Source organism: Vicugna pacos, chromosome X (assembly GCF_048564905.1).
Source record: "Vicugna pacos chromosome X, VicPac4, whole genome shotgun sequence".
In the NCBI taxonomy this organism is placed as follows: domain Eukaryota; kingdom Metazoa; phylum Chordata; class Mammalia; order Artiodactyla; family Camelidae; genus Vicugna; species Vicugna pacos.
Window position 1 is genome coordinate 1298624 of NC_133023.1, and position 280304 is coordinate 1578927.

Genomic DNA, 280304 nt, shown 5'->3' on the forward strand with positions numbered 1-280304 from the left:
AAACCTAACTACTTCCACCTCAAACAAATTAAAAAAATAAAAAAAGCTAAAGCAAAAATACAAAATAAAATACTAAATAAAAAAGGATAGATTTATATGTATGTCTGTGTAACTGAGTCCCTTTGCTGTACACCGGGTGGGCGCCTAGGACAGAAAAAGGACATCAGGGAAGAAGTAGTGAAATCAGAATAAAATTGGGGGTCCAGCTTTAAAAAAAAAAGGGAGAAGGAGGGTCTGGACTCATGTGCCTACGTCACTACCGTGTTCCACTCATGGCTCGTTTTTCTTCGGCGTACGTACATGTGGCTGGACCAAGTGGAGCACAAGAGCCGGCCATCCGGGGTGTCTGAGGGCTGAGGAGGTGCTCGGTGCAGCGCAGCAGGGGCGTTCCGGGTCCCCAAGGCTGTCAGGTCACCCACAAGGCAACGCTTCGTCAGAGAAGGGGACCCTTCTGCTGTGTGGAGTGGGGTGGCTGTGTCCCCCATCAGGGATCGCTCTGGCCGAATAATCCTACATGTGCACAACTGGATGGTGGGCAACGCGGATGGGAGAAAGGAGAGGAAGAAGAGGGGCATTCCTCTGGGGCCAGGGGACGGGGACCCCACTAGGAACAGGGTGGGCGAGCAGAAGACACTGGAACGTCCACCACTGGGGCCACCAGCCACCAGCAGCTACCAAGCTGTTGCAAAGGACTTGTCTGAACTAACAGGGGCTGCAGGTGTGCAACACACGAGGGTCCGGGACACTCAGCTCGTTTTTTACACTGAGGTACAGTCAGTGACAATGTGTCAGTTTCTGGTGCACAGCATTGTGTTTCAGTCATACAGATACATCCACAGATTTCTTTTCAAATGCTTTTTCATGATAGGTGACTGCAAGATACTGAATATAGCTCCCTGTGCTGTAAGGAAGAAACCTGCTGTTTATCCATCTTTAGATACAGTAGTTAATAATATTTGCCAATCTCGACCTCCCGATGTACCCCTTCCCACCCCGTTTCCATCCTGGTAACCATAAGTTTGTTTACCAAGCCTGAGATACTGTTTCCATTTTGCAGAAAATGCTACTTTCTTTGGATGCAGTGATTAAATTAAACATACTCCTTAAATGGACTATCTTTTTCATGGGGCTGCCACCAAAAAATTGGTTTTTTTCCCCCAGCTTCATTGAGATACAGTTCACATTACAGCATTCTGTCAATTTGAGGTAGCCAGCTTGAGGATCAGATCCACATCCATCATGAAATGATGACCGTGGTAAGTTCAGGGACCATCTGTCATCTCATTTAGATACCAAATTAAAGCATTTTAAAAATTAGATCAAACATTTTTTGTGATAAGAACTCAGGATTTAGTCTCTTCGCAACCTTCCTATAAATACACTGCAGAATTAACAGCATCGTGTGGTACATTACATCCCTCGTATTTGTTATAACAGGAAGTTTGTAAACTTGGTGGCCACCAGAAAATTTTTAATTAGTTATGTGGTTTGTAGTGTCTTGAATGGTGCTGTTCTAGACCCTGGGAGTGTGGGGTTTCCAAGGAAAGTGCAGACAGGGGGCCCCAGGCGCCCCAGTGCCGTGCTAGGCAGGGCTGCGTCCACGTGACCACGCCCCGCAGAGGACCCCGGGAGCCCGTGCCCGCTGAGGACGGTGCACCAGCCAACCCGCTGCCCCCACGAGCACCCACTCTGCCTTTGACACAGTGCCAGAGTCTTTCCCAGGTAGGATGGTCTGGAACTATTTAATTTAGCTTTTCCAAGGAGTCTAACCCATCAGCCCAAACCAGACGGTCCACATTTACATCCCTGCGGTCCCTAAGTCTGATCCTTCGGGACGGGTGGGTCTCCGCCCATGACTGTGTGTTCCAGGGAGACGGCTGCTCCCAACGGGGCTCAGTCAGGCGGGGAGCCCATGGGGGGGTCACTGGAGGATCACATACGGTGTTCTCCCCGACCAGCCTTGGAGCCCGGATTTCCACCCCTGCACGGTCATCGCAGGCTTTCCGACACAGTGACTCTAGGAGGTTCCAGGAAAACATGTCAGTGCCCCCCGGGGGCACGGGGTAACCAGGTGGAGCCACTCTGTGTCTCTGCCCCCAGCACAGCTGCCTGCAGGGGCGGGGAGAAGGGCCCCCCTGGGAACAGGAGCCAGGACCACAGGGCGGCCGGCTTCCCATCCAGGGTAAGCACATGCCCAGCATGGTTTTCCGAGTCTGCATCGACACCCTCTTTTCCTTTTTCTTTGATAAATAAATCCTCAAGGCAGACGCCAGACAGGGGAGACCGTGAGGCACCTGTATCGGCTTCAGACCTTGGTGGAGGGGGGCGGATTTCAGCATCGCTGAGACGGGTACCCCCCGGGCGTGGATGAGAGGTGGGGTCCCTAGAAGACGACTGTGAGGCTGGGATTCAGGGCCACAGCGTTGAGGGAGAGAGGGAGGAAGGGGAGGGAGGAGCTGAGCAATGACGGGTCTCAGGCCACACGGGGACCCGATGCACGGGGTGGGGGCTCCTGAGTACAAACCACACTGCAGCGTCCGGCACCGGGGCACAGAATTGTGCGCGTCTGTGTGCTCTGTCCACCCGGAGGGCACTTTCTCCCCAGTTTCCTCCGGAGAACCCTCCTTTGTCCTTCAGAGCTCCGTCAAGGGTTACAGCCCCCGGGAAGCCTCCCAACCCCCTGACGCCAGTCCCACGTGCGTCCCCACCCCCGCGTGTCCGTGGCACAGAGGGGACGCAGCGCGGCCACCAGGTGTTCCCTGGCACCCGGCCCAGACGTCTGCTCCGGCATGGAGCACAGTGTACCGTTATGATCCAATAACCTTGCCGCGTCCCCAGCCGGGAATTCACACGCTGAGCAAGGACGCGCCACATCTGGTAAATGCCGCAGCTCCTGGGGCACGGCAGGCGCTCGGGAAGGGTCTGCGAGTCGAGTGTTCCAGGCTGGTTTGTATCCCCCCCAGCATCACATGCTGAAGCTCTCATCCCAGGACCTCAGGACGTGGCTGTTTGCAGACAGGGTCTTTAAAGAGGGGAGGGACGTAAATAAAATGAGGTCAGGTCCCACAGGACTGGGGTCCTTGTAAGAAGAGGAGATGAGGACCCAGACACACACAGAGGGACGGCCACGTGAGGATGCAGGGAGGAGACGGCCGTCCACACACCAAGGGGAGAGGGCTCAGGAGACACCAGCCCTGCTCACACCTGGACCTCAGATCCCAGCCTCCCGGCCTGGGAGACATAAATGTGTGCTGTGCAAGCCGCCCCTCCCCAGCCTGGGGTTACTTTGTTACAGCAGCACGAACAGACTCATACAATGAATGAACCAAACAGCATATAAATCAGATGCACAGCAAGGACCTAACTGTACAGCACAGGGAACTATATTCAATACCTTGTCATAACCTACAGTGAAAAAGAATCTGAAAAGCCACATATATATATATATGCACATAACCGAATCACTGTGCTGTACACCTGAAACTAACACAACACTGTAAATCAACTAGACTTCAATCAAAAAAAGAAACCAAACAGCGCATAAATACAAATCTTGGCTGCGCTGTCCGCGAGGGTAGCCACGAGCCAGGTGGCTGTTTGTTTAAATGAGTTACAATTCAATTACTGTTAAAAAAAAACCCAGGCCCTCCGTGAAGCCACGTGTGTCTAAGTGTCTGGTGGCCACACGTGGCTGGTGGCACCCATGGGGGACAGGCCATGTGTGGAGGGGTCTGTCTGTCCATCTGTCTTGCTCTTGGTGAGACTGCTCTCTCTGACCCTGGAGGAAGGGAGCCCTGTTTGTCTTGTCTGCACACGTGCTCCCCTCCCTGACCAGCTGTCCCCAGACGGAGGCCCTTGGGTGGTGCAGCCATCATGAAATGTTTGTCTTGTCCCCACTGGGACCGTGGACAGCCCCTTTTGCTGTGCCAGGGGGAGCGAGTGTTTCAGGCCCAGGGTCAGGCTGGGCTGGGCTGGGCTGGAATCCCACCTGGGCTCATCTTAGCTGTGTGGCTACGAGCCCGTTGCTAAACATCTCTGGGCGTCTGACATTCCGGGGGTAAATGAGACTTTGGGGATCCGACAATAGCCCCAAAGTCATGGTCCTAATTCCTGGCGCCTGTGGATGGTCCCTCTTGGGGCAAAAAAGATTCTGACAATGTGATTAAGGGTCTGGAGTCAGGGAGGTGAGCCTGCATGATTGGGTTGGCCTGATGTCATTGCAAAGGTCCTGATAAGAAGGAGGCGGGGTGAGGGGGGACGGGTCAGCGATGTGACTGTGGAAACCGAGGTCAGAGAGCTAAGTGGCCACCAGCCCAGGGATGTGGCCGCCTCTAAAAGCAGAAAGAAGCCAGGAAGTCGCCTTCCTTAGAACTTCTGTCAACACCTCGACTTTATTCCCAGAAGGTTCACTTCTGGAACAGTCCGGCGTCCAGAATGGTAAGAGGATAAATGTGTGACGTTTCAAGCATCTGTTTTCATCACGGCACCCACAGGAGCAGAGGGTGTTCCAGCAGAGGATGCAACAGCAGGACCCCACCTGGAGACCAGCACCCGGGACCCTCTGGAACACGGCATCACGGTGAGCAATGGCAGTGACTAAATTTGGGTTCATGCGTCTTTTCTCATAGTTCACTTGTGGCTTTGTAACAGCACAGCGTCTGTGACCACGTTGTCTCCACTGTCCTGGGTGAGAACTGGACCAGCCTTTCAAACTATGGGGCAAAGAGCTTCCTCTGGAGAAGCTGAAGGTGGGAAGGAGGGGGGTCCCTCAGGGCTGTGGGGATCCAGCCTTGAACCCCGAGACCCCAGGGGTGAGATGAGATGACATCCCACTGACCCAAACACCAGAGCACCCAGCCCTCTCCCCTAAGTACCAGGAATTCCCTCCAAAATGTGTATGTGTTTTTCTTTTTGATAAAATAACCCCACACGTTTTTGCATGGAGTCATTGCTTGAACAACTCTCCAACAACACCGGAGGCAAATATCCAACATCATCCCTTTTCCTAACACCGGGGTGTTCATGTTGCTTTGTTTTCCCTTGGAAATGAGTATCTCCCTAAAGCTGCAAGCCCAGAGGTCCTCTGGGTAAAAGGCATGTGTGTTCCTTCAGATAACTGCACCTTCACGGAGGATGGGGCGGGTTCGCACCCTTGAGTGCACTACATCACGAGTCAAAAAATACACCCTCATACATACAATAGCCAAGACATGGAAACAGCCTAAATGTCCATCGACAGATGACTGGGTAAAGAAGCTGTGGCATATTTATACAATGGAATACTACTCAGCCATGAAAAATGATTAAAAATGCCATTTGCAGCAACACGGATGGACCTGGAGAATGTCATTCTAAGTGGAGTAAGCAAGAAAGAGAAAGAAAAATATGGTATGATATAACTTATATGTGGAATGTAAAAAAGAAAAGAAAAAAGAGGACACTAATGAACTCACCTACAGAAGAAACAGACTCACAGACATACTAAACAATCTTACGGTTACCAGGGAGAAGGGGATGGGAAGGGATAAATTTGGGAGTTTGAGATTTGAAAATGTTATCCACCATATATAAAGATAGACAAAAACTAAATTTCTTCTGTAGAGCACAGAGAACTATATTCAATACCTTGGTATAACCTTTAATGAAAAAGAATATGAAAATGAATACATGCATGTATGTGCATGACGGGACAGTGTGCTGTGCACCAGAAATTGGCACGTTGTAACTGACTGTACTTCAATAAAAAAAATTTAAAAAATTTTTTTATATATATACACCCTCGGAACCATTCAGTGGGACCAGAAGTAGTCATTCTGTGGCTTCCACTAGTGACAAAAATTGATATCCCAGGTGACTTCGAGGCTGCCGCGGGACCTCCCGTGGTTGCGCCGTGTTCGCACCCAGGGATGTGGCGCGCTGCAAAAGCGTGGGGCGAAGTTCCCTCCCCTGGGGATGCCGCAGAGAACCAGGGAAATGTAGGCCCCGAGAAACAGGTCACCCGGCTCCAGCAGGAAGTGTCCTCTCTCTATAGCTCCGTGGACTAAATAAAACCATCAGCGCCGACGAACAGGCCGAGGGGACTGCTCTATTCCTTGAGAAGAATAATTATTTCCTAAATATAATGCTTGCGGTTAAAAAACAAAAACAGCTCTGCAGCCTAGAAACACTTGAAGGGGAAAAAAAAAGAAAAAGAAACAGATGTCAAAGAAAAACGTGAACCCCAGACAGATCCTCAAGACCCTCATTCATTTATTTCACAGTGAGATTTTCGTTTCCCGAGGCCCTCGCCAACCTGCCTGAAGGGAACGCGGGACGCTTACAAGTCAGTCCGTAAAAGCAAGGACAGGGCTTAAGTGCGGTCAGTTCTGCAACACGGCCGCACACATGGTTCGCAAATATCCGGGGCAGTGCAGACCCACAACAGACATCCAAGGGTTTAAGGGACAAACAAAATGAGATTAGGGTCCTAACACTTGAGAACGTGGCCACTGACGCATCAAAGACAACAAACAAAGAGGGACGGGAACCTAGAAAAATGCTAGCGCAGGTTCACACGTGTTAATGGATAAGGCAAACAGAAGGACTACGATGAATATGTGCTATTTATTGTTTACGTGTTATGTTGTTGCCTGTGGAGTTACACACTGCAAAGGTCTCAGTGTGTGGGTGATTGTGAGCGGGGAAGTCACTCCGACAGTTCTTTTTTTTTTAAATTGAAGTATAGTCAGTTTACAATGTTGTGACTCTGAAAGTCCTAGTGACAGTTGTGGGTGTGTGTGACTCAGATCCACACCCATGGCCGGCGGGGCTGGCGGGGCGGGTGTCTCTGGCGTGTGCATGTGTGCGCGCGCGCGCGCGCGTGTGTGTGTAGTGGGTTTAGTTTTCTGGGTTCACGTAGTATTTCTCGCAGATGAAACCACACACAAGCAAACACATACACCGAAGGATGTGCAAACGGTTCTCCCCCTCAGTCGAGTTGGAAGAAAGTCATGTTTTCAAAGCAAGTGACAGAGGAATGCTGCTTGTGGAAGGGCCCCCAGTTCAACGTACTGACCCTCTCATTGCTTTTGTGGTTGTTCATCACAAGGTTATGTGTTTATTGTTTAACCTTTTCCTCCCAGAAGAGTTTAGGCTACACATGCTGTTTTAAGTACCTGCTTTAGGAACCATTCTATTTGTAACCCTCTCTTTCGACTCCTCTCTACTATCTCATTCAGGTGTTTTGGTTTTGTTTTTGTGGGTTTTTTTTTTTTGTCTTTCGTTGTCTTGGAATTTTTTGCTGACAGTCAACAATGTCCAATGTCCATGCTGAGTTCATCCCCATGAGACTTGCTCCACTGCTATCAAAACAGTACAAGATGAGATACTGGGGAAAAATAATTTAGTTTCTGTCATAATTATATTCATATTTCACAAACATGGTGCTAACATAGTAATGGAGAGTCTTGTACCAAAGAAGAAACTAGTAATGAGAGACAGAGAGACACAGTCCTGATGACATCAGTTGAGGTCCTGGATCAAGCCATACCTGAAGCCTGTACAGGACATTTCATCTACATAAATTTAAGGAAAAGGGTAATGTGATGCTGCACGGTGGTCGGAGTGTTGTGAATTGGGACACTCAAGCATGCGTTTGACCTTTTATGAGTGGGGCCAACCCATTCCCCCATCTCCATCCTCCCATGGTCATCCCGGGTGACTGGTCAACCTATGGCTTCAAGTGCTGGACTCATGCCCACACCAGCTCTGCCTGGGTGTGCTTAGACGTCTAAGGAACCACAGGGAGGTGAATGTGGTTGGAACAGAAGGTTTTGTCTGGTCCAAGACAGAGGGAGAGGAACGTGACCTACATCCAGCCACATCTGGAGGCCCTGGCAGCCTGGCCTCCTGATCCCAGCTGGCCACGTAGCTGGATCTACAATGCAGGGAAAAACCCAGCAGCACCTCCCAGGGTTTTGCAAGCATCACATGAAACCATCTAAAACCTACAGGAGGTGCTTAGTAAATGCATGGTCCTTGCTCCCAGGCCCTAAAAACAGTCTAACCTAAAAGGTTCACAAAGCCAGTGGAGCCCGGGCTGATCCACGCACACGTGTGTCTGCCCCTTCGGCCCGGAAGGCCGCCTGCTGTCGCGAAGGATCCTGTCCGCTCCGAGCGCCTGCTGGAGCCCTCGTGGCATCGCCTCCCGGCCCCCGTGTCCCTCTCACCTTACGCTCACACTACTTCGAGCTGAAAGACGCATTTGCGAAATTGGCTTCCACAGCCGCTCCCCCGACTTGGCTCCGGCAGGAAGCTGAGGCTTTTCCAAAAGCCCTGGCCCGAGCCGGGAAGGCGCCTGGCGTGGGGACTCACGGGCAGGCGGCCGGTGCTCGGAAGGCGGTGCGCGTCCACGTCGGCCACGCGTGCGCCGGCCGGTCCCGGGGGCGCGGGGGGCAGACGCCCCTCTCTGGAAGTCCCCTCTGGGAGAGACTGGGAGCTGGGCATTGACCGCAAGTGGCCCGAAGGCCACGGCTCGCATTTCATTTTTAGTGACATGTTTGCACGGGGCCAGACCCAATCTGTGTTGAGTGGGGTCGGGGTGCGGGATGCAGGCTTCTGGAAACATGGCTTTTCAGTGATGGAGTGACTCAGAAGTCATGGGAAGTATTGAGCGCGTTCCTCCGGACTGCTTTCCTCCTTGCAAGAGCTGTTTCATTCCCGTTTGACCAGCCCAGCGTCCCAGCGTGGCGTCCCCCGGCCATCCACATGCCCGGCAGCCTCCTGCTCCGACCCGCCCTCGTCCAGGTTCACATCCACTTCTGTCTCCCATCTCACTCTGCAAACGTGGTCGAGCTGGACACTCGAGAGAGAACAGGGCGTCCTGAGACGCAGAGGTGGGGCTCTCGCTCCTCCTGCCCGGCCGGCACCTCCGGTCCCGGGGACCCGCCTGCGTGCCCACGTGCTTCAGAAGCAGCTGCAGTGCAGACCAGTGTTCGTCGGAACATCTGTGCAGCGGGGCTTGGAGAAACAGTAGGAACAAAAGGCATTGTACGAGGCGGCGGCGTGCTGGCTTGACAAACATTCTCTGCCTCCTTTTCCTCTTTTCTTTTCTTCTTTTTTAGGCTGAAAATAGCTTTAGAAGCAAGAACAACATTCCATACCCTATGCTTTTCTTCCAAAGTCACTTATCTTGAATTGTAACGTGTTTACTTCTTCTGCCAAGGAATCGATCTCGTGTTTCAGGGGTACGGGGTTGGGGGGATCAGCTCACAGAGGGTGAAACCCGGGGACCATACTGTCTGCTCCAACCCAGCCCCTGGCTTACACATCTCACCTGCGCAAAAGCTAATGGCCCAGCAAGCTACTGTCCTTGGCCACCTCTGGGGAAGCCTGTTCCCTTCCTGCTTAAGCGTAAGTTTTAGAAAGTTCTTATCTGATTGACAGTCGGTCTCCTGATAAGTGTCGACGACTTTCTCTCATTCTAGGTCCCCGACGCTCTGCCTCCGGTCCTCGGATGCTTCTCCACAGACTCAAGGTGCTCCCTTCCACCAGGTAAGTGTTCTTTGAAAGAAGCCGAGGTTTCCAACACCGCCCCCCTCTTTGCTCCTTTGGAGAACCCTCCAGTTTGGGAAGGATGTGGGAGCCGCAGAGGGGAGCTCTGTGGGATGATGGTTTACACAACGCAGGATGCGAAGTGCAATCCACTCACAACACAAAAATGTCCTCAAAGACACAGCACGTTAGGACACTTGGACAAAATAAAGGTTCTCCTTGCTTCAGGAACTGAGAACTCCCAAAATATAGACACCCTCTGGAATTTACTCCCCCCGTTTATGGCTGAATATCAATACTTACAGAGAAATAACTCAAGTTTTTTTTTTTAAGTTGAAATCTCTATGGTCAGTGCCTAGAAATATATATTAAGCCGTTAATTTGTAATTTATCCCCACCCCCAAAACTTAAAAGAGCAATATTATTCCTAACTCCTAAGGGAGAGGTGAAGACAGACATATAATTTCAAACTTTTGGGGAATGGAAATGCCACTAATGTAGACTTTAGTTCCAGACACGTATGATGGTGTGTGCAGGTCCGGGGGTAAGAGCTCGGAGATTCTAAATGATTGATTTTTTCCTTGTGATCTTAGGAAAGTTACATAACCTTTCTCTTTTAGCCTCTTTTTTTCCCCCCCTCCTGTTCCGTGTAATTGGAATAACAAGTATATTATGTTGCTGTCAGGAAGACAAAATGAGATGTAAAGAAGAGTGTTTTAACGCTCTGTCTGGTCCTCAGTAACACAGCCTGCAAATAAATATTCGATGTGAGGGTTATTTATAGGAAACCACGGTTCTGTTTTTGTTGTGTTTCTTGGCAGCAGTCCGACGCACTCTGGATTTGTGGCTCGCCCGTGGCAAACGAGGAAGGTGACAGGAGAGATATTTCTACCTCGTCATACTCGTCCCAGCTCTTTGGGATCAGCTTTCTACCTGGATCTGACATCCATCTCCCCGTGGACCCTGGAGAACGGTTCTCAGTGGATGGTGCTGTTCCGAGACACATGAAACATCCCTTGGTCTCTGTGTGGGGGGGCGCCACGATCCGGTGGTTCCCTGGGAGAGCTGGTGGACGGACGTAAAGAGGGGGAAGGAATTCATTTCACAGAAAGGAACGGTGTCACGAGAGGCCCGTCTCCAGCCAGAAGCTCCCCAAGTATCCGTGTGTCCTTCACCACTGACCAGTCGGTGCTTCCCAGCTCGGTGACCTTGGGCAAAAAAGCCACCTTGGTTTCTGTACCTGACATGGGGATGCTGGCCCCAGTCCAGAACACCATTTGGGAAAGCCTTTTGTAGATCTCAGAGGTGACTGCGCACGGGAGGGGCTGTGGTTTCATTTTGTCTAAAGGTCTGTGGTTCTACCCTGGCCTTTTTTTTTTTTTTAATTTGGAGGGAGGGGTGGTGGGGTCGACCTACTGAAAGGGTTACTGATTCACAGCAAGGACATGAATTCGTGTATTAAGAGGCGTTGACTTCATACATGCCTGGCAAGGTGAATTCCGGGACCCTGTGTCTCGGTTCTGAGTCTGCGCTGACCCTCTCTGCAGCCTCGGCCGTGACTAGGAAGGCCAGACATTTCACTGGGTCAGTCGCAGGACGAATAATATGCAGAGAGAGAGCTTCCTTCTAATTGATGGGAAGGCTTGCTCTGAGAAACGCCATCCACGCGGATCTGTTGCCACTGAAATGGCGTGTGAGGGAAATAACCCAAAGGGAAGCCGGGGAGGCAGCAGCCCTGAGACACCACCAGATGTGAGTGGGGCCTCCCATCCTGAGTGTGTGGCCACCACAACCAGCGGTGGGGACCGACCCTCCGGCCACATGAAAAAAAAAATCCCCTAGATGGTGTCAGTTATGTAATTTTGTAATTTCGGACTCTTTGCCTTGTAACTGCGTTTTCCTGTCCCTCCTGGACAGGCCTCCCTGGTGACCAGTCCTCGGTCACAGCATCCTCCCCACCGCGGGCTCACCGGAGATCCAGGCACCTCCTGTCCCTGTACCTAACCGGCTCTCCCTGCGGGGTATGTGTTGGTTACAGTTTCGGACCCTCATTCACCTGCCACGTGTGGGATGCGTGCGAGGCAGACAAGCAAATTCCTTTCTCGGACTGGGAGGCGAGAGGGATAACTCTGGGGGTGTGACTGTGAAGCCCTTTATCCTGTTTGTGCTTAGCCAGTGTCCCCGACACCTGGAGCACGGGGCTTCTGAAATGTATCAGAAGTGGGTGCCCAGTCTGCTTAGAACAGAATCGACCAAATCCTAGGCTTCGGTTCTTGAGCCGGAGGTGGGGGGACAGGGGCTGGGGGGCTGGGCTGGGGAGATGGGAGGCTGGGGCGATGCGGGGCCGGGGCAGGCCCTCTGGGGCACCCGTGACATCTCCAGGAGCCTTTACCGAGCCAGCTCCACAGAATGCCTTGAGAATGCATTTCCAACGGGGTGGCTGTGTGTGTGTGTGTGGGGGGGTGCATCCTGGATTCTGTCTTTATTTCCTCAAATTAGTATTTGTTCTCTTAAAAGTGGGTCTCCCTCCTCTTCCTCCTCGTGGTCACATGCTGCAGCCCGGAGGCCGCAGGACCACTCACTGCCTCAGCAGCGGTTTTCCCCACAGGGGAAAACCCACACAGGCACGCCAACCCAAATCGCCCCAAATCAGACAGCCTCCTGGGTCCCCTTGGCTTTTCCGAAGATTCCTGGGGACTCGAGAAGTCCTCCTTTTCTGTTGCCTTAACCCTCGAGTGGCTGGAAACGATTGCTGGGAGAGGAGCAAGCGCACACGGTTGGCACCCAGCAGGGCCGGCGAGAGCTGAGGTCAGCTCGCACGCGAGGGCCGGGGCCGGGCCTCCCCGGGCTGCCCTGGTTGCCCCAGGAAGCCGGCCCGGCGCTCTGCAGACGCATAAATCGGCAGCCTATTTAAGCTCGGTGTTTTTCCTCACGGGTTCCTTCTGCACAGGAGCGTTCAGAGGGAGGCAGTTTTCTCGCTAATAAAACATTTATTTAAGTCACAAACTTGCTGGGCACACCGGGGGGAGGGCACGGATTTCCCAGTTTCCCTGTTCTCCGAGGTAGGGGCTAGGGGACCAGGCAGCAACGCCCCTCCCCCAGCGTCTGCACCCCTTGGGGTGGGGGTGCCTGGAACGCGAGGAGGGCGCACCGCTGTTTTCCGCTGTTGCTCAGAGGTGTCGCTCTGCGGTGGATGGCGCTCGGCACCCCCCCCAAAACCCGCGCCGCGCTCTCCCCTGCACAGGGCGGTGCAGGTCCGCCCGGGGACCTCGGCGTAGGGTCCCCGCGCCCGCGGGCAAAGGGCCGGAGACCCGGCAGCGCGCGGCACGCACCGGGTCCCCGGGAGCTCGGTCCCACTCGGCCCCCGGGGCCGCTGCGCAGGTGACGGCCGAAGGCGGGAGCGCCTCGCGTCCTCGGACCCGAGGCTCCGGGCGGGACCGGCCAGGAGGGGCCCGCAGGCCGGCGCCCGGCCCCCCTGCACGCCCACCCGCCGCCGCCCGCAGCCGCCCGCGCGCGGGGTGGCGAGTCCAGGGCGCAGCGCCCACCCGGGGACGGTCCCGCGCCCGGATCCCGCGCCCTCCGCGAAGTTGTGGCTCCCCTGCCCGCCCCGCAGGGCGGCAGCCGGAGTGCACTTACCCGCTCGCCCCGCTCCGTCCCTGAAGGTCAAGGCCGGGTGGCGGCGGCGGGCGCGCTGCGGGGCCCGGGGCGGGGGGCGCCGCCGGGCCGCCCGGCCCCCATGCCCGGCGCCCGCGCGCCCTCAGCGCGGCGGGCCGCGGGGGCCGCGGTCCTCAGATGCCGTGGTCGCAGTCCACATCGCGGCAGATGTACCAGAGGATCACGTAGAGGATGAGGAGGATGGCGAAGATGAAGAGGGCCACCAGGATCGCCTTGGTCACCGGCGAGATGAGCGACTGCATGGCCCCGGCGGGGCGCGCGGGCGGGCGGGGGGCGCGCGGGGGCGCGGGGCGCGGCGCTCACGACCCCCGAGCGCGCCCGGAGCCCCGCGCCGGCCCCGCGCCGCATCCGCAGTGCTCCGTGCCGGGGACGGGCGCCCGCCGCTCGGCCGCGGCTGCTCCGGGCGGCTGCGCGCGGGGTCCGACCGCCCGGCGCCGCTCCGGGGGCCCCCCGCTCCTGGCGCTCACCGGGCCCGGCGGCCGCGGGGCTGGGCGGGCGGCGCGGGGGGCGCGGGCGGCGGGCGGGCGGGGGCGGCGGCCATGGGCGAGGACGCGGACGCGGACGGAGGCGAGGAGGCGGCGCGCCCGGCAAGTCCCCGCAAACTTGGGCGGCGGCGAGACGGCGGGCGCGCGGTGACAGGTGGAAGCCCGGCCCCGCGGGGCGCCGCGCGCAGCCGTCCGCGGGCGGCGAGGGGCGCGGGAGGGAGGCGCGGGGGCGCGCGCGGGGAGGGCCGGCGGCGCGGGTGGGCGGGTGTGGGGGGGGCGGTAGCCGCAGACCCAGGCAGGGGGAGCCGCCGCGTCGCCCCCCGCGGCCCCGCGCGCGCCCCTCCGCCTCTGCGCCCCCGGTGCTCCCGCTCGGCCTCAGCCTTGGGGGTCTCCTCCCTCTCCTCCTGCCCTCCTGCCCTCCCTCTTTCCGGAGCCCCCACCCCCCCCCACTCCCCCGCTGGTGCGCCGAGCTGCGACTACAGGGGAATGAGAGACCGGGGCGCTCGCAGGGGGCAGCTGATGGAGAGAGGCCGCCCGTTCCTCCTCTTCCCCGCAGTGTGATTGAACTGGGGAGGGGGCTTCGGGTTGCATGCAACTGACAGCCAACCCGGGCAGGAAGGGGTGCGAGGGGGATGGGGCAGAGGCAGGGGGAAGGTCCAGACCAGAGCGCCCGAGACAGCGCTTACATAAGGGGAGGGGGTGCGGTTCTGGGATAAAGTGATGAGGCTCGCAGTGGTGGTGGGCCCTGCAGAACAGGGATCCAGGTTTCTGCCCTACAAGGCAGGAAGCGCCCCCTCCCCAGATACGTGTGTCCTCCTGGGCTGGGCCCCGTGGCTGAGGGACCAGATCCTGTCACACACTGCACACACCGCACACACACCCCGCTTTCCTGCGGGCCAGGCTGTGCAGGGCCAGGAAAGGAGGTCGTGTTCCCCCCCCCCCCCCCCCGCAGCTGAGCATTCTGAAGATGCGCTGTCAGGGATGGAGTGAGGTGGGGGTGCAGGACAGGGGTACCCAGGCCTAGACCGGAACTGCACCGCAGGCCAGAAGCAGAGCAGCACCCCTCCCAGAGGACAGGGCGTTCAGGCCCCGCATGCTCTGATTCCTGTCTCCACCACGTGTGGCCCCCAACACACCAGTGACCGGAGCGGTCCAGCGTCCTGATAGAAGTCCTGTTGTGTGCACACAAGGGACTGCTGGACAGAGGAAGGCGCCTGTGCATGCAGGGACCCTGACCTTGATTTCCCAGTGCTCCAGAAGGCACAAGTTGGGGTGGGGGACGGTGGACAGTCTTTGTCTGAGCTCATTGCAGGCACAGCATCCCTGACACAGGACACACGACCTGACCCCTCTGGAAGCAGCATCTCCTCCGAGGGCAGCTGAGTTAAGGATGCGAGCAGGACAGGTGCTGTGATCGTAGCGGGTTGCTCTGGCCTGGCGTGGACTGGAGGGGCGCTCATTCCCGAGGGGTGGGATGGAGGGCACCCACTTCCCCTGGGGCCAGAGAAGGAGCCCACATCACTGGTGCCCAGCAACCGGGAAGGAGGCTGCCCTGGCCTTTGTTTGGGTCTGCGGTCTGAGAAAGGTGGAGGGGTGGAAGGGAGGTCCTTGCAGGTGAGATGACTCTGCAGTCTGGGGGCTTCCCCAGGCCACCTGGGGGAGGATGCCAAGTACCTGTACTCACCAGAGCCATCTGAGAGGCAGCAATACTGTGCAATTTTCCCCCAGGGCTGCAGCCCTCATTCTGGAATTCTGGAATGAAGCTACGTAGTCAGCCTTTAGGTCTTCACTAGCCAAAAAATAAAAAAGAAGGGTAACTGAATGCATAAGCCTGCTTGTCCACCATCATACACACACAGAGTTCCTATTTCTTGGGGGGGGGTCCCCAAAGAGAGGAGCAGATTTCTGACATTCTCCATTAAACTTAATTTTGTCCGCAAAATCTATCCGAGTCCCCCTCCCCCCCCGAACGAGGACCATGCAGGTGTGAGGCGCTAGGAGGTGTGAGACGAAAGGTACCCAATTCCTGGCTCCCCAGACGGGCTCTGGTTTTGATGGTGAGAAGGTGAAGCCAGTTCAGGGAGCATCTTGGAGATCATCGTGGTGAGGTTTTGGCCACCATCTGTTAACGTCTTGTGTGTGCGTGTTTTAATTGAGTTGAATTCCCAGAGGAGGCCTGGGACAGAAGGTAGTACAGTGGACAGTTCTTAGGTTGGACGGTATCCCTGCCCCGCAAAAGTCATACCGGGTCCTGGCTGTGCGCACCGTCAGGTCCAGGCTGCTCCTGGCTCTGTGCTGGGCTAGTTACGTTCTGTGCTCAGTCCCTGTTCCCCACAGCCCTGCCCGCACGGGGAGGCTCTTACCAGCTATCTTTCTCCTTGTAGAATTTTTTTTTTTTTGCTTTTTTGGTTGGGTTTTTTTTTTTTAAATTTCTATTCACTCCTTTTCTTCCTCCTTGTCCCGAAATTACATCTAAAACCAAGTCCTGGAGGAAGGCGGCTCTCAGTGCATGTGGTCTCCCTGGAGTGACCTGTTTTGGGAGCAGATAACAGGGTGGGTTCCAAAGTGAAAAGTCAGGAGCTGCTAAAACGTCTCGTCTTTCTGGATATGGCTCCATGTTCCGACCCTTAATCGCAGCCTTGGGACGTTGACGGGGTATCTGTTGGTCCCATTAGGGTTTCACCTTTTCCCCATCTGTGTAACGTTTGTGTAAAAACAAACAAAAAAATCTTTCCTTGCTCCTGAGTGTGTGAAGCAAACTGAACACCCAGCCCAGACCCTGCAGGGAAACTTGAACTTCAGAAAAAGTCGGCGGAGATAAACGGACGTGCCTTCATCCCAGTGTCAATGACAGTGTTTTTCCAACTGCAGGTCGTGACCAGCTAGAGGGTCCGGAAGCGGCTGAAGCGGATGTGATGAGAATTTAAAAAAAAAAAATCCAGTGGATTGTAACATACCGGAAGGCACTGTGTTTTGGTTCCTTCTTCTGATTTGTGCATATGTTTTTAAAATAATTTTTAAATTTTATTGAAGTGTAGTTGATTTGCAGTGTTAGTTTCAGGTGTACAGCAAAGTGATTCCATTTTATATACATACATATATATATATATATATATATATATATATATATATATATATATTCTTTTTCAGATTCTTTTCCATGATATGCTATTACCAGATATGGAATATAGTTCCCTGTGCTGTACAGTAGGTGCCTGTTGATTTATTTTCGATTTGTATATATATATTTTAAGGGCCTGACGTTTAATTTTCAGCTTTGTCGTTTTCATCTTTCACGTGTGCATCAGTGCCCACGATGCTCACACATTGGGTATCTGACTCCAAGGAATCTCTGTTCTACACACTGTTGGCCTAAGGCTGTGAGTAGCTGACCTTTTTTTTTTTTCCTTCAAGCCCTTGGCACTTTTAAGCTTTTTGTATTTTGCCTCGAACTGGTGTTGCCTCTTTCACGGTTTGGTGTCTTGGTTGGCTCCGAGGGTGAATCTGTGCAGTCCTCTACTGAAGTCCTGGGGGCACCCCTTTATACATTTTTAAAAAATTCATCGTTTGTGGCTGTGTTCTACACACATTCCTATTAGGTGGGAAATTAGACTTGCTTCTTTAATAATTTTCCTTAAAAAAGGAAGCAAGGAGAAAACAGGGTCCTGTGCAGACGAGCTGGTTGCATGTGCGATGTGGGCTGTTACCGTCCAAGGTGTTGGAGGATCCATGCCCCATGAGAGGGAGACTTTGAAAGGTGCAGAATGTACGGGCCGGGGACAGTGGATGGAGAGGAAAGAAGAAATGTTCTTGATAAAAAAAAAAAAAGTCATCAGAGGGATGTCTTGAAGCGACAGGTGAGCCCACTGGGTTGGTTTTCATTTTAAGTGGCAGTAGCATTTGGGAACGAACTCCTGAGCGAGGGGACCCGTCCATGGGCTTGGGGCAGGTGGACAGGACCAGGGAAGGCCCCCCAGCGACCCAGGGCTCCCTCTGATGAAGAGGAGCAGGGAAGGAATCCGCTGCTTTCTGACCGTCTAACGCCCTGTCTTGTCTGAGCAAGAGCTGGCGGCAGTCCAGCCGGAGACGGGTGTGGGCCCCGGGGCGAGCATCTCTCTCTAGGTCCACTTGTCAAAGGGTGGCGTGTGTGTTTTCCTGAACGGACTGTCAGTCTTCGGGGGTAATCCTAGAGCAAGCTGGGCGTGGTCCAGCGTTTTATATAGAAGATGAAACATCTTTCCGGAGAGCTTTTGGACGGTGTCTTCCTCTGGCTTGACTCTATCGCCTGGATTGATCCAATAATAATTACTCCCTCCTTGGCGTCACTTTGAACGTGCAAACACATGTCTTCATCCTAAGAAGCTACCCAGACGGTCCCCCCTGCGTCCGCCTCCTGTGAGGGCCACTGACCTCGCGGCTCCATCTCCCGGGACCGCAGCTCGTGTCGGCCAGCGCCCAGCATCGCTGGAACGTGGTCGGGTGTCCCGTCCTGCGATTCCAAACTCCGCATTCATCAGACTTGGTTTATCAACCGGTCAGTTTGCTCTCTGACTCTGTGGCCAGTTCCGTGGGTGTTCAAGTGCGTCTTGGGATGAGGGTGGCCGTGTTGAAATTATACAGGTTTTTGTGATTTTTTTTTTTAAGTTAGGTGGCATCTACGTGTTGACGTAGGTGAAAACTGACTTGCTGGTTTAGGCCAAACATAAAATAAAGCGAACACTAAAACCTGAGGAAAGCCAATGAATGAGCTAACGCAGGGAGCAGAAACTCGCCTTCAAGGCTCCGAGGCCATTTCTCCTTCTCCGTCCCGGTTTCCTGTTTTACTTTACTGTCTAAGCTTTTTATCGTCAGCCTATGACTCTTAGTAACTTGTGCAAATCCTTTCAAGGTTCCTGTTGGGGGCAGCCCAGTGTAAAACGGCTAAGGTGTCAGATAGACGCTCTTGGTGCAGTTAAACTCACATTTTTGGTGCATCCCATCTTCATCTGTGAACAGAAGCGCCCATACGAGTAAGACTTTCCTGGAAAGGAAGTCTTTGAGAATGGGGATCGCTGCACATGGAAACATTGCCAACCCGCCTGGCATAGCTGCTTTGTTCCAGAAAAATACGCGTTAAGCTCAGTGCACTGCAAAGGTACGACTGCAGTCATAAGGTAACAAATGCTAGTTCGGACTTGGGCGCTTTTTAAAAAACGTTCCTTGCAGCAACTGCAGGTCGGGGACACGACCACAGGGACTGCAGGAGAAGGGACATTGGGCGTTTGGATGGTTGGGTTGATGGTCTTCCTTTCAAAGATGTTACCCAGGTGCACGTCCGAGGCATCCGTGTTGCATTCACCAGGAGACCGCGGACAGAACGGAGAATCTGTTTCCACCATTTGCAAGCGGATCCGGTGCCGTCTCAGTTACCTTCTGAAACCCTCCTTGCCTATGAGGTGTCGAGAACACACTTCAGTCTGTATTTTATAGGGTTGCCTTTTAGGTAGCGGGAGGGGTCCTTGCTTCCCACAGAGTGGGCGCTTGATAGAAATTGGTGGTCTGTGTCTGAGTCACGGCGGGAAGGGGAGGGGATCCCGATGTCTGGAGCGAGGGGACCCATTCCTTTCTAAACGGATACATGGGGTGGACTTCCAGCAGACTGGAAATCCAGGGGAAAGCCTGCCAAAGGGGAGAGCATTGAGGACTTTTAGGAAAATGCCCCCTTTTGTGACGAGCTCACCATGCCTCCGTTTCCAAAGAGACAAGGAAACCCAGGTGCGCAAAGGGGACCTTCGGGTTTCGTCAACTGGATGTTTAACAAGCTATTTTGTATTCTTTTTAAATTAATTTCTTAAAAATGTTTATTGAAGTGCAGTCAGTTACCACGTGTCCATCTCTGGTGCGCGGCACGACGTCCCAGTCATGCACATACATACATACATTCGTTTTCAGATTCTTTTTTCATTAAAGGTTATTACAAGGTGTTGAATATAGTTCCCTGTGCTAGACAGAAGAAATCTGGGTTTTTAAAATCCATTTTTATAAATAGTGGTTAACATTGGCAAATCGCAAAACTCCCAAATGTATCCCTTCCCCCTTCCTGCCATTTCGTATTCTTTGTTAAAAAATCTCCCACGTGCTCCAGGTCCTTAACCCTCAGACCGACTGTGGGGTAAGGTGGGAGCTGTCCCAGAGGAGACGTGGAACTGGGGGGCCTGCAGGGCACAGACAGACAGTGCGGCTTAGTCAGTTAACGCTTTCATGGTGTCTCCTGGGTGTGGAACATGTTACATAAAGTCCATCCTTTTGAAGGACAAATTATTCTGCCCCTTTCTCAAAGGAGGTAGTGGCAGCGAGACAGACTCCCCATGGGGGCTGAGCCCCGCCTTCCTCGGGGTCCTTCAGTGTCAATAGAAAATGTTGCTCTCTTTCTAAAAATGTGTAAGATGGGAGGTCAAACAGAAGTGCGATTTTTGAAATCTCCTGTGTCTTCAACACAAATCCTGCCTTTCCAAGGATGAAGGCAGATCTGGGTGCCCGTTGGGGGCATCAGAAGACTCCTGATCCCGCAGCGTCTCCAGCTGTCCGTTATCTAACCCGTCAGCTTCACCCTCTGACCTTTGCACGATGCCTGCGCGCTGCTAGGGTCTCCATGTGGTGCGTTGGTGACAGCATGGCTAGGTTTCCTTCGGGGGTGGGGGACATCCCGGGAGGACGTTGGTGAGGCCTTGTCACGGGCGTGTGTGTGTGTGTGTGTGTGTGTGGACCCGGGACAGCCGGCGGGTTGGGGCTCTCCCCCAGATGACAGCCGTGATGGGGAGCGGGTCGCAGGCACCGGCTGAGCCTGCATTCGCTTTGGGCTTATCCGATCGCGCCACCTACCGGCCCTGCCGGGGCGAGTGCTGCCTGCCGGGTCGGCTGCCCCAGGCCCCCACGGCAGCGGCCGGCCCACCCGTGCACCTGCCTGTGGGATGCTCTGCTCTGTGTCACCTGCTGTCCTTCTGGTCTGAGGAGAGTGCAGAACAGGATGAGCCCATCCTTTTAGGGGTTTAGAGGTTGCTCACCCTGGGAGGGTTTCTCGTTGAAGATTCTGTAATAAACTTTTTTTATATCTCTTTTCTTAATGGAAGTCTAGTCAGTTTACAATGTTGCATCAATTTCTGGTGCACAGAATCATGTTTCAGTCATCCATATAGGTACACATATTCATTTTCCATCTCCTTTTTCGTGGTAGATGAATCTTTCCATATCTTTTACTACAAGATATGGATTATAGCTCCCTGTGCTATGCAGTAGAAACTTGTTCCTTTTTCTTTTCTTTTTTTTTTTGTGTGGTGGGGGGGTGATAATTAAGTTTGTTATTTATTTTTAGAGGAGGGACTGGGGATTGAACCCAGGACCCTACCCCTGGTCAAGTCTCTCCCCTCTGAGTATGTGGACACTGGCCTCCATCCTTCACTTTTTCTTTTTTTCATTTCATTAAAACTCTTTTTTTTCAGGAAGGTATATCTTTCCATGATAATGACTTTAAATATTTAATTAGTCCACGTGCCGTGCAGATGGGAGAATCAGAAGCAGTGTGGAAAGGAAAGGAGATTCTACATCTGGTTATGTTTCTCATAAAAATGTTCCCAGGGGCAGAAGCCTATCTCTTTTATATTAAACATATAAAGAACCCTCTTGACTTCTCATTAGCCCCTTAAAAAATATCACGGTGATTTCCACGATATTAAAAAGGCAGAATTTCAAGGGACATCGAGTGTCGAGGGGCAGACAGAGAATGGTGCCTTCACTTGCCTCTGGCCACGATGGCTGGCTGTTGATCGAATTTTGTTTTTAAATTATTCAAATCAGACATTTATGGTAAAATTCATATTCAGCACTGACTTGAGGGCACTTGAGTGTTTCAGCCGGTTTTGTCTACCGGTGAAGAATGCAATTAAACAGGGTACCTCACTCCCCGAGGGGGGTGGCTGGAAAACAGAAGGTCACCTCCCAGAACTTCCTCATTTCATTAGTCTGGAATTTAATTTTGACGCTGACCTGCCAAGGATTAAAAGGTATGAAGAACCTTGGGTGAAAGGCCACACACCCATTGAAATGATTGAAAGATCTCCTCCCCTCTTGACCCTCTTAACTTTCTTCTTCCCTTCTGTCCTTATTCTCTGAGACTCTGCCCTTCAAGGCAGGTCCTGTGGTGTTTCACCAAAGGAGAGAAGTGCTTCCTCATCTGGGTTTTAGATCTTCTTTTTTTTTTTTTCTGATAGCTACCTGCTGGGAACAATTTCAGATCTGCTCCCAGAATATTAGTGAATTCATCTCATCTGTGTTGCTTGTGGTGGGTAAATTAATAAATATGGATGGATAGAGACAGTCACATAGATGGGTGGATAGAGTGATAAATAGATAGGTAGCTGGATGTACACAGTATATAGATAATAAATAAGTAGATAGATAGATGGATAGGTGGAAGGATGGAAGGAAGGAGTGAGACAAGTTATGGAGAGCTATACAACAGATGGATGGGTGGGTGGATGGATGGATGGAAGGATGGAAGGATGGGTGGGTGGATGGTAGGAAGGAAGGATGGATGGATGGAAGGAAGGATGGGTGGAAGGATGGATGGATGAATGGATGAATGGATGGATGGAAGGATGGATGGTTGGGATGGTTGGATGGATGGATGGATGGGTGGGTGGATGGATGGATGGATGGATGATGGGTGGTTGGATGGATGGATGGATGGATGGGTGGGTGGATTGATGGATGGATGGTTGGATGGATGGATGGATGGATGGGTGGGTGGATTGATGGATGGATGGTTGGATGGATGGATGGATGGGTGGATGGATAGATGGTGGATGGATGGATGGGTGGATGGATGGATGGATGGATGGATAAATAGATGATAGATGCATGGATGGGTGGAAGGATGGAAGGAGGGAGGGAGGGAAGTTATGGAGAGCTAGACAACAGATGGATGGATAGATAGATAAATAGACAATCAATAGATGGATAGATAGAAAGACACATGGGTGGAGGCAGGGAAAGAAAGAAGAGAGGAAAGGACAGATGGACACAGGGCAGACGGAGTGGTCACCCATGAAGACGCCTCACCCAAGAGTCAACTGCCCAAGAGCCAAGACCAAACCAGCCCCTTGGTTGGTGAAGGCTCCCTGAACCCCCTACAACTTATGGGGCTGATGCATTTGCACTTAGAGAAGAGGAATGATACATGACATTCATAATGAACCAACTGAGGACCAGGCTTTTTACATAGATTTTTACTGAATCCTCCCCAGACCCAGCGAGATGGCCACAGACACGTTCATGGTCAGAGGCATGAGAAGTTCCAGACGTTAAGCAGAGTTGTTCAAAATCATCGGATCGGTGTCCAGGGCCCACGGGGAGGGGTTGTAGCTGGTCCAATCATCCACGTTTCTGAAGACGCTGAGCTGATGAATCTGAGCACCGCCAGAGACCGGGGAGGGGAGAGGACGCACTTACTCGTGGGTTCCGTCCAGCTGGGGCTCTCCACCATCTGGTCTGTGTTCCTTATAAAATCCTTACTGGTCAAGATGTCATTGGATTGTTTGCAAAAGACATGACGGGCTACTAAAAATGGCATGCAATAAACTAAATTTACAGCGGTTTCGATGGTAAGAAAATTGACCCCCGATAACATTAAAACCTTCACTGTATATTAGAAATGCATGGAATAGCTTATAAATGATTAAGCTTTTTTTTTAAACTTGGGTCAATGCCTAAAATATGAGTCAGATAAATCCCTGGGTAAATTTGAACTTTAAATGCCTGCAGAGTTGGTTTTTTTTTTTTTTCTGGGTGGATACAACTTTCCGAAACATCCATAAAATTTTTCCGTCATAGCATCTTCCTTCGCATCATGACCCCATGAAAACAGAGCAAAGACTTTTCAAAATTGTGTTTTCCTTCCACCATCCTGGGCCAATAGAAGGCACAAGTATGTTAGGCCATGTTGATTTAGAAAGTTCTACTGCAGGATGTTTTAAATCCCTGCAGTAGGGTCTAATACATACACACACACACACACACACACACACACACACACACACACAAAACTCGAGAGGAATGGAAATTTGATAAACCAGGTTGGATTTGACCGTACAACCCACGACGTGCCCACTTTTAGAGACAAACTTTTTTTTTGGCTTGATCATCTATTTAAGCTTTTTTTTTTTGTACTTACAAAAAAAAAAACAAAAAACAACTCCACACTTCTCTTTGAAATAAGGAAGGCCATCAGAACTCTGATGTGGATTCCACCCTTGTGACTCAAAACCACACGGGGAGCCCCGTTTTATAGGAACCACGCTTCCTCCCAGTTGCTTCTGCAGAGGTTGGTGGCTCCACAGGGCGGAGGTTAGGCTCCCCGGAAGCGACAGCTGGTTGGGAAGGAAACAAAGCACCGCGCCCTGGGCGCCCCGCTCCACGTGCCCCGCCCCGGGGGGTGGGAGGGGGGGACATCTGCTTCTGCACACGACACACACGCAGCTGGGGAGCATCTGACGGGGCGATTACAAGGCGGGCTGGGCTCTGACACCTCGGTGAGCCTTGCAAACCTGAGAGCGACTTTGCAGACTTGCGTCGCCTCGGCCACGGTCGCTCCCAGCCCTGCCTGGGTGATGGAATCAGCTGGGGGGGCTTTAGAAACACTGACGCCGGCCCCAGCGCCCCACCGCTCTGCTCTGAGACTATGCTCTGCTGGGGGGTCCTGGGGGCAGCCTCTTCACCAAACGCCCGGGACTGCGGTGGGTTTAAACTCGGGAGTGAGACCCCTGACTCTGCTCAGTGTCCTGAACCAACTGGCATCTGGGCTGAACAGCCCTGCAGGACAGTAAAGACGAAATATTGCCTAAGAACAGGGTACAGGCAACCCTTCTGTCATGACTCAGCCCCCACCTCCAGGTGCCTGGGTGCAGAGGGCTCGTGGCTGCAGACAAACACCTCTGGGAGAGGAGGGGCCTCAAGCACGAGTCGGGGAGAGGCAGAGGGGGACGGGGGAAGTGGGGCGCCTTCACTTCGTGCCTCTGCTGAAACAAGGACCCACACCCAAAACGACGCACACCTGTTGTGTGACATTCCTGGAGCTCAGATGTCTGAGATGGGCGTCGCTGGGTTAAAAGTGAGGGGTTGCCCGGCTCACGACCTGTGCAGAATTGCCTCGGGTGAATCCATTCCTTCCTTTGTCCACTTTCCAGAGGCCGTCTGCATCCTTGGCTGGTGGCCCTTTCCTCCATCTGGGCGTCTTTGGGGACCAGTGTTCCGCCGCCCACATGAGATCTGAATCATTCATGGCATCCGGGAGCCTGGAAATAGGGTCTTCCCTGTGTGGGCCAAGGTGCAGGTCCAGGAAGGTGATGACTGCTGAGGGCACCGGCTTAGCAGAATTGAGGGGGTCCGTGCACGAGGCTGATGGGGAGATATGGGGAGAGGCACTGGGAAATGCCAGCAGAGAGAAGTCACCGTCTTCATATGAAGGGGACGCTTTATATGCGGATCCCTCTGTGACAACAGGATTACATCACGCCAGAGCAACTTACAGGAATGGAGAGTTTCAGCCTCAGGATGGTGGCTGTGAGAAATACCACTGGTTTCCTTCAAGGGCAAACTGGAGTGTGTCTTCTCCTTCTGCTGTGTTTTCTGTTTGGTTGGTTGGTTTTCGGGTTTCCTTGGTTGTCAGTAACGAGCAGCCCGCTTTCCTGATGGGAAAGCGAACATTGCACACCGATGCTCGGGGAAGATGTTCGCAAAGGGCCCACAGTAGAACAAAAAGGACCCTGAGAGCCGCAGCCAAGAGCAGACAGATGGGCAGCTGTGGGGCAGGAGGGGGCTCTTGGGGAACAGGTTTGGGGCTGGGGGCACCAGGAGAGTGGAAAGCAAGGATGGTACCTGGGGACAGTCAAGGGGGCATTTCCAGGACTGGGGACTGCCTGTGGCCTCTGTCTGCTTGCTTCCCCCCACCCCACCACACACTTCCTCTTTTCGTCCCCATGTGGCCCCGCCAGCCACTTGTGAGCCGCCGCTCCAAACTCCCTTTCTCTTTGATCCACAAGTGCCGGCTGCTTCTTCAACTGTCAGCTCAACTTCCGTCTGGTCCCCATCTGGGCTCCGGCAAGACCCCCAGGTCTCCACTAAGGTAGTATCCAGAGCGTCCGCCCCCCCCCCATATCACTGCTGGTAACACAGAGACACTTTCATAGTTTGTTCAAAGATTTGGTTCCCAGATGTCTCCCCCATTGGATTCAGTGGGTGTCTGGCTGAGTTTCGCTGATGTGTGAGAAGGCGGGATGGAGAGAGGAAGGGATGGGATGACGGAGGAAAGGAGCCAAGTGTGGAGGGAGAAGGGAGTGAGGAGAAGAGAAAGACGAGGGGAGAGTTGGATGGATGAATTTGAGCAGATGGATGGGTGGATGGGTGAATGGATGGGTGGATGGGTGGGTGGATGGATGGGTGGATGGTTGTTTGGATGGGTGGATGGATGGATGGATGGGTGGATGGATGGGTGGATGGATGGATGGATGGATGGATTGTGGATGGATGGGTGCCATGATGGGTGGATGGTTGGATGGTTGGATGATGGATGGATGATGGATGTTTGGATGGATGGATGGGTGGATGGATGACTGAGTGGGTCGCTGGATGGATGGAGGGATGGATGAGTCTAAGTGGATGATTGGGTGGATGGATGGATGGATATTTGAGTGAATGGATGGATGGATCGATGGGCAGATAAGCAGACAGAGAGACAAGGCAGGTTTATTAAAATGCCACCTAAGACTTCCCTCTTTGGCTCAGAAAGGTAGAATTGCATCCCCAATCCTGTGTCATTTCATCGGGATGGGTCTCCCTTCCCTCCTTTGTCAACTGGCAGCTTCCAGGCTCCTCCTTCTCTGTGACGTGTGGCTCCTCAGTGTCCCGTGGGGCAGCCTGAGCCTCTCTGGAGGACCCCTTCCAGCCCACCAGCCCCTGCCTCCTTGGGCCACACTTGAAACTCCAGAATGGGTCATGTTCCTCTGTTGGGAGCCCCCACCCCGCAGATTCTTTCCCTCGCCCTTTACATCCCATCCCGTCCCGTCCTTCCCGCCAGGGAGCTGCCCCTGCGGGCGGGCGGCAGCCACCTTCTGACACAGGGAGCTTTGTTCAGGGCTTTGCTGACGAGGCCCCGGCTCCTGAGTGGGAACCCCGCCGGGCACAGCCCACTGCAGGACATTTTTTTTCCAAAGTCATTCAAATTCCTGGTCTTTGGTATCCTGTCTGCAAACAGGATCATACACTTCCTCCTCCTCACTGGGGCACGCGGCTTCTTGCCCTGTCCCTGCCAAACTGAGTTGGGGGGGTGAGACTGCCTACGTGGCCCACGGGGTGGCGGGAGACATGCCCCTACTCCAAAGAGGGGTCCATTCCCCAAAGCTTTTTAACGAGTTCTCTCTGCAGATTGACCTGGTCGAGGTGCACAGCCTGAGAGGGAAGACAATCTTGGAATAATAAGGTTTGGTGAGAGAGTCTGGGCCGCCCCCCACCCCCGAAGGAAGAGTCGGCGGCACCTCAGTCATCCGGTGCAGACCTGGGGCGTCTGCACACAGGCCAGCTGAGGGGGTCCGGGGCCGGCGCCGCCCTAGACAGCCTCGCCAGAGTCACCTGCCAGCTGGTCCACGGCTGACACTACCCGTGTGGCCGTGGCTTGCAAAGCTGGCTCCTAGCAAATCCGGGAGAATTTGTGCATGGCGAGCACAAGGCAAACGAAACACGAAGGCCCTTTCTTCTTTCCATATAAACGGCTCCTCACATGCTGGGCAGAGGGGTAAAGACGGGGTGGTGGAGAAAGACAGACTCGCCCCCAGCACGGGGGCCACCTGTGGCGAGACGCACACACACCATGTGTCTTGGCCCCAGTCACTCTCCTCTTTGCGTCTGTGCTGTGATTTTTAACATACCCATTGCCACGGCAAGTAGCTTTGCAAATACCGATTTGCTGCCTGACGGAAAACGTTTCAGTTCCAACGCTACTCTTGAAAAATAAAAAACCTACAACAGAGCAGCCGATTGCCCTAATCTTCAGCACCTCCTTCTCTGCGGTTAAAGAAGCCAGATGTAGAGGCCGTCTCCATGGGGAGGGGAAAACAAACCGGCCGAAGTGAGATGAGTCAGCGGGAAGCCCAGCGGAGCCCGGCAGGGCTGGGGCAGGGGTGGGGGGGTGGCGGGGACAGGCCGGGCGTGGCCCCCTGCTGCTTCGGTAAAGTCACTGCCCCACGACGCCGTTTGTTTTCCAGCTGGTAGTGGAGCAAACAGACGAGGCCCTTTGTCCCGACCCGAGCAGAAGGCTGCTCTTTCTGTACCAATAAATATGTCCCTTCCACACCACGGTCAGAGGGGGAAAGGAAAGAAGGAACTAGGGTGCTCCCTGAGAAGCATTTGCTTAATTTATTATTAAAAATTCTTTTTATTGAGGTGGACTTGATGTACAATATTATTTAAGTTTCAGGTGTGCAACATAGTGATTCACAATTTTCAAAAGCTATGCGCCATTTATGGTTATAAAATATGGGCGGTGTTCCCCGTGTGGTACAATGTGTCCTTGTAGCTTATGTATTTTATACATAGTAGTTTGTACCGCTGACTCCCCTCCCCCATCTTACCCCTCCCCCTTCCCTCTCCCCACTGCTCTGTTCTCTGTGAGTCTGCTTCTGTTTTGTTATACTCACTAGTTTGTAGCACTTTTTTAGAGTCCACATCTAAGTGATATCATACAGTGTTTGTCTTTCTCTGTCTGACTTATTTCACTTAGCACAATTTCCTCCAAGGCCTTTCATGGTGCTGCAAATGGCATGATTTCATTCTTTTTCATGGCTGAGTAGTATTCCGTTGTGTAAATACACCACATCTTCTTTATCCAGTCACCTGTTGATGGACATTTCGGCTTTTTCCATGTCTTGGCTGTTGTAAATAGTGCTGCTATGAACACTGGGGTGCAGCTGTCTTTTTGAATTAGAGTTTTTCTGGGTATATGCCCAGGAGTGGGACTGCTGGATCATATGGTGAGTTCACTTTTAGTTATTTAAGAAATCTCCGTACTGTTCCCCTTAGTGGCTGCACCAATTTACATTCCCACCAACAGCACGGGAGGGGTTCTTTTTTCTCCACATCTTCCCCAACATTTGTTATTTGTGATCTTTTTCGTGACAGCCAGAATGTCGTACTATTTTCATATATTGTCATGACATATTGCTCTTTGGATTGTCTTTTCAACCCTGTAAGCATGTGCAAACCGCTCTGTCCGGCTCACGGGCTCCACCCGATTAAGTGGTGGGCTGGGCTTTGACTTGCTGGCCCCAGTTTGCTGACCCTCAGTGTAGTTAAGAAGTTCATGGCAAATGAACTTTAATACAAAACAGAAACAGATACACAGACATAGAATACAGACTTGTGGTTGCTGGGAGGAGGCGGATTGGAAGGGACAGACTGGGAGTTTGAGATTTGCAGATACTGACACGTATATATAGAATAGCTGAACACGTTTATAGTGTACAGCACAGGGAAATATATACAAGATCTTGTGGTAAGTCGTGGGGAAAAAGAATGTGAAAATGAATACCTGTATGTTCATGTGTGACCGAAGCACTGTGCTGTGCACCAGAAATTGACACAGCATTGTATCCGACTATATCTCAATTAAAAAAAAAAAAAGAAGAAGTTCATGGTTAACTGCAAAACTCTAGGGCTCACCGATGCATTCGTTCATTCCTTCAGAGGTATGGCTTTTGGAGCCTGCTTGGTGGCTGTCACTGATCAGAGCCCTTGAGATACGGGAAGAGGGTGACAAGCGTTGAGGACGAACAGTGTATCCAAGCTATTACAAGAAAGGAAGTTATTTTCTCCTACGCATCCTGGTTTCTCCAGCGAGGGTCCTCATAAGTGGGAACGGCCAGGACAGAGTGAAGACGTTAAAAACAAGACAGGTTCAAGGTGGAGTCACTTCTGATAAGACCCATGTCAGCAAACAGAGACTTGACTTAATGACAGTTTTGGCTTCTCACGGAGGTGGAATCTTAAACCAGGTCCTCAGGAGTCAGCCGGTGGGCAACAGAGAGGGAATGTGGCTCTAAGCACCTGCCATCCCCTGAGGGTAGAGAACTTGTCACCACCAACCTGCTTTCTGCTGGTGCAACCATCCTGGTCCCCGCTCCCTTCTGCCTACAGAAATCTTTCATTTTTGTCCAGCTCCTCAGAACTCCTTTCTGTCTGCTCAGTGGCATGCTGCCGGATTTTTGAATCGTCAAATAAATTCAACAAGACCTTTACCATTGGCCTGGCTGAATTTTGTTTTTATTGTTGTGTATATTTATTTATTTATTTATTAAAGTCTAGTCAGTGTACAGTGTTGCGTCCATTTCTGGTGCACAGCATCATGTTTCAGTCATACAGAGACATATAGATACTCCTTTTCGTATTCTTTTTAACCACAGGTGACTACAAGATATGGAACATAGTTCCCTGTGCTGTACAGTAGGACCTTGTTGTTTAACTATTTTATATATAGTAGTTGGTATCTGCAAATCTTGAACTCCCAATTTATCCCTCCCTACCCTCTTTCTCTCTGGTAACCATAAGTTTGTTTTCTGTCTGTTTCTGTTCTGTAAATAAGTTTGTCTGTTTTTAGATGCCAAATATAAGTGATCTGATATGGCATTTTTCTTTCTCTGTCTGACTGACTTCACTTAGAATGAAGATCTCCAGGCCCATCCATGTTGCTGCAAATGGCATTATTTAATTTTTTATGGGTGAGTAGTATTCCATTGTATAAATATACCGATTTTATTTTTTAACATGAGAGGGACACACGCAGATGTAGTAGTAACATCAAAGGTCACTGATCACCTCAGCAACCCAAATATACTTATGATAAAAAAAAAGTCTGAAATATTGCGAGAATCACCAGCCTGTGACACAGAGACATTAAGTGAGCGAATGCTGCTGGGAAAACTGTGCAAGTTTGCCACAAACTTTCCATTTGTTAAAAAACAAAACAAAACTGTATCTTAGAAGTCCTTTAAAAAAGCTGTAAAAAAAAGCTTAAAAAAAGCTATATCTTATAGAATAAAATGAAGTCTGTCTACAGGTGTAAATGGAAAGAAGAAAGTTCATTGTGTTTTGTTTCCTTTGTCCTCATCATAAATAAACAAAATCTAGAATTCTCCCACCTCCTCGGCTCTGCAAGGGCTTTCTCTCTGGGTGTGGTAACAGACCAGTATCATCCTTATGGGATCCCACCGGTTACATAACTGGTGACACCAAATGCCTTCCAGATGCTGAATGACTCCGTGTTTTTTGAAATCTGATTCATCGTCAGAAAATGAAGCTTACAGTACGTGGGTGTGGTTTTTCTGTCCGCTGAGTACAAGTCGCCTCTGCTTAACTCGAATGTTTAAACTCATCAGTTGGTGGAAACTTGGTGAAACTTCACAGGTGTGTTCTCAGCCGGGGGAGTGTTGAGGTGAGAAGTGGAATTTTGATACAAATAAGACCGGCAGCTTGAGCGTTCACTGTGTGTATGATTATTAATGCATGTTTCCTGACGGGCTGTCTGTTGAAAACATTAAAAGAGCAGATTCCCCCGTCCTGGAGGTGAGGAACCTCCTATTTTATCGATCAATTGATCTGTCTGTCTATCTATCTATCTATCTATCTATCTATCTATCTATCTATCTATCTATCTATCTATCCATCCATTCATCCACCCATCCATCCATCCATCCATCCTTCCAGCCCTGCATCCAGCCATCCATCCATCCATCCTTCTGTTCACCCTCCCACCCACCCACGCATCATCCTGTGCAGGTGCAGCTAAGCTCTGGGCTTCTTTCTGGGACCATTGTTCAGAAAATGGGGGCATTATCCTGTCCTGGGGGTGGAGTCTGTGGCCTTCGGACGTCAAAAAATCACCACTTGGACACTCACAAATGCCCAGTTGGAGGGTCTGTGGTCATAACCAGTCTTAACCATCTTGAGCTCAGACTGGACACAACTGACCCCAAGTCCCTGAAAAACAACTCGGACAAACATCTTACTGTTCGGGCGCCATGATGTTAGGGAGATGTGCAAGTTTTGTTTTGTTTTGTTTTGTTTGTAGCAAAAATGAAAGCGATCAGTGAAGGCAGGTTACAAGTTCACTGTTCGTTAGGCAAGGCACAGTGTAATGCACGTCTGTGCCCAGTGCCCTCGGTTTCACGTGCAGAGCCAGAGGCCCGTTCCCTGGTGTGATGCGTCGCACTCCGGGTCTGACTTACGACCCACGTGCGTGTTCCGTGGCATCCAGATACAACTCAGGATGCTTTTTCAATTAATTTAATTTTCATCCTGGAAGTTACAGCTTCTTGAAGCCAAAGCATCTGTGTGATGTTGTGGAGATTTTTACTTTGGAGCCAAGGACGGTAATACTTTAAAAAAAAAAAAAGTCATCTTAATGAATTAGAGAAATCTTTCAAAGGCCTTTATGTGTGGACATAAATACAAAACCTCCAGGCCTGGCTTTCAGAGGGTGACGGTGCTTATTTATTATGGCTGATGATGGGGACCCAGATCCTTTGTGATACCATGCACTCCAGAAGCTTCTGGAATATTAAAGGCAGTGAAAAGATGTCACAGTGCAGTCCAATTGGCAGAGGCTGGAGATTGGCCCGGTAGGGTCTTTCTTTTAAAAGTCATTGGGGTGAACTGGAAATTTCCTCAGGAAGTGTTGTTCGATGTTAATGCTGACACGAATCACATGTTTCTTTCATCTGTGCTTTATTTCTTTGGCTTACCTCAAGGTGCCAAAATGGCTGCAGCAGCTCCGGCATCCCCTTGCTCCACAAGAAGAGTCCTGGAGCTCCTCCTGTTTAGGACGGCCCAGGGCCCATACTCTCCATCAGCACCCCCCGCCCCACAAGACTGTGGCCAGGGGAGAGAGCAGGTAGTCATTGGCAGAGTCAAGGGTGAAAGGGGAGGGGTAGGGAAAAATGAAGAGGGGAGGTTGCTGGGAGGCGGGGCCCTCTCTGGCTGGGCATTCAACCCGGGTTAACTATAAGAAAGAACACCTCATAGGCAGGTTTTGTTTGTTTGTTTTCCTCTGAAAATCATCACATTATCTTCATGCTTGTAAACCACAATCATGTCTTGGGGATTCTGCTGGCCCAGGAAAAGAACCACCTTCTCCCTGCCTCCAGCTGTGTCTGCTCACACTGCCGGCCTTGTAAGGCAAGCTGTCTGAGGGCCCCTGGGGTGCGAGTCCAGGCACCTGGGGCCAGGCATGTCCCTGTGTGTGGCAGCAGCAGGACACGTGCAGGGAGGGCCTGGGGGAGGAGCCCTGAGTCACCCTGGGGAAGTGGGACTTGCTGGGGAAGGAGCTGACCCCAAGAAGCATAGGGTTTGGAGGGTGGAGTGCCAGAATGTGACTCAGGGATATTTCTCAGTCTGACACGGTGTTCCAGTACCCTGGAGGGACAGTCAGAATTTTAAGCTACTGTCTTAATTAAAAAGAAAAAATCAGAAACCTGGGGCAGGAAAGTGCACCCATATTGTAGCTGCGGCTTGGGGCTGTCACCTCCCCTGCCCCCCGCCCCCAACCACGGCGCCAGCCTCATCGGATGGGGGTAGGCAAGACATGTCCCGTCCCTCCCCACTCCTGGCTTTGCCGGGAGACACTTCGGGAACGCGGAGACTCCTCCAAGAGAGGTCCTTGGTCACGCTGGGAAGTCAGGGCTGGTGCATTGCACCCCAAAACCCCACTGGTAGCTTGGGGCCTTGTTGGGGACCCCAGGCTGCTGCATCCAGGCAGGGGGTCCGCACCTAACAGGGAAGGGAGGAGGGGCTTCACCCTGCTCTCAGGAGAGGCGGGCCTGGGGATCCCGTTAAAGAGGCGTGGACGGAGGTGGGGGGCGCCCACAGTTTCCCAGCAGGGGCGGAGTTTCGTTTTCCGTCTCCTCCGGGTAGGGATCACCCCTGGGGGCGCAGGCCCCTCTCCCGCTCCGTGCGCCCGCCCAGCAGCTCCCGAGCTCCCGCCCCCTAGTGCTCCCTGGGACCGCGGGCGGGGCCAGCTCGGGCCGGGGCGGGGCGACCGCGCCGCGGCCTCACCCCTCCCCGCCGCCGGCCCCTTCCCGGGCTGGGGGAGTTCCTCCCGCCGCCAGCCGCCCGCGCGCGCCGCTCCCGGGACGGTCCCTGCGCGGCGCGGGGCGCACCATGGCTCGCCGGGCTGTCTGCGCGCTGCTGCTGGTCGGCCTGCTCGGCACCCTGCTGCCCGCTCGCGGTGAGTGCGCGCCGGGGGCGCGGCGCGGGCTGGGGGACCCGCTTGGAGCCCGCGCCGGGACTCCAGGGAAGGGCCAGACCGGGGGAAGGGAGGGGGCGAAACTTGTGGGGCCCTCCTTGTTGAGGGGGACATACTTTGGGGCACACTGCCTGGGGGACGCACTTCGGGGGTCGCACTGGGGGTTTACCTTAGGGAGCACACTGTGTGGGGAACGCAGCTTGGGGGGGCGCACTACTTTGGGGGCGCACAGTGTGTGGCTGGGAGGCGCGTGGAGGGAGGCGCGCCGGGGTCCCGGGGCGCCCCTCCCCGCCGGCCGGACGCGCCGCGCCCGCGGGCGGCCACCGCCCCGCTGCCGTCCCCAGCTCCCTCGCTGCGCGCCTTTGGACTCACTCCAGAGGCCGAAAGTCAGCGTTTGTCTTCAGATCCACAAACTCTTAAGAGTTAGAGGCTCCTGGGCGAGCGGCGGCACCCGACGCCCCCCCCCCTTCCCGCGGGATCCCCTTTCGCTCCCGGGGCGCGCCCCCGCGCCCCTGCAGCTGCCCCGTCCCCCGACCCCGGCCAGCGCCGGCCCGGCCCTGCGACCCCCCCATGCGGAGCCGCCTCCCGGAGCCACGCCCTGCGGCCTGGGCCTAAATTTGGACTCGTCCCGGGAGCCCGAAGCCGGGCAGGGGAAGGGGGGGCGGGGGGAGTCAAAATACTCGGCGCCGTGGGCACGGTCCTCACCGCTCTGCGTGTCCTGGCCGCGCGGCTCGGCGCAGAGCGACTCCGGCCAGAGACACGCGCTCTCCCCGGTCGCCGCGCGTGCCCCGTGTGTCCGAGCGCAGGACCCAGACAGTCACAGAGCGAAGTGTCAGGGGGCGGGCAGGACGCCAGGGCCCCCACGCTCGCCGCCGAAGCTGGCTTCCTCCCCGCCGTCGCCCGCATCTTTCTCCTTCTCCTTTTAAAATGGAAGTCGAGGTCTTAACTTCCCTGCAGTCTCTCTCTGAAGTGCTGGGGTCCTGCTGGGCGTGGCTTAAAAAAATCCTCGCTCTCTGCAGTTAAGGGTCGGTTTTTCCTTGTTGACATGGTTGCTTCTCAGTGGACAGGCACACAGGCCGGCGTCGTTTTAGGATTCAGGAGAGGGGGGTGGGGGTGGGCACACTTTAGGACCCAGACACAGGGCAGAGAGGGCCTGGTCTGCACCTGGAAATTTCCAGCTCAGCGCTAGAGGCTGGATTTTGAATTCTGCCCCACCCGACCCTGACTCCCCCGTTTTTGCTCTCCAGAGGATTTGCACATTGATGTGTGCACTTTTTTCGATGTGTCCCATGCATTCTAGAAGTTGTGCGTTCTGGTGGAGAATCATAAAAAAAAAAAAAATCCAGCCTGACCCCCGGGGACCTCTTGGAAGAGTTTAGAGTTGGCTGGGTGGGGAGGGCCAGGAACGGGTCCCTGCTTTCCTTCGCCAAATCCCACCTGACTGCCCCACCACGAACGTTCCACGGGGTCTTGTTTCTGCTGTGTGTTTGAGTGACATCTACCCACAAGAATTTTCCATGCATCCTTCAGGCTATGCCTTCATTCCAGTTTCATGAGTTAAGTCCTCACGGAGCCTTCACAGTGCGCTGGGTTCCAGGCAAATGGGTCAGAAGGGCTTCTGGTCGCCCAGAAAAGTACCATCCGCCCGTGGTGGGGGGGGGGGAGAGAAACATCTCATGGGACAGATAGGATGTCGGACGACAAAGACGGTGACAGCCACACAATTCAAGGACTCAGCGGCCAAGAACACCACCTTGGCCAGTGTGAGCACTTGGCTGGGTTTGAAGCGCTCTGGGGTGAGACCATTTTTGACAGTTTTAATGTACGGCCTATATTTTGGGGGCACCCCGGCAAGCCATATGATAATTTTCAGAAAAACCCACAGTAGCCATAACCCGAAATTGCCTGATTTCTAGGCAGGTTGTTCCTGGCCACTCCAAGATGGGGAAGTTTGACGTTTTAGTGGCAGTGGGGTGGCAGAGGCACAGAGCAGTGGAGGAGGGAGGGGAGGGGAGGGGATCCCGACTCGCCCCCAAAAAGCAGAGAACGCACAGAGCTTTCCTACAAGTTGGCCTCCTGCCCCACCCCCTCTCCCCTGCCGGATCCTTCTGGGGTCCGGGGCAGGGACGGGCTATTCCCGAGAGATACAAATGGGGTTTTTATCAGGGGAGAAGCTGAGGACACACTTCCCTCTAGAAATAGAGGTTTGGTTTCCGTTCTGGCTACAAAAGTCCATTGAGTCAAGGACAGCTCTTCACTTCAGGGCTGAGAGCCCCGGCGTTCTTTCAGAGTCCTGGAGAACACTGGGACCAGGTTTCTCCGGACGTTTCCGTGGGTTGTGGAGAAGGAAAGAAGCTGCTTCAACTTTAAATAGAGCACGGTTCCCCAGGGGACACTTGGCAAAGTCTGGAGACATTTTTTTTGGTTGTCACAACTCAGGGAGGGGGGCATCTCCTGGCATGTGGTGAGTGGAGACCAGGGACGCAGCTGCACAGCCCACAGTGCACAGGACGCCCCCCCATCAGAGAGTCATCCGGCCCCAGGTGTTAAGTTGCGAAACCCTGGTGTTTATAAGTATTAAGAATTCTAGGTTGTTGGCTGCTGGGTGTTCTGATTCTGTTTTCTTCCTCCAGTTAGAAAAACCCCATTCCAGACCCTAAAACGGCTGGTACCAGGGGGACCTTGGGGAGAAATGGCTGGGACATGGGTCCCCAGCCTCACAGCTCTCCCGGAGGCGGTCTGCACGCACTGTTTGAAAACCGGAAACGCCAGCGCAAACAGACTTGGGTGGGTTGGGGGTTCCCTGGCACCCCCACACCCAAGCAAGTGTCGGCTTGATTTCTCCAGCTTCCCACCCCTCTGCCCTGTGGGCGCCGGTCTCTGCCCACTGGGCAGAGGAAGTGAGTTTCATTATCCGGCCTGCATGTTGGCTCAGATAAAGGATAATTGCCTGTTATTTCCCTTAGTGCTTTGCTGGTTTCTGAATTCTCAGTTGACGATGTTTCCACACTTTTTTTTTTTTTTTTGTGCATGGGGATATTAAAATACTTGATTTTGGCAGGGGAGGGAGAAGCACTTTTCTTCCTCTGGATAATGTGCTAGTTGGCAGCCTCTTGTTCAAAAAAAAAAAAAAATAAAGAATGCAGTTAAAAAAAAAAGAAAAAGACAAGTGAACATAAATACAAAACAGAAACAGACTCACAGACATAGAATAGACTTGTGGTTGCGAGGGGGTAGCAGGGTGGGAAGGGACAGACTGGGAGTTTCAGATTTGCAAATACGGACAGGTACCTATCGGATAGATAAACAAGATTATACTGTGTAGCACAGGGAAATGTATACAAGATCTTGTGGTAGCTCATGGTGGAAAAAAAAATGTGACGGTGAATATATGTATGTTCATGTATAATTGAACAACCATGCTCTACACTGGACATTGACCCAACATTGTAAACTGACCGTAACTCAATAAAATAAATAAAATAAACATGTTTTTTCTAAAACTAAAAAAAAACAAAAAAAACAAAAAAAACAATGCAGTTAGCAGAGGAGTTCAGCCCATGCAGAGTGTGAGCTTCGGGGTGGGATATCACAGAGGGTTCCTGGCACTTTTTTTAGTGCTCATGTTTTCCCCCAGAGGAGACTGACCACCGCCCACGTGGAGCGTGTGTGGTGTTTGTTCCTGCTGAGATTTTCCAATGACAGTGGCTGCTTTTAGGAGGAAGAAAAAGCACATGCCTTGTGTGACTTACAGACAGGGTTAGAGGTGAGGCTGCTGCTGTCTTTGGTCGGGGAGGACTCCGAGCCGCTCAGCACCCTGGAACCCTTTGGACGCCCAGATGTCCGAGGGGCACCGTACAAGGAGACGTGGGAGAGACTCACCTCCCCGAGTTCCCGTGTGGCTTCTTGTCACACCTGGGTGTCCGTCTCACGTGAAGCAACAGAGAGCGCTCTTTGATCTCCTTTGCCAATTCTTGTGATTGATAAGAGAGTGTGTGCTTACAGGTCTCCAGAAGTCCTCCTGGGAGGGTACGATATACTGGGAAATAGTTTTTACGGACAAGAGGGGCTTTTTTTTCTAACCCTCGGAAGATGACACGTACTTGAAAAATGAACGGCCCGCGAGCGTTGTAATCATTCACGTGGATTTAATGATGCACGTCACGGCAGCCCCTTTGTGGCCATGCGGCTGGCCCGAGAGTCTTCAGTGGGACGGGGAACGTTACAGTTCAACACAAAGTCAGCCCAGAAAAGCCTCTGCACCAGGGGACAGAAGTAATGTCCAGTCACACTCACAACCTTACAGTACAAAGACCCCCCCACACACACACGCACGCACACAGAGACACATCGCGGTCAACATCCCTGAATATTTCGTTATATTTGCATCCTCCTGGGAGAATCGCCAGGCTGTGTGGGATGCACAGATTGCTGGTCTTGCGGAATGCCGCCATATTGTGCCTCATTTTGGCTTTGTCCTCACATGGAGAGCTGGTTGACCACCCAACACTTGCTTTTTTTTTTTTTTTTTAAGTTTGTGCTAATCTGTTGGGTGAAAGAAGTTAACTAACAAAAATTCGTTGTTTGTATTTACCTAATTCATCCTCAAAGCACAGCTCGGACGGATGCTTTGGCTCCAGACCACCGCAATAAAGCGAGTCACGTGAATGGTTTTGGTTTCCTGGTGCACATGAAAGTTATGCAGCCTCTTAGGTGTGCAGCAGCATTATCTCTTTAAAAAAAAAAAAGCATGAAAAAAAAACCAAAGTACAGATCTTAATTTAAAAAATATGCTTTATTGCTCAAAAAATGCAAACCATGCTCTGAGCCGTCAGCGAGTTGTCATGGTAACATCACAGATTACTCATCGCTAGTCATCCAAACAAGTGTAATCCTAGTGAAAAAGTTTGCCGTAGCGGGAGAGTTACCCACATGTGACGCAGGAGCGCAAAGTGCGCCGGTGCTGCTGGGAAAATGGCACCGACACTGCTGGATGCAGGGTTGCCCCAAACCTGCAGTCTGTCAAAACCGTGGTAAAATGGAGTGCAGTTCGACAGGGTCTGCCTGCGCCTTTCGCATCTGTGTCTGCAGCTGGCCACACAGGGCCACAGCAGCTCCTGGCTTTGAACTCCCTGTTCTGCCTATACCGTTCTGACACCAGTTTCGGGAGCGAGCCCGTGGGTGTGGCTCAGCTTTGTGTTAAAAAGGACTCGGTGAGCAACCTCATTGCTCATACTATTTAAAAAAAAAAAAAATCCCCGGAACAGGAAACCAGAAACTTCCGTTTTTCTTTCTGCAGAGTTAGATGCATGCAAGTATTTTTTTTTTTCTAGTAGACACCCGTTGGTGGGCTGTGAATTTAGTGAGTGTCCAGCAGTGTCGAAAAGAAGGACATAAAACAGATGAGAGAAGAAAAACACCCAGCCATTCTGCGCAGGCTTTGGTGACGTCGCCTCTGTCTGGGTGGCCTGGGCCGCGATGGAAAAATGTCTTTGTTCCCGCGGACGGCAGGCAGGACGGATCAAACTCCGTGGCCGGTCTGGACCCCTTTCACGTTGCTCTGCTTTCTCTAGATAGCATCCCACCATTTTTTTTGAGAAGGGCCATCAGGTTGCTGAGGATCAGCCACTTTTAAAAGTGCAAAAAGTCATGGCTTCCAAGGGTGCTTTTGACGGGGAAAAAAAAAAAGTGCCCGCGTTCGGTCCTCAGTGGAAATGATGGTATTTGGCAACACTATGTGCCTCACCCCCCGTGGAAGAGACACAGGGCGACGCTTACATATTGGACACAGAGTAACACTGTGTAGCAGGAAGGGCACTGGGTGTGCACGAATGTGTGAGCGAGCAGGAGGTGGGTGCTCAGCTGGGTGTGTGCGAGGTCCTGCACAGGGCGCTGCTGGACGGGGGAGGCAGGGCCCCTCCGTGCTGAGGAATTGACTTAAGGACTCGTGAACTGGCTGCAGGGAGGTAGCCCTTGACGGATGTGATGGATGGTTGATGGGTGGGTGGATGACAGACAGGTAAATGGACAGGTGGATGCTCATAGATTGATTGACGGGTAACAGTGATGGATGCGGATCGGTAAATAGATTACCTACGCACACAGCTAGATAGAGGACGGAGAGACAGAGAGCTGCGCGAGCCCATCGCAAGCTGTTTCCAGTTGGAGGGGGCACCCTTTCTCGTTGTTTTGAAACTGCCAGCACCCTCACCTCGTCACAAGCACATCCCGAGGCATTGGGTTATCATCCCCGCGTCGTGACAGGCTCAGGAGCTGCCTTGGTGTTGGGGAAGGAAGCAGGGAGGGGAAGATGGGACTCTGCTGGGGTGTAGATCACAGCCTGTGTCCTGCTGCAGCAGAGAAAGCGTCCCGGTCCCCCTCTGGAAGGATGCCGCTGGGTTCCCACCCCCAGCTCTCTCTCCGGGTGGGGCTTACCCAGGTTACTGCTCAGACACCGGGTCCATCTGGTTGGACCCCTGGCCATATTCTCAGCTCCTCATGATTTTCCTCCCTGGTGTTCATCTCCTCCTTCACCCTTACCTTTTGTGATATGACCATGGGCCCAGCCCCCTCCTCCAACAGAAGTTGCCCTTCACTCCTGCCAGCTCCCTCTCCCACCTCTGATGTTAGCAAGTCCTGCTGATTTCACTTCTAAATCTTTCTCCACCCCTGCCCCATTCTCCATTTCTGCTCTTTTTGAGAACCTTCCCCCTCCCCCAGCCCCACTCCTCATATCTTTCCAGGATGAATACAATAAGCCCTTAACTAGTTTGTTCCCTGGACCCTCAGGGACTTTGAGGAGGCCTGGGGACCCCCTCACGGAATAATGTATTCTTTAATGCATAAGATAGGATTGCCAAGGAAACTGATGACATGAAACCAACCATCCAGTGTGCAGGTGAAGAAGGCTCTGGCCTCAGCCAAGGCTGTTGGCAGACCCTGGACCAAAACACCAGAAATGAGAGAGAAGGAAGAAACCATGTTAAGGAGAATTAAGGAAGTGAAAATCCATAGCTGGGTTCTGCAAAGCAGGCCACACACTGGCATCACATGGGTGGGCTTCAACACCCTGGTAGATCCCAGCCCCCAAAGTTTCTGATATAACTGGCCTGGGGTACAGCTGGGGCATTGGGAGTGAAAATAAAATCTCCCTGGGTGTGTAGCCAAGAGTTGAGAACCAACATCTAGAGGCCATGCTTCTCAAACTGTGATGTGCATAGGCATTGCCCACGGAAATGCTTTAGTCTTGCTGGGAGGGATGCCAAGGGCTTCCTGGAGGAGGCAGCATCTCATCAGGGCTTTGAGGCATGAATAGGAGTTTTCCTGGTACAGAAAGAAGAGATTGGCATTTACTGCCAAGTAGAGGATTTAAGTGAAGGCCTGAGGATGGCCAAGGTGTTTACACTGTGTGACCCCTTCTCCCCCAAGTCATTCACAACATGTTGGGGGTGATTGTAAATTTTCAAGGAATGCACAGAGACATCTGTGACACACCACAGGCACTACTATGAGTAAGTCGTTTGTCCTTAAGTACCATCCATCCTTAGTATTCTCAGACTCTCCATTTTGCATATCTGCCTACCTGCTGCCATTTATTTTTAATTCTCAAATCACTACTCTCTCAGTTCAGGGATTTGTGCAGGGCAGAGAAAAAAAAAACTGAGTCACATTTCTGGTCTCAGACTGTGAACAAGTGTCTGTGTAGTGCCACGTTTTTGCGTTTTTGTACTTTCTGCTTGTGATTTTGCTGTGTAACCCACCCACCTGCTCACCCCCTCCATGTAGTGCTGAAGTGCTGTCTGTTGCCTCTAAACACAAAAAGGCTGCCAGGAGCCTTAGGGAGTAAATAATGCATGTGAGACGAACTTCGTTTAGGCAGGAGTGATACTGCTGTGGGCATGGACAATACAGATTATGTAACATTATGTGATGCAGAAACACGCATAACACCAGGTAATGTGTTATTCATTAGCTGATGACAGTGAGGCCTGGGGGTGCAGCCGCTTAACTGTCTTTCCTCAGGAGTCATGAGTGAATACTTGCTGATTCAGAATATCTGGTGATTTTATCAAAGGAAACCACCAAATGTAACGTGACTCAGCAGTGATTAATAAGTGGAACCGTTAACTCCAGTCTGGGGGCTTTGGGCCAGAACCTGGAGGTGCAGGGGGATCCGTGAACTGATAAAAATTTGGGTCATTTGGGGCCAGCGTGAAGGGGCAGGACAGGGAGCAGTGTGAAGAGAGGTGGCTGGAGATGAAACTGGAAATGGATGTGGGGCTTCGAGTCAGGTCCTGGAGATGGTATTTCGGGGAGCAATGCCTTGGTTTCTTCCCTGAGGGAGGCTGGATCCCCTGGGGTCCTGGAACTCCCTCCCTACAGCAGTGGGCTAAGGGGACCCTGGCTGTCTGTCCCCGCGTCCCAGCCCACCATGTAAGGCTCAGAGTGGGTCCTCAGAAAGGGGACCTCAGCCCAGAAGGGTGGGTGGTCACCTGGGAGATTGTTACAAATGCAGGTTCACAGGCCTGGCCCCAACCTGCTGAGTCTGTCTTTGGATGCAGAGTCCAGAAATGTGGGCTCGCCGAATTCTAAAAACCGCTGGTCCTCGGAACCCAGAGCCCAGCTCACAGCTTGAATGGGTTGTCTGGGGTCTTCTAAAATTTGGCACGGCTGGGAGGGCTGTCCCCCGGAGTTACAGCACACGAGAGAACATTCACCTCCTGGAGACTAAACGTCTGCCAGGAGGAACGTTCAATCGCGCACCTCGAGAAAGGTCACGCCAGTGTCTGGAGCCGGTCACGCCAGCTGCAGGAAATCCAGGCCGTCTCAGACAGGGAGGAATCAAATCAAATCAAATCAAACAGCGCCTCCCATCACCTGATCCCGCGGGGGCCCCTCCCTGCTCACCTGGGGGAGTTGTGGGTTCTATGGAATTACCCGCAGTCAAGCCCCCACAAGCCCAGAGTCGTGGTTTTCAGGAGCGGGCCCTGCGATGGATTGCTTTTTTCCAGAAAAGACACCTCTGCCGGGCGTCCCCCAGAGGCTGAGCGTGAAGCACCCGCGTGGTCACTGAGTCCCTCCTAATGTGCTTGTGGGTTTTCTGCAACCTCTGTTTCTAGTGAGGGTGGGGGAAACGGCGGGAGGGAGTGGAGAACACTCTAGGTCAGCATCTGGCCAGGAGTGGGGCGTGGCTGTCGCGGGTGGACTCAGGGCGTGGGGGACCCTGATGCTGCCTTTGACGGTGGGGGCGACGGGGTCGGAGGTTACGGGGGTCTGTTTCTCACCCCCCCCCAAAAGGGAGAGTTGTGGAGATCAGCTGGATTGTCCAGAGAGCCCCAGGAACAGACGAGGCCCTGGGGAAATTCATCCAGGGCTGCTGTTAGCCTTGCGGGATTATTATGGGATTCCTGCCTTATTCGTGTGAACGTCTGGAAGGCGGGGGAATCCTCTGCCTGCCGAATGTTTATTTCAAGTCCAATTTTGTGTCTAGAGGGTACTTCTATTTTTACTTATACCTGTATTTGTTTATGTAATTGGTAGTTTTTGTGGGTAAATGATGAATTGCATAATTCATAGTTTCTAAAACTGATTATTATATGGTATTTACATTCTAATTTTATTTCTAGAATTTATTTTTGTTTTATATATATGTATGTTCATGTGTATAATAGTTTCTGTGTATAAATTGCAAATTACATAATTCATAATTTATTATAAAAATGTATAGTCTGTTTGAGTTTTGACTATATTTTATTCCTATTTTATTTATACATGTATTCATTTATATAATTGATCGTTTCTTTCTATCAATTATAATTTGTGTAAATTATAAATTACATAATTTAATTTATTATACAAATTTATAGTCTTAATTTTTTTCTAGAATTTCTATTTATACATATATTCATTTATATAATTGATAGTTTCTTTCTATCAATTATAATTTGTGTAAATTATAAATTACATAATTTAATTTATACAAATTTATAGTCTAATTTTTTCTAGAATTTATTTCTATTCTGTTTATACATATATTCATTTATATAATTGATAGTCTGTGTATAAATTATAAATGGTGTAATTTGTAATTTATTTAATTTTTATAAAAATTTATATTCTCTTCAAATTTTGTTTGTATAACATTTCTATTTATTATTTTATTTTATTATATTTATTATATATAATATTTATTATATGTTGTCTTATTCATTATATAATCAAGAGGTTCTGCTTATAATTTATAATTTACATAATTTATAATTAATTTATTATAAAATTTATATTTTCTTTCTTATTTTCTTTGTATGCTTTATTTCTATTTTATGTCCATATATTTATGTAATTTATAAACTGTGTCTAAAGTGTGAATGGTTTAATTTGTAATTTCTGTGATTATATTTCCGTTTTATTTCTCTTCTAATTTTGCTTCTGTGGCTTATTTCTATGTTTTTGTATATTTACTTACGTGATTTATCACTTCTGTGTGTCATAAATGATGTTGTTCGTAATTTCTATAATTATTATCGCCACTACATTTTCTTTCTGTCCTAATTTTGTGTCTATAACTTATCTCCGTTTTATTTGTACTTATTTATGCAGTTGGTAAGTTCCGCTATAAATGATGTAACTTATAATTTCCGTTAAGTCATTATTATCAGCATTTCTAGCCTCATTTTTATTTCTACGTCCCAGTGCGGTCCTGGTAGAATTTCGGAGAAACCCGACGGCCTTCTCTTGGTCTGAGTTTGTCCTTTGCTTAGTTCTTGGCTGTCAAACCACCCGTTCGCGGGCCGCGGGGGCAGCGGTGCTCGCGCCCCTGGGAGGCGCCACACGCCCCGGGGTGGCCTCGGCGGCGTCCAGCCGACGGGAAACAGGAACGACTGAAGCCAAGGGAGGGCGCGGGCGGGGATGGCTCTGCGGGTCCCCGGCTGGCCCCCCGCACGCCTGCGGGCTCCGGGGGGCCGGGAGGGGTGGGGAGCCTGTGCAGGCTTCCCCCATGGGCTGGACTGGGCTGGGCTGCTTCACCAAGAAGCTCAGTGCCTTCCTTGGATGTGCGGCCCGGACGCCCGGCTCCTGCCCCCTGCGCAGGCTCTGCGCCCAGGCCCACGGGCTCTGCTGTGTGTCAGGGCCCCGCGGGGGTCAGCAGCGCACATGGAGGTGGGCCGTGACCCCTCGAAGCGGGTGGGGCCTGTAGGAGGGCAGGTCGTGCAGGGAGACGCGGCGGCCTCGCAGTGAGGGTGCGATCCAGGCGCGCGGCGGTGAGGAACCGGACCTGCGGGGGCGCGGGGACAGCCCCGGGCCGGCTGCACGCAGGGTGGTGAAGCAGACAGACAGGCAGACGCGTGCACACGCGGTGCTCCCGGGCACATGCAGACGCGCACACACGCAGCACTCGTGTTCACTGCGTATTTGCACGCGCAGACACCCGTGAGCGCACGTGTGCACCCCACGTGCACCAGCCCCTGTGGACATCCGTGCCCACAGGGACACGTGGGCGCACGTGCAGACGTGCAGTGCCCCCCATGCAGTGTGCGTGCCCACGGATGCACGTGCACGCGGACACATCCCCACAAACGCGCCTATCCGTGCGCGTCCGGACCCAGACACGCGCACACAAGTGTGAACACACGTTACGCGTAAAAACCTGCCTTTTACGTTCAGGCTTGTTGCTGTTGGTTTTTAGCGGTCCGGAGAGCCCTCTCTGCTGTTCTTTACACTTTTTTTTATTTTAAATGTTTTAAAAATGGAGGTACTGCGGATGGAACGCAGGTCTTTACGCACGCTAAGCACTTTTTTTTTTTTTTTTTTGCCTCTGAGTTACAGCCTCACCCTCTCCGTTGTTCTTCCCAAGCCCCCGCGCCCCATTTACCCCTAAACACGGCATCGTGCACTCCTGGAATCTCTTCGGGGCGACTTGCCCCGATGTCCGGAGCGTGCTTCTTGGATTTCGGGGTCACCATGATGGCAAGGAAGGCGAGCGTCCGAGGCGGGCGCCTTCGAGCGAATCACCCCCGTGGGTTTCTGTGTGAACCCATAGGCCCGCGAGCGTGCGCGTGTCGGGCGGGGTCTTCGGGCGCATACAGGTCCCCCCCCATCCGCACCCCACCTCGTGAGCACCTGCCGCCTCTCACCTGCTGCGGGAAGTGCAGAAACCGCGTCTGTTGGTTGGGCACCTGTGAGGGTGCAGAGTCCGGCACGTCCGGGCTGTGAGGCGGTGGAACCGCCCCAGTGTGGATGCTGGCGACCGCTCAGGCAGGCTGTCCCCAGAGCTGAGGGTTCTGCCGCCTTCCTCCGAGTTTTTTTTTTTTTTTTAAAGTTTGGGGCACATTCCATTGTTCATATAATATTTTTTTAATTGAAGTAGAGTTGGTTTGCAGTGTGTGTTAGTTTCAGGTGTAGAGCACAGTAATTCCGTTATATGTGGGCGTAAATGTATTTATTTTTTCAGATTCTTTTCCATCAGAAGTTGCTACAAGGCGTTGAATGTAGTTCCCTGGGCTGCACAGAAGACCCTCATTGTTTATCTATGTTTTATATATAGTAATATGTATCTGTTAATCCCAAACTCCCAATTTATCCCTCCCCCTCTTTTCCCCTTCGGTAACCGTAAGTGTGTTTTCTGTCTGTGAATCTGTCTCTGTTTTGTAAATAAATTCATTTGGACCATTTTAAAATTTATTTTATTATTTATTCATATTTTTTTAAACGGAGGAACTGGGGATTGGGCCCAGGACCTCCTGCATGGTAAGCAAGCGCTCTGCCACTGACCTGTGTGTCGCCCTGTATTATATTTTTTTAGATTATACACATAGGTGATGTCACATATGATTTGTCTTTCTCTGACTTACTTAGTGTGATGGAACGCAGGTTTGCAGAACGCATCCACGCTGCTGCAAATGGCATTATTTCATTCTTTTTTTGTCTGCTTGCCTGTTTTTAATATACACATGGAAAAACACACAGAGAAACACACTCCCCAAACTGCCCCTAGACACACCTCCACACACGTGCCCACACACAAACTACACACATGCACGTGCAACCCCCCCCCACACAAACACACATAAAGGTCTACGCCCCCAAGTGGCACACGGACCCGTCTACCCGTGTGTGTTCCCGCACAGAACACGCGCCCCACCTACACAAATACACAGCTGCAAAACACACACATAGCTCCATGCAAAACCTCACACGTACACCCCAAACCACACTGTGAACAGACACGTGCTCTGTCTCGCACGCGAATGCACACCCACGCACACCCACCACAGACACACGAACGTTCCGTCCCGCACACACACGCAGTCACACACACACACAGACTCGGGAACAGTTCCGTCGTAACGGGGTAATTGCAGTGGAATAAAGGTAGTTTCTCCTCCTCTGGGATCCCAGGAGATTAAAAACAAAATCTTTTTAACCTTTTTCTGGGTTGTCGAGTGTTTGTACAAGAAGTATGTTTCGGTTGGGTAATTATAGAAAACTTGTTTATTCAAGGATTTTCCCTGTGTTTGTTTTTTTTTTTCCCCATCATGTATTGGAAATGCTTACTGTCTTGTGTCAAAAGACCCACTTTTTTGGAATAATGTGTGTGCAGAATGATCATGGTTTCGCACTATTTTAACTGCTGCTAAACCCTAAGGATATCAATAGTCTAAAAAAAATAATAAATGAACATCTTGCCTGGAGGTCTGAAAGTGAAACATTTCACGTGAGAAATCGCAACACGTTTTACGTTGTCAAAGGCGCTGAATCCCGCAAGCATCTGAAAATCTCAAATCTTGCCCTTTTTAATGGCTTTCTTAATTTCCCATTTTACCTTTCTCTGACTTATTTCTAATGGGACTCTTTCCCTTTTAGGCCAAGATTTTGACTTATCAGACGCCCTTGATGGTGAGTCGTGTTAAACGCGTTTTACGAAGAACAGTGACTGTTTTACTGGAATGCACTCAAATCTTTTGAAACACAGCTTCCTGGGGTCCCTCGAGTCACGTGGGATGAGAAAATTCAAGATGCCCTTGATGGGATAAACACATTTTATTTGGTGGGATAATTTCCGCACCCTGTGGTGATTAGCAGTGCCAAACAGGGTTGCCTGGCACCTGGGGAAGGGGCTGGGCCGGACCCCCGTGGGCACGCGGGTGGGCAGGGGGGTGAGGGGCTCCACCCCTGGGCTTGCGGCCGCGTCACCCCCGTCTCGGCCTGTGCCTTCATGTGGCCGTGTCCCTCTGCGGCGGTGCCTCCAGCTTCCCCAGTTTCCTCCTGAGCAGGGGGTCGACCCTCAGGGTCTGCGCTCACGCACTGCTGCAAAGAGCCTGTTTCTGACTACGGCCGCGTTCTGAGGATCCCCGCGGATGTGAATTTGGGGGTAGAGTCTTCAGCCTGGGACACCTTTGTAATTCCTGGGGTCCAGTGCAGAGGCTTGAATTAAAACCATGGGGGCAGCAGAAGCCAGCCGCAGAGGTAGCTTTCTTCTTGATGGTGGAAGCTTTCTTCTCGGCCAGTGGGGAGAGAAGCAGGCCCAGGGGGTATCTTTGGTCCTTATGACCTCAGCCTGCTCACCTTTGGCCCCCAGAGGGCCAGCCTGGATGAGGGTCCCTAGAAGGAAAAGTGCATTCCTCGTTATAAACGCGCACAGCCTCGCAACCAAGGGTCCCGTGTGCGTCCTTCCTGCCCGCACGCCCCGTCCTGTGCGCAGCTTCTGTTCTGTGGGCTCAGAACTTCACGCGCGGCCCATTCGACGTCAGAGGGCAGGGGAAGCGGTTCTGAGAGCTGCCTCTGCGTCCCAGCTGCAAGTCTGCTGACTGAAATGTCTTTTCTCTTTAGACAGTGGCACGAAATCCACTTCTGCTCCCAAAAAGCCCAGCGCCGGTAAGCAGCCAATGCACCTGGCATTCCAGAGAGAGTTGAGACACCACGGCCGGGCGCCCCAGTCGCCCCAAGGGCCGGACGGCATGTAGACAGACGGCTGGAAGACGAGATGTTCCATGGCTTTGGCTAGAGTTGCCGAATGTTTGTTCTCGAATGGCTGTGAGAAGGGACACGTGGGAGAGATGCTTTTGTGGCCCGTGAAAAGTGTCTCTGGATATTTTTAGTCTGACTGTCTGTTACTCGTTTCCTTCCTTCCTTCCTTCCTTCCTTCCTTCCTTCCTTCCTTCCTTCCTTCCTTCCTTCCTTTCTTTTTCTTTCTTTTCTTTCTCTCTTTCTTTCGCAGGAAGGAGGTAATTAGGTTTACTTATTTGTTTTAATGGCGGTGCTGGGGATTGAACCCAGGACCTCACCATGCTAACTACGCACTCAGCCACTGAGCTGTGCCCTCCCCCACCTTTTGCAGGATTTGTCGGCCACTTGGTAGGGGCTGATGATTCAGACAGGCAGTCAACGGGAAAGAATTGTCTACTGAAAGGAGCTGAGAGTTCAGCTCTGTCCGTGCAGACTGATTGATGGACACACCCCTGTTGTTATTTCGCTTTTGTTAGGTTGTCGTGTTCTCTTCATGGGAGAGAAGACTGTTGTGGAAACGGTCAGGGGTTTGGATTTTCCGTTGACACCTTGGTCATACGGATATTCAGGGACGTGTTTAGGGAAGTGGGGATGCGGTGTGCCCTCTGCCTGTTGAGAGAGTCCTTTCCATTGTTGGCTCGCCCAGAACTTCAGTCTTAACGACCTGTTTTCTTCCCTCAGGTGATGACTTCAATTTAGAAGATGCCATCGGAGGACACAGTAAGTAAGACTTCTTTTAAATCTCCTTTGGGTCTAATTTCCTTATTTATCATTTCAAAGAGGCTGATCTCTTTTAAATCACAAGCTGAACTCTTTTTTTTTTTTTAACGAGGAAAACTTAAGGAATAGGTGCATTGTTGATTGCTGTTGAGTTTTTTCGGTTTTTATCAATATGCCTACTTTCATTTGAAAGCTCTTACAGCTCTGAGGTGATATGAGGCAAATTGAATACCCTGGCCCAAGGCTGGCCTCCTGGGCCTGTGACCTGTGCAGTCACCCAGGGCCCCACACTCAGAAGGGCTGCCATGGTTGGTTGACCATTCTACGGCCACCATGTTGAAATTTTTAATGCATTTTGAGCAAGGGACTCTGCATTGTCATTTTGCACTGCTCCCACCCCCTAGTTCTGTAGCTGGCCCAGACATCTGCTTTATTTTCTGTTGGAAATACCCCAAGTTAAGTATGGTGCCTGGAGGATGATGGAGAGAAATCCATAGCTGGCGGTGTGTATGGGTGTCCCCGCCGTGACAAAGCACTCGCCCCGCCGTGACAAAGGACACGCTTCGATTTCTAACTGTTCAGTAAAGCATGTATACAAATGGGTGTTATGTTTACTTGACTGCAAAATGCTCTTAATTGCAACTCTCATCCCTTACAGATGACCCAACGTCACGCAGTCCACCCAAGCCAAAACCTAACCCAGACCCCAGCCACCCTGGCTCCTCCGGTAAGACCTCAACCCTGCGGGTCCTTGCGTGTTTTCCAGAGTCCAGTGATTTCCAGGTCAGCTGAGAGGAGGTCATGTCAGATTTAGCCTGATCTTACTGTGAACTCCTGGTGCAAGGTAATTCCAATTTTCCAGGAGTGGAAAACAGTTCTGAAGAAGACATTTTTGGTTTGGATGTGATTTTTTTTTTCGTTTGCTGGTTTTACTTCCACGGTTTTAAGGGACCCTTTAAAAAATTGAACGTAAGATTTTAAATATGTAGGCTCGATGTGGAGAGAAATATTTGCTTGTGGTTTTACTTTAAAGAAGTTTTTTTTTTCTTTTCTTTCCTCCTTCCTTCCTTCCTTTCTTAATTTCCTAATTTCTTAAGCTTTTGGCTTTTTTCTGACACATGACGGTATCCTCAGAGGAATTGCACAACATGCTTTCTGAATTGAATGGCTGTTGAAACTTCAGACTTTGAGGGGGCTTGTTTGTTCATTTATATGTTTGTTTAATTTTTAACCCAGAAAAATAGAAATACTGTCCATCTTCTACTGCAGTGGACTTTTTGATGGTTATTCTCTCTAGTGTTTTATATGTTAATTAATTTATGTATTTTTTTAAGCTTTTTTTTTGGTAGGGGGAGGTAATTAAATTAAGTTTATCTTTTTTTTTTTAATGGAGATACTAAGAATTGAACCCAGGACCCTATGCATGCTAAGCATGCACTTTACTAGTGAGCTATACCCTGCCTCCTGTATATTAATTTAAATGAAGCAGATGTTAAGTAAAACTTGCATCTTTTATTCATACTGTGTCATAACATTACCTTTTGCTTATTAGTCTTCTGTAAACATTTTCTTGTATTATTTAATAGTTATTATCATACAACTTTTCTTAGCATTCATAGTCCATCGTAACTCATCCCTGATTTTGACAGTGTTCTGTTTCTTTGGAAAAGCTTGATTACGTAGATTGTGTAAACTCTTCTACCCGTCTTGTCCCAGTTTGATGTCTTTATGTCTGAAACTTGCAAGAAACTTTCGAATGTCAGTGGCCCACATCTAGTTCTTTTTTTGTGTATTGCTTGTCATTTGTTCTTTCTTATAATTTATAATATCCATCCTTTGCTTTCTGCAGTGTAAGCCTTCTCCATTCGTGGCTGGATGTTCATTATTTCCCCTCATTTATAATGAAAACATTTTCCCTCTTTGAGTGTTTCCAACAGTATTTTTTGAGAAGCAAGAGTTTACTTTTTTTTTTTTTTTCCTTCCCGGTGTTTTTAATGCTTCTGTGACTTCTCTGCTTTTTCGGGTCTGTTTATTTATTTATTTTTTCCTTTGAGCTTCACATCCATTTTATTTCTCTCCCGCCCTTGGGAAAAATAACACCTTCCTTTTATTTTCCTTTGAATTGTTTACACGTGGAAGTTGACGAGTGCCGTGCTGCTGAGTTTTTTATTTTTCCCTTGGGATTCAGTATTCTGTGTGCCTCTTTCTCCTTATTGTTTCTTTAAATGCATTTCTAAGTGGTTTTCTTCCCTGTTTGTGTCCATTCTAGGAATACATTTTGTGTCTTTTTTTTTTTGGCATTCTCTTTTTTTTTTCGTTTTTCAGTTTTAGTAGGTAGAACTGTGATAATTTGACTGCACGTATACAATATATTGCACATAAATACATGTATACAATATACTGACTTTTTTTAGTTAACATCTGTATTCTGATTATAGTTTCTAAGAACAGTTTAGAGCTTTAGCTTTTTAAACTTATATAGTTATCAAAAGAATAAAGCCAACCCCAAAGTAAGAATCAACAGAACACAGTAATGCAATCATGAAGGACAGTCCGATGTGCTTTGTGTCCATTCTTTGTCTGGTTATTTCTGTAATGCAGAAAAGAGTGTCAGACATTTTCCTTAATTAGCCACTTAATGATGAACTCATTAACTTTTTGAGTGGGAGGTAATTAGATTTATTTATTTATGTATTTATTCAGTTTTGAATTTTTATGTTATTATTTTTTCATGGAGGTGCCGGGGATTGAACCCAGGACCTCGTGCATGCTCAGCACATGCTCTACCGCTGAGCTATCTATGCCCTCCCCACCAAACTCATTAATTTTTAATCGTTTTCTCTTCACTTCTTAGCTTTTCTAAGAGGACTGTCATAGTATCGTCAAATGATTTAAAACCAGTTTTCCCCTTTCTTATGTCTGTATTTTCTCTTTACAGTTGACTTGTACTTGTATCATTTTGCCTTGGCTGGAGAACTCAGGACCACATTCAATAGAAGACAGAGCAGTCAATCCTGACTTTTAAGACAAAAACTAAAAGAGATTCATTTTTACATAAAAGAAATTGCCCTAAAAAAGATAGATATTCATATCACACATCTATTCTACTTGACTTTTATTTCCTAAACAGGAAATAAATATTCAATTTCATCAGGTGCTTGGGGTCATCCAAGGAGATGGGTCATTTTGTTTTCTTTGAACCCATGAATATGAAAAGTTATATAGAAGGATGTCTTTATATAGAATGCATCCTTACGTTCATGGGAAAAATTCTACTTGGTCAAGATAAGTTTTATTAAACTGATGGACTGAATTTGTGTATCAGCTAGCTATTGCTGCCTAAGAAGCATCTCCAAACCCAGTGGCTTAAAATTTTAAAAATCGTTACTTCTGATAAATCTGGGCCAAGTGTGGCTGACCTTGGCTTGGCTCTAGGTCTTCTGGGGTTGACTTGTCTGGGGTTGTGTCAGCTGGGATGGCAGGATTCTTTTTAATGTGTCTGTCACCCCCTTACACCAGGCCTGTGTAAGCCCATTCTCCAGGGGCAGAAACATCAACCCCACAGAAGTTATATTTTAAAAATTCAGATTTGTCTCCCATTTACCACCCTCAGACTGCCAAAATCAGTCTTCTGGCTGAGTATGAACTGTTCTCCCCACAGTGGGAAGAGTGACAGCTTAGGACCAGCAGTGCAATGAATCCACACTAGAGAGATGGTAATTGAGTGTGGTTTTATCTAGATACATCCAGAAGATTGATATGTCCTTTCCTTTTCTTTTTGTGTCATCTTTTTCAGGTTTAGTTAGCAGAGGTTTCGGGTAAGACTTAATTTTAGGACTTTTGGCATAGGATGGGCATTCATGGCAATTGCCTCTTTGAGAGATGCTCTCCGTAAAGTAGTACCTTTGTTGCGTCCCCTGTCCCCTAGTCTGCTTTTGATTCTACTGTGTCTTCCTTCACTCTAAGACATCAAGACCTTCCTGATAGTTCTAATGTGACGGATGACACTGTGTTTTTCTTTCTAGGTGGCTTTTCGGATTCTGACCTCATTGAAGGGAATTCAGGCGGAGGTAGGGTGACATGACCTCTTCTTCTGTCTCTTATGTTTCTCCATCCCCGATTACCCACCTTCTCTACAGAATCGTGGCAGCAGGTAGAGTCTTAGCTCTCAGGGATCTCACAGCCAGCTGCTTGGACATCTTCGTGGAGGTCTGCCCTTTGCAGACACATCAAGGTTGCAGACAGTAGACCTGGGGGTGGGGAGGTAGTCAGGTTTATTTATTTATTTATTTATTAGTATCTATCTATCTATCTATCTATCTATCTATCTATTTAAATAGAGGTACTGTGAATTGAACCCAGGACCTCATGCATATTAGGCACATGCTCTACCACTGAGCTATACCCTCCCCACCTCTTTAGATTATGCTCGTTTCTTTCTTTCCTTCTTTCTTTCCTTCCTTCCTTCCTCCCTTCCTTCCTTCTTCCCTTCCTTCCTTCCTTCTTTCCTTCCTTTCTTCTTCTCTTTTCTTTCTTTCTTTCTTTCTTTCTTTCTTTCTTTCTTTCTTTCTTTCTTTCTTTCTTTCTTTCTTTCTTTCCTTCCTTCCTTTCTTTCTTTCTTTCTTTCTTTCTTTCTTTCTTTCTTTCTTTCTTTCTTTCTTTCTTTCTTTCTCTCTCTCTCTCTCTCTCTTTTTTCTCCCTGTAAATAGGAAAATCACATTTTTATTAGTTAACCACCTGATATCCCTGAATATATTTTTTTAAATTATAGTTGATGTACAATGTAATAGAAGTTTCAGGTGTGCATCATGGTGATTCGCAGTTTTCAAAGGTTACGTTCTATTTGTAGTTATCACGGAGTATTGGCTATATCCCCTTTGCTGTGCAACGCAGCACGGAAGGTTATTTATTCCACACATAGCAGGTTGTACCTCTTGTTCCCCTCCCCCACCTTGCCCTTCCCCCCATCCCTCCCTCCACTGGTCACAACTAGTCTGTTCTCTGTATCTGGGAGCCTGCTTCTGTTTTGTCATATTCACTAGTTTCTGTATTTTTTGGTCTCATCCCAGTTTCTTGTACATGTCTTCACACTTTGATATTGGACGCCCTCCATTCTGGTTCCCTTAGGGTGGTTTCCGTGAAGTGGGACTTCTGAAGGGAATTCCAACTTTTACATCCCTTCACGATGGCTAAGTTATTTTCCAGAACAGCTGTGATCATTGACGGCCCTACTGGTCGTAGGAGGACCAAGGAAGCTATGGTTAGGATCATTCCTTGTTGGTGTGCATTAAATGTTACCAGAGATATTTTCCCTTCGACTCCTTGATTGATGAATTGAGACTGATTGACCTTAATGGATAATCCAGTCCCCAAAAGATTCGAATTCTTTTTATGGCATTTGAGGACTTACCGTGAGGTGATCTGGGGACATCTCGCTGGTCGTCTACTGGAAATGTCCCTGCATTCCCTCTTGAGTTCACAGACCTTGCAGAGTGTAAACTCCTTTCACTCTGTTCCTTGAAGTCATGTCTTGCAATGGCTGTCCATCTACCTTCTAAATTGGTTTTCCATTTAAAATCATGAATGTGTGCTGGTCAAGACCTCCCCGCTTTGAAGAGTGTAACAGACAGTGTTCTAATTTGATGCCTGTGTACGGTGCACTTATCCATTGACTGTAACAGGCTGTACTCTGGGTCTACAGCTGTGTAACATGCAGTCCCCCCACTTTGAGTGTAGCAGGCAGCCCTCTTGCTCCTGAGCTGTGTAACATGCAGTGCCTGTGTGAGTGTAACATCAAGACACACAGAGAGGGAGTCTCTGATTTTAAACAGAAATAAAATCACTCACAGGTTTACAGTCCACTGGGTGAATGACTCACTGAGTAGTAATCATTGTACCCACATCAGCTTAAAACCAACTATATATTGGCATTAAATGCAGGAATAATGGGGGTGGTGAGCTGGCATCTCTTAGCCTTGGGGGGAAGCACGGATGAAGAAAATAACCCCAGGTGATGGGTCCACGGTTAACACCTCACCAGTGACCACCACTCATGAGACTGGGAGTCAACAGGAATGTCTTTGAGATCAGCCCGTCACCATGGGAGGGTCTCAGGTGGGCTCTGGGACCCCTGCTGGGATTCCCCTGGCACGCTTTCATGACTCCCTGGGTCTCCTGGAGCCCAGCGTGGGGGTGGAGGTTGAGTCAGATGCCAAGCCTGGTTTCCAGGTCCATGGGAGCGAGACGGGAGATACCTTCCACAGAGCGAGGATGTCCCCACTCAGCGGTGGAAAAGGACACCTTGAGATGAAATGGCTTTATCAGTCCCGTGGTCCTTTCTGTTAAGGTGCCCTCATGACCCAAGGTCCCAGGGGCTGTTCCTGGCTGTGACTCTTCTGTGCCCAAATATCTTCCCGATGCAATCTGTCCTCAAGCCTGCTTCCTCTCTTGCAGGAGGCGGTGGTGGCGGGGCCGGTGGCGGTGGTGGCGGAGCCGGTGGAAACCAGAGGCACGACGGGGAGGAGCAGGGTATGTACACCTCGTTTCTGACGTCTTGGAGGTCTCGTTGTTACTCTCAGGGGGCTGGGGGGCAGCGGTCACGACGTAACATTGAGCATTTGCAGTGTTACCCTAGGGACTCTGACATGAAGCCTAGTTCTCTGAGATGCGTGTCCCAGAACACAGGCAGGTAGATACGGCGGGTTCGGTTCCAACCCACCGCAAATAAAGCGACTGTTCCGATAGAACGAGTCCCACGCACGTTTTGGTTCCCCAGTGCGTAGAAAAGTGATGTTCGCACTAGACGGTGTGGTCTATGAAGTGTGCGGTGACAATGATGCCTGTAAAAGCAGTGTCCGCACGTTATGGCTAAAAAATGCCAACCAGCATTTTGAGACTCTGAGCCTTCAGCAAGTCCAAGATTGCTGATCACAGATACCATCCCAAGTATAATTGTAATGAGAAACCTTGAAATATGGGAAGACGTACAAAAATGTGGCCCAGACGCACGAAGGGAGCCACTGGTGTCGGGAAAATAGCGCCCACAGACATGCTGGAGGTGGGGTGGCTACAAAGCTTCAATTTGTAGAAAGCGCGAATCTGCGAAGCGCGGTAAAGTGAGGTTGCCCGCCCACCTCTGACACTCCCAGAGCTGGGTGCCAACGGGACCTGCTTTTGAAGTTCAATGTCCCTCCCCAAGGACCCTGAGTAAGAATGCCATCAATATGACCCAGGGAAACAACCGCTGGCTTCTCTAGAGATGCAGAGAAAGACATTTATCATGTGCAGTTGGCTCACGTAGTTGTGGAGGCTAGGAACACCACGGTCATCTGTCTGCATGCTGGGGACTCAGGAAAGCCTCGGGTGCAGTTCAGTTTCCACGCAAAGCACCAGGAACCAGGACAACCAATGGTGCGAGTCCCAAATCCCAAGAACCAGGAGCATCCGTGTCGAAGGGCAGGGGAAGATGGATGTCCCAGCTCCAGCAGAGAGCACACTGTCCCTTTTTGATCTGCTCAGATTCCCGGTGGACTGGAGGCTGCCTGTCCACATTGGAGACGGCAGCCTGCTTCACTCAGAGTGTTTGAATGTTCATCTTTTCAGGAGAGACTTACCAGGACACACCCAGAAATCGTGTTGTCCCAGCTACCTGGGCATTTCTTGGCCAGTCAAGCTGATGCTTAATTAACCATCACACCATCCTTCCTTTTTATTCATAGAGCAGGATGCCTCGTGCACCTGCCACACCAAGAAAGAGGTGTAGACGTGGGGCAGGGGCAGGTGGATAGCGACCCCATCTTAATAAATCAAATGAACATAATGAGGAAGTCGGTGGCTTTGGTTCTCTAGAATGGGTATGAAGACCGGGGAATCCAGCTGTGCGGGGTCACAAGGCGTCTGAATGGTCCCAGCTGGGCACCTTCCACGGTGGGATGTGTGAGTTTCCTCATGGGGACGGTCGGACACCGGCGCTGGTCACAGGGATGGGGAAGTCATAGGGTTCGTTGTCCCACTGGAAACCAGTTAATTCCGATACCAGATGTGGCTGTCGGGGGAAAGGCTCAGGAGTGGGGTTCCCTCCGTGGTTACCTGGTGGCCCTGCGTCTCAGTAGTCAACCCCATCTCTTCCTCCGGGCCAGTCCCCGCCCACCTGCCCCGTGGTCTCTCTGTGAATGCTGAGTGTCCCCCCGTCCTGGTGCCCTGTGCTTCTTCCCACAGGCGAGTCCCAGGGGGTGGTCCCCGGGATCATCGGGGCTGTCGTGGTCGCCGTGGCTGGAGCCATTTCCAGCTTCATTGCCTACCAGAAAAAGAAGTTGTGCTTCAAAGAGAACGGTAAGACTGTCACCACTCTTTCCTCCTCTGCGGTGCGTTGCTCACTTGAAAACTGTGTTTTCTCTTAAAAATGCCAAAAGCAGAACTCTGGTTGGTGGGAAACCCGTGCCACGTGGCTGACGGTTCCTAAAATCACTAGAATACTGGGATCTGACTTTGCAGCTTCGATGCCAGTGCTTCCTGTGTTTGGCCATGTGAGCTTGTGCAAGTTACTAACGACTCCACTTTGGGGGGAGATTCTATAAAGGGGGGCAGGTGACGGTCTGTACGCTATGGGGTTTTTGTGACGATCAATCAGGTCGCGTGGGAAAGTCTTGACAGGATGCCTGGCAGAGAGCGAGTGTTGGAGAAACGTTAGCTCTTTTGATGTAGTCATCATTGTCTGCGTTGGTCATCACTGGGGCAAGAGTGGTGGCCTTGGTGCCGCCATATTGTTTTCTCCACCGAAGAGAATGAAAATTGAAACACTGAGCAACCGATGCCCTTTCTGCTGGAACCCAGTGCCGACAGGTCCCCGAGAAAGTTGGACGGGATGGATAGTGTATAGGGCAACGTGCATAGGGAGTGCCAGTTACCAGCACAGCGACGGGAAGGCCATCGTTGGGTGTTCGGGGGACCTTGGACTGAAATGCTGTGCTACTTGTTTGTCCTGATGACGTCAGCGAGGGCTCATAGCTAACGTTCGTGCGTCTGCACAAAGCTCTGTCTAGGTCTCGCCTTCACTCTCGCAGAACCAGTGAAGGGTGGGCTGTGACGTGGTTTGCGGGGGCCCCCTGGACAGCTCCGCCTCCTTGGAGGAGCCTTGTGGTGTCTGAACTTCCATCGTACCTAGGATCGTAAGTCCTTATTCATCCTTGGCTGTTGAGCCATTGACGTCCTCGGTTCTTTAGGACCTCTTCCCGAGGGTGCTTGGGAAATTCCCAGAAGACCCGATTGGATGCTGATGGAGGCCGGGTTACACCCTAGGGATGGAGTTTGCCCTTCATCTTCCATCAGTCCCTATTTTTAGGTCCACAAACACTATTCAGAGCCCGAAATGGAAAGTCCTGCCCAGCATTAGGATTCAGACCTGAAACAAGCCGCTGTTTTTACAGATGTGTCTTCTTGCAGTGGAGGGGAAGGGGGCCTGCTTGCGTCCTATTTCCCACCTGTGAGTGGGCGCCCTCCACCAGGAAAGCGTGGCTGGCTGAATGCTCAGTGCCCAGCGAGGTCCAAATGGACAGATGGCCACGTTCCAGGACATACTTATGAAAGATGTACAGTTGGAACCAGAAGGGGAACACACAACTCTTTTTCCGTCTTGATTCTCCTAGCACCAGGAGGGGAGGGGCGTAAGGCATGCTCGCTAGGGACGGGAGCATGGGAAACCCTTTCCGGAAGCTTTTCTGAAGGTCTGTAGGTGAACCCCAGTTGAGTTCTGGAGTTGCTAATCGTTTCTGTTCCCTTGTGAATGGGGTGGAGGAATCTCTGGGGTAGGGGTATGTCAAGACACAGCAATTTTGGGAGGCTCCCCAGAGTCTTCATAGACCTGATGTGACACAGTGTTTGGAAACGGGATTCAGAAATTGGGGAACTCAAGCATTCTGTGTCCCCCCCTACCTTCCCCCTCTGGCTCTCGGTCTTGGGTTCCAGTATCCAGTCCATTGCACGGGGTAGGGGTGGCCGTGAAGACGGAAAGTTCCCCTCCCAAGAAGAAATCGTCGAGTTTAATAATTTTTAAAAACAAAAGCAAAGCATCGTTTCAGAAGCACTGGCTCAGGGCAGACTAGAATTCAAGTCACACAGCGGAGAGGTTGGCTAAATTTATTTCCCTGGAATATGTCCTACAAAAATTGGGTGCGACTCTACGTTTTGACTGGCTTTGTGGCTTTCATGTGGCTCGCCATCCTGAGCTGATGGCAACGTGCAAAGGAAAAGGTGGGGGAGGGTTGCAAATTATCATGAGGGAAGCCGACTGGATTTCTTATTTCAGTAATTAGGCACTTTTGTCTCCAGCCGTAAGGTATCCAGCGTCAATACAAAGAAAATTAGGTGCTGTTCTCATAAAAAAAAACCCCAAAAAACAGGGGTGGAGCAAGGGATCGCTAACACAGACCAGTGAGCATCTTTCTTTGTGACTAGACATTTCAGTTTTCAGACCTGCCTTAGAAAGTGAATTGTTTATTGTCCGTTGCATGTTTTTGTGAACAGAGGCAGCACTGACATGTTGAATCCAGGTATCAGATGCGCCGAAGATCCCCGATCTTTTGGGGAGTCCACAAAGGACTCTTTTTTATAAGTTTTGTGCACCTGATACCTGGATTCAAAATTTCAGTGCTACGTCTGTTCATTTTAAGATGTGTAAACACCCACGGAACTGTGAGCTTGGCGGTTTTGCAAGAAGGGTGTGGCTACATCCGTGGAGAAACCGCGGTTTGGCGTTATTCCCTGAGAGTGGCGGTCCGCGTGACTCTCCGGGGCCTGGCTGTGCTGAGTCTGACCTGCTTGGACAGCTCAGTGTGTGGTGGTTGTCCCTTGGTGTGGACGATGGCTGATTTTTGTGGCTCACAGCACATTAGACAGCTGCTTCCATTGTGTTTGGTGGAATCAGATTCTTGTGGCTTCGGTGAAATGTCATGTCCTTTCGTCCCTCCCTCCCTCTTTCCTTCCTTGCTCCCTCCTTCCCTCTTCCCTCTGTTACATCTGTCTATCTAGTTTTCCACTCATCCATCCATCTATCCATCCACCCAACCATCCATCCATCCATCATACCATCATATCTATCTATTATCTGTCCGTTTATGTATCTGCCAATCTTTATCTTTCTATCCATCCATTTACTCATCTACCTATGTTAGTATCTATCAATGTATCTATCCATCCATCCATCAAATTCATCCATCTATCCTATCACTTATCTATGTATCTACCCTTTTGTCTTATCATCTGTCACTCATTTCTCTCTCCCCTCGCCCTTCCCTTCCTTCTCTATTTATGTATCTATCCGTCTGTCTGTCCATCCATCATGTATCTATCCATCCTACCTACCTACCTTCCTATCTATCTATCCATCCATCCGTCTACCTGTCTGTCTGTCTGTCTGTCTATCTATCTATCCATTCATCCATTCATGTATCTATCCATCTTATCTATCTATCCATCCATCCATCCGTCCTCCATGTATTCATGTATCTGTCTATGTAACTAGCTATCAGTGTATCTATCCATCCATCGTATCTGTCATTTATCTGCGTATCTACCCATTGCTCTATCATCTGTCTCTCATGTCTCTCTCCCTTTCCTCCCCTCCCCCTCCTCAATTTTGCTGTCCACTCTGAGTCCACCCGCTGCTGCTCGCTGCTCTGTCAGCCTCTCTCCTTAACCATTGTGCTCAGAAGAGCTCTTTCTTTCTTTTCTTTCTTTTTTTTTTTTTTGCAATGGGAAGATAATTAGATTTATTCATTTATTCTTAGAGGAGGGACTGGGGATCGAACCCAGGACCTCATGCATGCGAAGCACGTGCTCTACCACTTGAGCTACCCCTCCCCACAGAGGACGTCTTTCTAACAGCTCGCTGCTGCCTGGGCCGTGGGCACTCACCTGCAAAAAGACCTCTTGGAACTTTACTTCTGTTTTCTTTCTTTCTTTTTATTTTTGTCTCCCTTTCTCGACCTTCCGTTTCAGATGAGTCGAAGATGTAGGGAGCAGAAGACCCCAGGCGGGCCTCCGGGTCGTCCTCTCTGATCCGTGTTTGTCTACAAGGACGCGGAGTACAGAGCACACCCTGCCCCTGTGTCCGTGTCCTGTCTCGGGCAGTCGCCGCAGTGATGTGTTTTCCCCCAGCCCGGACTCCATCCCCCCAGCTCTTCATGTTTGCTCCCTTTCGGATGTGCAGAAGCTTACGACCTTATATTTTGAGGCACGGGGAGCTTCAGAAAAGGGAAGAGAGATGCAGAGATTCTGTTGCAAAGGGAAATCTGAAAGGAAGCAATGATGAGGCTTAGGGGCGGGTTCCCATGGACGAACCAGGTTTCTCACCCTCCGGTCCCTCCTTGCCAGTGGGTCCTCCGGGAGGATGGACGGCAGGGGCGGCCGCCTTCCTCCCTGCCCTGTCCTGGGTCGTAGGGTTTCATCTTTCCCCCCGATGGTGCAGTTTTTAACAGTCTGCTTCCATCGCCCCTGGATTTGTGTGGTCCTTTTCCAAGAATTAACTCTCTCTCTCCGTCTAACTTTTTTTTTTCCAAATATGTAAACTTCCCGGTTCTCAGCAGGAAAAAAAAAAAAATCTGCACATTTAGGAATAACCTAAAAAAAAACTTCAGGATCTTAAAATTCTAAGGTCAGCAGAGCAGGGTGAGTGATGGGGTCTTGTGGACACTGAGAATTTTTGCATCCTTATGCATATCCCTGTATGCATGGAAATCATGACATTTTTCCCCCCTTTGTCACATCAGACCAGCTCCTTTTTGGGTGTAAACATTACTCTTTTATTCAGACCTTGGCTGAGGGTCAAGGTGAATGGGTGGTGGTCTTATGGGGGCTGAGTTGCAGGTTTGGGGGTTCGTATCTGGAGCTGGGTTGACAACCCTGCAATGGGGACTCTAAATGCTCCTCCCGGGTGTGGGCACCCTCCACTGGGCTGTTCTCGCTCCGGGTCACATTTGGCTCCAGCTAAACATGGTCTCAACAAGGCAGAATCCCGGCTTCTTGGAGACCCCCCGCCCCGGAGGGCAGAGCCCCACTGTCATCACGGCCGGCGGTGCCCTTGCCCCGTTCCTGTATGTGCCGACTTCGCTGGGTCCTCTCCTGACCCACGAGGCACCCCCCTCAGGCTCTCCCCAGATGCCCGGCGGTTGTGACAGCAACGTCGAAATACAGTGTGCCCACCCCATCCCTCCCCTCCAGCCCGAAATGTTTATTCAGATAGTGGGGAACTGGACATAACTTCTTTACTTGCTGGAAATCACGTTTGGCCCCAAACGGATTTTGTTCTTGGCACACTTCACTGTTTACACAGGCATTTTTTTCCCCGTTTCCTTAAACACTGCCAGATGCGATGTAGGCTTTCCACAGCGCCATTAGAGTATTTTTGCTGCGTTTCTTTCTGTCTTTTCTTTTCCTCTTCTTTTGTTTTTCCGTTTAAATTGGGCTGGGGGGGTGGCTTAGCTTGTGAAATGAAAGCATATTTAGGATTTCTTGCCATAACCGTTCGCTCTAATATGTATCTGTGTTGATTACCTGCCTGAGTAGCAGAAGACAGGACATGTGTGGCCACCGTCCTGCACGATGTTCATAGGTCCCTTTGAATACTCTCCTCTTTGCGTGTCTTTCTTCCTTCCTCCCTTCCCTTCCTTCCCTTCCTTCCTTTCTTCCTTTCTTCCTTTTTCTTTCTTCCTCTCTCTCTCTTTCTTTCTCTCTCTTTCTTTCTCTTTCTTTTTGTCTTTCTTTCTCCTTTTCTTTTTTGAACCTCAGGATTTTGGTCTCTAACTGGGGTCTCCTCTCGTGGTCAGTGGAGAGGGCGACACCTTACCAAAATCCAGTTCCCAGAGAGGGTGACGCATGTTTCTGGGACCCGGATGGAAAGTGGGGCCGGCTGTTGACCCCGGGACGAGGCCGCTGTGCTCTGGCAGCCGGGGACGCCGTTGTCACGGGTCCCGGGAGCTCGTCTGGCTCCTTTCATGTCACGTGTGCTTCCTACGCCTTCACAACCGCGCAGCAAAGAAATAAACATGTTTGGACCTGGAACCTGTCGTGCGTTTTGAATTCTGCTGCCCCGCGCGGGTGCTCGGAGAACCTTCGGGGGCGGGGTTTTGTTCAGCCTGATGCCTGTTGGAGAGATTGTGGAATCAAACTTTGGAAGTAAAAAAACAGATGGAAAGAACACTGCGGGAAGATGGCAGGACGCCACGAGGCGAGCCCTCCGGCAGCATGAGCAGGGCGGGCCTTTGCTTTTGGGGCGGACGGCTGGGTGGGCCGGTGGGGGCTGGGTCTGCCTGAGAACCATGACCAGGGTGTGGTGCCTTCGTGCTCACCCCCTTGCGGCGTTTGTTCTTCCTTGCAGCCGACCAGGGCGAGGTCAATATGGAAAACCATCAGAGCACCAACGCTGAGCCACCTGGTGAGAAGGGACACTGAGTGTCACCCCCCCCCCCCCCAGCATTTCTGTTCAACGTCCTCCCACCGCGGTCCTGCCCGCCTTTCTCAAATCCGGCTTTGTGGTCCTTCATGCTTCGTAGCTTTCAAGGGGATGCGTTTGGGAGGCGAGATATAAACATCCCTGGGCCTGAGGCTTCGGAGGGGACCCAAGCCATCTTTAAGGTCTCTTTAAATCCTGGGGGCAATGATCGTCCAAGTGGTGCCCCGTGGCTGCGTGGTCAGAATGTGCAACCTCTGAGAGGCAACTTCTGGTCACTTTGACAAGACTTCCCCCCCAACCAGGTGGGAACTCGGGCCGAGAGGAGGTAGTTTAAATGACGGAAAGTTCTCGGGGCCACTCTTGAAAATGTCAGGAAGACACAACGACGGCTGTATATGCCTGTGTGTTTCTGTCTTTCATTTTTGTGCTTCTGTGGAGACTCACTCCTGTGCCCAAGGGAGGCAGCATTTATCGAATAAGACACCTGTGGAATGGAGATGAGTTTTTAACGTTAAAATATTTTGAACGCCAAAGACAGAGACGTTCAGAAAGTTGGGGTCTCGCTCACGGCTGCTTCTAATAAAGAAAAGATGTGTAAAATGAGCGATCTTTTTTTTTTATATTCATAGTATTTTTAATTCTTTTTTTTTTCCTTTTTCTTTTGGTAGGGGAGGTAACTAGATTGATTGATTTATTTGTTTTTAGAAGAGACACTGGGGTGGAACCAGGACCTCCTGTGTGCTAAACACGCGCTCTACCCCTGAGCTACACCCTCCCCCCTAAAATGAGCCGTCATTTTTAAGCACCCCAAATGCAAAACAGCCCTCTAAAACATAAACGAACTGACCATAAAACCTTAGCCCCAAATCGTTGCAAATTGACCAACGCTGCGGGCCCTCATTTAGAACATTATTTGTTCTGAAATTGGCTATTTTACTGGCATTTCTTACCTTTTCAGAAAAGTCGCTGGCAGAGAATGCGCTCTCCATTTCCTCTCTGTGTTCCCCGAAGTATCTCTTTGCTTCTAGCCACCATGGCATCGTAGTATGAAATTTCTTGAATTTTTTCCCTGGCCGATTAGATCTAGTTTTTTGCTTCCTGCCTGCAAGCAGTTTTGAGCTCAGGCCCTCGGGCGGAAGTAGGGTTGGAAGCTGCGTTCGTGCGCGTGTGGGGGGAGCCGGGGTGCCTGTCAACTGTGTCCTTACGTCTCTGTCCTCTGCAGTTCAACAGACTCTTCTGGACAAATAGGAGACTGGCAGCCACGTGGCCCCGCGGTCCCAGCAGGGCCACAAGCCCGCCTGCGGGGCCGCTCTGAAGATGGCTGCCCCGCCGGGAGCCAGCCGCGTCTCGCCGGTGCCTTCGCTCAAGTCGGATTCCTTGCTGTCACCTTGAGATGCGTCCTGCCTGTCGCCGCCGAGCTGGCTCGATGATACTGACTTAGGACTAGTTTCGCATCCAGACAGGACTGACCCCCACCTTGTCCACGGCCCTGAGGGGTTTCCCGTGTGACGTGGAAGGCTGACTGTCCCCCAGTCCCCGTCATTCGAATATCGATCCCGCTGAACTTCCCGGAACAGAAGCTCTGGGCCGTTTAACAAATTGCCTTTAAGTTGAGTGTGTGTGAGCCTTCCCTAACGTCGACTTGACCCTTTTATAGAGGGAGATAAGCCTTTGGTTAGCTTCCTCAAAAATCCTTTTATTTGCCAGGATTTGTTTTTTCACATCACACTAATAAAAACAAATTGGAAACCAAGTACTTTTCACTTACATGTTTTACCACCTGGGTGACTTGTAAAGAAGGCCGTGACACTAACGGAATGGAGCCCACGGTCCCTTCTCTGGGGCTGTAAGACTGATGTTCACCCTAAGTGCAGGCTCTTTATTTCTGGGGTTTTCTTGATCTACCCATTCCTTTTCATTTATCTTGTCACGTTGGGAACAAGTATTTCTTAGCATTCAGCTACTTCCCTGCATCAGATACTCCCCTGCACCAGAGACTCCCCTGCACCAGATACTCCCCTGCACCAGATACTCCCGTGCATCAGATACTCCCTGCACCAGATACTCCTCTGCACCAGATATTCCTCTGCATCCAGATACTCCCTTGCATGAGATACTCCTCTGCATCCAGATACTCCCTTGCATGAGATACTCCCCTGCATCCAGATACTCCCCTGACCAGATACTCCCCTGCATCCAGATACTCCCTTGCATGAGATACTCCCCTGCATCAGATACTCCTCTGCATCCAGATACTCCCCTGACCAGATACTCCCCTGCATCCAGATACTCCCTTGCATGAGATACTCCCCTGCATCCAGATACTCCCCTGACCAGATACTCCCCTGCATCCAGATACTCCCCTGACCAGAGACTCCCCTGCACCAGATACTCCCTGCACCAGATACTCCCGTGCACCAGATACTCCCTGCACCAGATACTCCTCTGCATCAGATACTCCTCTGCATCCAGATACTCCCCTGCATGAGATACTCCCCTGCATCAGATACTCCCCTGCACCAGAGACTCCCCTGCACCAGAGACTCCCCTGCACCAGATACTCCCGTGCATCAGATACTCCCTGCACCAGATACTCCTCTGCATCAGATACTCCTCTGCATCCAGATACTCCCCTGCATGAGATACTCCCCTGCATCAGATACTCCCCTGCACCAGATACTCCCCTGCACCAGAGACTCCCCTGCACCAGATACTCCCGTGCATCAGATACTCCCTGCACCAGATACTCCTCTGCATCAGATACTCCTCTGCATCCAGATACTCCCCTGCATGAGATACTCCCCTGCATCAGATACTCCCCTGCACCAGAGACTCCCCTGCACCAGATACTCCCCTGCACCAGATACTCCCCTGCACCAGATACTCCCGTGCATCAGATACTCCCTGCACCAGATACTCCTCTGCATCAGATACTCCTCTGCATCCAGATACTCCCCTGCATGAGATACTCCCCTGCATCAGATACTCCCCTGCACCAGAGACTCCCCTGCACCAGATACTCCCCTGCACCAGATACTCCTCTGCATCAGATACTCCCCTGCATCCAGATACTCCCTTGCATGAGATACTCCTCTGCATCCAGATACTTCCCTGCATGATATACTCCCCTGCACCAGATACTCCCCTGCATCCAGATACTCCCCTGCACCAGAGACTCCCCTGCATCTTCCATGCAGATGAATGCTACGAATTTGTACTGTCTTTAAAAAATCTTTATCAGCGTCAATGTGAGAGCTCGGTTGACCGTTCTGTGACAGAGAACCTCCTTCTATACTTCCTGACAGATGCTCAAGAACTGAAATCACGGTTTTCCCCAGGCAACCCCCGATGCCTTCACCACCTTCAGGGGCACGGCCCCCATTTAGGATGGTGCGCCCGTCGCAAAGCTTCCAAAGTGCGTGCTTCTGTGTGAAAGTTCGGAAAGGGGTCTGCTTGGGTTTGGAGGTCCATCGCGTCCAGCGTAGAAGCCCTGGTGTGGTGGATGGGGGGGACCACGTCCGTGGAAACACGAAGTCATCCTGCGTTTCCAGCGGCACAGACGTGCTCACGTGAGGCTCTTGGGACGGTTGTCCAGAGAGGCGGTGGTGTCCTGGGAATGACTGTGTGGGCTGCCGCCTTCCGCAGTCAGCTGTCTTTGGGGCAGGGATGATATCGGGCATCGCTCAGGAGTCCTGAGTCTTTCCCACTTGGAAGCTCAGCAGCTGGGGGGGGGGGTGGGTAGCTGAGCTGCCCCCTCCGCTCCTGAGTCTCACTCACCCTGTCCACACCCACATCCTTTCACCGGCCCCTCCTCCCCTCACTTGTCTAAAAGTACTTGGAGCTGCCGTCTCAGGGGACCGGCATCTGGTGCCTAAAGCTATTCTATCTTTGGCATTCTGATAAATTTTGAGTCTATGAAACAGTTTCAAAAAAAAAAGAGAGAGAGACTGGCTATTTATCAGATCTATTCATTGCTTCATTCAACAAATACCTTGATTAGATGCTCCCGTCACCACGGCCCTGGGTGTGTGTACAGTGGTGGACATGGCGTCCTGGATTCTACAGGATGTAACACAAATACACTGTGTCCATCAATGGATAGGGTCATCCAGCTGTCAAGAGCTGAGGGCTGGATGAGTCCACGTGCCTGGGTTCCACGGCTAGCTACCACCAAACACCTGGTCACAAGGGTAGCAGACGGTGTCCACGTTCGCCCCAAATGAATCCTCAAGCGTTGCCTTCAGGGTCAGATTCTGCACACAGACTTGCTCTACGGTAAGAAAAATAAACGCATTAATCCTTTTTGTAGCTCTGTGAGTAACACTGATGTTTTTATAAGCATCGTGGTCATACTAGAAGCATAAATGTCTCGTGAAAGGAGAGAACACTGAAAGATGAGTATTTTCTTAAGAATATGAAATTATGACTCACTCTTAAATAAATCTATCCATGTAAGGAATATATCAACGAGGTTTCCTTTTTTCTTTTTTAAATGTTGGGTGAATGTACCTTGTCGCAAACTCAATTTAATTTCACATTGACCTTAAAATCTACAGGATTTGATCAAAGGTGGATCTTTTGAAAACCTGAGTTGAAATGACTCAGCTAGCTGAACTGTTAAATTGTTGGCAAAACAACAAGTTTCTACTGTCCAGCACAGGGAACTATATTCAATACCTTGTAATAATCGATAATAAAAAAGAATATGAAAAGGAATATGTACGTATATGTGGGTAACTGAGTCAGCCGGCTGTACACCTGAAACTAACACAACATTGTAAATCAACTCTACTTCAACTGAAAGAAAAAAGGAAAGAATCTAGCCCCTGTCTGACACTGGCCCCCGGTGGCATTATCCTCGATAAAGGACGCTGTCTCGGTCCTCCCCTGATTAAAAGTGCAACGTTGCCCCCCCTCCGCACCACCTGCAGAACAGAGCTGTCTGTGGAGCACAGAGAAGGACCAAAATCAAGCCCCTACTGTCATTTAATCCTCACAGGACGCAGCCCAAACCGTGACTCAGGAGCTGAGACACGCCCGCCCAGAGGGCCCTCCTCCCCTCCCCTTCCCTCCAGCACATCTGCACCTCCCCCTTCAAGGCCTGACTCACACGCGACGTGGGGCCCCCGAAGCACCGCCACTGACTTGAGTTATCGCCCTTTTATGGCACGTTCAGGTGTTTTCTGCTTGTCACAGTTCTGTCCTCATTTTGATGGGGACCTTGAGTCTTGTGGCCACAGCTGGTGTCCCTTCTGGACACCCCGGCTCACGGCTGCCAGGCATCAGAGACAGTGAGCCCACAGATAGGAGGCGGTTTGTATACGGCCCTCTCTGTGCCTCAGTTGCGGGCGGCATGAGTCTGACGGCTCCTAGAATACATAATGCAGACGGGGCGTCTTGAAGAGCAGGCATTGTGTCTCCCCGTCCTGGAGGCTGGAATCTGAGGTCAGGGTGTGAGCAGGGCTGGTGTCTCCTGAGCCCTCTCCCCTTGGTGTGTAGACGGCCGTCTCCTCCCTGTGTCTCCAGGTCTTGGAGGGCAGTCTCGGGGGTCTCTTGTTATAAGGCCGCCAATCCCATCATGGGGGCCCCACCCTCATGGCCTCCCCTGACCCTACTCACCTGCTAAAGTCTCTTCCTCCAGACACCATCCCATTGCAGGTCAGGGCTGCCACGTATGAATTGTGGATGGCGGGGCACTAAGACTCAGGCCACACCAGCTGTCAGTGTGCACAGCACCCCCGAGAGTTGACCTCGCAGTGGCCCTGGGTTCCTCCTCCCTTCCCGGTGTCCCTCCTGTCCTCCCTCAGTCCTCACTGCTCATCGTCTTCTCCCATTTCTTTCCCACCCAGCCTTTAAAATTAGCTTTGCGGCTCAACCATCTCTAGACACATTTACAGTACGGGTTGGGTGCCCCCCTGCCCCGCCTCTGTATGCGTTGTCTGCACACGACAATGACCTGATTGCAATGCTCAGCGACCCCTCCTCTTCGTAAACAGCTTTTCCTCCTGTGTGGCCGCACAGCTGGCGTCTGGCCTGCACCTGGCTCAGAACACGATGCATCGGGTGTTTGTTGAGTGAATGCACAAACTCCTCCGACATCCCACACTCGGTGGGAGGCGGAGACCCCGGCATTCACGAGGCGGTGCGTCCAAGCGCCTGCTTCTGCCGCGGCTCAGGTGGGAGGGCCACGTGACACGTGCTTCCCCGCCGCGGACTCACGGTTCCGCCACCTGCAACGGTAAGTGGGGTCCAGGGAGGACTGGGTGAAAGGTACCGGGTCGAAGGCGGAGCTGAACGCGGCTCTACGCGCCGATCCTTGCGTGGGCGTTGGCGCGGCGCTGGGCCCGCGCCGCCCCGCGGGAGGGGTCCCGGGGAGCCTCCGTCGGCCTCGGCGCACCTCCCACGCCCGCGGGGCGCGGAGCTGCCAGGCGAGCGGGCGGGCTTCCCGGAGCCGGGGCGCCGCAGGGCGCGCGGGCCCCGTCGCCTGGGTCCTCGCGGGGCGGCCGGCTCCCCGGCGCGCAGGCACTCGCCCCACGCGGCCCCGAGCGCCCGGCCCACTGGATGCCGGCCAAGCAGGGGCCTGCAGTTGAGTCACACTCCCCGCCCGGGACGGCGGGAGGCGGCACATCCTCCGTGCGCCCGCCCTTCTGTCCTTCCGTCTGTCCAGGGCGCGGTGGCCGGGCCTCGCTGCCCACTCGACGGCGGGACCCCCCACCGCCCCACCCCCAGGTTCGTGTTTCCGGGAAGCAAGGATGGAGAGCTGGCGGGGCCTCTTCTGTCTCGCGTGCCTGTGTTTGCTGACGCCCGCGCGAGGTAAGGGACGCTCTGCTCCGGGACGGTGCGAGTTTGCACCCGTCGCTTGGGAAAGGCCGTAGCTGGTGGCACCTGTAGCGAAAGGAGACGGAGGAGGCTGGCTGGGAGGGGCTGAGAAGGCCCAGGGGTCTGTCCCGGGCCTGGGAATTGAGCGCAGACGCGGAGGATGTGGGCCCAGAGCGCTGGGGAGCCAGCGGCTCCCTGGTTTGGCTCCCGGGCTGCGCCACGCGCGGAAAAAGTGACCCGTGTTCCCGGCGCGCTGGGGTGTTGGGGAAAAAGCCGTGTTTCCTATTTAAAAGATCGGTTCTGATGACAGCGCAGGTGGCGGTGGACTTGGCTGGGTGGGAAGGTTCACCCAAGATTGGGTTTGCTGGAAAGGCAGCCCCTGTGCGGACGGTTAAACGTCCCTCATGAATGTCGCCCTGCGTGGCGGCTAGTTAAAAACGCATCCGAACTGTCTACGCCCGAACTTCCATGCAGCCTCTTTCCCCGGATGTCAGGACGCTGGGTTGCTGGGGAAGCAGGGGAAGGAGGAGGAGGCTGGGGAGGGACCTCGTCGAGAAAGCGCGATTAACCCGTGAAGTGTAAGATTCAACTGCAATCGGAGAAGCAAGCTTGATGCGTTTAGTTTAGTTTTGTTTTTTTTTTTCAATTGAGTTGGGTGATTTCAATATTCAAATTCCAAGGGCTAGGAGACCGGGTGGGGTTTAAGAAGGAGACGTGCTGGAGATTAGGGTGTGAGAAGGTTTTGTTTGGATGTCAGCCTTGTAGTATTTCCTGTTTGTCCAGTTTATGGATACGGAGCTGCTTCTTCACGGGCAGATGTGGGTTTGTTGTTTTGTTTTAAAGGATATCTGTCATTAATTTTGGGGGGGGGTTGAGGTAATTAGGTTTATGTATTTACTTTTAATGGCAGGGCTAGGCATTGAACCCAGGACCTCATGTACCCTAAGCACATGCTCTACCACTGAGCTATATCCTCCCCCACCCCCTTTATTTTTAAAAATTGAAGTATAGTCCATTTACACTGTGTCGATTCCTGGTGCGCAGCACAGGGGCGGATGTGGTTTTGTGACAGGTCCTGGGCTTTCGGGGTCTTCCCTGACACCCTTCTGTTCACCCTCATCCTCTGTGCGTCTTACCGGATGCGGGTCACGCAGAAACGCACCCAGGAGCTCCCTGTCAGTCCCTGAACTCACCCCAGGGCTGAAGGAAGAGGGCAGAGCTCTGGTTTTATACCCACTTGCGCAGCTGCCAAACCAGCAAAACACGTCTGAGTGACGACCGTGGGCTCACCTCCTGCCTCCGGCAGCCCAGCCCCCTACGATGCACAGTCCAGTTGATCCTTTTGGAATAATTCAGCAAGACATGTGGTTCATCATACGTCTGTGGGAAACGCCACAGTGGATTTTTTTTTTTAAATTGAAGTACAGTCGATGACAATGTGTCCATTTCTGGTGTACAGGACAGTGTTGTGGATTTAAGTGACATTGTTCTCATGACAGAAGAAAATGGAGGAACCGGCACTGGCTGAACCTGGCCAAGCCCTTTGCAGGATGTTCGGGGTTTTGATGGATGTGTTTTAATGGCAGCGTCACTTCCGCTCGGCGGGTACGATCTGGGCTGATTCTCACACAGCCCTGGCATGGGGGTGCCGTAGCTGAGGGTCAGTCATTTCCTTGAGGTCTTAATGATGGTGAAACAAGAGGGCGGGGTAGGTCTGAAGAGGAACGAGAAAGTAAGCGAGGTCTGGGTCAGGGTGATTCAGTGTAGGTCAGTTGTGCAGGGAACAGCCGGGTGGGCCTTGAGTCCTGGGTAATTCGTTAAACACACAGACAGCCCCCTCCCCACAAGTCCCCGCCCCCCCTTAGCTGTAGTACTGAGCAGACCCACGAGGTCCCAGACACATTCCACGAGGCTGTCGAGATGATTGTCACCAAGGCTTCAGAAAAACAGACTCCCGTCACGTAACTTGTCCGCCCAATGATCAAATTGTGCGTAGAACATAAAATAACAACAGTGAGCTTAGATTCCTGATTTGACAATTGGGCGGTTTCAACTTCCCACGGTGTGGCGGTGGCGGTGGCGGTGGCGGTGGCGGTGGCGGTGGTCTGTTCTGTGGGTCCCCACCCAAGCGATGCTCCTCGCCCAACAGGTGCAGAAGAAGTGACACCCCCTGGGTAGAGATGCTGCAGCCAGCCTGGCTCCACCTGGGGACCACTTTGTCCCCCAGGGCACACTTGGCCGTGTCTGGAGTCACTGGGAGGTGGGGCGGTGGGGGGTTGCTTTTGTCAAATGGGTGGAGACCAGGAGAAGTGCTCAAAGTTCTGTGATGTACGGGAGGCCCTATGCAGCAAAGAGTCAGCCAACCCCCAATGCTAATTCTGCTGAGGTCGGAAATCCTGCCTTAGCACGAGAGACTATCTGTATCTGTGTATCTCTCTGTATGTCTTTGTAGGTATGTGTGTAATTATTATCTGTCCTCTACTTATGTATCTAAATATCTACCTATCTATCTATTCATTCTATCTATCCATCCATCCATCCAACCATCCATCCATGTATTTATCCATCTAATCTATCTATCCATTCATGCATCCATCCATCCATCCATCCATGTATTTATCTGTCTAATCTATCTATCTATCTATCTATCTATCTATCTATCTATCTATCTATCCATCCATCCATCCATCCAGCTATCCATCCATCCATCCATCCATCCATCCATGTATTTATCCATCTAATCTATCTATCCATTCATGCATGCATCCATCCATCCATCCATCCATGTATTTATCTGTCTAATCTATCTATCCATCCATCCATCCATCCATCCATCCATCCAACCATCCATCCAACCATCCATCCATCCATCCATCCATCCATCCATCCATCCATCCATCCAACTATCTATCTATCTATCCATCCATCCATCCATCCATCCACCCAACCACCCATCCATCCGTCCATCCAGCCAGCCAGCCAGCCATTCTATCTATCTATCTATCTATCTATCTATCTATCTATCTATCTATCTATCTATCCATCCATCCATCCATCCATCCACCCAACCACCCATCCATCCGTCCATCCAGCCAGCCAGCCAGCCATTCTATCTATCTATCTATCTATCTATCTATCTATCTATCTATCTATCTATCCATCCATCCATCCATCCAGCTATCCATCCATCCATCCATCCATCCATCCATCCATACCATGGACTTAGAAATGCAGGCAGGATTTAACCTGCAGTCTTGAGCCAGAATCCATCCTTCTCCGGGAAACCTCCGTCTTTGCTTTAAAGGCCTTCGACAGATCAGACCAGGCCCACCCATGTTATCCGGGACAATCTGCTTTATCGGCAGTCCACAGATTGTGGATGTTAATCCCATCAACGAACTACCATCACGGTGACCTCTAGACTTGTGTTTGACTGAACTGGACCCTGTGGCCCCATGGAGGGGACACATAAAATTCACCATACGGTATGATTTCATGTTTCCACTTTGGTTGCCTGAGAGACAATTTTAAGGAGGGCTCCAGGCCCACGCCTGTGTGTCCTCAGAAGTATGTCCACGTTTGCTGCGGTCGTGGGACCGGGTGGGCAGACCCAGCACTATTAAATGTTTTCCCTGCCCCAGGTCCCCTAGTACCGCAAGTTGCCCCCTGGAAGGGGGTGCCTTTGCGGTCTTCCTTGGAGCAAATCATTCTCAAGATAAAAAACAAAAATAGATATCACCCAAAAGCACACTCTCCTAGAATTAGAGGAATGCCTTATGAGTTTTCTATAAATGTTTTCCTCCAAAATTGTTCTTTGCTTATCATCCTTGGCAATAACACACGACGTAGAGGAAATGTGGAAACACCAGGGAGGTGGCTGGGAACGTTGGATGGGCGTCAGGATTACCGGGCGGATGGGGCACAAATGCAGAGTCCCAGGCCCCTGTGTCTTCTAGGGCTCCAGGTGAAGACGACAGCAAAGTCGCCATCTTCAGGGGTCTCTCGGGAAGCAGCTCCCTCCTGCGGCCATCTGCGGCCCCTCTGAAAGGGGGGTTTCCTTCCAAAAGAGAGCAGAGCTGTCCCCATCCTAAGGCCAGTGCACTGGGGGCTGTTGAAGGAGCTGGTGGGGCTGGGACATCCCATGGGCAGAGTGGAATTAACTTCTCTTGCGGCTTGCGGGGTGGATCGGAAGCCAGCCCAATTGTCATTGAGTTTGGGGACTTCATCCACAGACATCAAGTGTCGCATCCAGCCTCTCTCCTGCCTGTGGGAAGCAGCCTGGGGCTCCTCGTAACCAAAGCTATGGTTCTCTAGGGGGGTGAGGACCTCCTGGACCCTTGTGGGGGTGGGGGCGCTGGGTCAACCGGAGGGTGCAAGAAGGAAGGCCCCCCACCCCCCAGGAGTAAGGATGTTTCCCTGTTTCCGCCATGAACTTCTAAAGTGGGGCCCCCAGACCAGCAGCACGGACATCCCCCTGGAGCCGGAGAGAAATGCCGTCTAGCCCCACGCAGACCTGCGGACCTGGACTCTGCAGGTGGCCAGATTCCAGGCTGCTCTGAATGCCCTTGAGGGTCTGAAAGACACTGAGGCAGAGGTTCTGAGGCTGGAGGGGAAGGCGTGCTGTGGACCCAAAACGCTGGGAGCGGCCCGTCTTTAAGCAGCCCTGCCCTGAGGTGGTCCTTCACACCCGTGCCTCCCAGGTGACTGTCTCTGCTCCACTCCGCTCCACCCGGCTGTCTGGCAGTGCCTCCAGGATGGCTGAGCATCTCCTAAGGGACTGCTGGACATGTGTCGCTCTGGGAAGGCTGGTTTAGGACACACCGTGCAGCAACGCCTCATCAGGTCTGCAGCATTTTTATCAAGTCTTGCATTTTCTGGAAGATGATCAGTCCTTACTCCTTTGTGACCAAATACGTCTCCTCTTGGGGACTTTGCTGGTGCAGAGGGCTGCCACGTGCGACACACTCAGAGGGCGCTTGAGAGGCCAGGACCCAGGACAACTGGTTGACCTTCTGGGGCACGGCTCCTAGGCTGCCAGGGGCTGAGGTCAAGGAGGAGTCGTGGAGAGTGTCCGTGGTCAGTCAAGTGCCTGGATATTTCCATCAAGCTGTGCAGCCCGAGAACCCAGCTCTCCTTGAGAACATTTGTCGTCCTGGAGCAAAGCAGCAGGAGGACTGGAGGCTGGGATGGGTTTCATCTCAGAGGTTCCAGGAGGAGGAGGTCGGACCCCGCCAGCAACACACCAGGACCCACTGGGAACACATCCGCGACTCGGGCAGCCCCTTCCTTTTCTGCTTTGTCAACCTGGACTGGTGGACCAGGCTCTCACCGTCCTGGGCGAGAGCCATTATAATATGCTTTCCAAGCAGTTTTTTTTTTTTTAAACAGCGAAGGCACAGTGTCCAAGGTGGGGGGAACTGTACAATTTGCCTGGAGGAAGCTCGGGGTTGCTCCCTGGGCGTCCCTGCTCCAGCCGTGTGAAGTCCCCCTGTGGAACCCCTCAAGGGCAAGACGGTCCTACTGATGCAGGAGAAACGGATGTGGGGTGTGAGGACAGCCGTGGCCCGGGTCTCGGTCGTGCCTCTGGACGTTCCCCACCAAGTGTGGGTCCTTGGCTTCCTGCAGGAAAGAATTCAAGTGCGAGCCACTGTTGATTAAAAGGTAGATTTGTTTGGAGAGATGCACACTGCATGGAGTGTTAGGCAAGAGAAAGACCATGAGATGTGGGGGTTGGGTGCTCAGGGTAAAGCAAAAGTAGGTGCACCCTCCATAGACAGAATGCGGCCGTCTCCGAAGACGGGGGAGCCAGACAGGCAGCCGGGCGTGGTGCTGTCAGTTTTTATGAGCTCGGTAGCTTCACACGCCTACAGATGGGACCATTCCCACTGCCCTGGGGCTCCCAGGAACTGGGCCACCGCCCACCCCACTCTGACCTTCTGTGCTTAGCCCTGGGGCTGTCATGGCGCCTGCGGGCACGCGATCGATCACGCTGCTACAGTGAGCGTGCAATGAAGTTCCAGATCTCCTAGACGTCAACCTCCTGCCATGTCCATCCTCAAGGCCAACGGGAGTTGAATCTTTGACCATTTTGGTGTGAAATTGCTGTCATTCGTTGAATGGCTGCGCCCTGGCCGCCTTCCCTCCGGTCTCGCTCCCACCCGTCGGTGGCTCACAAAGTGGCTTCATCTATGACAGGGGACCCCAGAAGGGCCGGTTTAAATTAACCCACACGTCAGGGGACGCCTGCAAAATCCGACGGAAAGAAATGAGGAACGCCCGTCTCCAAGGGTCCCTTCAGGAGGTACAAGGACAACGGTTGGAATGATAAACTCTTAAGACCCTGTCTGCCTTGCGTATCCCCCGGTGGACCCGCTCCCCGGTGATTAGCTGCAGCAGCTGTAATTGGACCCAGGGCTTCACACAGCCAGCTGCGTTTTCTTCCTCCCTCCCCACCTCCTCTCAGGGCTTGCCTGGGGCGGATTTCCTCCTTAGATGGAGGTAGATAATTCAGCGGGGGGCCTGATTCGGGGAGGCTGTTGACCTGGCACCACAGCCCCACCGTTTGCTTTGCAGAAACGCCGTTTGTCCCACTGACTTGGGGGGTTTCAGAAGTTCAGGGACGCAAACCAAAATCCGAAACATCTTAGCGTCTTGCAGGGGTAGTGCTGGGCCAGGGAGGGGTCTGGTTACTAGACGTAACCGAAGCGTTCCGCCAACTGCCACTCAGGTGGTTTCCTCTTGAAATCCCCGCCCCCACCAAATGTTGCTTGTTTTTGGAGGGTAGGGGGTCTTGGGTACCGTGCCAAGACCTCGCTCCCACCAGCATGAGTCATTTCCAGCCCCCGCCTCTGGGATCTCAGCCATGGGGGACCGTCATTAAGATCTGGAACACACACACACACACACACACACACAGACACACACACACACGAGGCCGCTTTCTCCTCGGTGTTTATCCGTAAGTAAACCCCAGAACACGTGGGTTTGGTTAAGAGCCGCTGAGCCAGCGAAACAAAGCAGATCAGAAACAGATCTTGTGTTCCCAGCCCCGTCTCGGGCCCTGGGTGGAAAATGAAGCTGGTGGCCGTGATTGCCCCGGGCGCAGCCCTTCCCGTATCTGCCCCAGATGGAGCCCGCTGAATCTGCATCTCCCCCGCCGAGGGATGTCCCTGGTGGCATGGCTACAGATTGAAGGGTGTTACTGGTGGGGCTGCGGCTTAAGCCACACCGGGCAGGATCTTGGCTGCAGCCCGTCCCGGAGAGCAGGGGGTGCCTGATGCAGTCCTGCCGGGCCTGCGGGACTGAGTCCTTCCTACACCCTGGGCTGCCCGCCTGCCCGCCCGCCTGCCCGCCCGCCCGCCTGACGGCTGGCTGGGTGCTGTGTGAGTCATGCTCACGAGGCTCCCTGGTGCCACACCCACAGCCAGCAGGGGCGGCTGCCTCCACTGGCCTCCCCGTGCATCCGCCGCATCCTCTCTAGAGGGAAGGAGGCGGCTGGAAACAGGCTGGTGGTTGGTTTGGGGGGACTTGGCTATTTCCAAGGCCAGGGGTGGGGGCACCCGGGGTCCCCGCTGCCAGGCAGGCTGGTGTCAGGGCTCCTGCATCCCCAGAGGTGGCCCCCAGCCCTTCGGGAGAAGGCCCGGGTGCCGCCCAGCTGTTGTGCAACAGGTCGGGCGGGGACAGAGCCCAGGGGCCTTGCTCAGCGCGGGGCAGCCCGGCTCACAGGTCGGGGGAGACGCCTACGTGCTGTTTATGGACGGGGAAGCGCCCTGCTGTCGAGAGTTACTTGTACACCGTCAAGGGCGGGTGGAATGCAGATTCCGGAGCTGCCTGTGTAGCCGAGGGTCCGGGGGAAGCTGGGTGTGTGCCGGAGGGAGGGTCAGACACACCCTCGCCGGCTGCCCTGGAAGGAATGTGTTTTATAAATCCCGTAAGGCTTCTCGTCTCCCCCTCCGCCCCTGGACCATGACCCGGAGCAGAAAGGGGCCAGATTGTTCCCGAAAGAGGAACCTGCAGGGGCTGGAGGGATGCAGACGCTGGCAGAGACCGAGGTCTCTGAGGGAGGTGGGAGCTCCCCGTGTTAGAAAAGGCTCTCTGGGATTTAGTCTGGGGACGCACTGAGCCCTGGCCTCCAGTCCAGACCGTGCGGCTGCCCATGGGGGCACGCTGGCCTCAGATCTCCGCTCTCCAGTGTCTGGGATTGGGGGGCGGGTACTGGCTTCTGGGGATGGACAGGCTCCCAGCCCGAGTTCCCTCGGTGACCAGCCCCAGATGCTGCCTGCATGGTTTCCCAGCGGGGGACGTGCCTGGGGCTTCCCTGACCCCAGGCCGGATGGGTCAAAACTACGTCCAGGGCAGGTGCAACCCAGGTGAACACCTGGAGGAGACGCAGGGTCTAGGGGCTGCCATGTGTGGCCACTTTTGGTAATGTTGATTCTTCCACACCAAGACCTCAAGGTATCTTTCCATTTCTTTGTGTCATCTTCAATTTCCTTCCTCAATGTTTTAGTTTTCAGAGCATAGGTAACCTCCTTGGTTAAGTTTATTTCTAGGTATTTTGTTGTTTTTGATGCAATGGAAATGTTTATGCCAGTTATAAAATTCTCGTGTTTGAAGCGGTTAAAAAAAAACTGAATGAAGGGCCACAAATGGCAAAATATCCTTCTTTCTTGACGGACCTCAGGGGTTTTCAGATCTGGTTTGAGAGGCAGGGAAGGTGGGGTGGGGGCCAGGGCAGGGGGACGGGGGTGCATGTGGGGAAAATGCACTTTAATATGCAGGAGAGGAAGTGACTGCAGCCCTCCCACCCCTGGCTCCTTAAAAAGACTTTTTTTTTTTTTTGGAGATAAAATTCACATGCAAGAAAGTCACCATGTTAATCCTTTGAAAGAAAAGTGAACAGTTCAGAGATTTTTTTTTTTTAAGCACATTCACCCTGTTGTGCAATCATCACCACTCTTGAATTCCAGAACAGTGTCATCACCCCCAAAAGCCCTCCAGCACTGAGGGGAGGAAGGTGGGGCTGTCCTGCAATGTTTGTGAAAGGCTTGCTTGAGGGGGCATGTCGCAGCCAGTGAGGGGGCAGCGTGCAGCTGGGCCTCAGTTCAACTTTTATCGAGTGAGGAAAATATCCCCAATTCGAGCCATGCGGCTGTGAGCTTACCACATTCCCCAAGAGCATTCACTAAGCTGAAAATGAGGGTCAGGATGTGTCCCGGCAAGTAAACGGAGTAAGTCTGTATCTTCAAAAACGCTCACATGCTGCCGCCTCCAGGCAGACCTCCAGGTCTGCTCCCACAGGAAGTGGAACGGCCCACTGCCTTGTGGTCTCGGCTGCACCCTGTGCCCACCTGCAGGGATAGTCACACGTCTTTCTCCCCTAAAGGTCCAGGGGGCAGGGCTCATGACGGTCACGGTCACACCCCCAGCACCCAACAGTGTGCCTGTCACGGAGTCGCAATTCATAACGTTTGCAGAGCAAGTACCATGTGATATCACTTCTAGGTGGAAACTGAAAATAAATTAGGAGTTTGGGATTAGCAGAGACACACTACGGTATGTAAAATAGATAAACAGCAAGGTCCTCCTGTGCAGCACAGGGAACTCTATTCAATATCCTGTAAGAACCTATAATGGAAAAGAATCTGGAAAAGAAAATGCTTATGTATGTATTCAGTCAAAACGGAATCACTTTGCTGTACACCTGACGCTACCACAACGTTGTAAATTAACTACTTCAATTAAAAAAGAAGAAAGACAAGGGTGCCACAATGTTCCTTCAGACGCGTCTTTGATGAGGCGGCACCAGCCTACCAGGAAAGCCACGGGGTGGGTTTGGCAAAGCCACGGGGAGGTGGAGGGGGTGGACTTTGACCTTCCACCGAGCTCAGGGCGGTGGGATTGACCTTTGCCCCGAGGGGGATGTCTGGACAGACCAGCCAAAGAGGAGGCCGGCACCCGGCACCCTGCCCATCCCATCTCGGTGTGACCCATGCCCTGTGTCTTCCCCACAGGTCAAGGTGACTTTGATTTGGCCGACGCCCTCGATGACCCTGGTGAGTGCCAGTATTTCTAGGGAAAATGCTATGTTTTTTGCAGCCTGAGTCAGCTGTGCAGTTTACAGGGTAGGGGTGGGGGTGGGGTCAGAATTCAGAATTCTAGCTATTAAAAATTTTGTTTTCACACAAGATCACGGGCACAGAGAGGCGAATGATTTTTCCCACCTGAAATACTCTTTATGACGCCTTGAGCGTGGGGCCGGTCTAACGTCCCGCAGGTCTGCGCTCCCCGAGCCCGTGGGCAGGGTGCGCTCGGGTGCACGCTGCATTCCCTCCGTGGGGCTCGTAGCTGGCTCCGTCCTCCGCCGCACCCGGCGGTGATCACCCGAGCCAGCCCTCCTGCAGGGCGGGCCGCACCCTCCGGTCACCTCCACTCACGGGGCACTGGTGCCTTGAATGGACGACGTGACCCCTCTTTCCACCTGCCTGTGGCCACCATCCTTGGGGGCGGCTTGACCTCCTCGCAGCCAGAGAACCGAATATACATCTGCTGGACCCAGGAGGACGGTCCAGATTCAGGCGCACAGGGGAGCTGGGAGGCAGAGGCGTTGGGGCCTGGGGGTGCCGAGGGCAGGGGAGCAGAGTCGGAGGAGGCAGGAGGCAATGGGCGTGTCAGGTGGGCACAGGGGGACTGGGGCTTCTTTTGGAAAGAAAGATTGCTGCCTGGGTCTTCAGAGACAGATCAGCGGCATCTGGTGTCTGGTCCAAGCCCTGGTCACTCGGCGCAGATCAACCCCTCCATCAGCCTCGCCCCTCCTAGGAAGATGATTGGGGGAATTAAAAGGATGGACTCAAACAAATATGTGTTTATAGGGGTGTTATTCATAGTTGCCAGAAGGTGGAAGCCACCCAAATGATAAACAGAATGCGGTCCATCCATACAGGGGAATATTACTCAGCCAGGAAAGGGGAGTGATGCTCTGACACAGGCGACAGTGTGGATGGACCCTGAAAATGTGATGCTGTAGAGGACAGGGCTTTCTGCAGAGAGGCGGGACCCAGTCCACGGTGCCCGCGGGCAGTTCTAACCTCCGTCACCTTCACCAAGCTCTGCCTCTCTGAGCATCTTCCAAAAATCTCTCTGTCTTGCTGCCCCATCTCTGCCCACCCACACCCGACACCCAGACTGTGCACCTGACCCCCCGTGCACGAGTGCTGACCTCGTGGTATGGGAGTCACCCGGGAGGCTGCGAGTGTCCCCATGTACACACTCCCCGGCACCAACAGGCTCTCCGCAAACGTGTGTCAAATGCATAAACACGTGCGTGAAAGAAACAGGGAGAAGCGTGGCTCTGGAGGCGGGAGGCCTCCCTTCCCGTTTTCCTCCACGTGTCCTACGTCTGCCGTGCGGGCTCGCAGCCGCCCTGCAGGTGCGCGTGGTACCGTGTGTGCGCCCACCTGCCCTGGATGCTCTGGGCGAAGACCGCCTTCCCGCAGGGGTCCGAAAGCTCGCTCCTTCGTCTCCTGCGAGACTTTACGGAAACTCACTTCCTAATGAGCTGGGAGGACCCCCTTATGGAAGCTTTGCTCTCCACTCCCCCCAGCCCCCAGCCTCTGCACAGATGCAGGGAAGACCGCTAGGCATGTGTGTTAAGGGCGCTTTTTCCCCCCACCATGAATGGAATTTGTGTTCATATCACCGTTCATGGTTTCCTTTTTTGTGTGTGAGGGTGTTTATCATTCTTTCTTCAAGCTGCACATAAATCTTCGATGTTTCTTGACTGTCTGATCTCTCTTTGCCCACAGAGCCGACCAAGAAGCCAAGCTCAGGTGAGTGACTGCCTACTTGCCTGCACGGAAGTCGGGCTGCACCTTGGAGCTGGTGGATTTTGGGTTTTTTCTGGGGGGGGAGGACTAATCAAGTTTATTTATTTTTAAATGGAGGGACTGGGGATGGAACCCAGGACCTGCTGCGTGCTAAGCACACACTCACTGAGCTAGACCCCCCCCCCCATGGAGCTGGCGTATTTGAAGGCACGCCTGAGGGTGTTTTATAGGCTCCTGGGCTGTGGGAGGAGGCGGTGAAGTTTCAGGCAAACAGGGGTCACTGGGGGAATGCAAATCAAAGTCGCAGTGAGACAGCGTTCCTCCTCCTCGGATGGCTAGCATCAAAACACAAAGGGCCACAAATACGGAAGGTAACCTTTGCCGGCAAAGGTGCGTGAAGACACGGGAACCCTCGAGGGCTTGCCGGCGGGCGGGCATGGAAGATGGTGCGGCCTCTGCGGAAACCCGTCTGACAGCGCCTCAGAGACTCCGTATGGAATTTCTGTGGGACCGAGTTGTTCCGCCCCCGGGGGGGCGATCCCAAGGAATGGAATCCAAGGATTCCAGCGGGAACACACAGATGGAGACTGACGGCGTACAATCCCTCGCGAGTCCAGGAGAGACAAAAACAAAAGATAAAATAAACTCGATTAAATGAAAAAGCCAACCTGATTAACGAAATAGAGACCAGGAAAGAAAATTAAAAAAAAAAATAAACAGAAGGGACACGTTTAAATAGTAGGAACCGTGTACCGTTCATTCCTGTGGAAGTAAAATGATTGCATGACCCTAAGAAGACAGGGTTAGATCAAGCCGTTTAAAATCAGTTTTACGCCGTTTAACAAGGTGAGAGGAAACGGGAAAAGACGTGTGAAGCGAAAATCCTATCCAGAGGAAGGTGGTATCACCTAGTAATGTCAGAAAAAGTAGCCTTGAAGGAAAAAAAAAAAAAGAAAAAACCAGTTGTGTGTGTGTGTCTGTGTAGTTTTTTCTTTCCATTCTGAATGCTGAGATTTTATTTCTAACCGCGAAGTAATTTTTTTTCGGTTAACCGGGTCGATGGTAATCCCCAACGCCCTGAGCAACAGTGCTGAGTAAGATGTAAGCTCTATAATCACCTGCTGGTCTTGTTTTACAGGCTGCTTCTGAGTCAGGGATGTTTTTCTCTTCCAAACACGCAGTCTCATTTGTCCCCCGCAGGTATCTACCCAAAGCCGAAGCCCCCGTACCCACCACGGCCTGCGAGTCCCGACCACCACGGGGGAGGTAAGGACGTTCGCTGCTTTCAAAACGGGTTGGATGAAACGTGTCTCTCTTTTTTTCTTTCTTTCATTTGTTTTTTTTTTAACTAGTTTTCATCCAGCTGCTTTGGCTACAAGTACCAGGTCACCCTCTAGGGAGGGTGGGGTTTGTCCTTCGGAGGAGGAGGAAATAGGGGCCAATAGCCAATAAAGTCCTCTGCAATTCAGGAACCAAAAAAAAAAAAAAAAAAAAAAAAAGCTAAAATGTGACCAGGCAGATGGGGGCCTGGAAAGCCGGAAAAGTCGAGGGCGTGAGGAAGCTTCCTGGAAGGTTCTAGGCGTTGGGACGGGTGGAAATTCATCTCCTTGTGGGGAGGGAGGTGGTCAGTCAAAGTAAGAAGTCAGGTTTGATGAACCGTTGCCTTATTGTGAAGCAACGCACGACACTAACTGAGTTAGTTAAAGGCTGGCTAAGTGACTACCAATCTTTAAAACCATCTTTTAAATCTGCAACTCCCAATTTATCCCCCGCCCCGGTAACCATAAGTTTGTTTTCTATGTCTGTGAGTCTGTTTCTGTTTGGTGAATAAGTTCATTTGTGTCATTTTTAAAAAAGATTCCACATAGGAGTGATCTCATATGATATTTCTTGTTCTCTGTCCAACTTACTTCACTTAGCGTGAAAATCTCCAGGTCCATCCATGTTGCTGCAAATGGCATGATTTCATTCTTTTTTATGGCTGAGTAGTATTCCATTGTTTAAATGCACCACACCTTCTTTATCCAGTCATCTGTGGATGGACATTTAGGTTGCTTCCACGTCTTGGCTGTTGTAAATAGTGCTGCCATGAACATTGCGGTGCATGTGTTTGTAGAATGATTCCTTAAATGCAAATGACCTAATTCTGCCCTTTGCTTCTTAAGAAAAAGAAAAGCTCTTTTTTTTTTCCAAGTTTAACATCCCAGCTCCATCAATTTCTTTCTTGTAGAAATTCCTCCCAGCCCTTTCCACAAAGCCTTGTTCGACAGAGCGTTGCTCTTCTGCAAGGTGCCGGCGGACATCGCTCATGGGACGGACTTCTTGCAACCGTCTATTTGGGAAACATAGGGTTAAACGTGCTTCCACGGGCTCCTGTAAAATGAGTCACCAGAACCAGGTTGACTCATGCATCCCGGGGCCTGTGGGGGGCAAATCTCAGGCTTGGGAGGTGTCCTCCTGTGACTCACAACTCCCGGGGCCGACACATTCTTTTTTTTTCTTTTTTTTTTTTCTTTTTAATCGAAGGACTGGGGATTGAACCCGGGACCTCGTGCAAGCTAAGCGCGCACTCCACCCATGAGCTGTGCCTCCCCCACACCCCTTCCCTGATGCATCCTGAACCAGAGGAACGTTGCTTTCCGGCGTTTGTTTTCAAGCTTTGCTAAAACCCAGCCGTGAGATGGCGGCCCTGATTATGGATTTATATTTGATACGCTTTATGCAGCTCTTGGTGTCAGCATAAGCCACAACAGGGGGAAAAAATGGATTTCATCCATGAACCCCTTTTGTGCTTTAAAGGGGATGGTCAGTAGAGTGGAAATTCACACGCAGAGCGGAAAGCGGGACGCACGATCAGCAACGTGAGACGCTTTTGTCCTCGTATTGGGGACGGACTTTCGCCAACCGTCTGACCTTTGCGATAACCCCACACAGGGGGACGTTCCCAGCTCAGTATCTGCCGCCTTCGTTCCAGGAACCCGTGAGCTTTTTGCTCCCAGAACCAGGGGAGGAGGTCCCGGGTGCCGAGATCAAAGCGGGTTTTTAAAGCTTTGGTGCTTGGAGAGGTTAACGACCTTTTGAGGGCTCTGCCCGGCAGATGTGAACCAGCCGGATCGTCACCTTGTATTCCGGTCTTTCTGCGTGGGTGGCTGGTTCGTCCCTGGAAGGTGCCATGGCTTTCCTAAAACCACCTTGCTGTTTTCAACAACAGGTATCTACCCACCGCCGAAGCCGCCGCCTCGCCCGCAGCCTGGCACTTACGACAGCAGCGGAGGTGAGAGTCGTGAGTGCGGGGGTTGCCCGTGGATGCCACCCGTGTTCCAGGTTCTCGTCCCGCCCCGGAAAGAATTCAGAGACAAGACGTAGTGGTTTAAAAAAAAGAAGAAGTAAAGTGAGGATTTATTAAAGGATGGGTGGTTCACCCTCGAGGGGACAGCGGGCAGGCTCAGGTGAGCGGCTGCCCCGAGTTTTTTTGGCAAGTTGGTTACGCAGGGTGTAAAAATGAATGGGCAGAATACATTGAGGGGGAAGGGTGTGGGGTCCTATTCCCTGATTTTCATCCCAGCCGCACCTTCCCCGAAGGGAGGAGGGATTTTTGTCCTTATTTAATCTGCATAGGACTGTGGTGAATGGGAACTTGCAATCTGCAAGGCTAATTTTATTGAAATGTGGGCATAATGAGCAAAAGGTTGCATTCGGACACTGGAAATTCCTGCCTTTTCTCACCTTTCTTTGTTGGTCTGCAGGCCACTCGTCACCCCAAAAGTTGTGCCCCCTTATGAGCCCAGAGGTTCCTGCTTTTCTCTCTCTGCCCGGGGACCCCTGCTGCTCACGTGGTGTGTGGTTTCTTGCGTTTGGCCCAGGCCCCTCCTCTCTGCCCAGTTCCTGCCATGCGGCCCGCGTCCCCCTTTCTCTGCTCATGTGTAGCCATCCGCCTGCTCTGACAGTGGGACACAGTCCGGAAGCCTCGGGAGGGGAGCAGCGGACCCGTCTTGGAATTCTGTCCTCGGCGGTGAAGTGCTATTTTGCGTTTGAACCACACGGAGGTTCTTTAAGGAAAGTGTCCACCTGCTCCCCGCCGGCAGCTGGCGGGGGTACTCTGACGGAGGACACCTTTTGTTTCGTTTTGGCTTCTTCCCCGGGTTGCAAAAATGCAACGTGCTCCAGAGACATTTTGCCTCATCGTGACAAGGCTCCCCCTTGGATCCCGCAGGGGCCCCGAGTCTCTGGCCCTCAACACCGGCTTTCAAAGGGCAGTGGGATGTTCGGACTCTGAGCAGTAAGAATTGGAGCTCAGGCTTTGCAAATCGGGGCTGGCGGGTGATGGAGGCAGCTTTGGCCGGGTGAAGGCGGACTGTCTTCCCTCCCAGGTGATGTTTGGGGCCATCTCTTTGGCTCTGGGGAGGACACACATAGACTTCTCGAAGCTGGCAGCCCCAGGCTCCTTCCTCGGGGAGCAACAGCCTCCCCTTTGAATTCGCTTGCACAGCCAGGTGTACGGCGCCCAGACACCCTGCACCTTGGCTTGTACCCAGCAGACAGGCCCACCCCAGCCCCTAAAGGCCGTGAGGTTTATTCTGATTCTAAAATACAGACCTCCCCCCACCCCGACCCCCTGGACCCCAGCAAGCAAGCAGCCCAGGCTGCACACGCGATGCCCCATTGCCAGACTCCACGTGGACACGACCCCCGAATAGGCTCTGAACATCGGGCGCTCAGAAGACGTTTTAGAAACGGCAGTGCCAAAACGCACAAGTCAACTTTGCTGCCATTTTGCACATTAAATTTGATTCCAGTTTGGAAAAAAAGAAAAAAAAAACTTAAGACTCTGCTCGGGACGTGAGCAAGTTCACTAAGAACTTGCAGGAATATTCTGGAGGGAACCAGAAACCATATGCAGGTTTTTCCCAAACGGGAGCTCGAGGGCGACCTCGTGGTCCGTCCCACGTGTGTGTTTTGCCAAAACCACCCAGCGATGAATTCAGTTCTGGCGTCATCTACCCAGAGACAGAGTCAGACCCCAGCGGTTGAGGGCTCCCCGTCCTGCGAAACTCTCCCCACTTCAGTCCCAAGTCCCAGAGTGTCACCTGTGCTCCCGACCGGCCGACCGGCTATAGACGGGGCTTCCCCGTGACCCTCCTCCGGTTTGGTTACTTTGTTAGAACGGCTCACAGAACTCAGACAAAGCCTGATGTTTACCAGTTTAGGACGCGATAAAGGGCGGAGATGAACAGACAGATGGAGAGACACCCAGGTGGGACCTGGGAGGACCCCAAGCGCAGGAACCCCTGTCCGCCTGGAGTTAGAGAAATTCTCCGATCCGGAAGCCCTGCAGACCCCACCCTTGTGCGTTTCCACGGACACCGCTTCCTTGCAAAGGCCTGACTGATGAACTCGCGGGCCGCTGGGGATTGCCCTCAACCTCCAGCCCGTCTCCCCGCCCCAGAGCACCGGGCTGAGGCTGCAACTTGCAGCTCTCCCGACGCCATTTGAGGGTGTCTCTGTAAATGTGCATGAGGCAAAGGGTGCGGAAGTCGCGGGTGGGGGGACCCAGAGAAGAGGGTCCACAGGAGACCTGCAGGAAGCACCCCACCTCTTCCCAGGATGGGGAGACGGGAGGGATCCCCGAGCTGTGCCCCGCCCCCCACTCCAAGCTCTCCCAGGACTCAGTGCTGCCCAGGGTCCTGGGGTTCCGAGGGATGAAGGACTCTTTGCAGTCAGCAGCTCCTCGTAAACTTTCTGATCAGAAGGTGTCTGTCTCACCGGTGGTCCCTCCCCGGCTGATGGGTTTCCTGTACGCTCTGTCTACAAGCGAGAGTCCTGGCCACCAGGACCCCTGGCTTTGGGTCCCCAGTCTCCCAACCCCGACCCCACTGGGGTCCTGGAGAGGGACCTGCCAGCTCTCCAGCTCTCCGGAAGCTGCCCCAGTACCCCCATCGCGGACTCAGGTATAAAGAGGGCTCTCCAGAGCACCATGTGATGGTCCTGTGCTCCGCCCCCAGGTTTCCTGAGTGACAAGGACCTCGATGACGGCCGCTACCCGCCCAGGCCCAGGCAGCCCGCAGGTGCGTGGGGGCCTCTGGGAACTGACTGGGGAGGGCATGGGCGAGGACGTGCCGCATCTCCACGTGCCTCTGTTAAAATGTATGCTCTCTGTGATACAGTTGACGTGTAACAGCTTGTGAGTGTGACGGACTCCGTGTGCTGATCTGATACACTTGTCTGTTGCAATGCGGTCCCCGCTGTGGCCTAAGCCAACCCCGGCCTTCGTCACAGAGTTTCCATTTTTTGCTTGCTCTCTCTCTCTCTCTTTTTTTTTTTTTTTGTGGCAGAGACAATTAAAATCTGTTTCCTCTGTATACCTTTATATTTATGTATATGTATGTACGTGTGTATGTCTTTATATACTTATATGTCTATATGTGTGTATGTTTGTATCTCCACACATACATATAGGTATATATACAATTTTTATGTAAAATTTCCCCTGTAACTGGGCTGTGACCAGCTGCACAGCATCTGCCTTATATAAATGCATACAATCTTTCTCATATAAATGCACAGAATCCCATATGAATGCACAGAATATTTCCTATATAAATGTACAGAATATTTCCTATATAAATGCACAGAATATTCCCTGTATAAATGCACAGAATGTTCCCTATATAAATGCACAGAATATTTCCTATATAAAAAAGTGCCTAGAATCTTTCCTATATAAATGCACTAAATCTCTCCTATATAAATGCACAGAATCTTTCCTATTTAAAAAAAATGCAGAGAATCTTTCTTATATAAATGCATACTCTGTCCCATATAAATGCACAGAATCCCATATGAATGCACTGAATATTTCCTATATAAATGCACACTCTGTCCTATATAAATGCACACATTCTTTCTCATATAAATGCACAGAATCCCATATGAATGCACTGAATATCTCCTATATAAATGAACACTCTGTCCCATATAAGTGCACGGAATCTTTCCTATATAAATGCATAGACTCGACCCTATATAAATACACAGAATCTTTCCTATATAAGTGCACCAAATCCTTCGTATATAAGTGCACAGAATCTTTCCTATATCAACAAAAGTGCAGGCCACGTGCATGACTGGGAGAGACAGTGACCTATGTGGCTTTGTTTCCCAGTAGGTGGGGGGTCTCGGGTATTCAGTTCTGCGAGTTTATCTGAGAAGAGTTCAGAGACTTGTCCCCGGTCCCCTGCCCAGGGGGCGTTTGCACCATTTGCTCCAGCACGTGGGCCCCGCCATCTTTCCCGTGATGTTTAAAGGCAACCAACAAATAACCTTGTCGTAAAGTTTATTACAGGGGCCATCGGGGAAGTCTAGAAGTGCGTGTCTTTAATAAAGGACGTTTACGAGCGGGGACACCCCCGCCCCCGTCTCCCTTCTCACAGAGGTGGTTCTGCCCCGAACTCTCCGCGGGAGGCGGGCGTGCCTGCGCTAATGTGGGACCCGTGAGGGGGGCACGTGAGCTGTCTGAAGGCACGGAGCTTTCTCAGGGGCTCTCCGTGGCCTGAGTCGTCCCACCCCAAAGCTGTGACTTTGGCCGGGGACTCCTTTGAGCGTTTCCCCTGTGGTCCCCAATCTTTGCCACCCCTCTTTGGGGTGACTCTTGGACCAGGCTTTGGTGCCATTGCCAGCGCTCCAGGGGGACGCCTGCTGGAGCCCAGACTCGGTGGCTGAACCCATCTTCTGTCCTGCAGGAGGAGGAGGCGGGTGGCGGCTACTACCCACATCACGACGGCTACGGAGACACACACGGTAAACCCGGAGCTGGGGAGGGGCTGGGGTGGCATTTTCGGGGTTCCCACTTCTGCTCCGCATCGCGTCTTCTTCGTGGGGTCTTGGGTGTTGGCAGTCTGTCTGCGGGCTCTTCTGCGCCGTCTGTGCAGACAGACCTCCTGTTGGCCTCGTCCTGCTCCCCGGGAGCCCAGTGGCGGCCGCCACACCCCTGTGTCCAGGTAAAAAGAAACAGAGCAACAGCCTACGAGGCTCACGAGGGGGGCAACATCCAACGAACGGGGCATTCTTTTTACGCTCACGGACGATGCCAAGAAAGAACGGAGCAGCGGGCAGGCGCCTTGTCTAGAGTCAGGTTCCCCCCGAGCGATCGGTCGATTTTACAGCTGACGTGACGTTCCGTCATGCGATGTTTGTCTATCTCGTGGGGTGACCCCCGCAGGAGGTGCAGTGAGCATCCATCACCACACAGTCACAACTGGTTTTTGTTTTTCCCTTTTGTGAGGAGGACTTTTAAGATCTGTCTGCTTAGCAACTTTCAAATATGCAACCTCAGTGCTGTAAACTGTAACTCCACCTGCTGTAAGTCTCGGTCTGGGCTCTCTCCTTCTCTGCCGGATTCCTAAGGCAGAAAGGACGAACTGACCCAGCCGTGCCCCGGGGAGCCCTGAGTGTTTCTGCACGGTTTCCCGGGAAACGGGTCAGGGCTGGAATCGCGCGGTGCCCTTTCTTGGGCACCTGCCCCCCGGGGGATGATAGCTCCCCCGTCCGAATGATCTTGTATCCTGAGGGGTAATAATGCTTCTGCAGAAAATCCGAGTATGCACAGCAGGTGACGGCCACCACCTGCCACTCGGGATCCACAGCAGAGGGTGGGGGCGGGGGGCACGCGTGCGTTCACGGCAGGCTCTGGAAGAGACCGTCAGCTCCCGCCCGCGTCCACGCCGCCGTCCTCTGGCTCCGAGCCGGGCGAGGCTGTGAGTCTGCTCTGAGCCGAGCACCGAGGTTCTGGGACCCGCGCCCAGCCTCTCCCTGCAGGTGGTGGAGCGTGTTTCCTTTCTTAAGAAAAATGCAGAAGGGCCGACCGGGGCGGGCGTGCCCCAACTCTGTCTTCCCTCCTCACATTCTGGGGGAAAGGCTTTGCTCATTCTTTCCAGAACTGGCTTTTGATCGGCAGGTTTCTCTAATACCCACCGTGTGCGTCACCTCGGGTGCGATAGCAAACATCACGACGGGGCGGCTTACACGTCACACGTTTATTCCTCCCGGTCCTGGGGGGTGGAATCTGAGATCAAGGTGTGAGCAGGGCTGGGGTCCCCTGGGTGTGTGAACGGCCGTCTCCTCCCTGTGTCCTCCCTTGGCCGTCCCTCTGTGTGCGTCTGGGTCCTCATCGCCTCTCCTTATAAGGACCCCAGTCCTATGAGATCAGTACCCACCCTAGCGACCTCATTTTACCTTCATCACCTCTTTGAAGACCCTCATCTCCAGAAACAGCCCCATTCTGAGGTCCTGGGCGTGAGGGCTCTAACGTATGAATTTTGGGGGGTGGACACAATCCAGCCCCTAACACCAGCCCTACTCCCCTCGGAAGAGGCCACTTATTAAAGGACCCCTAAATGCTGAACCAGCACCCACATCCACTATTCCACCGCAGAATGAACCACATTAACACCAAGGATTTTGTCTTCATCTTAATTCTGTCTTTAAAAATTCCTCTCTGACTGTACGTAGAATAGATAAACAGCAAGGTCCTACTGTACAGCACAGGGAACTATATTCAATATGCTGCAATAACCTGTAGTGGAAGAAATATATATGTACATATATATGTGTAACTGAATCGCTTTGTTGTACATCTGAAATTAATACAGCATTGTCAGTCAACTATACTTCAATTTTAAAAAAAGTTGCTCTCTGGAGACAAGAAAGCGTAGAGAAGCCTCCTTTAGTTTTTTATCAGTTGAGATGACTGTTTGATGCCTGTGTTTCTGTGGGGGGCCGCGTCCCTGGCCTTGGGGGCCGGGTTGTCCTGGACGGCAGCGGAAGGGACTTGAATGTATCTCCCAGTCTTCGGGGACCTGCACCCGTCCGGCCTCCGCTGCATGCGTTAGCAGAACCCACTGGTTTTGCACTTCGGGCTCAGTCCCCGCCTCTGTGTGGTCAGAGGACGAACGCCCTGGGTGAGCGTGTGCCGCCTCCTGGCTTGGGGAGAAGCAGGTGGGGCGTTGGCAGGTTTTCACAGCCTCTGGCTTTGGGGATGCTGGCTTTCCTGTTGGGGCTTCCTTTGGAGACGTCCCTGGGATTTCCCAACTGTATCTTCCGTATCCTGTGTCCTTTCTGTCCTGCAGGAGGAGGGAGATACAGACCCCGCTCCCATGGGAGTAATTATGGTAAAGGAGTTATGTCTTAAAAGCTGCATGTGGGGAAGTTCTCCTCCTAAAGGTCTAACAGCCCACGTGGGCGCTGCTGCAAAACCTGTCGTCTCGGGGGTCCTGCATGGAACCTCCCTGACCGCCTGGCTCTCTAATCTGTGTCCTCCCTGGTCACTGAAGCTGGGGAAGGTGTTTTGCATGTGATGCAAATCGAAATCCTTTCAAGAAAGGAAGACCTGCTTACATGTGCTGTTACATGTGTGCATATGCGTGTATCCAAGCACATGTGCGTGCCTGCGTGTAGGCATGACTGTGTGCAAACGTGTGTACATGTTTGTGGGTGTGATCATGCGTTCACGTGTGCACGCATGTGGCTGTGTGTGCATGCATGGCAGCGTGTGGGTTCGCACATACACATGCATTGTGTGTGCACGCGTGAGCATGCACATGTGAGCAGATATGTGTGTATGTATGCACACGGCTCTTGTGTGTTCACGGGTATGCTTGTGAAGGTGCATGTGCACGTGTGTGTAGAGGTGTGTGTGCCTGTGGTCGCATGGGCATGGTGCACGAGGTGCCTGCAGGCACGTCCACATGTCTGCACTGTGTGTATGTGTGTATGAGGGCATGTGCTTGTGTGTGGCACACGTGTGTGCTTAAGTGCATATTCCCTGACCCCTGAAATGACAGCCACACACCCCGTGGCCTTCATCGCCCCATCCCGCTCCTGACCCTTCGATGCAGCCTGCATGCCCCCCTCCCAGTCCTGTCCGCCCCCACTTGCCCACTGGGAGGTCAGCGCCGGGAGAGCAGACGCTTGCATCCTCCTGTGGCCACGCCCCCGGCATCTCCACGGTGCCCTGCAGCAGACAATCACCCAGTAAGCTCTTCCGAATAAACGACTGACTGTGTGCTCCTCCCCTTCCAGGTGGAGACGGCGCTTCCACGTACGGGAACCCGCAAGGTAAGGGACAGTGACTGAGCACCACCACCATCGATATGATGCTGGTGATGCTTATGAGTGTGATTACATGAGTCAGGAACTGGACGAAAACCAGCCCACCTCTGTCCAAGAGGCCAGGTGAATTTTTGTTCACCAGGCAGCCAGGCAGGGTACCCACAGAAGGAAGAGAATGATGCCTGGGGTAGGAACCAGCACAGCTCACATCTTCTGTGTTCTGTTGGCCAAAGCTCCCACTCTGAGGGTGAAGACCTGGGCCCCAGCTCCCAGTGGGGAAATGCCACCAACTCACATGGTAGAGGGGGTGGACGCAGGGCGGGGAGCCCTGGAGAGCAGCGTCCTGCAGGGGACAGGGTGAGACTGCATGGCCAGAGGAGGGATAGATCCCTGGGGTCCATGGTAATGCTCTTCCAACCAAGGTGGGAGCCGTGTTCACGGCGTGGCCTTTTATCCATCATCTACAACCCGCCGGCTACTTGGTCTGATTTGATGTGCCACATGGATGCTTATTTTATTTTATTTTGTTTAATTGAATTTAATTTTTTAAGGCTCATCATCTTTTTCTTTTTTAATGGCAGGATATGGTTGGTTTCATGGATGCTTATTTTAAACGGAAGCAATGATTTGTTCTTTGGGAGAGCGTTGGTTTTTGTCACCTTCAATCTTTGCAAAGCTTTGTGCTGGTCTTCCCTCAAGGCACTGATGTCCAGTCTGTGCTTAAGTCCAGAGCCCCAGTGTCCTTTGAGGGCAGAGCTACGGGGGGCATTTTCTAGTTAAACTTTATTTTTTTGCATGAATAAACAATGTACATCCAAAAAGACACACAGTCATTTGACTCAACAAATAAATAAAAAACTATAGAAAGCGGCTTTTCTGTGCAAAAGCATTGGATATTCTAGGTGGGTAAGATGTGGTCATGAGCGCCACTGCTGTGACAGCACAATCACTTCCTCAGGCTCTTTGTGAGAGTTCAGTCATTTTCCCGTGAATATAGGGCAAGGGATGTGATGGCAAGAGTTATTTAAAATAAACGGGGCTCCTGCTGGCCGTGTTTGTCTCAGACCTTCTTGCTTTTCTCGACCCCTGCAGGTAACATGGTAGCGAAAATCGTGTCTCCTATCGTGTCCGTGGTGGTGGTCACGCTGGTGGGGGCAGCGGCCAGCTACTTCCGGCAGAACCGGAGGAGGAATTGCTTCAGGACAAATGGCAAGTTTCACTCCCGATTTTATTCTCCCTAAGCAGAAAGCCTGATCAAAATACGAATACATATAACAAAACAGAAACACATAGATCTACAGGACAGACCAGTGGTGACAAGTGGGGAGAGGGAAGGGAAGGGGGAGGGGAGGGGGAGGGGAGTCAGAGGGACAAACTACTATGTATAAAAGAAATAAGCTACAAGGACATATTGTCCAGCACAGGGAGTAGAACCAATATTTTATAACAACCTTGAATAGAGTTTAATCTACAAAAGTGTTGAACCACTATGTTCTGCACCTAAAACTAATATAACATTATAAATCAACTATATGCCAATAAAAATTAAAAAAAAAAATAAAAGCAGCAAGAAAAACATCTTACCTCCAATAAACACACGGACACATCTTCACATGAGTCCTATCTATGAATTTTGTTCTTAAAATGAAAAATGCTTCGTTTTATAGAGAATTGATTTCTCTTCAGAAAGTCCTCAAAGTAGAGGCTTTTTAAACGTTATAAGCCATTAGTGACGATTTCAGTCTTACCTAAATGATGGTTTTTAAGATCTCTTCTTGTCATAAATTTGTTTTTATTGCAGTGGAGTTGCTGTGCGGTATCATATAAGTCACAGGGGTACAATATAGTGATTCACCCTCTTTACAGATTATATTGCTTTTATAGTTATTGTAAAATGTGGGCTGTATTATGTTGCAAAACTTTTTGGACAATATGCAGGTTAATTTCTTTCACTGATGATTAAAGTCTAAATATTCTTGAATACAACCTGTCAAAAACGTTTACGCAAAATGCATCCTTTGATTTCGTGAGTAAAGGGTTTTTTTTTCCTTTGTTTTAGTTGATAAGGCAATGGGTTTTTAAAATATTGTGAATAGTTCAGAGAAGTGTGTCTGTTACGCACGATGCGTCCGTCTGAGCCGTGTTCAAGTGGCACACTCAGTAAATAACATATTTTGAATGGAAAGGAAACACTTTCTGGCGTCTTTCGCCGGCAACGTTATTTCGAGTGAAGTCCAAGGTAGACAAAATGACCCTCCCATTGTAAAGGGGATTTTAAGCTGGATGTCACCACTGACCCACGGGGGACTTGAGAGAAACCAGTGAATGCGTTTTAACAGAGATTTAGCCTTTCATCACTTTTAAAAGTGGTTTTCTTACCTGTAAGATTTGGTTTTACTGCCAAAGACCCTACGATAGCTAACTCGGGACTAACGTGGATGTTAGTTAGTGTTCGAAGGATTCAGCTGGCGGGGCACGGCTTTGCCTGCGTCTGCTTTGTGTTCAGTGGAATTTTAATCACGAGCGAGTCGGGAAAGATGTTTGGGTGGAACCTGCAATTTTTGCTCCCCTCTCCCAAAAGGGAATGACAGCAGGGCTAAATCGGAAATCTTTCCGTTGAATTTCAGGCTGTGCACAGACCCCAGGGAAATGGGAGGGTGGGTGGGGGTGCTGGGGCTTTCTGCTTCAACTTTGGGTCCAAGCTCCTGGATTTGACAAACTGGGCACCCAGGGAGCAGAGATCCTGGTGCTGGTTCATGACCCCCCTGAGGACATGTCTGAAGGGCGTGTGAGGACAGAGAAGGAGACTTTACTGCAGAAACAAGGGCCCAAATGTTAACTCGGGGGGTCTCTGAAGATTTGGTCCTGAGACCACCCACGTCTCAATCTGTCTGGGGCTTGCCACGGAAGGGTGCGGGGTGGGGGTTCCACTCCCGTGAAGGAAGCTAGGAAACAGAAGTCTATTTCAATAGCATTTTTGGAGGATTTGGACAACTTCAGAAATCCCTAGACCTGCCCGTGGCCTCCCCCTGCTGGAGGACGGGTGGTACCGACGGGCCCCTTGGCCGGGGGCAGCCTCAGTGTGCACCCGTCACACCCCACCCTGCGTGTTCGTAGGGAAGCCAAGTTGACGAAAAGCAGCCTCGGTCTCCGGGCGACACGCCTCATCGTTGCAGAGGCGCTGCGCTCACCTCACTTGCGCCCTTGGCCCGAGTCTGCAAGCGCGTGTGGGCCCGGGAGCCCGGGGCACAGAGGTCAGGACAGTGAGGCGTTCCAGGCACAAATGTAAGGGGGCGGGGGGAGCCCCCATGAGCAGAGTCATCAAGATAAGTGCTATTTTAGTGCAATGTTAAAAAAATAATAATAAGTTGGCCAACTACAGCCTGCAGACCTGCTGATTGTTCATGTCAATAAAGTTTTATTGGAACCAGGGGCCGGGTTCAGGGTGCGGTGAGTGAGGCATCGTATCCAAACGCAAGCCTGCATCCTGCCTTTCTGTCACATCTCGGTATTGTGGTCCTTGTGGACTTTCCCCATCATTTATTTTGATTTTTTTTAATGCTGTATTAACACGTTGTTATGCATTTTGACTTCTAAGTTTTATGGAGCCTGCTGGAATTTTGTGCCCACTCACTTCAGCCTATTCAAATTTACAAAGGAGGTGGAGTTTTTTTGTTTTTTGTGTTTTTTAATGTGGATCATGCTCTCCCCGTTTATCTGAGCTGGAAGTCCTTTTATTGTTAAAGCCATGTCCTGTCTTGACGCTCGCCCCTGTCCTTTGCGGGACTAAATATCCCATCTACTTTCTCAATTCTGCTTTAGCCGTAACTCCACCAGGTCTTCCCAGGACCGGATTTGGCTGCCCTTCCTTTAAAGTGCACGTGCTCGGAAAGTTAGGGGTGCAGACATGCTGGGACATCCCTGGGGCACCCATCCCAAGGGGGGAGCAGGATGGATCCAGGGTCTGCATGGTCTGGTGGGTTGCAGTATCTGTAAACAGCATGTAAGGACTCTGAGCATGTGGCCTGAAGTGTCCTCTAAGACGGGTCCGGGACGTCACCTCTTTCTTGAAGGATGATGGGCGTGTGCACTGACCAGCTGTGCGGGAACGTGGTGCAGTACACATCCTGTGCAGCTGTACACAGCCCTGCCCTGGAAGGCGTGCACCTTGTAGAGACAGAGTGATGGGGACGGGGCCCCCAAGATGGCAACAGACGTGGACTCCTTCAAGGGGACTGGGCGAACGTTATATTTTGCCTTTATCTTCTCAAATAGTAACTCTCACTTGGGTGGTTATAAAGGCGAATGAGATCACGTCCCTGCAGAGGAGTTCCTTTAAATATCAGTTGTGACCAAAAAAGATAAAGTGACTCAATACATTTAAAATGTTCAAAACAATGTTCCCTTAACAAATGGAAAACAGTTTAAAAAAAAAAAGAAAGATAATAGTGCATTAAGATCTATCCACAGAGTTTCTCCCCCAGCTACGACATCTGTTTTTTTTTTAACACCTTTATGGGGGTGCGGTCCCTGTACAGTAAACTACACGCATTTCAGATGTACGATTTGATGAATTTTGATAGATCTAGACACCCACAAAAGCACCGCCACAATCAAGGTCCCGCTGTGACATCTTGCTTCCGATCTTCCCTTGCAGAACCAGAGACCGTCTGAGGTCTTCGAGACCCACGGGTCGCTTTGGGGACATCCCTGTGCAGACAAGAACCCCGATCGTCGTTCCCGTGGCAAGTTCCTTTCATTCTCGGTGTTACCCGCTGCCCTGAGAGTTTTCTGTCTTGTTTAAAACAGTTGTGCTGCCTAACGAAAAAAAAAATCCCTGATTCCTTGGACATATTGATGAAGAGACGTCAGACCACCGGACCTTGGGTCGTGAAAAGGTTCCTTGCTCTGTTGGTTCCATCATGAATCTGGACAGAGAGGTGCTGACACTGGTCTGAGCACCCAGACAATCTCACGGTGAAACCACAGGCAAGGGTGGGACCCCCTTGTCATTTTCACAAAGCTTGATGTCAACAGAATGGCCGGGGGTCTGCTCCTAAAAGATGGAGCATTCTGCTGGGATTTCCAATGAGCTTGGGCGAGAAGCTTGGCCGGTGGTAAGTTCTTCAAGTTACGTCAGAACTTCGGGTGCATTCAGCACGGCCGGTGAGGCGGGAGCCAAAGATTTCTGACACTAACGGCAGAATCTGAATGTCTCTTGATGTTCCCACGTGCTTGCACAGAAAAACTGTTATTTCCTGCACAAGATGAGGCTGGGTTTTTTTTGGAATTTTAAGTGCAAAATCGCTGATGTGGAAACTGTCTTGGGAAGGCAGGCTTGGGGTACTTTTTCCTGCGAAATCATATAGTTTCAATGTATTTTTTTTTTTGGAGGCCACGGGGAGAGAGCGATGTGCAGGCATTGACCCTTTCCTATAAGTTTTGGTCTTTGCTCCTCTGTGGGTACCGGTTGTCAAGGCGAGGGTGGTTCGTTCCTTGGCGTACACTTTCCTTTTTACTCATTTCCTCAAACATCTAAAAAGTATACCAGCTTTTTGCTTCTGTTTAAGTCACACTTTCGGGGAGAGGATAAATGCATAGTTTGGGCAGATGAGTGTCATTTCATTCAACTCAGGTTAATGCTAATAAAACTCTTAGACTTTCAATATCAGAACCAAAAAGGAAGATGTTCCTTGGGGTCTGGAAGCCTTAAAGAGGGTGCACGGAAACCCCAGGGATTGCACGCCTTGTGGGCTGCGAGCTAGGTCTCTGGAGAAAAGAGCTGGAAGCAGAACGTACTTGAAAGAGCGCCCCCCAGATCAGAAAGAATCTAAGAGTAATCATCTCAGCGAGACGTCTCGGAACGGCGTGCCGCCTCCCGTCCTGGATTCACGCAGATTGGAGCCGCTTGAGGAAGGCCGGCGGTTCCCTGCTTCGAAGCGGACCTGCTACCGCGGTTCCCAACCCTTGTCAAGCCTTCTCGTGCGTGAGGCTTCCAAACTCCACGTTTCCCGTGCGCGAGTTTCAGTGGGCGTGTAAGTTCACCCTTTGTTAAAAAGTGTGTGTGTCCGTGTGTGTACGCACACCGCACACAGAGTCACACACACGTATGCCTACACGGGATTCCAACATTTTTAAAGGTAACTCCGTACATTGCCTGTAATGGTCACAGACAACTTTTCGTCATTTAAAATACACGTAGGGGGGAGAAATCGGCTTTGGTGGCTGTGTTCTGCTTTCTGTATCTGGCACGTGAAACTGGGGCAGGACTGACAGGGTCTTTTAAAAACCACGGTGCTATGTCGCTTGGTGTGCACCCGAGAAATCTCTTTCTAAGCGCTGTTGTGTGTCCCTTGGGTGATGTTGCTAAGGTGGTCCAGGCCCGGTTCCAGCGGACACAGATGGTGTTTGAGAGGCAGCAGGGCATCTGTCACCGGCCAAAGGAAGAAATGTTCTCTTCTGTGCCGTGCAGAACAGGATGGGGTATGAACATACAAAGAAAATCTAGTTAGAAGAGGCAGGGTGGACGTGAGCCCGATGACCAGAGGTAAGAGCAGGTAGCGTTCGACCCACTTGAAATATGAGTATGTGAATAATGACCCCTTCGGAAACCTGTCTCTAAGGTGTCGCCAGGACCGCCTGGGGGGCATGCTTCCCAAGCTGCAAAAACAGAAACCTCATCATTAGCTGCAGTCTCCCCTGCTGTTGAAAGAGAGCATTGTGGATGGTGCTTGGCACTTGCCGCCTCTTCCTGGGAGCCTGGATGTGTCTGGTGGTCAGTGTGTGGATATCCTTATGTTCCTACAGACTCTTAAAAAGAACACCCTTAACTCACTGACAGTGCTGGTGGGGATGTAAACTGGTTTAGCCACTATAGAAAACGGTGTGGCGTTGCCTTAAAAAATTGAAAATAGAGCTACCGTATGACCCAGCAATCCCACCCCTGGGCATGTATCTGGAGAAAACAATAATTCAAAAAAACACCTGCACCCCAGTGTTCACAGCAGCACTATTTACAGTAGCCAAGACATGGAAACAGCCTAAACGTTCATCCACAGATGACTGGATGAAGAAGCTGTGGTACATTTATGCAATGGAATACTACGCAGCCGTGAAAAAGAATAAAATCATGCCATTTGCAGCAGCATGGATGGACCTGGAGATGATTGTACTAAGTGAAGTAAGTCAGACAGAGAAAGACAAATACCATATGATATTACTTATATGTGGAATCTAATAAAAAAATGAGACAATTGAACTTATTTACAAAACAGAAACAGACTCACAGACATAGAAAAGAAATGTATGGTTACCAGAGGGGAAAGGTAGTGGGGAGGGATAAACTGGGAGTTGGGATTTTCAGATATAATCTACTATATTACAAAATAGATTTTAAAAAGGGACCTACTGTGGAACACAGGGAACTATATTCAATGCCTTGTAATAACCTGTAACGGAAAAGAATCTGAAAAGGAATACCTATGTGTATTCTTTCAGGGTAATGGTTAAAAACCAGTAGTTCCTTCTGACAAGTACAAGTGTGATCTCCCTTACATGTGGCACCTAAAACAGACAAACTCATAAAAACACAGAGGAGCTTGGTGGTGGTTACCAGGGGCTGGTGCGGAGCGGGAAATGGGGAGATACTGGTCAAAGGGTACAAACTTCCGGCTGTAGGATGGACAAGTTCTGAGAGATCTAATTACAGCATGGTGATGGCCATTAGCCACGCTGGACTGCAAGCGTGGAACTTGCTAAGAGAGGAGGTTTTCCATATGCTCCCCGCGGAAACAAACGGTAAATTATGGGATGGGATGGAGGTGTTGGCTAACAATCTGATGGTAACATGTTGCAGTGTATATACGTATCAGATCACCACAGTGTATGCCTTAAACTTACACAATGTTGCATGTCCATAATATCTCAATAAAGCTGCGAAAAATAGCTCTTTTTGGGTTTTTTTTTTTTTTTGCTGCAAACATTTTTTTCCCTTGGATTCTGTACATGCATAGATGATCTTTTCAGTGCCTCCTGGCAAGATTTCCTTCTCCCGTTCTGTGGCAAACTCACTATAAATTTCATACTCTGTGAGAATTCATTTTGTATCCATGTGTGTGTGTGTATATATATATATTCGGGGGAGAAATGTTCCCTTAATGACCATATGTTTGTGCTGACGTCATAGAATCTGATTTTCACATTGTGTTTGCCTCTGGCTGTGCTGAAACTTGTTCATTTCAGAGACTTCATAGGATCTGCGTGGGCATCTGGTTTTTTTTTTTCTAAACCTTCTTTCAGATAATGTAGTGTCGATGTGGTGGCTTTTTCTGGCAGAGATCTTGAAGACTTGGCATGTAAATCAGTTTCTTCAGAACCCCTTATGATTCATGATTAAGATGGTCTCCGACATCGCAAGCATTTCATAGTTAAGGATCCAGCGAGCATCGTGGCATAATCTCTGCCTTCAGCAAAGGTTTTCTAACATCTTCTCTGCTTGTTGAATTCACTCACTCTTTCTTTGCCCCCTTTGGCTTCTTATAAAAGTTTTTTTTAATGCACTACTCCCCCTCCAAACACAGGAATTTTCATCCAAACTCTCTGTGTTTTTTATTCCTGTGTTATGTGAGACGATTATTATTATTATTATTTTTTTAAATTGAAGTGCAGTCAGTTACAACGTGTCCATCTCCGGTGCACAGCACACTGTCCCAGTCATGCACATACATGCATACATTCATTTTCATATTCTTTTTCATTAAAGGTTATTACAAGATATTGAACATAGTTCCCTGTGCACTACAGAAGAAATGTTTTTTCAAAATACATTTTTATATATCATGACTAACATTTGTAAATGTCAAACTCCCAAATGTATCCGTTCCCACCCAGATTCATCCCTTCTCACACCCCTTCCCCAGTAGCCATAGACTTGTTGACTATGTCTGCCAGTCTGTTTCTGTTTTGTAGATGAGTCCATAGTGTCCTTTTTGTATTTTTTTTATTCCACATATGAGTGATCTCATATGGTATTTTTCTTTCTCTTTCTGGCTTACTTCACTTAGAATAATGATCTCCAGTTCCATCCACGTTGCTGCAAATGGCATTGCTTTATTATTAATATTTTTTTTATGAGAACTCCTTTCTATAGTAAACGATGTATTTCTTGAATCTCCATGTTTGGGAAACACAGCCCTGATGGCAATCACGCCTCCAACCCTGGCAGCGTGCACCTCGCCCCAAACGCACGTCAAGCTTTGAAAATTTCGTGAATCTCGTCAAATGACTTTTAAAAGAAAATATGTATTGATTCCTCTATTTTTTTTAACGGAGATACTGGGGATGGAGCCAGGAGCTCGTGCATGCTAAACGCAGGCTCTGCCGCTGAGCTGTACCCGCCCTCCTCTTCAAATGGCTCTCTGAGCATTTTGCAGGTTTTATTCCCAGCGGGTGGCGTTGGCGGCCACTTTGGGTCCTCCAGACACTTGTGGTGAGGAATTCCGTGCAGGGACGGTCCTGAGCCCCGGTCTCGCTGTTCCCTGGGCACGGCCATGAAAGATCCATGTCCTCGGTGTCTTGTGTCTAAGCCCGCGACACTCCGATGACACATCTGCTCCGAGCGCTCGCGGCCTCGTTGGTTCCAAACACGGCGTGGACAGTGACCCTGCAGACGGTAAGTGAGAGGCTCTGCAGCTCTGGGAGGATTGGGGTCAAGGCGGTAGTTGCTTCTGGTGTCCATCAAATGCTGTCGTCTTGGCGCAACTAAGAGCGTTGTGTTTGACGTGTTGCCCTCCCGAAAGCCTTCAGATCTTTGTTCTGTGCAGAAGGGGTGTCGTGTGGTGCATGGATTTGTATCTCGTGCAATAACTTTTTAGTGCAAAGGAGACCTTGGGAGCACGGAGGAAAACATTACTAGGATACAGAATTCCCTGTGTTGTGTTTCTAAGGACTTTTGTGAACACGGGAAAAAACATACATATCTAGATTCTAAATTCTTTTCCTATTTTTTCCCTTTTTTTTCGGGGGAGGTAATGAATTAGGCTTACTTATTAATTTTTCTAATGGATGTAGTGAGAAACGAGGACCTCGTGCATGCTAAGAATGCGCTCTGCCACTGAGCTATCTGTTCCCCCAGACTCTGTGGAAACAGAAATGTCTTTTCCTTAAGGGGAGTTAAGCTTCAGAACTTTCATTTTTTGGGGTACATTATTCTTGGGTCTGTAGTCTTAGAAATCTTTTAGAACAAACTGCACAACAATTTCACTAATTCAGTGAACAATAGAGGGCGTATTGGAAATTAGTTTTCTCCAAGTTGACACGGAAGTTCTGAAAACTGTGCAAAGCAGACACAGAGCTCCGATTCACACGTTCCCCAAGGATGTTTTGGAATTAGATTTTCTGACACCACCTAGGCCCGTAATCACGTCATATTAATTAAGTTAGTTAAATCATGTTCCATTTCATTTTTAGAAATAAACATTTTCAGCTTGACACAGGAGAATGACTGATTACATCATCAGGCCATTGATAACTCTATCAAGGAGGCGTGATGTCGAAAGTTCACAAAATAAATGATGTTCTGATTAGAAACACCGAGTGAGCGTGGGAGCAACCGTAATGACAGACGCAGAAGTACAACATACACATTCTATTTTAATAGGAAGACATGGAAAAAAATCTTAAAAAATTTATTTTTATTTATTTATTTTGGAGGGGAGGTAATTAGGTCTATTTATTTATTTTCATGGAGGGACTGGGGATGGAACCCAGGACCTCATGTGCGCTAAGCACACGGTCTACCCCTGAGCCCCGTGCACATCCCGTTCCGACGGGATTATGCGTCCAGAAAAGGTCGCCATGTTTTAAGTGGTTTGTCACATAAAGGTTAGTCTTGGTGGGATTATCCGTGCCTTTTCTTTTTTTTTTTAGCAACACAGGGTCCTCTGACACAACTTCTGTCTGAGCCACGGAGGAGCCCAGGTTTGTTGGCGAGAGGCCGGCGAGATTTCCTGGGAAACACAGAGAAGATACTGGGAGGGGAAAAGTGAGGAAGAGGATCAAGGCACCCAGGGTCCAGTCCCGTCTGGCCAACACCTACTTGCAGGTCAGACTCCTAAGCAATGGCATCAGCCTGTCTGATTTCACCCCCAGCGCGGTTCTAGCTCCTGGTGTTGAAGCCTTTGGGTGATGTGGGTTGGCCCCCGCCCTGACTCCCATCTTCCTAAGCGAGGCACGTGCCCTGAGGTTCCAAATATAAATGCAACGCACTCCCCAGGAGGCAGCCAGCTCCCAGCACATCTGTGCTTCGCAGCTGTCTCCCTCCGCATCCGGGCCCCCCCACGCCTTCTCAGACACGTGCGTGCCCCAAACAGCTGCTCGTCTATGAATAGCTGGGGATCTGGTGTACCATCCGGGGAAGGACAGGCCGTGTCCCACGTGCCCCTCAACTGAAAATGAAACCAGCCCTTGGACCTGACAAACATGGGACATCTTGCCCCTGGGGTTGGGGGCCCAGCCAAACCGGGGCTGGCGGAGGGAGGGCTGGGAGTAAAACGTCACCTTTGGCTGTAGACCAAAGAGGAGCTGGGGAAGTGGGACCAGTCCAATCCCAGCCCCGTCTCCCACCGCGGGCACTCCCTCCTTCGCCCACCTCCTCTGCTGCGTGGCTGTGTCCGGAACTCCTGGAACAGTGGCCAGCATGCAGCAGGTGCTTAATAACTGTGTATGCCATCAGCACGTGCAGGACTGAAAGAGTGACTCCCTGTGAGGCAGCTCAAGCTGCCATCCTGGAACACCACCAACTAAGGGGGAATTTAGCAACAGAAACACTTGTTTCTCACGGTGCTGGGGGCTGGGAGTCCGAGCTCCCGGCGTGGGCAGGTTAGTTCCCGGTGGGGCTCCCTTCCTGGTTTGTAGGCAGCTGCATATTCGCTGTGTCCTCACCTGGTGCAGAGAGAGAGAGAGTCAGCTCTGGTATCTCCTCCTCTTCTTCTAAGGGCACTAAAGCCACCCCGGGGGGGCCCACCCTCCTGGCCTCACCTCACCCTGAGCACCTCCCAAAGCTTCCACTGGGGGGGAAGTAATACTGCTTTTCTCCTCTCTCCAAATTTTTGTTTGGGAAAATATACTTGTTTTTCTGTAAAAATATGTCATGTATATCAAATGGAATGGGTTTATATGGTTACCGTTATTTTAAAATTTTTAAATGAATAAATGTAGCTGAAATTTACAGTGTTGATTTCTAGTAGAGAAAATATGGATATTTATAAATAAATACCTAACGTTTTCAGTTTTAATTGCTAACAGAGAAAATAAGGAATATTTATAAATGAATACCTAAAACTTTCAGTTTTAACTGCTGATACAGAAAATATGGGTATTTATAACCTACATAAACCAAAGCTCCTTCTTCATTAATTTTTCTGAGTGCCAAGGATTCTTAGGACCAGACTGAGAATTTCTGATGGACGAGATAAATTTGGATGCTTTTATGCTGAAGTAACAGAAAGCCCACATGAACATGGCTAAAACTGTAAAGATAATGTCTCGTAAGAGGACCTACTGAGGCTGGAGGCATCTGGATTGGGGGTCATTTGAGGGTTTAATGATGTTGTCTCGCGGCCAGTTTCCTTGTGTCTTGTGACCCTGCCCTTGGCAGGACATTAATCAATGTCACTCGTGGCAGAAGATGGCTGCTGTAGCTCCAGCCATTGCAGCCTCACCTTCTAATATCTGGAGGCCCAATTAAGACCAATTCCTCCCTGCTTTCCTCTTTTAAGACTGAAGACCTCCTTCCAGAAGCCACCAGCTGACCCCTCATTCCTCACTAACACTCAATCCCTCACTAAAATTGGGATGCATAAATCCTGGAGGAATAGCTCAGCTCTGTTAACAGGAAGTGAGAGAAAAACTGTGGGAGAGTGATAACCAGTCATATGGGCTGTCAATGCTTTGCTTATTTCTGCATCCAGTTGTTTGCACTTGTAGTTCTTTACATCTTACTAGGTTTAATCTGTAAATATAAAATATGGATACATAATTGCAATTGTGATGAACACATATATGTATGTATGTATTTACACTGCAAACTTTTTTTTCCCTATTCTTTTATTTATCTTTCCAGGTAATTCATAGGGCCTTTGTCACAAAAACTTGTCAAGCAACTCCACCTGGTTGGCGTCTTTTTGTAGCTTCGGGGCTTGAAATATTTCCCCCTAAAGGTTTCTGTAAGTTTCCAGCAGTATCTTGTCTGGTGTATAAATGAAAGACTGCTTTTCTCCGAGTGGCTCCCTGGGAGCATGCAGGCTCACTTTTGCAATTGGCAAAAAACGCCTTTTCTCAGGCCCCGGGAGGAGAGCTGGCCTTCTGCGGGATGCCCCCACGGGCTTCCTGGAGACCGACACACACAGGAACCCAGCAATGCCCATGGCAGGATGCCGGCTCTGGGTTTCGAAACGGACCTACGCTTTGCCCAGGGATCGGGGAGGATTGCCTGGGACTTAACTGCCTTGTGACCTGCTTTCCAAGCTCAAATGCAGAGCAGGAAGGGGTGAGCGGGAGGGGTAGGGGATGGCGTAGCACCTATGGAAGTTGGTGCCAGGAGACTGAGGTGCCCTGCCTGGGCGTCCTCAACCTCCTCTTTCAACATCTCTGCAGTTTCCCCCAGCTCCTCTCTCTGGCTGCCACCTGCTCCCCGCCCTCTGTAGCCTGAGTCCAGCTGGCACTTCCCATCCACGCCCAAGTGTCAGCAATCAGAGGCATGCCTGTGAAGCTTGAGGCTGTATCGTGGGGGTTGGTGGGGAGCTGGGGTATGGCCCCCATATTCGGTTTTCTGATTCCGGGGGGTCTAAAGAGACCTGAGGATGTGCGTTTCTCAGAACTTCCCAGGAGATGCTGATGCCACGGGTCCAGGGCCAACCCAGGGCTCACTAGGGAAGCAGAATACGGGGAGTGGGGTGGTGATGGGGGCTCGGAGCCAAACACAGCTCGAGGGGACGGGCTTGGCTGGGTGGGAGGGAGGAGATACGTGCTTCTTCCAACCCTATCAAATACCTGGTCCTATTTACCAGTCTCCTGAGAGAAGATTGAAGGAATCTGCCTTCTCAATTTCTGGGTTTCAACGTGATGTCGAAGGTGCTCATTTTCTGCCCAATCCCAGCAAGGATGTTCCATTAACACCAAACCCCCAACCAAACCTGGAACGGAGCTGCTGAACGGTCCCATCCCCTCGGGGCCAAAGAAAGCCCCTCCATCCTCAGCTGGTGTCTCTGCTTCGGGTGTCTTAAATGGCTCTGGGCCCGTCTGTGTCAGGACACTAAAAAGGTCTCTGGTATCGGTTCCCTGCTAAGGCTGACGGCTTCGGACAAGGCTATCTCTTTGTTTTGTTTTATTTAAAAAATTTTTTTAAACTGAAGTAGAGTCAGTTTATAATGTATCAGTTTCTGGTGTGCATCATAACGTTTCAGTCATACATGTACATACGTATATTCCTTTTCGTATTTGTTCTCCTTAAAGGTTATTACATGGTATTGAATATACTTTCCTGTGCTCTACAGTAGGACCTTGTTATTTATCTGTGTAGTATATAGTCGTGCATATCTGTTCATCCCCAAGTCCCAATTTATCCTTTTCCCCTTTGGTAACTGTAAGTTTGCTTTCTATGTCTGTGAGTCTGTTTCTGTTTTGTAACTTTTTTTTTTAAAGATTCCACATATAAGTGATATCTCATGGTATTTTTCTTTCTCTTTCTGGCTTATTTCACTTAAAATGACGATCCGCAGGTCCATCCATGTTGCTGCAAATGGCATTATTTCACCCTTTTTATGGCTGAGTAGTATTCCATTGTATATATATACCACATTTTCATCCAGTCATCTGTCACTGGACACTTAGGATCCTAATGGGGTTTAGTGTTGGCGGTGTCCTCTTAGCCGTTTAAAAATTTCTTCTGTCACTTCTCAAGCCTGAATTGGGTCAGTGTGAGATGTGGAATCCTGTGCGGGGGTTCCCCAAGATTGAGAGGTCTGAGTGGGGCCAAAACGGTTTTCATAATGATGTGAAGAACTCGTTGGTGTTTTTTTTAAACTGTGTTGAGGTTGGCACGGGTGCACACCTGAGCTCTCTGGGACTCCTCCCCGCTGACTCCCCAGGTAGCATTTCCGCAGCAGGAAGCCCAGTTCCTGCAGAAGAGCAATGTCCTCACCTCCTGTCGGTCTATGTCCCCCAGACCCTTGATCACCCAGGAGAAGGTCCACCAGATGGGAGAGTCCGTGGTGTAACTGCTGCTTTCCCCCGCCCCCTTATTCTTACATTCCCCTTTGGTCCCAGCCAGTGGTTGCCTCCTCCCTGAGGACTTCATCTGGCCGACTTCTCTCTCCCTCTACAACTCTCCATGGCTCACGTGGCTTCCACGGCAACTCGCCTACTCATGCATACATGCATCGGCACGGTCATCAATTGAATGAACCAGTCATGCAGGCATGCCTTCTCTTGCTCATGTATTCGTTCATGCATCTCACTCGTTCCCATTCATTGCTTCCTAGGTTCCCGTCTCCCCTCCCTCAAGCCCGTATTCGCATAGCCACCTCCCTGGTCACTCGTCCATCCGTGCATTTATGCCGCATCCACTCACCCACGCACGCCTTCATTCATTCATTCATTCATTCGCGCGGTCACGCATGCACGCGTCAATCCGCAGGCACCCATGCGCGTTTCATGCCGTCCTCGTTGCACGCGCGGACCCCTCCCTTGGGTCTTCTGTGGACCCGCTCACCCAGGCGCCCACACACTCACGCGCGCACCCCTCCGCGCGCTCCCTCGTTGGCTGGCGCCTCTCGTCACAGCCGAGGGGCCGCCCCGAGGTTTAGCGCCAGCCCCCCGCTCCGGCCCCCGCGCCGGCCGCGCCCCCGCCTCGGCTCGCCTGCCTCCGGGGAGACCACGCTCGGCGCCGTCCCGCCCCGGCGTCTCCAGCGCGGCCTGGTCCGGGCGGCGCGCTGCCCCGGGGCCCGGCCCGAGAGGCCAGCGCAAACATTTGCTCTGGGGCCGGCGGTTAAAGGTGAACTGGCCACGCGGAGAGGCTCGGACGCCTGGATGCGGCGGGGCGGGGGCCCCGGGGCCCGGGGCGTTGCGCGGGGTGGCGCCAGGCGGCCGCGGCCGCTCCCCGCCTCCGGCTCCGGGCCCGGGAGCCGGGCAGCAGGCGGCGCGGCGGCGGGGCGCGGGGACCCGCGCCCGGGGCGGCGGGGCGGGGCCGGGCTTCCGGACGGCGGCCAATCGCGCGCCGCGGGCCGCCGGCGTCCCGGCGCAGGCCCGGGCCAGAGGCTGCCGGCGCGCGGAGGTGCGGGGGCCGCGGAGGGGGCGCCGGCTTCCGCCGGAGGTGCCGGGGGCCGCGGCGGGGGCACTGGCTACCGGGCCCGGAGAGGGCGTCGGGAAGGGGCCGCGGCTGCCGGCGCGCGGGAGCTGCCGGGGCGCAGAGGGCGGGGGGCGTGGGGGAGGCCCAGGCGGGGCCGGGGGCGGGGGGCCGGGCTGGCCGAGCCCGGGGCGGGGCGCGCCGGGAGGCGCCGGGCAGAAGCTGCCGAGGAGCAGGGAAGGTGCGGGGGGCGTGGAGGCCGCTTGGGGAGAGTCTGGAGCCCGGCGGCGGGCGGCGGGCGGCGGGCGCACAGGCTGCTGGAGCGCGGAAGAAGGGCGACGTGCGGGGCGCAGTGGTGGCCGAGGCGTGAAAGGAGTCACCGGGGGTGGGGGGCCCCTGGGCCAGAGGGGGCGGAGGCTGCCCAGGGCGCAGAGGAGGGGCCGGACGCGGCGAGGCCACAAAGGACTCCGGAGCGAGTCGGGAGTTGGGGCGGGGGGCGCTGCGGGGCCTCGGGGGACACTCGGGCGGCCAGGGCTGCCCCGGGGCGCGGGGACGTGTGGTGAGGGGCAGCTGGGGCGCAGCGGGGTCTCAGGTGATTCCAGGTAGGGGAGCAGGTAGGGGGAGCCGGGTCGGAGGACAGAGGCTGCCCGCGCGCGCGGGGAAGGCGGAGGGCCGGGGTTGAGCGCGGTGGGGGCGCAGGGCGGTGCAGGGCGCGGGCTGCAGCCGCGGGGCTCTGGAATGCCGCGCTGTCTCCCGCAGGCCTGGAACTACGCGGGTCCCCCGGACACAGCGCCTCTGCTGGGCCTGGCTCCCGGCCGGAGAGTCCCCCCGCCGCGCCCCGGCACACTCGGCCCCTCGGTGCCCACTGAGCGCTGGGCCTCAGACCATGCCGGGTGAGTCCGTGAATACTCCTGTGTTCTGCCTCCCTGTTCCTGCTGGCACCAGGGAGGCTGGTGTGCGCTGGGGGAACCCTTGTGCGCACAAGATGGCCCCAGACCCTTCCTCTCCCAGTGTGTGTCTCCCCAGTATCCCCGCCTGGGGCAGCAGAGGCTGGTGTCCCCACGTGTGGTTGGAAATGTGGGCCGCTGGGGAGGGAGCGGTCTTTAGTGAGGCCAAGGGCGCTGAGGTTCGGTGATTTTCCTTCCGTGAAAAGTAGCCCTTGGCAGTCGTGGAGCTGTGTGCGTCTCACTGACACACGGACCCACGGGAAGTTCCTGCCCCCAAAACTCTGGGAGGCCAGATCCTTTCGTCCTCCCGAGGTCAGACCCCAGGTGTAATTTGTTATTCCAGTGAAGCCCCAGGGTTAATCCCCCAGCAGGGCAGTTGGCCAGGTGGCTGGGACTTCCGCAAGTCCTTGGCCCCCAAGGGCTGAAATTCAGTCCTGTCTCCCTTGCCCTTGGGTTTTGAGGATGTCAGATTTGGACACGACTTCTGAGGGTAAGGGATGTGATGGTGAAATGGAACCACCACCCTTGGGAAAGGTGCTGGTCCTGTTTTTACCATTAAAAAAAGAATTGGGTTACTTTTTATTAAGACGAACCATTGGTACATCCCCGAGCAGCTTCCATGCTGTTTTTCCCTGCTCTCTGCCATAGAGAGGAAAATTTTGGGGCAGAGGGGGTCGATTACCTGCCGTATGCTTAAGATTGTGTTCCGAGGGGAAGCTGAAAGGTCTCTCTGTCCCAGGGAGGGGTTTGGAGATCTCCAGAGTGGAAAGCCACGTTCCCCGGAAAGCCACGTTCCCCGCAAACCCACCAGGGCTGGTATAACGGTGGCATTCAGCGAGGGACATCAGGACACGTTGCCATCAGCCCTGTGGTGTGCTGCAACAGCCCATCTGGGCTTTCAACACTCTGCAGGAAACAAAAAATACCTTTGAGCAAAAGAGGAGGGGGAGCGGAGGAAGCCACCAATGTTATTTCATTTTCTTTATTTATTTTTGGGGTGTGGAGGTTGGAAGACGGGTGGCACAGAGAGGACAGGAGAGGAACAGAAAGGAACATTTCTTCCCAGATCCGTCATAAAAATGTCTGCCACCTCAGACTTCAGGATGAACTTGGTTTTGCGAAAAAAACATTTTTTTTTTCAACTGGGGGTTGGAGTTTCGCCACTCCACACCGGTGCCAAATGTCCTCTCCCCAGCGCCGGTGTTGAGTGCAAACTCAGCCTTTAAACGTGGGAGACTTGGATCATGGTGGCTGTTCTTTGATGCCAGACTGGGTTGTTGAGTGTTTCTCAGTGGTAAGATTATGTGAGATTTGAAGACCTATCCGTGAAGTTTTGGCATTAAAAATCCACTGGCCGGTCTTTGCGCTGGTGAGGGAGAGGTTATGCATCGTGATGGTGCAACGTCCCGCATGGGCCCCTGGGGACCAGCCTTCGGAGGCGTGTGTCTTTCTGACAAAACATGAGGCTGAGTCTTGGGGTTACTGGAGACAGAGGAGACCTTGTGAGGTTAATATGACTTGTAATCCATCTGAAGCGAAAGGGAAGTCCAGTGGTTGCACAAAACCCACCACGTAGACTCGGCCCAGTCTCTCCTCCGCAGCAATCAGAAGCTCTGGACAATTGCCTGTCCCATTGTGGTCCACCCTCCCTCCCTCCCCACGCCTCAGCCATCGGAGTCCCCAGGGACCTCCCGGAGGCTGGGCCTCAGTCCACAGGCCGTGGTGCTTCCCTCTGCCCGCCCCCAGGACCTCTCCGCTTCCCTCTGCCTTAGACGTTGCCGTTTCTTGTGCCGAGACAGCCGATGTGGCTACGGGAAATGGGTCAGAAGCACGAGATGGTTGGACATGTCATTGTTCTGGTGTCTGGTTTTATAACTCCCCAGTGAGTGAACTCTTCCCTTAGCTCTGTTGGGAGTTCTCTTTAAGGAGATCCAGTCCAAGTGGGTTCGGTTTGACCTCTGTAGACAGTTCAGTGGTGTGACTGTCAGGCATGGGGAAAGGTGGTTTCTCGGCGTGACCAGGGCTGCTCCACGCGGAGCCAAGACTCCAGGGATCTCTGGGTGATTGCCATGCCTCCTTGCCCTGAGTGAGCACGGTGGGACTGCGCCTGCGCTCCCAGTCACTGCGTTAGCTACCAGGCTGCCCGGACAAATCTCACAGCTGGGCGGCTTGCACGGCACACATTCATGTCTCCGGTCCTGGAGGCTGGGATCTGAGGTCAGGGTGTGAGCAGGGCCGGTGTCTCCTGCGCCCTCTCCCCTTGGTGTGTGGACGGCCATCTCCTCCCTGGGTCCTCACATGGGCGTCCCTCTGCATGTGTCTGGGTCCTGATCTTCTCCTGTAAGGACGTGCATCCTGTTCAGTTAGGGTCTACCTAGAGACCTCATTTTAACTTACCTCTTTAAAGACCCCATCTCCAGATGCAGTCACTTTGAGGTCCTGGGGGTTAGGCTTCAACAGATGCATTTTGGCATCTGATTAGAGCAGTTACGTTTATTTCCTTATGGAGAGCTACAAAGCCAGTGTATGCAGTTACTGGGTTTTGATGACTTTACCATTTTGACTAGATAGCACCCCGTCCCTTGCTTCTGGCCGACTCAGTGCACCCTCCTCTTCTCGGGATGGCCAGCGGTCAGTGGGTGGTCCGTCTTGGTCCTTGGTGTCTCTTGTCACTGGGAGCTCTCCAGAGGACCCCGGTCTTAGCTCCCATCCAGACCTCTTTCTTGGATATCTCCACCTGGACGTCCCCCCACACCTCAAACTCCTTGTGACAGAACTAATTAAGTCCTTGCATTTTCTGTCAGATTATTGTCTTCTCCCAATTTGCAGCAATAATATCCATGTCCCTGGAGACTCAACATTATGTCATTATAAACCTGTTATTTAAAAAACAGAAAAACTGGATAGATGAGAGATGATAGTTGATTGATAGAGAGATAGGCAGATGATAGGTGGGTAAGTAGATTGATAGATTGATTAGATGGATGGATGGATTGATGGATAGATTAGATGGATGGATGGATAGATAGATTAGATGGGTAGATAGATTCATAGACTGGTTAGATGGATGCATGGATAGATAAAAGGGATAGATTAGATGGATGGATAGACAGATAAGATGGATGAATAGATAGATAAATAGATGGATAGATAGGTAGATAGACAGACAGACAGACAGATATCTTTTGGGCTGCAGACTTGAGTTCTGAAGGTGGCTTTGTAATACTGAACTCAAGGTTGAAATGCCAAGAATTCTCATCCCTTCTTCACCCAAGAATAAACCCAGCAACGTGTGGACAGGAGCCCATTGTGGCAGGTGCACTTGGTAGCTCAGTCCAATGGGCTGTGAAGGCTAAGACGTCAGCGCCAGGAAAGCAGGTCCCGGGAAGCTTCTGTTCCTCCTGTTCCGTTGGGCGACCGTGTCTCTTGGCCTCAGTCTGAGCACGTCTCCCGGGCAGGGCACAGTGGCCCAGAGGGGAGGACGCGCTGGCCTTTGAGAACTGAGGTCTGTGTGTCCTGGCCCTGAGTGACACCCTGCGAATTTTAATTTCTTGAGACAGCACGGGAGCCGGGACCAGGCGGGATTTCTTGGTCGTGTTGATTTTTACCGTGGCAACCAGCTCTTGGAGGCGCCAGAATCAAACTGTTTTAAAGTCCCTGTGAAAGTCAGTGGATGCTGGGAATTGTAACTCAACTATACTTCAAATAAAATAAAAAAAAATACATAAAGACCATCCACTCACCACGGATAACATAGAAGCAGTTAGGTTACAAGACAAAATGTCATGACAGATGAACCCGGCGTGGTCGTTTAAAAAAAATCAAAGTAGGAAAGGAAAAACTCCAGCTCTTTGCAACCAGACGTTTCTGTACACTACAGACATCCTAAAGAATGAAAAGATTGGACACATTTCAAGGCTTTTTCCCCCCCTCTTTTTATTTATTTATTTTTTATCATCCCGTTTATTTTAATTTTTTCGAGGGAGGTAATTATGTTTATTTGTTTGTTGTTAATGGCGGTGCTGGGGATGGAACCCAGGACCTCATGCATGCTAAGCAGGAATTTTTTTTTTTAATTGACGTTGAGTTGATCTACAGTGTCGTGTTAGCTTCAGGTGTACGGCAAAGTGGTTCCGTTACACATACATCTGGCTGTATCTATGTTTTTAAAATTCTTTTCTGTTATGCGTTATTCCGAGATACTGAACGTAGCTCCCGGCGTTTATCTTTTGTATACATGGTAGTTTGGCACCTGCTAATCCGCGCCGGGAAATTTTAATCCTGCTCTGCTTTTGTTGGCTCCGCTTTCCTCTCACTTGCCCTGTGCGTGGTGTGGCTTCCTGTTTTGTTTTGAAATGAAAGGGTGTCCGTGATGCACGTCTGTAGAACACCGGACAGGTGCTCGGTGTGCGTTACGCAGCTTCACAGAGGCAGAGGGGACGGTCTGCCCCGCCATCCCAGGAGCCCCGTCGGGAACATAGCCCCGTATTTACTTATTTGTTTGTTTGTTTTTGTTTGTTTAATCCACGCCCGCAGTGTCTGACCAAGCGTTTGTCACGTTGGCCACCAACGACATGTACTGCCAGGGGGCCCTGGTGCTGGGGCAGTCCCTGCGGAACCACAGGACGACCCGGAAGCTGGTGGTGCTGATCACGCCTCAGGTATCCAGGCTGCTCAGGTGAGACGCGGGCACGGCCCCCTGATCCTTCCTCCTGGAGAAGCAGGTCCCCTGCGCTGCAGGAGCTTCTGAGAATTGTCCTTGGGCTGGACCCCGGGCCGGCCAGCATGCAAAGTACCCCCTGATCATTGTGCTTAGAAGGAGCGGGGTGGGTCTGCCACGGTGCGTGGTTGACTTCCAGAAAATAACTTCAGTTATTTTTTGGGGGGGTTGGGAACTTTGAGAAGCAGCTGTCCTGAAAGTGAAAGATTGAAGCCTGCAAGTCATAGAACTTCACATCGGTCTCTGTGACCTCTTCCCATGGGTGGACTGGGTTTCTGTTTCCTCTGCAGTGTGTGTCCTCTGTCTCATGTTTTCCCACAAAGGTGTGAGGAGGTTATTGGGGCCGGCGGTGCATGGCTGTCCTGCTGCTCTGTGGAATGCACATCTGGGTGCACACAGACGGCTTTGTTTCTCTTGATGGCATAAAAAACAAAGGCTGGGAAGGGAGGGTATAGCTTAGTGGTAGAGAGCGTGCTTAGCATGCATGAGGTCCTGGGTTCAATCCCCAGTCCCTCCATTAAAAACAACAAAAACAAAAAATAAGAATAATTAATAAATAAACCTCATTACCCCTCCCTCCCAAAAAAGAGAGGCTGGATGTAGGGAATCAGCCAGGGAGAGGAGTTCCATCACCCAGGTGGGACGAGGGGCTGGCCAGGTGACAGGAGACAGATGAGCATCAATAACAGAGGTGTCCTTGTTGGTGGAACTGTAGTTTGGTGCAGCCACAATGGAGGACAGTATGGAGATTCCTCAAAAAACTAAAAAGAGACTTACTGTATGATCCAGCAATCCCACTCCTGGGCGTATACCTGGATTCCTCAAACTAATTTGAAAAGACACCTGCACCTCAGTGTTCCCAGCAGCACTATTTACAATCGCCAAGACAGGGAAGCACCCTAAATGTCCATTGACAGATGACTGGATAAAGAAGATGTGGTATATTTATACAATGGAATACTACTCAGGCATGAAAAAGAATAAAACAATGCCATTTGCAGCAACATGGGTGGACCTGGAGATGATCATTCTAAGTGAAGTAAGCCAGGAAGAGAAAGACAAATATACGATGTCACTTATATGTGGAATCTAAAAAACCTAATAAAATGAATTTATTTACAAAATAGACACAGACTCATTGACATAGAAAACAAACTTATCGTGACCAAAGGGGAAAGTGGAGGAGAGGGATAAATTAGGAGTTTGGGATTAGCAGATACAAACTACTGCATATAAAATAGATACACAGCAAGGTCCTACTGTCCAGCACAGGGAACCAGTCAATATCTTGTAATAACCTATAATGGAAAATTTTATATATATATGTATATATATATGTGTGTGTGTGTGTTTATATATATATGAACTCTCAGTTTATCCCTCCCCGCCTTTCCCTTTTGGTCACCATAAGTTTGTTTTCTTTGTCTCTCGAGTCTGTCTCTATAACAGTCTATAATGAAAAAGAATGCATATTTATGTGTATGACGGAATCACTATGCTCTACACCAGAAATGAACACAACATTATAAATCAAATCTACTTCAATTAAAAAAAAAAGAACAGAGGTGTCCTGCTGACCACATTGTCTGGGTCCCGAGACCTGAGTCTCTGGGACAGGCTGATGGTAGTGCAAACGGCAGGTGCTTTGGTGGGACCCCGAGAGCTTCTTACACGTACTCAGCGAAAGCTCGTGACCCCTCATGGATTGGGGGGGTCCTACTGACTCCTTCCTCCCTTTCCCGAGACCCCAGGGGCAGGACCCCAGCTTGCTAGAGTCCCTGCCCCTCAGCATTGCACCTACTACCGGTGATGAGAGACTGTGAGTCCTCCTTAGGTCCGTGGGTGTGAGGGTCTGAGGAGCGAGAGGGGAGACCCTGGCGTGGAGGGACTGCAGGACACGGTGCTCAAGCGCATTCTGAGTGGGACACCCCACTGGCACTGGGTCGATCCACACTGCAGCAAGCAAAAGCCTCATGTTAGTGGCAAATAATGGTTGCAGATGTGTTTATGAAACTATGCACATTTAAAAGAATCTGTATTACCCAATAGTATTTATTTCATAAAGGATGGACAGCAAGGTATTGGGTAACTCCCAAAGGAAAGCAAAAAGCAGAGGCCATGTTTTCCGAGTATCAGAATTCAGGCAAAGGGTGCTAGGTCACTGTACAGTTCACATTTTGGATATGCTGGTAATGACTGTTTATGGACCAAGTGATCGTTAGATAAAGCATATAAACTAGACCTGTTGGATACACCTGAAGATGGAAAGAATGCTGTTGGGAAATTCTTTTTATACAGTCCTCCTACTCTGTAATTCACAGATAAAGCAAACATGCAAGTGAATTCATCTGATGAATGATGTATAAAGTAACTCTTAAATGCTACGCATTACACAAACAATATGCTTTTCTCTGATCCACCACAGACCGCTTAAAAAATTGATTTTGCATTAATGGTACAAGGAGGCTTGTAATATGTTACCTGGAGCAAGAATTGAGTGTTAAATTCTTTGAATATAGTATAAGTAAACCTAGATGTTAATAGTGAAATTTAACCAAAAGAAAAAAAACAAAAAGAGTGTTCCATGGGACACTTTAAACCAGAAATTCTCTCCTAAATAACTTGATAAGTGAGCCAGTGAAAGTTGGAATTATATGCTATTTTAAAAACAATTTTGCTGTGAATACTACCTGTACAAACCAAAGGGGACAGCTGGAGTGATCCAAGAAAGAAAAATTAAAATCAGTGAAGAAATTATCCAGTTCAAACATTTAAAACAACAAAAAAAAAAACCCAGTATATGCAAGACAAGCAGGAGGAAGAAATTCATAAAGGAAAAAACAAAAAATAATAATTAGGAACAAGAAAAAAAGTCCAGTTGTTGGATTACTTAAAAATAAACCTTCAATCAGAGAAGACACAAATATACAAAATTAAACTTAAAAAGTACTCATTTGGATGCAACTTAAATTTTTTTAAATTTATTTTTATTGATTTATTTTTTAATTGAAGTAGAGTTGATTTACAATATTGTGTTAATTTCAGGTGTACAGCAAAGTGATTTGGTTATATATAGTTTTTTTTTAAGATTCTTTTGCATTATAGGAAAAGGTTATTTCCATTAGGTTATGACAGAATTTTGAATATAGTTCCCTGTGCTGTACAGTAGGTCCTTGTTGTTTATCTGTTTTATGTACAGTAGTGTGTATTTGCAAATCCTAAACTCCTAATTTATCCCTCCCCCTTTTCCCCTCTGGTAACCATAAATTTGTTTTCTGTGTCTGAGTCTGTTTCTGTTTTGTAAATAAGTTCATTTGTGTTACTTTTTATATTCCATATTTAGGTGATATCATGTGATATTTGTCTTTCTCTGTCTGACTTACTTCACTTGGTATGATCATCTCTAGGTCCAACCATGTTGCTACAAATGGCATTATTTCATTCTTTTTTCATGGCTGAGTAGTATTCCATTGTATATATACACCACATCTTCTTTATCCAGTCATTTGTTGATGAACATTTAGGTTGTCTCCATGTCTTGGCTATTCTAAATAACTCTGGTATGAACAGTGGGGTGCATGTATCTTTTCAAATTAGAGTTTTTTCTAGATATAATCCCAGGAGTGGGATTGCTAGGTCATACTGTAAGTCTCCTTTTAGTTTTTTTTTAATGGCTGAGTAATATGACTTTGACATTTCTGAAGAGTAGTTGTCAACGGTTTCATAGAGTGCCTTTTGGCTTGCGTTTTTCCAGTGTTTTCTCGTGGTCCAATTAAGGTTATACATTTTTGGCTAAAAAAAAAAAAATCCTCAGAAGTAAAGTACTTTTTTCAGTGCATCATATTTCAGAGTGTGTGATGTTGCTGTGTCTAGCTATTGGTCATAAAACCTTAGTCATATCTCCCCTGTAAAATTGTTATTTTTCTCTTTGTGATTGATAAGTATCTTGGGGGAGGTACTTTTAGACCATGAAAACATGCTCTTTCTCCTCAAAACCTTTACCCATTGATTTTAGGGTCCATTAGCGAGTCTAGTGATGTTTGTCTAATGGTGATTTTTCTGTTTTGCTCATTCCTTCTATATTTATCACTTGGGATTGTTCTGTGCGGAAGAGCTGCCCCTTTCCCCCATTTACTGATTTATTCAATTGTGATATCAGTATGGATTCACAAATATTCATTTTATACTTTGAGTTTCTTATTTGTTTTCTTGCCCAAATTGCTTCAGTGTTGGCTGCTGGGAGCTCCTCCTGATTGGCTTCCTGTATCTTTTTGACATGGCCCTATCCTTTTTTCTAGCACTTTCTTAATTTTCTATCATCACAAGATATTCCAGGCTATAATGAAGTACAATTTGAGCAAAGAAAAATTAAGTGGAACAGAGGCAAAGTTCATTTTGATGAAAGGTACGGTCTCTGAAAATTTGAGCCTCAAACTCATATGCAACGAACAATGTAGGTTTTGAATCTGTAAAGCAAAAATCAGTGGAGATTGCAGTGGACGTCTGTTGGTTTCTGCCTGTCAGCATTCACTCCTCTCTGCCCACACAGTTTGGAAAGAGGAAGTACTTTCCTAGGAGATGACCCGAATCAGTCTATCTCAAGACTGTTTCGTATGTCTTGTTTTCACGTTTGCCTAAGTTTTAAGCACGATTGGAATGTGGGCACAGCTCTGAGACACCCATGGGAAAAAACCCCTGAATATGAGTGGTTTGGAACCACGTTTCATGCGACTGCCCAGCACAGGACAGCGTGTCTTGTGTTCAGGGTCTCCTGTTCTCCTAGGATTTGGTGTCTCTTTTCCAGGGTCGTCCTCTCCAGGCTGTTTGATGAGGTCATTGAGGTGGACCTCACAGACAGTGCAGACTACATCCACCTGGCCTTCCTGAAGAGACCTGAGCTCGGAGTCACCCTCACCAAGCTTCATTGCTGGACGCTCACCCATTACAGCAAGTGTGTCTTCCTGGACGCAGACACCCTGGTGAGTCTAGGGGAGGGTGAGGACCCTCTCCGTCCTTAAGCGGGCTGCTGGTGGAGCCCATCAGGTCACGTCCATCCCTCGCACCAACATCCATGTTCAGTCCGTCAACACCAGGTAGAACCCACCTCCTTAGCCCTGTGCCCGACCCTGCCGAGGACATTTGAGATACTTGAAGGTACTTTCCTTCCCTATGATGAGCTTTTAATAACTACATCATTTCATCCTCACAAAATCAAATAACTGGGAAAATAATACTCTGCCTTGATTGTGAATTCTATACTCCTGATGGGGCTGGTGCACCTGGCTGCTTAAGCTCTTGTTATTTGGGGTAGTGGTGCCTGCTGGTGTACGAGCCCAGGATGGGTACTTCCAGAAACAGCTGTTGGAAAGTCGGAATGTGCAGTGATGTTGGAGTGTGGGTTGTCTTGGTTGCGCAGAAGCAGCTCTGTAAGAAATAAGAATGAGAGAACCATCAGAGTCAGTTTTTTTTTTCCCCCAGACAGAGCACAATTTAGCAAGCCGATAGGTGTTGCAGGCAAGCTCTGCGAGGCAATTGATTACATTATATTTCCTTGCAAACCTCCGCGTTGGTGTCTTTCCCAAGCCTCGTGGGTCACGTGTGCTAGACAAAAGAGAATATATGATTAAGAGAGGTCCACGGAGGGTCTTAAGAGCCTCGAGATATGAAAAAGACTATGAAAACGAATGTAAGTATACATATGCAGGGCTGGGACATTGTGCCAAACACCGGGAGCTGACACATTCTAACTGATGGCACTTAGTTAACAAAGAGACGGTGTTCCTTCTGTCCCTTGAAATCAGCTGGAGAGCGTGACATTGCAAGCTCTTCTCCTTTGAATATAAGCCTAAAAATAAGAGAGTCAGTTAAAAAAAAAAAAAGGCGTAAGTTTCCCATCACTGAAAACGCCGTCCCGGCCTGAAGTCGCTGTCGCGTTTCTCACCCGTGTCCCGCCGGCTGAGGGAAGGGCCCCCACGCCCCGCTTCCCCAGGTGCTGTCCAACGTGGACGAGCTGTTCGCCAGGACGGAGCTCTCTGCGGCCCCCGACCCCGGCTGGCCGGACTGCTTCAACAGCGGGGTCTTTGTCTTCCGACCTTCTCTGGAGACGCACGGCCTGTTGCTGCAGCACGCCGCCGACCACGGCAGCTTCGACGGTAGGTGAGGGCGAGCTCTGCGGAGGGGGGTGGGGCTGTGGCCAGGGCCCCACCACCCCGTTATCGGCGAATGGCAGCTGGGAGTCAGTGAAAGATGAGGATCAAAGAGTAAGTTCGGGCAGGGAGATAGGAAGAAACAAAGAAGGTAGTAAGTAAGTACAAGGTAGGGACGCCACAGGCCGGATCACATGGAATGGGTAGACAGCCTTTCTCGAAAGAGCCAGAGACTAAATGTTTTCAGCATCGTGGGCCATACGATGTCGGTGGCCAACGTTCATCCCTGTGTTTGTAGAGGGAAGTCAGGACGGGACTTGACAGGAATTCAGTGAACGTGGCGGTGTTTGCATAAAACTTTATGTACAAAAAATGGTGCGAGCCGGCGTTGGCCAACCCGATACAGAGTGAAGGGGAGAATTAACTGGGAGCCAGTGGGAAACCAGATATTTGCTTGACTGGGCATTAGTAGATGGGAAACACATTAGCATTTTTGTAACGTGGAAGGAGATGCTAGACTGTCGAAAAAGTGGAATGTAAATTGCTGCAGCCACCGTGGAAAACGGTATGGAGGTTTCTCCAAAAACTAAAAACGGGACTACCGTGTGACCCAGCAGTCCCACTCATGGGGATAGCTCTGAAAAAACCCAAACCATTTATTCATAAAGATACATTCACCGCAGTGTTCATAGCAGCAGTATTTACAATAGCCAAGACATGGAGGCAAACTAAATGTCCATCGAGAGATGACTGGATAGAGAAGATGTGGTATATATACACAATGGAATATTACTCAGCCATAAAAAAGAATGAAATTTTCCTATTGGTAGCAACAGGGGTGCACCTGGAGGGCATTAGGCTAAGTGACATAAGCCAGACAAAGACAAATACATATGATGTCACTTATATGTGAAACCTAAAAAAATACAACAAACTATTGAATGTAACAAAACAGAAGAAGACTCATAGACACAGAGAACAAACTAGTAGTGACCAGGGGGGAGGGGGAGGGGTGAGGCAGGATGGGGGAGGGGAGTCAGAAGCACAGGCTTTTAGGTATAAAATAAGCTGCAAGGATACATTGTACAACGTAGGGAATATAACCAACGTTTTATAATAACTATAAATGGAGTGTAACCTTGACAGACTGAATCACTATTTGATCCACCTGTGACTTATGAAATATTGTACAGCAACTAGACTTCAATTAAACAATAATAATAAATTGATAGGAAAAAAAGAAAAATGGCTTTTAGGTAAGGATGGGGAGGTAACAAAGTTGGCAGAAATGGTGGGAAAAGCTGGGATACCAGTGTGTCCGTTACACCCTTGTGTTCTCTTGGTGCTCTGCACCATTCTTTATTAACTTCTTCGGCTGTTTGTTATCACTGCACCATTCTTTATTAACTTCTTTGGCTGTTTGTTACCACTGCACCATTCTTTATTAACTTCTTTGGCTGTTTGTTACCACTGCACCATTCTCTATTAACTTCTTTGGCTGTGTGTTAACTCTTTAGGGGCAGACCAAGGCTTGTTGAACAGCTTCTTCAGTAGCTGGTCCACGGCCGACATCCACAAGCACCTGCCGTTCATCTATAACTTGAGTAGCAACACGGCGTACACCTACAGCCCTGCGTTCAAACAGTAAGTTTTATGCCTTCTACACCTGCCTCCTCCGGCCAGTGGTTCTCCTTCAGAATCTGTATCACCTTTTTGCTTTTTGAAGGAAAAAAATAACCAAGTCATCCCTCTGCTTGTTTTTTTTTTTTTTTAAATCATTTTACATGATAGGTAGTCAAGGCAGCTGGGCTCAAGGACAGTGGTTCCCAAAGTGTTGCCCAGGGAATACCTTTGGGGGGTTCCTTGCCACCCTTTCAAGTCTGTGGAGTCAAAATGACTTAAAAAAATTAATTATAAGACGTTGTTTTCCTTATTTCACTCTTGCTGTCTCATAAGTGGACAATGGGACTTTACAGAAACACCATGACCTGGTAAGGTGTTGCATTGAATGCAGATGCAGATGTGAGAAATCAAATGTTTCCCCTTAAAATGGTCGGTGTCACTTTTTCTACAGATTAAATATGTATGTATCGCTTTAGTTATATTTTATGAAAAAACATGAAAGATGTCATTCTACAATCTTTAAAAATACAGTTATATAGTTATATTTTTATGAAAAATATGAAAGCTGTCAGTCTATAAATTTTAAAAAAACATACTTATATTTTATAAAAAATGAGTCACTCTTAACAAATTTTTTTAAAATGTCGTTATATATAGTTGTATTTTATGAAAAAATATGAAAGGTGTCGCTCTACAAATTTTTTAAAATATGCTTATACACACAGTTACATTTTTATGAAAAAATATAAAAGTTACGTGAATGTATAGTGGGCCAGTTGTTTTTTTAATGAGTTGACACATGTATTTTGCTCAAGTCTCAGTTTTAATTTCTGTTGCGATAAACATATACAGTAGAACCCATAGGGGCAAAGCGTTCTTGGTTCTCAGTGATTTTTTTAAGAAGGTCGAGAGGTCCTAGGACCGAAATATGTGAGCCCCACTGCTCTGGGTGATGTTCTTATAAGCGAAAATGGAAAATCTGAGAAGAGTTCAGGAGATAAGCGTGGAGCATACATTTTTTTTAACTTTTTTTATTGAACTGCAGTCAGTTTCAACGTGTCCATCTCTGGTGCACAGCACCATGTCTCAGTCATGCATGTGCATACATATATTCGTTTTCATATTCTTTTTTAATTAAAGATTATTGCAAGATACCGAACATAGTTCCCTGTGCCATATGGAAGAAATTTGGTTTTTTTTAAATCTATTTTTATATAAAGTGGTTAACCTTTGCAAATCTCAAACTCCCAGATTGATCCCTTCCTACCCCGTTTCCCCTGGTAACCATGAGATTGTTTACTGCATCTGGCAGTCTGTTTCTGCTTTTAACAGGGGCCATATTGCCCTCCCCCAAGGAGACCAGAGGCTAGTTCTTGGGGACTGAAAATCCTTTTTAATATTAAAAAGCACAGATTTACATATAAAATATAGACAGACAGTGAGAAAGTGCTGTTAAAGTTGCACAAGAACGCAATTAAGGCGGTTAAGGGGGAGAAATGCCTTGGAACATTTCAAGGTTGGTAGGAGTGGTGATAATGAACCAAAAAAGGTTGAGAGGGGATAACTTACAATCCTTTGCAAGAAACCTATTTTCTGGTTTGCAGCTTGCATTGTCCACAATAAAAAAAATTTTTTTTTTTTTTGCGTTCCTGTCATTTTCAGGATGTGACAATTTGGGCTGTGGTTCTGCCCATCTTTGTAAGACTCCTGATTTACTCTGCCTGTTTCGGGGAACTGCCCCATGGGTTTCTAGTATGTTTCTTGGTGTAGAGAAACTAAAACACCACAAACATGGATTGAATGACGGATTAGTTTTACGGCAAGTCGAAGTGACAGGATTGTCCGTCACCCGTTGAGGTGGACCTTTCCGTCCCGCTGTCTGCGCTGAGGCCGATGCTTGTCTCAGGATTTCTGGGTGTGGTCGCTTCCGAGAGAAAAAGCAGAATGTTCTGTGTTTCCTTCTCAGGTTTGGCTCTAGCGCGAAGGTGGTCCACTTCTTGGGGTCCGCGAAGCCTTGGAACTACAAGTACAACCCCCAGACCGGCTCGGTTCTAGACCAGGGCTCCGGGTCAGTCAGCGAGCACCAGACATCCTTCCTGAACCTCTGGTGGCGGGTCTACCACCGCAGCATCCTGCCGCTTTACGAGAGAATCGGGCACGAGGAAGTCCACGCATCTCCGGGACACACGGTAAGGCGACTGTTCCCTTGAAACCCCAAGAACTGAGATGAGGGAGAAACTCTCCAGGGTCCACAATTGCGTATTTCCCTCGACTCCGCCCCTTCTGATGTACAATCTGTGTCTCACCTAGAAGGATGCTCAAAGAGGCAGGGCACAGTTTTTGTGTGTGTCTGTGTGCGACAAAGTCGTGAATGTGTCGTGAGCAGAACGGCTGCTTCGATTTACAGGACTGATGTGTAAATAATTACTTAAATTCGCCGACTTCCTCAGGGCAAGAGTCACTCACAGCTTAACTGGCTGAGGCTGACTGATTACAAGTTGTCTTTCAATGGGTCGTTTCCCACGTTGAGTCCCCGAGTGAAGTAGCAATCGGAGGCGGTTTCTGAAAAGGGTCTTTAAACTTTGATTGGAAGACAAAATATTATTGATTGGCACCCATCGGATTTTTCTGGTTTTTTTAATTTTTTAATTTTTTAAATTTTTAATTTTTTTTCCCATTGGATATTTTTAAACTATAACCCTAAATGCTCTTCGTGGTGGAGTTTCTCAAGTTGATTTAATAAGGATGAAACAGCCTGGCAAATGACCTTTCATTATTTTTTTTTAAAGGAAGGGTAGTTGATTTACAGTGTTGTGTTAGTTTCTGGTGTACAGCATAGTGATTCGGTTATAAATAAATAAATATACATTCTTTTTCAGATTCTTTCCTATTATATATTATTACAAGGTATTCAATATGGTTCCCTGTGCGGTACAGTAGGATCTTGTGTATCTGTTCTGTATACAAATCCCAAACTCCTAATTTATCCCTCCCCTTCTTTCCCCTTTGGTAACCATGAGTTTATTTTCTGTGTCTGTGAGTCTGTTTCTGTTTTGTAAATAAGTTCATTTGTCTCATTTCTTTTTAAGACTCCACATATAAGTGATATTTCTCTTTCTCTGTCTGACTAACCTCACTTAGTATGACCATCTCCAGGTCCATCCCTTTTGTTGCAAATGTCATTATTTTATTCTTTTTCATGGCTGAGTAGTATTCCTTTGTATAAATACACCACATCTTCTTTATCTAGTCATGTGTCGATGGACATTTAGTTTGCTTCCACAGCAAAGGACCTTCTAAAATTAGGTACCAGGAAACTATTTCACAGTCAGTTTTTTTCTAGGTATAATTTATTGCTACAGTGGAGTCCAGTGTCAGCAAATGCATGTGTTGGGCCCTTGAAAAGAATTCCTATTTGAGTGTTGGCTATGGGTTTTCTTTGGTGGAGCTGGATGCTACTTTTCAATGAGCAGGACTAAAACTTTTTCTGATTGTTGCCCACGAGTGAACAGGAGTTTATTCAGATTCATGTTGTGGATGCCAAGCTGCTTGCTAGGTATTGCTTGTAGAGGAAGGAAGTAAAGCTTTGAGTTGGGTGGTTCCAAGAAACCGGACATAGAGAGCGGTCTGAGAGACCTGCACCATGTGGTCCTTTCTCCACCTGTGTTTTATCAAAGCTAACTTTGTCTTGTCGCCAAGAGTCCCAGGGCCCCTGGGGCTCTCTCTGTCGGCCCCCAGGTGTGGGATCCCTTGTCTCTGGCCCTGAATATTTATAGGTTATGTGGCATCCGTTGGCCAAGCTTCCGTGTAATGCATGTGGATGTCGGGGCTGAGGACCACCAGCCCCGCAGAGGGTGGGGTGGGTCCTGCGGCCCCGAGAGTGGCTGGAGTCTTGAAGAGATGCAAGGAGGACTTGCTAAGTTCATCTCCCTTTTGTGCAGACTTGCCTCACGGGCGGTGGGGTCCCGTGTGCGAATTCGGCACCCACTGCTGACGGGATGTGTGCAGATTCCACTCCTGGCGCCCGGGAGCCGTGTGCAAATTCACCGGAGGGCTCCAGCCAGCCTTGGCCTGCTGTAGACCCTTCAGAGAGGACCGTGGTGGTGGAGGAGAGCCCTGCTTCACCTGAAGCACACCATTTGGAAGATGTAAGTACTGCACTCTGAGATGCAGAGGCAGACAGTGGCTGCTCAGTGAGATGGAGCAGAGAGGATGCTTCCTGGGCCTCTGGGGAGGAGGATGGAGGGGCGGTACCTGTCCTCAGTTCACTGTGGCATTAGGACCTCCTGCCTTTATTTACAGAATTGCTAAGTTAGCAGGGAGGATGTAGCTCAAATGGTAGAGCACGTGCTTAGCATGCACGTGGTCCTGGGTTCAGTCCCCAGGACCTCCTCCAAAAATAAATAATAAACACTAATTACCTACCCCCCTGCCAAAAAGAAAAACAATAAAAGAGAACTGGTACATTACACATCACAGCAAACCCAATAAAAGATGTACAATGTTAACTAAAGTTTATTGCCTTAAAACTTTGTTTTGGTTAGTAGAATATTGGTGTATTTATGTTTAAATCTTATCATCTGTTTTAAGAATCTTTTTCGAGGTGGGGTTGGGGACAGCTCAGGGGTATAGTGTGTGCCTTGATTGCATGCACAAGGTCCTGGGCTCAATCCCCAGTCCCTCCATTAAAAAATAAACAAGCAAACCTAATTACTTTCCCCTCAAAAAAGAAATTAAAAAATTTAAAAACCTTAAAAAAAAAGCATCTTTTTCTCTCTCCTGTTTTGTCTTCCGTTGGATTAACTTTTAGTTACTCTCTGTCTTACACATCCATTTTGCATTGCTTGGATTATTTTTTCAATGGTTACCTGTAGATTCCAGTTTTCATTCCTCACTTGTTATAATGTGATAAATGGAGTATTTTTCGATACTTTCTGGCAACAGAAGAGCCCCAGAGAACTTTCCCTCCCTTCATGTCCCTCCCACGTTTTGTGTTATTATGACACATTTTAATACTGTAGCCATTCTTCCCAAGCAGATGTATCATTTCACCTGATGTTCACCCCTTGTTTCATGTTTCTATCAGTAATAATTTTTTTTCTTCTCATAGAACTCTCTTTATTATGTATTTCAGTTCAGGGTTAGTAAATTCCCTCAGTGCAGGTATCTGAAAATGCCTTCATTTTGCCTTCATTTTGGACCATATTTCACTGGGTATGGAGTCCTGTTTTTTATTGAAGTGTAGTTGATTTACAATATTGTGTTACTTTTGGGTGTATGACACAATGATGAACATTTTATATATATATATATAATATATATATATATATATATATATTCATTTTCAGATTCTTATCCACTATAGGTTATTACAGGATATTGAACATAGTTCTCTGTGCTGCACAGTAGGACCTTGTTGGTTATCTATTTTATATATAGTTCTGCATACATGTTAATGCCAAACTCCCAATTGATCACTCCCTGACTTTCCCCTTTGGTAACCATAAGTTTGTTTTCTATGTCTGTGAGTCTATTTCTGTTTTATAAATAAATTCATTTGTATCTTTTTTTTTTCCTTAGATTCCACATATAAGTGATGTCATATGACATTTGTCTTTTTCTGGCTTACTTCACTTAGAATGATGATCTCCAGGTCCATCCATGTTGCTGCAGATGGCATTATTTCATTGTTTTTTATGGCTGAGTACTATTCCATTGTGTATATATACCACATTTTCCTAAACCAGTCATCTATTGATGGGCACTTGGGTTGCTTCCATGACTTGCTATTGTAAATAGTGCTGCTATGAACATTGGGGTGCATGTATCTTTCAAATTAGAGTTTTAGCCAGATATATACCCATAAGTGGGATCACTTAGTCATATAGTAACTCAATTTTTAGTTTTTTAAGGAGCCTCTATATTGTTTTCCATAGTGGCTGCACCAATTTACATTCCCACCAAGGGTATGGAATGCTCACTGGGCAATTATCTCACAATGACAACTAGGAAGATATTTCAAAATCTTCTGACTTCCTTTATTTCTCAAGGAATTCATCTTCCAGCCTCACGTGTATACATTGGAAAGTAATCTGTCTTCTTGCTCTGGCTGCTCTTAAGATTTTTTTTCTCTTGGGCTATGGTTTTTATCAGTTTTCTCATAATGACTCTGGGTTTATTATTGTTTGTATGTGACCTACTTGGGGTTTGTAGCTCTTCTTGAAATTGTGTCCCTTCTGCCCTTTCTCTGTCTCCCCCCCCCCCAAAGTTTGTGATTCCAGTTACATCCACAGTAGGAATTTCATCAGGTGCCTTCGACTGGGACACACTTCTGCCATCTGTCTTCCTGTGCTTCAGTCTACTGGCCTGTTTTCCACTTAACTAATCTTCTCTCCGGCTGTGTCTAATCAGTTGTTAGATTAGACCTACATCCTGCCTGCTTTATTTCAGTTGCTGTGTTTTTAGTTCAAATAAACATCAGACATTTAAGAGGGGGTTTTCAGTACTCCCTTGAAATTGTTCAACTTGTCCCTTTATTTAAAGTATTTCTCATATTCAACTGTAGTCTACAGAAATCATACGTCTGCATTTCATGTGGATCTGTTTTTGTGCTTTCTCCTCTTGGTTTTCAGTCATATGGTCTTGTCTTGCCACATGCTGGTTAATTTTTGATGGACTCCAAGACATTGTATATGGAAACGTGGGGATAATTTGAGGCTCTGAATTGTATTATATCCAGAGAGCATTTCTTGTGGGTTTTTTTTTTTTTGGCAGGTGGCTTGCCCACACCCTATTAGAGGTCAACTTGGAGTGAAATTGAGCTTCAGTGTTCGTGAGAGCTGGTCATTTTTCTGATTCTCATTTCAGTAGAATCCCTGGTGAAAGGAGTCTCTCGCAGTGTTTAGCAGATCCCTCCTGGATACCTCATCAATTACGGACTCCTCAGGCTCATAGGACTGCCAAAACGTCTGCTCTCCCCTCAGCTATAACCTCTTAGTTGCCTGGAGGTGAAATACGATGCTAGATGTCTGTATTATACACATATTATACATATATGCATTTTGGGGGCATCAGTCTTTTGAGTTCTTTTCGTCATGAAATTTACTGGCAAGTAAGTAGTTTTACCCATTGCTGAAAGTGGAAAAAATCCCTCTTTGGTTCTCGAGCAGATTTCTATATTTATATTTTTAGCTCTCACCGCCTCCACCAGTAGTTAACTTTCACAAGGTTGTAGCCCATGAGGTTAAGGAGTGCGTCTTCTTTTCGTTCTAATTGTCTCTGCTCAGGTTGTGTCTGTGAGCATCCTGTGTCTGTCTGGGGGGGGGGGGTACCCATTCCCTGCATCATCTGGCTTTACAATGTCCTCTTTCTGTTTTCATCTGTCTAGACTGAAGGTACTTTGATTCTTAAGCTACTCTGTACCCTTCAGCTCCCCCCCACACCTCTTCTTTGAGCCAAGAATCCTATGAATTGTTTCCAGTCCCAGAGTCTCTCTCTTCAAGGTGACCCAAGCTTCTGGCAGCTCGTTAAGGGTATGAATCGGTGAAACACGATCATCTAAGGACAAAAATAAATGTTGTTTGTGAAAGTCGCGTTGTAAGCGTTTGCAAGCCTGCCAACAACTGTCTGAAAGGCTGGCTTTGCACCATAGCATTATTAAGTCCTTGCTCAGAATTCACTCCTGGCTTTCTGCACATGTAAAGAAGGAAGTCCCTACTTGTTGCTAGGAAGAGAATGGGGAATATTTATTATATCCTTTTCAGTTTGTATTTCAGTCATTCACGGTCATTATTTTTAAATAAACCTGTGGTCTTGTTTAGATAGATTAGCATGAGTCGACGTAACTTCTTTTCCTGCTGAAGTTAAATTTGTAAGCATCTAACTTATCTGCAGAACACCAGCGGGAACATTGTCTTATTTTATCATTTCTTATCAAATCAATAACCTGGAGTTACATCCCTTCCAGGGAAGGATAACGTCACGACGGCCCACACAGGATTTATTTATCTGTTCTTTGCGGAGAGAAATTAAGGTGACAGAATTGGTGTGTTCCCTAATCCGATTTGAAACGAATCTTTCTGAGATGACTCAAACCCTCTGGCACTGTCTGTTCGCCAGGCTAATCGCTCCACTTGTCAGTTACAGCAGATGGTTATGCTGTGTATTATTAAAGAATTTAGGGCTCCGAGACAGTGAGTAATGTATCCAGCGCTTTTTAAAAAAAAAGGCTGTCGGGTTTTAAATCTAGAACACTGATTGCCACTCTCCAACACTGACTGAATAAGGAAATTATTTATTTGTATGGTATTTGTATTTGTATAATAGTGCAATTATCTCATCCATCATTTACCCCCTAAAGGGACATCATTCCTTTAGGAACATTTCCCTAAAGGGGGAAATGATGTGTTCTGTGGACCATAGTGTAGGATGTAGTAATGACGTGGGCTGTATCGGGCTTGGCGGTCAGATAGGTGTGTGTTCAAACCCCTGTCTCTCTCACTGGCCACCTCTGGCGTGTTTAACGAATGTCTCTGTCTGCAAATTAAACTTTTCACCAGTAAGAGAAGGACTCAAACCATTCCCCTCATAGGGCTGTTGTGAAAATTAAAAGGAATAAATACCTAAGAAGCTAATGAGTACAATTTAAGAATCAGTCTTGAACACCTCGTGAAAAAGACTTGCTATTATCCTGGTCTTTAATGTCATGGATAACGTTATCCTTTTGCTTCCAAGAGTAATTGTTAGCACTTAACTTTAATATTTGGATTTGACATACCATCACGATCGAGAATAAAGAGCCCATATTTTGGTTTCCACTTTCAAGTTTAAGAGATAGAAAAATCAGAATTAACAGAAAGCAACTTCATGAATACAGGGTTATCTTCTACATTAAATTTTTTTTTAACTGAATTTCACCAGAAATGACTTTTGGGGAGAGGTTACTTTTGTCCAGTTTTTACAGCAAACTTATTTCACTTTCTTACCTCTCCTTTACCTCTGCCTCAGGACATTTGCACATGCGGTCCTGTTTTTCTCAGCATGTTCTCCTTCTCACCCCGTCTCCTGCTCAGCTCTAAGACTTCATTTGAGATGTTACTCCTTCAGGAGTCCTTTCTCTCCCGACAAGGTCAATCTGACCTTGATAAACCTGCTTTTGATTCTCTGTCATTTTCGTTTACAGGATTTCTTGCAGATTGTCATTTTACAGTTGTTATTTGCAGAAAGTCCATCTCTGTCCTCTGACAGTAAGCTGCACACGGCAGGTCTCATGCTGGCAGCCCACTCTTCTTCTTCGTACCCAGCTCTCCGTGAATATCCTTTGAACGCATAGATAGGTGCCTCCGTTAACACAGGGATGACCTGGACTTCCTGCAGAACGGGAAAGCTGGGACCAGAGACTCGGGAGCTGGGTCTGTGCTTTGCCAGCCTCCATCTCAGGTCAACTCGCTCAAAACCTCTGGGACTGTGGTTGGAGAATCTGCATTCCCAGGGTGGAGACTCACTTAGGATGCTGGTCAGGCAGAGAAGCCCACATTAGGGGTCACCCCAGCTCACCACGCAATTTCTGCTGTGTGTTTGCAGCGAGGACACACAAATGTGTCCACATTCTCTATACTCTTTGGCTGACACTTGTACGTTATGTTGCTGGAACCTTTAGGTTTTACTGGAATCCAGGCTGGGGGCGCAGGCTTGGCCCCTGACCCTGAATTCCATCAGAGTGGGCCAGCTGCTGTAACAAACAGCCCCTAAATACGCAAGAGTCTGTATCTTGTTTGTGTCCCGCTCAGCCAAGGTGGCAAAGGTGTGCTCTGCTCCACATGGTCATCCCGGGATCCAGGAGCCTTCCATCGCTCTGCTCCGTCTGCTTCTAGGGAAGTCCTTGTCCTGGGTGGCTCCTTGAGAGAGAGTTAGGCTCCCAAGGAGGCCCTGAGATGGTCTGAGCTATGTACCGTCCTTGGGAGAGCCAAGAAGACAGTCGCTCAGATGGTTTTCTGCGGCATTTCATCGTCTTGTGGAATTCCTGCTGAAACTGGAAGAGGTTGTGGGCGGGACACCTTGCTCTTTACCTGACCTGTGGGGACAGAGGGTAGGAAGAGTGTGCGTCACCTCACCACCCAGTCGGAGGGTGACTCTCGTCACATGTCCTCAGCATCCGGGGTGAGAATTCATCCCGTGGTCTCGCTTAGATATGAGGAGCCTGGACACGAGTTGAATGTGAGCCCACGTCCGGGAAGCGGACACTAGTGACAGTGGGCACAGCGCCGGGCCACAGCCCTAGTCCTCGGCAAGCCGTATTTGCATCATGGAGGCAAAACACCCCAAAACAACCCAGATAGGTTGTTTTCAATTATTTGCTTGTCCTAACTGGATTTCACTTTTTTTTTTTCTTTATAACAGATGATAGGTTGGCCTGAAACTGAGACTTCCGCTGGAGTGATGTGTGACCCCTTGTCACCAGCCTCCCCTCAGTTCGCAGACCTCACAGAGACCCCGACCAGCTCGGTACACCCCGTCCTGTTTCTAAAGCACGCCCGTCTCTCTCCGTGTTGCGGGTTTCTCCGCGTGCCTGTGTCCACTCTCACGACCGAAGGAGAAGGCCCCTGCATTCCTTCTCCGTCCCATCGCTTCTCTGAATGCTTTTTCCAGTTGGGTTGTGATGAGTCAGTTATTAGAGAAGAGACCTAGTTGTCACTTCAGATTCCTTCCCTCCTCCGTCACTGGAGTCTTGTGTTAGTCACCGGGTCATTCTCTTACATCTTGCTCTAGGAAGAATCAGAAAAGAAAAAAATGAAGCATCATCCAGCATATATCTGCCCCTTGACTTTCTTTTAGTTCATGGCACAACTTTGGACCCATGTTTCCAATCAGTATTCAAGGATTATGATTTTCCCTTTTTTTCCCCCCGTAAATTGACCCTCATGAATCCAGGCTTTTGTTACCATACGTCCACAAAAGAGTCAACCCAGGTGGACTCTAACTCTCAATGAGAGACCGTCTGAGTTCAATGCTTCCGTAGACATCAGGGATAAACTAACTGAACCCCTCTCTGACAAGGTGACTTTGGTACCTTGCATAAGAACTGTTGGCCTCTCATCTCGGGCAGGAAAGGCTGGGCGGCCGGGGAAGAGGGAGGAGTGCTGGAACGTACTCAGTGGGCTGCTGAGTTAGCACCAGCCATTCCTTCCACCGTGTTTTCCGCCGGGGAAAGAGTTCTCTGTCATTTTGGGTAAGACTGCCATTCTCTGAAGCCCACTGCAGACTAACGATGGAATGGTTGTCTTTCTAGCCGCCCGCGGATAAAGCAGAAGGTGGCCCACGTGAGGAGCCCTTGGAAGCAAGCCCAGAACACCCTGTGGATGCCACCAGGGACCCCAGTCCTCCGGACGCTTTGGAGGTGGTGTCCGAACCGTTTGCCTCATCCAGCCCTCTTGCATGCTCTCTGATATCCCTGGGGCTGGCTGTACCGCGCACCGGCCGTTACCTCCAATTCCAGCCTCACATGATGCGACGAGAGGCCGTCTGCCTCTCCTGCTGCCTTAGGTCCACCCGTCTTGTCTCTGCTGTTTGCCTTGGGTGGTTGGTCCACTTTTTTCCCCCGCTGTCCTCAGCTCTGATACTCATGGCCCCTTCTCTCTTGCAAAGCTGATCTGCAAACAGTAATTCAAGCTGAGAGGCTGTGCGATGTTTTCTTGCAGCGTGAGCTTGGACGCTAGTGCACGGCGGGTCTAAAAAGAAGACCCTAATAGCTGGGAAACCTGGGGGGCCGGGGAACGCTTTGATCCAAATCGAGCATGCAGTGATTTCCTGTTGAAGGAAAGGAGAGATGCATTCTTCTGACGCTTCCTCGTAACAGATACTCTGCTCTTAAACTTCAGACTCTCCGGTGATGCAGCTAATGAAGGCGATGGCTAATGTATTTTCTCTCTCAATGATCTAATGACACCTTTTGATCTTTCCTAGCAAAAATACCTCTAGAGCTGAGTGTGGGGGCTTATGATGAAACTTACTGTTGATTTTTTGTATTGTGTCTGTTTTTAAGTCTAATTTTTTTTTCATTGACGTGTACTCAGTTTACAATGTTAGTTTCTGGTGTCCAGCAGAGAGATTCAGTTATCTATATCCAGACAGACATATATATTTTTTCAGTTTCTTTCCCATTACGGCTCATGACAAGAAGTTGAATGCTGACTTGTGTGTTAGTCAGTGCGGGTTGCTGTAACAAAAATAGCATAGTCTGGATGAACAGGAGACACATTATTTCTCATAGTTCTGGAGGCTGGACGTCCGAGATCCCTTTCTCACCCATCCTGCATCTGGGTGGGACCTGTTTCAGCTTCACGGCCCTCTTCTGTCTCTCTCTCTATATATATAATTATAAATGTAATATATTATTAATTATAAATATAATTGATTATTAATAATACACATTACATTATAAATTATATTATATATTATTATAAATATAAATTATAACTATTATGTATTAGTATAAATATAAATTATAAGTATATTATATATTATTATAAATATATATTGTTATAAATACATATATTAATTATAAATAATACATTGTATATTATTAGTTATAAATGTATTACATATTGTTAATTGTAACTACTAGTGTATATTATTATAAATATAATATATATTATTAGTTATAAATAATACATATTATACTATTATAAATAATATATATTATTAATTATAAATATACTATATATTATATATTAATTATAAATACATTATATATTATTAATTATAATATATATAATTATTATCACCACATGCATATTTTTTAAAATTCTTTTTCTAATTTTTGGTAAAGAATGTTAAAGCAAATGTCTCTTTTATTTTTGTCTGTCTGTTTCAGTGCCAACCAAAAGTCAGGTGTGTGTGTGTGTGCGTTTACACGTTTGTATATTTATATATTCTCTTATACGTATTCCCTAACAGGATGGAAATCCTGCCGTGGCAAGGGGAAAATAAAATATATTGAAACTGTGATTTCAAGTGGTCTTGGCAGGCAGTCCAGAACATCCTAGGCTTTTTTTACGTGAGGAGAATGTTCTCTTTGTTTCACATAGTTGGCTCACCTACGGCGAGACAGAGAGCTTTTGTGGGTGGGTGGGACTGTTAAGTCGATCGTGTAAGTATGTGTGTGAAATGGCCAGATGTTAAAACACATCTCAGGGACTAGTGGCCACAGGTACAACTGTAATTTATAAAATGTCAAAAAATCTCAGGCCAGAGAAGCATCTTCTCGTCGGAAGGTTCTATTCGATTCAGCGTGTGTTTGATTCAAAAGCAAAGTTCTAACAGTTGGCATTGTCCCCCTGAGGAGTGAGGTTCATGTGTAGAACGGATTGCTGAGCCGGGTGGGTGCCCGGGCTGGCTTTCAACGTTTGATGATAATGTCTTCTTCTTTTTTTTTTTTTCAATTGAGGTAGAGTCAGTTTACAGTGTAATGTCAGTTTCCGGTGCACAGCATCATGTTTCAGTCACACACATACATACAGACATTCCTTTTCATATTCTTTTTCATTATAAGTTACTACAAGATATTGATTATAGTTCCCTGTGCTGTACAGAAGGACCTTGTTGTTTATCTATTTTATATACGGTAGTTAGTATCTGCAAATCTTGAATTCCCAATTTATCCCTTCCCAGCCCTTTTCCCCTCTAGTAACCATAAGTCTGTATTTGATGTCTGTGAGTCTGTTTCTGTTTTGTAAATACATTCGTGGTTTTTTTAAGATTCCACATAAGAGAAATTATATGATATTTGTCTTTCTCTGTTATGATTTACTTCACTTAGTATGATAACCTCCAGGTCTGTCCATGTTGCTGCAGATGGCAATAGTCCATTCTTTTTTATGACTGAGTAGTATTCCATTGTATACATATACCACAACTTCTTTATCCAGTCCTCTGTGACGACAATTTCTAAAACTATCTCTGTGGACTTGTCTCCCCTAGGTGGACCTGGCCATCTCTGTGTCCGAGATTTCCATTGAAGAAAAAGTCAAGGTGCTTAGTCCCGAGGAACAGCGGAGGAAGTGGGAGGAGGGACGTATCGATTACATGGGGAAGGACGCCTTTGCCCGCATTCAGGAGAAGCTGGACCGCTTTTTGCAGTGAGGTGGTATGTGGTCACACCATGTTCTGTTACATGGTCCTGTTCCGTAAACACCTCGAGCCCTTCCAAAGGGAAAGGCTCTCCAACAATGTGCCTTTATTGACGGTTGACCAACTTGAGTGCCTCACCTATATAACATGGTCCATCAGGAACCCAGCTTGAAGTCCCATGGGATCCCAGCCACCCATGTCTCCTGGCTTCCCTGGGAAGTCTCTTTTCTTTACACTTTGTCCGCAGAAGGGAGCAGAAATAAACCTCTGGTCGACTGCAGGTAAGGGTCTCTGGTCTTGCTCGAAGGAGCTCAGGGATGCTTCCTGCGACAGAGTCTACAATATGTATCCTGTGGAGGGTTAGATGTCTCTGCAGAACGTATGTCCCAAAGCTCATAGCACTCGTCTATGCATTTAGTCCCCTGGGAACCGTCCAGAATGAAATGTTCTTTCCTTTAAGACTAAGTAGATGTTCGGCCATCTTGAGCGTGACTCTGGTTTGGACTTTGCAGTGCGTGGCGGAGAAGCACCACGGCTGTGGTTTCTCTTCCACATAACGCAGCAGTGATGGACTGCCCCTTTTGGACCTGTCAGAGGTGTTTGGAAGGAAGATTCTAACTGACCTGGGAGAGGTAACCTCTTCAGAACTGGTTTACCTGCTGGTTTAGAAGAACCAAGGGTTGATGGTGAGTGATGTCTGGTGACCACGTGCTCATGGTCACAGGATCTGAGAGGCTCCTTGTCTAGCGGCAGCTCCATTCGAGGTCCAGGACTCGGGACTGCCCTTTGCTGGGTCTCGCTACCTCACTTCAAGATAACAGATGGAGTGACTGCGTTCCCCCAAGCCATTTCAACTCAGTTATTTCAGGACAGTTCTCAATTTGTGACTCTGGACGCTTTATTCCAGGAGAAGGCCTCAGCTTCAGACGTACCCCAGGTCTGCGAGTTAACGCAGTATGGTGGAACCGCTCACGGGGTCTCCCTGTGCATGGCCGCCACAAGGATGATTAAAGACAGATGTCTGTTGCTGTACTGAAGACAAGAAATGCGGCTTGGAAACGTTTGGATGGTTTATTGATCATAGATGTCCTGTTGAAACTCATGAGTGGACACAGGTTTTGAAGAAGGGGAGAGGGCTGTGTTTAAGGTTCATTCAGCGTGTCTGCTCCCACTGTTTATCCCTGAGCGGTTTAGCCCTCTGGGTCAGGGGATCTGGGTGAACTTAGGACGTCACTTGTGGCCTTAGCTTGTGCGAAGTGTGAGCGACCGGGGAGGTTTTTGTCTCTGAGTGTGTGGGTGCTTAACGATCTACAGTCATGCTTGGTTTCGCACACAGGATGCTTCAGGGTCTAACTGGAAATAGCCATAGGGACATAGCCTTCGGCAGGTTGATGAGATGGTCACCAGCCATCAGGGTAATCCTGTACACTGGTTCTGGGGAAAGAACATTGGTGCTGTGTGCCGTGGGGTTGACTGTGAGCAACAAGCTGAGTCTGACATCCACAACTGGTGGTGAGCAGCTGAGCCTGCTCCAGCTCCTCTGGAGAAGAGGGTTCATGCGCATGGGTGGTGGCTCATTGGCCGAAGGTGTACACTCAACACGGACTTCTGTCTTGCATCTACGGTTCATCCCCATGTTGGGACAAGGGCTCGCACATTGCAAGTAAAATTTTAGAACAGCAATGGGGTCTCCTTCTGGTGTGTGTTTGCATGTGTTCTGAGCCATCAGAATAATATTTATGTAAATGTGGCTGCCTTCGTCCTGCAGTAAATTCAAATGGCCCAGTGGGTTTTTCAGAATTGATAGTAGCAGTAAAGTGAGGAGAACTATTTATTTCGTACCCTCGGAAAGCTCATAAGGTCTTTCTAGGGAAGCTGCCCATTTTCCTAGCATTGGCTTCTCAGTTTCACCATCCACCCACCCATCCACCCATCCATCCATCCATTCACCCATCCACTCGTCCATCCATCCATCCATTCATTCATCCACCCATCCATCTACTGACCTATCCATCCACTCATCCATCATCCCTCCATCCATTCACCCATCCATCCATTATCCACCCACCCATCCACCTATCCATCCATCCACCCACCCACCCATGCATCCATCATCCATCCATTCATCCACCCATCCATCTGTCCACCCATCCAGCCACCCACCCACCTATCCATCCACTCATCCATCATCCCTCCATCCATTCACCCATCCATCCACTCATACATCCATCCACCCACCCACCCATCCATCCATCATCCATCCATTCATCCACCCATCCTTCCATCCATCTACCCATCCACATGGTTGTTGAGTTCTCTCTAAATGGCAGTCAGTGTGACATGTCCTCAGTCAGTATATGGAAACATAGGAGAACCTTCAAGAACATTTTAAGGACTTCTAAATAGCACCCCTCAAAAAGGTATAATCCTGTGTTATTTCCTGCAGAATCCCAGTCCCAGAACCCATGCTGTGTAATGAGTACAGAACTATGTACGTCGAATCCCCGAGAGATGTGATTCAATCTATACTATCACTAATGTTTTGGTACACGGAAAGCAGTTTTTTTTTTAATTTAATTGTTCTAGAAATAGTATCCAGTTATTCTTGGCCAGGATGAGATGGCATGGGGAGAAAACGCATTTCCGTATGTGCTGACGCAGTCAGGTGGATTAAGACGTGTAGATTTAGATGAGCGCAATACGACATTTTTGTTCCCCCTAGTTGCTTGGTCTGAACCCGCTGACACCGCCGCCGTCTGGGGCTTGAATGCCCATGGGTTGTCCCAGTGCTAACGAGTTTTCGTTTGGAATTGCCAACTCGTTGGAGGAAAATGGAGTTTCCTGTAGCTATGACACCTAACTTGGGAAAGGTAGATCAGTTCTCCTTTCTGAGTTCCTAGCTCTCTATTCTCTAGCACACAGTGCAATTTGTTCTTAGTGTCTTACGCTTGGAAACTGGATGTTTCATACACCAAGTCTTCCCAACACTCAGAAACAAAACTGGAATATTTTCTTGGCACAGACCACATCTGTTGAAAGACTTCGCTGCAGCGTCAAATTAGACCTAGGACGTGAAATATATTTTGCAGATAAAACACATCCTCTTTTTCTTTTTTTAAATTGAAGTACAGTGAGTTACAGTGTGTCAATTTTTGGCGCACAGTGTCCCAGTCATGCATATACATACATATATTTGTTTTCATCTTCTTTTTCATTAAAAGTTACTATAAGATATTGAATATCGTTCCCTGTGCTGTGCAGAACAACTTTGTTTTTTAATCTGTTTTTATATAGAGTGGCTAACATTTGCAAATCTCAACTCCCAAATTTATCCCTTCCCACCCCCTTTCCACTGGTAAACATGATTGTTCACTATGTCTGCACGTCTGTTTCTGTTTTGTAGATGAGTTTATAATGCCCCATTTTTTAAGATTCCACGTATAAGTGATATTATGTGATATTTGTCTTTCTGTGTCTGACTGACTTCACTTAGTATGACGATCTCCAGGTCCATCCATGTTGCTGCAAATGGCATGATTTCACTCTTTTTTACGGCTGAGTAGTATTCCATTGTGTAAATGTAACAATGTCTTTATCCAGTCATCTGTGGATGGACATTTAGGTTGTTTCCCCGTCATGGCTATTGTAAATAGTGCTGCTGTGAATATTGGGGTGTTTGTAGCAGAAACACATCTTCTTTTAAGTTTAGGAGCCAAAAAATATACCAGTGGTATCTTGAAGACAGCACCGACTGTTAACCATGATGATGAACAGAAAGAATCAGTATGTTTAATATAATCAGATCATCTGGGGACACACTATAGACCCCTCTGAAATATTTGAGGCTCCCCTGACATTTCCGGGTTACACAAGAGTTTACTTCCCCACGGAAGTTCAGTACCATCTCATCAGCAAGAGACTCTTTGCCCGGCGGGATGTACCCCATCAGCTCTTTCTTGGATTCCTCCCTTCCTTACTGGCTCCTGTCCCGACGCAGCCCTCGTGACTGGGTTTCCCTGGCCTCCATCCAAGGAGAACACAGACGTTCAATTTGTTTTTGCATTCGAGTGGGTTTCTTCCGCGGTTGTGGTCGGAGTGAAGGAACAAAGGCTTCCCAGAATTTAGAGCAGAGAGTCTGCAGAGCGTCTGGAAAGAGCCAGGCTAGTTTGTGGGTGTTCTTTTCGGGTGGGGGGCGGGGAGCTGGTTATGGGTGGCTGGTAAAGAAGCCCGCTGGGGCATCGCGTCCTTGAATAGACCTTACAGGGTATCACAGACACCAGGTCTCCTGCTTAGGGAGTCTCTGGTGGCTTTGTGAGTCTGGCAGGGGGGCGGTCCTGCAAGCGGTCTCGGAGGGCTGGCTGCTGCCTGTGGTCCCCTGTCAGCACCGCACCGGCGTCTCCATCCTTGCTTTCCTTTCCCGCGGCTGGCACCTTCCCCCCCAAGCTGATGTCCGCTTGGTGTCTCTCCTTGGCACCCTACAGGGAGGCGTCCCCTGCTTCCCCACCTACCATCTGTCCCTTTAAGTCGGGCAGGCTGACCTCTGACACGGGCGGACTGGAACACTGGATATTCTCAGTGCGGTGAGGAAGCATTCGGGGTTTCCTTGCCGATGGCACAGGGTCCTGTCTCCCAGTCGGGCGTCTGTGTTCTGGCCACCAGAACTCGCCCAGATGGCGTCAGCAGGATGAAGAATGTGTGGTGAGCCCACGTCTGCGGCCATCCAGAGATAAAGGGGCAGCTGAGGAGCTGGTGTGGGGAAGAGGCAAGACCTGGAACCGCGTGTGGGAGGCACGGGGCGGTTTTCTCTGCCCCACCCAATCTGGACCAGGTGCCCTTTGGTGCCCTTCGGCTCCAGAAGGCAGAATATCTTTTTTTCCTCTCTATTAAAGTACAGTCAGTTACAATGTGTCAATTTCTGGTGCACAACATCGTGTCCCAGTCATGCATATACATGCATGGATTCCTTTTCATATTCTTTTTCATTATAGGTTACTGCAAGATACTGAACAGAGTTCCCAGTGCTGCACAGTATGAATTTTTTCTTTATCTGTTTTCCACATCGTAGTTAACGTCTGCAAATCTCGAACTCCCAATTTATCCCTTCCCACCCTGTTTCACCCTGGTTACCATAAATTTGTTCTCTGTCTGTGAGTCTCTTTCTGTTTTGTAAATAAGTTCATTTGAGTTTTTTTTAAATAATTAATTTTTTTTATTGATGTACAGTCAGTGTACAGTGTTGCATCCATTTCTGGTGCACAGCATCATTGTTCAGTCATACATGTACATGTGTATATTCGTTTTCCTATTCTTTTCCATTACAGGTTATTACAAGGTATTGAACATAGTTCCCTGTGCTGTACAGTAGGACCTTGTTGTTTATCTATTTTTTTTATATACAAACGTCTCTTTTTAATCACCCTCAGGAAGAAAAAAAAATGGACAAGTGTTCTGATTTCTCCACATTCTCGCTAGAACTTGTCCTAGTATATTTTGATTTTTGTTCTTGCCATCGGGTGGGTGTGGAGCAATCTCCACTGTGGATTCCTTTTGCATTTCTCTGATCGGTAGTGATGCTGAGCATCTTTGCATGTACAGAATACCCATTCCTGTCACCTTTAGTAAAGTGTCTATTTACCTCTTCAGCCCATTTATTAGATCCTTTGCCTTATTATGGAGTTGCATGCAAATTTGCAAATATTCTCTCCCAGTCTGCAACTGCTCTTTTCATTTTCTTAATGGTCTCTTTGAAATGTGATAAATGCTCATGTATCATTTTTTTTTTAAATAGGCGTTCCGTGTCTTATCTAGAAAATCTCTTCCTAGCCCCAGAGGGCAAAGATTTTCTCTTAAGTTTTCTTCAGAAAGTTTTGTGCAGGTCTGTGTTGGATTTTGAGTTCATTTTCGTGTTGTGGTGTGAGCTGAGGGTCTAAATTTGTCTTTTTGCACGTGGCTATCCAATTGTGTCAGCACCGTCTAGTGAGCCCTCCACTGGATTTCTTTAACAGCATGATAAATTTTATTTTATTTTATTTTATTTTATTTTATTTTATTTTATTTTTATTTTATTTTATTTTATTATTTTAATGGAAGTATAGTTGATTTACAGTGTTGTGTTACTTTCTGGGGTAACAGCATAGTGACTCAGGTATACATGTAAAAATATTCTTTTTCAGATTCTTTTCCATTATAGGTTACTACAGGATGTTAAATAGAGTTCCCTCTGCTGCACAGTAGGACCTTATTGTTTATCTGTTTTATATATAGTAGTGTGTATCTGCAAATCTTGAACTCCGAATTTGTCCCTTCCCCACCCTTTCCACTTTGGTAAACCATCAGTTTGTTTTCTGTGTCTTTGAGTCTGTTTCTGTTTTGTAAACAAGTTCATTGTATCGGGTTTTTTTTTAGATTCCACATGTGAGATCATATGATATTTGTCCTTCTCTGTCTGACCTATTTCACTTAGAATAATGATCTCTTGGTCCATCTGTGTTGCTGCAAGTGGCATAATTTTATTCTTTTTCATGGCTGAGTAGTATTCCATTGCATAAATACAGCACAGCTTCTTCATCCAGTCATCGGTCAATGGACATTTAGGTTGTTTCCATGTCTTGGCTACTGTAAATAGTGCTGCTATGAACACTGGGGTGCAGGTGTCTTTTTGAAGTAGGGTTCCTTCTGGATATATGCCCAGGAGTGGGATTCCTGGATCATATGGTAAGTCTATTCCTAGTCTTCTGAGGAATCTCCATACTGTTCTCCACAGTGGCTGCACCAACCTGCATTCCCACCAGCAGTGAAGGAGGGTTCCCTTTTCTCCACAGCCTCTGCAGCATTTGTCACGTGTGGCCTTTTGAATGATGGCCATTCTGACTGGTGCGAGGTGATACGTCATGGCAGCTTTGATTTGCTTTTCTCTGTTATTTAGCGATGTTGAGCATCTTCCCGTGTGCCTGTTGTCCACCTGTTTGCCTCCTTTGCAAAAAATGTCTGGTTCGGTCTTATGCCCATTGGGTTTGTTTCCTTGTTATTGCATGGGACGGGCTGTTTGCATATTGTGGAAGTTAAGCCCTGCCCTTGGATGTTTAATAGGCTGATATGTGGGGCCAGGCCAAGCAGTGTGTTTTCCTCTCTGCGAAATTTGCCTTGTTTGGGTAACTGAGTGGATTCCCTGGACCCACAGAGCATACTTACCCTTTCAGAGGCAGAGGAGCCGAGGCAGGAAGACAAAGGAGCAGGCAGGCCAGCACCGTGGGGGAGGCGGACAGAAACAGCCCAAGCAAAGTCCTCCACTGCTCCACTGCTCTGTCCCCGGGGCTGCCGGGGAGGGGAACTGGGTTTCCAGGCGACTCAGGCAGACATTAGAGGGCAGGGGTCAGTCATGCCTCTGTGGCCACCTACTTAGGGCAGCGGGCCTAACTGGTCAGGCCAGTCGTAAACAGGCCAATTCTAAGGAACAGAGCCTGCGGTACAGAGGGAGACTTGTGAACTCTCACCAGAACATCGTAATTCTCCCTGCGCTTATCTTGGCCAAGAGTCCAAGACCAGACTTGCAGGCTTCCCGGAGACAGAGTTTGCTTCCAACAAGTTGTACAGCAACTCTGTCCCCCGACTGCTGGGGGTCCCCCAGCTGACCAGCTGGCCACAGTCCTGGCTCTCGTGTGCTCTGCAGGGAGCACCCTGTCTCCTGCATTTTGTTTTTTTTTTTCCTACTGCCCCTCCAACTCAGCTACCTGCTGAGAAAAATGCCTATTTTCCTCAGATTCAGTTTTGCAACATGTTACCAGGGAGCTGCCCCAAAATAAAACCCATATGATTTAGACACTGAGCCCGTTCTGTGAGAAGAGAGAGGTTTGACTTACGATGAGCAGAACTCACAAGGGGGCATCTAGGAGCTTTGTAAAGGATGCAAAGAAAAAGTGCCCAAGATTTCCTGCAGAGACTTAAAAAGATCAGGGGAGCCAGCTCGAACTCTAAATTGGAAGCAAAGCTGTTTGCATTGTTGGTTTTTTACAGGTGAGACGAAAGTTGGGGTTTTTAAACAAGAAAACAGAAGGGTGTTCAAGTCTGTTTATTTATACTATAGGGTTTTTTTTTCTTTTGTGTGTGTTCTCTGGGTGGGGAACGTGGGGATCTCTGAAAACAGAGAGAAACATATTTCATTCTTGTCTGCGGTGGCCCCCGGTTCCCGGGGACGTGATAGATTTAAAAGGCTAGCAAACACGAGACTGTCCCCTAATAGACGTGTGGGGTGCTGCGGGGTCTCAGGTCAGGGCTGAGGGGCTCCGGCTGGGGACGGACCTTAACGTGAAGCCTGTCACCTGTCACCCTCCCTACTGTCACCTTCTCTGATGGGCTTCTGTCCGTCCCAAGACATGTAAACCATCCACGCAGGGAGGGGGCGTTCCTCAGGGACCGGGTGTTCCCAGACTCACGGCTGCAGAGCAGAGCGTCAAAGCGAGCGGAGAATCTTCACCCCAAGAGCAGGTATGGAGTCACTCTCCCAGCCTCGCTGTCCCCACGGCGTGAACCGGGGACCCAGGGCAGATGCCTTCAGGATGTGTGTAAGGAGGGTCCTCCTACTGACGTAACAAATCCCCATGACTTAGTGGCCCCCGAACAGCACAGGATTATTATTATCTCAACGGTTCTAGATGTCAGACGTCTGACTTGGGTCTCACTGGGCTAAAATCAAGGTGTCACCACGCCTCCTTCGTTGCCTACGTCAGTTGGACGAGGCACAGGGGTGGGGGTGTGCATGACGCGGGCTGGAACTGATTTACAGAAGGTGGTCAGGTTGCAGGTATTCAGGGAATGTAAGCTGCCAGCCCTCTTAAGTGCTGGAAGGCTGCTACACCTGGCCCTGCGCCCGTGGTTAAAATGTTCCCTCCAGACATTGCCTGCTCATTGGACCATCATTTGCTAAATAAGTCTTTTACTTGAGCCATTAAAAGGCGGCATCAGAAAGCTTGCTCAACCCCATAAAGGTTCTCTCACCTTTGTGTTGAAGGGCCTAAGCCTGGTTTTGTTCAGGGCAGCCCACCTGAAAGTGCCTTTCTCGATTTCCGGTTGTTTCTATGGATGGCTCTTGAGGGTAGGAGTTGTGGATTCAGGCTTCTGGATCATCCCCTTCAGAGGCTGACTCAACTGAGAGCAATGCCCTTTCTGCTCCCATTCCTTCCTCCTCTCTGCTGCCTGGATGGCCTGTGTGTTGCCTGGTGCAGCGGCAACCATGTTGTGACCACGAGGCAAAGGACAGTAGCCTTCCAGGGAGTTGGAAAGGGGCTGCCAGCCCTGGATTGATTCCCTCAGATTAGCTGGGAGATAACACACCCCTCTCTAGCTTGCAGCATTTTTATTCCTTGTGTCTGTTACTAGCAGCTCAAAGAAGTGAAGCCACTACGGGCAGTGGTCCTAATGGGTGGGGTCGAGACCACCGTTTGAGATCAGAGGTACAGAAGCAGACACAGAACTCTTTTATCTTTTCTATGTTACCTTCAAAGAGTAGGTGTGAGTACTTCTATGTGCCATTTTGTAGGGCTGTTCAGGGAGGCACTGAAATTCCAAGCAGGCTTCAAGATTGATGGGTAGAGAAATTGGACATTGGCACTAGGGTACCCCCTGAGCTTTGGAGGACTAGAAAGAGCATTGTTTGGGTGTCCACTGTGATCCTCTTGTTCCATAGATGAGAAATCTTAACAGCCACTCCCTGGCCGCATCATGCTTCTCAAGAAAGGGAAACTTAAGCGAGGACCAAGGTTGTAGATTTTTGTTTTTTCAGTCCGGTAACTTTCTCCAGGGTCCTCTCTCACAATCCTGGCTGTCACGGGAGCTGTCCCTGTCTTTTTTAAACATTGATTTCCCAGATTTGTTGAGGTATACTCGATACATAAAATTGTATATATTTAAGGTACAAGGTGATGGTTTGATACATGTATATGCTGTGAAATGATCGCATCAAGTTCACGCACACAGCCATCACCTCATACAGTTGCCATTTTTGTGTGTCTGGTGAGAACGCTTCAGATCTCCTGTCTGAGCAAATTTCAACTACATAATACGTTTTTATTAACTGTGGTCACTGTGCTGTATCTTCAATGCCAAGAATGTGTTCATCTTATTGCTGGAAGTGTGTCCACTTGGACGGTGTTCCCAGCTCCCTCACCTCCCCGTCTGTGGCAACCACCAATTGACGCTCTGCATCTATGACTTCATTTTTTTTTTTAAGATTCCACATATAAGTGAGATCATACAATATTTGTCTTTCTCTGGCTGACTTATTTCACAGCATAACACCCTCAAGGTCCACCTATGCTGTTACAAACGGTAAGGCTTCCTTTTCATGGCTGAATAATATTCCATTGTGTGTATACACATCTATCTACCTATCCATCTACCCATCCATCTGTCGTATCATTTCTATCCGTCTATCCATCCATCCATCATATCATATCTATCTACCCATTTGTCTGTCTATCTATCTATACATATTTATCCATTTTCTTTATCTGTTCATCCACTGATATGACTCTTAGATTGTTTCCATGTCTTGGCTATTGTAAATAACGCTACAACGAACACAGGGGTGCAGATATGTCTTCAATATCCTGTTTTCATCTCCTTTAGATAAATACCCAGATTTGGAACCACCGGACCACACAAGCGTTCCATTTTTATTTTTAACCCCCTCCCCATGGTTTCCCACAGTGGCTGCGCCAGTCTACATTCCCAACAAGAGTGCTCAAGTTCCGTCTCCTCCACGTCCCGCTCCACGGCTCCCATCTCCTGTCCTTTTGCTGAGAGCCCTGCGGACGGGGCAGGTCACATCACCCTGGGGTCTCAGTCCTGGCTGCAGGAGCACCAGGGGAAGGTTCCACAGCACGGCTGCAGCCACGGCTTCCACACAATGTTCCCCAGAGAGAACTGAGGGGGCACGGGGCTCAGGGTCTCCCTGTGCGCCTCCACCGCTTGGCCCACCCTGGCCACCACTGCATGGTACAGGGGCTCAGAGCCAGGGGACAGGGGCCGTGCCTCCGAGGGGTCTCTGGAGAGGTCGAAGAGCAGAGGGGGGTCATGATAGGTCACCCCCTCCCCAGAGCAGGGGCACACGCTTCGCCCGTAGCAGGCCCCCGCTCCCTGGGGGTGGAACCGTGGCGTGATGTAATGGACTTTCCAGAGTCTTCCACCTGAATGCAGACAGGGGGTCGGTCAGGGCAGGAGAAACCTGCTAACTGAACACCCAACCAGGTGCTGGCGCTGGGGAGCCTAACGTCCCATGTCCAGCAAAAAGAGGACAGAGCGGAGGACACGGCGGATTGTGTAAGTCTGACATCACTGCTGTCAAATCAGTGTGTATGTATGTGTGTGTGTCTATGTGTGTCTGCGCATGTATGTGCGTGTGTGTGTGTGTGTATGCTGTTCTCCAGGGACGGACACTCAAAGGGACTCATTCCAAGGTGCTCAGGGGGCTCTGTGTGGGGGTTAGACCTACAGATGCCCTTAGAACATCCTTACCCTGCCTCCCTATTTTTAACTGTTTGGTGCCCCCGTGTTACTTTTATAAACAGAAGCAAGAAAGCTATCTCAGCAGTCTGCGTGGCAAGGTCTTGCTGTGTCCTCAAGGGGCTCATGGGGATTCATGTCAGATAATAAACCCAGTGTGAGGGCGCCACAGACTGGAGCCTGCAAGTCCCTTCCTCCATGATGGGGTCAGCACCAGCCAGCATCCTTCTTGAGATATCAAGTGACTCTTTTCTTCTTGTAAGAAAGGGATTGGCTCTGTGAGGATGAATGTCACGTGTCAACAGGGCCAGTCTCAGGTGGCCAGATACGTGGTCAGATACTGGTCTAGATAGCACCTCGAAGGTGTTTTTTAAGATGAGAGTAACATGGAAATCTGTAGATGGGGAGTTAAGCAGATTGCCCACCAAGGTGGGGGTGGGCCTCGGCCAATCAGTTGAAGGACTTAAAAAAAAAATACAGAGGTTTCCCAAGGAAGAAGGAATTCTGCCTCCAGACTCCAGCATAGAAATTCTGCCTGAGTCTCCAGGCTTTGGAGTCAAAAAGCCAACATCAACTCCTGCCAGGCTGCCATGAAGATTACAGACTTGCCACACACACACCCCCAGCCCAGCCATGTAAGTCAATATCTTAAAATCAACCTATCTGTCATCTATCTATCTATCACTTTTCTACCATCTATGTATGGTCTATCATTTTTCATCTGTCTATTTATCTCCTGTTATCGATATCTATCTATCATCTATGTCTTTCCCTCTATTATCTATCTAAACTATTACCTATTCATCTATTATCTATCTTCATCTGTATCTATTTCTCCATTCATCTATCATGTCATCTTTTTCATCCATCTATCCATCCAACCATCTATCCATCCATCCATCATCCAACCATCTATCCATCCAACCATCTGTCCATCTGTCCATCCATCCATCTATCCATCCATCCATCATCCATCCATCTATCCACCCATCTATCCATCTATCCATCCATCCGTCCATCCAACCATCTATCCATCTGTCCATCCATCCGTCCATCCATCCATCCATCCGTCCATCATCCATCCAATCATCCATCCATCTATCCATACATCTATCCATCCATCTATCTGTCCATCCATCCATCCATCCATCCAATCTGTCAATCCAATCTATCCATCCATCCGTCCATCCAATCTATCCATCCATCCATCTATCCATCCATCCATCTATCCATCTGTCCATCCATCTATCCATCCATCATCCACCCATCCATCTATCCATCCAACCATCTATCCATCCGTCCGTCCATCCATCCATCCACCCACCTCTCAGTTCCATTTCTCTGGAGAACCCTGACTAATACAAACCTCCCTGCTCCCCCAATCATAGGTGAGGTGTGTACTCACTCTCCTTCTCATGCCAGCGTGCAGCGTGGAGATATTTCCCACAGTAATGAAACAGGAACTCGTGTGCCGAGTGCTCAGCATCTCCTTGCAGCAAGGGCATCAGGTTGTGGCCATCCATCACCCTGATTCAGCGAAGAGACCACAGGAGGGAATCAGGCTGAGGCCACTCAGACTGCATTTTGAACCTGGGACCTTTAGTAGGCTAAGGCTGCCAGGACTCCAGATGACACTGAGTAGAGGCTTGCTGGCAGCCCTGGGCAGAACACACAGGCGCCCGCGCACAAACACACACAGATACACCGACACACCAACACACAACATTCTGATCTCAGATACTAGCATAGAATCTTCTTAAATTCCAACTGGACTGCCCATGCCCTTAGACTGAACTCTAGGGCTGCAGAAATCTTTTTAAAACATTACAGATCCCAAGATACGTGGTCACCTGTGTAAAGTGTCTGGACAGGGGAAACCAGTGATGATGCCCCCATGACCTGATGGTCCTTCCTCACAACTCATCCTTTTTCAAAGTCCATAATCTGGATTTAACGTAGAAATGTGGTAGCTTTGCCTGCAATCGAAAACCACTTTTCGCCTTCTGTTTTATTTTAAACTATGTCTAAATGGGATGGTTTGACTTGAAGTCTGAGTGTCGCTGTGAAGGTATTTTGTAGGTCTAGTTAACGTTTACAATCACTTGACTCTGAGTAAGGCTGATCACCCAGGATAACAAGGGTGAGCCTCGACCGATCAGTTGAAGGCTGTCAAGAGCCAAGACTGAGGTTTCCGGGAGAAGACAGAATTCTGCCTCCAGACTGTAACATAAAAATCTTGCCTGAGTTTGCAGCCCACTGGCCTGCTAACATCAGGATTTCCCTTTGCCGGCCCCTACCATTGCATGAACCAATTCCTTAAAATAAATGTCTTATTTTACACAGATGTGCATACACACACACACACACAATCGGTCCTTTCTCTGGAGAACCCTGATGATACACTACTAAACTAATAAATGAGATGCTTCTTTTGACCATAAAAAAATGAGGATAGGATACATCATAATTATGCTTCACACAGGAATATTTACTGGTTATCTTAAAGCAAAATCAAATCTTTACAAAAATATTTACTTCTGTTTTTTCCTCTTGTATTAGAGGGACTTTGGGGCCCTGGTAAAGCACTTTAAAATCATAGTGTCATAGCTTCATCAACAGGTAGCCGAGACTGTATTTCAGGAGATTATCGGGAGATGTGGCAACGTAATGCCTGAATCTCCCCACTGTGACGCCGACATGGCATAACCTCGGCAACACTGCAAAACCTGTAGCTTGTCCCAGTTGTTCACTTAATCTTACATTTTACCGAGTTTGGTTATTTTATGCTAGGCTGTCCCCTATATTTCAGGACATGAGAATTTTTCAAATGTTCTCCTGTTGTAGGTTTTTCCCCTCTCCGATGTGGAAGAGGAAAGGGAGCCATCTCAGAATTAGGGAGGAGGTGGTCACATCCCCCGCGTACCTGTCCTGGGGCACCTGGCCGCCCCCCAGCCGGACCACGGTGGGGAAGACGTCCATCAGGCTGGTGGGCTCGTGGACCACTCGGCCGGCCGGCAGCACCCCGGGCCACCGGAAGATCCCCGGGACGCGGATCCCGCCTTCCCAGCCGCCCATGCCTTTGCCACCTGGAAGTCAACGACATCATTAGGGTTCCCCAGGAGACGGCCCCGTCTACACACACACCTGGGTGCACCTGGGTGCATGCGTCTATACACAGGCACCCACATCTACAGACGCACAGGGTGGCAGCCTGGAGGTCCCCAGAATGGCTGCAACCAGACCTTGTCCCTTCCCCACCAGTAGGGGGTGCCCGTTTCTACTCGTGAAATCTGGTGGGTCTCTGTAGCCACTTCAATAAGTGGGAGGTGGCAGGTGTGACTTCAGAGGCAGAAGTGGTGCTGGGACTTCATACCCATGGACTACGAGGCTGCCCTCACCCCCAAACGTCCTCTTTGGGGATGGAGGGACTGGGAACCGGGTCTGGGAACCTTCCGTCTCTCCTAGCTCATCACACCTCCCGCCTGTTTCTGTACCGACCCCTTCTTCATTTCTAAGGCGACCATCCCAGGGACCCCTGGTAATGGGTTGGGACCCACACTCGCTCTTGAAGGAATGCAAGTCATTATTAGGCATAAGGCAATGTGTTCATACTGCCCAGGACCTCTGGGTGAAGCAATCAGGAATTCCAGTGGGAGAGTTTTAAACAGGGAGAGACGTGTTCACAGTCTCACTCGGGCAACGCTGCTTTCCTGGAGTGCACATGTTAACCCTGTTGCATATTCACCTTCTACGGATGCGTAAGAAGCCACTGCAAGGTCAGCAGCTGACACCACCACCCAGCTGTGAGGTGTCAGCTGTGCAGGGGGGAAGTCTGGCGTGGCGTGGCTGGGTGGTCTCCTCTGGGGTCACACAGCCTGGAGTCAAGCTGTTGTTTGCAGACTATAACGCTGTAGGGTACAACTGCTGGGAACAATCCAATTCAACTACACATGAGCCTCTTACATCTTGGGGATGTAACTGGCAGATGGGAGAAGGGATGCACATCCAAGTTCGTTCAGTTGTTGGAAAAATCCAGCTCACTGTGGCTGTAGGACTGAGGTCCCCATTACATCCTCGGGATGGATGTGGCGGATGGGAGGAAGGATTCACGTCCAAGTTCGTTCAGTTGTTGGAAAAATGCAGCTCACTGTGGCTGTAGGACTGAGGTCCCCATTACATCCTCGGGATGGATGTGGCGGATGGGAGGAAGGATTCACGTCCAAGTTCGTTCAGTTGTTGGAAAAATGCAGCTCACTGTGGCTGTAGGACTGAGGTCCCCATTACATCCTCGGGATGGATGTGGCGGATGGGAGGAAGGATTCACGTCCAAGTTCGTTCAGTTGTTGGAAAAATGCAGCTCACTGTGGCTGTAGGACTGAGGTCCCCATTACATCCTCGGGATGGATGTGGCGGATGGGAGGAAGGATTCACGTCCAAGTTCGTTCAGTTGTTGGAAAAATGCAGCTCACTGTGGCTGTAGGACTGAGGTCCCCATTACATCCTCGGGATGGATGTGGCGGATGGGAGGAAGGATTCACGTCCAAGTTCGTTCAGTTGTTGGAAAAATGCAGCTCACTGTGGCTGTAGGACTGAGGTCCCCATTACATCCTCGGGATGGATGTGGCGGATGGGAGGAAGGATTCACGTCCAAGTTCGTTCAGTTGTTGGAAAAATGCAGCTCACTGTGGCTGTAGGACTCAGATCCCCGTCTCCTTGCTGAAGAGGCCACCCTCAGCTTCCCCGGGCTGCCTGCATTTCTTCTCAGGGACGTGGTCCCTCCATCTCGAAAGCATCAACAGTTTGTTGAGCTCTTCTCATGATTCACCTCTGTCTGACTTTTCCTTTTCCATTAGCCAGAGAAAGCTCTCTGGCTTTAAGGGTTCACGGCATTAGGCCAGACCCACCAGGACATTGCTCCTACCCACCTAGAGGACAGCTGTGCCATGTTACACGGTGCAGTCATGGGAGTGCTATCTCATCGCAGTCACAGAGGCCAGGGGGCGGGGAGGAACATCTTTATCTTCGTTATTCATTTGTACATCTCCCTGTTTTACTGAAATGCAAACCTTTTAAAGAAGGGCATGCATCTTTACCCCTCTTGGCAGTGAGAATGTGAATGCACAGCAGGTGCTCAAAAAAGTCCCTTGGACTAAGGCACAAGGATACATTGTACAACACAGGGAACATAATATTTCATAGTAACTTTAAATGCTGTATGAGCTATTAAAGTATTGAACCACGATGGTGTACACCTGAGACTAATGGAATATTGTACATCGACTATACTTAAAAAAATTCCCTTCGAAAGAGCATCTTCTTTTTTACTTCTACTTGGTCACCAAACTTCCCTGATGGAAGTCATTTCCTCTGTCACACAATCTGTCCTTGAGCCCCAACGCCCATCGCTCTTACCTCTGTATATGCCATTCCATCCGCCCAGCTGGCTGTGTTCGTCTCTTGCCTCCAAGTGTCCTCCGTGATCAGAGGTGAAGTACGTGAGCGTCTTGTTTTTCAAACCGTGTTCTTCGACGGCATTGAGAATTTCCCCTTTGCAAAAAATGGAACGTTTCAGAGCAGCGTAAATAAAACCACATTGGTGAACTCCACATAACACCCCCCTTCCCTTTCTGAATAAGTCACTGCTTGCCAGTCAAGAAAAAGGAATCACGGTCACGCAAGTGCTCGGTGTGAAGGTGTATGTCGTTTTCCTTCCGATACCACAGGATTTAGAATCCTGCTGGCAAAAATATCACTGATCCAGAAGCACATAGGTCCCCAACAGAAGGCTGTCCTGGCACTCTGTCTGCGTGTGTACACATGTCCATGACAAGCATGTGTAGGTGGGAACGTGGTGAGAAACTGTGATGTGGGAGATCCCCGTCGACACGGGAGGAAGCCAGAGCTGGGAGTATCTACGCGTGTTGGCCTCCGGGGTCAAGACTCAGCACATGCAGACGACCGTGTGTAAATCAAGCGATCGCTTTATCCGTGGGCATCCCACGGGCGTGAAAAACACAGAAGGACTTTTAACCCCAAGGGAAGGTGCAGTGCTGAAAACGCAGGGTTTTGAAAACATGGTGTCATCTGCCCTCCTGTTTGGGGGCTGTCTGCCTCTTCACGTGGCCCTGTGTACCAGCATGCTTGTGTGAGCGCACGCTGGGATAAACTCCAAGGGTTTCCACGCCCACCTTGTTTTAAGGGTCCACAGTCTTGTGGGTCCTCTGAGGCTTTCTTGAAGCCACAAAATGAGGGTTATTTGGGACCAGTGTCCCGAAAGGCAGCAAGACTGCCCCACTTTCTGTAATGTCGCGTGACGGTTTGGCATCACCGACCTTGTCAAAGGGCGGTCTGGCGCCGAAGCAGAGCGAGAAATCGGAAAGGCAGAGGAACGCGTGGACGATATGGGAGAGCCTTCCTCCCACTGTTTGTTTGCCCTTTCTGTTCTTTGCTGCACCCCGGTTCTTCGTGAGATGGCTCACCCTGTCACCACGCTCTCGTGGGGAGGCCAGGACTGAAGGAAGTTAAGCCGTGCGGGGACTTACCCACGAGCCAGTCCATCTCCTCCACGTTGTCGCCGTACAAGCCATGCTGACTCTTCCCAAGAAACTCCTTTGTCGTCACGAGGGGAATATGCACGTGGAGCAGGGAGACCACGAGCAGGAATGGCCCGTGCTTGTTTCTGAAAGAAGAAGAAGAAAAAAAACACTTCAGGTAGAGGACCATCTCTTTCAACGCTCGCTGACCCATGACTTCAGAGAAGAGACTCGAAACTCAAGTTCTGGAAGCCAATCCCCATGCAGATGTTGAATTCCTCAAACCCACTGGCTCACAGGGCTGGCGGATGTGATCCCAGGGATGATCAAGAGACTCAGATGCTCGGAGAACTCACCGCCCTTAGGATGGGATGCTGTCCTTACCTTTCAATGTAGGAAACGGCTTCGTTTAGCAGAAGGCTTGCGGCTCTTTCCAAAACCATGGGCTGCTCTGTGACCTCGTGGTTTCTCATCAGGATGCAATTCCAGCGGCGGGCAAACCCAAAGCTGGCGTACCAGGAGACAAAGAACAGGAAGAGCAGGCTGGCCGCCCCCAAGACTGCTTTCCAGGAAAGGAAGAAGAGCCCACAGGCCTTGCCAGCCGCGAGGGTGAGGACCCCCAAGGCCATCATCTGGGTGTAATGCCGCAGCCTCGCCCTCGTGGCCGCGTCCATTTCCGGGGATCTGCCCGGGAGACAGTCGTTGACGAGGGTGAAGGGCATGCCAAAGAAGTAGTCGAACCCGTGGCTTAGCGGGTGGTGGCAGTGGTCGGTGCGCGATTCGCAGTTTACGCCCTGGTGCCATTTGCCTGAAGATAAAAGCCAAAACTTAAAAAAAAAAAATACACTTCAGGGACTCTGATACAAATCACCTTCTGAGAATAATTTGGATGTTCCGACAGAAAGAAGAAAAACGGTAAAATTTGAAAGAAGAAAGGAACAGAACAGAAATTCGAAATAGAAAGGCACACTGTGGATTTACGATATTGGTCTTTAAACGCACACATTACGCTTCATAAATACGAATGAACGCATCCAGGGAATATGCGTATCAAGTGACTGAAGGTTTAAGCCCTTTTCTGCAGCATGTGAGATTAAGAGCTTGCAACCCTTGACCACTCTACTACACTAAGTAACTTAGAAAATACAATTTCCAGATTTTCATATTTTTACTTTAAAAAACTTGAAAAGGGGAATTGACACAAATCATCTTAGGACAGAGAAGTTAACAGGCTCCTTCCACTAGCTAGTAATCACAGGTAATTTTTTTCCCAATGGCAGTCATTTTCACAACAATTGAGGTAGGACGCCCGCATCTCAAATTCCAGGAGAACGTCCAAGAATTGGGTTGTCTATGGGCACTTTGTGTTTATTTCAGGTACCACAGACTCCTAACCAGCTTACATTTAGCTACAAAACCGGCTAGAAAAAGCTGCCACCTGCAATTTGCCCAAAATTCCAAGTGGAGAAGTTAAACCAGGTCCCTGCCCCTTCTCCTTCCTACCACTTATAAACCATCTTCAGAGTCTGTAGGAATCTGTCCTAGAACCAAACCCAGGGGTCTACCTTTTTTATCCTTAAGGAAAGAAAAATGCTGGGGCGGGGTGAGGATTGTGGACAAGAAACTGAAACAGAAGCACCTCCCACCGCCAGAGCTTTCCACCATTTGGTTTTGTAACTCTGAGGGTTTTGAGGTGGGAGGTGGCCATTTAGGCAAAGATAATCTGTAGAGACTTCTGACATATCCCAAGAGGAGAGGATGGATTTGTCCAAGGAAGGAAGGAGGCTAACTGAGCAAGATTTTGAATTAAAATGACTCTTCAAAGTACATGCACCCCCAGTGTTCACAGCAGCAGTATTTACCATAGGCAAGACTAGGAAGCAACCTAAGTGTCCACCGACAGATGACTGGATAAAGAAGCTGTGGTCTATTTACACTATGGAATACTACTCAGCCATGAAAAAGAATGAAGTCATGCCATTTGCAGCAATATGGATGGACCTAGAGATGATCATACTAAGTGAAGTAAGTCAAACAGAGAAAGACAAATATCATGTGATATCACTGATATGTGGGATCTAAAATATGACACAAGTGAACTTCTTTACAAAACAGAAACAGACTCACTGACATAGAAAACAAACTTATCGTCACCAAAGGAGAAAGGCGAGGAGGGAGGGATAAATTGGGAGTTTGGGATTAGCAGATACACACTACTGTCTATAAACTAGATAAACAACAAGGAGTTACTATAAAGAACAGGGAACTATATTCAATATCTTGTAATAACCTATAATGGAAAAGAATCTGAAAAAGAATATATGTATAACTAAAGCACTTTGCTGTCCACCTGAAACATCGTAAATCAACTATACCTCAATTTAAAAAATTTTTAAATGACTCCTCAATGAGAAAAATTCAAACACAGTGAACAATTCAAGAGTGATCAGACGGATCAGACACTCGATTTGAGCTCTGATATAATTTTTTTTTCCCTCGTAGGAACACAGGTTCCTCTGATTTCTGATGGTCCCACCCCCTGGAAGACCCGAGTAGCGCTTATCACCGCACCGATGAGGCCCGTGGCGTAACCTTGCTGCTGGAGGACTCTGGCAAACGTGGTCTCGTTCTCGGGAAGTCCGCCTGAGCCCGCGTTCCACTGAAGGGCCCGGTACCCGTTGCTGGCTTCCATGCCTGCGGCGGGGAGCAGAGCAGAGCGGATGTGTTCATTTCCCATGGGCTATGGTTGAGGTTCTCAATAGCAGATTGAGGTTCTCAAAGGGGAATAATTCTACACCCCCACCAGTGGACACTCTGCAGGGCCTGGAGTGGTTTGGTTGTCACAATGAGGGGAGGGGGGATAACAGCATCCAGCGGGTAGAAACGCCCTACAGCACACAGGACTCCCCGACCCAGAGAATCAGTCAGTCCCAAATGGCAGCAGTGCCGAGGAAGAGAAACCCTGGGCCTTCACATGAGAGACAGTCTGCAGAGGGATCGATTAATCAGTTGATTGATTAGTGTATCTATCGATTGATTTATCTATCATCTATCTATGTATCTATGCATCTATCTATCATCTATCCATCCAATAATCCATCCATCTAATCTTTCTACCTATCTATCCATCCATCCATCCATATAATCTTATCTATCTATCCATCCATCTAATCTACCTATTTATCCATCCATCCATCTAATCTATCCAACCGTCTAATCTATCCATCTATCCATCCATCCATCTAATCTTATCTGTCTGTCTGTCTGTCTGTCTGTCTATCTATCTATCTATCTATCTATGAATGACAGTGACTCTTAACCAACGATGATTTTGCCCTCCAGGGGACACCTGACAATAGCTGGAGGCATTTTTGGTTACCACAACTTGTAGCAGAGATAAGAACAGTGGCTAGTAGCGCATAGTTGGCAGAAACTTACTCCCCAGGACCTCAAAATGTGACTGCATTCATGGATGGGGGTCTTTAAGGAGGTAATTAAGGTAAAATGAGGTCAGTAGGGTGGTTCCTGATCCCATAGGACTGGGGTCCTTGTAAGAAGAGATGAGGATCCAGACACACGCAGAGGGATGACCACGAGGACACAGGGAGGAGACGGCCGTCTGCACAGCAAGGAGAGAGGGCTCAGGAGACACCAGCCCTGCTGACACCTGGGCACACTGAGGGATTGCTGGGTCGGGGGGTACACACACATTCACCTGGTGCAGACGCTTACAAACCAGTGTCCACAGTGGTCCTACCCGGGTACAGCTGCACCCACGGTGTTCAAGGATCTCCTCTCGCTCTGTTTCCTTGCCAACACTTGAGACTGTCTATCGTTTTTATGCAGCCACTCTGCTGCATCTATGTTCATATAAATTTTTTCAAGTTATATTTTGAACGGTTTCTTCCTGTTCCCCGTTGCTCCCTTTGTACGTACTTTGGACCCCCTGGAATGTAACCACTGTCGTCACGTCAAACGTTTTGACATGGCTCTCTGTACTAATTTTCTGATGACTGCTGTAAGCAATCACCACAATTTTGGTGCCAGAAAATGATGCCGATTTCTTTTCTTGGGTTTCCGGAGGCCAGAAGTCTAAAATCAAGGTGTGGGCAGAGCTGTATTCACCGTAGAGGTAGCCTGCAGAGCTGTATTCCTGGGGGAGAGTCAGGCTTAGGGTGAGGGACGTAAATTTGGTGCCAGAAAGCAATAAGGATTTATTTCCTTGTGTTTCTGGAGACTGGAAGACTAAAATCAAGCTGTCGGTGGGACTGAATTCCTCTAAGAGGATGCCTGCCTTCTTATGCCCCTTTCTGCATCTTCCACACACCCTGCTCCTCTTACCAGGGTTTTTGGGATGACATTGGACCCACGTGGATAATCCAGGGTCATCTCCGCGTGTTAAGATGCGTCCCTTAATCACATCTGCAAAACTCCCTTTGCCATATTAAAAAAGAGCAATATTCACGGATTCTGGGCGTGAGGATGTTGTGGGCCATTCTTCAGCACCCCCACAATCTCCCAGAACCCACCTGAAATCATGACTTCACATCAAGATTGACTCACGTATTTTAAGCAAATAACATCACATGTAATCAGCTCTGTCCAGAGAGCTTCAGCCCTTCAGTATTCCAAATAATCATACTATTTTTTAAAAAAAAGATTTGTTTTCCTTTTGGCAGGACTACGTACACCATACTGGGTATGCCAGCCCAGGACAACGGAACGGCAGCTTCCGTTTTCACCGTCCCCCCCGGATCTCAACCATCACCACCCGATGACTGGGGACGGTGAACGGGGCGGTGGGGACGGGCCCTCTCCCCGGCCGCCCCCCCCGCACCCACCTGATCTGAGCGCGTGTCGGCCCGTGAGGAAGGCCGCTCTGCTCGGGCTGCAGAGCGGGGCGGCCGCCAGGTGCTGCGTGAGCCGCACGCCTTCCCGCGCCAGTCGGTCGACATTCGGCGTCCTGAGCAAACCACACAGAGGCCGCCGTCAGGACGCGGTCGTGCGAGGGGACAGGGCAGCGCATCCCCGCGCTGAAAGCGCCCAGATGGTAGGGGCGTCCCCGGGCTTTAGAACGAGCTGTGTTAAGTCCCCTGCAGAGGCAGCTGGACCCCCACTTCTAAAAGTTTGGTGCAGAGACGGAAGCCGACACTGTCACATGCACACGCCCCGAAAGGGTCTGAGAAGGCTTTCTGGAGGAGGCCACGGCGGGCTCCCACGCGGGCCTGAAGGCCTGCTGGCGTGCAGCTGTTGCTGCCACGTGGCTGTGGGCCCAGGATGAGCCGGCGTGGTCTGCGTTTCCCGCCAGCCCGGAGGAGGGGGCGCTGGGCTTCCTCGTGGGCTGGTCCAGAGGCCGGGCACCGGGGCAAGAGGGCGCAGGAAGGCCGGAAGGCCGTCGGCAGGCAGACAGCAGCGAAGACTGGGACTCCTCGTTACAAGGGGGACCCCGGAGTCCCTGGGCTCAGCCCCTCAGAAATCCCCTCATGGCATCCCCGACAACAGCCACCTGGTCTCCGGTCACTGGGAAACAGGGCAGCCCGTTCCGTTTTTGAACGATGCGTTAGAAACTTGTCTTGCTCTATAGGGTGGATGGGAAGGTCTCAAAACCTTAGAGATTTTTCTTCACATCTTTGGGGCTGACAACTTTAGACCAGTGGCTCTCCAGGGGGCAACTTTGCTTTAGCGAAATCTAGGGGGCATTTTGGGCTGTCACAACTCAGCAAGAGGGTGCTCGTGGCATCTGGTGGGTAGAGACCAGGGACACTGCTCAAAATCCTGTGGTGTACAGGGTGCCCCTGTCACGGAGAAGTCTCTAACCTCAAATATCAATAGGGCCGAACTTGAGAAACTCTGCTTTAGCTTAAGGGCCTATCTATCTATTTATCTAATTTTCATCCATCTATCCATCCTTCCGTCCAACCAACCGTCCATCCAACCATCCATCCATCCAAATATCCATCCGTCCATCCATCCATCCATCCATCCATCCGTCCAACCATCCATGCATCCAACCACCCATCCAACCATCCATCCATTCATCCACCCGTCCATCCATCTGTCCACACATCTGTCCATCAATCATCTAGGTATCTACCAAACATTTGTCTCTTAGAATGTCTTCGTGATCATCTACACTGGGGAATGGGACAAAGAGCACCATAGGTCTGAACCTCAGTAGAGCACCTCCCTCCTGCAGAATCCTTTCCCTCCACTTGTTAAAAGATTATCTTACAAAAGGAAAAAAAAATGCTACTTCTTTGATACATTTAAGTGTGATGTAAAATTTCTGTGCTTCTCAGTCAACTGAAGATCATTCCTTTTTTCCCTTATCAAGCTGCTTCCCAAACATGGTCCTAAAACGTTACTCTAGAGTGCCTCTCATTCCTGTATGCATTCTTTTCCTTTTCAATAGCACTGTGGCCTGTGGAATCAGTTACTTTCATTAAAAAAAAAAAAGCATCTGAAAGTGATATAAATATGCTGAGAGATCTCTTGCTGCCTCTAGGGAAAAAGATGGGGTAGCAGCGTATGAGTGAGATGTGCTGGGAGAGGAGACAGCTTCCCTCCCTACTGTGGTAATACAATGAACAGGTATCATGTTTATTTACATAACTCCCCGCTCAGTCTGTAACCCGTCTCTGGAGTAGCACTGCTTTCAGACCATCAGGGGGTCACTTTTATATTTTGCATCACGGAACTGGAAGGGTCCATCCAATGACCTCCTATTCCCCGAGGAAACATGCAGGCTCAGAGGAGCTCAGGGTCTGGGACCCCTGGCAGAGCCATGCAGGAGCAGGGTCAGCACCACCGGGCTGCTCCTGGGACTCCCTGACCCCCAGCCTCAGGCTGCATGTTCACATTAACTCCCTTCTACCGCAAGGAGGGAGAGCCGGTATTACCAACACAAGCCGCAGCCGAGTTCTGAGGCTCTCCAAGCCTGTCCCCGCCTGCAGACGAAAGCGGGAAAGGTTTAACCCAAGGGGATAACTCTGGATCCGTCTCTCCATGGAATCTTTCAGCTCTGCTCCCTACGTGAGAGCCTCCTGCACATTTAATGATTTAGGACAAAGATTGGCAATCTCTGGCCAAATGTTACTGTGGGTCTATTTTGGGAAGTCCCTCTGGAGCTCAGGGCAGTTCTGAAGTTTTTCAAGAGTTGGGAAAAATAAACAGAAGAAGAAAGAAGGGTAGGACCTTATGTGACCCATGCAGGCTCTCACAGTCCCATGTGGCCCCTTACAAAAGAGGATCGCTTATATTAACCCCTAATCTGGAATAAAAAATTCTTCCAGCGTGTCACCCTAGGTGATCTGGGTTGCATCTTAAATCCATTGAGTGTGCTTCCAAGAGACAGAAGATGAGGGACACAGACACAGAGGAGAAGCCACGTGGAGACGGAGGCGGAGACGGAGGCGGAGACGGGACGGAGGCGGCCACCAGCCCATGGATGGATGCCTGGAGCCCCCAGAAGCTGGAAGAGGCAGGAGGGACTCTCCCCTGGAGCTTCAGGAGGGAGCGCGGCCCTGGGACACCTTGACCTCGGGCGTCTGGTCTCCAGAACTGGAGGAGGAGAAATTCCTCTTCTTTTAAGGGCCCCAGTTTGTGGTCATTTCGTACGGCTACCCCAGAAAATTAATGCACCCCCCCACCACTGTTCATGTTGTTTGAAACGTTTAGGACTGTCTTTGCCTGTCGAAAAGTAATTGTTTTGGTGATGAGATTCAAGGCATTAAAGAATTTCGTAAGTTCTACAGGCAGATTTTAAATGCATCTCACACACACACACACACACACACACACACACACACACACCCCACCTGCACCCCCAGCCGTGGTACCTCAGTGTGTCGTTCCCATAGCAACCAAGGTCCCCAATGCCAAGATCATCTGCCATTATCAGCAGGATATTTGGTTTAAACGCATTTGCTGCTTTTAATTCGCAAGTCCTCAGAAGGCAGCTCACAGTGACTAAAACTGCCAGAGACTCCCTGCAGGAAAAACACACCAAAAAAGGCAGAAATAAACGTCTGTCGGCTGGAATGAAATGCTGGCATTTCAAACCAGGTTGCTGGGAAGGTATCCGCATTTCAGGCACGTTAGGATCTAACAAAGGACAGCCTCCAACTTTTGACTCCTTTTGTCCCAACGGCTTGAGTAATAAACCGTCCTGAGCCGCAGAAACCTTGGCCGCGCTAGGTTTTTGTTTGTTGGTTTGTTCTGGAAAGTCGTGGTCGGCCAAAGTTCAGTTTCTTGCGCTGAATTCACCCGGGCTCCTCGTTCCCACCACTTTTAACTACGCCAGTGGCCTTAAAGTCACCAGAGGCCGGGCTCTGAGCTGGGGCGCCCGCCTTCCCGGATGCGCAGGGCGGCCCGGCCGCGCGGCCCACCAAGGGTCCCCGGCTCGCCCACGAGGGAGGCGGGCCGGGTCGGGGCAGAGGGGGACTCGCATTTTTAAAGGATGCATATGGGATTACAAGCAGCCCAGACATGACAGGGAGAAAGCACAGCCGTCTCCACCAGTCACCTCACGGACTGGAAAGGCACGTCTGCGGCGAGGTCAGGAGCGCACCCGCGCCCTGCGTAACCGCGGTCCGGAGCGTCCCGGGGGTGGGTCCCCGCGCGCCCGGTTTCCGGGCTCCGGGCTGCACGTTCCAGAGGGTCCCGGGGTGCGCAGCACGGCCCCCGGTGCCATCCGCGTCCCCCGGGGGCGCCCCGGCGCGCCCCGGGGTTGGGGACCTGGCCTGGGGCGCCGGCGGGTCTTGGCCGGAGAGTTGGGGGCCGCACGGCCGCGCGGGGGTGGGGATGGCAGCGAGGGGAGGGCCAGGGCGCGGACCGGGCATGTCCTAGAGGGTCGGGCTCCGGGGACGCGGTCACGGGGGCTGTCACAGCGCAGGCCCGGGCGGGCCCCCGCTTCCGGGCTGGGAGGCCGCGGCGGGGCGGGGCGGGGCGGAGGGCGGCGGGAAGGGAGGCGCGGCGGCGCCGGGGGCCCGGACGGGGCGTGTCTCAGAGAGGGCGGGCGGGGCCCTGGGGGCCGGACAGGGCGCGCCCTGCGGGGACGCCGCGTGCCCCGTCCCCTCCCTCTGCGCAGCCTTCCCTCCGCCTCCTCCCGCGTCCGGCTCCTTTCTTCTGGTCTGTGCGTCTCCCCCACCCTCCGTTTCGGGGGCGAATCGCTGCCCCCTCCCCAGCCCTTTCGTCCCCCGTGTGTCCAGGGCACAGAGCTGGCCGCCAGCTGCAGGCCGGTGACTCCGAGGCGCACGCACAGGGGCCCACGCTCGGCTGGACGCCCCCCCCTCCTCCCGCGCCCCCCACCCCGCCCCGGGATGGAGTGGGGACCTCGTCCCGGACCCCGCGCACCTGGCCGGGAGCTTGGCGCGTCCGCTCTGCGCCGTGGGTCCCATGGCCGAGCGCGGCCCGGACGGAGCGCAGGACCTTGCCCCCAGAGCCGCGTCCCGGACCCGCCCCCGGAGTTGCGCGGTCCGTTGCGCCCCCTCCCTCCCTAATCCTCTTAAAGACTCCCGTGGCCTCCAGGGAGTTGAGCTTGCGAACAGGTTTTCCTGCGAGGCTTCCTGGGGGCGGCGCTCCGAGAGACTGGGGCCAGGGAGCAGCTGATGGACGCCGGCTGGGCCGGGGTAGGAGGGCAGGGTGTTGCCAAGTGGTGGTGGGGCCCGCGCTTAGCAGGCAGGAGGTCCTGGGTTCAATCCCCAGTACCTACCTTTTAAAAGAAAAAAAGGGGGGGGGGGGGAGGAAAGGGGATAGGAGGGGAAGGGACTCTGTTACCCATCACAGGGAGCAATCATTTTAGGAGTTTGGCACAAGGCGTGCCAGTGTCCCCGGCTGTAAGGGAAAAAGGCGTTTACTAGGCCTGCCGCAGTCTCTGCGGGACACACACGAGAGGGGTGCCTGTGTGCGCCCCGGGGGTCGGTTCTGAGGGCTTTTAGGGGGGGTGGGGAGGAGTTGGTGAACAAAATGGGCTGGGGGCTCTGTGATCAGCTTGCACACAAGTGTTCTGATTGGTCGTGGGTGAGGTAAGGAGTTCAAGGTCGGTGGAGCCGGGACTAGAACGAACCAGCGTGAGGTGCTGTGAGATTAGGCACTACCTGGGGCTGTTACTTTGTTAGGGCAGACACACCCAGGAAAGAATGCACTTGAGCTTTTGAGGGCTCTCGGGCAGACGTCTGACAACCCAGGAATGGAAATTAGGCTTTGAAAGACGCCCGGTGGCCCCGCAGACTTGGCTCCTGTAATCAGGCAACCAGGACGTGAATCTGAATTCAAGAGGGTGCCAGATTTATGCCGAATGGCCAAGGTACGGGCTGCTCGTGCGGTACCAAGGCTTGGGCAGGTGTTTCTTGCATCTGGAGACTGAAAGAACTGTTGGAAAGCCAGCCCCCACCTCGCAGCAGAGAATGAATTATGGGCCAAATTGGGTCTCCATGCAAATTCATATGTTGAAGCTCTAACCGTCCCCGCCCCCTGCCCCCACCATGTGCTTGTATTTGAGGGTCTTCAAAGAGGGGATGAAGGTAAAATGGGGTCACTAGGTGGGTCCTGATCCCAGAGGACTGGGGTCCTTCTAAGAAGAGGAGATGAGGACCCAGACACACACAGAGGGACGGCCATATGAGGACACAGGGAGGAGACGGCCGTCCACACACCAAGGAGAGACCAGCCCTGCTCACACCCTGACCTCCGATTCCAGCCTCCAGTACTGGGAGAAATAAATGTGTGATGTTTAAACCCCACCCCTCGTTTGCAGAACTCTGTTATGGTGACTGGAGCTGGGAGAGAGCGGGGGAGAGAGAGAGAGAGAGAGAGGGAGGGAGGGAGGGAGGGAGGGAGAGAGAGTTGAGACAGGTGATTGCGTAGGCGGTGTCTGGAATAAATGAATAAATTTCCCATCTCATTCTCCCTCCTGGTGGTGTCCCATCCTGGGGTGCAGTGCAAAGCCAGGGGGCGAGGGAGTCCCATCAGACAGTGACCTCGGGCCATAGAGAGGGGAGGACACTGAAGACCCAGCACGGCTCCCAGATTCTGACTTTCCCCAGATCACCGGCGCACTGTTTCACCAAGCATCGTCGCTTGAAAATACTTCTGGTTTGAAACATAGTCTGTCCTTGTCAATGTTGAAAATGATCTATCCACCTTCTCGAAACTGGTCTCACCTGCACCTCATCAGAGTCATCTCAGACCCTCGGTGCCTGCCTGCTGTTTCTCTGCACATCTTTATGATGTAAAAGCACCTTCGCTTGGGATCTGAGCTCTTTCTGGGGACAGAGCAGCCTCCCCCAGGTGGCAGGGAGAACTGCAGTGTTTATTCTCCAGTTTGGTGGTCCAGGCAGCAGCCCCTGAAGGGTGCCATTTTATTTCGTGGTGATTGTGTGTTACCGCTTCTTCCCCGTCCCTTCCCCTTTAGAACTGGGGGAACTGTTCAGCCCCGCACAAGCAGTTGACTTGACCTGACAGTGATGTTTTATTGTGACGCCAGTGAAGAGCTCCAGGGGCCGGGGACCCAGCTTTCCCCGGGCGGGCGTTACCCTGGGTCTGCCTCCCGATCGCACCAGCAGAAGGGGAACGGGCCACAGCAGGGCTGGAGCCATGGCTTCCAGGTGTTGTCCGGCGTGTCCAGCTGCAGCAGAACTGGGCTGAGCGTCCGGCGATGGTCCTCCACGGCCCGGGCGACTCGCTCCATCACCTGATGGAACAAAGGCTCCGTGTCCGGCGTGAGGGCATGGGCCTCGGAAGGGTCTCTCGAGAGGTCAAACAGCAAAGGTGGGTCATGATGGGCTACTTTCTCCCCGGAACACGGGCAGACCCCTCTCCCGTAGCAGGCGCCGGCTCCGTCCGGGTGGAATACGGGGGTCATGTAGTGGACTTTCCACACTGCTCCTCCTGGAGGAAGGACAAGCATTGAAGGGGGAGAGACAGGACGCATTACTGGAGAGCACGGTGATTCACAACAAGAAGAAGGTGGAAGCAGCTCAAGTGTCCATCCAAGGATGGACGGAGAAACAGAATGGGGTCCATGCACACAGGGGAATATTACTCAGCCAGGAAAAAGGTGAGGCTCCGCCACAGGCTACAGCATGGATGGACCTTTAACACAGGATGCTCTGTGAGAGGATGCAGACACAGAAGGACACACAGGGTGTGATTCCATTTATAGGAAATGCCCAGAAGAGGCAAATCCACAGGCACAGAAAGAAAGTCAGGGCTAGTCAGGGGCTGCAGGAAGCAGAATGTAGAATGATTGTTTTTTTAATGGGATCGAGGCTTCCCTTTTGGGTGATGAAAGTGTTTTGAAACTAGACAGGGTGACGGTTGCAAAACACTGTGAATGTGCTAAATGTTGCTCAATTTTACTCTTGAAAAGTGTGGATTTTAGGATATGGGAATAATACAGATGGAATGTGTGTGTCCCCCTCAAGTTTATATGTGGAAGCCCTGACCTCCAATGTGATGGGTTTAGGAAGTAGAGACTTTGGCAGATAATTAGAATTAATGAGATCACCAGAGTGAAAAAAACTTACAGGGAGAAATCTATAATATGTAACTTTAAAAAAGCAAAGATGTAGCAATAAAAAATCATCCCTAAGCGTCAATGCTTCTAGATTGAGCTGTGCAATTGAAAGTCTCAAGAAAAAGTCTTTAAAGGGGGAGGGGGAGGATATAGCACAGTGGTTAGACAGTGTGCTTAGCATGCACGAGGTCCTAGGTTCAATCCCCAGTACCTCCATTAAAATAAATAAATACTTAATTACCCTCCCACAAAGTTTTTGAAAAGTTATAAAAGGGGAAACTGATAATATTTAATTTAAAAAAATGTAGCAAGAAAAAAAATCATCCCAGATTATAACACTACTGAAAAGGATGGACAGGAAAGACAGGGAGATTGAAAAAAAAATCTATGGTAACTTTCTGAAATAAAGGGGATTCCAAGACTAAGTCTTTCAGTCTTGATCCAGAAAACTGGAGACATTCAGAGACTGCTTTTGAGGAAGGAAGAAAAAAGAGTAAGGATAAAAAAAAATGAGGAAACAAAGGGATGGAAACCTTCCCAAACCCTGGAAGAAAGGTCTGTGAGGCAAATTCAAAAAAGGGATAAACTGTCAGGCCGAGGCAGAGTAACAGGGAGGGAAACAGAAATGAAGAGAAAAGACTGAAAAAGGGGAAACTTTTATCTGAAGACCAAAGAGAAGCAGAATCAAATATTTATAAAATTTAAAATTACAAGGAGAGGGTATAGCTCAGTGGCAGAGAGCATGTTTACCATGCATGAGGTCCTGGGTTCAATCCCCAGTACCTCCACTGAAAAAAAAATGTAATTAACCCCCCACCAAAGTTAAAAATACAGTTATTATGCAAATCCAAGAGCTGCATTTTAGAAACTGATTCATAGAAACGGAAAACCTCTGGTACCTCCACTTGGGCGGTGATGGGGAATCCAGGCATAAATGTGAAGGCAATTAAAATACAGTGAAATTACCCATGAGAGAATAAAACACTTCGTGAAATGAATGCTTTTTAACTAAGAAGTGGAGAGACATAACACATTGCAGTTGGGGAAAACTCAATATTGTAAAGATATCACTTCCCCGCCCCTACCACGCTCATTTATACACTGAAGGCGATGACAATTGGTGTTCCTCTGGAATTAAGAAAGACTTGGAAATGATTTTACAGTTCTCTGGAAAAAGACTCTTGGGGCAAGATATGCCTGGAAAAGTTTGAGATGTGAAAATTATGCAGCAAGCAGATGGCCGCTTATATTACAAAGTTGTTATTACAACAAATATGAGCTGGTGGCATTCAGTTAAGGTGGTGAAGACATGTGCAAACCAAATCTAGGTGAAGAGAACAGACTGCAAAGCTTAGAGCCAGGTGGGAAGCCCTGAGTGTGTGCAAGAGACTCTGTGTGTGTATGTGTGTGTGTACGCATCTACGTGGGATGATAAAAGTTGTGTGTGATAAAAGTGGTTCTTCCCATCACAGGGAAATAATGCAAAAACCATAGGTAAGAATTCCCTTCCCGTAAGGATAGGATGAATGACAGCCAGAAGGATGTTGCTGACGTGAGAAGAAAAGTCTCACCAAGAAGGAAGTAAAGGAGCTCGTGTGGAAAGGAAAGACGTCAAGAAGCAGGAGACGGAGAAGGGAAGCCACACTGTGACTCCCTCCCGCAGCCTACTCACTGTCCCGTTGGTGCCACCGGGCTGCGTGCAGAGACTGTTCGCAGTAATGCATCAGGAACTCCTGCTCCGAGTGCTGGACCGTCCCCAGGAGCAAGGGCAGCAGGTCCCGGCCGTCGATCACCCTGCGGGCAGGAGCGCAGGGGCTCAGGGAGGGGCAGGTGCGCACCTTAGCAAGGAGCAGCCACCCTACCACGTGCCTGCAAACTTCACCCTTGGCTAAAAGGTCACTGAGGGTCCAGCTTGCTCGGCTGAAGGGATGGGCCACGCAGCCTACTTAGGATCGCACAGACAAGAGGGCGGGGGGCAGAGCTCAGTGCTAGAGCACGTGCTTGGTGTGCACGAGGCCGGGGACGCAGTCCCCAGTGCCTCCGTTAAGGAAAAAAAGAAAAAGAGAGCTAGGAATGCAGAAATGGGCTAACATCCAGGGAAACGTGCTGGCTTTATATTGACTTGAGCTTTGAGTCATTATAGAATGTGTTGTAGTCTTCAACAAGACTTGGAATCATTTCATAAACATATATGATAAAAGAAAATTTACCTGCATATATATTATGTACATTCAATATATGTACACACAATGTATGTCGTTACTTACAAATACATATATACAATAGATACACAGTATACACGTTCTGCATATTCACTATGTATACTATGTATACACAACGTATACACTGTATATACAATATACACACAACATATGTGCTCTGCGTATTCAATATGTACACTTGTATACACAACATATACACTGTATATGCAATATATATACACAATATTTGCGCTCTGCATATTCAATATGTGTACTATATATACACATATACACACACGATATCCATACACCATAGATATACCATATAAATGCATACCAGATATACATGCCATATACCATATACCATGTCTATATGCATCAGATGGTCTATATGCACACCATATAGATACATGATATATGGCATATATATACACCATGTGTAGGCAGAATATATATATATAATTTCACTTGCAAATATGTGTATTCTTATGCACATACACACATATGTATATGTTTACATATGTATGTGTTTATGAGCATGTATATATCTATATACACACTTACATATAAATAAAACCAAGCTACAGTATATGGCTGAATTTATCTTACCTTCCAGTAAAACACATTTGCAGTATACACGACAGAGAGATCTTTACTTTTAAAACAAATGAGCTGTTATAAATTAGTTTTAAAAACTAGCAGGCAATTAGGACAAAGAAATCAACCAGAGGCATGGTATTCAACCTAAGAGAAGAGGACACAGGAAAATGTGAGCTAAAGAAAGGTGTAGAATAGTCAACCTCTCTGCAGATATAGCGATGGAAGGTATAACACGCACATATATGTATATGTGTAGACACACATCTGTGTCATGTATATATTTAATAAATAAATCACATGTGTAACTTAAATTGATTTTACTTCAGTTATTTTTATGGTAATCTCACAGATGGCCAGGAGCAACTCCTAGGGAACCACTTGACAAAATGTATCAAGAGAGTTACCTGCCAAATGGCCACACACTTTTGACACAGGAATTTAACTTGTCTGGATTTTTGCTAAGAAGATAATTATGACAAGCAGTCAATGGACAAAGCAGGAATTTTAAATAAAAAAGAACAAGGCTTAAGTCTACCTGTACGAAGATGGTTGAAAGGGTACCGTGAAACCATTAAAATTTTTGTCCACGCGCAAAGATTTCTAAACAGATGTCGGTACGTACATCGATAGCTGTATACTTAGATATATTTATATAAATAAACATAAAATATTTCTAAATACATATAATAGATAGGTCTCATATAACTTAACTGTACCCTTGTGTATGATGTAAAGATTATGAAATAACTTTGATTTCTTTCAATTTCCCTGCACTTTCTATAATTTTTAGAGCAAGAGAAATTGGAATCGTAAAAAGTCCCTGCCATGCTCCATCCAAAGGAATTTCTTGTGGTGGATGAATAGGGAGGAAATTCATGGCTGGAATTTCAGCGACAATTGTCCCTATGCCCCAATGGCTCCACTTAACAATCAGGAGAAGGGAGGACATTTTGTGCATAAAATGAAGCCGACGCTTCATTCCAGGCGGTATCGATGGGGCGCTCTTTCCAGAGACCGATCTCACGGATGCCTTATGCCAAGCGAGAGGGACAGAGACACTCCACATACGTGGTGTTGCCTCTATGCAAAACTGAGCTGCCGTCTTCCGTACCTGTCCTGGGGCACCTGGCCGCCCCCCAGCCGGACCACGGTGGGGAAGATGTCCATCAGGCTGGTGGGCTCGTGGACCACTCGGCCGGCCGGCAGCACCCCGGGCCACCGGAAGATCCCCGGGACGCGGATCCCGCCTTCCCAGCCGCCCATGCCTTTGCCACCTGGGTTGGGACATGAACAGAAAACAAGGTGACTGAAGATCACAAGTGGTTGCCTTCCTGGGTCATTTAAACTTTCTACTTCTTTTCAATCTGTCCTTCTCTCCCTGTCTCTTCCTTTTAATTGCATGCTGACATTTAGTTCCTTCTTGGCGCTGCTTAGACTTTATTTTCCTTATTAATCTGGGTGGTGGTGGTCTGCCACATGGGCATCAGGATGTGGACGTCTTTGGGGACATTCTTCTTTTTTAAGGTCATTTAATACATTTATTTTTAGATTTTTCAGGGTGAATTTTTTCCTGAAATTTTTGCTTGAGAATTGTTTAAACGGACCCACATTCCAAAAAGCATAGTAAAAGAAAACAAATTGATATTTTAAATAAAGAAATTTGCTTTCCTATTCATGCAGCTACTTAGACTATGGAAGAATAACGTGACGAAGCAAATATTTAATTTGCATAGTTATATATTCGCTTTTATGTATGTGATAGGCTGCTGCATGTTAAATATGTATATGAGCATCAGTCTAAATGAATTTTTCACACTGAATAAAAAATTATTGGGAGTTTGAGATTTGCAAATGTTAACCACTATATATAAAAATAGAAAAAAATATTTGTTCTGTAGAGCACAGGGAACTATGTTCAATATCTTGTAATAACCTTTAATGAAAAATATATGACATGAATACATGTATACATATGCATGACTGGGACACTGTGCTGTACACCAGAAATTGATACACTGTAATAGACTATACTTCAATTAAAAAAATTAAGTTCTGTAGGTGAAAAAAAGAAGTATGCCAGGTTTGGCTTTTTTTTTTTTTTTGGCAGCATGTTTTAGAATATTTGTGTTATATCAAATAATGATGTTCTTATAATCAGTAGAATCATAGTTTGGAGATAATGTGGCCACTCTGGGTGCCCACCCTCCTTGAATGCATTGCCTGAATGTAAAAATTCAAACTGAGTCCATCACTTGATGAATAGGTAAGCAGAAAATGGTCCAGCCACATGGGGGAATATTACTCAGCCAGGAAAAGGAGTAAAGCTGTGACGCATGATACACGTGGATGGACCTTGAACACAGGATGCTCCATGAGAGAAGCAGACACAGAAGGACACACAGGGTGTGATTCCATGTTTAGAATAAGGAAGTAGAGAGAGATAAAAGTAAGTTAGCAGCTGGGCACAGGAGGAAACAGGAAATGATTACAGATAGGTTCTGGATTTCTTTTAGAGGTGATGAAAATGTGTGATTAGATTGTGGTGCTGGTTGCACAATTCTGAGAAGGCCAAAAATCACTGAACTATGCAAAAGAAGAAAAAATCAAATCTGATCATGACAAATTATAATTTCTGTCCTGAATAGAAAAGCATAGTTCCTGGGTAGCAGTATTTTCTGTTTATCTTCAGGTGGACGGCCCCATTCCAGAGCAACGGTTGGGAATTATCGGGATGAGATAAAGACCACAGGTAAGGATCTGGGCATGGCTCATCCTTACCTTTATATATCCCATTCCAGCCGCCATATTGCTGGTTTTCAAACTGAGCCTCTAAGGACCCCCCATGATCCGATGTAAAGTAAACAAGGGTGCTGTTGGCCAGTCCTTCTGCGTCCAAAGTATCAAGTATCTGCCCTGCAAAGAATAGATGCATTTGAGCCAGACAAAATAGAAAACGCTCTTAAACTACGTCACTCAGCATGTGCTTTAGCATTCTGGGGTGCTTCAAGAGAACGACTCTTTAGTATTACAGCATCCTGGGAGCTAGCACTTACATAACTGTGGAATTTTAAGCATCCTCGATTTAAGATTGAAATACATCTTTATACATGTCCTGCCCTGTTTCCAAAAAGCTTTAGAAAAGCTGGAAAGGTATGCGCTCCATAGGACAAAATAATAACAATGTAAAAGTTTGGCAAAAGAAGCTTACAGAGAAAAAAGGATAGGCGGGTCTAGGAAGGAGGCTGATAATGGCATTGAGACGTATGCACAGCAGTGAAGCACAGTCTTCAATGGTGAGTCTCTTTCTTAGAGTTAAAAACACATGCACCCCAGTGTTCACAGCACCACTGTTTATAATTGTCAAGACATGGAAGCAACCTAAATGTCCATCAACAGATGACTGGATAAAGAAGATGTGGTGTATTTACACAACGGAATACTACTCAGCCATAAAAAAGAATGAAATATTCCCATTCGCAGCAACATGGATGGACCTGGAGATTGTCATACTAAGTGAAGTAAGTCAGAGAGAGACAAATATCATCAACCACTCCCCCAGCTTCTTTTTGATAACTATTTGCATGGAATATCAACCCGAGTGTGTATTGATGGATGACTGGATAAATATATTCAACAAAATATGACTCAGTCTAGAGGAATAAGGAAATCCTGTCATTGGCAGCGACATGGATAGCCCTTGAGGGCATTATGCTTAGTGCAGTAAGTCAGACGGAGAAAAATAAACACTGTGTGATCTCACTTACAGGCGGAATCTAAAAACAAATAAATTGACACAAGTGAACTTATTTACAAAACAGAAACAGACTTACACAGAAAGCAAATTTAGTTACCAAAGGGGAGAGTGGGAAGGGATACATTAGGAGTTTGGGATTAGCAGATACACACTACTGTATATAAACTAGATAAACAACAAGGACCTACTATACAGCACAGGGAACTGTATTCAATATCCTTTAATAAACTGTAATGGAAAAGAATATGAAATCATATATATATATGTATATGATTTCATATACATATATATATATAACTCATATATATATATATATATATATATATATATATATGAGTTAGTTTGCTGTACACCTGAAATGAATACAAAATTGTAAAACAACTATACTTCAATTTTTGAAAAGTTACAAACTTAAAAGAAACAAATGTATTTCCTTGGGGTTAGGTCTTGCTTTTTGTTTTTTTAAATACAGTCTGACCATGTCTGAATTTTAGTTGGTGTGTTAGAGCACTTGTGTTCAACACAGTTATCCATATGGTTAGCTTTAAATCAACTGTATTGCCCTTGGTTTTTGCTTGCGTGTGTGTGTGTGTGTGTGTTTCAATGTGTTCCATCTGTTCTTTGGCCATTTCTTCCTCTTAAGTTGCTTCCTTTCAGACAAGGATTTTTAAATTTGTACCGCTATTGATTTTTCTCCCCCCTCATGAGTAGATTTTATTTTTTAGAACAGTGTTGGGTTTACAGATAACCATTGGAGAGCCAATACGGATGCACTGTTATGAACTAAAGTCTTCAGTTTGCATTAGGGTTCACTGTTTGGGTTGTGCCTTCTGTGGCTTTTCATAAAGACACACAAAATGTCTCGTATCTGCCAACGTTGTCACATGGAAGAGTTTCACTGCCTTAATGGATTCCTGAACTCCACCCACCTACATTATTAAGTGATTTTAATTTAAAAAGTATCATATGAGAGGAGGGTATAGCTTAGTGGTAGAGTGTGTGCTTAGCATGCCCGAGGTCCTGGGTTCAATCCCCAGTACCGCCACTGAAATAAATAAAATAAATAAACCTAATTACTTGCCTAATAATAATAATAACAACAATAATAATAATAATGTAGCACACAAAAACTAAAAAAAAAAAGCATTATACAGTTGCTTGACTTTTAAGTTGAGACGTAGAAAAAAGGAAGACATTGCAAAGAGTCGTTAAATGTCTCTCATAAAAAGCTCCTTATCCTGATGAACCTCCGGGTTCTTTTTGTACCGTAAAATTTCATTCTTTATCATTCAGCAAGTATTTGATCGCATACATTTGCACGTTTATTCCTTTAAGATTTATTTTTTCTCAAATTGTGGCACTGTGAATTCCGCTTTAAGCCCTCAGCCTGTGACATCACATAAAACAGCCTACATTTCCCATAGATTCTTCATCTTCTCCACCCAAGGACCCTTAGAAGCAAAGGTGAGTGGATTTGTCTCAGAGGGAGAGTGGCCGTGCCCTCTGGGGATGTGAGGTGACTTGAATCATTGCACAAGCATGTTCCAAGTTCTCACATCCCGTGTTTTAGTCCATGAGGACACCGTGAAAATATTTTTAAGATATGTTTCTCCCTACAAATCTCTGATGACAATCTCTGCAGCCCATCACCACACAAACCCACGGGTGCCAAGCCTTCATCCGAGAAGCAGGGAAGGGGCATCTTGTGAGACCACTGACTCACTCAAGAAACGTTCACTTTTTGTTACACCCGGCACCGTTCTAAACAGGGGACGCAGTTGGAGAAGACAGCGAGGTGGTCCCAACCCACAGGGGTTCTACCCTCTCCTGGGGGGAAACAGAAAATCAACCCACCTGAAAAAGAGAAATAGAACAACACGGAGCAAAGAGGACCTTTGACGTTCAAGGAGACGTTTCTCCTATGGGTCATCTTATTAGTCCCCTCTTCTCAGTCTTTATCTCCCGTCCTCCTGCTGTTTCTGGAGCAGGAACCATCATGGTCTCACCTGGAACAGGTACGTACCCACCATCCAGTCCATCTCTTCCACGTTGTCCCCGTACAGCCCGTGGCGGCTCCTCCCTCGGAAGTTCTCGGTGGTGATCAGAGGCGTGTGAACGTGCAGGAAGGACACGAAGAGGAGGAAAGGTCGTTGCTTGTTTCTGAAAACAGATCAACGTATTGGAGTCGTCTTGGAGGGGAAGCCAGAGATTGCGGTGCTGGACACGTTTAATACAGAGCTACATCTCCACACCCTTCGTTAGATACGTGTCTTTGCTGCTGTTCCCACCGGAAACAGATGCGTAAAACCCCTGTTCAGCGGGAGAATGTTCTTGTGTTTGACAAGCTTCAGACTCATGACTTCTGTCTTCTAAAGTCTGTTAAAGATTCCAGACTGATTTTATACATTTTTTCCCCTCCCTGGATTATCATTTTCAAACTACGTACTTCGGACAACTGAAAGGAAGACAGCATACCAGGATGCTGTCTGCTCTGGCTTGCGTTCATTCTGTTGTTTCAGTATACTTCTCCACCGCCATCTTAGCGTCAATATTACAAGTGATTTGAACATTCAGTTTCCTTTACCACTGCATTTAAGTAGTGAAGTTTAGGGCACGAAAGAGTTATGAAAAACACACTTTTTTTTTTCATAAATGATTATGAATTTCATTTGGACCCTCCCTCGTCTTGGCGATGCCCCAGCTCCCTCGCTATTCATGCCAGATCTTCATGGTCTAACGCATGTCCTCAACGCACAGAAGCACAGCTGAATTTTCTTGCACTGAATTAAGATGCATCAGACTCACCTGTGTTAGTCTGAAAGGTGATTATCCGCTTCAGACTTGACCCGTATTAGGCAATTCCACCCAGAACGCTCTCACAACGTTCCAGGACATGATCACAGCCTCATCCCCGCCAGGTAAGCTGGGGCTTGACGGTGTCACCCCCTCCACTGGGACACCCCTGGGGAGCGTGGGACTGGCTCTGTTCGCTGTTAGCGTTTCGTCGTGTCTCTCTTGGCCTGACCTGCTCATTCCCCTCATCACTGCCACTCAGACTCACCCCTAGGCTGGCATGAGCAAGAGGACAACTTCGTCTTGATGGCAGAGCTTCAGAAACGCTTAGAACTGCAGGGAGGGTGCAGCTCAGTGGTAGAGTTCATGCCTAGTGGGCACAGGGTCCTGGTTCTAACCCCCACTACCTCCGCTAAAAAATTTAAACCGATACATAAAACGAATTGCCTCCCCTGATCAAACACTTTTCTAAGAAATCAGAATTTATTGCAACGCGTCTTCCGGCGGCACGTGAAGCTTGGGGGGGCCAGGGGGCGCTCATACAGCTAGGCTGGCTCTGAAACAGGAGGCAGCAGCCGCGAAGTCCAAACGGCCCGGCAGCTGCCTCAGCGGGTCGAGCTGGGTGCGCGTCAGCCCTGCCCCCCTTCACCAAACGCGTCTCCCCGAGCCAGGAGCGGCCTCCGCCTCCAGCGCCGTCGCAGCAGGCCCTTCCGGACGCGGGCTGCCACCCTGCGGCGAAGCGCTGCGACGCAGCCGGCCGCGGACACTCACCGGCTGACGAAGGCCGACACCTCCCGCAGCATCAGCGGCGCGGCGCGGTGCAGGCGCATCGGCTGCTGGGCGACGCGGCGCTCGCGCATGAGCAGGCAGTCCGCGTGCACGACCAGCGCGCCCAGGCAGCGCGACGCGGCGCCCAGCGCGGCGGCGGCGGCGGCGGCGGCCCAGGCGGCCGGGGCCCAGGCGCCCGCGGTCAGGCCGCCCAGCCGCCCGGCCGCGAGCGCGAGCGCGGCGGCGGCGGCGGCGCGGGCGCCCAGGCGCAGCGGGCGCTCCAGGGCCGCGCGCTTCTCCGACAGCTCCCAGCGCGCGCAGTCGCCCATGAGCGAGAGCGGCGTCCCGAAGAACCGGTCAAAGCCGTGCCTGAGCGGGTGGTGGCAGTGGTCGCTGGCGGACTCGCAGCTGAGCCCCAGGTGCCACTTTCCTGAAAGGCAGAGAGGACGCGGGCTTGAGCGCGGGGCGCCCGGCTCGGGGCGAGCGGCTGCGGCGTGCTGGCGACGCGCCGGAAGGTTCCAGGCACCCTGCTGGGCGCTGCGCTGGGCTGGGGGCACTGCCTGCTGCTGTTTGCACCGCGCCCTGGCCTCACTGTTTCGGGGGAATGAGGCCCTGTGTGGCAGCTCTATTTCCCGTGCTGTTGTAACAGATTTCCTTAACTGGGCCGCTCCGAGCTGCGGAGATGCGTCCTCTCCCCGTCCTGGAGACCGATGTCTCCGATCAAGGTGTGAGCGACGCAGTGCTCCCTGCACAGACTCCAGGGGAGGGTCCTCCCTGCCTCTTCCAGCTTCTGGGGGCTCCAGGCGTCCCTGGGTTTTCAGCCACGTCAGTGCATCCTGTGCCTGCATGATCACCTACCTCCTCTTTGCAGTCAAATGGCTCACTGTCTCCCTCTTGAAAGGACCCTTGTCCTGGCACATCAGGAAACCTGGGTAACCCATCCCTCCCTCTCAAGATCTTCCACTTAACCACATCTGCCAAAATCCCCCCCCCCTATTTTTCCCCCAGAGAAGGTCATATTTGCAGTTTTCCAGTGTTTAGGACTATTCAGTCCACGACACCTGATTTTGCAAAGGGCTATGGGAGAGCCAGAATCAAGGCGGAGAGGGAGTGGCCCGATCACCCTAGAGAAGTCGATCTGTCGTAACCAGCATGACCAAGGGGCTTCCTGACTTTAGAATTGTGCCTCCCTTTGCTAATTCAGTCTCGTCCTAGTCAGGGTCAGGGTGGGTGATGGGTTTTACGGAGCCCAGTTTTCAAGGTCAGTCAGGGGGACATGCTTAGACTGCCTGCTGTGGATAAAGAAACTCTCCATGTGTCTTCTCAGCTGCCCGATGGTGACCGTCATCCAGAAAACCTGGGGTTTCCCGAGGAATATCTGGGAATCTACTGGTTTCTCTATTCGAAGAGCTGCAGAGCTAGCCATGGTCTCTGTCATCAATACATGACACGGTTAACAGAATTATCGCCACACCACGATGATGATAGTGATAAATTGGTCCCCTGTCAAGAAACCATCACCCCGAAATTGATTCCATTCTCTATGCAACATGGTGTGTTGAGGTTCAGAGGCATAAGCGTGCTATTTGTAGAAGCAGAGAGGGAAGCCCTGATCTATGCAGTCACATTTCTACATAGGGAATATGGGGGGAAAAAACAGCATTATGGGACTTTTTTTGGTAATTTGGTAAAATTAGACAACATTTTCTTTTTTAAAAAAAATCATGACACCTCACCAAATTATATGAAATGCCAAATATTTCATTAAACTGAAATTTCTTGGTTTTTTTTTTTTTTGGTACGGGGAGGTAATTCAGATTATTTATTTATTATTTATTTCATGGAGGGAATGGGGATGGAACCCGGGACCTCGTGCATGCTAAGCATGCGCTCTACCACTGAGCTGGACCCTCCCCTCCTTAAACTGATACTTCTTGAGCATCTATTTTGCAACCTGGGTATCGATGTCATTCCAGCATGCATAGGGCTTTCTGTCTGGTGGGAAATCCCACTGTGTCCCAACTATTCATTTCCGAACTTTTGGGTTGGACATAACCTTTAGTTGAATATAAAAGTAACGTGCTTAATACTTAAAAAAATTGCACATACCCAAACAGCAGGTTTATACTGTATAGCACAGCGAAGTCTCTTCAATGTCTTGTAGGAACTTACGGTGAAAAAGAATACGAAAACAAATATATGCATGTTCGTGTGTGACTGGAGCACTGTGCTGTGCACCAGAAATTGACACAGCATTGTAAAGTGACTCTACTTCAATAAAAAATATATATATAACAAACGTACGTACCTATGAGTCCAGTGGCATAGCCTTTATCTTGCAATATTTTTGCAAAAGTCGTCTCATTTGCAGGAAGGCCCCCAGAGACTCCCGTCCACTGAAGAACACGGTAACCGTTGCTGGAAACCATACCTTTGATCAATTAATTTCAAAGAACTGTTACAATCAAGCATCACTTGGTATCATCATCTTTATCTTTTTGTTTTTGATGCTTTGCTTTTTTTATGCTGACTTTCATTCCAGTCTCCACATAGCTAGACATCACATAAACAGCCAATATCCCATATGTTTTTTTTCCTGTGACATTTTGTATTAAGCATTTTTCATAATGTTAATCTTCAAAACCATCATTTCAATAAGGGCATATTTTTTTCATATATCAATTAATGCAACGCTTGGTATTCAAACCTGTCTCCACATTGGGATCATGAGGGAAGCTTCAAAATATATTGACATCTGGTTATCACCCCAGAGATTGTGATTTTGGTTGGTCTGGGGTGGAATTTGGGATTTGGGACAGCTGAAGGACTCCCCCCAGGTGACTGTAGTGTGCTGAAAAACTACCCTGAGCTTGATCTTTCTAGGACCTCGTCCCCAAGCGTTTCAAAATGTGGATTCAGTATTTTTATAGAGCTCTGCCGTGTACCATTGAGAACCAAGAACTTAGAAGACACTCCTTGCCTCCTAGACCTCTCTGATGAATGCAACTCAGTCTGATTCGAGAGGCCCCATCTGGCTCAGAGAGTGACTACACATTGTGGGAACTTGGAGAGCTTGGAGACGTCCCAAAACTTCGAGAATGCGTCTGGTGCCAGAAAGCCAGGTGAATGCTAAATAGGTCTTCCCTGAGAGGGTGTCAGAGAACCATGTATACAAGGGTGAGTGAAGGTCAGCAGGTTGTCCAGCCTGACCAGGCTACAGTCTCCAGTTATTCCAACACGAGTCCACCAGTCTAGGTGGTGCTGTGAAAGCCTTCTGTAGGTGTAGTTAGTACCTACAATCAACCGGCTGGAAGTAAAGAAGGTGACCCCTGTTAAGGTGGGTGGGCCTCGTCTAATCAGTTGGCGGCCTTAGGCACAAACATTGATGTTTCCAGACACAGAAGAAATTCTGCAACATCATATCCTGCCTGAGTCTCCAGCCTGCTGTCCTGCCCTAAGGATTCTGGACCAGCCAAGACCCCACAATCATAGGAGCCAATTCCTTAAAATAAATCTCTTTGCAGGGAAAGAGAGAGACGGTAGATCATCAATAAATAAACTCATTCAGAGGGTTCAGAAGGTTTGTGGTGGTTGTTGTCGGTGGAAGTACTGAAGATTGAACCTGGGACCTCTGCCAAACTAGGTCACTCTTTGAACTCATTCAGGGGGCTCAGTTCTGTCACTTGGGGCCACAGAGAGCCAAGGAAATTCCTTTTCCATGGGGTGGGCAGAGATTTGCAAACAACCTTTGGAGACCCCCCTGTTTCTTCTCCATCAGATTAGGCATATTTGGTTACTTAAACTTTTGCACAACCATGCTCCCAATACCGCTCGTTATGTCTTAACATCCCTTATACATCCCTAGGCGTTGACAAGCTTGCCCCCGTGGGGCACATCCTGCTGGCCACCCGTTTTCACACCCTTTCTGAGTGAAGAATGGTTTTGTACTTTTTTTTTTTCATGGTGGTGAAAAAATTAAAAGTCGTATATTTCATAGCATATGGAATTATATGGCATTGACGTATCAGTGCCCATCATGACTTCAAGCTGACGGTAAACGTCCAGGGGACTTGGCCCAGTCTCCTTGCACCGTCCTGGAGGAAGCACACTTTCTCAGTTAAAGAGAACTTCGCACACTAACTTAGCTAACGTTCCAAAGAGCGTGCTCGTGCCCAGCGTGTGGCTGGACAGAAGAGCGGACCGACCTGAGCGCAGAGGGTACCTCCCAGTCAGGAATGCAGCCCTGCTCGGGGTGCACATGGAAGCGGCCGCGAGGTGCTGCCTCAGCACCACTCCGTCCTCGGCCAGGCGGTCAATGTTCGGAGTCCTGCGAAGGGAAGGGGTGAACATTCATTCCTCGGCAAATGCACGCGCGGGTTTACCCCACAAGCAAGGTGACAGCACGTTGTAGGCGGTGCCTGAGGGCGGGGGTCAGACCCAGCCTCGTGTGTGGGTTTTAAGGACCACGATCACCTGTGATGGGGTGACTTTATCCTACGACAGATGAACTAGGAATGGCAGACGGGCACGTCCTGGCTTGGGCTGGGCAGGCCACGGACTGGTCTGTAGCACAGGGACCCCTGAAACTGTGCGTGAGTGGGCGGACGTGGCTTGATGGATGGAGGTCGGAGAGCGAGGTTAACTTGATATTATTCATCTTTGGGTTACAGGCAATAGTGATGATTTAAAAAAAAATCATCGTCTACTATAGACTGTGCTGATGGAGGTCATATTTAAAAGTGCGGTGGTGAGTCCTGTGTAGGATTCATTTGGGCTGAGGTTGCTGCAGGTGTCGGGGAGAAAGGTGCTCAAAGGCGTGACGTGTGTGCAGGATTCTACAAAGTCTGCACTGCATAAACCAAGGGCTGGACGCATTATCAGTGGCCTCTGCACCGGGGGCCCTCTGTCCCTTGCCTTATGGTGGTGTTCCCGTAGCAGCCGACGTCTCCAATGCCGAGATCGTCCGCCATCAGAAGAAGGATGCTCGGACGGGAGCCAAAATAATCTCTGCCAGCCGAGGGCTTCGCGGCGAGAAGCACTCCGATGGCCACGGCCAGCCAGCTCCTGAAACACAAGGGGCCACAGAGGGCTTCACGCTGCCGTCCGTTTTGTTGACACTACTTCTGTAAGCCGGGGGTCACTATCTGAGGGGACTCGGATATTATCAGCCCATTTCAGAAGAGTCTGAATACATCTCTTTGACATTTTTTTGTCTTTAATTTAAACAACTCATACTTCTACGGACGCCACCGCGAGCATGCACAGGGACAACAGCACAGTGGGGTTCCGATCCCCGGGGTCATGAAATAAAGACAGAATCTGACTCCGCAAAGCAATTCTGCATCGTGGGCTTCCAGGAAAACCAGACGCCCGGCCCATGGGAGGGCTTGATGCACGGCTGGGCTGGGAAGTGTGGAATGGAATTCCCCCTGAAGCTGCCTGGGGTACCTCCCAGGTCGGGGCGCACGGAACACATACATTAAGCGTGAGCCCCACACCTGATCAGCAAGAGACATGACCAACCACTCACTGAGAAACAGCCATCTGTTATCAATGCATCTGAGAAAGGGCCGGGAAGAAACAGGCAAGCACAGAGGATTCGGCATCGCACATAATCCGATCTTACCAGGACTGTTCTGGGTGCAGCATGTCCTCTCTCCTTCAGTTCCCTGTAAGAAAGAAAGAGGCTGATGCCAACGTAGGTAGCAGAAATTCAACTAATTCGGTGAGTAAGTCTGCAATGAAAAAGGGCCCCCAAATCCTCACAAAACCGGTAGGCAAGGCTCATAAAGGAGCGCGCGTCCCGACTGGAAAGGCTTTAAAAACGCTCAACCCTGCCTTAAGAATGTAGAACACGGACTTTGTTAGCTGGAACGTAGGTTGGAGGATGATCGGTTTTCTGCCAGCCGGGGGGGGGGGGGGGCGGGATATCTCCCTCCTGAAGGGAACGTTCCTCAAGCCTTGAAAGGCCCCAACGCATTCCAGATCCAGGCGTGGCTGCCAAAAGCCATGTGTGACCTTGACGGATCTTGAATCTTGTAACAGCCAGCCAGTAAGCAGAGCCACATTCCAGCTGAAGGTTCTGGAATTCGTGGACCTCCCAGAGGTCACGGTGTGCGCAGCTCCTACTTGCACAAGCTCTGGATGAATTCGAGATGTGTTCCACCTAGAGGAAGCCGTGAACGCCCTCGAGACGACTCTTGGATGGAAGGAAGCCAGTCTGCAAACAACGTACCTGGGACCAGGATGTAGAAGGTAGCCTGCGGCCAGAGCTGGAGTGAGTCTATCCTGGTGGGACGTCTGCTCCAGCTCGATGAGGAAAAGCCAGCTGGTCTTAGGTCTCTGCCTTAACTGCTGAGTCCTAATGAAAAAAAAAAAAAAGAATATAGAACATGTCTTTATCCAAAGCCAGATGATAAGTATTTGGGGTTTTCTGCTGTGACTGTGGTTCTTACCTCTACGGCCTCACTCTGGCCCGTGGTGTGGACGTGACCCTGGAGCGCACACCGGTGACGTCGACCCTGGCTGTCCTCCAGTAAAACCTGATTTCCAAAAACAGGCGAGAGTTTATTGAACGGACCAGAGATTCCAGATCCCTGATACAGACGGTAAATGTCTAAAGGAAGATGTAAAATTAAGTAATAAAATATTTATATGAAATATCTCCAATACATATTTTTAAAAAAATGTTTAATGGTGGTCAATACACCTAATGAAATTGACCATCTTAACCATTTTTCGATGTACAGATCATTGGCATCACGTCCACTCACACTGTTATGCGCCCATCCCCACCGTCCATCCCCACTTCTTTTTTTTTTTAAATTTTGTTTTGAGGGAGGTAATTAGGTTGGTTTATTTATTTACTTGATGGAGGGACTGGGGATTGAACCCAGGACCTCCTGCACGCTAAGTATGCGCTCTAGCAATTGAGCTACACCCTCCCCCAAACCCACACTTCTGCTTTCTGTCTCTATGAATTTCTGATGACACCAGGGACCTCATACAAGTAGAATCACGCAGTCTTTGTCCTTCTGTGTCTGTCTTACTTCACTTAGTGAAGTGTCCTCAAGTCTCATCCATGTTGTAGCCTGTGTCAGAACTTGCTTCCTTTTTCATGGCTAAATAATATTCCACGATATGGATGGACCTAATTCTGTGTATATCCAATATATATATTTTTTATCCTCGCGTATTTTATTTATTTATTATTTTTTAAAATATATCTTTTAATTGATGTCTAGTCAGTTAACACAATATTGTGTCAATTTCTAGCATACAGCACAATGCTTCAGTCACACAGGAACATACATATATTTGTTTTAATATGCTTTTTCACCATCAGTTACTACAAGATATTGAATAAGGTTCCCTGTGCTCTACAGTATAAACTTCTTGTTTGTTTATTTTATGGCTAGTAGTTAGTATCTGCAAATCTCGAGCTCCCAATTTACCCCTTCCCACCATGGTAACTATAAGTTTATCCCATATATTTTAAATGGAAAAAAAAAAAAGAGGCAGGAGAAAGTGTGTGTTGCACTCCTACGTGTGCAAAACAGTAAGAGGAGATGGAGAAAGGACACGTCTATTTGCTTGTCTACAGAATGACCTGGTGACAACAGCTTCTTCCTGCACAACAGGGACAGCCTTTTCCCATGTGGTGAGAGGCTCAGACCTCTGGTTCACGTTCTAGCTCTGTGTCCCCTGGAGACTCAGTAAAGGTAGTGTGTCCCCGGGCACCTGGACAATTAGCCCTCCTGAGTCTCACCGTGTCCCGTCAGAGCTGCTCCCTGGGAAAGCACAGGCTGGCTCCTCGCTGGCTGGCTGCGCGTCCAAGGGCACGGGCTGCTGTGTGGAGGCCCTGTCCTTGTCCCTCTGAGCCAGCCTGGTGTTTGCGGATCTTTCTCTGCACGTCAGCCCTTGGCCACAAGGCAGGGGACAGGTTCTTTCCAGGCTCCCTGGCCAGCTCAGGGTATGTGCCACGCCACCGCCAGCTGTATGCTCCTCAGCTCAAGGGCAGGGCGATGCACCTGTGGTGGCCCGGTGGCCATGCGTGCGGTTGGGATGGGGCTTGGGCAGCAAAAAATCCCCACGGGACACGTTCACTCGGTCCCCTATATGCTGTCAGTGCCTCCGTAGGAGGGACATTTTCACTTGGGATCAAGGCCGAGGGTCTCCCTCACTCGTGGTGAGACCTGCTGTGACAGAGCAAGGTCTGGAACCAAGGTCCAGGAGCCACCCAGGTCGGTGCCTGTTCTTTGCTTCTGGTGGGCTGTGGACGGGGGGTGACGGTGATTGTGGCCGTTCGCTTTCTGTATCATCCGAAGCCCTGAGTTTGCATGAGGGCTCATTTGTGATGTTGAACAGCCCACAGATGGACAAGGTGTAATGACATGATATGTACCTCTCGTGAGAGTGTCATCCAGGGCCCCCAAAATCTTCCGTGCATCACCTGTTCATTCCTCCCCAGCCCGAGCCCCCGACAGCCACTGGTCCTTGCACTGTGTCCATAGCTTTTTTTTCCAGATTGTCACAGAGTCGGAATCCCACAGGACGCGTACCATCGGCGAAACCACTCACTGATGGCGGGACGGAACACTGGGCAGGGGGAGAGAGGGGCTACCTGACCTGCTGTAACAGGTAGACGGCTGTGATGGCGCGTCCCAGAGCGAGCCGGGGAGGCAGGCTGCAAATGCTTGCTTTTCATGCAATTGACAAGCACCCTGCCCTCAGTATGGTCCATGGTGCAACTTTTGGCTACAAGTTACCACCTCCTGGGAGATCTATAGGAGCATTTTTTTAAAAGATATACTTAGATATGAAATGATACACATTTATAATACTATAATATACATTTATAATATAATAATATACATTTATAATATAATATAATTACATTTATAATATATTTATAATATAGTATATTTATAATATTAATAATATACATTTATAATACAATACATTTATAATACGTATGCATAGAAATATGTAACCCACAGTATACATGTATTACATAAAAATGTATAATTTGGTGTAAAATAGATACAATAATTTTGCTTTGTATCTATTTTAATCTTTTTTTGTTTTCTTCCAGAAAAAGTGGATTACAGGCTACTTCTGACTCTTCTGGGGAATGTGACTCCTTGTATTTGTCCCACCTGAGTGAGCAGATTCTTTATATAAGCCATTCAGTCCAGGTTGCATGATCAGATGAGATTTAGTTTTATCCCGTCTCTGCCTTCCCTCTTAAGCGCTGTGCTCTGTAAATTTAGCTACACCCAAGGCGCGTCTTTTTCTGTTGCCATGAAAGGCAGTATCTTATCCCTTCAAACACTGCCTGATTTTCTTCCTCTTGGCTCCTTGCTGCCAGAGAAAACTTTTGGTAAGAAAGATACCAAGCAAGCGTAGCGGGTTAGGGGGTGGTTCCCAGGGGGGTGGGAGGCTGGGGCAATGGGAAGATGTGTAAGGGTGCAAACTTGCCACCCAGAGATGAAGACGTTCTGCAGAGCTAACGCACAACACGGGCGATTGCTGCTGTGACATGAGTGTCAAAGCTGCTAAGAGACGAGATCTTAGCTGTTCGCAACACACACACACACACACAAAACGCAATGGCAATTATGTGACGTGCGACTGGTGTTAGGTAACCCTGGTGTTGCAATCACGCTGCAACATATAAGTGCATCAAACAGACACTCTGTACACCTCAAACTTTCACAAGGTTACCTGCTAATTATTATCCCAAGTTTTAAAGAGATACAGAAAAAGAGGAAGAAAGAGTTTCGAGGAAGAATGGCACCTAAGTGAGCCTTTGATTCTCTTCCAGGGGAGAGAGATCTGCTCCCCACGGCGGACCCCGTCTCCGGCTCCTGGCTGCCCTCCAGAGCGCAGGCAGTAGGCCCGATTCGTCCACGACTCTCGGGCTCTGTTCCCAGACCCAGTTCAGTGTTTGATCTCTGCATCTCTTGAACTTCCTGTCCGCACACTGCAAAATCTCTTAGCATCTGGAGTAATTCTATTTGCCCCTCTTTCTCTAGTTCGTTTAAATTCTGCATTTCTTTTAGAAATCACCCGACGCAAAGTTTGTCATGGATATCTTTGCTTTCCCCCTTTTTTTTTTTTTAAGGAAAATTGCCTCTAAACCGTGTCCAGATGCCACAGCGTGCCAGGCAGCGTGCGTGCCCAGGACGGCCGCCCAGGGTCACTGGCCAGCCGGCAGCTGACGCCCCAGCAGCTCAAGAGAAGCGGGTTACCTGAGTGGTGCGCTCGGGCCAGGCCGGCGGCGGGTCAGCGGGTGGCTGCTCGCACGGGGGCCGGCCCTCTCGCTCCTCGGCCCGGGAGCCACGGCCCTTGCTCTGAGCAGCAGCCCTCAGTCTGGTCCACGCATGTGCGGGCTGATTCACTCCTCAGAGCGACAGGAGTTGTGCAGAATCCAAGTTAGGCTGCTCGGAGCAGGGGAGGGAAGTGCCTGGCGTCTGCTGTCTGCCCTTTTCAGGTTTCTACAGAGGACCTTCTGTTCTCACTTACGAAAGAAACGCATCACTTGTTGGGGGCAGGGGAGGAGGGGGACCCAACAGCTCTTACTACAAACAGTGACTCCTTCACTTTCAAGTGGGCTGACACCCGCCTTGTCTTTGATCCCTCACTGGGAGCATTTGCTGGTTCTCTCCCAAAGCGGGGAAGCGGCTGCCTTGAAAATCCCTCTTGAACTGTCCTTAAATGTCGTATTTCCTCCTACTGCCTGCTGCCCCCAGCTCTGGCATCCGTGTCCGAAATAAAAAGAAGACAAAACAGCTCCGATAGCCTGCAATTGCTTCTCTGTGCAACTAATACTTAACTACCCGAGGACTGTTCTATGTTGTGCAAACTCCTTTTCGGTTTTATGCCAATTTTTTCTTTCCTTTTCTGTTTGCTGGGGAACCCGTTCTCCCAGATGGTAGCAGCAATCTATATGTCAACTGACATCCTATGTAAGAACGATTATTCTCTTTTTCTTTTAAATGCATTTTTTCATTGAGTTATAGTCCGTTGGCAATGTTGTGTCAATTTCTGGCGCACAGCACAGTGCTTCAGTCAGACAGGAACGTGCATACATTTGTTTCCATGTTTGTTTTCACCATAAGTTACGGCAAGATATTGAATAGAGTTCCCTGTGCTGTACAGTAGAAACTTGCTGTTAAGAATGATTCTTTTGAGACGCGTCTAGGTGTCGAATAATATGAAAATGTTCATCCAACGTCACTTGTATGTGGGATGTATTTTTTTTAAAAAAGATGCAAATGAACTTATTTACAAAACAGAAACAGACTCAGATATAGAGAATAAGCTTTTGGTTACCAGGGGCAAAGACAGTGGGAAAGTATAAACTGGGAGTTCAAGATTTACAGATACACACTACTAAATATATATATATATATATATGTATATATATAGTATATAAAATAATATATATAATGTATATATGTATATAAAATAAACAACAAGGTCTTACTGTACAACACAGGGAACTACATTCATCATCTCATACTAACCGATCATAGAAAAAAAGGAGTGCATCAAACCCTTGAATTATCTGCTTCTCAACGGTTACAATGATCAATTTTGTGTTGTGTGGATTTTACTACAATGAAAGAAATGGAAAACAGAAACTGGGGATTAAAAAAAAAATGCGTGTTTTAGAACAGAACAAGTCAGTCTGTCACCTGCCTTCAATTCCACTTCGGGTAAATTCTCTGATCCGTCGCGGTGGTTGACGCGAGCTCGTCCGCTTGACCGCTCTCAGCCACCCAGAGGGGACGGGGGTTGGATGTGACCCTTTCCCTGAATGAGCCCGTCAGGGCACCTTTCGCCCCGAGGGTCTCGGAATGCCGCGGGTCTCCTTCGCCCCTGGGCACCGTGATCCCTCCCCAGACCGCAGACCCAGCTGTCCATCTGGACACAGCCCGCAAACTGGCGATCAGAGCTTCACTGAGCTGTAAGGGAAGACGCCATCAAATGGTAAAAACGGATGGATCTTTCCACAGAAGCCGTCTATTTTGGATCTGTGAATGATGTCAATCTGGCAGCGGGGTCACTGCTAGGCCGCTTCTGGTGGTAATCATTTTTTTGTTTCACTCTTGCAAGCACGGCGGTCCTGGAGGTGGGCCATGAACAGCAGGACTTGCAAACAGTGCCGGGCCATGGTGCTTTGCAGCTCTGTGACTTTAAGGCGGTTGCATAACCTCTCTGGTTCCCAGCTTCCTCACTGGCAGAATGGGACATGTGTGGCCACTGGGGGATCATGTGGGGATTACAGATAAAACAGGACAGGGTGGGGTTGACATGGAGGAACACCGAAGGGCCGCTGGATATTCTTTGTAGCTGAGAAATCGCAGGGAAAAAAAAGAAATCTCTTCTTTCTTTCATGGTGAAATCTCCGGATTTAGCGCCTCCCCGGTGACAAATTTTTCGGCTGCACTGAACATGGATCTCTGTGTGTTTTGGTCTGGAGTCATTTGGGGGCTCTAAGATGATAGGCAGCTGTGTGCATTTATAACTCGCATCATTACTCCCCCCCAGGGGAAGCACTGACTTATCTGTGGGTGTGACGAGGAAGATGACGTCCTGTCCGCCGCGTGCTGAGCAGAGAGGGACTGCTGGGCGGCGGCCGATCACACACGGTGATCACAGAGGTCTCGGCTGACTCACTCGTTTCATCGGGGTGGAACTTCCTGCCCTCCACCACTTTTCTTGGAAACCCTTAGACTTTGGGTCTTCTATCAAGTCACGCCCAGGAGCTCAGTGAAACAAAAGTGGATCCGTACACCCGTACACCTGGAGTGGAGCGCTCTGTTTTATCATGGTTGTTATATAATTGTGTCCTTCTTCGATCAAAATGACAGACCAAGGAGAAGATGAGAAGCAGCACGTCCAATGTCAGTGGTTTTACAAGTTGACTTTAGAAACTTCCACTTGTGTTGGGGAGGGTGAAGCTCCGGGGTAGAGTGTGTGCTTGGCATGTATGAGGTCCTGGGTTCAATCCCCAGTCCTTCGATTAAATAAGTAAGTGAATGAATCAATGAATGAATAAACAAACCTAATTATCTCCCCCTCCAAACAAAAAAGAAAGAAAGAAAGTTCCACTTGTATGTGCTAAACCCACTTTTTAAAACAGAGTTATAATTAGAGGAATTTGGCCAGTTTCTTGTTTCTCACAGTGGAGAAGATGAACATTTTTCAAATCAGAGGAGAAGATAAACAAAAATAAAGCTACAATTCCGCATATGTGGAATCTAAAAAACAAAAACAAAGCTTAAATACAGGGCAGAAATAGACTCACAGACAGAGAATACAGACTTGTGGTTGCCAGGGGGGTGGAGGGTGGGAAGGGATAGACGGGATTTCAAAATTGTAGAGTAGATAAACGAGATTACACTGTATGGCACAGGGAGATATACACAAAATGTTATGATAACTCACAGAGAAAAAAATGTGACAATGAGTGTGTCTATGTCCATGAATGACTGCAAAATTGTGCTGAACGCTGCAATTTGACACAAGATTCTAAAATGATTATAAATCAATAAAAAATGTTAAAAAAAAATAAAGCTACAAGAGAGTGGATATGTGTTTTGTTAAACATGCCACAGAAACGTGTTGGAGGTGAGTATTGTCATGTCGATTGCCACAGGAGGAAAATGATTTCCGTCATATTTAAGCAACTGCCTGAGACTGTGCACATGTTCCTTGGAGAGCAAGGCCTGAAGTTCCATCTCTTTTCAAGGCAGCTAAACGGCACTGGGGGTGTGATGGTGTCAGATTGCCAAGCATTATCTGTTTCTCTTTGTTTTACTTCATCCCCTCCTGGGAGAATGGCAGAAGTTCTTGGCCTTCCTGGCACATTGTGAATACTGAAGTTTACACATAAAACTGTCATGCCAGTGTTTTAAATACCGTCAGTTGCATGTGATTGCTAGCATTTTGAAACCTAATCTCATCAACGTAAAAAAGAAATCTGAAAAAACATCTCTCCTTTAACAGTCAGAAATTTTAAACAGCTTCTTTTCCCCCTCTGTGAATTTTGTTTCTCTTTGGCAGTTTATCACCTCTGCAGAATTTTCTCCAAATATTTTTAGCTTGAAATTCTTCCAGAAGTCCCTTTAGCATACTTTGCCACAGCTGAAAAATATTTTAAAATTATTCTGTATTGCTTCTTATGATTATAAATGTTAAAACAATGTTTCTGGTTAAGAGGGTTATCAATACCATTATTAAAGGTGTACAATTTATCAAAATGCACATAAACTGTTACCACTGGGGAAAGCGGTTGGAGGAGGGGTATGATAGGGGTGGAGAATTAAGATGTACCAACGACTATGTATAAAATAAATAAGCTACAAGGATACATTGTCTGACACAGGGAATACGGCCAATATTTTATAATAACTATAAATGGAGCATAATCTATAAAAGTATTGAATCATGATGGTTTACACCTGAAACTAACATAATATTGTAAATCAACTATAATTCAGTTAAATATATATATATATATATGTCTGTATCAATTTTGCTAGTTAGTATAAGCAAAACCTCTTTTACTGTCTTGAAGTTGCTTGGCTGAACAATTAATCATCTGTTACCTAATGACTGCTCCCTTCACTTCTAAGGAGGGTGCGCCAGCCTGGCGCTTTTGTCACTGTGGATGATTTACATAGCCCTCCGTATCTGATCATGGTGAAAAATGAGGACACTACACCCTTTTAAGGGGAGGGAGCTCCTGAATTTTTATGCAATGTGGCCAGGGACAGTCCCTGAGAGTGTCATTTTTATAACACCCATAAAGTTTCTGAACATGGAGAGGTTAAGGTTAGGACAACCCCAGCTCATGGAAAGTAACCCACTGGTTACAATCAAACACTGTGTCCTGTTACAAGGTAACACCTTATTACAGAATCAGCACGTTCAAGGAAATGCAAACATTCGTAAGGCAGGCACCCGATCAGTCTCCTTGAGAAAACTTCATCTTCACTGGGTCCACCTACTCAGCGTGATAGCGCGTCTTTGCATGTGCTCCACGTTCTGTTGAAAAAAAATCAGAAAGCCACACTGCAGGGGTATATTTATCACGCTTCCGTCTCCTTCAGGGGTAGTAGCCAAATGCCAAATCTGACCCGTCTAGGTGAAAGTCAGATGTCACAAAATGTCGCGTGCCCACAACCGCTGGCTTGGAAGACATGGCATTTCCAATCATGATTACCGACAGGCTTGTATGTGACTGATGCAACTCAAGAAACATCGCTCCAGCGATGGCCAAAGTCTTGTTCCTTTTCATTGCATCTTGTCTTCCGATAGGTTCTTCTCTGGGTTTTAAGATGGTGTTAACTGCAGCATCGTGAGGTTACAGTGTTCAGTCAACATGGTTCACGAGATAGCATTAATCAAAACCTGAAAAAAGAGCCACAATTGCTTGCATTTGTAATGTAAAATGGCAGCCGGCAACGGCAGGACATATTAAGATCGGCAAACCCCGTTGAAACAAACTACTTAGAGCTGGATACTGCAAGGCCTCGCCATGAGCACGGGAGTGAAAAAGCTTTCTGGGATGTGCGTGAGGACCCTGAGCGAGACTCACCCCGCCAGGGAACGTGGGAACTGCACGGAGTCCTGGCAGCTGGAAGGAGAGAAAGTCAGGGAACATGCTGACAAGATTTCACACCTGTTTCTTACGGAGCTGCCATGGGGCTCTGTATTTAAGACACTTTTATCTTTTCTGTTGTATTGTTCAGCAAGAAAACTCATACACCCTTTAGTAGTTCTCATTCTGGAGAACAGCTTCCAACTTTTTTGACACATCCTTTTGGCGTTTTTATACAACTCAGGTGCAGTGTGTCCCTCCAAGGAGGTTGACCCGGGGACACCTGTGTCTTTGGCCTGATGCTCCAGGACTTGGCATCTAGAATTCACAGAACCACCCAGAGACACCTTTCATAGAACATCCCATCTCAAGAAGCAATGTTCTGGTGAAAAAGGTCTCCGTAGTGAGAGTATATACAGATCATCTGCAGAGCCAGCTGGCTGCCTTCTTCAGCTGAGTGTTCATGAATTTCCCTTGTGTGCAGAATCATAATGTCTTGGGGTCTTTTATGCCCACATCTTAATTCCTAATGCCAGGTTATGGCTTGTCTTGTGTCACTTCACTTGCTCTGTAACAGCAATCCACGTGGGGCGTGGCATTGACATACTGGACACCCACCCCTTCCCAGATTATCCCCACGATCTGTCTTGCTGGACGTAATTCAGAAACAACCCCGGGGTCAGGGAGGAGATACTGTATTTCATCTCCTCTATTTAGGGACACAGATCACCCCAAGGCAGTACCGAAGACCACACAATCAGCAAACTGCAATGTCAGATTCAAAGAAACCACCCATTCTTGGGAAAGCCAGCCTTCCTTTGAACCCGATGAATCATTTTAGTAGGACTTGCAGCTAAGAACACTCAGTCCCCACCAGGAAGGTGGAAGGTATTTTCCTGAATGCAATTATAATTTTTTTTTCTTTGCTGGACTTGCAGAAAAGATACTAATTAGGAATGCAAATTGCTCCATTTGCACCTCGTTAAACAGGAACTGTCTCGGGCAGCAGTGCACGGCAGCACGAACCACTTCTCAGGGTGCAGACTGGTGGTACCAGCAAGGCTAACCCGGGTGCCTGTGTGAAGACCCAAAATCCTACGCCTTGGGGAGACACCACTGCAGCCGGGTGAGTTGAGGATGGCTACGAATACACACATTCTGAGCTCTTTTTTTTTTTTTTCTTTTCTCTGTTGCCATGGGCCGAATTCCTGAGCGTGGGATTTTGAAGGCTTTTTGGTTGACTATCTTTTTTTTCTCTTCTAAGAATTCAATGAATCAGGTTACACATGGGGAAACTGATTCCAAATCAACTTTTGAGTCAGTTTCTCTCCTTTCTCCTTCCTTCCCTTCCCTTCCTTCCTTCATTTCTTTCTTCCTTTCTCTTGCGTAGCCAATAACTATTTTTTTCTGGGTAGTCTCTGCTTTTAAGCAAAAGTGACTGATGGAGGAGGAGATTCATATGATGTTCTTAGCATTATTTTAAAGTTCAAATATGGGTAACCCTTTGCAAAAGGAAGATGGGTCTTTCTATCTTTCTTCCATTCTTTCTTCCTTCCTTTCTTTCTTTCCTTCATTCTCTTCCTTCCTTCATTCTCTTCCTTCCTTCCTTCCTTTCATTCTTGTTAATTGCAATGAAGTTTGCTGTTGTATGATTCTGTCATCATACCTCCCCCACCCCCTCCATTCCCAATTATATACAATGGTCCACTACCCTGAAATCCCCATGCAGTGGTCAAGATTTGGGCTGATGCAAAATCAAAAAAGTGAACATCTTCAAGTCATTGTCTCTTTTCAGGAGATCCAAATTCATCCCATCTAGGATCTTAGATCTCTGGCCATAAAGACCAGGAAGCTACTCAGACAGACATGATGAAACTCAGGTAAGAAAATCAGACGTTTATACGGTGAATGTGTTGACTATGACGGACAGTTCTGAGACACAAGATGCCTCAACTGGTGCTCTGCAGTCAACGGGCCTGTAATAAAGAAAGGTAGCAGACATTTTCGCCATGGATACGAATATGAATGGCACATTCCTTTTCTTTTTAAAGAAATTTATTTATTGTTTGTTTGTGTTTGTTTTGTGGGGAGATAATTAGGTTTATTTATTTATTTTTTAATGCAGGTACCGGGGACTGAACCCAGGACCTTGTGCACGCCAAGCACGCACTCTACCACCGAGCTACACCCTCCCCCCATAAACGGCACATTTCAAACACAGCTTTCTTATGTTAAAATAGCATCAAAACACCGATTCCACTGACTCTGGGCAGGTGGAAATCCTTTCTGTAATTATTGGTGATTTGGCAACAGGAAAAGTCCTGGGGAAAAACGACTGGGTGGATCAAAGGGGTGCCACCTTGCATGGGTAGCGTTGTTTTGGGGGAAGGAGAAAGGCTGGCAGGGGGAATATTTGAGGTACGTGTTTGAAATAGGAATAAAGAGGAGATGGAGGCTGAACCCCAGCAGATTGGTGTCTGCTGACTCCGCCCTGTCTGGTATTGCCTCGGGGAGAAATGTATACTTAATTAGAGAGACAAGATGTTTTATCTCCCCTGCAACCGAACCCCCAGGGATTGTTTCTGAATTACGTCCAGCAAGACAGATCGTGGGGATAATCTGGGAGGGGGTGGGTGTCCAGTATGTCAATGCCACGCCCCACGTGGATTGCTGTTACAGAGCAAGTGAAGTGACACAAGACAAGCCATAACCTGGCATTAGGAATTAAGATGTGGGCATAAAAGACCCCAAGACATTATGATTCTGCACACAAGGGAAATTCATGAACACTCAGCTGAAGAAGGCAGCCAGCTGGCTCTGCAGATGATCTGTATATATTCTCACTACGGAGACCTTTTTCACCAGAACATTGCTTCTTGAGATGAGATGTTCTATGAAAGGTGTCTCTGGGTGGTTCTGTGAATTCTAGATGCCAAGTCCTGGAGCATCAGGCCAAAGACACAGGTGTCTCCAGGTCAACCTCCTTGGAGGGACACACTGCACCTGAGTTGTGTAGAAACACCAAAAGGAGGTGTCAAAACAGGTTTGAATCTGTTCTCCGGGATGAGAACCACAAAGGGTGTATGAGTTTCCATCCTGAATAAGACAATAGAAAAGGAAAAATGTCTTAAATACAGGGTCCCGTGGCAGCTCCATTAGAAGCTGGTCTGAAATCTCATCAGTTCAAGTGCCTGGTATTTATCATCTGATCATGGAGTAGGGATCCACTGATAAGAGAATTATCCATGATTTGATTGACGATGTGGGACTTGAGACAGAGCAAAATTATCAAGTACACTCAGCTGGTCTCTTAATTCTCTCCTTTCTTCTGTGGCATCTTTGTCTTGGGTTTGCGTGTGTGGTTTTTCTTCTGTGCAAGCAAATGTTCCTTCAGCAACGCTGCTATATGCACGGGTCTAAATTCCAATGTGACAGAAAATCCATCAGGAAAAGTTACCAGGAAAAGCATGACCCTTCTTCGCTGGATTTCAACTCAAGGGTCTTGGTATCTCTTGCCCAAAGAAGGCTTTGTTTCTGGGTAAAAGTTTTCCAACTTCACCTCCTGGGAGAACATTGTAGTCTGTGTGTGAGTTGAGCGTCCAGGAATGCCTCCCTTTGAGCGCGGCTGGCTGGTACTATTCAACCGCGATGGCCAATACTTGGAAGAGGAATTTCTGAGCCCCGTGTGTGCCTGGGGAGAAGGTCTGCTAGGAGCCCTGTGCACTGACAGGAAGCCTGGAATTGAACGTAGCTCCTGAGACCATCCCTCTAAAAAAGTCCTCCTTTGCTTTGCAGGAGCCTCTTTACCTCCCTGCCTTGGTTGTGCGTACTCTTAAACACGTGCCCGTCACAAGGGGTAACCGGCGAGAAGCCTAATGTCGTCCTGATCATGGTGGATGACCTTGGCATTGGCGATCTCGGTTGCTATGGGAATGACACAATGAGGTAGGGTCATCTCCTGAGTCCTACTTATCTATCGTTCAGGCTTGGACGATTGATACACTTTACAACTGTGTCTGCCTGCAAAACCCAAGTGATTTTTTTTTAAACAAGCAAATTATATTAAACTCAGGGCTGTTTGGATTGGATTCTTGGCTCTGCATTTACTAGCCGTCAAATCTTAGGCAAGTGTCTTGACCGCTGTGGGCCTTGTTTTTCTTCTTGGCTGACTGCAGAAGTGAATGGTATTACCTGTGATTTCATACATGCAAAGTGTTGAGAATTGCTACCTGGCACACACTGCATCCTCTTTGATACAGACTATGAAGATGAGCAGTGATTTTAATGCCCTAGTTTTACTTGGCAGAATTAATCACTGTATGCTTCCTTATTTTGTAAGCCAAACAGAACTTGGAAGGTGGCATCTTATTTTGACAATGAGCACTCTCAAAGAAGAAAAACATGAAACAGAAACTCAGAGGCTTCTGCCGGATGATTAAAACCATCTGCATGAGCCCTGCCTATATAAAGGTTTGCAGTGTATCATTATAAGACATATGAACTGGACACATGAGGAATTCTTTCATGTGTCACTGACAGGTGTCAGAGCTACTCATCTCTGCTTTGGATAAAAAAAAATCATGAGTCATGAAAAAGTAAATGTCAAAATTAATCATTACTTCTACTAAAAGGAGCAAAAGCTCAAAAAAAGTGCATAAGGAAATGAATGGTAGACGTTTGTAGATATGGTGGAGTTGTGGGGTGTAAATATTTTGCTGAAAATGCCAGCTCCTTGAGAAGTAAGATCATAATGTAACATCTAAAAGGAGTCATGTGTGCAGCAGGAATGCAGGCTATATATGCTAGCATATATATACATATACTTATATATGCAGGCATATCGATACACACCCCTACATATTTGCAAATGGAACCACGCTTAAAAGACGGTGGATGAATTTCACGTTTAAATGCAGAGAAATGCTTTAGCAAAGCCGGAAATTCTGGAAGTATCAAGTTGCCATTCACCGTCTGTCTCATGAGCAAATCTAGGACTGATTATTTTTTATTTTTACCCGACTACGAGACGGCTCCTCTTCTGTGGAAGTCTGCCTTGGAGTCCCTCCTTGGAATCACATATCCTTGTGTTTAATCACAGGGCAGTTTTTTGACCTACGTGTAGAGTAGGGACATCCATCAATGGAGTTGTGGGTGGAAATAATCGTTAGGTCTTAAGTAGCTGGATGTAACTAAAGTCTGTAAGTAATTAGCCATAATTAATCAAAGACACCGAAATAGTTTGTGTATATATATATATATATATATATACACAAAAATATGTACATGCATTTTTTAAAATAGATACCAAACTGCAGAACCAATCCTGCAATTAGCAATAGTTGCATAAAAGCAAGTATTTTCACCCTGAAGTGGACAAAGAAAAGAAAAGAAAACTGAGCAAGTGACCCTCTGTTCCCTCCTGAGTTCAGGGAATTGCAGTGAACAGGGATGATGGCTACCTTCAGATCTCTCTTCTCAATCCCGCTCTCTCCCTGTGTCTCTCTGCTCTCTCTCTCTCTCCTTTCCACGCCCCGTTCTCCGTCTCTCTCCAATTATCCTCCTACCTCTCTTCTCAGGACTCCTCACGTCGACCGCTTAGCCAGGGAAGGTGTGCGGCTGACGCAGCACATCTCGGCAGCCTCGATGTGTACTCCCAGCCGATCTGCTTTCCTGACGGGAAGATACCCCATCCGCTCAGGTGTGTCAGCCCCGAAGCCTGCTGTCCCGTTAGGGTGGTGTGTCTGTGCGTGTCTGAGAGCGTCGTGCGTGCTCGTGCAAGAACGGAAAAGGGGCATTGCGTGTGGCGGGGTGTGAGCTCCGTTTGCAGAGCACCATCTCCTTCCTCACGAGATGTCTTCTGTTCCGTGCACAGACCACCTCTCCTCCTTCCAGGAAGCTCCCAATCTCTCTCACGCTTCAACCGATGATCGCCTGCCCACTGTAGGTGCATTTTATTTTATGTTTCACGTTCCATTCAGGAATGGTTTCTAACAGAACTGTCCGTGTCATCCGGTCCCTTGGAGTGTCTGCTGGACTCCCTACAAATGAAACAACATTCGCCGCCTTACTCAAGAACCAAGGGTACAGCACAGGACTCATCGGTGAGACGTGATTTGTTAGTTTGACGCATTTACCTTAAAGTAAGGATATACGTTTCTCTAGCCTCGACTTACTGTGTTCTTGAAATCCCTTTATTTGAAAATCTGTTTGGTTATGTGCCCAGGAGTGGGATTGCTGGATCAGCTGAACTCATCTGCAAAACAGAAAGAGACTCACAGACGTAGTAAACAGCCTTATGATTACCGGGGGAGAGTAGGAGGGAAGGGATAAATTTGGGGATGAGAGATCTGCAGATGATAACCACTGTGTGTTAAAATAGATTAAAAAAAAAACAAATTTCTGTACAGCACAGGAAACGATATTCAATATCTTATAATAACCTTTAATGGAAATGAATATACGTATGTATATGTATTATATATGGTTGGGGCAACAGCCAAGCCAGCATAGCTGTTTGAAGAAAACACACACACACACACACACACACACACCCCTCCCTAAATGGTACCTACTCATCCATTTCTGACATAATTCAGGCACCACTGAAAAACCCTTTCGCACCCGACCCCTCAATCTTCACCAGATGTTCATCCTATGTGTTTACGTACCACCCTGTGAACCTCACCTTTGCAAACACTCCCCTGTGCTATGATGATCTTTGTACATGATTCTCTGCAGACTCTGAAATCTTTCATCTCAGCCACCATGTCCAATTTAACAAATGTAATTGATCCACCCAAGAACACATAAATATCTCTCTGCACTGCTAACTTTTTACATGGTGTCAACATTGGACTCTGTCTACACCCTTTATCCATTACCCATTATCCAAACAGAAAAAAAGAAAAGAGTTTCCAGTGAATGTTTATTTTTCAAACTTCACACCCTCTATCTGTCACCCAAACAGGAAAAAAGAGAATTTCAAATAAATGTCTCTTCGAAAATGTCCACGTTCTGTATCTTTCACCTAAACAAAGAAACAAACAAACAAAAAAGACATTCAAATAAATGTCTGTTGAACATTGTCCACACCCTGTATCTGTTAACTGAAACCGAGATAAGGAGCATTTACATCCCATTAGAAATTCCTTCCTGCCCCATCCCAGTGCATCCCTCTGATTTGACTCCTTTTTGCCTCCACTCCTGTTCTGTTGGTTTGTTTGTTTGTTTGCGGGGTTAAGGAGGAAGAGAAATAATTAGACTTATTTATTTATGTTAGTGGAGGTACTGAGGACTGAACACAGGGCCTTGTGCATGCTAAGCCTGTGCTCTACCCCTGAGCTACACCCCCCTCCCTCCAATCCTCTTCTTGACGATCAATTCAGAAGAGAAACACTTGGTGCTCCTTTTGGCAACAATCATGGTCTCTAGTTAACTGTGTGTATCGCAGTGAGACGGCGTTGCCCAGGGACAAAATCATTAACAACTACAGATGGGAGGGGATTTCTGAGAAAAAAACCTATCTCCTTAATTCAGAGACAAGGAAATGGATTCTTCTCAAGGCGGAAGAGCGCAGGAGGTGTTTTAAAGGGACAGCTGCATAACAAGGAAGATCCGATTTCTCAGGCTCCCTGCCCCTTTCACATTGTCCCACTGTTTGGTCTTCCGCCCAGCTCATTATTTCATTCAGGCTGGACCCTATGGATGTCCTTCTCCTCACTATCTCCTCACTATCACTATTGTGATTTTGGTAATAAATTTGACATGGACCAGCGAAGACCATCTCGCTGAAGTGGCTGAGCAGAAAACTGACGGCCGTAGCACGACCTCTCACCCACCTGCCGCCTCAGGCGCTCGGAGATGTGTACGTGCATCCTCCATGTGGCCACAGCTGCATGCAAGAAAATGTTAATATTTTAGAAGACACACATGATCACACTCCCCGAGGGTCCACACATTAGCAGGACTCATGCGGATCTTTCATGTACTGTTGGGGGTGTGGCACATTTTACTGCCTAAATCCCTTACTTCAGTGAACTTCAGTGGGAGACCCTAGGATTTCCATCCAGCCAAACAGCCGAGCACCCATTCATCCATACTCAGTCCATCCTCCATCATTTATCTGTATCTATCATCTGTCTGTCTATCTATCTATCCATCTAATCTATCTATCTATCTATCTATCTATCTATCTATCTATCTATCTATCTACCTACCTACCTACCTACCTACCTATCTTTCCATCCAGCTAACCGTCCATCTATCTGTTCTGTCTACCTACCATCCCACTAATATCTAATCACACATCTATCTATTCATCTATCCATCCATCTACCCATAAATACAGATAAGCATGCCCCATCCATCTTCCATCATTTATTTGTATATATCATACCTACCTATCCATTCATCTAACCATCAGTCATCTCTCTATTCATCATGTATCCTCTATTTTGTCTCTATCATTTACCTATATTTGTGGCTATAATTTATTTATGGATCTGTCTATCTAGCCATCCACCTATTCATCCATCTATCTCCTATTCTATCTCACTGCCTAATATCTATCTACCTACCTACTTGTCCATCATCTACAATCTGCCTTGTCTCTGTCGTGGATGTGTCTTTGTGCCTATGACTTCGTCCTCTCTGTGAATGAGCAACTGCCTACTTCAGATCTTTGCTACAAATCCACAATGATATTTCTCTCGGTTTTCTTTTCGTCCTATCTGGTCACTCACAACCAGATCTCAACACAAACTTCTACAAGATAGAGAAGGAAAGAAAGAAAGAAAGAAAGAAAGAAAGAAAGAAAGAAAGAAACAAACAAACAAACAAACAAACGTGAGTCTATGCTCAACTGAGATGTTTTAGCCAAGGGGAAGTATCTGCTCATCCATTTTTGTGCATTGGCCGATTGTTTCAAATGAAGAAAGTCTCATGGTCTTTGGCATGTGCTGACGTATCATTGCTTTGCTCACGTGTGTGTTTAATTTCAGGCAAGTGGCATCAGGGCTTAGATTGCCAATCACAAAGTGACCATTGCCACCACCCATATAATTATGGATTTGATTACTTCTACGGGATGCCATATACACTGGTGGAGTCCTGCTGGCCAGATCCTTCCCGCAACACGGAATTAGCCATCTCAAGCAGACTCTGGCTCTGTGTGCAGCTGGTCATCTTGGCAGCTCTCACTTTTACGTTGGGGAAACTGAGTCGCTGGATCGCTGTCTCCTGGTCCCTCATCCTCTCCATGATTCTTTTTGTTTTCCTCCTGGGCTACTTCTGGTTGTCCAGCTATACATCCCAGCTGTACTGGGATTGCCTCCTCGTTCGAGACCACAAGATCACCGAACAGCCCATGAAGGCAGAACGAGCTGGGTACATCATGGTGAGGGAGGCGGTTTCATTTTTAGAAAGGTAAAGCTGATTTTTAAAAGAATCCATGTGCTAATGATGAAAGAATGAGTTTTTTTTTTTTTAAAAAAAAGGAGATGACAACTTGAACCATATTGAGTCAAGACAAGGAATTTACTAAGCATTGCCATACTTATGGCTTCACAATCATGTGACGTGTTTTAGAGGCCAGGTGGACTTTTCCAGCAGTACCTCATATTGGGTCAGGCCAAGGTCAGATCACCCTAGATTCAAGCCCGTAGATTGGACTTATTAATTAACAGCGTCTATTGTCAGTGTGTTAATTTACAACGGGAAACATATTTGCCAGGAAAGTGGACGGTAGAATAGGCTGACCATTTTATTATTTCACTGCTAGGGAAAAAAAATCTACTTGGGAAATTTAAATCAGAAGGGCTGCCTTGGAGCACATGATGTCTAAGGGATATTATTTGGAAGAGGTCAGCGTCAATCATTATAAAGCCGTGATGCCTCCACAGCACGGCAGCTGCGAACTCCCCCAGGGAGCCATGTTCACCACTGTCCTCTACCTGTTGGATTACACCTTTCTCTTACGAAAAGGTGGTGGACAGGTTTTCTGCGGACCCTTCCAATGTTCACTGAGGTTTTGTCTTTCCCGATCGCCATCCTGGGGTCTGGGCTTCCAGGAACAGTTCATATTTAGTGATGGCAACAGGCATCCACGGTAAGAAAGAGGCTCGTGGGCACATGTGTAGGGTGTGCTACTGGTCCTTACAGTAGAGACCTGGCAAGAGTACCCTTGAGACGATGATCTCTTACCTGAATCTTCAAAGGTGAGTCACAGGGAGTGGAAAGGAAGGAGTGGGCTGCAATGACTGGCAGCAACACAAGTCAAAGGAAGATGGCATGTTGGCAAGAATCCGTGAGCAGTTTGGTCTCAACATGGAGTATTCCAAGCCAGGATGGGTCAGGAGAAAAGTCAGTATGTTTGGCTGTCAACTCAACGGAGAGTTGACTGAGGGTGTAAAGGTTTTTCTATAACCTGGTGATTAATTTTGCCCCAACCCCATAGCCCAGATAAAGATAAAGAAGACTAAGGGAGGTTGAGCCATCTTTGCATTGTAGATACAACGGAATGGCTGGTTTCCTTTAGGGCCGATGAACGTACAGAGTTCTGGGAGTTTGGACAAAGGGCACACTGGCAAGTGGCAAGGTGGCATCTGGCCCTTCCAGACCTCAAGAGGAGCAATCCCGTTCCGCTGGGTCAGCCAGTTCGAGTCTCCAAACAGCCCCACAATTGTCACTCACTGTTCCCCACAAGTACTTCAAGAATACATGCTGGTGTGGACCTGCTTTCTTCACCAAAACCTCGGCTGACTTTCAAAAGTTCTAGGCGCTCTCCAATGACACAGTCTCAAGAGGGAAGAGCCACAGACGGTGAGCAGAGACTCTGAAGCTCTGCGAGCTGCTCTGTTCATGCGCCATCATGTGATCACAAGCTGGTGGCTGAAGTTCTCAAATCCAGAAACTGCTTTTCATCCAGGTTCTCAGTGTGTGAGTTGTCTCCCAGGGCTGCAGCCATAGCCATGTATTTATTATATTACAGTTCTTGGGGTCAGAAATCCGAAATTAGTCTCATGGGGACTAAAATCAAGGCGCTGGCACGACCAGTTCCTTCTGGAGGTTCTAGGTGGGGAATCTCTTCCTCCTCTCTTCCAGCATCTAGAGGTCACCTGCATCCCTTGGCTCGTAGCTCTCTTGCTCCCACCTCTGCTTCTGTTGACACCCATCCTCTTGTATTTTTTCTGAGTTTGACCCTATTACGTTCCTCTTATAAGGACTCTCGGGATTGCAATGTGTCCACCCGAATAATCCAGGATGCAGGTGCTGGGATTCGGATCCGTGGGCATCTTTGGGGTGAGGCATTATTCAGCCCACCGCATTGAGCATCACTCTTTATTTTGACACCTTAGTTGGGCATGCTAAGTGGTTTTAAAACTTAACACGTGCTCTGAGTGTGAGGTCGTCAAACCCCACCCCACCCTTATTTCACACCTGATTTCGGTGTGAAGAATGACATCGTCTGAAGGAGACTCGATGTAGCACAGCCAACTCTGAGGTGGAAAGTCATCTTCCCTGGTCCACCTTCATGAAGACACAGAGTGAAATCATACTGCAGAACAAAACCTCTTCTGGTCTGATTCTAGCAATCGACCTCCTCCTTCATCATTTCCTGTGCCTTTTCCTTTAAAATATTAGATTCCTGGGGCTGCTATAAAATAGTCCCACACACTGGATGGCTTAAAGCAAGAGACGTTTATTCTCTCATGGCTCTGGAGGCCAGAAGTCCAAAATCAAGGTGTTTTCTGAGCCATACTCTAGATTACAGGGTCCTTCCTTGCCTCTTCCAGACACTGGTGGTTGCTGACAACCACTGGCATTCCTTGGCTTGTAGCTGTAGGTTCCAGGTGGATGTTAATTTTGGAGGATGCTATTCAATCTAGCCCGCCATGGCACAACCTCCCCCCCCCCTTTTTTTTAAGTTCATTTCCCCACCCCACCCCATTCTCTGCACTCTGATATCTCATCAGAGCAGACATTTCTCCAAGACGGTCATTTGTGTTACGTGCTGCCCTGGTTCTCTGAGGACCTTTCTTTCCAGCAGGCAGATTGTCAAGACTTGACGTGGGTCAGGGTCGTTCCCTGTGCCCTCACATGAGAACCAAAGGTGTGGGGACAGTTTGCCAAGAAGTTGCTGTCCTTGCTTGCTCTTGGGTTGTGCAAATGTCGAAGTTCCTAAAAAGTCCTGTGTCTCTTGGGCTGTGACTCTAGTCCGGGACTTTATGAGCCATGGGAAAGTGTGCCAAGGAGAGCTAGATTAAATTTTTTAACTCCCTGGTGACAGGGAGAGCTAGTTTTTTTTTCCTTTTCAGTTATAGTTTATTATAAGATATTGAATATAGTTCCCTGTGCTATACAGTAAATCTTTGTTGGCTATCTATTTTATATTCACTGGTGCGTATCTGTTAATCACAAATTCCTAATTATATAGTAGTATGTATCTGTTAATCTCAAACTCTTAATTTATCCCTGCCACTGTCCCTCTTTGGCAACCATCGTCTGTTTTCTACATCTGTGAATCTGTTTCTGTTTCATAAATAAGTTCATTCATATTCTTTTTGTTAGATTCCACATATGAGTGATATCATATAATATTTGTCTTTCTCTGTCTGACTTACTTTACTTAGTATGACAGTCTCCAGGTCCATCCATGTTGCTGCAAACGGCATTATTTCATTCCTTTTCGTGGCTGAGTAGTATTCCATTGTATAAATATACCACTTCTTCTTTATCCAATCATCTGCTGATGGACATTTAGATTGTTTCCATGCTTTGGCTATTGTAAATAATCAGGCAGGGCTACTTCTCAGTGCAGTAGTCCTAGGTACGTCCGGGGGAGCTGTCCAGATTCTGGAGGGTCCTGGAATCCACCCCAGGCTAGGATGATCTCTTAAATGGGCTGCCTCAGGTGGAGAAGGATTGGAATATTGCTCACTTTCCCAGGTTTTGCAAACTCAAAAGCAGTGTGATTGATGTCTTCTCAGGCACCATCAAGGACCCTTCCTCCTCCTTTTCTGCTTTCTTCATGTGCACATCCCTCTCCCCACAGCGGATGCCTTCTTGGGCGTCAGCAAGCACGGTCTGTACGGGGATAACCTGCAGGAGATGGACACCATGCTGGGTAAGTGTCAGGACATAAGGAGACGAATGAAACCTCTGTGTTTGATGTTTTAGGACACCCAGAAGCTGCCCGCAACCAACCTGCAAAGGACACCCTTGCTCCATAGCTGAGTGGCTGCTTGTGTAGGGCAAAGAGGTTAGGGACACAGACGAGGAAAGAGAGCTGGGTTCTTCGGGGGCATCTCATAACCCACCCCCTCACCACTCTTCCATGCAGGCATTTCACAGGTACCAGGCAAGTCCCAGAAACTTCCCCAAAGCTGGCTTCCTTGCAAGGTCAAGCCCAGTTAGAAGCTTTGATGCAAATCCCCTACCCCTCCCAGGGAGAAACCCCTGGTGCCTAGTGAGTCATGCATCCTAAATGGGAGAGAATTCAGTACCTCGTATCTCAAAGCAGGTTTCTCAAGAACCCTGAAAGCAGGATGTGTGTCCAGCACGAGGAGGAAGCGTGAGAGATGAGACCAGGAGGGGAGTGGTGGCTGGACCTGCGGGGAGGATTGGAATCGGGAAAATTGGGGTGGGATGCATCAAGGCAAGGGACTGCTGATACAGCTCCACTAGGCAAGGCAGGTGAGAGGGTGCAAAAGTGCCTTAGAAAGTTTTCTATATACATTATTGCATTACATTACATTGTATCATTATATTATATTGTATTACATAGATTACCAAATGACATTGTCTTATATTTACTACATAGATTACAAAATTATATTATATTATATTACAAATATATACAATATGCAAGTTATATAGAATCTATACATGTAAATAAATATTGAAATATACATATAGATATTTCTATATAATATGTGTATCTCTAGCATCCATTGAAGATTCTAAGGATTTCAACCCAGACAACTATATCCTTTACAGATACCAGCAGACTTGGAGATGCTTCTATCCCCTGTATTTAGAGAGATTAAAGAACTTAATTAGATAGTGGCCATGGGGAGGCTACAAACAGTTTTTTAGCACATTTATACATATAGATATAAAATGTATAATACATATGTTGTAACTTTATATAGAATATGCCTATAATATAAAATGTAAATTTAATCTTTATATAAACACATCATCTAATACAAATTTACATACATTGTATGTATTTCAGTTGATGTTAGGAATATATATATATTGCATTTATATTATGGATTTATATTTATAGAAAGGGATGAACCATTTCTATGACCACAACCATATTCTTTTTTTAATCTAACTACTAAGAATAGTAACATCTCAAAGTAACTTGATAACTGGATGCAGCTACCAGCCAAGGGATGCGAGAGCGTCTCAAGCCACCATCAGGAGGTAGGAAGGGGCATGGAAGAATCATGCCCGAGAGATTTGAGAGAGAGACGAGGAGAGCGAGAGCCAGTCCACACCTTCACCCAGAACTTCTGGCCTCCAGCAATGTGAGAGAAGGAATTTCTGTTCTTCTAAGTCCTCCAGCTTGTAGCAATTTGATAGAACAGCCCTAGGAAACTCACACAACTGGTTTACGAGAAACCGTCACCAATTCAATCAGCATACCTCACCATGCAAATTAAGGGCATTGAATGAAATGCGGGAAGAAATGGAACTTCAATATTGTTTCTCTCTGGATGATGGACAGAGCCAGTTTAAAAAAAAAAAAGGGTAGCCAAGGTCTTTACATTTCACAAAATATCAAAAGCGTACATCTTAACTAGCATACAAGAGGTCCCTGGCAAAGAGGAATGATTGGCAACCATACGACATTGCTTTGACTTCCTTAGTAAATAATTTTATAAGATAATGATAGAAACACCGAAGTCCCCAAAGAAGAGTCGGCAGGAAAAACATCACTTACAGATTCAAAGGGCAATTGTCAGTATAGGATTAGGAAGAAATCCATTTTCACTCATAGTTTAACTTCATTATCTCTCAAACACCAGCTCCTGATGAGGAATTGAGAAAATGGACACTCATTATACACCAACTTGGGGAGTATAAAATGGTTCATCTTTTCCCTTGTCCATTTAACCACTGATCTCTCTGTAAAAATTAAAGTAAGATAAAATGAGATAAAATAAAATAAACTATACATTTTAGATGAGAATCATTTTTTGCAATGAATCCCAATTGGGACTTATATTAATGTCCAAGTCTTATAGTATCAGTTTTATGTGTCCCTTTTTAAAAAAAAATAATTTCAGGCAAGATACTTGATGCCATTGATAATCTGGGTCTGAAGAACAACACCCTTGTCTACTTTACATCAGACCACGGAGGGCATCTGGAGTCCAGGAGAGGCCACATCCAGCTCGGAGGATGGAACGGAATATACAAAGGTGAGGATGCGAAATCTGAGAATCTGGTGGTGACAAAGTGCTCCTAGGCTCATTGTAATGAAAACCTATGAGGTGAAGAGACAAATGCATGAAAGACTGTGTGCTTAGGGGACAAAACAAATCCACCATGGAAGCTGTTAACTACTGAAATTCTATTTTTTGCTCATGTATGTATATCTATGACCGAACTATTATGCTGTGCACCAGAAATTGACACAACATTGCAAACTGACTATATTTCAATTTAAAAGAAATATCTTTATTTCTCAACAGACTATGATTAAAACTCCACCTTGAGTAATTTAATGAAATAATGAAGATCTGTTAACACTGTAGAATGGCTTTTCCTCCTTGGAAAACCAGGGAATCTTGCTTTAATGCCAGTTATCTTGGTGCCGTGAATTTTATCTTCTGCGTTCATTCTCAGTAATGCCCTGGTTTGGACAATAAATTAGCATATACCCATACCATTGCATTCAATGAGTTTTCAGGGTACCAAATGCAGCAGTGAACGAAAAAAAAAAAAAAAGATCCCTGCAATCATGGAATTTAAATTCTCATGGAGGGAGACACACCAGGAAAAGAATAAGTTCATAAATTATGTGGTAGGCTAGAAGTGATCATTACTATAGGAAAATAGAGCAGAAACAAAGGTGAGGGGACAAATAGAGAGGAAAAAAATTGGTGATGGGGGCGGTGCTGGTGTCTCGCTATATTAAATACTATTCTAGCAGGTTGTGCTGAGAAGGTAACTTCGAGGAAAACTAGGAGGGTGGGAAAGAAGCAGATGTGCATCTGACATGACAGCATTTGAGGCGGAAGGGACAGCCCACGCAAAGGCCCCCTGTTGAATATGGTCAAAATCGTACCAGCAGCCCCAGAAAAATAATCCCGTGGGCATGTACTGCTGACCGTATCAGGACTCTGCACATGGCAGGCGCTGAGCCAATATTGTTCATCGAGGTTGTTCTGTAATTTAATTATGTGACCACTGTCACCAGAGTAGGACCATTCTAACTGGAATTTTGTAATCTTGACCCCGTAACATAGGTGGAAAAGGGATGGGCGGCTGGGAAGGTGGAATCCGTGTTCCGGGAATTATCCGATGGCCCGGAAAATTGCCAGCCGGGAAAGTGATTGATGAGCCAACAAGTTTAATGGATATTTTCCCAACTCTGGCTGCGGTGTCCGGGGGAACTCTGCCTCAGGACAGGTGATGTAACATATATGTGTATAATCTGCTAACAACACTTGTCTTTATTCTTTCTCCCCAATACCTGGGTAACTTTACTCTTATTTATGGTTATAACTGTTGAGAGTTATTCTTGTATCAGACACCGGTCTTATATGACAACGGTCCATCTGAGACTCTTTGAAGTTTTTGAGTGGGACAAAGATCGGGACGGGAAGTTTTGGAGGTGAAAACATGGCAGGTGAAACCCACTCCTCCATACAAAATGAAAAGTAATTCTCTAGTCTCTGGTGTGTGAGATCCAGAAGGCTGAGATGATGGCAAAACGTTCAGTGGATACTTTGAAGTTGATCATGAGTGTCTTGAATTCCATCAAGAAGTCTTCCTTCATATGGCAATGTTGTCTTACTGTTACAGAACTCAGTTCTCAGAAGTCAATACTTGAGGGGCAAGTGTTGGTAGAAAAGAAAGGTTTTAGTCCAGAGGCTGGCAACCAGGGAGAAGGTGGACTCCTGTCCAAAGGCCACCTTCCCACTGTCAATCAGGGAGCAAGAGCTTTTAAAGGGGGAAGTTAGGGGTGTACGGGCACATGGAAGGGGTTACTTGCAGAACAGCACAGTGAGCTCCAACAATCATCTTGAAATTGGCCATTGGTGGTCCGGTCAGCATTATTGCGACTGTATTAAGTACTGTTCATCTTCAGTTCCAGGGCCGATCTGTTCCCATTTCTCTGAGGCCAGTTCTCCGAATTGTGGCCGCTCCCGTCCTGGCTGCAGTCTGATCCTTCTAGCGTTTCAGTTATCTACAGAACGGCTCAAAGGATATGGCTCAGGGTATTTCCTGTAGCCCTGGAAGAGATCCTTGGCTTTGTCTAATGACCAAACTAGTCCTATTTTGTCTCGCTTGACTCTCCCTTTGCTTCTGTATTTTCTCATTTCTCCGACAAAACTTGTTCTTTGACTAAATTCTTGCTGCAGACAAGAGGCAGGTGGAGGACGTGGGTAGGGCGCAATCTGTCCTGGGAAGGCTGGTTCCCGTTCAATTTCATTCCTCCCTGCCAACAAATGATCCATTAAAAAAAAATATATATATATATATAAAATGGAGTTAATGTCAATGTAATTTTTAAAGTTACTAAGCCAATCACAGTCATAAAAATGCTTTTTCAAGAGATCAGTGGGGTGCACTCAGTTTGGGGCATGAGTCTAGGGTGTATTTTGGACTCACAGAGGTCCAGGGAGAAGCTTAATCTCAAGCAATATTGTGCTTTGAGCTCTGATTGGGGAAATAAGTTCCCTGCCTTGGTTTTAACCAGCAAAGGGAGTTGTTCTCGATTCATATGTAGATAAACTTTTTTTACTTAATGACAGTAGCTATTCACATGGATACGATAAGACTAGAACATATTTAATGGTCTTCAAGGATTTTTTTTTCCTTTTGAAGGGATTATCCATGCAGTCAACCATTTACATGAGAATGAAGACAGGTTCCTTTCTTAAATGATCACTTTTAGGATTAGGTGAGCGTCATTATTCTACTTTCTGTGACCGGATATGTTTGATTATTGCTGTTTCTTAAATATGAGGTATGAGACATTTTCTGATACACAATTAAAAGTTTAGGACTCTTTTTTCAGAGGTCCCATAAAATTGCTTTCTCGGGGTAGCGATACCAGAATTGAGAATGGAGTTCTGATTTCTGAGATTATCTCGTCATCGCTGGGTAGAGCATGGATTGACCTATTCCTTGGTCTTTTCATGTCACTGCAAAATCTTAGATTTTTTTTTCCCCATGAGAGTACGCTGTCTTTGAGGGCACGCATAGATCTTCTTAAGTATTCGGCACGATTCTCTCCTGGGTGAAGGAATGTCAAGGAGTCCACTGACCATCCTTCAAACAGCCTGGTGTTCAACTCCCCCATGTCTGATCCCCTCCGTATGTATCCGCAGGGTGATTGACGGCCGGAATCTGCTGCCCTTGCTTCAGGGTGATGTCCAGCACTCAGAACACGAGTTCTTGTTCCACTACTGTGGTCCTTACCTGCATGCCGCCCGCTGGCATCCAAAGGACAGTGAGTACACGAGCCCTTGCTTCCTACGCATGCCCAGAGTAGGGTCACTCAAGTTTATTTCCAGCATTTTTTTCTACCCCCCTCCCCACCTCACCACACCTCACACCAGTCCTTTTTTTCTTGGGTTGCCACGAAAAAGATCTTGGAAGAGTTTCTGACTCACTTTCCTTAGAAAAGCAGGGGGATGCCTTTAGGAAATACAAATTCTGAGCGACACCATGAAGGACTGTTTCAAAAGATGTGTCCAGTTATATATGAGGGGATTCTGATGTTCTTGTCTTGCTGTAAGTGTCCAGTGACATTTTAGCATTCACCTGTGGGCAAAGAGAAAGACCAGAACGATGCTTGAGAAGTTAAAGAAGAGCAGTTGGCACATGGGTTGATGTTGCTGCAATGTCTTTTCTCCTGCAGGCAAGGCAGTGTGGAAGGTTCATTATGTGACCCCAGTATTCCAGCCACCAGGGGCTCAGGCCTGCTATGTGACCACCTACTGCAGATGCTCAGGATAACTGGTCACCTACCATGACCCTCCTCTCCTCTTCGACCTCTCCAGGGACCCCTCCGAGTACAGCCCTCTGACACAGGACACGGAGCCCCTCTATGATTTCGTGATCAAGACAGTGGCGGACGCCCTGGAGGAACACAAGAAGACCATCGTCCCGGTCCAACAGCAGCTGTCGGAATTGAATAATGACAGCGTGTGGCTGAGGCCTTGCTGTGGGGTGTTCCCGTTCTGTTTGTGTGACAAGGAGGAGAGCTCTTAAGCTGTGCAGGGGTCACAAGGGTTAGGGGAGCAGTTGAGAGCCGGCGATGTGGGTTTCCAGCTTATGGGTGTTCAAGGTGGGAAGCAATGAATTTGAGGGTAAAAGGGGAACAGGACACATCATCCCAGAATGCGCCGCTCTGTGATGGGTTGTTTCGCACTAAAGGCAATTAAGACCCAGTAGACTCCGACGACGCGTCTTCCCTCTCCCTTAACCGCCTAAAAGAGTTTAGACGGGGAAGCTGCACCAGAAAGACGCCTATTGCCAGAGCTGACTTTTATATCAGAACGACGTATCTGCACGTGACGGCAAATATTTGTTGACCAAACCCCTGTTCTTCTCCCCTTTCTATGAACTGCCTCCCTCCCCTTTGAAGCCCCAGACCCCCTACCCCTTTCTCCTTACCCAAATTCCCTAACTGCACTGCACTCTGAAGTCTTTGTGGGGAATCTCATAGGCATGCCATTAAATTTGTTTCTCCCCTGTTGATGTGTCTTATCTCAATTTAATTATCAGACAAACCAGTGAGCCTGGAAGGGAAAAAAGGACAAGTTGTTTTCCAACCCGATGAAGACCAGGGCATTGTACTCCCTTTCCAGACGATTACATGTCCGTCTGTTATAATGCTTTTTGCTACTTTTTGTTTGCATTCTTGATGCAGAATGTTGGTTTGATTTCCAAGTTTTAAAACATATTCAGTGCTTAAAAAAAAAAAGAAAAAGAACGAAAATCCATAGCTATTTGTCCCAATGGCTCTGTAGCTCTTTGGAAGATAAGCGTCTTTGACCAAGGAGAAAAAACATCTACCATGTAAAGAATGCACTGAAAGGCTCTATCAAAAGTAGCCATTAAGCCCGTCAAAAGGGCTTATTTTTGCCTGCCCCAGAAAGAAAATCAACCAAGGGCAGCACAATTTTTTGGTACAGTGTAGAAGTCTACATGACAATTGGTTTGTTCTCCAATCATTGATAGAACATCGTCCAGAGCAAGAAGGTTCCTGAGAAAAACCAAACCAGGGACTCAAAAACCTGGTGGGGCACCTGCATTGATTGCGCCTCGCAAGTCTGCCACCAAGGACGTGCTGGAACATCGATGGAGCATCTGATTTCCTTCTTACTTCACCCTCATGATTTAGGGGCCACCCCATGCGCGCGTTTCCCAAGGCTGCCTTAAAAAGAAATGGCCACAAACATGGCGGTTTACAAAACAACAGAGCTGTATTCTTTCAGTGTTTTGGAGGCCAGAAGTCCAAAACTAAGGAATTGGCAGAGCCTTGCTCTCTCTGAAACTCTGGATAGAAGCGTTCATCGTGTCCCCCCCAGCTTCCAGTGGTGGTTGACCCGCAATCCTTGGCGTTCCTTGCCTTGTAGAGGTACCCCTCGAGTGTCTGTCTCCACCTTCCCTTTCTGTGTGTCGGTGCCCACGTTTCTTTCTCTTAATAAAAACATCCTTCATTGGATTAGAGTGCACTGTAATGCAATAGGACCTCATTTTGACTTGGTCACATCTGCACAGACCCTATTTCCAACTAACGTCCCATTCATAGGTACCAGGGTTTAGGACATCCACATATCTCTTGTGGGGAGACATTTCCACCCACGATACCCTATACAACAAATATCTAGGGTTTGAAACTGTTCTGTTGTGTTGCTCAGAGAGACAGGGCTCACGTGTTACCAGACTCATAGTGAACCACTGGCCACGCCAACCACAAATCCCCAGGCACACCTCCGCCGTGATGCCTCTCCAAGCGTAACTCCAGGAGTAACATGATTATGTGTGTTCAATATTTCTTCAACACGCCTCTATTCTTTCACTGCCTTTACTAAGGAAGAGTATGCCAATCTAAAGTCAAGCACAAACAGCCATATTCATAGTGGGTATTAAGCAAAGATTTTTCTTTCCCTCAAGACCTCTTGGCCAACCCTCTTAGAAACTGTTAGTTGACGAAAGTCTGACTCATAACTCGGCCACCTCTTGTCCTAATGTTTCCAACACATCAGTATTTCATCACCTATCTTATGAGAAACTTCCTCTTGAATTTAGGATGTGGTAGGACAGCGTCTTAGAATTTTAGCATAAGAAAGATCTCCCAAGGCTGTCTCATCACATCCCCTTGTTTGTTGGATGAAGAAAATGGAATGTAGAGATATTTAAGGGGTTTAGCCCTGGCCAAATCATAGCATGAATGGAACCCAAATTGTTTGTCTCTCCCTTTTATTTCCTCCAGTTGCATGTTGAGTAGAGGGTAGACAGCCAAGGAAGCATCCTCTTTTCTGCATCCTGGCATGTATAGAGACGAACAAAGATGTTCTACGGCATTTGATGGGCTGGATTCAATAGCAGCCATGCTTCTTGGCAGCTTAGTGTCTTGGGGCAATTTTTCACCTCAACTGCACTCATATATCCCAGTTTAAAAAAAAAATAGTACTAACATCATGGAATGGCTGCAAAGATTCAGAGAGATGGTGCTAGAAAAGACTTTGCACACAGCCCCATACAGAACACAAGATAAATATTTGCTTTTCTATGAGCTGTTTTCAGGATCCCTTAAAAGTTAACTGCAAGGTATATCATATATCAAAATGATGCAGACCTTTGCCATTTGTCCAAACGTTCCAAATGATGCTTAATTAAACATTGTCCCAATGGCAGTAACAAGTTATATAATTCTGTCTGGATGTAGAGTGACTTAAACGCTTTTTGTATGTTGACTGGGGTGGGAACAAGGGCGTACGGGAAATCTGCGTCTTTTCCTCTTCTCGTTGATGTGAACCTAAAACTACTCTTTTAAAAGTATTTATATTTCTATACGTATAACACATATTTATATACATATAAAAATTATTTTCTCGCATCCCCAATATCCAACAATCTCAGACTTCTTGAGCAAGAGATTTTTAACCATCTGATTACTTGAAACACTAGGGGGCACACTCATATAGTTGAGAACTTCCCTGACTCAAAACCCCTAAGAAGACACAGCAGGAAAAAAAAAAATGTGGCAATGAATATATGTATGTTCGTGTATAACGGAAAAATTGTGCTCTACACTGGAATTTGGCACAACATTGTAAAATGACTATAACTCAATAAAAAATGTTAAAAAAAAAACCCTAAGAAGAAACGAACCTTTTAAAGGCATATGCAGAATAGATAAACAAGATTATACTGTATAGCACAGGGAAATATATACAAGATCTTGTGGGAGCTCACAGAAAAAAAAAACACGTGAAAATCAATATATGTATGTTCATGCATAACTGAAAAACTGTGCTGTACATTGGAACTTGCCACATTGTAAAATGACTATAACTCAATAAAAAATGTTAAAAAAATTTATACGTTTCCTTCATGTTTATAAAGGTAACCTAAGTTTCAAATCCGTTCTTAAAAAAGGAATTTGCAAGGGACAGACAACTTTTCAACATCTCACCTTCAACTGGATCAAGACATTCACCCCCACCATCCTCGTGCAACTTAAAAGAAGCATTTACAGAGGCTCCTCCAACTGGTAATAAGTTTGTGTTGTAAATCTTTTGATAGGAACTTCAGAAAGTGGAAGTTGAGGCAAGACAGAGTCAGGGGGAATAATCAAAGGGCATAATTTATCATCTGGGTTTTTCCTGAGCAATAGGACGTTGGTGACAAGTAGAACTTGTGGTCTCTTTTAAACTCATTCCTCCTGGCTCTGGAGAGCATTCACTGAGCACTCAGAAGAATCCAGGCGTTGAGCTGGGTGTGGAGCAAAGACGCCTCCTTTCCTCTGTCTTGAGACCCTCTTGTTTCAGGGATGGAAAACGAATGAGAATTGGGGGTGACGTTTGCACACGGGGCATCCCAATGTTGTCATCAGTACTTGGGTATAACTCTTGGGTGTAACTTCTCTACGGAAACGGTACGTCTGCTTGGAATGGCATTTGAGAATCCAATTTTTTTTTTTTTAAATGAAACTTGACTTTGGATGCTTCTGGGTTTCCAGAGAAAACCCTAGCTCCAGGATCGACTTCCAGATGGTAAAGACTCGTGGTGCTAGGGTTATGTCATCTCCGTTCCTCAGGTCAGCAAACGGCTTTGGAAGTCCAGCCTCTGGCCAGAGGGACTTTCCTTGACATTTGTTCCAGAAAACAGGGGGAGACATAGACAGCCCTTGTCTCCAAGAAGCACTTGTGTGGGTTGCCTGGATCCCCTGAGGTGAAGATTACTGGCTGAGGGCGGTGGTCCAGCCATGCCTGGATTTTCCAGCTGCATTTGGCGGCATGGCCGGCAGCATGGAAGATAAGGACTTCCGATTCAGAAGGTTTCTTGCTGCCTCCCCGGGCATGCTCTACTGAATTTTCCACTGCATTCAGTTGAGAGCCAAGCAAACATCCATTCGGCAAATGCAGTGATAACCAGTTATTCCTGACATCGCACTGGGTATTTTAGCAAAATTAAAATTCCCTAGCTTTGCCCAGGGCATTCTGGGGAAATGTTCAAAGTTGTCAAAAATCTCCCTACATCCTGCCAGCTCACCGGACACCATTTATGTTTCAGAAGCAGCAGAAGAAATATAATTTCCGACAAAGAGAGAGAGAGCGAGCAGAATTCCATGTAGACATCTACGTCGATGGAAAAACTTAGCTGGGTGGAAACAGCTCGGCAAGTGAACTTTTCAAGCTTTCCTTTCATTAGAAACAAAGCTTGTTGGTTCACAGATAAAGGCAAGTGAAGTCCCTCCCCTTCCCTTTTATTTTTATTTTTTTTTTTTTAGTAAAGGAAAGAATGCTAAGGTTTGCAGCGAACAGCTTGACATTGGCAGCAGAAGTGTGGCCGGAAATACAAAAGTGTTGTTTCGGCCGAAGCTGACTCTGGAATGCTTCTTTGAAACTCCTCATCTCCGAAGCTACATCATTCTGACTGAGCTGTGCAATATTGCAGCACAGGACACCCTCAGGAGCCCACGTGGTGTGCGTCCTCGAGAGATTCTGTGCGCCAAGAGACATGCTTATAGATACTGGTTATTGGTGAAATTAAATGAACCTTCTTGGTGATCATGCCTTTCCGGGTTCACTGACGTTTGGTGTACACCCAACTTCAACTCTGGAGGAAGTATATTATCTTTCATATCACGACCAGAGCAGCTTTCTTAAAATCATGCGGAAATTCCACTTCCATGGGGGAAAAAAAAATGTTTCACTTCAAAGACGATGAGACCAACGGATGCTTTGGAAACAGGGTCTAAACTCTTCAGTTCCCTGTTCATCTGCTGTGGAGTTGAAATATTAATGGAAATTGTTAAAAGGCTGGGGGGAAAAAAAAAAAACCTCTGAACAGATGAACTTACCTTAAACCATAAGTTGTCAGTGACCCTTACCAAAAGCAGGAGTCATTTCAAAAATTGGTGATGAAACTAGAGTGACATTAAAAAAAAAAATCTATGGCAAATTTTATTTATACCAGACAAATGTTAAGTTAATCATGGCTTCTAGTTAATGCATATCCCAGATCCCGTGATGCTGTGGATGGAACCTAGACTCACTTGTCATTTTTTGGTAGAGTTACGTGGAATTGTTTACTGAAACCAAGTGGAATTGCAGCTTAGCTGACGTCCATGCCAGAGGGCTCTGATCACTTCCTGGAGGGGAAGGAACGTGGACGCTTTGCAAATGCACCCGACAAGGCACATTCTGCTGAAAAATGCAGTGGCCACTTGGTTTGATCTGGAGTCACTTGGAAAAGTGGTGAGACCTTATGGCAAAATGCGTAGATGAGAGATAGAGAGACATGGATGGATGGCTAAGTGGGATGGAGGAGAAGGACAGAGAGACAGACGGATAGATGTGAGACAGACAGAGACAGGATAGAGATTAGATAGATAAATAGATTAGATGGATGGATGGATAGATGGATAGATAAGATGGGTGGATGGATGGATGGATGGATAGATAGATAGATAGATTAGATGGATGGATGGATAGACGGATAGATAGATAGACAGATAGATAGACAGACAGATGATAGTTGATTGATGGATAGATAGATACAATAAATATGCAGGATGGATAGAGAGATGATAGATGTATATGAAGTTACTTTATTTCTTAATAATTCAATTTTATTACTTGATTGAGTCAAGATTTACACAAACAAAAGGACTGGAAGCAACTTCTTTTCAAGAGGCGTCCTGTTTGGGGTCGCTGCTTCCTTCTGCAGCGAAGGGCGCTCACAAGTTGGAGCAGCTTCCAGGACACAAGATCAAGACGCATCACACGTGCTGACAGCGAGCAGCGGTTATTCGAGGAGGTTCCTGGGGATCAGCGCTCCCGTCTTTTCCATCCCTTCCTGCCCCATCTGAGGGTCACTCTCCCCCGACAGCTCACCTCCGCAGGTCGCTTCTGACCTCTGGGAGAGGCGTCAGAGTAGGACGCAACATTTCCCTCACTACGGTAACAACAGATAACTCTGCTGCAGAGACGCCGGGCTTTGTATTCTTCTCAATCCAAGTCGGAGACTGTTGTCATCCGGAGAAGGATGTGGCAGAGACTTTGTTTACACCTCCCACCAGGGTCAAGGGGCGGGAGGCACTGGTGAAACCACACCCAGACACAGACACACTCATACACACACACACAGCACACAGCACACAGCACACACCACATGTACACCGTACACAGAGACACACACACCACACACACCACATGCACATACCACACACCACATATACACCATACACCCCACACACCCCACACACCACATATACACCATACACACCACACACACCCCACACACCACATATACACCATACACACCACACACACCCCACACACCACATATACACCATACACACCACACACATCACACATACAACATACAAACCACACACACACCATACACACCACACACACCCCACACACCACATATACACCATACACACCACACACATCACACATACAACATACACACCACACACACACCATACACACCCCACACACCCCACACACCACATATACACCATGCACACCACACACATCACACATACAACATACACACCACACACACACCATACACACCACACACACCCCACACACCACACACACACCATACACACCACACACACCCCAAATACCACATATACACCAGACACACCCCACACACCCCACACACCACATATACACCATACACACCACACACACCCCACACACCACATATACACCATACACACCACACACATCACACATACACCAGACACACCACACACACCCCACACACCACATATACACCACACACACCACACACATCACACATACAACATACACACCACACACACACCATACACACCACAGACACCCCACACACCACATATACACCATACACACCACACACACCCCACACACCACATATACACCAGACACACCACACACACCCCACACACCACATATACACCATACACACCACACACACCCCACACACCACATATACACCATACACACCACACACATCACACATACAACATACACACCACACACACACCATACACACCACACACACCCCACACACCACATATACACCATACACACCACACACACCCCACACACCACATATACACCATACACACCACACACACCCCACACACCACATATACACCAGACACACCACACACACCCCACACACCACATATACACCATACACACCACACACACCCCACACACCACATATACACCATACACACCACACACATCACACATACAACATACACACCACACACACACCATACACACCACACACACCCCACACACTACACATACACCATACACACCACACACACCCCACACACCACATATACACCATACACACCACACACATCACACATACAACATACAAACCACACACACACCATACACACCACACACACCCCACACACCACATATACACCATACACACCACACACACCCCACACACCACATATACACAAGACACACCACACACACCCCACACACCACATATACACCATACACACCCCACACACCACACACACACCATACACACCACACACACCCCACACACCACATATACACCAGACACACCCCACACACCCCACACACCACATATACACCATACACACCACATATACACCATACACACCCCACACACCACACACACCCCACACACCACATATACACCATACACACCACACACATCACACATACAACATACACACCACACACACACCATACACACCACACACACCCCACACACCACATATACACCATACACACCACACACACCCCACACACCACATATACACCATACACACCACATATACACCATACACACCACACACACCCCACACACCACATATACACCATACACACCACACACATCACACATACAACATACACACCACACACACACCATACACACCACACACACCCCACACACCACATATACACCAGACACCCCACACACACCCCACACACCACATATACACAAGACACACCACATATACACCATACACACCACACACATCACACATACAACATACACACCACACACACACCATACACACCACACACACCCCACACACCACACATACACCATACACACCACACACACCCCACACACCACATATACACCATACACAACACACACACCCCACACACCACATATACACCGTACACACCACACACACCCCACACACCACATATACACCATACACACCACACACATCACACATACAACATACAAACCACACACACACCATACACACCACACACCCCCCACACACCACATATACACCATACACACCACACACACCCCACACACCACATATACACAAGACACACCACACACACCCCACACACCACATATACACCATACACACCACACACACCCCACACACCCCACACACCACATATACACCATACACACCACACACATCACACATACAACATACACACCACACACACACCATACACACCACACACACCCCACACACCACATATACACCATACACACCACACACCCCCCACACACCACATATACACCAGACACACCACACACACCCCACACACCACATATACACCATACACACCACACACACCCCACACACCCCACACACCACATATACACCATACACACCACACACATCACACATACACCAGACACACCACACACACCCCACACACCACATATACACCACACACACCACACACATCACACATACAACATACACACCACACACACACCATACACACCACACACACCCCACACACCACATATAAACCATACACACCACACACACCCCACACACCACATATACACCAGACACACCCCACACACCCCACACACCACATATACACCATACACACCACACACACCCCACACACCACATATACACCATACACACCACACACATCACACATACAACATACACACCACACACACACACCATACACACCACACACACCCCACACACCACATATACACCATACACACCACACACACCCCCACACCACATATACACCATACACACCACACACACCCCACACACCACATATACACCAGACACACCACACACACCCCACACACCACATATACACCAGACACACCACACACACCCCACACACCACATATACACCATACACACCACACACATCACACATACAACATACACACCACACACACACCATACACACCACACACACCCCACACACCACACATACACCATACACACCACACACACCCCACACACCACATATACACCAGACACACCACACACACCCCACACACCACATATACACCATACACACCACACACACCCCACACACCCCACACACCACATATACACCATACACACCACACACATCACACATACACCAGACACACCACACACACCCCACACACCACATATACACCACACACACCACACACATCACACATACAACATACACACCACACACACACCATACACACCACACACACCCCACACACCACATATAAACCATACACACCACACACACCCCACACACCACATATACACCAGACACACCCCACACACCCCACACACCACATATACACCATACACACCACACACACCCCACACACCACATATACACCATACACACCACACACATCACACATACAACATACACACCACACACACACACCATACACACCACACACACCCCACACACCACATATACACCATACACACCACACACACCCCCACACCACATATACACCATACACACCACACACACCCCACACACCACATATACACCAGACACACCACACACACCCCACACACCACATATACACCAGACACACCACACACACCCCACACACCACATATACACCATACACACCACACACATCACACATACAACATACACACCACACACACACCATACACACCACACACACCCCACACACCACACATACACCATACACACCACACACACCCCACACACCACATATACACCATACACACCACACACCCCCCACACACCACATATACACCAGACACACCACACACACCCCACACACCACATATACACCATACACACCACACACACCCCACACACCACATATACACCATACACACCACACACATCACACATACAACATACACACCACACACACACCATCACACCACACACACCACACACACCCCACACACCACATATACAGCAGACACACCACACACACACCACGTATACACCCTACACACAGACACATACCACACACCACACACCATGCACCACACACACACACACACACACTACACACACACACGCAGTCACACCACATACACCCACACACACACCCAGTATTCTGGAAGGCATTTTTTTCTCTCCTATGTCCACTCTATTTCACTTCTATTCCCCCAGTAGAAATAGTGGCCTCAGAGCTGTAAAGTGAAGGCTGTTTTTCTGAGAACCCGAGGGCATGGTTCAGATTTCTGATTTAGTTTTCTTAAAGCTCCCAAACTGTATGGGGCAGGACCTAAGACAGAGCTTCAAGAACACTGAGTCTTAGTCCAGCTCTGTGATTTCCACCGTAGCTTTTTATTTTATTCCCCACCCCCCACTTTTTTTTTGTTTTTCAGTGACAGGGTAATAGAATGGATATTTTTTAGGGGAAGGGTTGAAGTTTGTTTTGCAGGCGTAGAGATTTGAGATACAGGGAAGGGAGGGGATAATGGGTGTGATCAACCCCCGCACGATTCAACTGAACCAGGTTTCAAGCCTCCTTGAAGCCGCTGGGCATGCAAATGCTCGACTGGTGTGCCTGCAACAGGAAACACAAGGCAGGGTGTCTGGACGGGAGGGGATGGCGGTATTGTTTGCATCCCGCGGGCTCCACTTTGATTTAAATTTATTTAAATGTTACCCTTCACCCAGTGGTGTCTTGCTAACAGTCTACACCCTGCAGAACGAGAAAAACAAGTTTTTGCAACGTTTTCAAATTCCATCGGTATGACTTAGAAGTCAGACCTACTAATTCTTAGAGAAGAATTAAACATAAGCTATATAATCGCCAACAATTATTAAACATTGTCGTCACCGATCATTTGGAGCAGGAGGAGGGTGGAGCGGGAGGATGATGTGAAATCAGTTTGTCTTGTTTCAGAGCGGGGACTCCAGCCGTCCTTCTGGAAGCCGATTGGGAAACGGACATCTACACCTTCTGTGGAGAATTACAGAAATAATCGTCTTGAACCAAAATGTGACTTCCATGCCTTTACATTCGACCTCTGGCTACGTCTCACGTACCCACCAAGCGCCCCTGAAACTGTAAACCGACCAGCATATAAGCTCTTGATTCTACTGTTAGTTGGCTTATTTTGTTTCATTTTATTAGGAACACTGGTCTAGATTTTTTTTTGTTTTCCGGGACCGGGTAGAGGAGAGGGCGAGAAAATTGGTTTGGTTTGGTTTCTGGCAGCCCGTCACCCTCCTGATGGGGAGGTCCCGGTGGGAATAACCCCAGGTGGGCACATGTAAGAGTCTCCCGGGGTGTACGGGAGAGGCGGGGCTTAAAAGAATAGAAACTGATTCTGGCACAGTTCTTGGGGCAGAATTCTGAAATCAAGAGGAACGGGCTGCTCCATGTCTCTCTCCCATCCTCTGGTGGTTTCCGGTCATCTTTGCTACTCTCCATGAAGGGGACCAGAGCATGCCAGCCTATAAAATGTGCCTCTTTGGTATATCAATTATTTGGAAATAAAGGTGGTTGAGAACCTGCAGAGGGAGGAAAAAACTCTTTACCACTCCCTAACTGCCTAAATGCGGAGTACATAGTTTCCCTACTGGAAAGGAAATTCACATTTATAAAGATAATTTCCATCTATAAAAATGTCTCTGTATCAGAAAGACAACTACTCCCAGAGACAACTCTTATCATCTGAGAGACTCTTATCTCTAGAATAAGAAACCTTGATTTACCAAACATTTCCTCCCCACCCTTCCCACAAATGTGCTTCCCCACCCAGGAGCCCAAACACCTCTTCCTTTGTTTAGTCTAAGATGCTATATATATAAACCCTAATTATCTGCCAATCCTTTTACACCATATTTTTCTTTGTGAATTCCCGTGCATATGTAAGTACATAGTTAAAGCTACTTATTCTCGTATGAATGTTTATCAGTTTAATTTGCAGGCCCCTGGGACAGAACCTTAGAGACTAGAGGGAAAAGATTTTCCCTCCTTAGCATTTGGCTTGTAGAAACATCCTTCCAGTGTCTGCCTCTGTCTTCTGGCCTCCTCCTCTAGATCACCCTGTGTCCTCTCCTCTTCTGAAAAAGACACCATCCATTGGATTTAGGGCCAATGTATGACCCCCATCCTAGTCTGCAAAGAACCTATTTCTAAATAAGGTCACCTTCTGACATTTCAGGGGGACATGAATGTTGAGGGGGGACACGATTCTACTCACTACAGTATGAAAGGGCATGTCTTCTACCACCATCTCCTACAATAACATAAGAGGAGAAAATTAAGTAGGTGAGTGTGTCTGGGGGCAAGATGTGGATTGAATCCCCTGATCTAGACTTTGCCCATCCTGGAAGTATGTGGTAAGTGTAGTGACTACGAGTGTTGGGGAGGGGGTTGGCAGTGGAAGAGTCAAACGACAGAGAACACAGGGTTAGTGATCTCTCTGGTCAGTGGCAAACAGTAGGATCGCAAGGTGGTTTGGAATCCCGGTTGGGGTTGGGGACCCTACTCAGTCTGCCATTTCTACCAGTGATGAGCGTCTTGAAAAGATACTAGTACAGAGCCTCTTGGGAAGAGGAGGAATCTCTGGCAGTCGGGGTCACCCAAACACGGTCATTTTCCATCTTTGTTTTGGAACAAACATCATTTGGATGAATCATGGGTCAAAGACTGAGAAATTGTGGGGGGAATTCCTCAAGTGTTGGAGCATGAAACTTAAATGGATGGATAGGACCATAGAAGTTGGGGCCCCTCATAAAGATGGTCCCACATGGGTGAGTATTTCAAACATGGGTCTACGCTTCTGTCTTCTCCCAAGAGATGATCACCTTCCTCTTTGATTTGTATCTGGAACGTCGTTTCTTAACACGAGGTGGTCAGTACCGAGCACGAGGATGATTTCAGTAAATCAAATAATCTTGGAAGAACGGAGTTTGTCTTTAAAGCTGTCTTGTCTCCACATCCTCCCCCAACACATGTGAGCGCTTGTCCTCTTGACGACAGCCATTCTCACAGGTGGGAGGTGACATCTCATGGTGGTTTTGGTTTGTATTTCTCTGATGATGTGTGACATTGAGCATCATTTCCCGGACCTGCTCGCCATCTGTGTGTCTCCTTTTCATCTGCGGAGGTCTTATCCGGAGGGGGGAAGATTCAGAAAAGTCATGCAGCTGCTGCCCCCAGGGTGATACAAAGATGTTGTCTTTTTTTTTTTTTTTCATGCTTCAGGAAGCCACTCATAAAATACTGGAATTCTGGTTCCTGGAAGAGATTTTTTTTTACAGGCTTGAGTGAATGCTAAGGGCAACCGAGCTCCAAATGAAACCCAAAGTGTTAGGAATGTCAACCCTTGATGTGCCTCAGAGACCTCGGGTGGTAAAATTTCATCTAATTTGTGGACATATATCTGTATGTTTACAACACACCTAGGGTAGCTGGAAAACCAGGATTTCACAGCAATTTTGGGAACTCATCCAAAGTGAAGAGCTGTCTCTTCCAACAATTCTGCCAACCCTTTTCTCAACCTTGTTTCACTCATGCTCATGAAAAAATAAGGCTATGTGAGGCATTCATTGTGGTATAAATGGGTATCTCCTGGTTGATACATTAAAAGCCACTTTCTGAATGTATACACTCTTGGACCAAGCAAATTACCCTCTAGGAAAGCAATGTGAAGAAATATTTTAAATTGGAGGTGCGATAACATTGATGATGTTGTGTTTAGCACCAGAATGAAGAGAAGCCATGTAAATACTAATCAGTGGGAGATTTGACAAATCCATGCCAATAACTATATTTGGTGGAATATTATATAGCCACGAAAAAGGTCCGGGTGTGTATTTATATGTTAAATTGAAAAGACTATGAAATATTGCTGAGTAGAAAAGCGACTTACAAAGACTTGTCAGGTGAGGATGTTAATAAATTCGTTAAATCTTTACAAGTGTAAAATTATATGTCAAATGCTAGCTGAGGTTATAAGGATGTGAAAGAGAAGAGGAGGCATTCACTTGTTTTTTAATCTTTCTATGCATTTGTGTGGCTATTTTTTTTTATTTGTTTGCTGTAAGCATTTTTAAACTATCTATCTAAAATGGAGGGAGAAGAAAGAAAAGGTTGATGTGATATTTGGTAAAAAGCCTCTTTCTCCTATGTTATGAAAACCTTGAGAACACATGGGTATTCAAATAACCCTCAGAAAAACAGACAAGAATCTGTTGTGAGACCTTTATAAAAATGATAAAATGGCAATGTGTGTGTTTGTATGTTTGATACAACAGTTTTCAATTTGCAGGGGAGGAGGACATTTTCCTTGACCCGCTTTGGGTCTTCTGGCTGGGCTAAGAATTAAATGGACATGAGACAGATGGACGGGAGAAAAATCACACAGAAGTTGAACCACACATATATGCAGGAGAGACCCAGGAAAACTGAGTCATTCACCAAAGTGGCCCAAACCCTCACCTTAAACAACATCTTCAGCTAAAGACAAAAGAGGATGTTGGGGGTAGGGGCTTGGGACTTCAAAGGGGAGGAAGGCAATTCACATGGAGATGGAAAAGCAAATGATTGGTGGAAAGGCAGAGACAATGAGGCATAGAGTGGGCTCTGATCCCCAGACTCTGCTGAGTTTCCCTCACCACCCCTGGTCCATATTCTTTGTAGACATCGCTGCTGATGCCCTGTTCCAGAAAGATGTCCTTCATCTACATTTTTTAGATAGCTTAAGGGAAGTAAAAAGAGAAAGAAAAAAAAAAGAAACAAAGAAAGAAAGGAAGAAAGAAAAAAGAAAGAGGAAAAAGGAAGAAAGAAAAAAGAAAGAGGAAAAAGAAAGAAAGAAAAAGGCTACCTGAATTGTCTGTTTCTAGGGAGTAATCAGCCTACATTAATCTGCATGCCAAAAAAATACATTTTGGGGTGGCGAATTTTACTCCTCCTGCACAATATAGAGCTATTAGATTTTTCATTCGGATAAAAGAAAAGAAGTCCTCTCCAAGAAAGACTTTGGCTCCCAGCTAAGCGGACCTGCTCCCCTGACTTAAGAGACAGATGGACAACCTGACCCCACCCTCGCAACACATACGTCAGGCTGAGACTTTTTCAGCCGGGAGACAAGATTCAACGCTCATCCACACAGCACCCCATCTACCTGGCCAGGTAAATAGAACACCTGCAGGGAATAAGTCGCTTCTCCAAGTCTGTGCAGACTCCATGGTGGACGGGCTTGCTACACAGCGATGACTTGGGTAGCCAGAGAGGGGACTGCAGGATGTGGACGTTAATTCATCAACAGACGCTTTTGGGGGCGGCTGAGATATGCCAGGTTGTGTGCGTGGCGTCATCAGTTCAAAGGAGACGGGGATGGAGATTCCTTGACCTTCACGAGCTTCTGGCTGGGCGGGAGGGCTGGGCAGACACATGATCAGGGAGGCTGACGCAGGTGGCCCTGGGACAGATGAACCTGGACGTGGTCTAGGGGTAGCAATGGAGGGATCAGAGCACCCGAGGGGTTCCCTGGAGGGAAGAAACAGGGTGTAGGCTCGGGTATGCTCGCTGAGAGGTGGCAGGTGCCAAGGCTCAGAGCCGGGAGAGAACGGGCATCAGATGAATTACAACAGGGGGCAGGGGGCAGAGAAGGAGATGATGGTGATGAAATAAATGAAGACCGCCCACATGACAACAAGCAAAAGATGTTTACTCAGAGTTTGCTGGAGCCAAGGAGTCGGCCACCGTCCCCTGCGTTCAGCAGAGACTCAAAGGCAGGCAGAGGGGTGGGAACAATTCGTGGATCCAGGGAAGGGTCAGGTGTGCCCCGAGCAGGCGCTGTAGGTACCACGAGGAAGCAGAAAGCAACTAACTAGATGTGATGGGTGAGGTGTGTGTTTTGCTTTTTCTCTCTGGTTGGCCCCAAGTCGTAAATCAGGGCAATGATTAGGGTGGACTGGCTGAGCGCCGGCCACTCGGGGCTGATGGCTACAGAGCTGGTTGGGTTTCCCGGGCAGGTGGCTGCAGGTTGTGGGTCACAGTTGTGTTTGGATAGGTAGTCTGTCCGTGTCCGTTGGTCTAGTCCGTCTCCGGTGGTAAGGCTCTGGGATCATTTGTCGGAAAGGACTGTCATCCAAATGTTTGCGCTTAGGGGATTTTCTTCTCCCAGTATGTGCTGAGTCATTCTCTCTCCTGCATCCATTCCACTTTCTGTGGTGGAAAAAAAATCAGCTGGTTCCAGCGCTGACTGCTCTAGCTCCATCTTCAAGCTCTATGGGGAGTTGTCCGAATCTCTCTGGAGGACGGTAGCTGTCTCGTGGGGGACCTTCAGACATGGTGTCACCCAGAGTGCCACCGGAGAGGAAGAGATGACCCTGGTGCCTTGCTGTGGGGAGTTCCTCCTGACACACTCGCTAAGACTGGAGTGGCATCTTGTGAACTTTCCTTTGGAAGAGTCTCCCCAAAGGCTGGAATTTCCTTAGCAAGTATCATTTTTAATGCAAACCATCTGCTCAAATAGAAGGGAAAAAAAAAAAAAAAAGAAAAGGAAAGCATGACCTGAGTTTGCTGCAAAACAGATGGTTCTTTGGTTTTTCACCAAGAAGGCAGAGCACTAATTAATTTTTTAAAAAATGCTGACCTCTTTTGAATCATTTCTGTCCTTTCGATGAAAACCACATGCCAGGATGGGGCATTCTCTAGGCTGGAAAAATCTGGGTGTTTTGCGGGGAAGCTCTCCTTGGCCTTCATACCTCGTTGCGAACGGGAGTGTCAGGTTACGTTTGGAACAAAGACCTGCACTGTGAGCCGGGGAGACCGGAGAAGGGGTGGATTTTATGGGGTAAAGTGAGGAGGAAGAAGTTGCAAAGGTGAGAGAATTAAAGAGAAATTGAACCCAGGTGGTAAATGCGTTTAGCGCTGGCCAGCTTATACGAATGACGGGGCCAACTCAGACGGAGAGCGGACCCGGAAAATGGGGGGAACACACCTGGAATGAGTTCATGAGAGGATGGGATGGGAAATCCACCGCGATGAGTCGGAGCTGCAGTGGAATTCAGGGGTGTGTGTGGGGGGTGGGGTGGGGTGTGTATGTACACCACTGATGGTCTAAGCTTTATTGCTCCTTCAAGAGAATGTGCTTTCAAAATATAATTCGGTTTGAAGGAAGAGTGGTTTGTTCTGGAGAAGATTTGTAACTTTTTAACTCGTCCTTGTGTGTGTCAGTCAAGTGCTTTTCTGAGACAAAAAACAAAGCACACATCTTTTATTTTAATTTTTTAATTTTTAAAATTTTATTGAGTTATAGTCATTTTCCAATGTTGTGTCAAATTCCGGTGCAGAGCACAATTTTTCAGCCATACATGAACATACATATATTCATTTTCACATTCTTTTTCCCTGTGAGCTGCCACAAGATCTAGTATATATTTCCCTGTGCTGTGCAGTGTAATCTTCTTTATGTATTCTGCATATGCCTGTCAGTATCTATAAATTTCGAACTCCCAGTCTGTCCCTTCCCACCCCCTTTTCCCCTGGCAACCTCAAGTTTGTCTTCTATGTCTGTGACTCTGTTTCTGTTTTATATTTAGGTTCATTTGTCTGAGAAATTTTAGAATGAGGTGGGAAGAACAGAAACAGAGCCCCTGGGAGTGGGTCCATGCCCTCCTTGGGACCCTGAGCATCCATCACCTTTCCGTAGTAACAACACCTTCCTCGCAGGGAGTTAAATGAGAAGACATCCATGGTCTCCTGTGCACTTAAAACTCACTCGACTATTTTCATATTTTCCCTCTGCCTTTTTGATGGATTTTCCTAACACCATACGTAGCATCAGTGGGCAAGAAACATTAAGGACCATGAAGCAGAATAAGTAGGGAGAAGAGGTGTGGATTAGATGGAATAACTTGTGATTTTGTGTCTTCTGTTCCAGTTCTCATGAATTTGGAACTCATCTGCTCCTTGTCAGCACCAGATAGAACCCAGAGCCAGGGAAGCCAAGCAAACTGTGAACATCCAAGACTTTTGAATGAGGAACTCCAGCACATCATGAGGCAATGTTTGGTTTTCTCAGAAGTGTGTTTTCTTTCTTTCTTTCTTTTTTTGGATAAATGAGGAAAGATATAGAGAAAGGAATTTATGAAAGATACATCAAAGTTAAAATCACTTGGCGCCCTAAGCATTCACTTAACATTACATCCCAGGAGGGAAATGTTGGTCCTTCAAAAGTGAATTAGGAAGATAAGTGGCTTCAGAATGTAAGATTGGGCTGCGATCTGGGGAGTCACATTCAGCAGAGATTGCAAAATATTCTTATTCTCTTATAAAGAAATGCTGTCATAATTTAATTGTTAAGAAACCCCCAGGGTGATAGCAAACAGAGAAACGATAGGAAAGAATACTTGGAGGCCGAATAGTATTCCATTGTACAAATATTGCAAAATGACTATAACTCAATAAAAAATGTTAAAAAAAACACATAAAAATTAAAAAAAAATACTTGGAGTGCTGAATAATGAGTTTAGTGATTCTAACCCATCATCCTGACTAGGTAAGTACCAAATGCCATGTTGCTTTTTGTGTAGAGCGGAAGCCCATGGCCCCCCCTTTTTTTAGTCATACATGAATATACATATATTCATTTTCACATTCTTTTTCACCATGAGTTATTATAAGATCTTGAATATATTTCCCTGTGCTAGACAGTATAAACTTGTTTATCTATTCTATATATACCTGTCAGTATCTGCAAATCTCAGACTCCCAGTCTGTCCCTTCCCAACCCCTCCCCCCTGGCAACCACAAGTCTGTATTCTACGTCTGTGATTCTGTTTTTGTTTTATATATAGGTTCATTTGTCTTTTTTTTTTTTTTAGATTCCACATATAAGCGATCTCATATGATATTTTTCTTTCTCTTTCTGGCTTACTTCACTTAGAATGACATTCTCCAGGTCCACCCATGTTGCTGTAAATGGCATTATGTTGTCATTTTTATGGCTGAGTAGTATTCCATTGTATAACTATACCACCTCTTCTCTATCCAGTCATCTGTTGATGGACAGTTAGGCTGTTTCCGTGTCTTGGCTGTTGTAAACAGTGCTTCTATGAATATTGGGGTGCAGGTGTCTTTCTGAAGTAGGGTTCCCTCTGGATGTATGCCCGGGAGTAGGATGACTGGCATATATATGTGGTAGTCTCCACTTCACCTGCAGGACTGGAGCTGGGCATATACTATCATATATATGGTAGACAAGATCCTCCAGGTGAGGCGGAGACTACCATATATATAAAAATATATGCCCAAGCATTTAAAACGTGGGGTTTCACCTTCTGGCCCAAGACCGGTTTGCTGGCTAACAGGCTTACGATTCCCTGGCAGAGCGGGCTCTTGACAAAACTGCTGAGTAGAAGGTAGGTCAAGCTTATTTTGGGGTTCCTGTAGTTTCCTCTCCTGCAGTCATGCTGCCCAAGCCGTCCTCCCCGGATAGAATCTTCTGGCGTCCCCTTTGCCCACCTGAGATGCTCACTCGGGCTGAGCGCCCATGTTCCAGAAACACCTCCCTTCTTTCCTCAGGTCAAACTGTACCTGCCCCGTTTGATCCCTTTCTTCAGATGCCTGATCAATGACCAAAGAAATGTCACCAATACATTCTTCCTAATGACTCAGGTGTCTCTGGAATCAGTGTCTACTGTTGAGGGGAGAAGTTTCCTTCTAAATCGCTGGGTAGGACGGACCTCGGATGAAGACGTTAGATTCATTTTGTCTCCCTCTCTCTTTCTTGGATTGTAGCGTTTTCTTTAAACAACAACAAAAAAGTAATTATATATTTTTTGGCCCCACTTTTCTCCTGTAGTGTAAACAGACACAGACCAGGACTTAACTTGGTAGGGGGACCATTTTCTCGTTTCTGTAGGAAGCACTTCATGGCTGTAGCGCCCTGGTGGGCTCTCAGGGGATGGTCACGAAGCACTGGGTGGATGGTGGGGGAAATTTGGGGCCCCACGTGGGGCTCTTTGGTGGTGGGCATCAGAGATGGCCATGATGTTCTTCCTTCCATAAGTGCTTGTAAGCCAGTCTCTGGCAGTGAGATGCCAGGAATATATGCTGCCCCCACGTAGCCAAGACCAGAGTTTGAGCAGACTGGGACCACAGAAAGTCCCCTTGGGAACCTCCACAGAAGGTGGGTCGGCTTTTCCAAGAGTCCTGAATGTGCCACTTGTGATGCACTGCAGAACATCCTTCCATACTGCTAATCTGACTTAATATTTGGACACACAACCTGGAGGGAAACTCACACTTAAACATATACTCATAAATATAATTATCTGTTTAACATCCACTTTAGTTTATAGGGGAGGGACGATTCTTTGCAGAGCAGGGATTAATATTTTTATGTTCGATTTTTTTTTTTTTTACCACCAGGGAATGGACCAGAGATGTACAAATGAAAAACAGAGGATGGGAGTCCGAAATTTGTACACACTGACAGATACATACATATATATACACACACACACATATAAATATATATATATATAATATATATTATAAATATATTTCATTATATATTATATATAAATATTATATATATATAAAATAGATTATATATATAATATATATAAAATAGATTATATATAATATATATATATAATAGACAAACAACTTTATACTGTATAACAGACAAAATATATACAAGATCTTGCGGTATCTCACGGTGATAAAGAATATGACAATGAATGTATGTATATGCTCGTATGACTGAAAAATGGTGCCGTACACCGGAAATTGGCACAACATTGTAAAATGACTATAACTCAATAAAAAAAAATTTTTAAATTAATTAATTAATTAAAAAATAAATTTTTAAAAATGGAGAATGAAAAAGAGAAAGTAGTGAAACATATCACAGTCTTGTGTATGGAGAATTCAACTTAGAATCATAATTATGACACTTGAAATGATTCTTTTTATTTCTTCTGAAAGGAAAACAAATCCGTTTATAGAAAGTCTCAATCTGTGTTATTGAGGGAGCAGTCTTGTGAATCTGCTCTGTTATTGACCTTTCTTCCCACAGAGAGGATCAAGTGTGCACGGTCCTGTGGCTGCCTTGAGAGACACGTTGGCCAGACTGCCATCTCTGATACGTTCATACCTGTTGAAAGCTGTACCGTGAAACCACAGAGCTGGCCCGGAGCACCTTCCCCAGCCAGAGGTGGAAATGCCGGTTTCCGCACGTCCCCGCGAGCATAACCCACAGAGAAAGAAACAAACGGCCAAGCCAGAGACGGAATCCTGTGACACACATGTAGCCCCATCATTTGGCATAATTACCAATATGCTTCATGGATAACCTGGTTTTGTTAATGGTTTGAATTGTGTCTCCCCGAAATTCACACATTGAAGTCTCAAGGACCAGTGCCTCAGAATGGGACTCTTTTGGAAGTACTTTTTTTTTTTTTTGGATGCAACCAGGTTAAAATGAGGTTATTAGGGTGGGCATTAATGCAAAATGAACCGTGTCCTTGTAGAAAGAGAAACATTTGGACACAGAGACACGAACAGCAGAAGACCCGTGAAGACTGAGGCAGTGATGTGGGTGATGTGTCTACAAGCCAAAAGCCGTGAAAGATCACCAGGACACCCCAGAAGCTGGGAGAGACGCCTGAAACAGATTCTCTGCAATCACAATCTTGGGCACCAGAAATCGTGCAACTGAGCGTTTTGATCACTTTAGTTAAAAAAACAAGACATGCACAGTCCAAGGGAAGAAAAATGCTGCTCTCGAGACGAGTGCAGGAGAGGAAAAACATGCCCGTTTCTGGAGGCAGGTCAGAAAGAGGACGTGCGGGATCTGATCCCGGCTTCACCAAGAGGACAAGCCACATCCACGCCCTCGGGGAGAAGGGGAGGAGGGGCAGAGAGGAGGAACGGCTCCCCTCACTGTTTTCCTTCTGGAGAATTAAACAGCCGTCCCCTCGCCCTGTGGAAACAGGCGTTCCCCTCCCGCAGCCTGCATAGTCTGTAATGGATGTCCTCCACGTGAACTTTACCATCACAAGATCACCGGCTCTGCAGAGCTTTGATACGGTTGCCTTGGAATCTGCTCACATTTGGTTTGTTTACAGTGTGGCTTTTCCTGCCCGGTGTCTTAACATTCCACAGGACTGGCCGCTTGGAGAGCTGAGCAAGTCCCCTCCCCCTCAGGATGGGATGACAGTTGCTTTGCACACTTGAAAAGCAACAAAACCCAAGGTTAACCCAAGGAGAGAGGCGATGCGATGCCCGAGAGCTCACACACACAGGGAGGAGCCAGAGGATTTAAAAAGTGCTGGAGGCTTCTCGCCTGCCCCCGGGAAGGTGGGGCTGCTTTGATGTTGGTTGCCAGATACTTAAGGAAGGAATGAGGAGGAGAATGTGAGGCCCTCCCCCTCCCCCCAGGTTTCCATGGCACCAGGTCTGTTGCAATCCTTTGACTGCAAGCTGTTTCCTTCTGTTCCAACCCAGAAGGCAGAAAGATGGTGCTGGAATCAAAAAGCAGCAGAATTCAATGTGGTTCCTGATGTGCAGAGAGAGGACTGCAGAGAGTCAAGTCCTCTGTGAGGGCATGGCCTCCCCAGTCTGCCGGAGATGTTAGGGCCATGCACCGTTTGCAGCAGCAAACACTAGGGGCGAAGTTTACGAAACGATCATTAAAAAATATGGTAGACAAATACAGTGGAAGTTTCTTCAGCAAGAGTAAAAAATGGCTTGGAAGCAACCATGATATCCTTCAGGAGGTGATGGATAAATAAACTGTGGTTCCATCCAGGCAATGGAATACTATTCAGCAATGAAAAGTAATGAGCTATCAAGCCACAAAAAGCCATGGAAGCACCTTCAATGCATGCAGCTAAGTGAAAGAAGCCAATCTGAAAAGGTTACGTACCTTGGGATTCCAGCTCTGTGACATTCTGGACAAAGACAAAGCTATGGAGACAGGAGAAGGATCAGGGGTTGTCAGGGGTTCAGGAGGGGTGGGAGTGAAGAATGAATGTGCAGAGTAGTGAGGACTTTTAGGGCAGTGTAACTACTCTGTGTGACCCTATAATGCTGGGGTCATGTCATTACTTAAATTTGTCCAAATCCTTAGAACGTACAACATCCAGAGTGAAGTCTAATGTAACCTGTGGACTCTGGGTGGTGATGACTTGTCATCCCTTGTAACCGATGCGCCGTCTGGTGGGGGATGTTGATAATGGGGGGAAAGGAGCATATGGGGAATCTCTGGACCTTCCTTTCAATTTTGCTGTGAACCTAAAAAGACTCTGGAGGAAAAAAAAAGTCTTCAAAAAAAAGAGAGAGAGAGAAAAAAAGAAGAGATTATGAATGGACGCCTGCTACATGAAAGACAGTCTCAAAAACGTAATGCTAAGTAAAAGGAACTGCTCACCAAAGACCACACGTTGTAGATTCCAGTTGTACAAAATATCCAGAGAAAGCAGATCTGTAGGGACAGAGAGCAGGTTGCCTGGAACTGGGAGGGGCACGGTAGGAATGGGGTTAACTACAAACGAACTCATGGGAATTTATGGGGATGACGGAACTGTTCTGAAACTGGTTTATGGCGATGGCTGTACAGCTTGGTGTATTTGCTAAAAATCATTAACTCGTTTACTTAACCCAAGTGAACTGGGGTGGGGGGGACGTGTAAATTTTCCCCCTGTTGGGAGGTACAGTCCAGGACAGCAGTGTTATACGGAGATAAATAATATCAGTGTGATGCTAAATCTTTTTACAGAACCTGGGTTCTTAGGTTTTAGGACAGAATTCTGCATCTGGCTTTTTATTCATCGCTCTATTCACAAGCACATTCCTTTGTAGCCCCACCCATCTTTAGAATAAACGCAGCACTGCATTTAGAATTTAAGGCGAGGCTGGATTTACAGATTTGCACTTACAGCCACATAACTGTTGGAAACAGTTCTCTCCTGTGTCAACTTGTAGAATTATACTTTTATCTGATAAGACAATGGGAAGGATTGTATATGTAAAAAGTATTTGCAAGCTGTAGGAGACTTTAAAAAAACATCCCATTCTTATTCTAGCTAACATTGCTTTTTATTATTGAATATGTACACGTATCTGCCCTAGTTCTCTGTTCTCTGACTTGGTAGACCTTGGGGCTAGAGATGAGTTTTAAACATAAATGACTACGGTATCTTTCAAAGTACTAAGTCTTATGTTCAACCGTGGATCTTTCCCACCAAAGTTTCAAAATGGCAGACGTCAACTTTAGTTTCACTTTCTGTTATTTTTAGCCATTATTTTCTGTTACCCATTTAGAAATAAATGGATCTAGGACTAGAACTTCCCCAGAACATTTTATAAAATTACTCATATATGGTGAGTTAAAAAAAAATAAGCTTATACTTCTTTCTAAATGAATCTCATCTGTACTTTTATACCAGTGGTGGATTTGTGAAAAAGAAGTTATGTGCAATTAGACTTAAAAACATTTTAGTGAGACACATTTTCCAAAGTGTAAGGTCAAATCGCCTTTCAAAATTGGTTGTAAGGGGACAGGTTTGGAAAGCAGATGATCAAAACAATCAGGGAGGGATGATCTGGGATCCCCCTGCCCCACTTTGAGCTTTATATGGGAAACACTGGAAATATATTTGGGGGTCTTTTGTGCACAAAACATGTGTAAGCAATATCGACAGTATCTTTCAGTGACTTTTGGCAATGATGCCTGACTCAGCTTTCAAAACGAGTTTAGTCTTTTTGACAAGCGGCATGAGTCAGTTTGTCCCAGATTTGGTTTATGATGTTGATGGAAAATGTCAGCATGGAACAATCCATTTTCTTTGGAAGGAGCACGCTGATTAGAAGACAAAGACTTTAGGCGGTGAGGACCCTGGGCAAGTGTTCCGAGGGACCCTCTGAAAAGCCCGTGGGAGGGGAAAAAAGTCAACTCAAGGTGATTGGCTGTTGCTCTGGTTGAGATACAGTGCAGGGGGTACAGCTTCTGGATTGTTTTAGTACCTCGGGGGTACATTTAAATAAATTTAAAAATTTTAGAGCGGTTGTCGATTTTCAGAAAAATTGCACTGTTGTGTACAGAGAATATTTCTATACCTTATCCCCAGTTTTCTGAATTATGAACACATTACATAAATATGGTGCGTTTATCACAATTCATGAACGTTTATTGCCCTTAGCTAGAGCTGACACTTCATTCAGCTCTCCTGTTTTTCCACGTGTCCTTTCTCTAACCTAGGACTCCATCCAAGATCCCACATGACATTAAGTCTTCCCACATCCTTGACAGTTTCTGGGCTGGGACAGTTTCTCACACTTGCCTTGTTTTTGATGACCTTGACAGTTTTGGGGAAGACCGCTCAGGCATTTTACAGAATATCCGTCAGTTGGGATTCGTCTGATGTTTCGGTCATGATTCAACTGGGGTTAAGGATTCTCGGGAGTAAGACCACAGACGTAAAGTGCTTTTCTCATCACGTCCTGGCAAGGGTGTATGACCTCAACGTGACTTGTCACAGTGGATGTTGACTCTTGTCACCTGGTTGAAGTCACGTTTGTCAGATTTCTTCACCACGAAGGTAAATTTTCCTCTTTTCCATGTGGCAATTAACCTGAAGTAATTCTGTGAATACACCTGTATTCCACATATAAGGACAAAGACCAAAGAGAAAGATAGATGGATAGATAGATAGATACAGATAAATACATGTATATTCAACTATCATCTCTCCCCTGTATCTCTCTATTCATCCATCCATCATATCTATCTAGCTATGTATCTATCTGTTATCTATCTATCCACCCATCCACCCACCCACCCATCCATCTATCCATTCATCCATCCATCATATCTACCTACCTGTCTACCTATGTATCTATCTATCCATCCATCTACCCACCCAGCCATCCATCTATCCATTCATCCATCCATCCATTTTATCTACCTACCTATCTACCTACCTACCTACCTGCCTACCTACCTATGTATCCATCATCTGTTGATATCCCAAGTTACAACATTAAAATTGTTCCTTATTTGAACATTGACACATTTCAGCGTCTCCCTAATCATTGTTGACCTATCTCTTCAATTCTCTCGCATTGAGTCAATTAATGAAAATTACGTACTCTGTAGGATCACCTGTGTGCAGATGGAGGGGAGAACTCTCCGACTGATTCCATAATATGCATTTATAGTCCTTGCTCACCCTCAAGTGCCTTCTGCCTGGAACTGCAGTCTGGGATAAATGGTGCACACAGCTGATACAATCCTTTCTTCCCAAAGCAAGTGGAACATGATGGCTTTGTCAGAAGTGGAGTGAAATTGTTTCCACCCAAAGCACCTGTACTTTCCTGCAAAATGTTGCTCAAGGTTAAATTCTACCAGCATTGTTAGGGCTGTTTACCTCTCTCCTATTTCTCTCCTTCTTCTGTCCTCACTCTGTTTTGCTACCAGCCTTATCTCCACAGTGCCTTTGCCTCCACCCAGATCACATGCTGCCCTCCTCAGCTACCTGTCGAGACCCTGCTTTTAAGAAGGATTGGATGACCACCGTCGTGGCCATTGGAACTCAAGCCAGTGTGTTTCTACTGCCAGGGTATTTGCATTTACATTCAATGTCGGTTTATGAGTTTCTGTTTGTCTGCATGGTAAAGGAAGATCATGGTCCCCAAGCAGGGCAGGTGCATTGGAGGAAGAACCTTCCCAGGGCCCAACCCTTCCCTAACCACAGCAATAGAAGACGAAATTATGTCATCACGTAAAGGTTCTATCGGAAAACAAGAGTTCAATTTGTGGCTCTACCGCCATGGTTTCAAGACCTAGAATGAGTCATTCCAGGTCTTTGAGCTCTGGTGTCTTCAGCGCTCAAGACTGGAACACTTACTACAGTCACGAACAGTTACGCCACCCAAGAGGGGTTCAGTGATAAAATCCCTCAAAGGTCAGTGTTAAGACCAGCCAAAGTTCCTTTCCTTCGCATCACCCTGTGCCCAGGAAGCAACAGCAGGGGTTCTGCTCACTAGAACCAATTCCGCTCAAAGGTCCACAACAAGGGTCAGAGCCCCACTCTCCTACAAGACGGTTCATGCCTTGTGCTTGGAGGCACAGGGCAGGAAATATTTGTGCTCAGTGTGCATGAACCCTTTGAAATGCCTTCGTGGGCACCATTCTTATACTTGTTGCCCAGTGGAAGAAAGGCAAAAAGGGAAGAGAAAAGAGACCACATTAAATGCCAGTCACAGTCAACTCTTGGTCAATCTTACTGTCTCCCCCCCCCCCAATCTACATTCAGATAATCATGAGTGGCTATTTGAGTCAACTCCCTCCTCTGTGGCATACATCACACAGACCTCATGCTTCTCTTGCAGATTTGTATCAATTCTAAACCAAAATGAAAAACTCAGGTATGGGGGAGTGAACCACAACCACCTCCCCAATGACTATTTTTACAGAGCTGCTGGTCTTGCAATGCACACACACACACACACACACACACAAAGTCCACAGAAAAAAATCAAATTAGGGCCAATGGAAACCAGATGTCCACGTGGATTCCCCTTAGAGGGTTTTGCTTCATTTTGTTTTCAAATGATAAAAGTGCGTCATTCAAAATCCCTCCCTTTTGTGTATCCAAAGAAGGGAGTGCGGGTTCAAGGGGGGCTGTGCGGTGGCTCCCCTTTCTGTTTTGAACCCCCGTGATTCCATAGACTCAAGGAGAATTCCCTCCTCACGGAGCTGCTCGCATGCAACCGGCCTCTGTGTTTGTCTGGAGCTTGGAGCGCGGCAACGAGGGTTCTCCTTCGATCAGTTCTTTGTGGGGATTTTGTCGGTGGTGGCCGATCCAGGGCATCATTTCAGAGCAAAGTGATGAAATTGGCAAGAATAGTGTGGGTTTTTTTTTTCTTTTTAACAAATGTAAAGTTGTTTTTTTTTTTTTAAACCAGAGCCTGTTCTTCTGTAAAATAAACATCCATGTGGTGTTTGCAAAGATGCAAGGCGGTGAAAGGACACGTCTGATCTCCTCCTCTGGGCACTTTCTGGCTCCTCCGGGGAGGCTAGGACACACCAGTGGCCTCAGGGTTGTGGGAATAATTCAAGTTTTCCAGATTCAGGAAAACAACAGTCAGTGACTCAGCTTTGCCAGCAAAATCGCGAAAGGCCCAAACACAAACCATTATCCATTTTTTAAAAAGGTTACCTAAGCATCACTCTGGGTGTCATTAGGAGCTAAAACGATTGAAAATATTGAAAGCGACGTGTTAACATTGGCTTTACATTCGGTTGATTTTTAAGAAAAGGGAGAATGGCTGATGGGACACTTTGAAAAATGGTGCATATAATGGAATATGATTGTTTAGAGGGGATTCAGTTGTGGTTGCAGAGGAAAAGATCAGCTTTCTCGTAGTGCATGACATAAAAAAAACCCGCAAATAAGTAAGTGCGACTTCCCGAGAGCTCTCTTTGGCAGAGAGATTTCCACGGCGGTTGCTCTTTGCCAACACAAGAGCCCTGTAGTCTGGAAGGATCTCCTGTGAAGGGTGTTACAGGACAGATACCCTGCTGCGTTCTTTTTAGAAGTCTTTGGGAGAATTAATTCTTCACATTTAGAGTCATTGTTGGGTACCTCACAGTAGCCAAGAAATTGCTTCTACCAAGAAATGAGAGCTTGCTTCAGGTGGCGTTGGGTGGATGTCAGAGGCACATTTGCTGCTCTGAGCACAGGTGTCCTTGGGTTGTCCCAGGAGGAAGGGCGGTCCCCGCTGCAGACATGCGATAGGTGGGGCGGTCCTGATATAAGCCACCTGCCAAGAGGACCCGCCCTTCTCTGGCTGAGGCGGCTTCCTTCCCATCTTTTCCCTGCTTCCCGCAAAAGTGGTCAATGGAGCAGGAGGGGCGGCTGTGTGAGTTTGGGATCATTATGGTGCCCTTTTGGGGGGCAATGCAGGCATTTCACTATGGTAGACTCAAATCCTGCTTGGGGTCCCTGGGATGGTTTCTCATCACATCACGTGCTCCCCAGTAAAAGTCTCAACTTACACACCACAAATTATAAACAAAGGACAGATGCATGCTGTGCGTCCAACAGCATGCTCTCCAACACAACGCTTGGGAGACAGGTTGGTCTTGCCCATGTCCTTAAATTTCGAGGACTCAGAGATGCAACCTGCTCGGTTCCACATTATCCACTTTTTAAAAAAATTTAAATGGCACTCCTGGGAGCTTCCCAAGGAACACGATGCTTGTTGCTTACTTTTCTGGGTCTCTTCGTGGAGGTTCGGGAGCAAGTCCCTGTTTCCAAGGCTCTGAATGAAGGTACATCTTGGTAAAGTGCTCTGCCACTCCCCCCCACCCAGTCCTTCCTCTCCATATTTTGTGCAGGCACCACGCTCCCTTCCCGGGTTGGCGGGACCCAACCGAATCTCATGGATTACACGGTGGGAAGTGGCTTTGGGCAAAAAGTCAACACCAGGCAATGTCTGACTGGTATCAGCCCAGCCCATGAACAGCCATTGAAAAAGGGCAATTAATGTGGTTACTTCAACGCCAGCAGCTGTGGTTTCTATGCAGTTGGGCCCAATCGAAGCCCAATTTTGCACTCAGAGTTTCAGTCCAACTATGGTTTCCTTGTGCCAAATCTTGGTTTATTTCCCCAATAAGGACCCTGAGGCAGGACCGGGGGAAGGTATATCTGTTTCTGGGCATCCGTGGGTTTCTACTGAGCCTTCAGGGTGGAATTAAAAATGGCCTCTTTCAGAGTAAGGAAACTGCCTTTCTTTAAAATATTGAAGATTTACCCACCACGGATTTTTTTTTTTTGCATTCAGTTTGATTTTTGTAATATTGCATTAAAATCTTCATGTCTTGACTGTTGAATTTTTTGCCTCCCATTGAAAATTTTGCCGAGTTGATTGCTTCTCTCATCTCACGGTGACCCCTGCCCTGGGCACCACCTCCTAGCTGATAAAAAAATTATAGACACACACCGGTGTATATAGTTGGCTAACAAGGCATTCATGTATGTATTCATATATTTTTATTCATATAAAGTCATGTATGTACATACACACACATATACGATTAAAATATATTACATTTTATGCCCATAACATTTTAATACATATAAAAGTATATGCATAGATGTAGGTACATGCATGCATATGTGTGTGTATATAGCTGGTTGAAATTATATTTTGCATATGTGTACATGTACAGCTGGTTGAACCTATATATCTATATATACATTTTATACATATAAAAATTTCATACATGTACTTATGTACAAATTTTACATGTATACATACATAGCACATTAACCACAACTGGTTAATTGTATGAAAATGTAATATGTGTGTGCATATATGCATAATTTTTAACCACCTATATAGTATACACTTATGTAAATAAACTTATATTTTGTGTATTAACTATGACACAGATATAATTTTTAACCAGCTATATATACATATATATACATATGTATGTATGTAATTTTTATATGTGTAGAAGATAATATATATTTTTACCAGCCATGTATATACATATGTAAACACATAGTTAATTTAATATGTACAAAATACAATATGTGTGTACACATACAGATGTCATTGTTACCAATTATATATATGCTTATAAACATATATATATAAACATATATATCTAATTTTTTAAACAGCAGTGGTTCCCAGGGAAAGGCTAGGATGCTGGGTGAGGGGTTGGGGTCCTGCTCAGAGTTTCAGCTCAGATTCCGGAGGGGCTGGAGGCTGAAGTCCACTATGCATGCCGCCGACCTAGGAGCCCAGCGTTCAGGAAGACTGAGCGCTGGGGGCAGGTTGAGCTTTCCTGTTTGGCAATGCTTCACGTGGCTTTGTGGTCGCCCTTGGTTGCCAGGAGGAGTGTGGGGGTGTCCACGGATCCTTGGGGACCGGACCACAAGGGGCCCCGTGTTGGGTGCTTTCCCGGATGCTATACCAGGTACCTGTTTGTGTGGCTGTGCTGTGTTTTTTGCCATTGGTCAAGTTTACGGCCAAATAAACTTCAGTCCCACCCTGACTGTGTCTTTGCAGCTGAGACACTGCTGCACCCTTTCCCCATCTTTTGAGGCAAACAGATTTGAACAGTTGAGACGCTTAGGAACAAAGAGGGCTCTTGGAACTGAAACCAAACCCTTTTGGAGCCTCCGTGTTGAGACCCGTTTTCTCTCTCTCTCTGACTTTGCTGTGCACGCAGTGAAACTGGAAATGGGTTATACGGTATGGCTGTGGTTCTGGCTTTCCAAGAAAAATAAGGGATGAAAACCTAGAAGACTTTTAACAGACGCCCAGTTTCGGTGGAGGATGTCGTGAGCGGGGCAGCAGCCCGTTAAGTTGAAAGGTGGTCTCCGATGTGAAGGAATGGGTTCCCCCACATGCCATGTGGCGGGGAAAACTGAAGGTTGGCAACATAAACTATTCTCTGATCTGCAGGGCCAAGGAGGGCAGACGTGTGCACTCCAATATGACCGTTTTTATGGACCGAGGCAAATATTTCAAAAGTGAGTGGTGAGTAGGTGACAAGCTATGTTTATGGCTGAATTATAAGCTTTTAAAAGAACCAGTGTTGACTTGGCGAGACTTTCATGCTCTATAAAAGCAACCTGTTTTACCCAAGACGCGGTGTCCCTGAGGCTGGAGAAATTTTGCCCTCAAGGAACCTGTCGGATTGGTTAAATCATACAAGTTCTGAGGCCCTGAATTTAAACCATCTTGGAGATTTGAAAAAGGTTAGGATTTGACCGTTTCTATGATTCCGAAAAATACCTGATGAGATTTTTTGTTTTAAAAGAAAAGAAAAATCATCATTCTTTCTTTGCATTCACGACGTTCAGGTCACGTTTCCAAGAGAGCGTGTATCTTTTATATTTGTCCTGGCTTCTGCGTTTGCCCTGCAACAAAGACCTCTTGTGAGATTTTAAACTTATGAAAGTATATTATGCCTGAAAATGTGCCCTTGGGACTGCTCACAGCTGTGACTAAATGATGAATTTATTTAGGTTTCTGTAATTCCTCCAGTCTCACCGAACACAGCGGTTCCTCAGGAGTATGCCGGTTCACAGACGCTGAGCCAGCACTTCTGCAGGATTGTTTATTTTTCAACCTGAGGAGGAGAGGAATTATGTGTTGGCATCAGTAAGTGCCCTTTTAAATCATCGACGCGGTGTTTTGACATTGGAGGCAAAAAAAAGAAGTGGATCGCGGAATGTTCCGTGAATAAATCTGAAGGGGAATTTAATTTAATTTTATTTTTTTTACTGCACACCTGAAAAGCTAACGCTCGTTTGGAATGAATTCTGTCGCCCACAAATATGACTACCTTTTACTTGAATCCAAGGAGATGAGAAAAATAATGAAATCCATCTTCCAAAACGATAGGGTATTTTGGAAGGAAGCCCGAGCCCAACCGATTGCATTCATCACCCAACGTTTCGCACGATTTCTTCAAAGTTGAATTTGTTACTGGTGAATTGCAGCTGTTGGCAACGGGTCAAATCAGACTCACCGCCTGTTTTCGTATGGCCCGTGAGCTGAGAATGGTTTCTATATTTTTGACAAGTTTAAAAAGTTCAAAGGAAGGGTGCTATTTGTTGACACAGCGTTTTATTGGCATACCGCCATGCTAATTCATGTGCGTATGGTCTGTGGCTAGCTTTCTCGCTCCGGCAACAGAGATAAACCCATGTGACCCTCAGAGCTGGAAATACGGACAATCTGGCCCCACTACATCTGCGGAGCCCTGGTTTTATAAAGCGAGTGAAGCATACCTAAAACTACACGCTTGGAAACCCTCCCCAAATGATACCACCATTACCTGTGTGTCAACGTTTGAGATTAAATTATGCAATGGTTTGGGTAAATTAATTAGCTGAAGGGAAGACTGAATGCTATTGTTGTCAGTAAAATGTCAGTCTGCTATCTATAATTTTAGTCAATATATATTGAAATCTCCATTTCACATTTCATCAAGGACCAAACTGGTATCTGTTAGAAATAGACCACAAAGGTACCGTCTGAATGTTTTAAAATATATGTTGTAAGATTTTAGTTCTTTGAAGCTCTGAATTGTGTTTTATAATTCTCTCAAGTCTGAGTCTACATAGACTAGCTTGAGTTCAAGAAAGTGTTAATAATTTACACCTGTGTCCTTGAACCTTTCATACTGTCCTGTTATGTTTGAACTTAGTTCTTTTTTCACCTAAAATGAAAATACGATTTTTTATTAATTCTTCTTAAAATTTACTATTTTTATTTTTTAAATTGAGGTAAAGTCATTTTACTATGTTCTGTACAGCACAATGCTTCAGTCGTACACAAATATACGTATATTCATTTTCTTATTCTTTTCCACTGTAAGCTACTACAAAATATCAAATATAATCCCCTGTGCTCTACAGTATAAACTTGTTTATCCATTTTATATATACCAGTCAGTACCTGCAAATCTCGAACTCCCAGTTTATTCCTTCCCATCCACTTCCCCCTTGGTAACCATAAGTTTGTTTTCTATGTCTGTGAGTCTGTTTCTGTGTTATATATAAGTTCATTTGTCTTTTTTTTTTTTTTTAGATTCTACATATGAGCAATATCATATGGTATTTTTCTTTCTCTGTCTGGCTTACTTCACTTACAATAACATTCTCCAGGTCCATCTATGCTGCTGCAAATGGTATTATTTTATTCTTTTTTATGGCTGAGTAGTATTCCATTGTATAAATATGCCATACTTCTTTATCCAGTCATCTGTTGATGGACATTTAGGTTGTTTCCATTATTAATTCTTAGTGTTTGAATTCTTCATTGTTATCTTTGGATAAATGCATATATATATATACACATATAAAATCTCCTGCAGTGAACTGCAAATTAACAAATTACATTCTGATAACTGAGGGGACTATCTGATTATATATAAGTCAATATCCCAAGTTTTGCAAGTAGGAATAGTTAAATATGCAAAAATGAAAGATAGTGAAATACTGGCATTTTTACTGACACCGCTGCGGGTTGCTATCATTTTTGTTTCCTTAGTGTACATCCTTTGTTGGCAGCAATTAATATTGTAGGGAATGTGTTGGAATCAATGGTTTGACTTTTTGGTCATCCAATCAGGCTGTCCCATGAGATACGTGTGGTATCTGGTAGACACATGTGGTGTGGTCAAGACCCAGCTCCATCATGGACATGGTATTGGTGTCTCTCTGTTCTCCTCCCACAGAAAATAAAGGGTCATTGATGCTGTCTACTTCCCTTTTAAATATTCATTTCACAATGCTTCTCTTTGAATGACTAAAATATTGGGTTTGTAGAGCCAGGACAGCTGAATTTTAGGTTTCTCTTCTCTCTGAGAAACAACAACAAAAAATTAATGTTTGATCTGAAATGAAAGCATTGAGCATTTCAATTCGAGAAAAAAGTAAACATGGAGTGAGTCACTTTTCTCTGATGTTGGTACAATCCAGCCTGGATTCCTTTCCCAGCAATATGGTGGCCATATTTTCCTAACCAAAGTCGGCAGCCCACCCGTACTGGGAAGCCTGGGGACCCAGGGAGGACAATGGATGCTGAGGCCAGGAAAACGCTTACGGCAGCCCTTCTCCTAGAGCTGGTTATTTCTGTGTCCTTCACTCTCCTGTTACCTCTGAAACCTGGGTCCCCTGGTCTATAGAGTGGGCACCATTCTATCTACATTCTAATTTCTGTTTTAAGGCTGGCATGAATTGGGTTCAATAAGTGCATGTTCTTTTCTTTCTTCTCTTATCCCATCTTCTTTTCTCTTCTATGGACAACAACTACCCTTCTCTTTTTATCCTCCATGTAGGCAAAATGAGAGAGTATTTTCATTAGGACCTGACCCTAGAAAGTCTGGCCACACAGCCCCCAAATTATCAGCTGCTCTGCTTCTCTAGGGAAGTGAGTCTGGGAGAAGCCTGGAGGCTGGCTCACCATCAGGATATACCCCTTGCGCCAGGGCGAGGAGCGATCATCTTTAGTTGGCTGGGATGTATCATTTTTTGTTTTCTTTTCCATTATATTTTATTATAGGATATTCAATATAGTTCCCTGTACTATACAGTAGGACCTTGTTGTTTATCTTTTTTATATACAGCAGTGTGTATCGGCAAATCTCAAACTCCCAATTTATCCCTCACACCCCCTTTCCCCCCTGGTAACCAGAAGTTTGTTTTCTATGTCTGTGAGTCTGTTTCTGTTTTGTAAATAACTTCATTTGTATCATTTTTTAAGATTCTAAATATAAGTGATATCATATGATATTTGTCTCTGTCTGACTTACTTCACTTAGTGTGATCATCTCTAGGTCCATCCATGTTGCTGCAAATGGCATTATTTTACTCTTTTCATGGCTGAGTAGTATTCCATTGCATATCTATACCACAACTTCTTTATCCAGTCATCTGTTGGTGGGCATTTACATTGTTTCCATGTCTTGGCTGTTGTAAATAGTGCTGCTATGAACACTGGGGTGCAGGTGTCTTTTCAAATTAGGGTTTTCTCTGGATATACCCCTAGGAGTGGGATTGCGGGATCATATGCTAAGTCTATTTTTACTTTTTTAAGAAATCTCCATACTATTTCCCACAGTGGCTGCACCAACTGACATTCCCACCAACAGTGTAGGAAGGTTCCCTTTTCTCCACACCGTCTCCAGCATTTATTTGCAGACTTTTTGATAATGGTCATTCTGACAGGTGTGAGGTGATTCCTCATTGTAGTTTTGATTCTTTTCATTTCTCGAATAGTTAACAACGTTGAGCATCTTTTCATGTGCCTGTTAGCCATCTGTATGTCTTCTCTGGAGAAATGTCCATTTAGGTCTTCTGCCAGACAGGATGTATCTTATGTTTGAAGACGGAGCCATGATTTAACTGGACCCAGATTGTTTAGAAATAAGCAAATGTGCTTCAATGAGGGGAAAACTCTAACTTGGCAGAAGATGTTGTGCACATCTTGGTCGCTAAGAGCAATGAGAAGCTGTCTCTCCATGGGCTTTATCAGCAGGAAGCGCGTTAATAAAATCACGCAACTACAATCATCACATGCTCCGCTTGGCAGTTAGAGAGAGAAGCATTTGTTTACAAAACATAACACATTTCCAATTTTGTTCTTCCTTGTCTTGACCCATGTTCGTGTCTGTGTATATGGTTTGGTAATAGCCACAAAATCCCTCTGCTAGATTCAGAAGCGTTTCCAGGTTCCCCTAAGGGGATTTTCTCAGTTGACGTCTGTTAATTGTTTTGAAGAGGATGTGATGTGCACACACAGAAACCCGGATATACACAGACACATATGCACACACACAGACGCACAAGCGTGCACACATGCGCAGACGCACATGCGTAAAGGGTGAAGAGTGTTAATGCTGGGTCCAGTGTTTTAAGGGATTTATTCCATTCCCTTTTCTCTCTCTAGACCTTCGTGTTATTTTTCCTCCCAAAACAATCACTATTTAGCTAACTGAGTCACAGCCACAATGCCATGGAAAACAATGTGCTCAGTTCATGCACAATCAATTCAGAAAGCCAGCTGGGGAAGCCTTTGTTGCTTTTGTTGGTTTTCTTTTTACTGCCTCCAGGGGCAAAACGAAAGGCTGTAAGAGGCGTCACCCCAGGCCTCTCCCACTGATGGTCTCATTCTGCCCATTACCACCCGCCTGGTCCTCACTGTCCAGGCCACAATTTTCTGGCCACACAGGTCCATGCAAACCACAGTCTTTCCATCTGTCGTCCTCGGCACAACCGCCTTCTGGTTCCTGCTTCCCTGCTGCCTCCTCTCCCGTGGGTCATCCAGCTCCTCTGTGGTACCACATCAGTGCTAAGGTCCCCTCCTGGTCCTCCCCGTCTCCCAGATGGCCTCAGATGCACTTCTTCCCACAAAGAAGATTCTACAACGAGCCACCACGAAACATGACCTCACCTCTCCCTGGGTAACTTACGATTTTCTTTTTAAGCCCATGAAAAACTAACTTCCACCCACAAGCCAATGATGAGGTCTCCCTGAAGCTCACATGACTGATAAGGGTGAGTTCTCCAAAAAGGAGTTGACACATAGAATGATAATTCCAAGTGTTAATAACAAGAAGTAGAGGTCCCCCCCCCACAGGGAGTTAATGATGAAATTAGACATGCCTCTCATTTTACAGTTTGGCCTCACTGTGCGCTATCTCCTGAACTCCCAGCTGCATTTCTTCCTTCTGGTACCATAACCTATGACTACCTTGCCAAGGAAGAAAGAAGAAGGGCATGTTTAGTAAGGCTGAGAATCAGCAATCAGCTCTTTTCTAAGTACATATATGTGTATATCTATATCTGCCTATCTATCCATCCATCCATCATCTGTGTATCTACCATCTATTATATCTGCCACCTATCAGCTATCCTTCTACCCAACCGCCATCCATCCATCCATCTTTTCATCCTTTATCTCTCTTTCTCCACCCTTTCATCCAATCATCTATCCATTTATCTATTCATCCATCTATCCATCCCTGTCTGTCTATCTATCTATTTATCTATGTATCTATCTATCCATCCATCCATCCATCTTATCTGTCTGTCTGTCTGTCTATCTGTCTGTCTGTCTGTCTGTCTATCTATCTATCTATCTATCTATCTATCTATCTATCTATCTATCTATCTATTCATTTCTCCATCCACCCAACCACTCATTCACCTATACATTCTATCTATCTATCTATCTATCTATCTATCTATCTATCTATCTAGTCATCTATTTGTCATTCCTAGAAAGTTTCAAAGGGGTTACTTGGAAAGTTGAAAGTTTTTGGTCTACAAACCAGATAAGTCAGAATGTGACGAAAGCTGTCTTTCTAGTAACACATGGAGACACCTGAACTGTTGGAAGAAAAAGAAAGTAGGCAAAATTTATTCTAGTTTGGATATAATGCATGGTCCATCATTACTCAACAAAGAAAAATCTCACTTGTGATCCATGCCTTCATGTCAATGCAACTCTGCCTTTCAGTCAAGCCATCCACACCACTAATCAGCTTTCTGGGAGCTAAACTCCATGTCAGAGTCAGCTTCTAAGAGAACTCAACCACTGCCCAACCTCCAAACTCCACCTGTGTCCCACAGTCCATCTCAAGCACAATTTATTTCCTCCAGCTCCCTACATGAGTGGAACACTCTCTCATCTCTCTCTAGATCCCGATGCACCATAGGTGAGCATGAAGGTCTGGGTTATAAGTTCCCTCAGCCCTTCCATCTACTTCCCACTGCCATTGCCAAGTTCAATCAGACCCCTTTCCTCAGTTCCCTCTCATGATACCTTGTCTACATCCAACTCTGAATCCAGTGTCATACATGTATTTCTGATTCACTCACATCTTCCCCCTTTGCCTCCCAGATGACTTTCCTCTTTTTCACTCTTTCTTCCTTTCAAACCCACAAATCTGGCTTAAACCCCACTCCCTCTAAAGCGTATCTGAGCATTTAGTTCTATGTTCCAAACGTTCTCCATTCTGAAGCCTTATAACGTATAACTAGTGTGAATCCATACTTAATTCTTTGTTCTTAATTCTCTGAAAAGTCTGTGTTTTACCCTCCGTTTTAAATAACTTGTTAAAATTGTTCAACAATGTATTGAACAATATTTTCAATGTTAAATAAAATTGAGACACATCTTTTGCATATGTATATTTTTATTGAAGTAGAGTCAGTTTGCAATGCTGTGTCAATTTCTGGTGCACAGCACAATGCTTCAGTCTTACATGAGCATACATATATTCATTTTCATTCTCCCTCACCATAAGTTACTTATTGAGATACATTTTTAAAAATCGTATTAAATTTTGATTATATAACAGAAGTCAGTTTTTATAATTACTTAAATAGAAATGAAAACGTTTATGTTTTGAGTAAATTCTTAAAACAGACATACAGAAAACTGCACAAAGCGAACGTATCGTAGAGAATTCTTAGAAGGCAGACACTACGGAGATACATCAGGTCAGGAAATAGAACTTGGCCAACGCCCCTGGAGTCCCCTCCGTATGTCGCATTCCAATCCATTTAAGAATATAAATAGACTGCAGGTGGTATCATAGTGTCATACCCCACTCCAGATGACATGGGAAAGCTTCCTGGCGATGCGTGCTGTGAACAGACTAAACCTGTTTTGGCAGGTATTTCTCAAGGGGATTTGGAGGTGATGCCTGTCTTGACATACGAAAAGCTTTCCCACTGTTTTTTTTTTTTTTTTTTTTTTAATGAGGAAAGACATCTTACATGCAATGCTCATCATTTTCTTGGCTTAAAGTTGTCGGAGTAGAATTAAGAAACTTCAAGAAGCTTCTATCTCAACAGATTTATGACCCCCCCCTCCAAAAAAAGAATTTAAGCAAAGACTTATTAATAAGAAAGTGCGTTCCTTTATAGACATATTCAATTAATGAGGATACATCAGAATAAACAGAACAGCAAGAGAAGGACTGTTTTCGGGATGCTGTCTAACTTGGGCAGAATTTCTTCAATACCGTTGGATTTCACCAGATGCACAGCTATAAGACAATGAAAGCTTACTAGGATAAAAAAGGCTCTCCATTCTTGTAGAAATAATCATTTGTAACAGTTTAAATGCAATAGTTGGTATTTGTAAAATATCAAATATGCAAGCCGTAATACCATGACAGACAGCAACACAGTCACTGTCCAACCTGAGATTTAGATCATTAACCATATCTTGTGTTTATCTGTCTTTTATCTGCCTCATCCCTTAACTAACTGGGCATTAGCTATTATTGTAATTCTAGCGTATATTGTTTCTTTGCTTTTAAAATTGTATTAACATAGATACAAGGAAGCTCTACATGTGCATATTTGTGCGTATACTTACCCAGAGGGCTGAACTAAACACAGTCCATAAACATATCATTCATATATCAAATGTAGCTTGATGGATTCTTTTACTTTAAAATATGTTATAACATCTTATGATAGTTTTTTGAATTTTGTCACCCAGTATTCTGTTACTTGGATTTTTCATTTTGCTGCCTGTGTCTGTAATTGCATTTTTTTCCCCCGCTACAAAATACGCTATTGAGTGAGTGGACGGCAATATATTTCTACATTTCGCTGTTGATGGATACTTGGATTCCATCCAGGGTGGGCTATGACCAACAGAGATGCTGTGAACATTCAGGTACCTGTGTTTGGGTGCACGCCTGCCCAGGGTTCCCTGGAACGTTCACCCAGGAGAGGAATTCTTGAGTCACGGCTGTGTGACTAGAACTGAAAGATGACGCAAAATAGTTTTCAAAGACGTTGGATTCACTTACCGTATCCAAGTCATCGTCTGAATGTTCTCCATAGGTCCACGTTGCCTCCAATGCTTGACTTTTTCAGAATGCTTAAATTCTGCTCATCAGATCGAACTGAGAATGTTTAAGGTGCTGCGGCCATGATTTATATTTCCTTGAACTAACAAAAATCCATCACCATTTCAGGTGCTTTCAGGCTATAAGTGTGTCCCCCATGAGTGAAATGCCTCCACGTTGGTTTCCTAATGGGCTGTCTTTCCTAAAAATTTGAAATCCTGTGTACTTATGGACACACAGCTTTTGAATCCTTTGTTGCAAAGACTTTGTTCCAAGTTATTCCTCCTGTATTTTCATTTCATTTATGCAGTCTTTTGAGAAAAAGAAAACTCTAACTGTAACTTAGTTCACATGATAAGTGTCTCCAATGGTTAACATTTTTGTGTCTTCTTAAAAAGTAAAAATCCCTCTGGACTCAACGGGACAAAGATTTTTTTCTTCCCTGTATTTTCTTCAAGAAGTGTAACTTTAGTCCGTCTGGAAGGGGGTGAGTGTGTGTGTGTGAGAGTGCGTATCTCCGTGTGTCCATAAGGTTTTCATTTTTTTTTTCCACACGGAAAGCCAGACATTCCAGCCCTTTTTATCAAAAGTCCCTCATTTACTGACCAATCAGGGATCTCTCCTCTGGTGTATATTATAGCACATGCTGACTCAATCCCTTCTGAGCCTAGGTCCTGTGTCTGTTTGCCTGGGGCCTTTTATCCGACCGCTGGAGCCTGACGGACAGATCAGAGTGCTGGAGATGAAGGCCCCCAACACACAGCCCCCACAGAGACAATGATTCACGCTGGTGGGTCAGCACGCCCGCCCCCTCCTCCCACTGCGAGGATAGCTTTGGGGCATGTGCCACACGCTCTCCGGAGCCCTCAGCAAGATTAAAGCCAGTTGTCCACGATGGTAACGGGCTTGACAAACACCCCATTCGTTGGCCTCCTTCCTTCCTGGCCTCACTGCCCCACTTCCTGTCGTGCCCCAACCAAAATAAACGCCTGAATGGAATCCTTGAATCAAGGTCTGCTTCTGAGCGAACCCACCCTAGAAGGTATGTATATCTCAAAGACACCACACTAATCTACAGTGTCTATATATTATCTGTCTGTCTAACTATCTATCTATTATCTATCTATCTATCTTTCCATCCACACAACCACCCATCCATCTATCCATTCCATCTATTTATCTGTCTATTTATCTATCTAATCATCTATCACCTATCTGTTATCTATCAATCTATGTCTGTATCATCTATCCATTCATCCACTTCTCTATCAGCTGTCTATCTATGTATCTATCAATTATCTATCTATCTTTTATCACCTATTTATCTAATCTATCAAACTTCGTACCATCTCTCCATTTATCCATTTATCTATCATCTGTCTATCCATCTGTTTATGATCAGAGGACCCATGCCGGTAAAGATCTTAATTCTCCCAGGTTGCATGGACAGACTTGATACATTTTGAACCAAAATCTCCAGTAAGATCCTTCCTAAAACCTGATGGGCTTCTTCCAAAAGGTTTATGAGTTTGCTGGTAAACAAGTAGTCCATGTGGATAGATTCCTCACTGGAAGACAAGCAGAAACGCTGGACTGAATGAGATGTTTCTTTAAACCACATCTTACAATAGTTGAAGTGCTAATGAGACAATAGGGAACATCTGGGTTTTCACTCATGTGTGAAATGTAAAAAACAAGCAAACAACAACAAAACAAAATAAATGTCCACTGAACAAAAACACACATGTAGTTTATGGAGAACAGAGAAGTGGTTACCAGATGGAAGGGGGCTTTGGGGAGGGCGGAATGGGTAAAGGACTTCAACCATATGGTGATGGATGGAAACGAAACTTGTGGTGGTGAGCACAACTTGTAAGGTACAACAGAAGCAGAAAAACAATCCCATACTCTGTGAAACTCACACAATGTTGTAAAGCAATGTTACCTCCATAAAAAAATGCACCTGAAACATATTATAAATCAACTCTACTTCAGTTAAAAAAATTTTTTTAAAGATAATACATACATGACCAAAACATAAATAAATAAACAGATAAATCTAAAACAAACAAACAAACAAAGGAATGTCTGGGCTTCAGTAAAGGAACAGACAGAATTCCAGGTGAGCCCAACATCTGAGGCCCCCCTGCCACTGTAGGGTTTGCATGTACAGCTTCTATACCACCTGTTCGAATTTCAGTATCCTGACAGAGGTCCTACCACAGACATCTACTCTCAGGGCAACCCGCCTGCCTGGCCGCCTCTTTCTAAAGCCTCAGTCTACCTGCCTGTGCTCTTCAGGGGATAGAGGTTGGAGACTGACTTGCAGACATCTTCATTGTCCTCCTCATTCCACAGATAGTGTGTCGGGCACCTATTCTGAGGACCTAGTTTTGCAACCAAAGGACTCGTCCAAGGACCTAATGCATCATAAGGTGAAACAGAGATATGTATCCTTTTTTGTATGAACGTGAATTAAATGCAGTGTGTCATTGGGAATACGACCTTTTACTGTTTATTTTAAAGTCTGGCTCTGCCTGATATTTGTCTTCCTCTGGAGCCCTTTCTCCATCTTCCTCTCTGGAGATTGTCAACATTGATATTCAGGGATTGTAATCTGGGATGAGACTGAAGGACGTGTACACCTAGGTCGGTGGTCACCATCTCACAGCTGCCGCAAGTAAGAAAGGTACGCCTGGAGGTTCCATCCCCTCATGGTCTGTCAACAGATTCTGGGAAACCAGCGTCTTCTAGCAGCTCATCAAGGGAAGGTTCAGGCGTCCCAGCTGCCCAGGGCTTAAACTTTTTCAGATCAGCATATACCTGTTACTGGAGCATAAAACTTAAAAAGAAAAAACTTCACTGTGATATAATTTCTGTACAGTGAACTACAAATATTTCATATGTACAACTTGGTGGATTTTGACACCCACGAGACCTCCAGCACAATGAAGATAGCCAACATTTCCACCAGTCCCCAAGAGGTGCAAATTTCTCTTCCCACAACAAGACCAAGCCACGTACACACCGGAATCACGTCCTCAGGGCTCTCCCAGACTCCAGAATATCTCTGGTGTCTTCAGATCTCAATTCCAAGAAGGGCCGGCTTTGTAGACACACAGCTCAGAGCCAACTGAGACCTGGGGGACTGGGGTGATTCCAGGGAGCAATGGAAAATGATGAAAAATCTTGGCAAAAGGCTGCTAGACTATGTCTGAAGAGGAACAACAACAACAAAAAAAGCAACCTCAGGAGAAAATGGAAGTGATTAAAAGAGAAGTGTCCACTCCACGTCTGAGCGATGGAGCAGAGTCCGGCGCAACTTGCTGTACCATTTCAAATTAAAAAAAAATTCTCAGCAGTTCCGTCCGTGTCTCTTGGCAGCATTGCACGGAAAACCCGGAAGATCATGTACCGGCCGTTGACTGGCGGTGCTGGAGCTGGTGAAGGTGTGGCCGAGGATGCTGACAACGGAGAGGAGAGAGTGGGCATCAGAGGATTACAGACTTGTGTGTGTGCTGCCTCGGGATGTCCTACGAAAGAACCCCAGACGGGGCGGCTGGAACAACAGACGCTTACTGGCCTGCAGCTCTGGGAGCTGGCAGTCTGACACCAAGGGGCTGCCAGGGTTGGTTTCTGGCGAGAGCTTTCTTCCTGCTTTGCAGACGGCGTCTCCTCCCTGCGTCCTCACGTGGTCATCCCTCTGTGCCTGCAAGAGATAGAGGCAGAGAGGTGGAGATAGAAAGAGATAAAGAGTCAGAGAGACGTGGAGAGAGACAGAGTGCACACTCTGGTGTCTGGTCCGCATATAGGGACACCTGTCCTGCCAGATTAGGGCTGCACTCTTAGGGCCCCATTGACTCTCATGCACCTCCCTAAAGACCCATCATGCACGAGTTCACTCTACGAAGTTCACTGACATTAAGGCTTCAACATAGGACTTTGGAGGCACACAGCTCAGTCCATAAAAGCTAGTCAACCAAAGGAAGTGGCTCGCTGCTGGTCAGAAAGTTGGAAAGCAATAGGAAAATGCAGAGGAAGAGAGATGGGAGCTCCATGTCCAAGTGTCTGGAAGTCAGGCAGCCCAGGAGTGGGTGGAATGGATTGTTCAGGGAACCAGGAGGAAGCGACATCTTACCATCTTCACGTTGGGCATCTGGGGACAGTGGCCAGGTGGTTGGAGACGACCAAGAGGAAGTTTGAAACTGGAGCTGGGCGTGGAAGTGAGGAAGACTGAGGACAGAGATTTGAGGGGCATTCCTGTTAATCAGCCTTTCCAACGACAGGCGTGGATGTGGAGGAGGACGAGCTTTTTCTTCTTTTCTTACCTGTCACCACTTCTGCAGGAACACCTGTTACAGGCCAAGAGCCGTGTATGAGACGGCAGTGCAGTGAACCTGAGCATGACCAGGGCTGGCTGACACCTCCAAGGGCCAGAAGGAAGGCAGGAGGGCAGAAGTCAGAGGACCAGAGGCCAGAGGGCAGGATGGCTTGGACACACCCTGCCCCCTGACTTCTGTGCCCACATCAAACCCCCGGACCCCTGACCAGCCAGATCATCCCCCGACTCACGGTGTCACCCACTCTCACTGCTCAGCGAGGCGCTGAGTTTGCTAGGAGTGGAGGGGAACCCTGCTGTGATCAGAAGATGCCCCAAATACACCAGAGTGTGGAACCTCCGTCCTCCCCGCGCACTTTCTGAATTCTGAGCGTGTGTGACTCAGCCAAGGAAAATCTGCCCTAAACCAGCAGGGTGGACCTTTAACATGTTCTAAGCATGAAGGTCTACTTATTTGAGTCTACTAAATGCACACTGCACATCAGTGTGTGTGTGTTTTGTTTCCTAGTGACCATAGGCTTGGGGCTTAAAACCACAGGCATCCATCCTCCCTGGTCCTGGAGACCAGACGTCTGAGGTCAAGGTGTCCCAGGGCCGTGCTCCCTCTGGAGGCTCCAAGGGAGGGTCCCTCCTGCCTCTTCCAGCTTCTGGGGGCTCCAGGCGTCCGTCCCTGGGCTGGTGGCCGTCTCCCTCCCATCTCTGCCTCCGTCTCCATGTGGCGCCTCCTCTGTGTCTGTGTCTCTCCTCTTCTGTCTCTTCTGAGGACACTGTTCTTGGATGCAGGGCCACCTCCTCCAGGAGGACCTCCTCTTAGGTCCTTAACTTCATCCCATCTGCAGAGACCCTTTGTCCAAACAAGGTCCCGTTCTGAGGTGCTATTTCTGTGAGGTGAACATATGTCTTCTCACCCAGTACAGTAAAGAGAGGCGGAGAGAGGTGAAGACCCAAAACAGTGTCACTACGAGCCTGTTTGTAGCAAGTTTGTTCTCTGCATGGAATCTTTTCTGAAAAATAAGTTCTTGCACGTAAAATCCTTAACCCAGCATAAACGTTGGTGTAAATGGTAGATTGCATCTTTATACACAAAACGTGAGTTAATTTTCACGAATATAATTTTGCAGGGAGAAGAACTTTTCTCTGAACCAAACAGTCAAACACCGTTGAACCTAAAAATCACCTAAATGCTGATTTTACTCTTTTTTTCCCTAACCTGTGGATTTATCATCCATTTGTGCCCTCCGATGTTGGAGACTCATACTCAAGTCAGCAAGCAGGGTGGGGCAGGATGGTAAACTTCCCCACAGCCCTGATCCTACGAGATGCCCTGAAAGTGGAATTTCCGTCCTGTCCCACGGAGTTCCCGCTGGGCATCGCGGGTTCAGTCCGCACGTCGCCGCTGCCAACGTGAGCCGATTCCTTGCAGGGGTGGAGTGTAAAAGCGTCTCCTGCCAGAGAAGCCTGCGTTGGGAATCTCCCGTGAAACAGGAAGGAGTTTTTCTGGGATGGCCACTTAAGCCACTTAATGAAAGCCAGGAGAGCCTTTGCTTCATTTAAAACAGGAAACACAGACCCCTCACCCCGAAGGGGAGTCAGACCAGTTTTCGGGGTCGGGGGTGGGTAGGGGGTGAGCCTTTACTGCAGCTGGGGAAGGCAGACCCAGATTCTGCTTAGCCGAGGTTGTCCGTGAATCGGGTTTGGGAGAAACAAGTCGCTGAACTTGTACCAGGAAACGTGGTGTAACGAGGATTTGACTGCACATCTGGAAGGTGTCTGCAGGTGCCCAGCGCCTTTGGCATGAACGTCCGAGGGCCGGGGGCGAGTCCGTACGTTGTCTTGCAGGCGGGAACTCCCTTCCTACGACGTGCTGAACACATCCAGGAGCTTGCGCGCCCACGTGTCCGATTAAGGATGCCACGTGGATCTGCGACCCTCCTTTTCTTTGCACATTCCTTTGCTAAATAAGCGTAAACACACGTCGAATTCTCCAACCGGGTGTAACGAAGGAAATGGGGCATCACGGACGCAAATGATTTGGAAGTGTCCTCATACTTGACAATTTAAGTCACTTAACCCACTTGCCATGACGGGATCTTTGGATGGAGCCCACGAGCCTCACTTCACAGCCCTTCAGACGATGCTAAGCTGCCTGCTCCTCACAAAACCGACAACGCATTTCTGCAGCTTTTCATCCGACCTATAGTCCTCTGGTATTTTATTTCCACCGCGCTGCCCCGGGTTTACAGCCGGACGACACCCAGGACGTGCGGTCTTTGGTGGAACATGACCTTACAACACCCTTCCAGGCTGATCATGCACGTATGAAGCATCGTATGCTGTTAAGCACGTGTGTTATAGTGCTAGACGTGCAATGAAGAAGTAAGAGCCAACGCAGATCCTCGAAGCAACTTGAAAAGGAAAACCTACCTCATTTCTTGCCTGGGAGCTCAGAGGTCCGTGTTTGGGCAGATAAAAATAAGTTGAACGTTTCAGACATCTGTCGTCACATTTTGGCACTAGGTAAGGAAAAACACACAGAAACACACACACACACAGCAGAGGGTCATGCACTGCATAGCGGGCCTTGTGAAAGATCCTTCGCTCTTGGCGTTCAAGGAGGTCATCCGAGAAGCAAGGTCTTTTTTTGGAGGGGGAAGAGATGGGGTAAGCCGTCATGGGAAGAACAATCCAACAGGAGGAAAGGGCTGTATTTTGATGACATTGGCGTTTTTACTGTCAGTTTTACAAAACGCGCCCGGAAGCCAGCGTGTTCCTTCAGACAGGAGATCAAGGTAGGAGCGCAAGAATTTGTCTGAAGTCTTTAGACTTTATTTTATTTAAGAACTTTTGTTTTTCATTTAAAACAAAGTTTTTAGGAAGGAGGCAGTTGGGTTTTCTTATTTATTTTTTGGAGGAGGGAACTGGGGATGGAACCCAGGACCTTGTGCATGCTGTGCATGTGCTCTAGCACGTAAGCTGTATCATCTCCCTCAAGACTTTGTCTTTAAATTGCGGCAAGGATGCTGGGCGTGATAAAATTCCCCAATGGGAAAGCCAGTCACGGTTCCCGAAGACGCGCGTCAAAACCCCCTTCCCAAGCTGTTGACTCTGAGGTGGTTCAGTGTGTGCTTCTGACGAGGGTTTGCTTTCATTTCTCTTGACGGTTGATGATGGACAACACATGTCCGTGTGTTGCTCTCTCCAAGAGGCCTGTGCTTTAGGATAAGGGGGTGACTCAGTTGCCCCAAAGCTGCATCGGGAGGACGCGTGGTACTTTCTTAGAGGTCAAAGCCATCCATGCCGACTACTATTATTGTCTTTGAAGTTGGGCGCACATCATCTTTCTTGGGTCTTCAGAACTCTCGTGGGGAGGGAGAATGCGGGCACAGCGTTTGGGTATTCCCCTCCCTTTGGGTCTAGTCGGCAGCCTCCCGGTGTCTCCCCCACCCCAAGGCTGTCTGCACCTGCAGCCAAGGCTGACACGCACAGGACGCATCATCACAACCACGCTGACCACAGAGAACCGCAGGCAAGAGACCCCCGCTGGACCGGCAGAGGGTCCCCACCGGGCACACGGGTGGCTCATTATCGCCAGGGCAGCAGGAAGCGTGGGGACAAGAAGAGTGTGGTCAGAGAGCAGGACACAGAGACCCAGCGTGGGACCGCCTCTCGGGCTGACCCGTCTGCGCCCAGGTGTGACGGAGTTGGTCTTCACAACACGTCTCCTGTGCATTTAAGACCACAGGAGTTCCCTTAATTGTTGAATCCAGCTCGGCTATTAAAACCTATGTCCTTCAAAGCCTTTTCTCCCCCAAGTGTTTTCTTTTGCAAAGTTTAATATACCTCTTGATAAGAGCCAGGGCTTTGTGACGGGACTGCAGCTGAGAGGGATGCCCTCCCTCTCACGGAAAATCCTTAAAGGGCTTCAGGAAACCACAGCTCAACACAGAGAAACATCTGTTTTCATCTGTTCCTTTCCTCCCATCCTTTCAACTCAAGAGGTTCATTATTACTGTCATGGTTATGATTCTCACCCTTATTTCATCCCCCAGGAATCTACAATAATAGGTTTAAGAACTCACTTCCTAGCAAACGTCTGAGTCCCCTTGACCGGCTCTTTGGCAGCGGTGAGGACAGATCGTCTCTGCCGAACACGGTGCGTTATCTGCCTCAGGTCTTAAAGCCGTGATGTCCACATCCCACAGGACTGACTCACAGGTTGGATTCATTACTTTTCTTTTCAAGAGTAGCTTTGAAAAAACAAATCAGTGTAGGCAAATGGGCTTTCTAGAAAAGTGTGCTTGATTCTTAAGAACTTTGTTTTGGGTACCAGGGAGCACTGGAGATGTTGTGGGGTTTCTGTGTGTGTGTGTGTGTGTGGTTATCTTTGGTCATTTCTAGCATCAGGTAAACTGTTTTCCTTCATGCACCACTTCAGTTCACCCTGGTGCAAATGGTATCTGGTAGGAGGATGGACAGCTGATGTTGGTGGTGGGGACTGAAGTTTGATTACAGTGGTCCCGCTGGGTTCCTGCTCATGTGCAAAGTCTGCAGAAGCTACAGGGTGAGCGTCATAAAGGAAGAAAGTGGGAAAATCCACAAGGATGGGGATGTTGCCAAGAGCCCCAGCTGGGCTTGCCTCCCCCTTTAATGAGATGTTTTGCTATCTCATTAAAACTGAGGTGCCCTGCATATTTCCAGAAAGAGCCCTACTTCAGAAAGACATCTGCACCCCAATGTTCACTGCAGCACTATTCACAATAGCCAAGACATGGAAACAGCCTAAATGTCCATTAACAGATGACTGGATAAAGAAGAGGTGGTGTATTTATACAATGGAATACTACTCAGCCACAAAAAAAGACAACATAATGCCATTTGCAGCAACATGGATGCTCCTGGAGAATGTCATTCTAAGTGAAGTAAGCCAGAAAGAGAAAGAAAAATACCATATGATATCATTCATGTGGAATCAAAAAAAAAAAAGAAAAGAAAAGAAAGAAAAGAGCATAAATACAAAACAGAAACAGACTCACAGACATACAATACCAACTTGTGGTTGCCCGGGGGAAGGGGGGTGGGAAGGGACAGACTGGGGGTTCGAAACTGGTAGATACTCACAGGCATATGCAGAGCAGGTAAACAAGATTATACTGTGCAGCACAGGGAAATATATACAACATCTTGCAGTAGCTCACGGTGAAAAAGAATGTGACAATGAATATACGTATGTTCATGTATGACTGAAAAATTGTGCTCTACACTGAAAATTGACACAACATTGCAAAATGACTATAACTCAATTAAAAGCAAAAACAAAAACAAAAACACTGAGGGGCCCTGCCTGTATTCTGTGCATCTCCACCACGACTGAGAAAGCCCTGCTTCGTTCCATCCTGAGGGGATCATCTAGGGGAATCCACGGAAAGTGCTGAGTGTTGCCAGAGCTTTAGCAACAGTTAACACACATGTCTACATTCAAGGGTCCAGAGATGAGGAAGGAAGCTACAAGCAAACAAAACAGATGGAAGCAGCTGGGACCAAGATGGCGACAAACGTGACCTCCAACAGAGCCTGATTTTACTCTGTTAGCTTATTAAGTGACACACCTACCGGCATCCAGGACCAGACATTAAAGACCAAAAAAACATAAAAAGGAGTGGTACCTGAGTCCCTCGGGAAAAGCCCCGGCCCTTCCCCATAGACTGGGGCACACGCCTTCTTATTATGAGCCTCATTCCTCCTTCCTTTGTCTTCACGCTTTAAGATCAAATCCCTCCCAACACACGGGTGAGAAGTTGATCTGTGAACTGAGTTCCCGCTTCTCCATACTTTGACCACTGAATAAAGCTCATGCTGTGTCCCAGCTTCCGTTGCCTGGTTCACTCCCTCGAACCCCAATGGAAAAAGACCCCTCCCCCGGCCGAGGCAGCTCTGAGCCGGGCTCGGTTGTGAGCGGGGGTCCCTATGACTTCCGTCAGTACAAGAGCAGAAAACGTGCAGTGATGGGGGGTCTCCATCCTTGACCCAGTCAACACCAACTGTGCAGTTGATAACATCACGCTTTCCTCTTAACCTGTGTCTCACACGTGTGGTCATGCTCTCCGAAGACTTACAGTACATCCCCATGAGCTTCCATAAAGTCCCCCAGGGGCTACTTGACAACGAGGGGCGGGAATCTAACCAATTAACCTTATGAAAAAAAATGCATCACTTCCTCCACAATCCTTCTGGTTTTCTTCCTAGTAAAGCGCTGTTTTTGTATGTCTCCCAACACACACACACCGTTCCTTCCAAATGGCAGGTGAGACACAGTCTTGGGGTCCTTCTCTTTTCCTTCTTTTTTTTCCCCTTAACGATTAGTATTATTCACATTTTTAAATTGCAGCCCCACGTTGTGAAAATGTTGCATCTCAGCAGTGTTTTTGCCCAGCGTGAGGAAAATGTCCTTTGAAGTTTGTTTATTTAAAAAAAAAGACATGGAGAATTTGGACACAACATCTTGCTCCACCAAGAAGCTTTGTCTTTGTTGCTGAAAAGCGTGTTCCTTGCCTGTGTCTCTTTAAGTGAACTCGAAGGCTGCGCTGTCAACGTTTCCAATAAAAAACCTTTGCATCATCCTTCAGGCTGAGTTCTGCCGCGACTGTGGATTTGCAGGCTGGGTGTCTAGTCTCTCCTTAATGCTGATAATCCTCAATTACGTTTCCAGCTCAATGTGCTAAAAAAACAAAACAAACCAAAAACAAACAAACAAAAACCCAGCCACATTATTTAAAGACGTTTGGGTGACTAACTGGATGAGTTGTGTTCTGAGTATAGATTCTTCTTTCGATGGGGGTTACGTAGCTGTAGCATCTAAGAATAGCCATTAGCATGGACTTTTCCTACCTATCCTGTAAGTTACTTAAGAAAGACGACTCTGCAAACCTCCTGTTTTCTTTCATGCTTTTTTACCCCCCACCATCAGTTAGAACCCATGCGGCTAGAAAATGCATGCGCTGCTACCTAAAAAAATGGCTGTGTTCTGCTTAACGCACAGAGTATTTTAGAAGACACCCCCTGCTCCCTTTAGATGCAAGGAGGAGGGGACGCCCCCACTCCCTTCTCAGCAGCCTCCCCACACCCCTGGGGCATGAGATAAAAACAGAGCTAAGATCATCTCTTTTAACTAGGAAGATCTAGAGTTGGAGTTTCTCCCAACACCTAACATTCAAAAAGGGAAGACGTTCCTAAACTCCCCAATGTCACTTTCTATTTCTCTCCAACGTTTCGACGCGCACGGAGACTTTCCCTGTCTGTACAAAGCCACTTTTGATTGAGAGTGCCAAGGAGTTGTGGAAGGGAATTTGAGTTCCTCCTTTCTCTGTCACTCAGACAGGATAAGATTCCAAAGCAAATTGAGACGGAAAAGCGCATAGATCTAACGTTGGCTGAGGTCAGAAGCCTACGGCAGACGCAACAGCCCCCGTCCATCTGCACTATACAAATCCCAGGGACAGCCTGGGGGGAGTCTACCTTATGACGAGTTCCCATTTGATAGCCATGCCACGTGGCCTCCACCATGACTTGGAGGTCCTAGCAACCTGCCCCTCCCTCCCCAGCTCATCATTTATATCCAGTGACTCTTGGCTGTTCTCGGGATGGTCTCAATGTTTCAAAGCCCCTTACTAAGCCTTTCTAAGGTAGGTACTGGATGTGGAAATTTAAGAAGACCACCGTGATCTCTGTTCTTCATGACGATGCAACATGGCAAGAGGGTTTGTGCGGATTGGAGTATGTTCGTGATAAATTGGCACAGAGGTCATCAAAAGAGAGACTGTGCAGATTGGTCAAATCTAATGACAAGAGTCCTTTGAAAGCAGGGCATTTCTCTCTGCTGATGATAGAAGAGAAGTCAGAGAGATTCCAAGGGTGAGAAGGATTCTGTCCACCCTTGTGGACTTGAAGTTGGCACGGCCACAGGTCAAGGCATGAATGTGGCTTCTAGAAACTGAGAGCACACCCCGGTTGACAGCCCGCAAATGAACAGAGACCTCAGTCCTGCAACAGCAAAGAACTCAAGTCTGCCGCTGCCCAGAATGAGTTGAAAGTGGGTTCTTTTTAAGAATCTGCAGATAAAGACCCAATGATCAACACCCTGATTTTACCTTGTGAGATGTCAAGAGACAAGTTAGCCATCCCCACTCTCTGGGACTTCCAACCCACAGAGAACAATAAATGAGTAAGATCAGTAAGTGGCTATTGTCTTAAGACATTACGTTTGTGGTCATTTGTTTTGCCGTAGTAGAAAATTAATTGGACCATGACTTTCTCAAAATTAGGGCAAATATCTCTGATTATAAATCTGTGATTAATGCACTTATCTCCTTCATGCAAAAAGTAAAATGTTCATCCACCACTTCCATAAAAGAAAATGGAATTTGTTTTTACACTCTCTTTATATTTTAATTGAAGTATAGTTGATTTCCAATATGATGTTCGTTTCAAGTGTGCAACATGCTGATTCAATATTTTTATAAGTCGTTCTTCATTTACAGTTATTACAAGATAATGGATATGTTTCCCTGGGCTGTACAACGTATCCTTGTAGAGTATTTATTTTGTACTTTTGTACCTCTTAATCTCCTGTCCCTATCTTGCCCCTTTCTCCTCTCCTCTCCCCGCTGGTCACCACTAATGTGTTCTCTACATCGATACATTCTCTTTAAAGGTAATTTTTGTTGTCCCCTTCACCAAAAGTTAGGGCATACTTGAAGTGCGGCGTTTAAATAACTCACTGCAATTTTGAGAAAGCATACCATCACTGAGGCACAAATTTCTGCTGTCTTTCATTACCTGTGTGTCTTTATGAAACTCACTTCTTTTAGTACCATTTTATTTATTTATTTTTATTCTGCTGCAACACGTAGCCACGCATCAAGCAACTTTTAAGGTGCACTGCCACTAGGAAATCATTTATAATTTTTGGAACATGGAAGGCTCACCCGGAATTCCGTTTCTTGCATGAACTTGCACTTACTTGGACTTGCTGGTGAGAGTTGTGCTGATCCAGGGGGCGGGACGGAGAATGAGACTGCATTCCTGGGGAAGGTTTCAGGAACACTGAACACTATTTTAGTTTGTAAATATACAGGTCAGCCTTAGGGGAATTTTAAACATTGTGTGATGGAGAAGAGAGGGTCTTGGTGTGGCAGGGGGGAAAAACAAATCTGCAGAGCTTCAAGAAGATGGGAGGAATCACAAGGTTTTCTGTTGTGTGTGTTTAAGAGGCTTAAAAGATTTGGGATAAGAATTCCTCCAGGCGCCTGGAAAGTCGCGTCTCTCTTTCTCACACCTGCTTTGTGGCATTGCTTCCGTCTTCAATCTAACTACCGTGTGCATATGTGATTTCATTATAAGCCACCTCAAATCCTTTGATCCCATGTGGAAGTGGGTGGGGGTATAACTTACGTCTAAATGATTGTGCTTTTGTGGTTTGTGGAAGAGATCTGTGTGCGTGTGAGCATGGAGGAGGGCATACACAGCCTAGGATGTCCAGAGGCAGGTGGGCCCAATAACCAGTGTAGACAATGTGGGAATGGAGAGCTAATTCCATTTTCTCTTTTTACCAAGGTTTTTGGAGATATAACTGCCACACCATGCAATTGGCCCATTTAAAGTTGCATAATTCAATGCTTTTCAGTATCTTCACGGCACGGTACAATTGTTGCCAGATCCAAGCTCATTTTGCGCGCCACATGACAGGTCAATAAATCCAGAGATGACACGTTAGAGCAAGGAATAGCTACTTTTTTGGGGGAAAGTCAGCTGACTGTGAAGGTGGCAAACTTGTCCTGAAGAACTATCTTCCCAGAGTCAGAATTCAGGCTTGTTTTACACTAAAAGGGGAGGGGATGCGGTTGGTTGTTGCAAACGTCTCGGTGCCAGCCAGACCCCAGAGGGGATGTGGTCATTTTTCATTCTTGTAGCTGTCCACGTTGGTCTGGTCACAGTGTTCCTGCAAACCTCCAACAAGGCAAATGCTATTCTCTGTTCTGCAAACGTGTAGCTTTACATGAATGGAAAGTGTTACGGCTTGAAAGGTCACAGCCTGGGAGGCAGAGCCTCGAGCCTGGGCTGCCCCATTATATTTCAGGCTCCAGGCAACATTCTTTCACAAAATGTGCAGAGCCAGCATGACTCAGCGCAGGCGACAGAGCAGAGAGGTTAGAGCTGAAGGAATAGACTCGCCGTGGAGCTGGGTTTCCTCTTCTCTGTTACACCACCATCCCCTGCAACTCATTTTAGAAACTTTTCAGCCCCTCGACAAGAAGCCCCGCGTTCTCCAGCGATCACTCAGCTCTTCCTCCATCCTGTCCTGACCCCGAGTCCCTGACGACCATGAATCTGCTTTCTGCCTGTACGGATTTTGAGTATTTTGTATCAATGGGATGATGCACTATGTGACCTTTCTGAATGGGCGTCTCTCACTGAGCACAATTTTGAAGTTCACGCACATTGTAAAGTACTTTCTTTCTCTTTGTGGCTGAGTGATACTCCATTGCATGCAGAGACCACAATTTAACTATTTTAATTTAAGATTCAAAGAGTCCCTGACAAGTCCACAGGCTCTGTCTGGGCCAAATTCTCGATGTGATTTTATTTAGCACAGTCTTCTCCTTGGACACCACCCCCGCCCCAAAAGCAGGTGGCTGTATTTGGTTTCCTTTTCTGTTAGGAGCAAAGAGTGACATATACAGTACTCTCCTTCCCAGACCCTACAGGGTGATAGCTTCCAAAATAACCTAGAAGGGAAGTCTAGGCTTGGCCAGTGGAGGTATCTACAGGACTCAGATCACAACCCAGAAAACAATTTCATTAAGGTCAGAGCTAGTTTAAGAGGAAAAAACGTGGCTATGACCCATGATGGCGTTCCCTTGTCTCCCTGCAGAAATGAACGTAGTTACACACTCGGATACCAGAGAGGCAGGGGGATGCGCGAGGCCAGTGAAACAAGGAAGCAGGTGGACCCTCAGAGGAGGGGACACTCCACGTGACCACTCTCACTCCTGACACCACTTGTGAGTTTGGGGGCGTCCCCTCGAACACCCTCAGCCACCGTGTGAGGTGCTGCAGGCTGCAAGGTCGCAGGCTTATGTGGCCAGCTCTGTATGTCGCCTCCTCCTATCCACAGGAGAAATCCTGACATATTTTTTTTAATTAAACTCTACATCTGTTAGCTGTATAGAAAATAGTAGTTACCATACATTAGTTTTTTGAGAGTCTAACAAATTAACCATCAGCTCTCTTTGACATTTAACTCATTTCCATATCATTGTATCTTTGAATTAAACTTTCTTAAAATTTGATTGAAGTATAGTTGGTGTACAATATTACATAAATTACAGGTGTACAACAACGTAGGGGGTCACCAGTTTTAAAGATTATATAAAACCCTGATATTTCAACACAGCACAGAGTATCTTGGTGATTGTCTTGGTGATTCTCACCTGGAGGAGGAAGAGGGTGGGAGCACACACCTGTTACAGGTGGAGACAGAGGGAAGAGAGAGAGAGAGAGAAAGAAGGGAAGAAAGAAAGAAAGAAAGAAAGAAAGAAAGAAAGAAAGAAAGAAAGAAAGAAAGAAAGAAAGAAAGAAAGAAAGAAAGGAAGGAAGGAAGAAAGAAAGGAAGGAAGGGAGAAAGAGAGAGAGAAAGAGAGGGAGAAAGAGAGGGAGAAAGAGATGAGAGCCAGCAGAAGAAAAGTTCTAAGACCCCCTGCCACCAGTGAGGTTCCCCCTGTACATTCCCTGGCTCGCCTTCTGATCTGCCCTGACCCTCCCTGATTTTTCACATGACTTTCCCACCACATATGCCTCCCTGGCCATGAGACCTGTGACGTAGAGGCAACGGTGTGATGACACATTGCAGGCTTGCCTTGCAGCTGAAATGACCTTCTAGGAAAATTGTCCTGAGGCTTTTATAAAGAAAGCTTGACCAGGAGCCAATACAAATACCCCTGATATTGAGCTAATCACAGGAGGTCACTTCCTTTCACTGAAACCTCAGCGGAAAGGAAAAGAATAAAATGAAACCCATTTGGCTCATGCTCGGCTAGAAGGAGGGGTTGGGGTATGCTGCGCCTGGCTCTTCCGAGGTTCCGACGCTGGTCGAGAGGCTGTCGGTGGCCATTGGTGGCCGATCTTCGCTGGAGTCACCTTTGTTGGGGAGGAAGCTGAGGATAACCCAAAGACAATGACTGAGATCACACGGTGGTGGGTTTTCAATGACGGGCTGTGCACTTTTCTCCTCTTCCTGTTGGAGGTGGATGGTGATTAAGGGCTCATTCTTGCATTAAAGTGATCAAAGTCATGTTTTCATGAGATTAATCCGGCGACAGCAGGCACGATGGTCCGTGGCCTCTCCCCAGTGCTGCGCATATATTAGACACCTGAGGAAGCTATTAAGATGGAGAATATACAGGCAAAATGATACTTTAATTATGTGTCGTGGACTAAACACAATCGGAAGGAAGCCGATCTTTTGAAATGCACCAAGAACTTAAAAATCATGTGCATGGCCTCCGTGTTTCTTCTCTTCTCTTGGACCTTGAGAGCTGTTTCGTCTGTGTTTAGCTAAATCAGATACCTTTTATGTCTGTAATGCAGGAAACAGTGCATCCTCAGAGAAGGTGTGTATTATCAGGGCCGTATAGAGACGTTTCCTAAAATAGAAGACTGTGGATTTTCGACGAGCCGTGCTTGCATTCAGCACCGTAGCTCATGCTTGGGTGGTTGTCTCAGACACAGCTTGAGTTTGTGAACTTTCTGAGATGTCCAGTTGATAAGAGCAGATTCAGCCTGCATATTTCCAACTCTTCAAGCTGGCAAACTTAACTACTAAACGGTGTGTAACAGAGAGCTGGATTCTTTTTTTTCTAATTGAAAGAACCTATGTGGAAATCAAATTGTGGCTTCCAAAAACAGAGAATAGAGATGTACTTGTGTGCACTTTGACAGGGTACAATGGTCTTATCTTCTTTAAAAATTTCTCATTTTGTGTAAGGGTTATTTTGCTTGTCTACATGTTGCTTATCCATTTATCTGTCGATCTACTTATCAATCAATCATCTATCTACCTCTCTATCTCTATATCAATCATCTATCTATTATCTATGTATGTATCTACCAATCATATCTCTCTATCAACTATCTATCTACCCATCCTGTCTATCTATCTATCTATTATGCATATATCATCCTGTCTATCCATCATCTATGTATCCATCCTATCTATCTATCTATCTATCTATCTATCTATCTATCTATCCATCTATCCATCTATTTATCTACTGAGCGTATTTTTTCTGGCATTAAAAAAATAGCAAAACCTTTGGCCACATGATTTTGGGTAGAAAACTATTTTATTTTATGAAATAATGAACTGCTGAGATCATGGACTTTTAAGGATATGACCCCCCAGTTTTCTGGAGGAGCAGTCACTTTTATGAGCCTCACAAGCGTCCAAGTGTAACCCAATGTGGAAATAGGGTTTCTTCCCCTGTTTGGGGCGGAGCTGTGAGTTCTTTGACGGATGTTTCTTCATTCAAGCTGAATTTGTACAGAAATAAAATCGGAGGGAGGGGGTGTTTCTCTCCCATAGCCCCTGCATTTTCAATGCTTCCATACTGAAGGTCTTCTTTTGTGAAAAATATTCACACCACGATTAACACTTGGATCCCAATGCTTAAAATGGAGAAACCACACACAAGGCTGTTTGGGAAACATAAACCCAAGTAGGTGAGTTTTAGCGTTTGGACTTCGAAGTGTTCCATCTGGAGATCCACAGTGGGTTAAAGGAAAAGCGGCCAACTGTCCACCCTAATTGTTGGTCAGTACGTACGCCCAAGGGTCTCGCAGAGGCTTTGACCCACGGATTTAACCGAGCCAGAGGATTTCTTTCATCCTGGCAGAAATCATTTCACTTTTAGGGTGGACAGTAACATCTGGACAACAACTTGGGTTGGGTAGCTTTCCGGAGACTCTGTTCTTTCGGTTTGCAAGGAGAACTTCTGTCTAATTCGTTGGAAAATCCTGAGGCACTCGGTTCAGGCTGCACAGCTGGGCAACGCTTGTGCGCTTTGTCAGACGTGATGAGCAAGACATTTCCTCGTTCCCTCAGTGACGCTCATTCGAATGGAAGCCTGGTTTCGATGAGCTTGTTGTGACACGAAATCAGAATGAGGGCTTTTAGAAAACCTTTAGGAAGGGCGAGAGCTCACCCTACGTCGTCTTTGAGATGGCGGATAGGACATCGACAAGGTCAGTTGAGCTCACAGGACTGAAACCATGCAGGTGGCAGTTTTGAGAAACAGAACAGAGGTGGTCGGGCAGGTGCTGCTGAAGGGTGTGAAAGAGCTTTGTGAGGCTGAGAGCAGCAGCCCCTCGACCAGGAGTGATTCTGCTGAACCTCCCATCTCCCTGGGACACTTGACGATATCGCTGGGCATTTTTGGTTGTCATAGTGGGAAAAGGAGGTGCTTCCGACATCTGCTGGGTGGAGACCAGAGATGTTGCGTGCTCAACACTCTACATGCCCAGGGCAGCCCCCACCTGAGAAAGTCATCCACCTCCCAATGTTTCCAGGACTGAGTTGAGAGAATTTGTCTTAGCAGAAGAGAATCCTGTTCTCCATTTATCTGTCTGTCTATCTATGGGGGTGATTCACAACCCAGGGGCAAATCTTCCTCCCAGGGGACATTTGGCAATGTCTGGGGAGAGTTTAGAACCATTGAAACTGTCAGAATTGTCCAACTGACATTTAATAAGGGGATGCAAGGATGCTGCTCAAAATCGTCCTGTGCATAGGTACCTCCTCCAGCAAGAACGAATTATCCATCCGACCGTATGAGCGGTTCTGAGGCCAAGAAGGCCTGCCTGAGGAGTGACACAGCTGTGAAAAAGTAAGACATGGGTCACGTGGGGATCTGTGATGGAAGAACTGCGGAGGACGTCCCTGGAGCCAGTGTTTGGTTTTGTTTCGCTTCTGCGTGAAGGGGTGGCAGAGGAGAGAGAGGGTAGCTAGGACTCTGATATGAGGGGACCGTCCTGGGTGGGTGGAACCTGTGACAAAAGTGAAAGGACTCTTTTTGTATTCGGTTCTTAACTGTTTGTGCAGGTTTGCGGCTGGTCTCTTCCTCATCTCCCAAACTTTCAGAGAAGCGTGATGCACACGGAGGGGTCTCGTGGGATTTAATTCACCCGTGAATTCTCTCCTTGGCTCTCCCGATGGTTTCCGGGGGCAGTGAACGAGCCACGCCTCCAGACTGGACAAGGGGCAGGAGCGGGAAGGCGGGGGTCAGGTGCAGGGTGCTCAGGGCGAGCTGCAGAGGGGAGGAGCCCCCCCCCCAACGCTACAGCTTTGCATTGACCGGAATCCCAAGGAAGACGTCTTCTCTCCATCCATCTCGGAACGGGGCATGGAGTGGGGGCGTCCCTGGCGCTGGAAGACGAGCTGGGCCACAACGGGGGCGCCCCTGAGAAGGCCTCCCCTCCGGTCATGGCGTCCTGAGGGCCAACGTGAGAGGCGACGGCCCGGACGGCCCGGCGGGCATGTCCGCCTTCTTCACACCTGCGGCAGCCCTCAGCCCAGCTCCACGGGGACGCCTCGTGGGGACATCTCTTTGGCTAGGGGTGGCGGGCTCGCCTTCCGGCCGAAAGCACCTTATAAGAGACCGTCCTGGCGTCTCAATCAAGCGAACCCTCTCGAATCAGAGCCAATTAAAAAATACCCCTCGTGCTCAATCCTGCTCCGCGAGGGTAAGGTGCCCACAGAGGTCGTGTCCCCACGCCCAGACGCTGGCAAAGGAAAAGCCCTGTGACCACACAGCGGAACCCGTGTGCCTCGCCCGTGTCCCCAGCGAGAGGCTGGCCGTCTCGCTTCCAGATCAAGGCTGGTCTCCAAGTCCAGGCCACATTTTTCTTGACGCCCACGGCTGCTGGAAAGGACATCCGGCCGGTGCAGAATAAGACTCGTTTCAGACATAACCGGGGGAACGTCCGCCAACCGTGAGGAATTGAGACGCAATTATGTGTTACGACACTGTGTCAACCTTCATTTCGGAAGAGTAGCTTTTACAGATACAGTATTCCGTTCCACTACGAACTGTGGGTGCCATGACTGCATCCCCCGCAGTCTGTAACCTAATTTGACCCCGTTGCCTGTCATTTGCAGCCACAGATCTTTCCTGAGCAGAATTCCAAGAGTTTTTGTTGGAAAGACAAGTCCCTGTGTAGATCGGAATCAATAGAAATGGTAACACATTCATACGTAGATACACACACACACACACACACACACACATATATATACACAAATTTATATTGCATATGTGTAAATATATAAATACTGTAAAAACATATGTATATTACATGTGCATATTTAAATTATATACACATATTAAATGTATTTATATAATGTACATATATAAATAGCATGCATATTAAATATATTATTATGCATAGATGTAAATATAAGTATATAAACAATACATATGTATAAATATGTCTACTAAAATTTATATATGCTAACCCGTCATACACACACAAAATACCATGGGTGAGTTTCCAGGTGGTACCACAGTAGACTCTAGTTTGTCTTTGGTTTGGAGGGCCATTTTGTGATATATTTGTAAATCATTTACAGGTTCTTCGTCCAGGAAATTAAAGTGTGGGATGCAACCCCATTCCCTGCCTGCATTTCACTGTCTAGCCCTCGGCGGATAATAAAATATGCGTGGCGTGGCATAGCTGTTTTAATCCAGGGAGTGACCTGGTATTTAGCTCATCATGAACCCACCCGTTTTCATGGGTTAGGTCTTGCCAGAGGCTGATGTGGATCCGCTGGCTGGTGTTAAAGCCGCCTTTATGATACGCATTATGACCCTCATGTGTTTTCAATGATAGAATGATAGTTCCAGGCAAAGATGGTGAGCGTCTGATCCAACAGGAGTGACTGCATTTTTTCCTCTCCGCTTTGCGCTAAATTTAGCTGTCGTGTGGCTTCACGTTGCTGCCGGTGGAAGTGAAGTCATGCTTCTTCTGGATTAACACCTCGGGGGAATGACCTATCCAATCGGGTCGCTAATGTTTCTGATTGAATCTCATTGTCCTCCCTCCAAGGATAAGCCTGTGCTTGCCAGAATATGTGTGTAGAAAAAAAAATGCACAGATTGAAACCAAAAATACGATGGTGACAGCGGAGGCCGAAAGAGAAGAAAAGACCTTGACTCTCTCAGTGTCTTGGAATCCAGTTGGAAAAAAAGAGGCATTTCTGCAACTGACGGGGAATCAAAGAATACAAGTGTGGTCAGGGAGGTCATGGATATTTGCTGTCAAAGAAGAGAGGATGTGGAGGTTAATTCTGATTTGGGGAGATTAGGCGCATATGAAAGAGGGAGTTTGCACTCACGAAGGTTCCAAGGTTGGATTTTAAAGTTCAAATAATGTGAGGAGACCAGAGATTCTTCAAACTGGGGATGGAGAAGGGAGATGCAGAGTCAGGCGGGATGGCCGGTGTGGTGAAGCCAAAGGCAGAACAATGCGTGGTACACACACAAAAATATCAAGGGTGAGTTCCGGGGAAACACAGACTATGAAATGGACATAAGGAGCCAGGGCTGGCTGGTTGGCAGGGCATAGAAGGTGTGCCTGGAGCGGGGATGTCTTTCTATAAAGGCAACGGGTGACTGAGTGAGACTGGGGGCTTTCGGTCGTTGGTGTGGAGGGTGCAGCTGATGTCAAGAAGACACAGGGTAGGGTGAGAATGTGGTCCTCTTCCATGTTTGGTCTGTGGGTCCAGGTTGAAAACTGCACATGAGCTACCTGAAAACATTGCCTTTGAGAGCCATGAACCTTGCAGTTAGCTGAGGCTGGGCTGGTTTCTCTGCGGGTTCTTCCCAGAGACGGCGGGTAATGCACGTGTAGGTTTTGTCTGCACCTACATCCCGAAGGCTGTGTGCAGTGAGACTCCTGCATATGGGTCGAAAGAATAAAAGATGATTCAAACTGGACAACAGAATCCGTTCACCTCTTCCCCACTGAGTGTTGGAATCCATATTTAAAAAAACTCAAGTTGTTTGATTTGACGTACTTTGCTCAACGACCCATAGCTGATGGTGGAAAGAATTCTGGTACCAAAAGCACTAGAATCTGGGTCTTTTATGCTATGCGGCTGCCTTTTGGAAACATCCTCGTCTTTAAACATTCTTCCTGTCTGTGGCATTCTGCCAGTGCTCTGAAACTCTGGGCTGTGGGTTTTTTGGTTTTTGTTTTTGTTTTTTTTATCGTTTTGCCCAAGCCAACTGAGAGAGTTCGGCATGACCCGAGATTTCTCCCTCCTCCAGCATCTGGGGGAAAAGCAGATTGCGACTGCTCCAGAAGGAAGGAGCAAGTCATTGGGACACAGCATAAAAATCTGGTTCCAAACACAAACCCATATTAACAGTCCTCGCCAGTGAGGTTAGCCTTCCATCCTGTGTCCCAGATAAAAATCAGCGAAACCTGACAACAATCTTTATTGTTCCCTTTCCTTCTTTTCCTGTGAAAAGTAGGGGAGCCAAAAGCTTCTTAAATTAGCACAATATGCCTTACTGTCTCCCGCTCCCATGGCCTCCATCCGCCTGCCTCCCGACTGAGCCAGTGATAAGGAATTCCGCTTCCAGGATAAGAGCAACCGGCATGTTTGACGAGGTCCCATGAATGAGGCCACCACAAGCATGCTTGCAAAGCTGGAAAAAAAAATGCCTCTAGACATATGATTGTATTTATATATTTTAATATATTTAGGCTTTGAGGTTTTTTGTTTTTCCTGGACTCCGGGCGTCCCTGGGCTGGTGGCCACCTCCCTCCTATCTCTGCCTCCGTCTCCACGTGGCTTCTCCTCCGTGTCTGTGTCTCTCCTCTTCTGTCTCCTATAAGGACGCTGTCACTGGATGTAGGGCCCCCCCTGAAACAAGGTGATTTCATCTTGACTCTTAGATCTAATTACCTCTGCAAAAGCCCTATTTCCAAATAAGTTCCCGTGCACAGGTCTCCGGTATCAGGGTGTCGATACATCTCTCTGGGGCCACCATTCAACCCACTGTACTATGGGCAGGATTAGTGTGCACTGGCTGCTTGGTGCTTTGATGGTTTGTGGACTACTTTTGGGGTGGGAGGGCACCTTCCCATTTAAAGCCCCATCCTACAGAACGTAGCCCTTGCTGAACCCTCTCCTATGATGATCTCCCATGTGTGGACTCTTTATTATTGATGCCTTCTCCTCGCTCTGGGAAGTCTACATGACTGCTCACTCACCAAGGAGTATTTCAGACGTCACCAGAGTTAATTATATCAACACTAGCGCTGGTTTTCTTCATCAATGCCCTTGTACTGAAACCAAACAGAAGGGAGGGCAGAGCTCAGTGGTAGAGTGTGTGCTTCACAGGCACGAGGTTCTGGGTTCAATCCCCAGTTCCTCCATTAAAACAAACAAATAAATAAGCCCAGTGCCCTCCCCCCAAAACAAAACCAAAACAAAAAGTGTGTGAAACCAGAGCAACAGCACAATGAGCGATGGAGCAGCAGATTGTAAAAATCTAGGTGACATTCCCCGCTTGGCAACATCTTGTACTAATGGTCACTGAAAGGTTCGAGTAGCCAATGGGTGACTAGGAGTTTCTGCGGAGGATTTGCTCACTAATGTCACTAGATATTTGCCCAGAGTCTCTCTTCGTTCAGCTTAATGACCGTGAGTCTACTCAGAGCCGTGAAGACGCAAACAATTGCCAAGCTCCTGTAAGGAGTCTTAACTGTCCCCAAGGTGGGGAAGAGGGAGACCTTCTGGGCAATTGGGGTGCTTTTCAGGAGAAGACTCCTCCCCCTCCCCCCCAAAAAACACAGACGTGCTACCACGTGCTTCCCCAGCGATGCGGCTGTGTGGGTCTGCGCCACATTCCGCGAGCAGGTGTCTTTCTGAGTGCATGGTCTCCGTAAGGTTGTCCATGCTCTGTTCCTTAGAAATGCTTCTACCCTCATCCACTTCCTGGAGGACAGAAGGTAAATGAGCCCGTGGACCTTGGAGGAAGCACAGCGTCGAGACTCGGTTGATCCGGACTCGTTCATCTTATTTATCCACACCACGCTCTGCGTCACCCACCGTGGCACGGCCATGTCCCAGGAGATCCACGCGCGCCCATTAAATGAATGACTCCACCAACAAATGAATGCATTTGGCGTCACCTCCACCGAACTCTTCCAGGCGTCGCAGACCGCTACCCACAGAGTTCCAAACATGGCGTTCACTCTTCCTTCACGTCCACCCAACATGGCAGCGTGTTCCTTGCCAGAAACAGAAGATGTGAAACCATTTGCCGGGCATGTTTCTGGAGGTACTTCCCACCACGGAGGACAAGTCCAGATCGTACGTTTCTTCTTTCCAGGGTCTTCTGGCTTGTCTTCACTTTGTGTTAGCTGAGTCTGTCCGTTGATTGTCCTTGAAAAAAAGGATATGTTTTATGTGCCCTGTCTGTCAGCCACAATTCTGAAGCCCGGATAAGAACAGGTCCACATGTGTTTCTCGTAGAGTTTCAACTGAATGCAAATTTTTACGTTCCCCCGACTCCTTTTCGCTCAAACGCAAGGTCGTTGAATGAGTTTTTGTGGAATGAATGCTACTTGATATGCCCAGAGGACAAGACAGACAGAAGGCGAGGATGCCACTTGGCCGTGAAGGCAGATACTGAAGTGATGAAGCCACGCGTCAGGGAGCACCAGCCGGCATCAGAAGCTTGAGGAGGCAAAGAACAGATTCTCCCTCTGAGTCTCCTACTGGCACCTTGATTTTCGACTTCTGGTCTCCAGAGCTGTGAGAGGATAAATTCCTGCTGTCTGAAGCCAGCCACTTTTTGTGGTCATTTGTTACAACAGCCACCGGCAACTAACACAGGAGGTGATTACAGCCCTTTAGGGTGTACAGATGTGATGCACGCTTTTCTTTTTGAAACAGACATTTGGGGAAAGTCAGCGTGAATCACATGGCTGCTTGCCTCAAACAGCACGTGCCGTGATGTCGGGGTACAATCTGACCATTCTTTTCCCACTGTGGCTACTTCACAGGATATTCCGCCACGATTTAGTACAGAAATTCCATGCATTTTATGTCTCTGTGTCCCACTTTCTCTTCGCTAGCAAATGTGATGCCTTTTGCACGATAGTAAGTGCTTTTTGTAGTACTGCATGCAGATCATGAATGTGATGAATTTGTGCAACGTTTGTCGAACATC

General features: G+C 47.9%; 6 protein-coding genes, 2 long non-coding RNA genes and 3 other non-coding genes across 23 annotated transcripts; 6 read left to right on the plus strand and 5 right to left on the minus strand.

The window, feature by feature from the left end:
- Nucleotides 1-33739: 33739 nt before the first annotated feature.
- Nucleotides 33740-65933, plus strand: CD99 (CD99 molecule (Xg blood group)). 2 transcript variants are annotated; one of them, XM_072955909.1, is made up of 10 exons: nucleotides 33760-33993; nucleotides 47872-47904; nucleotides 48838-48882; nucleotides 49696-49734; nucleotides 50393-50461; nucleotides 53760-53804; nucleotides 56188-56262; nucleotides 57952-58065; nucleotides 64106-64162; nucleotides 65403-65933. In XM_072955909.1, the coding sequence occupies exons 1-10, from the start codon at nucleotides 33927-33929 to the stop codon at nucleotides 65426-65428; spliced, it is 570 nt and encodes a 189-aa protein (XP_072812010.1). In that variant the 5' UTR covers nucleotides 33760-33926; the 3' UTR covers nucleotides 65429-65933. The 2 variants fall into 2 exon arrangements, with proteins under 2 accessions (XP_072812012.1, XP_072812010.1); XM_072955911.1 differs by lacking the exons at nucleotides 64106-64162; nucleotides 65403-65933 and adding an exon at nucleotides 61729-63789 and having other exon boundaries at nucleotides 33740-33993.
- On the minus strand, nucleotides 54072-54144 carry TRNAI-AAU (transfer RNA isoleucine (anticodon AAU)). The gene has a single exon. It is a non-coding gene; the product is annotated as a tRNA-Ile (tRNA).
- On the minus strand, nucleotides 61518-61590 carry TRNAA-CGC (transfer RNA alanine (anticodon CGC)). Its single transcript has one exon. It is a non-coding gene; the product is annotated as a tRNA-Ala (tRNA).
- On the minus strand, nucleotides 64186-70276 carry LOC140691779 (uncharacterized). 2 transcript variants are annotated; one of them, XR_012067452.1, is made up of 4 exons: nucleotides 70137-70276; nucleotides 69291-69549; nucleotides 68172-68450; nucleotides 64186-64664 (listed from the first exon to the last, which is right to left on the minus strand). It is a non-coding gene; the product is annotated as an uncharacterized lncRNA (long non-coding RNA). The 2 variants fall into 2 exon arrangements; XR_012067451.1 differs by lacking the exon at nucleotides 64186-64664 and adding an exon at nucleotides 67888-67902.
- On the plus strand, nucleotides 70259-101874 carry XG (Xg glycoprotein (Xg blood group)). Of its 4 annotated transcripts, XM_072955913.1 has the most exons (11): nucleotides 70259-70418; nucleotides 81013-81054; nucleotides 82804-82827; nucleotides 84025-84090; nucleotides 86036-86098; nucleotides 88827-88889; nucleotides 90564-90621; nucleotides 92949-92990; nucleotides 93901-93936; nucleotides 95023-95139; nucleotides 98588-101874. In XM_072955913.1, the coding sequence occupies exons 1-8, from the start codon at nucleotides 70259-70261 to the stop codon at nucleotides 92983-92985; spliced, it is 513 nt and encodes a 170-aa protein (XP_072812014.1). In that variant the 3' UTR covers nucleotides 92986-92990; nucleotides 93901-93936; nucleotides 95023-95139; nucleotides 98588-101874. The 4 variants fall into 4 exon arrangements, with proteins under 4 accessions (XP_072812014.1, XP_072812013.1, XP_072812015.1 ...); XM_072955912.1 differs by lacking the exon at nucleotides 92949-92990; XM_031671225.2 differs by lacking the exons at nucleotides 70259-70418; nucleotides 92949-92990 and adding an exon at nucleotides 70433-70993.
- On the plus strand, nucleotides 86105-86961 carry LOC140691781 (uncharacterized). The gene is made up of 2 exons (XR_012067458.1): nucleotides 86105-86273; nucleotides 86571-86961. It is a non-coding gene; the product is annotated as an uncharacterized lncRNA (long non-coding RNA).
- A 7968-nt stretch (nucleotides 101875-109842) lies between the features above and the next one.
- GYG2 (glycogenin 2) lies at nucleotides 109843-139518 on the plus strand. Of its 5 annotated transcripts, none has more exons than XM_072955896.1 (11): nucleotides 109843-109981; nucleotides 111032-111165; nucleotides 115756-115897; nucleotides 120744-120918; nucleotides 121929-122091; nucleotides 123603-123729; nucleotides 125675-125897; nucleotides 127650-127856; nucleotides 134107-134211; nucleotides 134996-135103; nucleotides 137686-139518. In XM_072955896.1, exons 2-11 carry the CDS (start codon nucleotides 111159-111161, stop codon nucleotides 137845-137847), a joined length of 1419 nt encoding a protein of 472 aa, XP_072811997.1. In that variant the 5' UTR covers nucleotides 109843-109981; nucleotides 111032-111158; the 3' UTR covers nucleotides 137848-139518. The 5 variants fall into 5 exon arrangements, with proteins under 5 accessions (XP_072811997.1, XP_072811999.1, XP_072811998.1 ...); XM_072955898.1 differs by lacking the exon at nucleotides 109843-109981 and adding an exon at nucleotides 110134-110260; XM_072955897.1 differs by lacking the exon at nucleotides 109843-109981 and adding an exon at nucleotides 110229-110299.
- An 8968-nt stretch (nucleotides 139519-148486) lies between these two features.
- Nucleotides 148487-165405, minus strand: ARSD (arylsulfatase D). Its single transcript, XM_072955888.1, has 10 exons — nucleotides 165222-165405; nucleotides 163706-163855; nucleotides 160709-160830; nucleotides 158439-158561; nucleotides 156252-156675; nucleotides 155877-156013; nucleotides 154747-154881; nucleotides 152258-152420; nucleotides 150740-150861; nucleotides 148487-149018 (listed from the first exon to the last, which is right to left on the minus strand). Exons 1-10 carry the CDS (start codon nucleotides 165263-165265, stop codon nucleotides 148672-148674), a joined length of 1767 nt encoding a protein of 588 aa, XP_072811989.1. The 5' UTR covers nucleotides 165266-165405; the 3' UTR covers nucleotides 148487-148671.
- A 1469-nt stretch (nucleotides 165406-166874) lies between these two features.
- On the minus strand, nucleotides 166875-188907 carry ARSL (arylsulfatase L). 4 transcript variants are annotated; one of them, XM_072955889.1, is made up of 13 exons: nucleotides 188754-188907; nucleotides 184956-185042; nucleotides 184736-184861; nucleotides 184127-184169; nucleotides 183415-183564; nucleotides 182706-182827; nucleotides 180809-180931; nucleotides 178504-178930; nucleotides 176963-177099; nucleotides 173964-174098; nucleotides 172297-172459; nucleotides 170057-170178; nucleotides 166875-167756 (listed from the first exon to the last, which is right to left on the minus strand). In XM_072955889.1, exons 4-13 carry the CDS (start codon nucleotides 184147-184149, stop codon nucleotides 167398-167400), a joined length of 1761 nt encoding a protein of 586 aa, XP_072811990.1. In that variant the 5' UTR covers nucleotides 184150-184169; nucleotides 184736-184861; nucleotides 184956-185042; nucleotides 188754-188907; the 3' UTR covers nucleotides 166875-167397. The 4 variants fall into 4 exon arrangements, with proteins under 4 accessions (XP_072811990.1, XP_072811991.1, XP_072811992.1 ...); XM_072955890.1 differs by lacking the exon at nucleotides 188754-188907 and adding an exon at nucleotides 186269-186456; XM_072955891.1 differs by lacking the exons at nucleotides 184736-184861; nucleotides 184956-185042; nucleotides 188754-188907 and adding an exon at nucleotides 184339-184395.
- TRNAG-ACC (transfer RNA glycine (anticodon ACC)) lies at nucleotides 169098-169172 on the plus strand. The gene has a single exon. It is a non-coding gene; the product is annotated as a tRNA-Gly (tRNA).
- Nucleotides 188908-195132: 6225 nt separating the features above from the next.
- Nucleotides 195133-214053, plus strand: ARSF (arylsulfatase F). Its single transcript, XM_006210191.3, has 11 exons — nucleotides 195133-195242; nucleotides 195912-195996; nucleotides 197912-198061; nucleotides 199693-199814; nucleotides 200095-200217; nucleotides 203116-203539; nucleotides 207103-207239; nucleotides 209416-209550; nucleotides 210601-210763; nucleotides 212692-212813; nucleotides 213225-214053. The coding sequence occupies exons 2-11, from the start codon at nucleotides 195983-195985 to the stop codon at nucleotides 213320-213322; spliced, it is 1488 nt and encodes a 495-aa protein (XP_006210253.2). The 5' UTR covers nucleotides 195133-195242; nucleotides 195912-195982; the 3' UTR covers nucleotides 213323-214053.
- Nucleotides 214054-280304: the final 66251 nt, after the last annotated feature.

Coding starts and splice junctions, on each gene's coding strand:
- CD99 (XM_072955909.1), top strand. CDS start 33,927: ATGGCTCGCCGGGCTGTCTGCGCGCTGCTGCTGGTCGGCCTGCTCGGC. Junction 33,994..47,871: donor CACCCTGCTGCCCGCTCGCG/GTGAGTGCGCGC, acceptor TTTCCCTTTTAG/GCCAAGATTTTGACTTATCA. Junction 49,735..50,392: donor AGATGCCATCGGAGGACACA/GTAAGTAAGACT, acceptor CATCCCTTACAG/ATGACCCAACGTCACGCAGT.
- XG (XM_072955912.1), top strand. CDS start 70,259: ATGCACAAACTCCTCCGACATCCCACACTCGGTGGGAGGCGGAGACCC. Junction 81,055..82,803: donor CGACGCCCTCGATGACCCTG/GTGAGTGCCAGT, acceptor CTTTGCCCACAG/AGCCGACCAAGAAGCCAAGC. Junction 86,099..88,826: donor CACTTACGACAGCAGCGGAG/GTGAGAGTCGTG, acceptor CTCCGCCCCCAG/GTTTCCTGAGTGACAAGGAC.
- GYG2 (XM_072955900.1), top strand. CDS start 111,011: ATGCCGCGCTGTCTCCCGCAGGCCTGGAACTACGCGGGTCCCCCGGAC. Junction 125,898..127,649: donor ACGCATCTCCGGGACACACG/GTAAGGCGACTG, acceptor CCTTTTGTGCAG/ACTTGCCTCACGGGCGGTGG. Junction 135,104..137,685: donor GTCCTCCGGACGCTTTGGAG/GTGGTGTCCGAA, acceptor TGTCTCCCCTAG/GTGGACCTGGCCATCTCTGT.
- ARSD (XM_072955888.1), bottom strand. CDS start 165,265: ATGGGACCCACGGCGCAGAGCGGACGCGCCAAGCTCCCGGCCAG. Junction 160,831..163,705: donor TATGGGAACGACACACTGAG/GTACCACGGCTG, acceptor TGGTTTGCTCAG/GACGCCGAATGTCGACCGAC. Junction 156,014..156,251: donor GCCGTTTCCTACATTGAAAG/GTAAGGACAGCA, acceptor TTCTTCTTTCAG/AAACAAGCACGGGCCATTCC.
- ARSL (XM_072955889.1), bottom strand. CDS start 184,149: ATGCTGCACCCAGAACAGTCCTG. Junction 182,828..183,414: donor TACGGGAACACCACCATAAG/GCAAGGGACAGA, acceptor TTCCCTTCGCAG/GACTCCGAACATTGACCGCC. Junction 180,932..182,705: donor GAGGTACCCTCTGCGCTCAG/GTCGGTCCGCTC, acceptor AATTGATCAAAG/GTATGGTTTCCAGCAACGGT.
- ARSF (XM_006210191.3), top strand. Junction 203,540..207,102: donor GCGGTTTCATTTTTAGAAAG/GTAAAGCTGATT, acceptor ATGTCTTCTCAG/GCACCATCAAGGACCCTTCC. Junction 207,240..209,415: donor GGAGATGGACACCATGCTGG/GTAAGTGTCAGG, acceptor AAATAATTTCAG/GCAAGATACTTGATGCCATT.